The 268,395-nt window shown below is 50.7% G+C and overlaps 3 protein-coding genes across 14 annotated transcripts; 1 reads left to right on the top strand and 2 right to left on the bottom strand.

Annotated features, from left to right (window-relative positions):
• The first annotated feature begins 42,892 nt into the window (after nucleotides 1–42,892).
• Nucleotides 42,893–64,060, top strand: FUT7 (fucosyltransferase 7). Of its 10 annotated transcripts, none has more exons than XR_006286173.1 (3): nucleotides 42,893–43,161; nucleotides 51,794–58,676; nucleotides 63,931–64,060. XR_006286173.1 is itself a non-coding variant. In XM_027828357.3 (3 exons), the coding sequence occupies exons 2-3, from the start codon at nucleotides 51,815–51,817 to the stop codon at nucleotides 54,191–54,193; spliced, it is 1,011 nt and encodes a 336-aa protein (XP_027684158.2). In that variant the 5' UTR covers nucleotides 42,893–43,161; nucleotides 51,794–51,814; the 3' UTR covers nucleotides 54,194–60,547. The 10 variants fall into 10 exon arrangements, 7 of the variants coding, with proteins under 7 accessions (XP_027684158.2, XP_007066116.3, XP_027684157.2 ...); XR_005222558.2 differs by lacking the exon at nucleotides 63,931–64,060 and having other exon boundaries at nucleotides 51,794–53,272; nucleotides 54,166–60,544; XR_006286174.1 differs by lacking the exon at nucleotides 63,931–64,060 and having other exon boundaries at nucleotides 51,794–53,235; nucleotides 53,273–60,542.
• A 10,215-nt stretch (nucleotides 64,061–74,275) lies between these two features.
• On the bottom strand, nucleotides 74,276–88,359 carry LOC102945974 (POU domain, class 5, transcription factor 3-like). Its single transcript, XM_037879841.2, is given in 6 exon segments — nucleotides 74,276–74,803; nucleotides 74,805–74,957; nucleotides 76,187–76,351; nucleotides 79,895–80,025; nucleotides 80,709–80,823; nucleotides 87,423–88,359. Coding segments are annotated over 6 exon segments (1,272 nt in total). The 5' UTR covers nucleotides 88,032–88,359; the 3' UTR covers nucleotides 74,276–74,704.
• A 23,214-nt stretch (nucleotides 88,360–111,573) lies between these two features.
• Nucleotides 111,574–260,525, bottom strand: NPDC1 (neural proliferation, differentiation and control 1). 3 transcript variants are annotated; one of them, XM_043530438.1, is made up of 9 exons: nucleotides 260,489–260,525; nucleotides 160,815–160,958; nucleotides 122,561–122,656; nucleotides 120,287–120,457; nucleotides 119,742–119,808; nucleotides 118,342–118,426; nucleotides 117,978–118,057; nucleotides 117,556–117,652; nucleotides 111,574–114,455 (listed from the first exon to the last, which is right to left on the bottom strand). In XM_043530438.1, exons 1-9 carry the CDS (start codon nucleotides 260,508–260,510, stop codon nucleotides 114,378–114,380), a joined length of 840 nt encoding a protein of 279 aa, XP_043386373.1. In that variant the 5' UTR covers nucleotides 260,511–260,525; the 3' UTR covers nucleotides 111,574–114,377. The 3 variants fall into 3 exon arrangements, with proteins under 3 accessions (XP_043386373.1, XP_037735859.1, XP_037735860.2); XM_037879931.2 differs by lacking the exon at nucleotides 260,489–260,525 and adding an exon at nucleotides 237,070–237,385; XM_037879932.2 differs by lacking the exons at nucleotides 160,815–160,958; nucleotides 260,489–260,525 and adding exons at nucleotides 144,044–144,119; nucleotides 145,516–145,632.
• Between the last annotated feature and the right edge of the window lie 7,870 nt (nucleotides 260,526–268,395).

Genomic DNA, 268,395 nt, shown 5'->3' with positions numbered 1-268,395 from the left:
CGCGGTGGGGGGAGGCAAAATGCGACCTTGTAACGAAAGCACATGTGCTATGTATGTAATGTTAACAGCAAGGTTTACCCTGAAAGAGTGTAGCCACTGTTTTATAAAATGTGTCTTTTTAAATACCGCTGTCCCTTTTTTTTTTCTCCACCAGCTGCATGTGTTTCAGTCATCACAGGATCTTCTCCTTCCCAGAGGCTTGTGAAGATTAGAAAGAAAAAAAAATGCACTCGAGATGAAATGTTCTCCGAGCTCATGCTGTCCTCCCACACTGACAGAGCACAGACGAATGCATGGAGGCAAATAATGTCAGAGTGCAGGAAAGCACAAAATGACCAGGAAGAGAGGTGGCGGGCTGAAGAGAGTAAGTGGCGGGCTGAAGACAGGGCTGAAGCTCAAATGTGGCGGCAGCGTGATGAGAGGAGGCAGGATTCAATGCTGAAGCTGCTGGAGGACCAAACCAGTATGCTCCAGTGTATGGTTGAGCTGCAGCAAAGGCAGCTGGAGCACAGACTGCCACTACAGCCCCTGTGTAACCAACCGCCCTCCTCCCCAAGTTCCATAGCCTCCACACCCAGACGCCCAAGAACACGGTGGAGGGGCCACCGGCCAACCAGCCACTCCGCCACAGAGGATTGCCCAAAAAAAAGAAGGCTGTCATTCAATAAATTTTAAAGTTGTAAACTTTTAAAGTGCTGTGTGGCATTTTCCTTCCCTCCTCCACCACCCCTCCTGGGCTACCTTGGTAGTCATCCCCCTATTTATGTGATGAATGAATAAAGAATGCATGAATGTGAAGCAACGACTTTATTGCCTCTGCAAGCGGTGATCGAAGGGAGGAGGGGAGGGTGGTTAGCTTACAGGGAAGTAGAGTGAACCAAGGGGCGGGGGGTTTCATCAAGGAGAAACAAACAGAACTTTCACACCGTAGCCTGGCCAGTCATGAAACTGGTTTTCAAAGCTTCTCTGATGCGCACCGCGCCCTCCTGTGCTCTTCTAACCGCCCTGGAGTCTGGCTGCGCGTAACCAGCAGCCAGGCGATTTGCCTCAACCTCCCACCCCACCATAAACATCTCCCCCTTACTCTCACAGATATTGTGGAGCACACAGCAAGCAGTAATAACAGTGGGAATATTGGTTTCGCTGAGGTCTAACCAAGTCAGTAAACTGCGCCAGCGCGCCTTTAAACGTCCAAATGGACATTCTACCACCATTCTTGCTCAGCCTGTAGTTGAACAGCTCCTGACTACTGTCCAGGCTGCCTGTGTACGGCTTCATGAGCCATGGCATTAAGGGGTAGGCTGGGTCCCCAAGGATAACTATAGGCATTTCAACATCCCCAACAGTTATTTTCTGGTCTGGAAATAAAGTCCCTTCCTGCAGCTTTTGAAACAGACCAGAGTTCCTGAAGATGCGAGCGTCATGTACCTTTCCCGGCCATCCCACGTTGATGTTGGTGAAACATCCCTTGTGATCCACCAGAGCTTGCAGCACTATTGAAAAGTACCCCTTGCGGTTTATGTACTCGCCGGCTTGGTGCTCCGGTGCCAAGACAGGGATATGGGTTCCGTCTATGGCCCCACCACAGTTAGGGAATCCCATTGCAGCAAAGCCATCCACTCTGACCTGCACATTTCCCAGGGTCACTACCCTTGATATCAGCAGATCTTTGATTGCGTGGGCTACTTGCATCACAGCAGCCCCAACAGTAGATTTGCCCACTCCAAATTGATTCCCAACTGACCGGTAGCTGTCTGGCGTTTCAAGCTTCCACAGGGCTATCGCCACTCGCTTCTCAACTGTGAGGGCTGCTCTCATCTTGGTATTCATGCGCTTCAGGGCAGGGGAAAGCAAGTCACAAAGTTCCATGGAAGTGCCCTTACGCATGCGAAAGTTTCGCAGCCACTGGGAATCGTCCCAGACCTGCAACACTATGCGGTCCCACCAGTCTGTGCTTGTTTCCCGAGCCCAGAATCGGCGTTCCACAGCATGAACCTGCCCCATTAGCACCATGATGCATGCATTGGCAGGGCCCATGCTTTCAGAGAAATCTGCGTCCATGTCCTGATCACTCACGTGACCGCGCTGACGTTGCCTCCTCGCCCGGTATCGCTTTGCCAGGTTCTGGTGCTGCATATACTGCTGGATAATGCGTGTGGTGTTTAATGTGCTCCTGATTGCCAAAGTGAGCTGAGCGGCCTCCATGCTTGCCTTGGTATGGCGTCCGCACAGAAAAAAGGCGCGGAACAACTGTCTGCCGTTGCTCTGACGGAGGGAGGGGCGACTGACGACATGACTTACAGGATTGGCTTCAGGGAGCTAAAATCAACAAAGGGGGTGGCTTTACATCAAGGAATATTTCAGGCAGGACTTCACGGAGGGTTCCAATAAGAAATGGTGCACCTAAGTTATTGTTCTTATTGGAACAAGGAGGTTAGCCTGGCCTCTGATTGATACATGGCTAGATTTACCTCGCTGCACCTTCTCTGTGAGTGACTGCAGTGTGACCTAGAGAAATGAGGCCCCTAGATGGGGGAGGAGGCAAATGAGTACAAAACAAATCTGGTCTATTTCTTGTTTTGATCCACTCCATCTACCTTTTACATCTTTGGCTGGCAGCAGGCGGTGCAGAAGGACTGCATGCCATTCACATCTCATGGCTGCTTAGCAGAAGATGGTACAATACGACTGCTAGCCATCCTCATCTCTTGCCTGCCCGGCAGAAGATGATGCAATAGGACTGCTAGCAATCGGTATCGCCTGCCCGCTCACCATAAGATGGTTCAATAGGACTGACTGCAGGACTAAAGAGAATGACCTGATCAAGTCACTCCAAATTTAGTCCCTGCGCCCATGTCTGCCCAGGCGCTCCCAGCCGACGTGGCCAGGAGCACCTCGGACATGACGAGGACGGCTACCAGTCGTACTGTACTGTCTGCTGCCACAAGGCAATGGGTTGCTGCTACTGTGTAGCAATGCCGTACCGCGTCTGCCAGCACCCAGGAGACATACGGTGACGGTTACCTGAGCGGGCTCCATGCTTGCCGTGGTATGGCGTCTGCACAGGTAACTCAGGAAAAAAGGCGCAAAACGATTGTCTGCCCTTGCTTTCACGGAGGGAGGGAGGGAAGGGGGGACTGACGATATGTACCCAGAACCACCCGCGACAATGTTTTAGCCCCATCAGGCACTGGGATCTCAACCCAGAATTCCAATGGGCAGCGGAGACTGCGGGAACTGTGGGATAGCTACCCAGAGTGCAACGCTCCAGAAGTCAACTCTAGCCTCCGTACTGTGGAAGCACTCCGCCGAGTTAATGCACTTAATGCACTTAGAGCATTTTCTGTGGGGACACACACACTCGAATATATAAAACCGATTTCTAAAAAAACGACTTCTATAAATTTGACCTTATTCCGTAGTGTAGACATACCCTAAGTGGCTTGCCCAGATCCAACAGGAAATTTGTGATAGAGCAGGGACCGGGGCCTCCAACTCATCAGCTAGTGTCCTTACCGGTAGACCAGCCTTCCACTCTGCACCCCTTTTACAGCTGGGAAAACTGAGGCACAGAAAAGTCTTACCTTACCAAGAGACATAGAGGGAGTCATTGTCAGACCCAGGACTAGCACACAGAAAATCCTGCTTCTCAGATTGGAGTTCTTTGTTCAAACCTCCTCCTCTTTCCCTCTCCATGGACTCCCTGTGGCTCAGACCTTCACCAATAAACCGCTGGCTCACCAAAGAGTGTTCAAGCTTCTCCTTTAGCTTCTGATCACTCACAGTACCTGTTGGTGACCACTCTAGCATGGAGTCTTCACTCAGGGAGGGCAGGGACTGTCACTCACTGTTTGTCCAGCATCTAGAACAATGAGGCCCTGATCGTGGCTGGGGCCTCGAGCTGCTGTCATACCACAAACAGTTAATACTAGGGAGAATTAAGGTTCTGCTCTGAAAGCCCATTCACAGGGGAAGGGCTGACTTCTTCCATGAAGAAAGTCAGTCCAGCTGTATCAAAGGTGCACAGGCTTTTGGAACAACCCTGGATGTGGTATAACAAGCAAATGGGCACTGAATAGAAAATGTGCATTCTGGAAGAAATTAAGCATTGATTATCTGAGCTGTCTCATCGCACCGTGTCAGCCCCAAAGAGTTTTGTTTTAGTATAAAAATATCATTGCAATCTAATCTGTTGATCTTCAGTTAGTGCAGGAGAAAATAATCACACTGTCTTCTGCCAGGCACGCCCAGGGAGATAGCCAAAAACAAACTCTCCTGTAAAGCAGCTGAGATATTTAAGCGGAGGGGAAACAGCCACCAATCACGGACAAGAGCTAATTTGCCGGCCATATTTTCTGAAACCTGCTTGCTACAGAATAAGCCCCAAGATGTGGAGTTTTGATGCCTGGCTTTTGTGCTTTAATGTCTCCGCTGTTTGCATTCACGTCCATCGAATGTGGCAAGCTTTATTATGCAGGGGTCTTACCTTTCCTCATGTTTCCAAAAGTAACAGAGCAGGGTGGGAGGAAGCAGAGACTGGTACTGGTTGTGTCAGAGGGACTCTCCTGAAGATCTGCACACAGATTTATTGCTTAGGACTCCGAAGCAAGACTTCGTGGCCAGAGAAGGGAGAGGGAGAGGGCACTACTCCAATGCTGCACTGCAGGGCCAAGGTGGAGAGCAGGGCGCAGAAGGATTGGAGAGCTAAGAGAAAACCTGTATTGTAGCAGGGCAGGTGAGCCGAGGAGCAGAGCACTGTGGGGAGCTGGGAGCGCCAGTCAAGCTCCAGGACAGGGCTGAGATGGGGCACAGGGAAGAGCAGGACGGCAAGGAGGCTCCTGGACGTCTGCAGAGCATGGGAGCCCTGGTAATGCGGGAGGCCAGGCAAGGTTGACCCATGGAGTACAGGAGACCCGTTACGTGTGTGGGTGTTGGTGTCCGAGTATCAAAACAGTTCAGCCCCTAGATCTTTAACTGCAGTATGAAAATATCCAAGCCCCAGAGGCTCGTGAGGGCGAGTGCAGAGAGCTGCTTCTCATCTCGGCCTGGTCTGCGCCTGGCAGTCACTGCTGTCCTATCCTGGGCAGGTCCCTGAGGGGCAGGGGGCAGAGCTGCAATCCTGTGCGAGAGGTAGAATCGCTGCTTGTGAACCAGGCGGCATCAGCACAAGTGAGAGCAGAATCTGCCTTTGGGCCACCCCACTTTCCCCTCAGTAGCTCCTATCCTGTAAACCCTCCTATGCCCCGTGCTTTCTACTCAAACAGCCCCACGTGGGCCGTCCCTGCAGTAAGTGCTCGGCCCAAAGGTGAGCGTGAAAGAGCAAGTCCTTCTATCAGATTTCTCTACTGAGGCCCCGATTCTGCAGACAGGCCCGTGAGTACATTTACTCACCAAGTAGCCCCACTGCTCAGTGGCACAACTCACCGGAGCAATGTATTCGCCAGCACTTTCAGCTTGAGGAGACTGGGATTTCCAAAGCCGCTGAAGGGAATTAAGCCACCAAAGCCTGCTGCAGCCAGGAGCCTGGTACGCTTTGGGGGGCTAGAGGCATAACGAAGACCGCTCGGAATGGGGCAAACTGTACAGGCTGAGCTGTGGACAAGCCGTACTGGGCAGACATGACACTGATGAGGTGATGGGAACCCCCGTTCATGCCGAGAGTACCATTTTCCTCTATCAGAAGCAGCAGCCGATGCCCCAGGGAACAGACAGGCCCAGAGCTAGCTGACTAAGGGCAAAGACTGTTGGTGATTTATTCATTGCTACGGTATTTTGCCTTTCCAGAGCTGGATACGCTGTCCTACACCCTCTAGGGCTGTAATGCCGCCTGGGAAATCCGTGCCACAATGCTATCATCAACCCGAGAAAGCAGCCAGTGTGGGCATGTCAAAACACACCACGTGCACACTCCCCCGCACGCTCCACTCAGCGCACCATACACACACGCCTCCCATTTAGACAGATGTGCGTGCATCACAAAAGGCCGCATTTCTGCACAAGGGGTGGAAATGATCATTAACGCCAGAGGAAAACCTTGGCCATGTCAATGTGAAGTTTAACAAACAACCTTAACTCTGCCCCTGCCTCCCCCGTCCCTGGTACACATCTGATGTATGAGAGCCCATGGGGGAGTAGAGTGGGCTGCTCGAGTGGGATGTTAGACTCAGTCAGCAGCCACAGTGCAGGGTGCAGGAGGAAGACTGGGCCCTCTGGGTGGGGTCACAAGAGGGTTGCTGCAGGGCTGTATGTGGAAGGCAGGGGGAGCAATGGAGTTTCTCAGGACCATTGGCAACTAAGTGGAGGAGGTGGCGGTTTCCAGGCCGAGAGGCGTAAGCAATGGCCACACGGTGCATTACAGCTCTGGGTTTGCAGGGGGTGAGCTATGGGTTTGTGGCCCCTATTGGAAGCGTGGCGGAGGGCTGTTGGTTTGGTGGCCCGGTTGCTTGGTGTAACAGTGCCTTGCGCAGCAATGAGGTATTCCCAGGTGTAGTTTGGTCTGGTTGTGGAACCAGAGCACCCACATGGCATGTTGTTGAAGGTGACTGATGGCGGGGAGGGGTCAGAGTAAAGGGGGTTTCTAATAGCAGAATTGTGTTAAGGAGCCAAGATGGAAGGCAGTGTGGGCTAGTGGACAGAGCACTGGATTGGTACTCAGGAGACCTGGCTTCTATTCCCAGCTCTTCCACTGGTCTTCTGGGTGACTTTGGGCAAGTCTCAGCCCCTCCCTGTGCCTCACTTGTCATGCAGACAAAACTACACAGGATCATTTTAGGGGACAAGGCAAAGATGCCATGGTTATTATGACAACAATTTGATCTATAACCACTAGCTAATACCTAATACTTATACACACACACAAATGTTCTGCTAGATAGTTACCAGTCCCGAACGTAGCTTGAGTTCGTGGCTTGGGTTTGTAGCTTGTGGCGGCTAACGGGCCAGGAAAGCCGGGCACAAGGGAGGGCTGGGTCTCTGTTGGGCGCGCACAGATGCCCTTCCATGCTGGCAGCAGAATGTTACCCTCCAAAGCCTTCCATCTCCCCCATCCTTTTCGTAGGCTTTAGTTTGAATCCAGAGTCTACAGGTCTTGCTGTGTCACGCTGCCTCTGGGTTTGGTGTGATTGATCACCCCTCAATTGCAGACATGACTTTCAGCCTGGGACCTGGCTTTGATGTTCCTTCAGCTGTACCTTTGTTCTTTTCTTTTCAGGGTGGACTCTTCTTGCTTTGTCAGGGCTGTTGTCTGCATCTTCAGTGGTTGGTGTTTACACTTTATTTCATCAGGACGGGCTGGAGGTTGATTCCATCGTCCATACATACCTCAGTCACACATCTAAACTACACTAATAAGATACAGCAGGGGTTTGCAAAACGAAGCTTGCAGCAGGCTTTACAAAATGGAGTGAGCACTTTAAAATGGAGTTTGAGTTACACTATGGACAAGTGTAATGAATGGCACACAGTGAGCAGAAGTTACAGTGTTGAAATAGTGCACGTTTCAGTGCTTTAAGCAGCAATTGGAGTGAAAGTGAATCTTACAAGGGCAGCTGGGGGAACAGCTATGGTTCTTAACAAGCATCTCAATGGTCAATTAGCTAGTTATTGGGGTGACCGGTTTTATGAATGAATGTTGTTTCATTCATAAAAAACTGTACTTATGAACAATTTCATTTATCAGTTCTACACAGTTTCCCCTAATGTAAAACGGGGATAATGATCCTGACCTCCCGTGTAAAGGAACTTTGAGCTCTACTGCTGATAGGAGCTTGGTATGATTATTAACAGTGAACTGACTCTCCATTTGCTACCTGGGAGGTTTATTTCCTCCCCGGCGTGTAGCTCTTGACAGCTATTAGCACCTAGGCTCCTGTCACTGCTCTCCTCCAGGCATGAATTCACTCCCCTCCAGCTCAGCTGAGACCAGATCACGGGGCATTAGGGATAGCCCCGCATTGGCCTGGGAATAGGCCACATGCCCCAACAGGGCACTTCCATGTCTGTGTGAGACGGACCCCACTAGTATTCATCCCCCCACGGACAGAGAGACCCCTCCGGCATCACACCCCAGCCTCTTGGTGCTCTTTACCTGTGTGGCTTTCCCAGCAGCAGCAGCCGCCGCCTGGACTGGGGACTCCCATCCATCTCTGACTAATTTGTGTGGTGAGAGGGTGACAAACGACCTTCTCCAGATTATCTGAAAGATGTTTCACTGGAGGCCCGGCAGGCTTCACCTCGCTGGGATAAATAACTTTACTCATCCCCTGCAATAATGGGCCAGGCCTTCCTCATTAGGGGAAGGTGACACCTGGAAGAATTCAAAAGCCCAGGCAGACAGCACTGAAAATGCAGGTCCCCCTCCTTCCCCACAAGCGTGCCTGGAGTGCTGAATGAGACATCATTGCTTTGCACATGGTTAGCGCCCTTCCGGCCAGGATCTCAAAGGGCTTTGCCATCAGAATTGAGCGTCCGTGAATTGCCTGTTTTTATCCCCATGTCACACCTGGGGAAACTGAGGAACAGAGAGGTTGATTGACTTGGCCAAGGTTACCCGGGGAATCAGTTGCAGAGCTGGGACTGAAACCTATGAGCCCTGGTGCCTTGTCCCTTGCACTAAGCACTCGACAGCGTTGTGTTTCACAGCACACACACACACACACGTCAGATAAAAACATAGAAACTCTTGCTGGCAGTTGCAATGTTACACTACATTAGGGCTTAGAATTCAGAACAATAACCCCAAAACAGAGAGAGACGAAGCAGACTGCTTGTATGGCAGAGAGGCACAACTCACCCCACCTTACGCTAGGCAATTCTTTCCAGACTGACTGTTCCTAGATCCAAGCTTTGCTACAGAACCCACTAGTCTGCAAGACCCCTCTCCCCTTAAAATGATAGCTTGCAATTCCAACACAGCTGTACGCCGCAGACAACATCCCCGCCACGTCAGAGTCAAGGAGAGTGCGGCATAGGGCAGAGAGCAGGAGGAGGAAAGAAGCCAACAAAAATAATCTGTGAGGAGTTTGCTCCCCCCACTGTGCCAAGCTCACCTCTCACAGGCACCCCTCCAGTAAAAACACCACAGAGCAGCCAGGCTTCATGAGCAGCCCTACAATAATAAAGCAATATTATGGGCATAGTGGAGAAAGACTGTTCCAGGGGGGAACAGATTTTAATTCCAGACTTCCAAGGGGTGAACAGAGTGAAAAAACACGGTTAGATTTATGGACCATTGCTTAGGGAGGCAGTACAGTCTAGTGGATAGTGCCCTGGGCTGGGCATCAAGAGACCTGTGTTCTAGTCCCACAGAGCTGCTGTGTTGTTTTGGCCAAGTCACTTCCCATTGTCTGTTTTGGCCAAGTCACTTCCACATTTTGTCTATTTCAGCACTTTGGGGCAGGGACTGTCTTGCTATGTACTAGATCTTAGGTGCTGCTTCTAGGTGTTACTGGAATGCAGATAATTAATACTAATATCTTGCCAGAACCCTTTAAATATCTTGTTGGTATTTCCATTAAAACTCTCTATTTTTAGATTTTAAAAGCCATCTGTGACTGAAATCTGGCAAGCATCCAGTCCAGGAGCGACTATTTATTTCAGCAGTTCGCAATGTACCAAAACCACAAAGTTTTATCCGGTTTTAAGTTAGTCTTGTCAAGAGGGAGGAAGATACTTTCCCTTTGTTGATTTTCCAGCCCTACCATTTTCCGAGCACAGAATTTTATGCTCGCGAACAGATTGTATCTGTCCTTTGGTCGGTGTAAACAAAGGAACAGAAAGACACAAAGGAGCTATTGGGAAACATTTCTAGAAGGCTAATTGGTACATAAGGCTGGAATTTTCAAAGAGGCTAAGGCAGGAGCCCAACTTCCACTGAATTTCCCACAAGCCACATCTTGAATTAAAGAGCCAATTTTCCCTAGCTGGCACAGCAACAGACTACTACCCTCTGTGGCTTGGGCACTGGTGATACACTCACCAGTTGGTTACAACATCAGCTCCTTGCTATGTATGAGCGCCTCTTTGGATGATGGTCTAAAATTTAAATTACCTGTATTTACAGCAGCAGAATTTTCCGTCTAGGACACCGTTTGGCTGGTTCCCATGCTTCTAATTTGCATGGGGATCTTGAAAGCCAGCGCCGAGGGGTTATCACTAAAACATTTCAGTACTGCTTCCTTGTTCCACAGGAACAATCACAATCAGAGCTAGCATGTGTATGTCTACCTGAGCAGGGAATTACACCTCCAGCTCGAAGCGTAGGTATCCCCATAGCGTGGGAGCTCTGTTCCATCTGTGAAGCATTACTGCTTGTGGTTAGTTTTGGGAGACAGTCACTTTTGGGAGGCGCTCTTGCAAGCAGCAGGGGAGTTGGCCCCAAGAATTGCCTCTCGTTACAGAGATGAATGCAGAGAGCAGACTTGCTCCCTAGGGAACAGGTATTTTGGCTGAGATCTCTGAAAGATGGGGTTGGCCTGCCTGCCATTTGTGATCACCTCTGTTCCAGGACAGCTGTGTCTAGTGTACACCAGTTACACTAAGAGTATCCCCAGACTCTGCCCCACTGATCTCTCCTCCAATAGGAAAGTGACCTGCATGGCCCTGCAACCTGCTGTCACTCAGCGAAGGGGTGACATTAGCTTACATTCTGCACCACCTCGCACCCCAAAGGTCTTTACATTGCAGGATCTTCTAGTCCAGTGTTTCTCAACCCGTGAGTAGTGACCCAAAAGTGGGTTGCAGGAATGTATGAAAGGGTCACGAACAAACTTTAAAAATAGATCAGAGTTTGCATATGTTTCACTGCACGTTAACACTGTGCATACCCAGGGTTTTGCCACCTTATTTCTGCGCTGCTGCTGGCGACAGGGCTGCCTTCAGAGCAGGGTGGCCAGAGACCAGCAGCTGCTGGCTGGGTGCCCAGCTGTGAAGGCCATGCCATGGTGTGGTATTGCCACCCCTAATTCTGCGCTGCTGCTGGCTGCGGCTTTAACTTGTTATTAGTTACTATTCCTATGATTAGTACATGTACTGGGTAATAAGTATTTTGGGACCAGAATACTCATGTTTTCTACTGAAGCTATTTCCTGGGTCGGGCCTGGCCTCCAAGGTTTATAAATGGATCCTGGTCCAAAAATGGTTGAGCGCCACCGTTCTAGTCTGTGTGTGCAGCACCTGGCACAACGGGGCGTCAATCCAGATGAGGGCCCCTCCGCACGTCCTAGATATAAACACTAAATACCAGCAACAAGGATGATGTTGGTAGGGAGGCGCTCCGTGCTAATGCCGATGTTAAAACGCTGAGCGTATCCAGTGTGAACTCAAGGAACGCTAGTCACTGCTTCCCCACCACGGCACTGAGGATGCCACGTCCACCTCCTCTATTAGAGGCTGCTGGGGGTCAGCACAGCCCTTGGTGCATCACCCTACTGTGTGCCTGTGCCTCAAAGGCCCCTCGAGGGCCCCACAGGGTGTAGGTTTACTGGCATGCAAGAATGCTCCAGCCACCTGCTTCCCTCCCTGTCCCCTCCAGCTGAGCTTGCTGGAGCTCCCCACACAGCGAAGAACTGAAGCACGGAAGCAGCACCGTTGGATACATTCTCCCAGGCAGGTATCTTGCCGCATCAGAGCCATGCGCTCTGTGCACCAGCGCAACGGCGTCTTGCCTCACCACACGGGCCTTGCCTAGCCCCAGCTGGCACGAAACTGCATCCAAGGAGCAATTGCCCCCTGCCAGTGGGTATCTCCCGGCACTGCCCCCAGGGCTCGCCCGGTGCCACTTGGCTCCATGGGCTTTTCCTCCAGGCTGCTCCAGCAGCAGGTGATGAGAGTGCTGGGTGCATAACGATCGGCTCCAATTCCTTCACTCGGCTCCCTCCAACCTGACCGTGCTGGGTTTGCAAACCCCCCCCCCCCCTTTTTCTGATTTACGCAATTTCAGTAGCTGCTGTTACATAATCTGTTCAAAATCCTCCTTGCACTCAGGGCCAGGCGGAGCAGGGGAGGGGGTGTCTGCTCTGCACACTGACCTGAACGGGGCCAGAAACACGTGGTGTCACGAAGGGTCAATTTCCATCCTGCCCTCAGGAGGTTCTCTGCCCTGCCCGGGCAAGGCCCCATCACAGCTGGGGGACAGCACAAGGCAGATGCTGGTGTGGGGTGCTTCAGGGTTCGTATTGCTGCATGGCATTAAATTCATGGGTAGTGTGGCAAGGCACCTTCTCAGTTTCACCAGCCTCAGCTGTTTTTAGCCTTGGTGAGATGGGCTGGGGTAAAACAGCCCATCTAAGATGCACAGGGGCAGGCCGCTCCTTCTCCCAGCCAGGCTTTTGGGCTTGTTTTTCTTCCCTTAGGGGAGGGAATGCAGCCCCCCGGTGAGGTGAGGCTCGCTGTCTTGTGGCTCCTCACCTACTAGCAGATTGATTCCTTCTCTCTCTCATCCTCTCCTCTTCTCCCACCGGGGAGGGTTTAAAAAGGTCTCAGGCAGCCCTTAGTTGGAATCAGCTGATCCTAACTGACCTCAGGGAACTCCCTCTCAGCTGATCCTAACTGATTTGCTGGTAACCTCTTCTCAGCTGAACCTGATTGATCTGTAGTTATCCCTCCTCAGTTGACAGGGAGGAGGGCCTTTGAACCTTCGGGGACTGTTTTCTACCACCCCCACCCCCCTTGCAGCTGCCTGTCCCGAGTTCAGAGACATTTATGGGCTTTAGTCGATAAACAGATCATCCTCCATCATGGAACTCCTTTGCCAAACACCACTCCCGGTGCAAAGGAGCAGCCAGGATGCTGGTAAATGAAACCAAAGCACAAGAACATACTGGGAATCTGCTCTGAGCCAGCAATCAAGGACTAGCAACCAGTGCCCAAGACAAGTTAAAACACCGTTTGTATTGGCAGAGTCGATCCTCTGCTTGAAATTAGGTGGACTACTAACACTCCTGGCGGGGTTGTCTGAGCCCAGGATCTAGACGCGTGGACTCTATTGACTGAGCTAAAGGATAAAGTCTGGGCAGCGACACACTTTGAACCACTGTCCATGGAGGTGCCACTGGAAAGAGCCGTGTGGCTTTTCTTGCCTATGCCAGGGGCTTGCACCAGTCCAGCTACATTAATGGCTCGTTCCCACTTCAGACAAGGCCAAAAGGTGGTTAGTATCATGGCTGGGACCTAGGGCCACATGAGATCAGAGCTCATTAGCTGTGATGGTCACAGTGCCTTAGACACATGAGGGATTGGGCTAGCAGTGCCTGCTCTCTGACTGTGAAAGGAGAGAGGGAGGGAAAGATGCTCTGAACGTCCTGGGAACCGGGCACAGGCATGTGGATGAGAGCTCAGAAAGCGGGTTGTCTATGTGCCCACCTCTGTTCCGGGACAGGTGAACAGAGAATCAGTCAACCAGCTGCATGAAGAAAATACGCAGATTCCACATCACTGATCTCTCCTCCAATGGCAAACCCACCTGCGAGGCCCTGACAGCTGCTAACACACGGCAGAGGGGCAAGAGTCAGCCCAGGGTATTTTAAATTTGTCCAGCACCTTCTGCTGCCACTCTCTCTCTCACTTGCCCAAACTCTGTTTATCCATCAGTGTCTCATATACCCTTTCTCCCCATTCACAGTCATCCCTCCACAGCGGCTCATGCCCGGGGATCCTGGTTCTATTCAGGGCCAGCTATACCAGAGCCCAAGTTCACGACATCTGTTCCCACTGCCGATATCACATTGTGCCCCTGAATCCAACTGGGCTGGGTCAGAACAGATGTGTCCACTTCCCTGACCCAAACAGACAGCTGGACACATGGCCATAGTCATCCACATCTCTCCTTCTGTCTCCAACTCCTATCTGACTCTTGCTAACTCTGGACCTGACCCAAAGCCCACTGAAGTCAATGGAAAGATTCTCTTTGACTCCAGTACTGTGGTTTATTGAAAACTGTGTTAAACTTGTAAGCTGTCACTTTAAATTTCCAGGGGGTTTTGCAGGCAGGAGGCTCTGTAGGCAAGCGTGTGACCTGGGCATAGCATAGTCAGATCTGCAGAAAGCCTGTCTTGAGTAAAGTGGGGTGAATTGTGCCTCTGTTTTAGGGAGCAGCCTGCTTTGTCTCACTCTGGTTTGGGGCTCTTGGGGGTTTTCGGTCTGAATTCTAAGAAATAGAGCTGTGCTACATGGCAACCTTCCAGCAAGAGCATTCAATGTTTTTATCTAACTTCTCTGTGTGCGTGCTGTGAACTTATATATGTTTGGATCAGGCATATAGTTATTTATCCACTGCTGTCTAATTACTATTTCTGTCCGTCTGTTTCAGTCCATCCCTCTGTCTCTCTCACTCTGTCTCCATCTGCCTTGACCCATCTCTCCCTCTCCCCTGTTTCTACAGAAGCAAGACGTGAGGAAATATTTGGCTGCAGAAGATATGAGCTTTGTTGCTAAGGGCAACCGAATTTCAATAGCTGCTCTGGAACAGCTGCCCTGTCACTCGACAAAGCTGCCTGTTGTCTTGGAACAAAGTTCCATTATTCAAAAACTTCTGGCGGAAACATTGTGCGGCCCATCAGCCATGCTGATCTAACCTCCGAATGCATGGGAGGGAAAGAAAAGAAAGGTATGTGGTTACAGACACAAAAGCCATTTAAAAACCAGAGCGATGGAGACAGGCCTTTGAGAGAAAGGATTGTGGGAGGGCTTTAAGTGTGATGGCCTCCAAAGCAAACCAGGAAATCCTAGGGCCTGTGAGGGGCGAAGGGACCTGTCCTGGGGCTGTCTCTTTGGGATGAGTTTGCAGATGTGCTGCTGCTGGGGAACCCAGTCCAGCTCTGCTCCTCACCATAAGGCCAGTGTGGGGAGCAGGGAGGTCATTTGGGGAAGATACCACACAGCTGTCTCTCAGGACCTGGACGGCTCAGCACTTGGGCTCTCCCTAGGCCTGGCTCAGACAGGGATTGGGAGGGGAGTGAACTGGCTGAGGTTCAATGCACACAAGGCAGAAGCAATGGTGATGTTTGGGAAAGCATGCAGAGATTGTGGGAGCCTGCCCCAGGAGGCGGGGGCTTTGCGGGGACACCTGAGTCTCTTGATTGCTCCCTCAGGTGGGCCAAGGGGGCTAGAAATGCCTTTGCCCAGCCGTGTTTGGCATGACGCTTGTTGCCATTCCTGCTGGCCAATGCACGGTCCCCAGCAGTCTGGATTGGAGCGGATCTAGCTGGTGCAGAACGTGAGCAGCGCTCCCCAGCTCCCTGGGCAGGGTGCAGTGTTTCTCCAGAGCTGGCTCTCCCTTGGGGCCTGGCTCTCTCCCCACGCACACAGCTCAGCCGCTGCACCTGGGCTCCTGGGTTTGGAACGCTGGGCTCTGGGCCAGAGAGGCTCACTGGGGGGTCCCAGAGGGCTTCAGAGCTGGAGATAGTGGGGGGGCTGAACGGAGAGAAAGCCTTGTGCCTGATCTTGGCAGCCGTTCCCCCCAGCCTTGCAGCAGGTCTCCTCTGCCCCATCGGCATTTGGTCACCTCCCTCCCCAGGAACGCACAAACCGGTTCTCCGGGCTTTCAGCAGGCTCTGTGTTCCAGCAGCATGCTGGCTGGCCCCAGCTCTGCTTTCTCCACAGGACCCTCATCCCTGTCAATGCTCTCCTCCACTCCAGGCTCTGGGCCTCCGGCCAGGAGTCTCCCTGTCTCTCACGGCAGCTCCTGCTCTAACCAAAGCCTTGCCCTCTGTCCCGCCGGGAGCGGTGTGCCGGGGCCTGCAGAACAGGTTGTGGGATCTGAGCCAGAGGGGCACCAGGAGCCCTGCCCAAACGTGGCAATCAAACCAAAGAACAGGTCCTGAGCAATGGGAAAACTCCCCTGGAGCCTCGGATGGGTGTTGGATCCAGCCACAGAGAGTTATAGGTCATTGCAGGCCCCCCCCACCCCAAAGCTGTGAGCTGGAGCAGCCAAGTGGTTCCACCCCAGAGAGCAGCACCATTGAGCATGGACTGGGGAGTATGTGAGAGAGAGAGAGAGAGAGAGAGAGAGAGAAAACAGCAGCAGACAGTCATCCCCCCGCCCCCCCCTCCCCGAGCTGCTTTGGTATAGCAACACTGAAAGCTAGGACCCTCAATTCCTGTCACTGGATGCACACGCACACACACACACACACACACACACACACCCCGATGCTGACAAAGTGGTGCTATCTCGTGGGTCGGACAACAGATTGGGAATCAGGAAACCTGGGTTCGAATCCTGACTCTGCCACTGACTTGCTATGAGCCCTTGGGCAAATCACTTACCTCGATACCTGTTGCTTGAGACAGGCTTTGCTTTTCCAGTCAGCCTCTCTGCAGACAGGGCCCCCTTTATAGATGTTAAGGCCAAAAGGGGCCATTGTGGTCACCTAGTCTGAGCTCCTGCGTAACACGGGCCCAGAGAACCTCCCCCAGTAATCCCTGCATCCTGCCCAGACCTGCCGGTAGAGCTAGCTCAGATCTCTCTGATGTCAGGAGGGAGAACCCCTCACGCCCCTCGCTAGGCTGTGCCCACGGTTCATTGCCATTGCTGGGCCCCGAATTTCTACTCAGAATTTGTCTAGCATCATTTCCCGCCCCTGGAGTTTGTTCTGCCATGTCATAAATATAAAGGGAAGAGTAATCACCTTTCTGTATACAGTGCTATAAAATCCCGCCTGGCCAGAGGCAAAACCCTTTCACCTGTAAAAGGTTAAGAAGCTAAGATAACCTCGCTGGCACCTGACCAAAATGACCAATGAGGAGACAAGATACTTTCAAATCTGGATGGGGGGAACAAAGGGTCTGTCTGTCTGTGTGATGCTTTTGCCAGGAACAGATCAGGAAGGCAGCCTCAGAACTTCTGTTAAGTTAGTAAGTAATCTAGCTAGAAATTTGTTAGATTTCCTTTTGTTTAATGGCTGGTAAGCTGTGCTGGATGGAATGTATATTTCTGTTTTTGTGTCTTTTTGTAACTTAAGGTTTTGCCTAGAGGGATTCTCTGTGTTTTGAATCTGATTACCCTATAAGGTATTTACCATCCTGATTTTACAGAGGGGATTCTTTTACCTTTTCTTTAATTAAAATTCTTCTTTTAAGAACCTGATTGATTTTTCGTTGTTCTTAAGATCCAAGGGTTTGGGTCTGTGTTCACCTGTACAAATTGGTGAGAATTCTTATCAAGCCGTCCCCAGGAAAGGGGGTGTAGGGCTTGGGGGGATATTTTGGGGGAAGACGTCTCCAAGTGGGCTCTTTCCCTGTTCTTTGTTTAAAACGCTTGGTGGTGGCAGCATACGGTTCAAGGACAAGGCAAAGTTTGCACCTTGGGAAAGTTTTAACCTAAGCTGGTAAGAATAAGCTTAGGGGGTCTTTCATGCGGGTCCCCACATCTGCACCCTAGAGTTCAGAGTGGGGAAGGAACCTTGACATGCCATTACAGACGCTTCGAAAGCTTATGCTCAAATAAATTGGTTAGTCTCTAAGGTGCCACAAGTACTCCTTTTCTTTTTGCGAATACAGACTAACACGGCTGTTACTCTGAAATCTGTTCCCTGGATCAGTGGGAGAAAGGGCCAGGCTGCGCCCCTGCCTTCAGAGAAGCCCAAGAACACCCCCAGTGTGCTCAGGCCCACCTCTGGGCACAGTCCATTGCCTCTGCAACATCAGCTCCACCATCGTCTCTGCAGCTTGTGGGGTATGAGTACCCTGGAGCCGGGTGTCACTCCCAACTCGCGTGGGAGGACATCCCCGTGCTAGTGTAACCCACATACCTCCTGGGGGTGACGTTCTGTCCCATTCAGTGGCACCGAGACCACTCACAGAGAGAGGGTTCAATGAGTCCGCTCTACAGCCTTGGCTAAAAAGCCAGTCGGCTTTTAGCTCATGTGGTAGAGGCTCATGCAGGGATTTCCCTAGACCCACCCAGGGGGTGTGTACCCCCGCCCCTGAATTTCCCCACCACCCTCCCCCACCCCAGTTACATGCAAAGCTGCCAATTTAGTCCTTGGTTGGAAATTTGAATTGAAACTGAAACATGAACACACACTTTAAAAGCATCTACAGTATATGAGAAAAGACTTGTACCTGAGAAAGCAGAATGGGTTTGAAAAGTCTGAACAAAGACTAGCTTCCTCATACAGCTGTTATTTATGACAATTTCAAAGTATTATTTATAAGCAAGGTCTGACTGAGCTCTCCCCTGACAGCTAGTGATGAGCCAGGGGTGGGTGGAAAGGCTTCAGGACCAGACTGTATTTACATGAACTCACCTACTCTGCCTAGGTATCCGGCAGACAGAGCTGTGCTGCCCAAGAGATCGATTTTGGCTGGTGTTGGGTTACATTAAGTATTAAATGTGGGGGTTATGAAATCCTTGTTATCCTTATTGTAGGAGTAAAGGGCAGCAGAACTGTACCTAGCCTGCCTGAATGAGGGGGTCTCCCTCCGGGCTTAATTTGAGCTCGGGCTTGCCAGGGCTGACCCCAGCACCTCCAGGCTCGGCAGTGAGGAGTCCTGGGACCTCTGGGCTTGTCACATCAGTTATGAAAGTAACAAACTTGCTTGAGCCCCGGCACCTCTTTCGTTACAGATTAAGCGCTGGTCACCCGCAGCTGAACGGCGCTCCCCAAGCAGGCGGTTTGGAGGCCAGATCCCAGTGGCGGGAGAGAGGGTGGGGCCCAGGTGTTTTGCTTGGTGGTGGGGGCTCTGCCTATGAGTCACAGGCACTATTTGATCTGCCCCCCTCCCCTGTTTAGAGAGAGCTGATTAGGCTTCATAAGTGACCATTAGAGCTGAAATCACTGATCATCCGGTGTAAGTGCTTAGACCTGCTGTGGGACTGTGTTTCTGTGGCAGCGACGGCCCAGCCTGCACTATCAGCGCGGTTCCCCCCCCCCCAGAGCTGAAATCACTGAGAGCCGGTGGAACCTCAAGAGACCGACTCGCAGAGGTCACAGTGGCAGGAGGCAGCAGAAGGTGACAGTGCAGGGCCATTGGGGACAAAGCGGTAGAGTGAACAGTGGCATGACAACAGCGGACAGAGCACTGGACTATGTTCTAGTGAGTTCACTACAGAATGCTAGATTTGTGACTGGGAAACTTATATAAATACCTCTCCTAGTAGGCCGAGATTTTTTAAATGCATTATTTGCCAAGGTCATTATCTCACATCATCGCTATCTCAGGAGGTCATTATCTTGGGGAGTTTCTGTACTAAACTTTTTTAGTATTATAATTATTTTTATGTAAGAACGGCCATATTGGGTCAGACCAATGGTCCAGCTATCCCAGTATCCTGTCTTCCAACACTGACTATTCCAGGTGCTTCAGACGGAATGAACAGAACAGGGAATCATCGAGTGATCCATCCTGTCGGCCACTCCCAGCTTCTGGCGAACAGAGGCTAGGGACACTCAGAGCAGGGTGTTGCATCCCTGCCCATCCTGGCTAATAGCCCTTGATGGACCTAACCTCCATGAATTTATCTAGTTCTTTTTTGAACCCTGTTAAAATTTTGGCCCTCACAACATCCCTGGCAAAAAGTTCCACCGGTGACTGTGCGTTGTGTGAAGAAATAATTCCTTTTGTTTGTTTTAAACTTACTGCCTATTAATTTCATTGGGTGACCCCTGTTCTTGTGTTAAGTGAAGGGATAAAGGAACACTTCCTTATTTGTTTTCTCCACACCAGTCAAGATTTTATAAGCCTCTATCATATCCCCCCTTAGTCGTCTCTTTTCCAAGCTGAAAAGTCCCAGTCTTTTTAATCTCTCCTCCTAGGGAATCTGTTCCGTACCCCTAATCATGTTTGTTGCTCTTCTCTGAACCTTTTCCAATTCCAGTATATCTTTTTTGAGATGGGGTGACCAGAACTGCATGCAGTATTCAAGATGTGGGCATATCATGGATTTATATAGCAAAAGTGGAGGAGCTGGATTTGCCAGACTGATCAGCCAAGCCAATACTGACAACCTATGTGAAAAGGCTGCAAAACACCATGCCTCTGGACTGCATCAACATGCAGAAAGCCTTACAAGCCAGTCACTGTCAAAGCCAATTTTAGAACTTAATGAGGCTGTTAAGAATGCTGGAGACACAACTCAGTTTATGTGAACCACCATACTTTCTATTTAAGCAAGAGATACCACCTACCACAAACTGGAGGCCGATGTGAAGTACATTGTCACTTGTTCATCCTGAAGTTGGACGCTGGTTTCAAACAAGACTGGCAAATGCTCCCTATCTTTCTGAAAAAACTCAGCTGACTCGCTAGAAGCATGTGGTGCAACAGTGAAAGACTCAGCAGCTGAAAAAGTGAAGAACTCTCTCACCATAATCAAAATATGTGCATACATGGCTGATGAAGCTCCAAGGCATCAAATAGGCATCAAGTATTAAGTCATTGCGTATGCTATCTCGGTGTCCACGGTAGGCCAGTAGATGCATTCTAAATGTTCAGGTTATAGAAAACACATCGGCTGCGTCTAAGATGTCACATCAGCTGTGACATCTTAGAAGAGTTAAATGATTGTAAATTGAACCCCAAAGGGATGGCTGCTTGTGCATTTGATGGAGCTGCAAACTTCTCTGGAAGACATGGTGGAGCACAAGCTTTGCTCAGAGAAAAGTTTCAGAGTAACAGCCGTGTTAGTCTGTATTCGCAAAAAGAAAAGGAGTACTTGTGGCACCTTAGAGACTAACCAATTTATTTGAGCATGAGCTTTCGTGAGCTACAGCTCACTTCATCGGATGCATACTGTGGAAACTTAAATTTAATGGCTTTTTTATGCGCTTTTTTTTTCAGCAAGAGTCCAAAAGGACTGAATGTCTTGGAAACAAATAGAAGATACACTGGGATTGAAGTTCAAATTAGTCCAACCTGGGAAAACCTGCTGGCTTTCTCATGAGCGATTCTTGGCTGTTGTCTTAAAATTACTGCAACCGTTATTACTGGCTTTGGAAAGTATCCACCAAGATAGAGCAGATCTAAGCATTGAGGCTGGTGGACTACTTTTGTTACTAAGTTCACAGAAGACTATCCCCATTCTCTCTCTTGTAAATCTACTGTTGAAACCACTTGAGTCATTAAACAATGTCATCTGGGCATCTGCTACAACAGTAGTAGATCTTTGTCCAGCAATAGAAGCTACATTTGGATCAATCCGAGAGCTATCCTTTGAAAAAGTACTGGAAGAAGCAAAGACTTCAGTCCAGAAGTTGACTAATGAAGGTCCTTATATTGACTCCTTAAGTGAAGAGGATAAGAAGTGCTTGTTAAGCCAGCTGAAAAAGTACACGGACTTGATTCTTACAAATCTACAACAGCGATTTCTGGATTCTACTCAACATCCACGTAGCTTTTACAGATCCCTGTCCTATAAAACACCTACAGTTAAGTGGAGTGAGACACTACCAGCAACAGGGCTGCCATGTGATCAGGACAGAATAGAGAATTTTGAACAGAGTGGAATATCATACAACAAACAAATGAAGATTTAACTTCAACTTCTCTATCATCACTAGTGGTTCGACCCAATCTTTGTGCTATGTTTCCTGGGATGAAAGAAGTAGGAATTCATCTCTTGCTACTCCCAGTCACAACAGCTACAGCTGAGCGTTCTTTTGCCTCGATTGAATAGAATTTTGTGTTCTGAAAGAAGTCGCTTTCTGCCTGATCATGAGCATATCATGAAGGACTGGAAGTAATAGACACACAAGAAGACACCAAAGAGTGCAAAATGACAACAAGAAACCAAGACGGATGTAGATGTCGTGCTTCGTAGAAGGTTTGAGTAGCCAACTTTAATTTTTGTGATGATTTTAAAACATGAGTTAAATCTAATAAAATGGTTGTGAAACATTTTTTCAGTTTTTACTATGGTGCCATACAGCCCACCGTTGCCCTCATGGTCTCAAGCCTCATCGGCCCTCACCTCCCCCCCCCCCCGCATTTTAATTTCTGGGGAAAACACTGGGCTCATGCACTAAGCTCCAGAGGTCCCAGGTTCGATCCCACTTGCCAACGACTGGGGTCTGTCGGCTTTACACTAGCTCACATGCTAAACACAGCAGTGCAGCCATGGCTTTAGGAAGGGCTAGTCACGCCGAGTGCGCTCCCATCTGGGCCCCTAGAGGCTCGCTTGGGCAGTTACCCCATCCCACCGCCCATGTCGCCATGGTTACACTGCTATTTTTAGCGCACAAGCTTAATCAAGGCTAGCGTGGGTGTAGCTACCAAGCTCGGATCACACCTCCAGCGCCAGTGTAAAGGGGCCCCTAACGATGAACCCACTCTTGTTGGGCCTGGGTCAGAGCCGGCCTGTGAGCTCCCCCTAGTGCATAAAACAGGGACTGCAAGTGACCTATGGTAAGTGCTGTTAAATGTACCGAGTAAATACAGGGAAAGAACTAGAGAAAAATACTAATATTCCCCAACGTCTGTCAGTTGCAGTGATCATAGGGATTACTTGTCACAAAATGGACACAACATTTTTGATAGCAGTGTTATTTTTCCGGCTCGTGGTGTCCCTCTGACTGCACTGTGCCTCAGTTTCCACACCTATAATGAGGCTAACCTTAGGTCTGTCAATCAGATAAACCCTGGGCTCACATTGCAGGTAAAAAGGTATTTTTCCTGGTCCTGTAAACTCAGCCTGGCATCTAAGAGCCAAGCTGGGGTCTTGTCATCTCATGCAGCAACTCTGTAACAGAGGATCTACACATTAGGTTAGTCCCTTTGTGACACGTGACACCGAGGTGTCAGTGCATTTTCACAAGTGCAGCTGAATGGGCCTTGGCAAACCCATCTGTTGCTGCTGCACAAGCAGAAATAGACTCCAGCTCCCTGTCTTGTAGCTGTGTTGGCTCTGCAGGGAGAAGAGGAGTAAAAAGGAGCAGTGTAGCAACCTCGCGGGGTGCATTTCCCACTCATCACCCCACAGTGAGGACAATAAACACGTCTCCCTTCTGGTGTCTCACAGTGTGTCTAACAACACAAGCAAGTGGCAAACTTAGACAATGAGGAAGAATCCTCAAAATCCGGGGGATTGCTGTGGAGATGCAGAGAATGGCAAAGTTCAAAGCTCCAGTGACACCAGATGGTGCAATCTCCATCGCAGTAATAATAGACCAACAACGAGGCAGCATGTTTCATCCAGAGGTCTTCAGATGCACTTCAGCATTTCACCATCCACAGATTAGAGAGGGGGAAACTGAATCACAGAGCATTGAAGCCAATTTCCCCAAAGTTAGGCAGTGAGTAAGTGCCAAGAATAGAACCCAGGCATCCTGAAACCCATGCCGCTGCCCCACCCATGGGACCACACCACCTCTCTCAAGGTTCCTGATGCTTCAAGTCCAAGAGAAGTGGACACTACTAAATACTGAGCAAGTCAACCAAATCTGTATCCAAAACATTTCAACAACTACAAAGTGGCAGGAGACAACAGAACTGCAAAGCGACCACCTGCTAACAAAAAAAATTGAGCAAAGTTCTACAATCCACCGGTAGAGGGCAGCAGCTGCCAGCATAGATTTGATTCCTCTCTTGACGAGCACCTGTACTGTGCCCCAGTCTCTCAGTGTGTGCACACAGGAGCCCTCCCAGATCAGATTGGCTTCTCTGCACTGTTTACCCTGTTTCTGGTCACAGGAAATCACGATGTTACAATCGCAGATATGCCAGAGACAAACCTAACGACCCCCTACAAGAGCTACCACAGCACATGGCTGAGTGACGGGTTTCACCCCCAGGGCCAGAGTCTGGATTTCCTCTGCCAAGAGCGAGAACAGGAGTCAGCCCCTAACCCGCAATATCCCAATGGAGCAAAAGACAAAGCAGCTGAGCTCTGTTGGAAGGAGGAAACACAGGAGAATGAGACGCTGGGCCAGAAGATTCCAGAGGATCCCTCTCACTGACAGATCATGAAGATAGACTGAAGGCCATGGACTCAGAGAATGGTAGGACTGGAAGGGACCTTGAGAGGTCATCTAATCCAGTCTCCTGCACTCATGGGAGGATTAAGTATTGATTCTGGACCATCCCTGACAGGTATGTGTCTAACTTGCTCTTATAAATCTCCAATGATGGAGAGTCCACAACCGCCCTGGGCAATGTATTCCAGTGCGTAACCACCCTGACAGGAAATTTTTCCTAAAGTCCAACCTAAACCTCCCTTGCTGCAATTTAAGCTCATTGCTTCTTGTCCTTGCCTCAGAGGTTAAGGAGAACAATTTACCTCCCTCCTCCTTGTAACAACCTTTTATATACTTGAAAACTGTGATGTCTTCCCTTCTCCAGATTAAACAAGCCCAATTTTTTCAAACTTCCCTCATAGGTCATGTTTTCTAGACTGTTAGTCCAGAGAAAAGCAACAAAAATGATTATCTCCAATTTGTCCAAATCTTTCCTGAAATGTGGCACCCAGAACTGGACACAATACTCCAGTTGAGGCCTGAGCGGATGGATTACTTCTTGTGTCTTGCTTACAACCAGAGTCCTGCGTGGATACAAAATTTGTATACTTTTCTGATCTGCAAACATGGTTCGCAGATATCTGCAGATTCGCAGGGCTCAATTTACAACACTCCTGCGAATACATCCCAGAATGCTGTTTGCTTTTTTTGCAACAGTGTTACCTTCTTGACTCATATTTAGCTTGTGATCCACTGTGATCCCCAGATCCCTTTCCACAGTACTCCTTCCTAGGCAGTCATTTCCCATTTTGTACGTGTTCAACTGATTGTTCCTTCCTAAGTGGAGTCCTTTGCATTTGTCCTTATTGAATAAGGACAATAAGGACGAGGATCTAGAATATGACAATGCTATAAGCAGGGGTTATGCCCAGCCTGCTCTAGACACAATCCACAAACTGAATCCCAGCTCACCTCTTTCCTAAGCGTGGCCTCTGTTAACACAGAAATCAACAATAGCAGAACAAAGACCAGCTAAGACCTTGCACCCAGCCTGGGCTGCTCCTACAGTTCCTCCCTCAGAACTGCTCAGCCCCCATCCTAGATCCTAGATCCTCTGTCTAAAGACTGACACCCACCTCCCTTTTCTCCAGGTGGGGTAATGAAAGTTGGCAGAATCCAATTAACTCTTTTTCAGCAGGATTATCACCTGCTAACAAGGGGGAGGGGTTCAAGCAAACAATGCCAGCCTGTTGCAAGTTATGTTGCATGCTAGTGTAGAAGACTGTATTGCAGTACCCCATAGGGGGTGCAGAGGAACATTTGGGGGGAGCACGTGGGGATGCAGAAGTGTCCAGGCCAGCCCCCATGGGGGAGGGGAGGGAGCACCACCCAGCCCTGTTATGCCCCCAGCTCCGCTCCTGGCCCCTGGCTCCTGGCTTGGCTGTGGCTCCGCTTCTGCCATGGCTCTAGCCTTGGTCCCAGCTTCAGCTCCCAGCCCTGACTCTGTTCCAGCCCCACTTCCAGCTGCAACCCCATCCCTGGCTCCTGGTTCCTGGCCACAGCTCAAGCCTCGGCCCCCAACTGCACCCCATGCCCGGCCACAGCCCCAGACGCAGCTCCGGTCCCGGCCCCTGCCTCCCAAGACGGCACAGACAGATCACATTACGGGTAAGAGAGGGCACGACATAAAAAGTTTCAGGACCACTGCTTTATTGGCTGAGGTTAATAGCACTGATAATAGTTCTGTCCAAAATAGCTGCTTGGTCAGTGACATTTGCTGATTTACAAGCAGGCTATTGACCTGCCTCACAATCTCAGTAGCTGAGGTCAGGTCTACGCTAGAAACGCTTTTTGGAGTGCAATGAGGAGCAGCAGCTTGGACTAGACCAAGTCTGTATTGTGCCTTTACTTTCTTCTGGGATTCAAAGTCTTATTGCTAAGGATAGGACGGGCAGCAAAAGCAGCAGGAGGAGAAGCATGAAGACAGGCTGCTTTTAGGGGACCCCAACCCATCGGGGTGTTGAAAGATTTTTTCCTTCCCTTCCCTTCAAAGATTTTTATTTTAATGAGCTGGCCAGGGATGTTAATTCTGCTGCCACCCTTCAACGCTAACTGCAAAGACACATGACTGACAGTTTGGAGCATCAGGAAAGGACACAGCACATTCCAGATGGGCCTGAGCTGCCGGACTCTGAGCTGGAGCTGGATTAAGAACAACTCAAGGTTTTCCAGACCACCCAGAAACACTAGCTGGGGAGTGTTTAGATGAGGGTCTGGCACAAAGGCTCTCTCTCCAGTGTAGATCTAGTCACCTGGGGCTAGATTTGGAAACCCTTATTCACAATGTCAGTCTATTGGTGGACTAATGGACAATTCAACATGAATAAAGGTGCTACATTTTAACCTTATGTATGAGTGAGTGTGTGTGTGTGTACACATACACACACAATCACAGGTTATTTTTGTTCTTTTCAAGCATGCGTGAAATATTAATACCTTTGGAATTGCTAAATGTCTGCCTAATGGGTATTTCATCTCCACAAACTGTATTAGTTATTCTTGTGTTTCCATATTGGATGCTGGGTTTACCATAGGGCAGGACCCAGCACCAGTCACACCACCTTGATTAGTGTGTTTCCAGTAATCTGGGGCTCACTAGTCTGGATTTGTGAGTCTGGATCCCTGGCTTCCCAAAGGGAAGAGTGGAGCAGAGAGGAAAAGGGAAACTACCTGGTAGGAAATGAATTTACATAGTGATTTTTAAAAAATATGTAGATGAAACTTTGAAAAAAAAACCTCCTTTCCCTCCCAGAACCAGGAAGTCAGCTGAGATAGAAGAATACAATTCAAAATGTGACCCAGTCTCTTGTTCTTCTGCACTGACCCACCATCCTATCAGCCACGCAAGCACACTCCTCTGGGCGCTGCCAGCCCTAACTTTGCCTGGCAGGTTAACAATGGGTGCACCACCATCCCTGAGTTCCTTTGAAGCATTGCCCTGTGATATCCAGCCCCTCCTCCATTGAACAGTCATCGAAATACCAGCTCTGCTGTCCCCAAAGCGACAGAGTACACATCAGCTTGTGTGATTCAATGTAGGATCAGCACCTGCCTTAATATCACAGCACTGAGATATATTGATAGTGAATGCAAGGATAAGTGATCGTGAGTAAGGAAATTGGAAACAATTGGTTACATATAAAACAAAATCACCACACACTTTCTAGAGACAGAATTTAGCAAGTTAGTCTCTTGTCTAAAGACTCTAATCTTACCCAGAGCCACTTCAGCAGTGTCTTCAGCCAAGGTTGGCTGAGATCCTGTCTTCATGAATGTAATCACACTGCCCATTTATTTAGACTAAGGGGGTATTTTCTTTGCCTCCTGCTTATATCCCTAAAGTTCATTGGCTGTATCCAGAGGCAATATAACCCCTCCCCTTGGCTGGTTTTCCTGTGGGCCGCTGCCATGTTGACTTCACGTCTCGTTGATGACTTCATATGTAAATGGGCATCCACTGTGCTAGCTTGCAATGCTTAGTTAACAGCCTGACGGAGAGACAGTTGAATAACCATCTCGTGTCTGACAAAAAAACGGTTTCTCCACCTCTGCTGTGATATAGAATCTAAAACCGTATTTTTGGTATATATACCTAACTCCGTATATAGCATCTGTACATACATTTCACAATGCTATCAATGGCTAGCACTACCCCAGCTTTCTTTTAAAGACCAGAATGTACAGACCAAAAATTAAGACACTCCTGTAACCCCCTTGCCCCATGGCATTAAAGGGCTCTTGTGGGAATTTCTGATTGTGACCCTTCAGAGAGGATTCTGTTCCCATCAAAGGTGCAGCCCTGCTCTGCCATTCCACTTATTACCAACCTGCCAGGATACCTGGCTCTGCCCAGCTCATTAAAGTTTCTTAGGGTGGCTGGAATGATCTCGCCCACAGAGGAACTGGCAGGGTGAGGAGGGAGGATGTGGCACAGCGCAGATGCTGCTGTGCGCCTGTTCATTGCTCCACAGTGGGGAAGGTAGGAAACCCAACTGCAGCTAACATAAACGGTGACCAAAGTCAGGTGGGGAAGTGGGCTCATTTCAAGGCTGGTAAAGAGTGAGTTGATTTGATCCTGGTTTCATTTTCAATGGGAGAGTCTCATATTTTTAAAAAAGAAATGAGGCTGTGAATAAGAGTGAAGAGGGTGTTAAATGGTCGCCTGAATGGTGGTCCCAGGAAGAGGAGCCCTTAGTCGAGTAACAAGATGGGTATCGCCTGAGCAGCCGCAGTGCAACCTTCCTCTGTGCGGCTCCACTGAAGTTGCTCAAGCAACAAGTACTTTGTCCAAACCGTGGGAACTCCCAGAGGTACTAGGACGGCTCCTCAATATGCCAACCTCTTCATGGGCCACCTTGAGGAAGAATTTCTCCACAATGCACCATGAAACCAATGATGTACCTGCATCAATGATATTTTCATCCTCTGGACAGACGACCTAAACTCCCTCAGATTTCCACCACAACTTCAACAACCACCACCCATCCATCAAACTCTCTCTAGATCACTCCCACACTTTCATTTCATTTCATTTCCTGGATATCATGATCAACTTCAACAATGGAATCTACAGACAATTATACACAGGAAACCCACGGATCACAACACCTACCTTCACAGATACAGTAATCACCCCAAACACACCAAGAAACCTGTTATCTACAGACAGGCACTCAGATACCATAGAATACGCTCTGAGGAGGAAGTTGAGGTTATACACCTTAACACACTTAACCTTCACTGAACACGGACACTCCACAAGAGATGTAGATTGCATTATGGAACAGACCACCAATTGCCTGCTTAAATAAAACCCCCTCTGACTGCACACCCCCTAGTTGTCACCTCTCACCCATCACTGGAACCCTTACGGGGTATCAAACAACTACAACCCACACTTGATGCAGCCCACATCCTGAAGAAATCTTTCCTGAACCCCCTCTTCTGGCCTTCAGACAACCCCTCACATAGGCACCGACTCCATGGGCGCTCGGGGCTGGAGCACCCACAGAGAAAAATTAGTGGGTGCTCCACACCCACTGGCAGCCAAGCTCCCCTCACCCCGGCCCCACCTCCTCCTCCCCCCCCCGAGCACGCAGTGTCCCAGCTCCTCCACCTACCCCCCAGCGCTTCCCGCCCGGCTGCCTCCAAACAGCTGTTTGGCAGTGTTAGCAGACTCCAGGAGGGAGGGGGAGGAGCGGGAACGTGTTGCACTCAGGGGAGGAGGTGGGGAAGAGGTGGGGCTGGGGCAGGGATTTGGGGAAGGGGTTGGAATGGGGGCAGGGCAGGGGTGGGAAGAGGCGGGGCGGGGCCTCATGGAAGGGGTGGAGTGGGGGTGGGGCCTGGGGCAGGGGGGAGTCGAGCACCCATGGTAAAGAGGGGAAGTCGGCGCCTAACCGACTTAGCTAACGCTTAGCGTCGACTTAACGCTGACCCCTCAGCATCTCCAAGTTCATCAGAAGCAAGCTCCTCACAGACCGGGACACACCATCTTAAAGCAGCATCAGACGCTGCCAGAACAACAGATGCAAAACCTGTAAACATATATCCACTGCTACGATGACCAACACCCCCCACAAGTTCCCTGGGCCCTACACATGCCTATCACAACACGTGGTGTACCTCATCCAGTGCACTAAATTCCTCAATAACAGTTATGTGGGTGAGGCCAGACAATCACTAGATTCTCCAGCGAACTCACACAGGAAACTGATGAGACAAAAACACCGTATCTCCTGTGAGTGAATCCTTTTCACAAAGCGATCACTCGACAGCTGACTTCTCAGGGCTCATTCTCAAACGCAAGCTGTGCAGTACCTTCAAAAGAGGAGCTTAAATTCTTAACTTTGCTAGACACGTAAACTCATAGATTGAACAGAGACACTGGATTTATGGCTTATTAAAACAATCTATAACCCACTAACACCCCCCACATAAGCTACCCTTCTTTTCTGCTCCTTTCCTTTCCCCCTCTATGACTGGTGGGTGTTCACCTTGAATGGTCCCTTGAAATACGTTAACTTATGCTAAACAATCTGTTCCACCCTGTATTTAGCTGTGACACCCTGAGGCCTGGTCTACACTACAAAGTTAGGTCAACACAAGGCAGCTTATGTTGACCTAGTTGTGCATTTGTCTACACTTAAATTCGTCTCCCACCGATGTAAGTGCCCTGTTACGCCAACTTAGTAACACCACCTCCCTGCGCAGTGTGGAGGCAGGGTCCATGTACATAGATCGACATAGTGTGAGTGTAGACACTGTGCTTCTTATGTTGACCGTAACTGTCCTCCAGCCACTATCCCACAATGCCCTACGCTGATCGCTCTGGTCACAATTGTAATCTCCACTGCTCAAGGTTTCAGAGTAACAGTCGTGTTAGTCTGTATTCGCAAAAAGAAAAGGAGGACTTGTGGCACCTTAGAGACTAACCAATTTATTTGAGCATAAGCTTTCGTGAGCTACAGCTCACTTCATCGGATGCATACTGTGGAAAATACAGAAGATGTTTTTATACACACAAACCATGAAAAAATGGGTGTTTATCACTACAAAAGGTTTTCTCTCCCCCCACCCCACTCTCCTGCTGGTAATAGCTTATGTAAAGTGATCACTCTCCTTACAATGTGTATGATAATCAAGGTGGGCCATTTCCAGCACAAATCCAGGGTTTAACAAGAATGTCTGAGGAACGGGGGGCGGGGGGGGGGGGGGGGGGGTAGGAAAAAACAAGGGGAAATAGGTTACCTTGCATAATGACTTAGCCACTCCCAGTCTCTATTCAAGCCTAAGTTAATTGTATCCAATTTGCAAATGAATTCCAATTCAGCAGTCATGGTGGAATTCCTCAAGGGCTTCTTTTCCATGGGTCCAGATGATGAAGATGTCATCAATATAGCGCAAGTAGAGTAGGGGCGTTAAGGGACAAGAGCTGAGGAAGCGTTGTTCTAAGTCAGCCATAAAAATGTTGGCATATTGTAGGGCCACGCGGGTACCCATCGCAGTGCCGCTGATTTGAAGGTATACATTGTCCCCAAATGTAAAATAGTTATGGGTAAGGACAAAGTCACACTATCAGAGGCTCATTCACCTGCACATCTACCAATGTGATATATGCCATCATGTGCCAGCAATGCCCCAATGCCATGTACATTGGTCAAACTGGACAGTCTCTACGTACAAGAATAAATGGACACAAATCAGATGTCAAGAATTATCACATTCATAAACCAGTCAGAGAACACTTCAATCTCTCTGGTCACGCGATTACAGACATGAAAGTTGTGATATTACAACAGAAAAACTTCAAATCCAGACTCCAGCAAGAGACTGCTGAATTGGAATTCATTTGCAAATTGGATACAATTAACTTAGGCTTGAATAGAGACTGGGAGTGGTTAAGTCATTATGCAAGGTAACCTATTTCCCCTTGTTTTTTCCTACCTCACCCCCCTTCCTCAGACATTCTTGTTAAACCGTGGATTTGTGCTGGAAATGGCCCACCTTGATTATCATACACATTGTAAGGAGAGTGATCACTTTAGGTAAGCTATTACCAACAGGAGAGTGGGTTTGTGTGTGGGGGGGGGGGGTGGGGAGAAAACCTGGATTTGTGCTGGAAATGGCCCACCTTGATTATCATACACATTGTAAGGAGAGTGATCACTTTACATAAGCTATTACCAGCAGGAGAGTGGGGTGGGGGGAGAGAAAACCTTTTGTAGTGATAAACACCCATTTTTTCATGGTTTGTGTGAATAAAAACATCTTCTGTATTTTCCACAGTATGCATCCGATGAAGTGAGCTGTAGCTCACGAAAGCTTATGCTCAAATAAATTGGTTAGTCTCTAAGGTGCCACAAGTACTCCTTTTCTCACTGCTCAAGGGTCATGTAGACTGGAAGCTCCCCCTCCCCTTTAAAGCCCCGTGAATTTTTGAAATTCCTTTTCCTGGTTGCCCGGCTTGGCGAGCTCCCCTAGCAACTCTCGGTTGTTGAATGTAACTGCCCAGCTGACCATGCCGGCTACACACTCCAGACGTGCTCCTGCCTGGAGTAGCCAGGAGATCGCAGATCTCCTGGGCCTTTGGGGAGAAGGGTCTGTGCAGGCACAGCTCCAAACAAGCTGTAGAAACACGGACGTCAGCGAGCAGACTGCTCAGGGAATGCAGAAGGGGTATGGCAGGGACCTGCAGCAGGGCCATGTGAAAGCCAAGGAGCTGCGGCAGGCAGACCAGAAGGCCAGGGAGGCCAACAATCGATCCGGTGCTGAGCGACACACCGGCCGCATTTACAAAGATCTGCATGCCATACTCAGCCAAGACCCCAGTACCCACATCACCGTGGATAGCGCCAAGGAGCACCAGTCACAGTCTCTTGCTGTGAACAGAGAGAAGGAGGAGGAGGAGGAAGAGGAATATGGGGGACAGGCGAAAGGGGGATCCAGCTGCACAGCAAGACTGGACCTGTTTTTGATTCCACCACAGTCCAGCCAGTCTTGCCAGTCAGGCACGGGCGAGACGATTGCAGAAGAAGGAACCTTGAGTAAGTGTGCAGATACATTTTCAATTACAGGAATGGCACACACACAACCAAAAGAGATAGCGTTGCTATCTGCTTTCCATTCCCAGTAGAGTTGGGGGGGAGTTTGTTTATGTCCACACGGTTGTCCCTTGAATCCTCCAGAGAGATCTCGGAAACTTTCCTGGAGATACTCTGCACTCCCTGCTGAAGGTTTCTAGGGAAGGCTGCTTTATTTCTTCCTGTGTGGTAGGACACTTTCCCATGCCACGCAGTGATAACTTCAGCAGACAACATTGCAATACACAGACTAGCAGAATCCGGGCCTGGGGAGCTTCTGGACTCCAGCTGCAGCTGTGTTCTCTCTGCCTTTGTTACCCTCAGGAGTTAGAGATCAGCTAAAATTACCACCGCCGGTGGGAAATGGTGACAGTATTCAGTTCCATTGCCCTCTACAACTAGAATCATGCAACAGAACAATTCCTTCCTCATTTCCCCATCCCTCAGCAGGCCATGCTCACCATGGCTGGTGCTGCCACTGATGCCATTGTAACACTGACAAACCCCGCTTGACGGCGGTGGGATCAAACCTGGGACCTCTGGAACTTAGTGTATGAGCCTCTACCACATGAGCTAAAAGCCAGCTGGCTGTTAGCTAAGACTGTAGAGCAGACTCATTGAACTCTCTCTCTAAATGGTCTCGGTGCCACTAGAAGGAACAGAACATCACACCCAGAAAGTGTCTGGGTTATACAGGGCGGTCCTTACCCGTATGCAAACTACGCAGCTGCGTAGGGCACCAGGAAATTTGGGACACCTACGTAGCTGCGTGCTGCTCCAGTGGCCAGCCCAATCCCCCAGCCCACTGAGCCGGCCAGGAAAGCTGCCCCCGCCCATGCTTCGCCTCTTCCCCAAAGCCCCTGCTCCTGCTCTGCCCCTGCCCCACCTCTTCTCACTCCTGCTCCACCCCAGCCCCGCCCCCACTCCACCCCTTCCCCTGAGCTACATCCCAGAGGACTGCAGCAGGGGTTGGGCATGCCCTGCACTCACCAGGCAGCGGGAAGTGGAGCAACCCGGCCCCAGTCCGAACCGCTCTGCCGGCTCCCAGCCGGAGGCCTGGGGACACAGGGGCTGTGTATGGCACCAAAATGTCTAGGGACGGCCCTGGGGTTATACCATGTACAAGCAATCCCAAGCAGAAGTGAGAATGTAGTGCCTAAAACTTTAGGGAAGCAAGGGGAATGAGTTCTGCATCTTAAGTTTTACTTTCCGAACGAATACATGACAAAGCTCTGTGTATTTTATCTGCAGCTGCTGCCAATGTGGCCTTCAGTGTCTCCCTCTCTCCATATCCGTGGAACGCCTGAGCCAGATGAGGAGGAGCAAGAAGAAGATTCGGGATGACACATTCAATGAGATCTTGCAAGCCAGCGCTGCTTCAGACCGTGAGCACAGGGCCTGGAGGATGAACGTTGCAGCTAGCCTGGAGAAGGAAAGAGTGGAGAGGAGAAAGGGCCAAGATCCCAGCAGGAAAAGGAGAGGGAGATGCACCAGGACATAATGGGGCTTCTCAGGCAGCAAACAGAGATGCTGCAGAATCTAGTGGACCTGCAGGTTCAACAATCCTCGACTCACAGTCCTCTGCCGCCCATTGAGAGCACAGTATTGGGACCTTCCTATGCCCCCCCCTCAACATTGTACATGTCATCAGGGGTCGCTGCAGTACCCCGACCACTCCACCCTGGGGACATTAAAGACAATGTCTTTAATGTGGGGGGGAAGGATAGCTCAGTGGTTTGAGCATTGGCCTGCTAAACCCAAGGCTGTGAGTTCAATCCTTGAGGGGGCCATGTGGGATCTGGGGCAAAAATTGGGGATTGGTCCTGCTTTGAGCAGGGGGTTGGACTAGATGACCTCCTGGGGTCCCTTCCAACCCTGATATTCTATGATTCTATGAATCACAGCTTCACCTACACTGACCTGTGAAACCCATGGGGTGTGGATGTGTAGCTGAAATGGACATGAACATTCTTTCCCCTCCATAAATTCTGTTTGATTGATTTATTAAGTTTTATTAAGTTTCTAATGTATTTGTTTTAAAATTGCATGGGTTTTTTTGCACTATTTTGTTACAGAATAAAATGCTATTATTCAGAACGTAATTCATCTATATTAGTTCACAACTTATGTTGTCGAGGGCTTAGCAGTTCTGAAAGCAACCAATTACTGCACAGTTTCATCCAACTCATAGGATCGGTCACAAACAAAATGACTAGGTGCATTGACAGCGCTATAGTCCCACATGATTCCTACCAGGCCACAAAAGAGCAGGGCCAGGCACAGCACATAACAACACCACACACTACTCTGGCTCACTGTTGATATGGTCTTTCAAAGCCTCCCTGAGCCAGATAGCTCCACGTTGAGCTCTTTTAATAGCCCTGGTATCTGGCTGTTCAAACTCAGCTGCTCCACCTCCACCCCGGTGGAAACTTTTCCCCCTTTGCTTCACAGATGTTATGCAGGACACAATAGGCAGCTGTAACCATTGGGATATTTTTCTCATTGAGGTCCCATCTTGTGAGTAAACAACATCAGCATTCCCTTGAACAACCAAAAGCCCACCCAACTCTCATTCTGCACCTGCTCAGCTGGTAGCTGAATCGTTCCTTGGTGCTGTCAAGGTGTCTGGCTCCGTGCGCCAGGAGAGCAAGCAGTACACTGCATCCCCGAGATCTCTGTTGCCATTTCAACATTGCCAATGGTGATCTGCCAGCCGGGATACAAAGTCCCGGTTTGTAGCTTTCTGAACAGACCTGGGTTCTTAAAGATGCGCTTGTCATGCACCTTCCCTGACCAGCCCAAACTGATGTCAGTGAAGTGTCCCCAGTGACCCACCTGCGCCTGCATAAACCTATAAAAGTACCCTTTCTGTTGATGTCCTCAGTGGCAAGGTGGGCTGGTGCCAAAACAAGAATATGTGTGACATCTCTCACTCCCACCCCCTACAGTTCAGGGACCCCCTTGCTGAAAATCCATCCACTGTGTCCTGCACATTGACCAGAGTCATAAGAACAGTGTATTGGGTCAGACCAATGGTCCATCTAGCCCAGTATCCTGTCTTCTGATAGTGGCCAATGCCAGGTGTTTCAGAAGGAATGAACAGGCCAAGCAATCATTGGGTGATCTATCCCCTATCATCCACTCCCAGCTCCTGGCAGTTGGAAGCTAGGGCCACCCACAGCATGGGGTTGCATCCCTGACCATCTTGGCTAATAGCCATTGACGGACCTCTCCTCCATGAACTTATCTAGTTCTTTTTTAACCCACTTATAGACCCGCATTGCAGAAGAAGATTAATGGCTGTGCACACGTTCATGACAACAGGCCCCCCAGGTGTATTTCCCAACTCCAAATTGATCCTGACTGACTGATAGCCATCTGGCCTTGCGAGTGTCCACAGTGCGAATGCCACTCGCTTCTCCACTGCCGGTGCAGCTCTCATTCTGGTTGCCCTGCCCTGGAGGGCTGCGGCATACTTGGCCCACAAATCCAGGAACGTGGCCTCGCACGGCCAAAAGTTCTGCAACTCCTGCTCGTCACCCCAAACCTGCACGACGATACGAACCCACCACTCAGAGCTCGTTTCTCTTGCCCCCGAGCAGCGCTCTGCCAGCTGCGGCTGCTCGGTGAATCCCGCCAACTGTCTTGAATTGGTTCTCGCTATGTCCCACAGCAATCTGTCCTCCCTGGACTCGTCATGTTCTCCACTCCTTCGTCTCTTCTTGTGGCTCTGCAAATACTATGCCCTGTGCTTGCAACGCTCCTGACAGTAGCGCAGAGCAGAGCAGTTTCCGTTCTTCTGTCCGAGATGGCAAACAGTGAGAGGGCTGCGTGGGTTTGTGGGACTCTGAAAAAAAAAAAGGCATAAACATTATGGGATACAAATAACATTATGAGACGGAGACAGTTGCAAACTGAGAAGTTGACCCCCATGCTCCCAGTCACCCCTGCATGACTCGTTCTGGTCCCATCGTGCATTGCCAAACCTTCTCAAAAGACAGTGTGTTGGATGGTGGCAAGTTGCACGGTGGGGTACCTACCCATGGTGCACTGCACTGCACGTCGACACGAGCTGTCCTAGTGGGTACGTGCGCTGCCGACACAAGGAGCCAAGCATGCATGTGCACAAGCGATGTACTAACTGCGGCAGCTGCCAGCCAGCGTAACTTGATTTGACGTGTCTGTTGCAGACACAGCCACGGTACATTTCCCAGACCTGAGGAAGAGCTCTGTGTAAGCGCCAAAGCTTGTCTCCCTCACCAACAGAAGTTGGTCAATAAAATATATGACCTCACCCACCTTGTCTCTCATATCTTAGGACCAACAGTGGTACAACAACACTGCATACATTAGATGGCAATGACATCTGGTCACTAGTGACCTGCCTAGTCTCTAGAAGGCAGAGGCTCTGTATCCCCTTGCTAATCACCTTAATTATCCAGTCCCCACTTTGTCCAATTGTAATTGTAAGAGGTCCAGTAAAACTGGATTGCCATTGGGTCCACCCAGTGGACTATGAGAGAACGGGAATGAACATTAAGGGATCCCAGGCAGGAGGAACAAGGGAGCAGGCTTTGCCCAGCATCCTTTGTGTTGAGTTGTGGAGGACAGAGCCTAAGATGATGTAGAGTAACATTTTCAAAAGCACCCAGGTGGCTTAGGAACTTACCTCCCATTTTCAGAAGTGATCATGTCAATGGGTCTTCGGCTCCTAAATGAGGCTCACCCAGGAGCGGTGGGCAGCGCCCTCTGCCAGCAGGAGGGGGGAGCCGTGGTTGAAGTTGGCAGCAGCACAATGCCAGGCCTGGGTTCTAGGGACGCCGCAGGGCTGCAGCTCCTGGTTTCAGCCACCCTGTTCCCCTGCCTTTCCAGCCCCAGCTGAGTGGATCTGGTGCTGGAGAGGAGCTGGTGCTTTTTCCCCATAACTGGAGCACTGCCCTAAATTCCGATGAGTTGCTCCTGTGCAAGCCTGTCAGGTACTGGGGCTGGGCAGTCATGTCCAGACGTTACAGCCATAGGCAGTCAGGCTGGGGGAGGATAAGCTGGAATCAACAGCCAGGAACCAGAGACAAGGCTTAAGCCAGAGTCAGTAACCAGGGACCCAGGGCAAGGCCAGGAACGAGGAGCAAGACAGGGTGAGGGTCTGCCTCAGCAGCAAGTCAAAGTCCTGCCTTGTTACACAGACAACTTCCTGGGCCTCCCTTCATGCTTAAATAGCTGGTCTGGTCCAATCTGTGGTCAGGGGAGGAGCTACCAGTCACCTCTGCTGTGGATGGCACGTCCTGCAGTGACTGGTCTCCCAGGATGTTCGGTGCATTGACCATGGCTTTGCCAAGGCTGCCTGGAAGTACTGCCTACCTGGCACTCTACAGACCTGGGTTCCAGTCCCGTGAATCCTCACAGAGCCCCCTGAGGGCTATGAGAATCACACAGGACTAGCTGCGGGGCTGACTTGGCCAACAAGCTCTTGCTCGCTGAAGGCTGAGTTGTAAAGAGCTTAGCCCAGCTCTCTGATCGCAGCATGAGCTCCCACAGAGCAAGGGTGGGAGACTGGGAGACCTGCCGAGGCAGGCTTCTGCTGCACAACGGCCAGCAGGCTCCGTGAAGCTGTTTGCCCTGATCCCAGCCCCCACTCGCAGGGGGAACTCCCCTCCAGGAGGACATGGCACAGTGGGGTGACAGCAGCTCAGGAGCTGGATATCTGTCCTTACTTCCTAACAGTGCCATGGAAAGTAGGTGGCTTTGCCCCTGGTGAAGTTTTTTATTGGGGTGAACTGGCCTCCCACATTCCACTGCTCTCTACCGGGTGTAATCAAAAAAACCTCAGCTGTGTGTCATAGACCCTGTGCCACCATGGGCCAATGGAGATTCTTCTTTAGCTCAAGGGGCATGTTTGGAGCAGGAGCCGCGTTGAAGCTTAGCGTGCCCGCTGCATGTAGCCCAGTGACACAGGGCCCTAGGCAGCTGCAGGCTATTGTGGATGTGCCCGTGCCCTTGGGCACTTCTGTGGCCTCCTCCCTTTTCTCTTGGGTGTGGGTTACAGCGTTTGTTCTCAGGAGATCGGCATAGGATGATTAAACCGCAGCGAGGCGGAATTTGGGCTGCAAGCCACCTGGTATCTAGCTTACACATCAGTGAAGAGGGAGCTGTGTGCAGATAACAGGAAATAGGACACACATTTGGTTAGGAAAAAAACACCCAACCCAGAGCTGTAGCTGGCCTCAGAGGGTGCCGGGGGCGTTGCCTGAACCACATGGCACTTCCTACTCCTGGTACCAGTGAGACACTGAAACAGCGAGCTGAGGGCAAGTAGCTGCGGGAGCCCTGGGGAGCTCCTCAGGGCTCTTCCTGCTGGTTTGCTTAGGGACCCCGACTCCACAGAGGGCTGGGGGAGGGGATCATAGATTCATAGACACTAAGGTCAGAAGGGGCCATTATGATCATCTAGTCTGACCTCCTGCACAAGGGGGGATTAGCCTGCAGCCTTGAGGACAACCCCCTTGTGTTGGATTTAGCACTGGGGAAGGGGCCCAGGGTTGCTAATTTGCGGCTGCGGCGCTGCCCTGACCTGGCACAGCACCCTATAGCGGCGACAGGGGAGACTGGCATTTTGTCTCCTCAAGGAGTCGAGGGTCTAGAGGAAGAGAAAGGCATTGAGGGCACTGTCCTCTCATGCCACACAGGAGCAGATGAATCAGGCCAGCAGGGCCTGGGGAATTCTAGGGTCTCCTCTGTTGAAGAGATTTCAACCTAAACAGCAGGTCCAGGTCATGCCTCGGTTGCCCTGAGCAACCCCAAGGGGGGGAGGGAGGGTGACTGGTTTGGGGGGAGGGAGTCCAATGTTCAGATTAGCCCACCCATGCCACGGTCCCATGACGACCAGGGCCTTGCACTTCCCAGCAGGCTGTGCCCATGTGGCCGCCAGCATCTGCCAGTTCAGGGGCCAGAGCAATGAACCAGGAAGCAGGAGACTTGGGTTCTATTTTTGCCTCTGCTGTGTGACCTTGGGGAAGTCACAGCCCTGCTCTGTGCCTCAGTTTCCCCTTCTACCCTTTGTCTGTGGAGACTGTGCGCTCTTCTGGGCAGGGGCTGTCTCTTACTATGTGTTTGCATAGCACCTAGCGCAATGGGGCCCTGATCTCCGGCTGCTATTGTCACACAGATAATGACATGGAGCCTCGTCAGGGGTCTGCTGGGGGCTGCTCTGGAGGGCAACAGAGAACCAGCCCCTATATGTGGCACACACCTGCTCTCCTTTCCTTTTCTGTGGCAGCGGCATGTCAGCGAGGGCAGCAGGGGCAGAGTTCGGGGAGAGCGAAAAGGCTGCCAGTACCAGTGAGTGGGTGGCAGTTTCAGGATGAGTCACTGGGGTCTCGAATGAGCCTGGCATCCTGTTTGCAGTCAGATTGTGACAGGACACAGACGGTGGCATCAAGCACCACATTGAGTCAGGAGCCCGCCAGTCTGCACCCGCACAGGCCTGTTGGGTCTGGGGCGGGGATTTTGGGCAAGGACGTAGGAGGCTGGCTGGAGCCCACCTGCCTGCGCCCACACAGAATTTCTGTGGCTGGGCAGGTGCCCTGGGGCAAGGCCATGCAGGGGTGGACCCAGATTTCTTATGAATCCCCTAATAGGGAACCACTGCTTAAAGTGGCGGAAGGATCTACCATACCCTGAGTGTAGCCACGGTAATAAGACAGCACTTAAAGTGTGGCCTTCAGCTCCCCAGCCCAGCTTTGACATTTCTTTGGCTTGGTTTGTGAACCCTTGTGACCCTCACCCCTTAGGCACTGCAGGAGCCACATGAATCAAGCAGAAAAACAGCATTGCGGAGGGAGGGATAGCTCAGTGGTTTGAGCTTTGGCCTGCTTAAACCCAGGGTTGCGAGTTCAATCCTTGAGGGGGCCATTTAGGGATATGGGGCAAAAATTGGGGATTGATCCTGCTTTGAGCAGGGGGTTGGACTAGATGACCTCCTGAGGTCTCTCCCAACCCTGATGTTCTATGATTCATTGCTCACAAGATTTTTATCCCCCCAAAATCTTCACTCCAGATGAAAAACACCTGCTGCCCTGTGGGAAGCTTCACACCTATCGTATCCCACCACTAATATTTAAACCCGACGCTTCTACACAAAACCACCCTTCCTGGTTCATTCACAACCTCCTTCGCCCTGGGGTTTGTTTTTTGTTGTTGTTTGTTTTAAAACGAACAGCTGTTGAAAGTTGAAACAAAATTTGTTGGTGTCATTTCTAAACGGCATTTTGAAATCTCCTCCAGCATAGCTGAAACTTGAGATCAGGGTTGACAGTTCCACGGGGGAAAAAACGTTGGTTTTAATGGAATTGTACATTCAGGTGGGAAATCCTTCTGCCGCTGCAACCGGTATCTGCCACCGCCAGTATCTGGGGTGCCACTTACTACCTACCCCGGCGGAGGGCTGGCTGGCAAATAGGCTGGAACTCCAAAGCAAGGGTAAATCCTGCTGAGTCCAGCCGTTACATTGTGCTCCATAACCACTGGGGCAATTTACCGAGGGTCGTGGTGGCTTCTCCATCCCTGACTATTTCTAAATGAAGATCAGATCGTTTTTCTAAAAGCTCTGCTCTAGGGATGATTGTGGGTCAGGTCTCTGGCCTGTGTTGTACAGGGGGGGTCAGACTAGATGTTCCCAGTGGGCCTTTTTGGCCTTGGACTTGATGAATCCACGCCTAAGCAATCCCCATGACCATGAAGAGGGCAGGGAGGGATCATGGATCAGCTTTAGAGGCATTGTGGCCTAGAGGACAGAGCACTGGACTGGGAATCAGGAGTTCTGGAGTCAATTGTCAGCTCTGCTGGGTGACCTTTGGCAGGTCACTTCCCTTTTCTGGGTCTCGGTTTCCTCTTCTGTGAAATGGAGATAAAGAGATCACCCTCATTCGTAAAGAGCTCGGAGACCTACAGATGAAGAGTACTATATAAGTTCTATGTACTAGCGTTTAGTATTTATCCCCACCCCAGAGCCTCCACTGCTCAGAGCACAGGCGAGCGGAGATCAGACCCAAATATCTCTGGGAACAACCCGGCTGCCCGGCACTGCCGGCCAAGGCGGTGTCACAAATGTCACACCCTCCTGATGCAGTGACCCCACCTAACAGGATCAAGGCTGAAAGGGGGCAACATTACAGACATTGCATGAAGGGCACAATGCAGCCCTGGTGCACAAACCCGACCCAACCCACAGAGCACAGAGCCCTGGGGGACGTGCACCTCCCTGCTAAAGGGCTTTCTCTGACATGTGCACCCTGCAGATAAAGACAGGCCCTGGGAGCTCAGTGGTCTGCAGTGTGCATTCTATTAATCTAGCATTAATGGTGGGGCAGGTTAAACTATGCAATGAATCTCCCAGGTGCTCAGACAGCATGGGGGAGTTGGGTGGGAGGATAAGAGCTGAAAGGGAAGAGCTTGTTCCCCACCATCTCTCATTGGTTTCCCCACACAGGATTCCCCTTCACAGGCTAACCCACCTACGGGGGATGCAGTTACCTCTGTCACTGCGGCATAAAGTAACACATTGTGCAGAGCTTCCATGAGCCTGGCGGAGATCACAATCCTCCAAAGCTTGGCTCTTTTGCAGCCCGTTTTGTCGCTAGTACGTCCCCTCCCCACCCATCACACACTCACCCGTTTATGGACTAGGTGAAAGAGGAAGAAATAAATCTCTGAACAAGGACGTGCCAAGGAATAAAAAAAAAAAAAGGGGGGGGGTTGTGTCATTTTCTGCTTCTTTATGAAGGAGAACGAAAGGGCCCCAAAGTGTTGTCCTGTTTCCCCACCACCACCCCCGCCCGCCACTTGTATTTTAATGAGCAATCCAGCCTGGCAGACTCCGGCTGACCGGAAAACTAGCAGGATCCTGAGACCAAGGAAGAGGGACACGGTTAGCGGAGAGAGGAAGGGATTGGGTTGGGGGGGGGGGGGGGGGAGGTTGCGAACTTTCATTTAACTCAAATGCTGGGGAGAAAAACTTCTTTCTTGGCAACATGAATCCCGACTGCCTTGATTAAGGGCTGGGAAAGTGGCCAGGCTGCTTCGCTACCATATATCCCCCCTGCCCCACCCCACCCCAGCCAGGGAAGGCAGGAGGTGACAGGCTGGAGAAAATAAATGGGGAAAACCCAGAAAAAAAACTAACCACAACTTTTTTTTAATTGAGCGGGGGTGGGGCCGGAGGGTGGGGGAAGAGAGAGAGAGCGCAAGCAAGCTCAGGTCATCATGTAACGAAAGCAAGCAAGGGTTTCCCTTCACAGGCTACCCCATGGAGGGCTCGAGATGGAGGGACATCTGCTGTCCTCTCCTGCCTCACTTGAACGCCCAGCCCTGCTTCTCGGGGTGGCATCTAGGAGTGGAAGCAGAGCTGGGTGGCTGGGTACAGTGAGACAGCCTTCTCTAGAAACAGCTGAACAAGCAACAGGAAAGGTTGCGGAGGAAGAGGAGATGGTGAAACCACAGAAAAGCAGAAGTTAAGAGTGACCACAGCCTGCGAGCAGCCCTCAGCTGGATGTATTCCTTCAGCATTACCAGCAGACATGGGGGGAGAAGGAAAAACCATCCAGGACACACTACAGTGCTTCTGATGCTACCGGACGGTAAGTCTCTGCGCTCAGCACACTGCCTGAAATCAGTGGTTTGAGCATTGGCCTGCTAAACCCAGGGTTGTGAGTTCAATCCTTGAGGGGGCCATTTATGGATCTGGGGCAAAAACTGGGGACTGGTCCTGCTTTGAGCAGGGGGTTGGACTAGATGACTTCCTGAGGTCCCTTCCAACCCTGATAGTCTATGATTAACCAGGAATGTGGCTGGCAGATGGGTAGAAGCTGGTGCATTTTGGACCAGGACTAGACAATCTTGAGGAGTGAGTGCCTTTTAAAAAATAGGCAGCAAGGCAGGGTGACCAGATGTCCCGATTTTATAGGGACAGTCCCGATTTTAGGGTCTTTATCTTATATAGGCTCCTATTACCCCCCACCCTCTGTTCCGATTTTTCGCACTTGCTGTCAGGTCACCCTACAGCAAGGTCAGTGACTAGAGAGCTCTCCTACAGCAGCTCCTCTAGAAAGGGTCAGGGAAATGCTGTCCACTGCTCCATTAAACAAGATCCACTGAAAATGCAATGTTAACAGAGAAAACCAAACCTCGCCGTTTAATAGGGGGTGAAATGACTTCATTGCACTTAAAACCAAGAGTGTTCTGAAGTTCGGTGTGCATCCTGTAAAAGCAATAAGAGGACGGATGGCACGTAGGAATTGGAGAAATTCACCCGGCTTTTGAGAGACGTACGGTGAAAAGTAATTGTTCTAACCATAAAAAGAACAGGAGGACTTGTGGTACCTTAGAGACTAACAAATTTATTTGAGCATAAGCTTTCATGAGCTACAGCTCACTTCATCGGATGCATTCATCGGATGCTGTAGCTCATGAAAGCTTATGCTCAAATAAATGTGTTAGTCTCTAAGGTGCCACAAGTCCTCCTGTTCTTTTTGCGAATACAGACTAACACGGCTGCTACTCTGAAACCTGTTCTAACCATAGTTGTTGTATCCTTGGGGGCAGCAATTTTAGGAAGAAATCACTTGGGACACAGAGAGTTGTGAGCCATGAAAGCAGCCATTTATTTTCACCACTGAACTAACCAAACCAGCCAAAACTGGCTGGGCTATCCCCTAATAATCTAACTCAGTTGCCATAGCAATAACAAGGCACTATTACTACAAAAACCAAATACACCACCATAGTGACGAGTTAGTGAGGTTAGTTTGCACTAGACATCTCGGCCCCATTCCCAGGAGGCGGCTCCAGACCCAGGGGTTAACCTTCCTTCCTCTCCAATTCCAGTCTCGCTGTGTCAAAATGGGAACCCCAGGCCAGCTTGCAATTCCTCTCAACCTGTGTAAGTAGCATGCTGGGTAAGGGTTTGGTCCGCTAAGAGGGGGGTGAAAATAGCCTAGCAGGGCAATCCACGTGGCATGGTCTCCCAAAGGGAATGCTGGTGCTTTTTATTGAAGATTTAACTTAATACAGCTCTGGAGACCAGACTATAGGGAACAATGCTGCACTGAGTGGGGCATGGATTAGTTGTCACCTAACATTCGCTCTCTGTATATTCCACAAAGAGGATTCAAGGAAGCAGAGATTTCCCATCTCTTCGGGTATGTGAGTTTTTCTGTAACTAAATCCCAGCTGCTGTATTGTCTAGAGACTGGAGAGGAAGAAAAGGAGGGACCTGTCAATGAAAAGTGACTCAGAAGTAGCCTTTCTCCGGAGGTCGGGGAAGAACATGAAACTGACTAAAGGATTATTTTGTAAATCAGCATTTAAGCAGATCAGCTAGGAAACAAAGGTAAAACAGTTATAAGCCCCTAAGTGGTTTAGGAGCCTAAGTTTCATTGACAGTGAAATTAGGCTTCTAAGTCACCAAGGGACTTTTGAAAATTTTACCCACCAAAGCCCGATTCTCCAAGGCACTCTGCACATTGGGTGCACATTGGGGGCTGAGCTATTTTTTAAAAATTGGGCCCATAGTTTGAGTGCTGAGCATTTGGAAATCCAGCTCTGAGCTCTTTGGAAAAACTCGATCTGTCAAACGATTGAACAGGCTGGCGGCTCCAGCTGGGGAGTTGGGGGGAGACTGAACTGTCTCCCAGGCTTTGTTAAACTAAACGTTGGCACAAACACGGAAACCCACTCGGGCACCGCCAACCTGCTGGGAATCACAGCACAGGCACTTACGGCTGCGGCCTTTAGTTCCAGTCCAGCTTTTGTTGTTTTTATTGCTGTTATCCCAGGAGACTTGGAGCATGTGTTTGTTATGGAATGGACCCTGGAGCGCAGGATGGGAGCCCAGAGGGGGCTCTGTAAAGCTCAGTAAACCAAAGCTGTGCTTAATTTTCAAAGATTCTGAATTCTAAGGGCTTGTCTACACACAAAAATTGTATCCCCTTAGCTACACCCGTGTAGGAAAATGCTCTACAGGAAGGAGAATATGCCAGATTGTATAAAGGCACCTTTATACCAGTATAGTACCTCCAGAGTAGGGGCTGTGCTGGTATAATTGTATCAGGACAGCTCTTACTGACAGTTATACCAGGACACAAACTCAGCGTAGATCAGGCCTTGGTCAATTCTCCTTTGCAACGCTGCTTGTGTTGTCAGCTACACCCGTGCAAAGTGCTCCCATTCTGATCTGGTAGCGTTTGGCACTCACTTTGTATTGATGTAAGTAACCACACAATGTGTGGAAGCAACACAATTGGGCCCTACATGTCTGCGTTTTACCCCTTGTCTATATACACGCGTGCAAAATCTACAGTAAAAGCATGTTACTAAGGTTGCAAAGTCAAGTCCTCTCAAGTTAGTAAATGCCAAGATTAAGTTGCTTGCTCAGCCTTCATTTGCCCTGTCCTCTTGTGCATATGTATTATGATACAGTCTTTAATTATATGATTAAATGCTATTTTTTCCACAAGCCCCTGGCCTCTTTCAGTGCACAAGATGGATGGCACTCAATAAACGAGCATCTAGTCTGTATTTTGTTTGCTCCTCGTTGTTCAACGTGTGGCCCCAGAGCTTAGTTATTACACACTATTCAAACCTTGCTCTGAAGACACAATTATTAATTTCCTCCTGGGCTTTCCTGTGGCTCTCCTCACTGGAGAACCTGGCTACTTTACAAACATTAGTCAATTTATTTTCACCACCCCACTGTGAGATGAGGGGCAGTATTTGCCCCATTTTATAGATGGGGAGCTAAGACACAGAGAGATTAAAGGTTAAAAGTATTCACTAATTTTGGGTGCCCAATTTGAGATGCCTTGCTCCTTATTCTTCAGAGTACTTACCGCTCTATAGCATTTTATATGTCCAAAGTGCAGCTCCCAGTGACTGGAGTTGCAACTGTCAGTGCTCAGCACTTCTGCAAATCAGCCCTGACGGTCTCACATTGGGCAGTCAGCAAATGAGCAAACACATAGTTAGTGACCACCTGTGAAGAGTTTCATGTAAGCGATTTGCCCATCCTCACACAGGAGCTCTGTGGCACACGGTTGGATAGAATCCAGCTCTCCAGTGCAGCGTTAAACTGCCTTAGCCATCAGACTGTCCTTTCTTTGCCTGCAATCCCTTGCCTTATCCACTACACACCTTCCAACTTCTGCAGCTAGCGATGCATAGGGATCCTGCAGATAATGTTCTCTACAACACAACGCAGATTCATCCCCAGCGCAGGTTCGTCCTGCGCACTGAAGGAGGCTGGGGCCTTGTGGAAGAAACAGTATGTAATTAAAGACTGTCTCATAATGCACACACACAAGGGGGATGAATTAAGGTTGTACAGGCAGCTTCACTCAACAATAGGTCAAAGCGCACTATGGAATTTTTAGTGCACTGTAGCAGGGTCCACACGGACAATGCGTGGCAAGCTGGTGCCCAGTAGATGTACACCCGCGCTTGTCACAGATTAAGCCTCCATATAGACAAGCCCTCAGTTCACAGAATCATAGAATATCAGGGTTGGAAGGGACCTCAGGAGGTCATCTAGTCCAACCCCCTGCTCAAAGTTAACTGATCTTGCTGCCTGAAAAGTATTTATTTGTATTTAAAGTAGTACAGGAATGAGCATTCTCTGGTAATGGCCTTAAAAGGCAGCAGGAGACGCAGGTTCTGTTCCCAGCTCTTCGAATGACTCTCTGCATGACTATGGACAAGTTGCTTCCTCTGCCTCAGTTTTCCCCTCTATAATACTGGGATAACAAAACTTCCCCCCTCCACCATCTGTAAAGTGTTTAGAGATAGACAGTGGGATCTGCATGCTCCTGTGGGACTGTATGTGAATGGGGTAGACAGTATTACTATCCAGTGCAGCCTGGGCAGTGCTGGGGCTGGTGTGTGCAGAATGAACCAGAGATGACATTAAATAATCTGAACCACAGTTCCAAACGCATAAAGAACAGACATACTGGGTCAGACCAATGGTCCATCTAGCCAGTGTCCTGTCGTCTGACAGTCGCTGGCGCCAGATGCTTCAGAGGGAATGAACAGAACAGGACAATTATCGAGTGATCCATCCCGTCGCCCATTCCCAGCTTCTGGCAGTCAGGGTAGGGACACCCAGAGCCCTGGGTAGCCAAAGATGGTCAGGGATGCAAATAGCTATTGATGGACCTATCCTCCATGAACTTACCTAGTTCTTTTTTTTTTAAATCTGTTATATTTTTGGTCTTCACAACATCCCCTGGCAACAGGGTGACTGTGTGTTGTGCGAATACTTCCTTTTGTTGGTTTTAAACCTGCTGCCTGCTCATTTAATTGAGTGACCCTGGCTCCTGTGTTACGTGGAGGCGTAAATAACATTTATCTAGCCCCTTTTCCCACATCAGCCATGACTTTAGAGACCTCTCAGAGCTCCCCCTCACATTTTCACAAGCGCTCTCTGATTTTGGATGCTCATCTTGACACACCAGGACCTGATTTTTAGAGGCGCAGAGTGCCCTCAGCTCCCCCTGGAAAGCAGCACTCGAGCTCAGCCTGGGTGAGCCTGGGCTCAAGATGGACTCCCAAGATCAGTGGCCACTTGTGATACATTCATAGATTCAACCGGCGGAAGGGTTGACTATGATCATCCAGACTGACCTTCTGTCCAACACAGGCCAGAGATCGCCCCCAGCACAACTCCTTTGGAGCTAACATAGATCCTTAAAAAACAAATGACTAGAGATGGAGAATCCTGCACAACCCTGAATAAATTGTTCCAATGGTTAATTACCCTCACTGTTAAAAATAAAAGGAGGTGCCACAAGTACTCCTTTTCTTTTTGCGAATACAGACTAACACGGCTGTTACTCTGAAAACTGTTTAAAATGTACACCTTATTTCCCATCTGACTGTGCCTAGCCTTGGCCATTGTGCTTTCTGGCAGCTGGGTGACCAGACGTCCCGTTTTTAAAGGGACAGTCCCATATCTAAGCCCTCCTGCAGGTGTCCTGACTTTTTCTTAAAAACAGGCAAATTGCCCCGTATTTTCTGTCTGGCGGGGCCTGCTGCTGGCTGGATCCCTGCTCGCCAGCTGCCTGCCCATCAGCAGTGAGTTGGGGAGTCCAGTGGCTGATGATGGGGGTGGGTGTGCAAGGCTGGAGGTGGGATAAAGATGCAGCGCGTGGGGCGGCCACTCCCCCTGCTGGTCCATCAGCACAGTCCCCCTGCGTGCCGGCTGTCGGCCACCAGGGCCCCGTCCCCCGTCCGGACGGCGGTGGCTGGTGTGCGCGGGCAAGTGCCAGGCAGAGGCCGGTTACGTGTCACCTCTGCTGCCCACCCATCAGTGCTTTACGTGCTCCCCCTCTCGCCGTCCTCTCCCTGCTTTGCCCCTTCACCAGCTGCTCCTCCCCATCCCCAGCTGCTCCTCCAAATCCCCCCTGGCGGGGCGCGTCCTGCTCCCAGCGCTGTGCGGAGAACCAGCCCCTGGTCGGAGCGCTCAGCTCACCCGCAGCCTGGCCGGCAGGTTCCTTCCTCCCCCCGCTGCCTGCGGCTGGGCCAGCCCCCTGGGAGACCCCAAGACCCTCCAGCCTTGGGCACTGGCCAGGAGGAGCCGAGCCCGGCATGTGCCAAAGCCCCGCACAGCGCTGGCACGGGGAAGCCTCTCTGCCCCTCAGCTAAGCTCCTGAGTGGCGGGGGGGGCAGCGATTTCCAACCCGTTCATACCCCGAACCTGAAGGCTCCACAGCAGCCTCCCCCACCCACCAGGCAGGGGCTTAGCATCCTCTTCACCTGTCCCTCACCCCCGCCGGTCCTGGCCCCAAGGAGCGCAGGGCTGCTCCATCCCCTAGGCACCCTCCTCTGCTGAGCCACCTCTCTGGCCGGGTTGGCTGAAGCCCCTGCAGTCAGGTTCCCTGGGCCCTGATGCACCCTTAGGGCTTAACCCCTTCCTGCCCGCACTGTTGCCGGGGGACAGGAGGCGGCTGGGTTGTCCGTGGCCTGCAGCAGCCTGCAGGTGTTAGCTGCCTTTCAACACTGTGTGGGCAGGAAGGGACAAGCTGCTTCCACTTCCAGCCGTGGGGGAGGGAAAGTGGGGGGGAGCAAAGACACAGGCCCGGGCATTCCTCCCCCACAGCTGGAAGCAGCTCCCGTCCCTTCCCTCCCGCACAGTGCCTAGAGGCTGCTGCTGGCCACATTCTGGTGTGAACCCTGGCAGAAATCGGGGGTGGGGGAGCGCATGTGACCCTGCATCTCCATCCCCAACCCGCACACATGCACGTTGCCTTGGGAAGATATGGCACCAGGTACCAGGAGAGGCGGGTCCATCCCGGGGGCCCAGCCAGGCATGGAGGGTGGGGAGCACCAGGCAGGGACGAGAGGGTTGGGTCGGTCGGTCACCCCTCCCCCCGCCCCCCCAAGTGAGAGAGGTATACCGGAGTGTATGTGTGTCACTTCTCCCTGTGAACCCTAAAGCCTTTGTCATAACCATAAGGGTAGCCTAAAATTCCTCTTTACCTGTTAGGGGTTAAGAAGCTCAAATAGCCTGGTTGGCACCTGACCAAAGGAACCAATGGGGACAAAAGATACTTTCAAATCTGGTGGGGGGAGAGGCTTTATATTGGGTTCTTTGTTTCTGTGTTCATTCGCTCTTAGGACTAAGAGGGACCGGACTTCAATCCATGTCCTCCAAACCCTTCTGAGCCAGTCTCTCATATTACACAAATTGTAAGTACAGCCAGGCAAGGCGGATTAGTTTATCTTTTTTTTCTCAACTTGTGAATTTTCCGTTTGATGGAGGGAGGTTTATCCCTGTTTTGTTGTAACTTTGAAACTAAGACTAGAGGGGGTTCCCCTGTGTTTTGTGCATCTTTTGTTACCATGTACAGTTATCTTCCAACCTGATTTTACAGAGGGGATTTTTACCTTTTCTTTTTTTTTAATAAAAATTCTTCTTTTAAGAACTGACTGATTTTCTTTCAGTGTCCAAAGACTTAGGGGTTTGGGTCTGTGATCACTTTGTAACCAATTGGTTCGGAGATTATTCTCAAGCCTCCCCAGGAAAGGGTGTGGAAGGGCTTGGGGGGATATTTTGGGGGAACAGGAACTCCAACTGGTCCTTTCCCTAATTCTTTGTCTAAATCACTTGGTGGTGGCAGCGTACTGTTTGAAGACAAGGTGGAATTTGTGCCTTGGAAAAGTAAGCTTCAGGGGTCTTGCATGTGGGTCGCCACATCTGTACCCTAGAGTTCAGAGTGCGGAAGGAGCCCTGGCAGCCTTAAAGATAAGAAGGTAAATAAAAAGAATCCAGCTACGCAGGGTTTCTTTTTAACGGGGGCTCAGTCAACTTAATGTTAATTTGAACGATGGTGCTGCATAGCTCTGATTGATTGCTATCGAACTCGCTTGAATAAGAGTAATTTTACCAGGTGTCCTGTATTCAGCATAGGGAAACATGGTCACCCTAGGCAGGTCGATCTCTGGAGACCTATGGAATCGGACCAGCTGGTGTGTTTGTGAGTATCCAGCTGCTAGGGGCTCTCAAGCCAGGGCTGTTGAGGCAGGGCTCTGAGCTTTGCAGCTGGAAATAAACTGCAGAGGCCCCGCTTCTGCAAAAACACACCTCTCAGGGGTATCACGGTTATAACCACCATAAATAAGTACAAACCTTCCAGCATGTGACCACATCCCCTTCATGCTGTTTAAACCCTTTAGCAGAATGAAAATAGAGCCATCTATATACACACTGCAGCTCTCCTAGGGCTCAAGCTTCTTGTCCCGGCTGCTAAATAGCAACCCCTCCCCCGGGCATTGCCCAATTTCTTCCTAAGGGTCCAAGACTCGCTAGTCTCAGCTGCACCAGATTCCACTCCAGCTAGGAAGTGCTTCCCTCATCCAACTCTGCAGCCCTCTGCTGAAATTTAATCCCCAAAACCTCATACAAGGTATCCCCTCTGGGCAGCACTGGGGTGGGACAGCTCATGGCAGGAGGGTCGAATCCAAGGGGCAGCAAGAGTCCTGTAAACCCCGTCACACAGATCAGTGACCACGTTCTGTAAAGATCATGGACCTTAGCCATGCTAGTGATATCAGCTCTTCTCCTTTCCTTCCATCTGCTAGTTCCCTGCGTCCCCTTGAATTTCCTCCCAACCCACCAAGATGCTCAGACACGTGCCCCCTGAAAAGAGGAGGCTGCAGAAGGTGCATTGTTATATGCTGGAGCAGGCTGATTTTTACTGTCCCTCTTCTCCATTCCAGGGGCTGGACTCAACACTGTTCATGAAACAGGAATTCCTCCAAGAACCCAACCCACCCAGCGACTCAGCAGTGCAGGTGCAATGTAAGCTGCTGCTGAAGATGCGAACTTGCTCCTTACCTATGTTGAAGGCCTTGGCCAGTGCAATAATATTTGCAGTCATTCTCTGGAACCTGAATTTCCTTGGCTACCAATCTGAGGTCCCTGGCCCAACCCTGGGGCACAGCAAACCCCTGACAGTCCTGATCTGGCACTGGCCCTTCCACCACACACAGAACCTCAGCACTGACATTTGCGCAGACCGCTACAAGATCAAGGGCTGCCAGCTGACGGGGGACCACAGATTCTTTAACCAGGCAGATGTCGTGGTGTTCCATCACCGGGAGCTGCAGCAGGGCAAGGTAAGACTCCCAACAGAAAGGAGGCCTCCTGGACAAAACTGGGTGTGGGTTACCCTGGAGTCCCCCACCAACACTAAGGCACTGACTGGCTGGAACCAAACCTTCAACTGGGTCATGACATACAGACAAGACTCGGACATCTTCATGCCATATGGGGAGCTTGTGCGCCATCCATCAGCCAGCGTGGACATTCCAACCAAAACCGGCTTGGTGTCCTGGGTCATCAGTAACTACCACCGGACTCAGAAGAGAGTGCAGGTCTACAGAGAGCTGTCCAGACACCTCCAACTGAACGTATATGGGAAAGCAAACAAGAAGCCACTGTGCCCAGACTGCCTCTTGCCGACCACCTCCAGGTACAAGTTCTACCTGGCCTTTGAGAACTCCATCCACAAGGACTACATCACTGAGAAGCTGTGGAGGAATGCGCTGCTGGCCAGCACTGTGCCGGTGGTGCTGGGGCCCCCCCGAGCCAACTACGAGAAGTTCATCCCTGCAGACTCATTCATCCACACCGACGACTTCAGCTCCATGAAGGAGCTGGCCAGCTTCTTGAAGACCATGAATTCCAGCCGTTACAGGGCATTCTTCGAGTGGAGGAAGAGGTATGGGGTGAAGCTCTACACAGACTGGCAAGAACGGTTCTGCACCATCTGCACCAGGTACCCCCGCCTGGCCCAGGGGCAAATCTACCCTGACCTGGCGAGCTGGTTCAGTGCTTGAGAAGATAGGGCTGGGCCAAGCTGAGGCTTTTCAGAGATGTGTGACTTGTACAGAGAAGCCAGGCTGTCTGCGTCAGCGGAAAAGGATGTCCGTGAGGGCTGGCTCGTTTTGAGTCAAGTGGCTGGTGGAGTGACTGAGGGCACTGAGCAGGACCTGGGTCTGGGAGCCAGGAGCTCTGAGTACCAGTCCCAGCTCTGACACAGACGTGCCGAGACCTGGTGCATGTCGCTGGTACTCAGCTTCCCCATCTATAAAGGCTCGTACACTTTCCTACCTCACAGGGGTGTTGTGAGGACTAACCGGTGCCTTGGAAATAGACGGTGCTAAGTAAGGAGCGCTGAGCCTGCAGTTCAGCAGGTGGGCAGGTTCTGCACTGGCAAGGGCAGGGCAGTGAGCGTTGCTGGGCTGGGAAATTAGGATTTGCCAGCCCTTGTCTAGGGAATGCCAAAGAAATGGCTAGTTGCTCCCCTTTGCCCCCTCAGGAATAAATGGGGCAGAGGAGCGAGGTCGGGGGGGAGGGGTAAATGTGACCCCCTGCTCTGCATTACTGTATTGCAGTGCTAGGGTGGGGCAGATGGGGAGGGGCACCAGCAAGGATAGTGAGATCAATGAACTCTCTCTGGGGTTCAAATACCCTTCAGATGCCAGCCAGACCTTGAGCTGCAGAAGGAAGGCCAGTCTCATAGAACATCAGGGTTGGAAGGGACCTCAGGAGATCATCTAGTCCAACCCTCTGCTCAAAGCAGGACCAATCCCCAATTTTTGCCCCAGATCCCTAAATGGCCCCCTCAAGGATTGAACTCACAAGCTTGGGTTTAGCAGGCCAATGCTCAAACCACTGAGCTACCCCTCCCCCCAGTCTCTTCCTTGCACTCTCCTCTCTGGGAGGTGCTCAGATGCCCCCCTGGGTAACAGGCACCCATGTAAGAAACTGGATTGATAGAAGAGGAAGGGGCTCCAATTTGGCTGTCCCTGCTGTGTGGTCCATTTCCTCCCCGTGCTGGAGCCCCTGCCATTCAGGCAGTGGCAAGAGCAAAGGCGCCAGTCCGAAAGAGGTTTCCTGTCTTGCTTCTGCTTAGTCAGTCCCCGGTGCACTGCTTGGGGGGCACCCACTGAGCCGGGGTGGTGGGTGCTGGCAAGGCACAATGCTTTCTCAAGAACAATCACAGCCCGTTCAGTGCTGGGGACGAGTCATAGGGGGATGGCTGTGGTTTCTCACTCCTTTCTCGTATTCTTCGTATCTCTGGCAGGAAGCCGTTGAGTCTGGTTTCGCTCTGATGTGAGGCTCCCTGCAGCAGGTACGGCCTGCCCAAGCCCTGTATGCACCCAGGGAAGGAGTCACTCTACGGGAGGTGTCATGCAAAGGAGCCGCAAGCAGCAGATGCCCCCAGGCAACGAGTATAGCCCCTACTCGCCCCGACCTCCCGCCCAGGGGTCAGCTTTGGTTAGTTTAGTACAATAGTAGGGTTACCAGATAGCAACTGTGAAAAAACAGGACAGGGGTAGGGGTAATAGGCGCCCATATAAGAAAAAGTCCCCAAAAATGGGACTGCCCCTTTAATAACGGGACAGATGGTCACCCTAGACAACAAAGGAAAATATGGCTGAGATTTTCAAAGCCGCCTGATTTGAATACTGCGTTCCCATTACGTTTCCACACGCCCCTGCCTCAGTCGGCGCACAGGACAGATGGCTCTCAGCAAACGAGCAGCTACTCAGCGTTGCATTTTACCCTCATTCAGCATGAGGTCTGGTGTGATACTTTCAATGGAATAAAAGGGCCCAGAGAGGCAAAGGTGTCAACCAGACTCTGTCCCTGCACGACACTAGACCGGTAAACGCAGTTTGGGTTTGAGTACACAGACGCATGGCAACAGACACCACTAAAAGCACCTTCTATTTAAGACAGAGCAAAAGGAAAGCCAGTTAAAGCCTTGGAAATGTGAAGTACTCCGTAAGGCTTTCATTGTAGGAGTAGCCAGAAGGTTCTCAAACTTTTCGTGCTGTGACCCCCTTTGAAAATATTTCAGGCTGTGACAACCCTCCACCCCAAAAAGTGATGAGCCCTCCACCATCCCATGCTGCCCTTATTTCTGCACTGCTGTGGCAGCAATGCTGTGGTCAGAGCTGGGTGCGCGGCCAGCCGCAGCCACTCTCACAACCCCGCAACAACAGTCTTGCAACCCCTGTTGGGTCAGGACCCCCACTTTGAGAAACTCTGTTTGTGGAGCATTTTCACCAGGAAACTCCCTCCTCCCCCGGGCTGACAGTTTTGGAGACTGGATTAAAGATGGTAATTTACGCTCCTCTTTGGGGGGAAAAAAGAAGTTAGTGGAGATAGGCAGGGGCTGCTGGTGGTAAAGTTTGATTCCGCCTCCTTTAAGGAAAAAGGAAACAAACACACACAGCAAAGGGACAGGGCAGAAAAGAACAGCAAAGACAGAAAACGCAGCTTCTCCGGTGCCAACTCTCACTTGCAAACTCACGGCTGGAGAAACACAGGCCCAGTACTATCTTTCTGCCACTCCAAGCCCCAGCACGCTGGTACCAGCGACAGGCTGGTTAGGGCAATGCTTTCAGCTGCCTCTCAGGTCACAGGCTCACAGCAGTTTGCAAAAGAGACAGCCTCAGCCCCGCCAAGTTGGACTTATTAGACAGCAGGCAACAAGGAGAGTGCTAGGACAGAGAGGTAATAAGGTGAGGAAGGAAAGGGACACAAGGGAGGGGCTGCTAATGGGAACCCAAGTCTTAACTTTCAGGTGGCATTTGTCAGGACAGCCCTGGGGCTGGCTGAGGCGGACACAGGCTGGGGCAGGCTGGCAGAACTGGCTGGCAGCTAGGAAGGTAGCAATATGGATTAGGAGCCTATATACCTGCCTCGCGATCACCTGGTTAGGCCCTCGCTTGTGGATTGGCTGGGACCTGGTTGACTGGCATGGGTCTACCATAGGGCTTGCAGGTAACAGATGATTCACCAGCTCTGGCTAAGGAATGACTCGTCACAGTGTCCAGGATTTAGCCAGAGCCAGAGGAGGTGGTGATGTCAACAGGTCCTTCTCTCTGGCCGGGTCTGGTCAGGCTAGCAAAGGCCCAGTGGTGTCACGGTGGCTCCTGGGGTTCCAGGAGACCATGCAGGTGGCAGCTGTGATGGTGAAGCTTGCTCCTTTCAGCCCACCCATCTCTCAGCCATTTGATCCTTTCCCCAGAGTTGTTTGTTTTTTTAAAGCACCCCAAAAGGGGGTGATGGGCAGCATGGCCCTTTCCCTCATTATTTTGTCCACCAATTAGGCTCCAGCTTTCGCCCATTAATTTCTGGTTCCATTCTTACCAGGCATGGCTTTAACACAGTCCGCAAGTGGGATCGGGGGAGCTTTCATTTGGACTAAACCACTTTTCGTCTTAACTTCTGCTGCCTTTTATATGCAATTTTGTGTAACAGGCTGAGTTGGACTTTTGCTGGCTTGGGCGGCTTAGAGCAGGATGGAGGGCTTCGCAACAGGCCACAGGCCTTATTTCCTGCGCACTCTTCAAACCCTGCTCTGAAGACAGAATTATTACATTTCCTTAGGGGCTTTTCTAAGGCTCCCATGGCAAAAGCACAGTGCTTCACAGACATTAGTGCATTTCCCTTCCCAAGGCTCCTGTTAGGGGAGGGAGCTGTTGCCTGAACTGAGGCACAATGAGAGATGATGGTCAGAAGTTTCTACTAATTTGGGTGCCCAAGCTGAGACACCTGGGGCCTGGCTTTTCGGCATATTTAGCACTTCTATAGCACTTCAGATGGGCAAAGCACAGCTCCTGGTGACTTCAGCTGCCACTGAGCGGGGTCAGCACTTCTGCAGTCGCACCCCAGGGTCTCGAGGCAGGCATCCGGAAAATGAGCAACACACAATTAGTCACCACCTGTGAAAAGTTTTGTGGCACTGACTTGCTCAGCGTCACACAGAGCCTTTGTGGCAGAGAAAGGGATGGAATCCAGTTCTCCAGGCCGGCGATCAGCTGCCTTACGCATGAGACCGTCCTTTCTCTCCCTGCAATGCCCTGTCTGATTCTCTACATGCTGTCCAATTTCTGCAACAAATGAGAAAGGGCTCCTAGGTCCAACAGGCTCCTTCATCCGCAGAGGAGCACCCATCTTGTGCACTGAATGAGGCAGAGGTCCTGTGGAAAAATAATGTGTGAGGAAGTCATTCAGGACTCTCTCAGAATGCCTGTGCACACGGGAAACGAAGGAAGGTTGCACAAGTAATCTTCACTAACTTTTGAGTGCCTGATTTATTTATTTTTTGAATATAGGCAAAGCCATGTATTTTTGTCCCTAATCTCATTCTCAGACAGGGCTGAAACCCTTGTTAGCTGACAGTTTCCAAAAATATTCATGCTGAAACAGACACCTGGTAAATATCAGCTCAAATGGTTAGCGTTGGGCATAGTTATAAGCAACGAAAACAGGTCCTTAGAATGGGAAGTGTTAGGCACCCCAGAGACAACAGGCAGTGCTACCAGCTCCTCTTATAATATTGCAAAATTGGGTGGGATCCCTCAAACAAATACAGTTCAGTACAGGGACACTGTGATCATGGAGACACACTCCTTGGATTTACGGTTGTCTGGGAGGGAGTGGGATCTAGTGTTACAGCAAGAGGCTCGGCATCAAAACATGTTCGCTTGACTTCTGGCACAGGCAGGAAATGTGATCCACTTATGGGCTCTGTGCCTCAATTTCCCTTTGTGTAAAACAGTGACAGCACCAGCCCTATAGCCCCAAGTGCTGGGAGGCTGGACTCATTAATGCTTGTAAATGCTCCAAAATGCTCAGATGAAAGTTATGTAAACTGGCTAGGCCTATATTACTGTGACAGTGATGCTGTAGGGCAGATGCTTCCTACATTGTCAGGGTTTGTTCTGTCAATGGAGTTAATCCAACCACAGCTGGGTCAATGGAAGAATTGATAACTGGGGCTAGAGTGGAGGATAGGTCGCCCTAACACTGTCGCACAGGGCGTGACATTTTTCACCGCTCCGGGCAATGGAGTGAGATCGAGCTAATTTTTAGGTGTAGACCACACCAGGAGTTTGCCCTTCTAAATTATACCTAAGAAAATGGGGCAGGGGGTGGGGTTTTAGGTATTGTCTGAAGCTTCCCCACAGACCAGCAAGAAGCATATTTCACTGCGATGTTCCATGTCCCCTCACTCTGACCAGCTCGTGGGCTGCTCTAGCCCCTTCGAGTGCGTCTACGCTGCAGCTGGGAGGTGCGATTCCCAGCCCGGGTGGGCAGACTGGTGCTGGCTCTGCTCCAGCTGGCGGGCTCAAGATAGCAGGGTGGCTGGCAGCTTGGGCTAGCTCCCTAAGTACGGACCCTGGGGGACTTGGATCTGGGCAGCTGGCTTGAGTAGCTGCCGGTGCAGCCACACTGCTCACTAGCTCAAGCTAGCGCATGTCTGGCCACCCGTGCTGGGAATCACCACGCCCAGTTGCGGTGTGGGGGCTATAACAGCCTATGAGCCCGTGAGCCTGAGGGGACACGTAACATCACAGGTAAATATATTCTCAGTGCTCTGGGAGGTGACAAATGTCTCGAGGGAGGCTGCTGTGCTTATCACAGGAGAGGAGTTTTATTCTTTATCATCGTCTGCTGGGCTTCTCCTCTTTCAGATCACACACAAGGCGTCAGGTGAGACTAAATCAGCCGCCTTTCTTATCACAACCGATACACACCCAGTCTGGGACAGGAATCACACCCTCCACCCCACGGAAGGTTAGTACCGTTAGCCTGAGCCCTCCCCTCACGGCCCCATCAAGTGGCCTTTGGGCTGCCGTTGTCACCACCGCTGCTGGGGTTGTCTCTCACACCTAGTCAGAATCAGACCCTTGGGTCAGCAGGCAGGCTGCTTTTGCCTTGAAAGGAAATAGTGACTCACGCAGAAGGCATTCTCGGGGCGTGTAAGCCACGGTTGCATTCACAACCAACCCCAACACTCATCAGGAACTGAAACCAACACCACTCACACCCAAACCAGGTAGACCTAGCCCAACCACGGCATACAGGGGGACGGGGAATCTGAAAGGTATTCAGACATCGCACCACCCGGCTTTATCTCAGAGCATCCATGCTACCATCAGTAACAGTCCATACAAGCGCTTGCTAGGAAGGGAACCCAAGCCAGGAACAGAACCATACCCCCAGTGGGCTGATACATCAGGGATTGAACTAGTCTGGGGCCCTCCAGAGCTAAAAGTACACGCTACTACAGCTTGAGCGAACGCTCCCTAGGTAGAGCTGTGCCAGCCTCGGTCCTCGGTGCATGAAGCACCGGAGAGCTGTCACGCTCCCCAGTGAGCTATGCACGCGCCAGCAAGCCAACGTGCCCTTCACAATCAGTCTTCTCTGGAAAGGACTTTGTCAATGAGGCACGAAGGGGTCGATTTTTAAACAAGTTCAAAGGACCCTGAGCGTTCCCATCAGCTGCCAGGGCTCAGGGCCTCTGAAAGGGAACTGGACGTCACATCCAAGGCATGGGCTATGCAATGCCTTGGCAGGCACAGAACCTGCAGCTTCTGGCACGCAAAGCCAGGATCAAACTTAAGGCGAGATCTGGTGCCCTAAGGGACATCGGATGATGGTCAGTGCACGGCAAGCCCAGCCCTTGTGTGGCAGAATCAGGCCCCCCTGTATTTTACCAGCTCACAGTGGCTTTTCCCTAGCAACACCAGCGTCTCTTCTTCACCTCAGGGCGGGGCAGCTTTCCCCCTCCCAGTCTGAGCTGCTGCCAGACTGCAGTGGGGACGAATCAGCCTTCTAACCTCAGAGCGGCCCAGCTTTGTCCTTCCTGTTTGTGCAATGTGAGCTGGCACACAGCAGCCTCTGCCAGCCGGGTCCTGCTAAGTGTCTCTCTGTTGGGGCTGCCAGCTCCTGGGAGACGCCAGCCGCCCGGCCACAGCAGCCTTCCACAGGCAGGGCCATCAGCGCCTACAGCCTCTTCTTCTCCCCGGAGACGGGGTGGGGCTGGGGTGACGCTGCTGTGTGCTGGCTAAGGGGGCTGACTCCCACCCCAAATGTGTACACGTGGGTCAGAAGGCAAGGCTGCCCTCACTGCCCCTGCCAGCTGCAAACACCTACAGGCTGCCAGACCCTGGGGGCTTCAGGCACCAGGTGGGATTCACACACAAGTGCAGCCGATGGGGAGCAGGGGTCTAAACCACCTTGGCACCCTATTGCCAACCCCAGGCGATCAGAAATCATGACTCTGCCCCCCAATCGCCATGAGGGTTTTTAGAAAGGGTTACATTGCCTTTTGGGGGGCGGTCTTTTGAGTTCTGAACTTCCCCACTCATCCCAAGCGCGTGTGTGTATGAGGGGGCTTAGCCTACAAAATCCCCCTCCTCCCAGCCGCCAGAGCTATGCCAGTAAAAGCCCTTGTGGGGCTGCAGTTACATCAGCAAAGGGCCTTTTGCTGTTTTACTTTATGCCGTCCAGGAAAGGGGTGTAGCTATTCGGGTATAACTCCGTTTGTCGGTGTGTAAGCGGGGGAATAGTCCCGCTATTGTGGGGAACTTTCCTGGCTTCTGCACTACCCCGGTGAAGTGGGCTAGCGAAAGGATCTGAGTCCTTGCTCCCACTTCCTTTACCCAGTGGCCTCCCTGCCCTTGAGGACTCCCCTTCCACTCTCCTGTCTGGCAGAGTCCTCGTAACCCCAACAAGGCTGGGCCCAGGATTCCTGGGGGGCTCGACCCCCAACCCTGCTGTGGTCACCTAGGACAGGGGCTAGGGTTTCCCCACTCCGGGGTACTCTCTCTGCCCTGGGCACTTCTCTGACCCACTGACCATTACATACAAGTTAAAGCAAATGCAAGTTATTTAATCAACAATTAATTTTAAAAAGAATAAGGAAAAATGGGAAAGGTTAAAGGAAACATATCACCCCGCTCTGTGGCAGGGCACATCACAAACAGTGTCTCTGGAACGTCAGGGCAGTTCACAGTCTGCTCCTTGAAAGTCCCAAGCCCCTTCTCAGGCCCTGGCTGTGCTGAAGGGATGCCGTGGGTTGGACACTTGCTCTGGTGGTGGCCAAGCTCTCAGGCTCTAAGTGGTAGGAGCCTTCTTCCCAGTGTCGCCCCCGCCCTGTCAGGGTTACGATCCAAGCCTGGCCTGCAGAGCCTCTTGGCTGAGGCGTCTCCCTGTGCTGGGCCTGCTGCCCAGGGTCCCCCTCCGTCTCCCCAGCTGCTCACTGCACCCAGCTCCGGACTGCTCCAGCCCCAGCTCCACCACTCTCTCTGCTGCTCTGCCTCCAGCTCCCTGGGCTGCTTCTCTGGCCCCTCTGGCTCTGGTTGCTACAGCTCTGCTCCCAGGACAGGTCTGCTCTGCAGGCTGCTTCTGTGACTCTGCTCCCAGCACTGACCTGCTTCGTGGGCTGCTTTTCTGGCCCCTCTGGCTCTGGTTGCTGCAGCTCTGCTCCCAGGACAGCTCTGCTCTCTCTGGGCTGTGCCTCTGGCTTTGGGGCTGCAGCTCTGCTCCCAGGACAGGGTCTGCTCTCTCGGGATCTGGCACAGCTCTGCTCCCCAGCTCAGCTCAGGCCCCTGCTTTCTCCTTAGCTCAGCCCCACTCTGTCTGACCCAGGCAAATCCAGCTCACTCGGAGGACAGGACCTCCCTGGCCTCCTGACTCCCTGATTAGCCTGCCCTGTCATTCAGGCTGACCTGGAGCATTGGCCTCTCCCCATTGTTCCTGGGGACTGTCAGTCTCAGGGTCCTGATTCCCCATCGACCCTTCCCCCCTTTTAGTACTGGGAGCTAGCCAACCAAAACACCCCCACTGAATGTTAGTAAGGGGGCAACAGTCCCCTTACAGGAGTAAGGGGCCTCCCCACTAGGGGGCTCTGCCAGCCTAGTGATACCAGAGGAGCATTTGCAGTGTAGACAAGCCCCATGTCACACTCCCTGTCACCAGCACTCCCAGCTGGATTGGCTAGGGGGCTGCTGGGCTCTCTGCTCCTTTGTCCCCCCCTCCCGTCCTGCCAGACTGGGGAGGGGGAGAGAAACCCTCCTGTCGCAGTAGCTGGGTAAGGGGGTCGGCAGCCAGCCAGAGGGGGTTTGCCCTGGCCAAGCCCGTCACTGCGCCGGCATTGTCACAGCTGGCGGGCTGCCCTTGTGCCTAGGTCTGCCCTGAGCACCAGGGTCAGGTGACCCCAGGCTATCGCTAGCCCCTGGGGAGCCACACCGGCCGGGGCTGGGAGACTGCACCAGAGTAGCCGGTACCAGGGACTCCTAGGGGCCCTGTCGGCAGTGACACCAAGGCGGCCGTACCAGGCATCACCACGGGCAGAGGCACCCTAGCCGGGACAGGTGCGGCCCCTGGGCGGTTTCGAGGCTCTCGAGGGTGGGGCCATAGGAGACTGGGAGGGGATTGGGTATGCTACCGCATGGCAGGGGTGCTGCCGCGTAGGGGCGGGGTTCCAATCCCGGAAACAGTGCGGTGAAGTCGCACCTGTGCAGGGTGGCTCTGCGTGCCAGAAGATGCTCATCAAGGGAATTGGGGGCTGGGGAGCACCAGGCGGACTGGGGCAAGCCCCCAACACCGCTTCCCGGTGGGAGCTCGAGGGCCAGATAAAAATGCCTGATGGGTCGTAAGCAGGCTGCAGGCCATAGTTTGCCCACCCCGGCTTAGACTAATCATGTCCCTTCTCTGTGCCTTAGTTTCCCCATCTCTGAAGTGGGGAGAATATTCCCCAAAGGGGGGGATGGGTCAAGAGACTGACTGTGAGGCACTTGCATTAAGGTCATAAGCCCTTTAGAAATGCCTACAGATAAAAAACATTCCAACCATCCCCCTTATTATTGTTATTAATAAGGGTAATTAACCACAGGACCAACTCACCAAGGGGCGTGGTGGGTTCTCCATCACAGGCAATTTTTAGATGTAGACTGGATGGTCTTCAAAAAGCTCTGCTCTAGGAATGAATTCAGGAAAGGTCTCTGGCCTGCTACACAGGGGGGCGGACTAGATGAACACAATGGTCCCTTCTGGTCTTTGCATCTATGAATTATTATTATTAGCGTACACCAGGCTTGTTCCCACTCAGCAATGCCGGGGGTGCCAGTGTCCAGGATTACACTCCCTGTGCATCCCAGCATCCAGGACAAATGGACCAGCAGGAATCAGTCAGTTGCTTGTAAATAGTCTGCACCAGTCTAGAGTATGTGAAAAATCCTGTGATCAAAAGGGGTCTGTGCTCCCTTCCCATTACCAAGCAGGGAAGCTAAAATAGCCGGACCCCAGTGCCCTGCTACCCAGATCACTCTCAGGTGCTTTAGTACAGAACAGTGACACCCAATGGCATGTTTGCGTAAAGAAGACAGGTTGCTCCTTAGCAGCTCAGCCGTCCCAGTTGAACAAAAAATCAAAGTACAGCTGAAAGACAGAAGCCAGGTCTGCACGATCACTTACTTCGATACAACTTACATTGCTCAAGGGTGTGAATAAGACACCCCCCTGAGCAACGTACGTTACACCAACCCAAGCGTCGGTGCGGACAGCGCTATGTCACGGGGGGAGTGTCTCTCGCCGACACAGCTACCCCTGCTCGTGGAGGCGAATTTGTTATGCCAACGGGAGAGCTCGCTCCCATCGGCACCGACCATCTTCACCGGACCCACTACAGCGGCACAGCTGCATCGGTGTAAACTAGCCCAGAGAGAGGCAAAGCCCATGGAATTAGCATCCTTACACACTGGCTTCATAGAAAAGCCATTTTCAGACAGTCAAAAATAATTAGCTGAATATCAGCAACAAAACAAATAGTCGCTGCCCCCACGCCCGGCACACGTCATCCCAAACATACAACATGGAGCTAGGCGGTGGGCAAATATTAATTACACCAAGCAGTAGGACTGGGGGGCTGCACTGTATCAAAAGCCAGTGCCCAGGGGGCATTTCAGGCCTACATTCCGCTATGCTAAGACCTCTGTCCAATTCCACTTGGACATGGATTTTTTTTCTTTTCCTTTTCTCCTAGGCAATTGGGCAGTGTTGCTGTGTGCTGTTGAAACACCTACCGGGCTGCACCCCAGAGACGAAGCCTACATGTAAATGTTACACACTGCTGTAAAGCCCGTGGAGATGAGTGTCACCACTGATGAGCTGGAGCCGGTTCGCTCGAACCGGTTGTTAAATTTAGAAGCCCTTTTAGAAGTGGTTGTTCCGCGAGGGAGAACCGGTTCTAAAAGGGCTTCTAAATTTAACCGGCCAAAAGTGGCGCCTTAGGCGCCGACTCCACGGGTGCTCCAGCCCTGGAGCACCCAAGGGGAAAATTTGGTGGGTGCAGAGCACCCACTGGCAGCTCCCCACCCCAAGCTCACCTCCACTCTGCCTCCGCCCCCCCAGGCTTCCCGTGAATCAGCTGTTGGCACGGGAAGCCGGGGCAGGCTGAGAAGCAGGCGGTGGCTTCCCGCTCATGCCCAGGGAGGCAAAGCGGAGGTGAGCTCGGGCCGGGGGGGCGCGAGGAGGGCCGCCCACGCCGCAGCAAGTAACCCGGGGGGGGGGCCGCAGGGGAACCGCTCCCCGCCCCAGCTCACCACCACCACCCTCGGCCTGAGCGGGAAGCCGCGGCCTGCTTCTCAGCCCTCCCCAGCTTCCCGCCGAACAGCTGATTTGCGGGAAGCCGGCGCGGTGGGGCGGGGGGGGCGTGGAGAAGCGAGCGGGGCGGTGGGTTCAGGGGAGGAGGCAGAGCGGAGGTGAGCCGGGGCCGGGCGCGGGGCGGGGACCTGCTGGTGGGTGCTCTGCACCCACCAATTTTTCCCTGTGGGTGCTCCAGCCCCAGAGCACCCAGGGAGTCGGCGCCTAAGGCGCCATTTTTCATGTGATTAGTGGGGGAAGCGGCCGCTCCCCCTGCTCCCCCCCAGCTACGCTCCCCCACCCCTAGGAGCCAGAGGGACCTGCCGGATGCTTCCTGGGAGTTGTCCCAGTTAAGCACCACCGGGACTCCCCACCTCACCCCCCGGCAGGTGCCTCTGGCTCTTAGGGGCGGGGTGGCACCCACTATGGTGGCCCACGAGACCCTCCTGCCCGGTTCTGGGGGCAGTCAGGGGATAGGGGAGGGCGGTGGATGGGGCAGGGGTCCTGAGGGGGGCATCAAGGAACGCGGGGCGTTTGGATGGGGCAGGAGTCCCGGGGGACGGTGCTGGGCAACGACCCCCTCGTGGGGTGAGGAGGGAACCCGTTAAGATTTTGGCAGCTCATCACTGAGTGTCACTGTACGTGAATGTGGCTGCTGGCACGTTGTGGGCTGTGCACAGGTCCTGAGCCCATGCTAGCTGAGCTGCTGCTCTCAGGGATTCGGAAGGAGGAAGAACTCCACCCAAGTGTGGGGGAGGCAGAGCAGTCTAGTGGGTAGAGCACTGCCAATCTGGGTTTTACTCTTTCTTCTGCCACTGACCTTCTGGGGGACCTTGGGCAAGTTGCTTCATACCCCTGTGCCACCGTTTCCCCTCTCACCCTTTATCTGCTGTGGCTATTTTGGCAATAGCTCTTTAGGGCTGTGTCTGTGCAGCGCCTGGCACAATGGCGCCCTAATCTCAGCTGGGGCCTCTCGGTTCTACCATGACACAATCAGTGGCGTAGCCAGGTGGAGAAAACAGGGGGAGCGGAGATAAAAACGGGCGCCACCCGCGAGTACTCACCCGGCGGCGCGCCAGGTCTTCGGCGGCAGGTCAGGCGGCACTGAAGGACCCCCCCACACCGCAATGCTGCCAAAAGCCGGAGCGAGTGAAGGACCAGATGCCGAAGACCTGGAGCGCCGCCTGACCCGCCGCCCAAGACCTGGAGCGCCGCCGGGTGAGTAAAAATGTAAAAGGCGCCAAAGAATTTAAAAGGCGCCACTTGTGCTCGGTGTGGGAGCAGCCGCTGCCCCGCTCCCCCCCTAGCTACGCTCTGGATACAATTATATAATACTAAGTGCCATGAAGTCTCATTGAATCACAGAAATGTAGGACTGGAAGGGACCTCAAGCGGTCACTTAGTCCAGTCCCCTGCCCTGAGGCAGGACTAAGGATTATCTAAACCATCCCTGACAGGTGTTTGTCTAACCTCTTCTTAGACACCTCCAAGGACGGAGATTCCACAACCTCCCTCGGTGATTTGTTCCAGGTTAACTGCTTTGATAGTTAGGAAATTTTTCCTAATGTCTAACCTAAATCTCCCATACTGCACTTTAATCCCATTACTCCTTGTCCTGTCCTCAGAGGTTAAGAACAATTTATCACTCTCCCCTTCAAAACAACCTTTTCTGTACTTGAAGACTGTTATGTCCCCTTCCGTCTTCTCTTCTCCAGAAGAAACAAACCCAGTTTTTAAAAATATTTCCTTGTAGGTCATGTTTTCTAAACCTTTAATCATTTTTGTTGCACTCCTCTGGACTTTCTCCAGTTTGTCCCCGCCTCTCCCAAAGCATGGGGTCCAGAACCGGACACAGTACTCCAGTTGATGCCTGATCAGTGATGAATAGAACAGAAGAATTATTTCTTGTGGCTTAAGCTTTCATGAGCTACAGCTCGTGAGCTGTAACTCACGAAAGCTTATGCTCAAATAACTTGGTTAGTCTCTAAGGTGCCACAAGTCCTCCTGTTCTTTTTGTGAATACAGACTAACACGCCTGCTACTCTGAAACAAGCCACAAGAACAGGTTTCAGAGTAGCAGCCGTGTTAGTCTGTATAAAAGAACAGGAGGACTTGTGGCACCTTAGAGACTAACCAATTTATTTGAGCATAAGCTTTCGTGAGCTACAGCTCACTTCATCGGATGCAACTTGTTCACAATGATGCGATCATGACCCAGAAGACAGAGGAGGTTGGGAGCCTGAGCACTTCAAGACGCCAAAGCATCAATGATCGGAACATAAACTGTTTCAGAAGTAACTTCCCTGATGTCTGGAAACACCAATGACACAATGGGGCTACTCTGGAAAGTGGAGAGGAAGCCACCAACCACAGGCACTTGTGGGCTCCTTCTCTTAAGGAGCCATTACAGACAAAGGAAACTGCAACAAGGTGTTACAATACTTTAGGGTGCTACTTCTGCAACACTCAGTCACACGTAGAGCAGTGCTTACTCCTGCTATCAAACACCCCGCCCGCTCCGTTGGTTTGCAGGGGGCTAGTTGCAGCACTCCTCAACGGGAACAGTGCTGCCGAAGTCCAGCCCCCGCAAAGCGAAACAAACATTTACTAGTGAGTCTAGTTCAAAAGGAGTTTTCAAAGCCCATTTCAGAAAGAGCTGCCGTGATTTCCCAAACTCCATTCAGGGCCGGATCCGTACCCTATCTCCAGCGTAAGAGCACTGCACTCGGCTGATTTCCATGGCTCTGCTCACGAGTCGGGGTTCACAATTTAGCCTCCAGGGAACGGGCCGTTGTCTTGCACAGTTCACGGACAACTCTCACCAGGAGCCCAGTTTGCTGATGACAAGTAGGGCTGAAAGGAAATCAGGGAGTGTCCAAAGTGCAAGTCTGACAAAGAACAAAATGACACCTAGTTTAACTGTGGTTAAAAGCCTTTCCATTGTGAGAATGACACACCCAACACCAGGAAAACAAGAAAATCTAAAACTAATCCCCCCCCCACCCCCACCTTGCTCAGTTTTTTAACCCCCAAAAAGGGAGACATGCCAGGGACTCCATTGCCATTATTATTACTATATATATAAATTATGAGGCCAGAAGGGAGCACTGTGATCGTCTAATCTGGCATCCTGGAAGATACAGGCTACGGGACTTCCCAGAAGTTGCTGCTTGAGCTAGAGGCTAGCGTTTAGAAAGACATCCAATCTTGATTTTAAAGTGGCCCATGATGGGGAATCCACCACAGCCCTTGTAGGTTGTTTCAATAGTTCATTACCCTTGCTGTTAAAAATATGCACCTCATTTCTAGGCTGAGTTTGTCTGGCTTCAATTTCCAGCCACTGGATCTCGTTGGACCTTTGTCTGCTAGGTTTAAGAGGCCCCTGTTAACAAATCTCTGTTCCCTGCACAGGTACTTGAGACAGACCAAGTCACCCCTTGACCTTCTCTTTGTTAAGATCAAGAGATTGAGCTCCGTGAGCCTTTCACTGCAAGGTATGCTTTCCAATCAATCCTTCTCACGGCTCTTCGGAGCGCTCAGCCGAACCTCAGTGAAAAGAGCTCACCATGCCACAGAACCAAAATGGAAAAATCATGGAGCAGGTCCTCAAAGAATCAATCCTGAAGCACTTAGAGGAGAGGAAAGTGATCAGGAACAGTCAGCATGGATTCACCAAGGGTAGGTTATGCCTGACTAATCTAATTGCCTTTTATGATGAGATTACTGGTTCTGTGGATGAAGGGAAAGCAGTGGATGTATTGTTTCTTGACTTTAGCAAAGCTTTTGACACGGTCTCCCACAGCATTCTTGTCAGCAAGTTAAGGACGTATGGGCTGGATGAATGCACTATAAGGTGGGTAGAAAGCTGGCTAGATTGTCGGGCTCAACGGGTAGTGATCAATGGCTCCATGTCTAGTTGGCAGCCGGTGTCAAGTGGAGTGCCCCAAGGGTCGGTCCTGGGGCCGGTTTTGTTCAATATCTTCATAAATGATCTGGAGATGGTGTGGATTGCACCCTCAGCAAGTTTGCAGATGACACTAAACTGGGAGGAGAGGTAGATACGCTGGAGGTAGGGATAGGATACAGAAGGACCTAGACAAATTGGAGGATTGGGCCAAAAGAAATCTGATGAGGTTCAATAAGGATAAGTGCAGGGTCCTGCACTTAGGATGGAAGAATCCAATGCACCGCTACAGACTAGGGACCGAATGGCTAGGCAGCAGTTCTGCGGAAAAGGACCTAGGGGTGACAGTGGACGAGAAGCTGGATATGAGTCAGCAGTGTGCCCTTGTTGCCAAGAAGGCCAATGGCATTTTGGGATGTATAAGTAGGGGCATAGCGAGCAGATCGAGGGACGTGATCGTTCCCCTCTATTCGACACTGGTGAGGCCTCATCTGGAGTACTGTGTCCAGTTTTGGGCCCCACACTACAAGAAGGATGTGGATAAATTGGAAAGAGTCCAGCGAAGGGCAACAAAAATGATTAGGGGTCTAGAGCACATGACTTATGAGGAGAGGCTGAGGGAGCTGGGATTGTTTAGTCTGCAGAAGAGAAGAATGAGGGGGGATTTGATAGCTGCTTTCAACTACCTGAAAGGGGGTTCCAAAGAGGATGGCTCTAGACTGTTCTCAATGGTAGCAGATGACAGAACGAGGAGTAATGGTCTCAAGTTGCAATGGGGGAGGTTTAGATTGGATATTAGGAAAAACTTTTTCACTAAGAGGGTGGTGAAACACTGGAATGCGTTACCTAGGGAGGTGGTAGAATCTCCTTCCTTAGAGGTTTTTAAGGTCAGGCTTGACAAAGCCCTGGCTGGGATGATTTAACTGGGACTTGGTCCTGCTTTGAGCAGGGGGTTGGACTAGATGACCTTCTGGGGTCCCTTCCAACCCTGATATTCTATGATTCTATGATTCTATGAACCAGCAAGTCTGGGGCTGCGATGCCGTGCCAGGCTGTCATAGCGGAAGCAGTACAGACACCCAATTTCAAGGCATTTCAGCTGGTTCTGTGCCCTTTGTGGATGCGCTTAACCCATCAATCAGTCTTTAAAGAAGGGGATTCCTTGTGTGAGACGAATCTTCATGCAGAAAGGGCCCAGATACTCCCACGACGGGTGGCAGGATAAAACGTTCAGACAGACAAATGCCTTTTAAAATGCTCTAGGGCTGCCTTACAACACAGACGTTCTGTTTTTCCCAAAACATGGTGTTCTTGCCGTGACTCACCAGTTCACATGCCGCACTGTCCCCCTCAGCCACTTCCTTTCGACAGCCACTCAGCCTCTACTACAGGGTCCAGTTCTGCTGCTGACTTGCCCCTGTGGCCAGCTCACATGCAGCCTCACCCCTTCTGGGGATCAGCGTTGCAGAGAAACAATGACCAACACAATGCCGGGCACCAATACCACATCCTCCGCCCCCTGGGCTCCACTGCACTCTTCCCTCGCAGTCCCAGGCTTCCTCCTGGCAGGACCCAAAAAGACCCCAACCAAAACCAAACAGAACTTCAGCTGCTTCTGCCCATCCCAGGTTCTCCCCAGCTCCCTGACCTGCTTCCGGAGCCCCACCCCACAGGGCTACCTCCCTGGAGCCTTGCCCATGTCAGGGCTGAGCCCTGACAACGTCCAGACCCCTTTTCTCTAAGCCCTCTGCCTCCTGAATCTCCTCTGCAGGGCCTCCAGTCCCCTCCACGCCAGCTGGGTCTGCTCAGCAATTGAGGCTGATAGCCCTCTAAGTGCAACAAGGTGCACTAATGGCGCCTCCAATTAACCAGTCTACCAGTGTGGGGTTTACACCCACCCACCACCCGTCTCCTACAAACCAGACCACGTTTCCATAACACATCCTGATTGTGCATCGAACTGGCTCCTCCAGTTTTTATTAGAAGTTTTCTCACATCCATTTTTTTGGGGCTAACTTTGCTGTTAAACAACATGATAGTCATTTAGAAATAGAGATCCTTGAATATACGGTGTCCTGCACAAATGTCACCGCTGATTTCCTAGGGGAAAACTGCTTTGAAACCTAGCTTTGCACCGTTGAATTGCTGGGATAGCAACTTGATGTTTGCTGATCATTGCTCTTTGGGGCCCGGACTTTTGGGTTCTGTGTCTGTTCATGTCCCAGGACAGTGGGGTCTGCGTCCAGGACTGGGGCTGCTAGGTGCTACCACAGTGCACATGTATTAACAGAACATTTCATGAGTAGGTTACTCTCGTCTGGCAGGAGACTCTCCTGCTTCACACAGGAGTTTGCCTTGGAGACACACGAGTGCTTCCAGCCCACTTATCCCCCAAGCTAAAGCCAAGAGGACATTTGCTCATTGCATGGTCCTGTGCTGCACTGAAGGCCCATGTTGCTTGCTCCTGGCTGACAGCCCTGGAGACTGAAGTCTTCTGGTATCCCTCGAGCAAGGCCAGGCAGTGAGGGGCAAGCGACTGGTCTGTCCATGTGACTCATCATGCCCACTAAGGGCCGAGAGGATCATCCCCCTGACCCAAGGGACTGAGACGTCATTCACTTCCATCATGGGGGAACAACTGTCATTCACACCAGCATGGGTGCAACCCCCCTCCTTTAACCCACTTCCCCACCAGCTCCCCACTGCCTTCCTCACAGAGCAGGGAGTTTTATGACTCTCTGGCTTCCTTCTACAGCAGCAGCACTGCTGGGAGAATGAATATTTCACATACCTATGGCAGTAGTGCCTAGAGGTCTCAGCCAGTCCACAGCCTCATTGTGCTAGGTGCGGTACAGACGGAGTTAGAGACAGCGTCTGCCCCAAATAAAATCACGTGAGTTTGCTGCAGGGGCCGCACAAGGACACAACAGTGATTTTGTGTAGGTCCTACAGAGAGTGGCTTGAAATAATCTCATGCTACAGGGAGCAGGGGTGGGAACAGAACCCAGGTCTCCCAGGGACATAACTATGCAGCATTTTAATACAAGGTGAGAAGAGGGAGAAGTTAAAGTGAGTGAGGGGATCAAACAGGCACCGTCCCCAACGTTCTTCCCGGGGGTGAGCGGCAGGAGTCCTCCCCTCTTTCCAGAGGCGACACGCTGACAGAGCAGCCCAGTGAGGGGATGGGGAGATGGACGCTACTTTGAAATGTTGAGACGGTTGAGATCCGAGTCCTGCTGCACCCTCAGCTGACAGGCTTGGGGTGGGTATGTCCCACATCGAGGTCTCCATAGAGGTGGTTTTGGAACACAAGTTGATAAATAAAACAGTAATAAGTCACCACTCACGCGGACCAGGTGAGAGTCATCCAAGAGTTCTGAAGGAACTCAAATATGAAATTGCAGAACCGCTAACTGTAGTATGTAACCTATCACTCAAATCAGCACACCAGATGGCTGGAGGAGACCTAATACGATGCCAATTTTTAAAAAAGGTTCCAGAGGTGATCCCGGCAATTACAGGGCCTTTCATGGGTCAGTAACTGGTTAAAAGAGAGGAAACAAAGAGTAGGAATAAATCCTCAGTTTTCACAGTGGAAATAAGCAAATAGTGGGGTCCCCCAAGGATCTGCATGGTAACAGTGCTGTTCAACATACTCATAAATGGTCTGGAAAAAGGAGTAAACAGTGAGGTGTCATAGTTTGCAGATGATACAAAATTACTCAGGATAGTTAAGTCCAAACAGACTGCAAAGAATTACAAAAGGATCTCACAAAACTGGGTGACTAGGCAACAAAATGGCAGATGAAATTCACTGTTAATATATGCAAAGTAATGCACATTGGAAAACATAATCCCACCTGTACATACAAAATGATGGGGTCTAAATTACCAGTTACCACTCAAGAAAGATCTCGGAGTCATTGTGGATAGTTCTCTGAAAACATTCGTTGAATATACAGCGGCAGGCAAAAAGCTAAGAGAATGTTGGGAATTATTAGGAAAGGGCTAGATAATAAGACCGCAAATGTCATATCGCCTCTATATAAATCCTTGGTACGTCCACACCTTGAATACCGTGTGGCGTTCTGGTTGCCCCATCTCAAAAGAGATATATTAGAAATGGAAAAGGTACAGAGAAGGGCAACAAAAATGATTAAGCACCATATGGAGCAGCTTCCACATGAAAAGAGATTAATAAGACTGGGACTATTCAGCTTGGAAAAGAGATGACTAAGGGGGGATAGGATAGAGGCCACTAAAATCATGATGTGGAAAAAGTGAATAAGGAAGTCACATAACACAAGTACCAGGGGTCTCCACGTTTAAAACAAACAAAAGGAAGTATTTCTTCACACAACGCACAGTCAACCTGCGGAACTCAGTGCCAGGGGATGTTGTGAAGGCCAAAACTATAACGGGGTTCAAAAAACAATTAGATAAATTGATGGAGGATAGGTCCATCAATGGCGATTAACCAGGAAAGTCAGAGATGCAACCCTGTGCTCTGGGTGTCCCTAAGCCTCTGACCGCCAGATGTTGGGACTGGATGGTGGGACGGATCACTTGATAATTGCCCGTTTCTATTCATTCCCTTTGAAGCACCTGGCATTGGCCACTGTCAGAAGCCAGGATACTGGGCTAGATGGACCATTGGTCTGACATAGTATGGCCGTTCTTATGTTCTTAATTGATTATATTTATTGCCAGCCAAGAGGCAATGAAGCCCAAGCTGCCCAGCAAGGCATGGGCACCTCAAGGGAGAGCCAAGCGGAGGAGCCCAGCAGCATATTTGAACCCTGTCCATCCCAGAGGACACACATGGTCATAGCCAGAACATCGGTGCCATCTTCTGAGTGTGGAGCTCCATTCTGGCATCTGAGGGGAGTGGAGATTGGTTGGGGTGGAGCTTGCAGCGTCCCACCCTCTTTCTCTTGCCCGTTTGACCCCGGCACACATTCACGCTGGGCTCCAAGAATGCTCTGTGGAAAGGAGGATCTGTCCAGCACTACAAAATGTGCAGTGCTGAGTAGAAAATAATGACTCTCGAAAATGGTTTGTTCTTGTTACAATGCACAAAGTTTTCTATGGAAGCGGCGCTTACCAGGCTGTAGCTCTACCAGGGGACTCCGGCATGCATGGTATGTCACTCTGCCGGCGTGTGGGTGGAATCACAGCCTTACAGAGCTGGGGATGGGAGAAGCACTTTATCCCTTTCCACTCATTACACTGCTTCTCCCAGGGAGCATTGTGCAGGGAGCCAACAATGAAAGCTTCCAGGCAGAGAGTCGAAGCCCTGCAGTGCAGAGTAGAGACCTTAGGGTCCATAGTGGGAGGCATAGGAGGCTATTCTCACCAGCAGTTTGGAAACAGTGAGGTCCCTGAGCTGTTACAGGCCTTGGCAGATCTCCAGCAGAGTCCATCAGGGATGCCCAGTGGCAGCTGAATAGCCTCCTGTGCCCTATGGATGCTCGTTAGGTCTAGGGCTGCTGAAGGCATGGGGGTGGTAGAAGACAAGGAAGCTGAAGCCTTCGCTCTACAGCCAGGCAGGGAAAGCATATTAAGTACACATGGGTCTGGAATTGTTCAGTGAAACATTTTTCTCCTTGGAAAATGCCAATTGGTTAAGTCAGAGAGCTGGGGCAGGTAAAGATGTGTCTACGTGCCCAGGGAGCAAGGCTGAGCCACAGGCTGGCATTTGCCAAGGAGACTTAGGGGCCCCAACTCCCACCCTAACCCTCCTAGGCTCCCTGGAAACTCCCAGGTTTACGGCTGCCTGGGACTAAGGGCCCCCAGCGGCTCGCACAGCCCGGCTGCATGCAACAAAGACACAGAGACGGGATCATTTTAAAAACTAGAAATGGCTAAAAAGGGCTTTTTTTTTTTCCTTCTCCAAACTAACAATAGATAAAACGTTGTTTGCAAATGAGTGATGAGGCCCCGCCCCCGGGGGGAGGGGCAGGATAGGTAGCTCAACTCGAGGTGGGGGGGAAGCAGGCTCCTTGCAGCAGGAGTGATTCGGAGCGGTGGGCAGGACAGGGACTCACCCCACAGCGCAGGGTGATCCGCTCCCTCTGCCCAGGTTGCTGCCCCTCCCCCTCACACAAAAAGCAAATAAAAACAACACAGTGAATCCCCCCCCTCCCCGAGTCAGGCATCTGGGGAGCAGCTGCAGGATCTCTGGGGTGCTGTTCTCTCCAGGGAGCCAGCCAAGCAGCACCGCCAAGGAGACACCTCCGTCCAGCTCCCAGGGAGCCCCCAGCCCCCAGGTTCAGTTGCCACTGTTCCCCATGGAGACCGCCGGCTGCAAAGCTTGAGAGAAGATCTCACCCTTGTGGAAAGCCGGCATGTAGATGGGAGGGGGGGGGGCCCAGGGCATAGGCTTGGGAGCTCACTGCGGCGGGCAAGGCTGGGTGCGCCAGGGCCAGGTTCATGTCGTACATGGCTCCCTCGTTCTCATCGCCGAAGGGCAGCAGCAGCCGCTTGCCCTTTTGACGCCGGTTGCAGAACCAGACTCGCACCACCTACGCAGAGATGGGAGAAGGCACAAAAGGGGAGATGGATCAGCCCAGCCCATTAAAACCTCTCCCTCGGGGGCAGAGCCCCCCACAGCTCCGCCTCTAGAGAGGAGCAAAGCAGCCAGACAATTTGGGAGCTTCAAGCTCTTTTCCAGTGGGATGTTTTCTGCCTTCCCTCCACCCCCACAAGGCCCTACATACCCTCCCAGCTCAGCAGTCCCAGCTGGGAGTGCTTTGGTCAGCCAGGCAGAGGGATGGATCTCTACAGAGCACCAGGGCACCCTGACAGTCCCTAGCATGTACAAGCCTGTCCTGCAACAGGGCTACATTCCTTCACCAGGTGCACCCACTAATTGAGGCAGTCTGGGGTCTAATCCCACCTGATTTGGCAGCAATCTGGCTACCAAAGGAGCCCACGTGCACTCGTTGCATCCATGAATCAGACCTCCCCTGGGAGGGGAGTGACGTGGGCTGGCAGCTGGTGCTAACACACTTATTGCTGTTTGCTTTGTGCTCGATCGCAGCCCTCTTGAGTGGGAGTGTGGCAGCCCCTGCACTAGCCATTCACCTCCAGAGTAAAGGTCTGGAGTAGAGCTGGACAGTAAAGGGTAGGGGTGGTGGGGACACTGTGGAAAATTTCGGTGAAAACAAAGGCTAAATTTTCAATGGACAATTTAAATTTTGTGGCAGAAATTCGAATACCAGAAAATGTCAGCTGCCACAGTGCCTACCTAATGGTAATTGCAGTTCGGGTGCCGGATGCCCCCCATTCCCATCTTTAGGCTGGGCTACATCACACACTGTGCACCACAGCCTCCACTCTTGTGGTGGGAGGTGGTGCCTCACGGGCCTCCCTCGCCATGGTGCATCATGGGAAATGTAGTCTGACTGGGAAATCCAGCTCATAGAGGAGAACAGGAACATGAGGTAACTGAACTACAGATCCCATGAGGCACCACAGTATCATTTCCAAAATGAAATTGTTGGATTTTTGATCTTAAAAAAAAATAATCCTCCTCCTCCTCCTATGGAAAACAGACTTGTTTTGTGAATAATTTGGTTTAGTCATAAACCCAATTTTCTGCTTAAAAAATAGTTTAGATGGAAAAATTTCCACCAGCCCTAAATTGGCCTTTAGAAGTACCCCACTAGGGAATGTGTTAGAGTCATTCCTAAGGACCTGACTTCTGAACATGCTGTTCTCCCCACCGCTGGGGAGCTCCAACTAAACCTACGTCTTTGTCCAGGTTGAGATCCTCGGCGATCTGTGAGATCTGCTGGGGGCTCGGCTTCACGCACTTGCGGAAGAAGTTCTCTAGCGTGCCCTTGACGTTGTTCTCGATGCTGGTCCTGCGCTTCCTCTTCCGGGCCTGGGCCAGCACTTGTTCTGCATTGCACAGCTGGAAAGCAAGAGACACAAACCCACAAAAGCCATGGCACTTGGTTACAGGTTGTCCCCGTGGAGCAACAGTGTTCCCAGCTCCTCGGGGCGTACATACCTCGCTGGGAGAGGGGTAGGGCCAGGGCCAGGGCCAGGGCCAGGGCTGAGAGATGCCAATCCAACGTGCTGCAAATCAGTGTTTGGGTGGAAAGGGATAAAGTGGCAGGTTTTCAATTCAAACTGAAATGTTTGTTTCTGAAAATTGAATTTAGTTTCAGAAATTTACCATGAACATTTTCAAATGAAAAATTTTCATTCTTTCTTTACAGGGGGGAAAAAAAATGTGGTTTTCAACCACGTCCATTTATATAACCATCTACAACATATAGTATTCGTGTCTGTAGCATGCTTAAATAATTTATTAGCCCTTTTTATAAAGTCTGTATAAATGTACACTAATACAAAGGGTGACCAATTATTTGGGAGAATATTAAAAGGATTTCATTAAAATATTTCTATTCACATTAAAGTTTTGTAATTTTTTAAATAGATTCAATCCCAAAGTGTGTGGGGGTTGAACTCCCTTTGACCCCCAAACTGCTGCCCCACCCTCGTTATCACGTGGAGTAGTGCTGGGCGTGCCGAGCAACCGGTTTCCCTGAACGCCCAGAGATGCTTTAGAATAATTACTCAGAGGTACCTGCTCACGGCCCCTGAGCCTGCACCTTAGGCGTTTTGCCATTAACCTCAATGGAAGCAGGATCAAGATACAAATTGCTTCAATAATTTCCCTTAAGTGAAATTCCCTTCCTTACCCTTCCAGAGAACCTACGCAACATAGTTAGCAGGTTGTGCTAGGTTAATCCTCCCCTGGACTGCAGCATGTGGGACTTAAATGCTGTATTCTAATGGGCACATCACCTGCCACTCCTTTCTTCTGGCTGAGCAGCAGAAGTTGCGAATCACACCACGGGGTAAAGGAAAAATCCCTGGTTTTCAGCCTTCCTGCAGCTGCTCCTCACTGGAAGTGAGGATATGGGGCGAAATCCGGGCCCCACTAAAGTCAAAATTTGAGCAGACTTCAATGGGGCCAGGATTTCACCCATGATCTTCCAATAGTCTGCCCCATCCTGCCCACCGCGCTGTGCCCCTGGCAACTGCAGAGTGTGGAAGAGGCTCCAGGTGCAGAGGACCTGCTGCCAGGTACCCACCTGCAGAAACCTCTGCAGTCAGTGAAGAGTGTGACTGCTCAATAAAGAGTTGTTTCCCCCCAGATCTGCAATATGTTCTCAGATTCAGCCCCTGGCCCTCGTGCCATGGTAACCCAACCAGTCTCACTCCACCGACTACGGCTATAACATTTAAGACGACGGGAGCCTCTCTCCAGATCCACCCACGACAGCAGAAAACGACCATGATTGCCTTGTTGGAGGCTGTCGTGATGTCTGGCTGCTCCAGGATCAGAGCCAGTTGAAGAATCTGTTGCAAATTATATTTGTTGGGAATCTTAGTATATTTTCCCATCAAACAATGATTGTAAGTTCTTCCCACTCTTCGACCATCTCTGCAAAAGGTTGGACACTCTCCATCACACGATAGTCTGGTCAATCGGCTAATTGTTTATTTACAAGTACCTCTGCCCTACCATTGGGGCAGACACTGCTACTCCGGTAATGCAAATGGCAAGTGTCTCTCTGAAGCCAGGCCAATGAGCAGGGCCTGGGAGCACAGGCAGGTTGTGGTTGGGACAGTGACGGAGAGGTTCCAGCTGCAAGGGTTATTAGCTGTCGCTAGACACCGGAAGTCCTCACTTACCCTGCTCTCTCCCCAAAAGGAACCTTCCCTGCTAAACCTTCCCTTGTCAGCTCAAGGCCTCCTTACACTGGTGCTGTCACAGCTCACTGGGAAGCAGGCTAGCCCACTGGTCTATTGATAGCCAATGCCTAGGGCTGCAGGTTTATCACAGAGGTAAAAAAATGTCACTGATACTGTGATTTTTCCATAGCTTTCTTTGCATCTGGGATTTCATAGGCTGAGGAGCTGGGGGGACCCCCCAGGCCAGGGCCCATCCACTTGTACCACCACAGCTCAGGGCCGGTGATCTGGCGGTGCCATAGCCAAGAAGGGGCCAAGGCTGGGTGTCTCAGGGAGAAGGACATGCCCACAGGCCAGAGCAAGGAGCCAGGCCAGCCCCACGGGACAGGAGCCACCACTGTGAGGTCAGTGCTGGGTGGGCTCGCTCTGCACCCCCTCCCCACCAACCAGGCCTCCCACCCCCCAGGGGCAGGACCGAACCTCCCCCACCATGTCACACACCCCCCACTTCAAGTGACTTTACAACCACTACCTGCAAAAGCTGTGACTTTAACTAAATTTGTCAGGACTGCTCAGTGACTGGATAAAAAAATGCCGTGACAAATCTGCAGCCCTACCAATACCCTAAGGCCAGGCCCTTCCACACTGGGTGGGACGAAGAAGAGATAAGGTGGAATTTGATGAGTCATTCTCCAGGCACATCAGAGCAGGATGTCTGCAAGAGAATCCGTGGGTCTGCTGGATTAACCAGGAAGTAAAGGAAACAATTAACAGAGATAAAGAGGTTGCAAGAAGTTATAATTTCTTTGCCTCGGAGTAGGTCAAGGAGATCCCGACCCTGAGCTGCTGTCTCAGGTCAAGGACCAAGGTGTTGAAAGAGGAGCTGCTGGAACAAACTGATCAAGACAAAATATCAGGAGGCCTGGGCGACATGACCCAAGAGGTTTGAATGCAAGAACAAAGTGTCTGAGCTGCTAACAAAACTCTGCAATCAGCTGCTATCCTGGGGGCTGCAGTGGGTGCCTAGAATCTCCTACAGCCTTGCCCCAGGTACCCACTCCTACACCAGGGCTTGCAACGGCGTCCCGGGAAGGCAGCCATACAGCTATCTCCAACAGTGCCTGTGTCAGAGAATCATCTCCCAGCTAAAACCAGTGCTTTTAGAGACCCTTTACACAGCCCTGACCTTTTACCTGCAGGACAGGGGCTGGTCAGTGGGGAGAATCTCATCCTTGGACTTTGGTTTAGAAAGAAGGCGAGTAAGAGGAGACATGACGGGGATAAGCAGAGTAACGAATGTGAAAAGGTAGATCGGCATTCCTATCTACCCTCCCTCATAACACACCAGCAAGGGGTGAGTCAGTGCAACTGAAAGGCAGCACATTTAAAACTAGTCCGAGGAAATTCTGTTTCTCCCCCAAAGCGCGTGACTAACCTGTGGAACTCACTGCCCCAAGGTATCAGCAAAGCCAAGGGCTCAGCAGGATTCTCTAGAGGCCTTGGACATTCTCATTCTCCACAGTCACAGCAGAAAGGATAAAACACATTCAGAAGGGATATAAGCCCTCCTGACATGGATCAAGCTCTGACTGACGGGGGTCAGGAAGGAACTTGCCCAGCGACTAGGCTACTTCCATAGCTGCCCATTAAGAGGTCACGTACACCTTGCTCAGAAGCAGCGAGTCCCCGCCATTGGGCTGAGCCAAGCCCTGGGCTGACCCAATCTGGCCCACCCCTCCCCACTTACCTCTTGCAGGCTGTCGCTGTTCTCTACCTCGTTGAGCCAGCGCTGCAGCAGTGGCTTCAGCTTGCACATGTTCTTGAAGCTCAGCTGGAGGGCTTCGAAGCGGCAGATTGTCGTTTGGCTGAACATCTTCCCTGGGAGGGAGAGAGAAGCCCCATTCGCTGCAGGCCTGGGGCTGCCAGACTCCTTATCCTATACCCCCAGCACATCAGCCAGAGAGGAAAGAAACCTGCCCACTACCTGACCCATGCATGGAGCATCCATGACTCTGGGGGCTGCATCCATGCATGGGAGACCCCCCGCCCCAATATTGCACGGTCACCTACCCACCTCTGCAGCAGGGACCATGGAGGTCTGCTCCCTTCACCTGCTATCTGGGGGGAGGAGGAGCATCTTCTTTCCCTTCCCCCCATAAGTGAGGCACTGGGGGAGCTCGAGTCCCTCTCCCCCCCCTCCCCCCACAGACAGCTCGATCTAGGAATCCACTCTGCCCCACATAATTTTGCTTTCCCCCAGGATCCCCATCTCCTGTTGTGAGCCCCTCCCTCAAGGCAGCAGCAGGGATAGCAGGGACCCCCAGGTTACAGCATCATGTTGCGGCTCCCCCGGAATCACCACGGTGTTCACACTGGGCTCACTGCAACAAGCATCCAAAAACCCTTCCAGCCGCTTTGAACATCCAACTGGGGAAGAAGCTACAAAGCACCAGTGAGGATCCAGGGGCTGTCCATCCCCATATCTCACCTTCTGCATCAAGAGACACCCCCAGAGACACCAGATGCACTTGGGAGGGGTGGGGGAGAAAAGTGAAACTCACCATACAGAGTCCCCAGAGCCATCCCCACATCAGCCTGTGTGAACCCCAGGGTGATGCGCTTGTGCTTGAGGTCTTTGGCAAACTGCTCCAGCTCCTCCGAGGTGGGAGTGGTGTCCTGGCAAAAGCAGCAAAAACATTTCTGTGAGGGGATAAAGGAGCCCGCTGGGGGCTGGCAAGGAGAGAGGTGGATTCACTCAGGCATTTCAGGGATGGATGCAGATCCAAGCCCTAGAGAGATGGATCCCAGGTCTACCGCTGCAATCAGGCTCCACCGCGGCTTTCGTGGCAGGTGAGAGGAGTGCGAACGGGCTCGGTGAAGCCCTCAGTTGTTTGTTTGCATGGACAAACCACCATCCTGCAGCACGAGGATGGCAAACAATCCCAGAAGGAATCACTTTCACCTGACACTGAACCGAGAGCTCTGCTGGGATCCGAGAAACAGGCTGATCCCTCAAGCTGCTGTCTGGCTTTCTGCTTCACGGCGGAACGTCTGCCTTGACTGTCCCTCAGGCTCCCTCGGCCTGGCTGCCCGCTGCAGTGGGAAACGGCTCAGCCACAACCTCCCACCCACCGGGGTGACGTCTGGCTGGCGAGGCTCAGAGTTGGAGCAGCATAGCGGGGGGTGGGGAGGTGTGCATGGTGCTACAGGTCAGCACTGAGGGGTATTAGCTGGGCCGTTAAGGTCAGTAACTTTAAAAATGAAAGCTGTAGTTTCTGCAGACATCACTGCCTTTAGACACCCCCTCACTCACCAGTGAAAGCCTCCCACTCCACTCTGGGCAGCGGACAAGCCAGGTAATCAGTGCGCGGGATGGCCATGGAGATTCATTGGGCAGAGACTGAAGCTGGCAAGCTGACGCCCTGCAATACCCCGACCCTCACAGCCCCCCGCAGCCAGGATACATTTCCTAGCGTCAGTTTGTGGTGGGGATGAGAAATCCACCCAAGCCCAGAGATGGCCCTAGTCACCACAGTACCTGAGCACTGCACAACCCCACGCACTGCCCTGCAAGAAGGCAGGACAGGACCATCTCTGTTTTCCAAAGGGTCAGCGGAGTGACTTGCCAACACAGGGTGGGTAAAAATCGTAATAAAAAAATACAAAATGTTTTTTTTATTTAAATATAACTTGCCTTTTACTCCCTTCTTGTTTTATAGTCTTAAATGGCTAAAGTTGCTGGTTTGTTCTTGTTTAAAGAGTTTCCGAATTGTTAGTCGAGTTGCAGATTTTATGGTGAAGTTTTTCTTTTCTACTGAAGTTTCAGCCTTGAAACTCTCAGCCAGGCTGTAAAAAAAAGAAGTCCTGGGCCTGACACCACAACCCACCCACCCCCACCATCACCACAACTGCAAATAGCAGCCAACAGTACCGGCCGCCACACTGCACTTCCACAAATCAAGAAAGTCACAACGCTTTGACCAGGCTATGCTCCTCCCTCAGGTTTGCAGCCAACAGGACTTGTGCTCCTAAGTCACTTACAAGCTGTTGAAAATCCTACCTTTAGGATTTTATGGACCTAAACATTTTGGCCTGTCTGTATAAAGTAAGTTCACAGCAATGTTGTTAATGCACTGGGAAGATGAAATCACTTGGCATCGCTGACACTATCTGGCCACCATCTCTGAAGTGTCTGAGCACCTCATAATATTTAATGTCTCAATCCTCCCCAAACCGCCAGGGAAGAGCTATTCTGTACCTGGGGAGCTGAGGAAGCGCCTGAGGCGCAGTCTACATTACCAACGTACATGAGTGGAACGACATCGCTCAGGGTGTGGATTTAATGCAGTTCCACCAACTGAACTCCCGGTATAGACAGCACCCTCGAAGAGCGTCCTGTGGACACACAGCTACTGCCTCTCGGGGAGGTGGAATTCCTACACCAATGGGAGCAGCTCTCCCATTGGGTGTAGGTAGCAACTTCACTAAGCGATACAGTGCGCCGCAAGTGTAGACAAGCCCTGAGTAACTTACCCAAGGTCACACAGAGAGCCTTAGGTGGAGCAGGAAGTTGAATCTAGTGTCTACACTAGCACTTTTGTCGGTAAAACTTTTATCAGTCGGGGGCAGGGGGGAGAAAAACACCACCCCTGAGCAACGTGTCTGGACAGCACTACGTTGGCGTCTCCAGCAGAGCTCATTGGGTGTGGTTTAATTATGCCGACAGGAGCGCTCTCTCCCATTAGCACAGAGCAGCTCCACAGGAGACCTTACAGCGGCGGTACAGCTGTAAGATCTCTAGTGTAGACAAACAGCCTTTGGCTCTCAAATTCTAGGCCAGTGCCCTTATTGCTGGGCCACCTCTTCTCTCTACACTGAAGCAGTTTTGTTTTGAAGGGACAAAGATTCTGTGCCACTAAAAGAACTGTTTGTAATAGAAACACAATTTTAGCCCATGGTCCTGCTAACAATTATGCACGTGCTTAACTTGGAGCGCAGGAGTAGTCACATCAAAGTCAATGGGACTTTTCATCTGAGTCAAGTTACGTACCGCCTAGTGACTGCTGGACCAGAGCCTTCATTTTCAATATTTTGGGGTTTGCCTATTGCAGTTTTGCAAAATCCAGTTCAGCTCCCAGAGCAGGAGTGGCATTTACCATTTTGTAGGAACCTCTCCCATCATCTACCCTGAGCTCCTGAATGACGCAGGACAGAGAATGTCTCATAACTTCTGTTTGAGCTAGAGTAGATCTTTTGATAAGCTCATCAATGTTAGTCTGGATTCTGTGACAGAGGCAGGAACTGAACCTCCACCCCAAGGAGTCAAAGGCCAGTACCTGGCCCCTGCACCATCCTTCTCCAGGGCCCCCACACCCTCTTGTACTACTTCCTATCCCACCCTGCTCCCAGGTAGAGGGGGAAGCTGGAGGCCAGATCCCGCTCTGCTGTAGGCAAGCTTCCACCGAGCGATGCCCATGGACACCGGCCACGTATCTTCCCTTTTGTGAAGGTTGGGAAGTACCTGGCTGCTGGGTCTTCTCTTCCCTAAGGAAGCCAGCAGGGAGAACACACTGATCTGTGCTCCAAGTCTAACCCCTGCTCCTGCAGAGGGGCTCCAAGCAATGCCCTCCACCACCAGCAGGTGCCAGTGTGTGTTATGTTTGAGACCGTCTCACCAGCTGAGGGCCAGGTGATCTGGATTCAGCCACTGTCAGCTGTCAGCTTCCTCTCAGTGCTAACGAGAAGGCTCAGATCCTAATTCCAGGGGTATTTAGGAGCCTGAATATCTTTGAAGATCTGGGCCCAACAAAGCAAAAAAGGATCAAATCCCCCTTTAAAAATCAAAGCAAAACACAAGGGCACAACTCATCTAAGCCACTGGGAGTTCACACTGGAAGAGAGATGGGCTGCAACCAACCCAGCACCCAGAGCAGCAAAGTTTTGCTATGAGAAGGTGCAGAGTCACCTTTCAATCAGCTCTCCTGCTCGCTTTGATGATACTGGCACAACATGCAGGGTGGCAGCAGTTGCCAAGCTGCGATTTAAGACAGAGATGAAAGCATCATTGGCCCAGTTTCTTGTACCTTGCCTCATCATGGACACCTGCGCAGAGGGGTACAAAACGCTGGGCAAACTGAATGATGGCTTCTTACCCATGTGTTGCCCCAGGTGTAAGTCTCAACACGTGGTCCAGGGCAGGAGAAGAGGAGACTCAGAGCACTCTACGTTTGCACAGAAAGCTGCCATACGCACACACACACACAAAATGCGCATGCACTGTTTTGCACACACAGGTTTCCAGACCTGCCCTTCTCCCCATCTGGAACTGTTGTGGGACAATTTATGAAACAGGTTTAATTAATTAGTTCATAGCCTTTCTGAGCAGTGGGTGGTTTTTGCAAATACAGTCACTCCTGCCAGTGGTACTAGAAGCAGTTAACAAAAAAATAAACCAAACCCAGGGCTGTGCCCTTTAAAATTTTTGTCCATCATAAAGAGTCCAGAAAAGAGTTTTTCCTTCTGTTTATTATTTACTTTCTTGTTTTTCCCCTTAGAAATATCAGGAATGTCAATTCTGATTTTCCCTGGCCGTTCTGGAAGATCTGCCGAGGCATGGCAGGGCTTCTCCACACACAACAGTTTGCACCAGTTTCCACTAAAAGCAGGTTTTTTGATTGATTTAGTTAAAGTGGTGCAAACAGCAGCATGGACACGCTTAAGTCTATTCACACGCTTAGTTGTGGCTTAAACTGATTTAGTTTAATTTACCGAGACAAGCGTTGCATCCGATGAAGTGAGCTGTAGCTCACGAAAGCTTATGCTCAAATAAATTTGTTAGTCTCTAAGGTGCCACAAGTCCTCCTGTTCTTTTTGCTTAATCTACCTGCGAGTCAGGAATCTGACCAATTTTTAAATTATTATGATCTGGAGGGAGCTGGCCTACACGCTCTAAATATCTGGATTTTTAAAATTCCATTTAAAATAAATAATAATAGTCATGCCGATGAAAATATTTAAAGCAGGCAGCTCCGGCATCCGAGGGGCTGCATGCACAGAAGAGCTGAGTGCGCAGACATAACAGAAGCATATGCCGTCCCCAGAGACAGCTGGCTGAGCCATCGCACTGAGGAGCGTACAGAGACAAATATTTTTGTTCTGCAACAGCCAGCAGAGGGAGCCCACGGTAAAGCCGCTGCTCAGAACCGAGTGGCTGATAGACACGAGGGGCAAACATGGCAGTAAGAATGGGAGGCCTCCCTGAAAGCATGGGAAGAAGCTGTGTGGTGCTGATCTCTGGATCCTAAAGAGCCCAGCACTGGAGCAGCTGGGCAACACAGCTTAGCCACACTGAGAGAAAGCTCTCTGAACTGGGGGTGCCCCTGCTGGAAACGTGCTCAACGCAGCAAACCATGCTGGAGAGCAAAACTCACTCCCCACCGCCAATGGGACACAATCAGGGCTCCACTTTTGCATAAGCAGGAACTCAACCTCCTTCCTGAACCTGGGCAGGATGGGAGGTGACAAAGGTGGGAAACAAGCAAACACCAGATCTCTAGCGAACTCACGCGCTTCCCAGCCTTGGCATCCTTCTGGACTCCTCCCTACTACTAGATTCCCAGATAGTCCGGAAACAGTTTCTTCCCCATCCTGACAGAGGAGGGCCCAACCACTGTGTGAGCCCCATCACCGAAATGTGCTGCACTTCACATGGACAGCAGCAGCTCTGAAGAACATCCAGCTAGCCCAGAGTGCAATGACCCAACTATTAAGCACCATAGGCCACTTTTAACCACCTGCTGTGGTCACTGTGCTGGTGCCCCAGAGAAGACCCAAGGTCATCAGAGCCCTCCGCAGGCTGAGCTGAGGGGGAGAGGGAAGGTTGGGTCCCTGGTGGAGAGTGGAAGAAAGAGGGAGGGAAGTCATAACATGAGGCTAGCAAGGTTAAAGGGGTTAGACTCAAGCCCTGCTAGGCCCGCTCTCCTTGGTGCCCACCGCTGTAACCTCTTCCCGCAGACATCCCGGGATGAGTTATGCAGGAGGTCAGACCAGATTATCCTAATGGTCCCCTGGGGGGAGGGTGCTGACAACTGGGAGCTCCTGGAGAAGCAGAGGAAGCAGAGAATAAAAAATGGAAAGGAAAATACAGAGAAAAGCAAAAAGAGAGACGAGTAATGTGCAGCAATCGATGGAGCTTCAGAACCACTGGCCTAGGCAGAGGTAGGGGTAGGGAAGCTCTAGCAGGATTTGGGAATGTAGCTAAACCCCCATTTACACTACAAAGCAACAGTGTTGTAACTTAACCCCCTTGCAATGCAAAGCGCTTTCATCCCATAGGACCTGTCATCCTGCCTTTTTCCCTGCTGTCCCTGGGCCTGTGCCTCTCAGCTGGTCTTTAAATCCCCCAGTCAAACAATTGTGTACCCCGGCTGGCTCACACCACCAGTCCCTCTCTACTAACTCCCAGCTCTTACAGAGCATTTTTCATCAGATCTCACAAGGCTTCCCACAGGAGCAGAGTTTCATTCTCCCCATTTTACAAATGGGGACATCCGAATGATGAGGGTTTGGAGTGAGACAAAGAGAAGTTTAAATCTCTACCCTGGCATTACAGAGCAATGGTCACTTCACTGGAGGGGTGGGGGGGAGAGATCAAACTGCAGCTGAGAGTCTAGATAAAAGAATATCGATCATCATAAAGCACCCTGGTGCTTTTTAAAAGCTGATTTGTGTGTCTACACACACCCCCAACACAGAGTCAGATTTTTAACAGGTGTAACTCAGGGTTGCTCTGATTCACACATCAGACAGGGATCTGGCCCACCGTATTTAAAAAGCAGACAGAGCTTTTCGTCTGCGTTTGCGGACGCCACCTCCAGGGAACACAGGCCATCAGACAGACCCGTCTGTTCAGAGCAGCCCGGGTGGCCCCGTGTAGATCGACCGCTTTGGAGAACCCGACTCGCCCTTCCCAGCCACCCCCGCTAGGGAGCTGCTCCCCAAGGAGCCTGTGGCAGGAGAGATGTGCAGCTGCAGAGCAGTGGGGCTGTCAGGGAGTGTGGGAGACAAGGTCACCCCAAAAGCATCAGACAGAGAGGAAGAAAAATGTGGGCGCTGCTCCTCTCCGCTCCCCTCCCCCTTGGTATAAGCCGGAGCACTGGGGGGAAATCCCGTGAGAAAACGCAGAGCGGAAAGGGGTTAGAGGGGGGGCGATCCGCGGGCCAGCCCCAGATTGGGGAGCGGGGTCCGGGGAGGGGCCGCAGGGCTGCGATCCTTACCTCGTCCCCACTCTCACTGGACTGGCCTCCCTCGCTAGCCGCCCCACTGGAGCTGCCGCTGCTGCCCAGGCTGGAGAGGCCGCTGGGGGGCTGGTGCGGGTCGCCGGGGTAGACGGCGTGATGGGCCCCCGGGCAAAGCCCGACCCCTGGGAACGTCTGGCCGGGGAGGGGGCCGCGGGACGCCGCCGCGCTGTGCCCAGCCAAGGCAGGCCAGAAAGGGCTGTTCCAGGGGTGGGCGTAGTAGGGGCCCGCGGGCAGGAGGGCGCATTTCCCTTCTGGGGAGCCTTCTTTGCGCCCCTTCTCCTGGCCGGGCTCTTCTTTCAGGGCCTGCCCGCTTTCCAGGAGCTGGGGGCCCTGGTGCCCCCCAGCCATGCCCGGCTGCTGGCAGGGCTCTGGGCCAGGGAACGAGCCCCAGGCCTTAGCCTGGCCGGCCTCCCCCGCCGGGAGCTCGGGGGGCTCGTACTCCGCTTTCAGCGCCGGGAAGGGGAAGAAAGGCGGCTGGTGGCTGGTGCTGCTGTAGCCGCTTTTGCCGAACTGGCCGCTCGCATCCTGCAGGATCCCGGCCCCCAGGCCGAAGGCGGCGGGGGGCAGCCCCTCCTGGCTGAACATGGTCGCCCCCAGGCTGCCCGGAGCCGGGGCGCTGCAAGGGTCTCGGAGCCCCTAAGGCGCCATCAGCCTAGGCGAGGGCCAGGAGTCTCCGCATGCTGGCAGGCTCACGGCAGCAGCTGGGCACCAGCGGGGCCAGGGCGAAGCCCCTCCATGCTGCAGAGACCCGACTGAGCGCCGAGGCCGGCCAGGAGCCTGCACTGAAGGCCAGCCAAGGGGCTACCTCCCCCCGCCCCGCTAAGGGCCCAGCTTGGGCGTCTCTGTTAATTGCCCCTGCTCAGCTATTGGCCCCTTTAAGACAATTGACACCAATAGGTTGTAAATGAACTTGATTCTTGTGTGTGTGTCGGGGGTGGGGAAGGGCATCTTGCAACCACCTTGATTAGAAATAGCTTCGGACTCCGTGTATCCCCCCCCGCCACCTCTTTAACTTCCCCGTGGGTTTGGGAGGGCATCAATCGAGAAGGGAAATGAAAACGACCAGCTGCATAATTTATTGGTGGTGGGAATTATTCTGCTCGGATCCTGTTTAAAAAGGCCGGAGCCCTCCAGGGAATGTTCGCTCCTGGATATTCAGAGCAATAAACCGTTTGCACGTGGGTTGGACTCCGGTTGGGGAAATTACAAGATTGCAATTGCAAACCCATTTGGATGGTTAGTTGCTCCCAGCAGTTTGGGGCCAGGTTGCAAAATCCTTGCCCTGCCATGCACTGATTTTGCAACGGTTGGTATATAGCAAGGGTCGACTGGGAGCTGTGAGTCACCCTTTCTCCGAGCACAGGGACACAGGCAAATTTGATGAAAATGAAAGGCAGCACATTTTCAACTGATAGTCAAACATTTTATTGTGTAGCACATAGTTCACCCGTGGAACTCACTGCCACGAGATTTCACCCAGGCTTAGAATCTAGTAGGATTTTTTGGATGAGAACAATCACAGTCACATTCACTAGGACTAAAAATATATATGAGGAAATTGAAACCCTCCTTCTTCAGGGCACACAGCAACCAATCACTAACTGACTGGGGTTAGGAAGAATCCTAAGGGCCCGTTATTCCATTACTGACCACCATGGGGTCTTTGGACCTTCTTCTGAAGCAGCTGGTGCCGGCCACTCTCAGACAGGTTACAAGACTAGACAGACGATAAACTGCCATAGCAGATCAGCCCCCTTTGTTCCCTTGTGGAAAATGGAATCAACAATCTGTCTGATGGGCTTCCTCTCCCCTGGCTGCAGAGTGTGAGCTGAGATCCACCACAGGGTGTTGGAGTACTGAGGCAGGCTTTGCAGATGCCCTATCTACCCAGGCCTGCTCTCCCAGAAAATCCAGGATTAAATGATTAGATAATGATGGGTGCACCCTACACGTGTTTAATGGCCTCACAACTTCCTAGCAGCTCCAGTGCTTTCCTGTCCCCTGCTTGATGAATTTCCAAGCTACCGCTGCAAAATATCAGAGCCCCTTGGAGAGAGCTCTGGTGTCTCCCATTTGTTTTCTTGGGACGTATTTACAGGCACAGGATCCTAATCTTAACATGGTGAAGGGCCTGGCTCTTTTGTTTTCTTTTACTGGTCTCTGACCTCTAAACTGAGCTGATCATGAGCATTGCTATCACACTCATCTGCCGCACAATGGGACACAGTCACTATGTTCTCTGTTTGTGATTGCCACTTGACAATGGTGTGGTTGGGCCTGGGTTTATTACGCTTCCCCAAACCCCACCCCTTTGCTCCCAAAGTAACTTTTCGACATATCGATTGCAACGGCCAGGATTATCCTTTCAATGCATTATGTAATGAGCATAGCTTGGTGCATACCTCCCATCACCCCCAGACAGTCCCTGCAGCAAGGACGGGAGATGCCAGTGTCTGGGCAGGATGAAGCCCGGGGAACATGGGAGCCGGACAACTTCAGCAGCATGGCGCTTGCCTGGACCCAATCTGCTACCAGTGACTTCATCTATTGATTAACTTGGCTGGTTGATAACTGCTGTTTGGAGTCTCTCACTCAGAGATATGCCAAAGAGATAAGTCTGAAAAGCTCCTTTCCTTTGTGTTTGGGACAGAGCCACCAGCAGGCTCTGAACAGAGGAGAGGCTGTCACTGATTTATACAAGTGCTGTGGATTATTGCTGGTGGGCTGCAAGCTGCCTGTAGTCACTATAAAGAAGAGCTGAGTACTCTTACTCCAGCTGAGGTCAATGGGCTCTGCAAGATGCTCAGCACCTCAGGAGGAAAATGCCCTAAATCTGCCCCCGAATTGCAAAAACAGCAAACACAGACTGGGATCCTGGCCCTCCTGACATCACCTGCAAAATTCCAGTCAGCTTCAGTGGGGCTAGGGGATTTCGCCCAGCATTCAGACCGTGCGCCCCTTGGGGCATGGGCTGCCTTCTGGTATATAATCTGTATAGTGCCGAGTGCCATAAGCCCCAATTGGGTTGGTACCACGGCAATATAAAGAATGCACTGCATACAAAAGAATCAGACATTACGAGAACATTAAAGTTGCAAAGTCAGGCACTGGAGCATTAAGAAATGCCAGAATTAAATGCCTGGATAACTTGAGTGTAGCCCCTTTGTGCATTATGATAGTAACTCATTACATGAGCACATGCGATTTTTCCACAGGACTCTTGCCTAAATGACGCAGAGTGGGAAAAATGAACACACTATGGGGATCTAATGGGATCTAGTGAGGTGCACAGAGGTTGGGAAGGGGGGGGGTTCTTTTCTTTCTGGTCTCCCTGGCCTATGCTGCACCAAGCCATTTATATTTAAAGACCTGTACACTGAGCCCCCATGAATGCAGTTGCTGGCCTTGGGCTGCACTATTTGGGCTCCTGGAAAATGTCTGAACCAGGAATGGGCTTGAAAGAAAACCCCGGCACCCCCTAACTCCAGCCCCACAGGAAGGTGCTGCAATGTCTACGCAGCATGACTGAAGCCACAGGCTGAGCTAAATCCCTGTCCCTGCGCTCAGGAAGCTCAGGGGTCTGATCTCTGAGGAAGTGACACTGCAGGATTCCAACTGCAAGTGATTCTCCTCTGCTCCTCCCAGGCTCCAGCTGGGGACGGGACATTTTTAGAAGATCCTTCAGCTTGCCCTCTTGCCTTTGATTTATTGTTCTGGGGCCTGGCCCCCCTCCTCCTTCCCCCAACCTGCTCTTTCACTCCATCCCCCCAGGAAGCACATCAACCCATCCTGCCTGGAAGCAGCTCAAGCACATTCCAGCTCCCCTTTCATATACAGGAGCAGGCGGAAGGGGAGCCGTTGACTTTGAACTGGCTCTTTGGAGAAGGGTCACCCATTGTGGAGAGCAATGTTTTCCCTGGGGGGACGGAGTGGGTCAGTGGGGTTTCTCTCTCCATTTCAATGCAGTGATTCTCTTGGGTCATAGAAGGTGTTTCCCTCATTGTCACAAGGGTCATTGTGTGGCTGGATCAGCTCGGTGCAGCTCACTGGAGCTGAGTGACTGGACCCTCTTGGAGAAGATGCTGCTACAAGCTGCAAGGTCCAGTTTAGCCAAGACATTTATTGTGTCTTAGAGGAGCATTTCCCCAAAGGCAACGCACACGCCAGGCGCTGGGCTCCTGCGGACGTGCTGCAGCAGGTGGAATTCTGCATTTGGCTGTAAACCTGCCCCTATAAATCCACCTTTTAATACCAGGCCAAGTTCTGAGGTCCTTAAGCAAGCCAAAGACCCACTGACACCCATGGGAGTTTTGCTAGGATAGACACAGCAGAAATTAGTTTGCAATGATGCCCACAAAGCCTAGCACTGGTAACCCGCTTTGGTAAAATGCGATCACCCATCCAACTGCATCTTAAAGCCCTTGCACTTGGGCACTAGGCCAAGATTTTTGGTGTCCACCTTGAGATGAAGGGCAGCTGGAGGAGTACACAAAAGGGGACGACCAAAGGAATGCCTCCATCGAGCCCAACTCAGACAGGGAAAACGTACACCGGCATAGGAATGTGTGAGACTTACAATGCAAAGAGTAGCACAAGATAGGGATGGTGGAGTCTTGCTCGTGCCCTAAGCAATGGCTGACTGCCAGGGACGGATTCTGATTCAGAACTTGTGACCCCCTTGCAGGGGCCTGGTTTCAGAGGGTGTGTGCTTGGCCCTCTCGGGAATTCAGGCCCCCTTAAAGTGTCTTGAGTTGGGCACTTGACCCAGGCACCCAGAATCACGAGTTGCTTTTGAAACTCTTGGACACAAGCCATGTTCACAGAGGGGCAGATTGAAATTCACACTGGCTGGACCAGTGAGAACTACAACAAAGCCCCAGCTCCCCTTGTCCAGTCCATTTTAAATGCCCGTTGAGCAAAAGCTGCTGAAAGCCAGTCTGATCTAAACAGAGTTATAAATGAGTCCAGCTGCAGGAGCCTTGTCTACACTAAAGCTCCCACCAGTTCTACCACTGGAGCAAGGGGACCGATGGAATTGTTTGGTAAATTTCACCAGTGTAGACAAGACCTAACAGAGAACTATAGTCTTTAGGTCACTGCGACAGTGTGTAGGCCCTTTAAGGACAAGCCCCCGGCTTACCACCCCATCATTTCAGAGTAGTAGCCGTGTTAATCTGTATCCGCAAAAAGAACAGGAGGACTTGTGGCACCTTAAAGACTAACACATTTATTTGAGCATAAGCTTTCGTGAGCTACAGCTCACTTCATCGGTAGCTCATGAAAGCTTATGTTCAAATAAATTTGTTAGTCTCTAAGGTGCCACAAGTACTCCTGTTCTTTTTACCCGTCATTGTTTTTGGCCCAGGACCAATGCATTCTGGGACTTGTAGTTCCCAGAAGGAGCGTGGAAACAATAAGCTGAGAGCAAGCTGGGAAGCAGGGGGGCACATCTCAGCCATCTCGCCCACTGAGGAGCTGGTGGGGCACTAAGTGATTTGGGCAGGATCTGTGGTGGTGCTCTCAGCTCACAGGAAGTCGGGCAAGGGGGCCTGGGAGGGACTCTGGAGGAGACCAGAGAGAGAGGCAGGCAGGCAAGGGAAGTAGCCATGAGAGAAGTGGAAAAGTTGAGGCTGGCGCAGCCGGCTGTGACACTGTTTAGGGGGCTGGGGGTAGAGGCTGTGGCAAAGGACTCTGCCTCAGTAGGGCCACCTTGTGCTGATATCCCTGTACCACGGGGTGGACTTTTACCACCCAGGGACAAAGGGTTAATTGGTCCCTCTGGAATGGGTAAAGCTCCCAGGGAGGGTTGTGGCCAAAAGGACAGATCCGGGTAAAGGCTTTACTCTACATTATGGGAGCAGCTAGAGGTCACACCTAAGACCAGGACCCTGTTGTGCCAGGTGCTGCACAGTCACATGCTGAGAGACAGTCCCTGCCCCAACCTATAACTGGGCAGGAGGGGAAACAGACTTCCAGAGAGAGGAGGTGACTTCACCAGGGGCATGCAACAGGGCAGTGGCAGATTCAGGGATTGAATGCAGTTCTCCGGAGTCCCACCATTGTGCACGGGTCATTAGACCATGCTGGGATTTTAACTGAAATCTTGTTTACAGTGGAAGGGGAGGAGTCTTGGTTTACCAAAGGGCTAAACTCTCCCTGACAGCAAGAAGGGAAACCGAGGCACCGCTACATTCAGACACGGTTGAGTAAGTGACTGTCACAGCCCCTTCCTAGCCACACCATGCACTGTGGACATGTGAATTGTTTTCTGTCTCTTTAGCATACGTCTCAGGAAGGGCCATGTCTGTGTCTCAGTTTTGTACAATGCCAAGAAATCTGAACTCTCAAGCAGTAATAATGTAGGGCCGATCAGCCACACTGAGTCTGAATGACTGCTGGTGATCACAGAATCATAGAATATCAGGGACCTCAGAGGTCATCTAGTTCAATCCCCTACTCAAAGCAGGACCAAATGCCCAATTTTTGCCGCAGATCCCTAAATGGCCCCCTCAAGGATTGAACTCACAATCCTGGGTTTAGCAGGACAATGCTCAAACCACTGAGCTATCCCTCCCTCCTCAGAGGGAAGGCCTCAAGGAGAGCAGTGTGTGCTTCTCTACACCAGCCTGCATCTAGTTTTAACATAAAATAGCAACTCCATCTGCAAGAAGGGCTAGTGGTTTTGCACCATGCAGGCCTGCTTTACCGTAAGCCAGGAGTTCTCAAACTGGGGGTCGGGACCGCTCAGGGGGTTGCAAGGTTATTTCTTGGGGGGTTGCGAGCTCTCAGCCTCCACCCCAAACCCCGCTTTGCCTCCAGCATTTATAATGGTGTTAAATATATTAAAAAGTGTTTTTAATTTATTAGGGGGGTTGCACTCAGGGGCTTGCTATGTGAAAGGGGTCACCAGTACAAAAGTTTGCAAACCAGTGCTGTAAGCACTCCGGGGCCAGGCCTGAGTGCAAGATGAGACAACAGGTGAATACAGCCGGATGAGAAAATGGAAACAAGGAGATGCTTGCAAAACGAGCCTTCAAAACTCATCCAAATACAAGCCATACATTGCATGTACAATAAGCCATACACCAGAGCCGAAACCAACAATTAGCAAACTAGAGAGCAGGCTGGAGCAAATCCCAGTGTTTTATATAACTCCTGTACAGCGCCTAGAGACCCCGGTGATGGGCATGCAGAAATACTGCCGGGCAGACAGCAGCTCTGAAAGGCTGTTTGCCCGTGGTGGCAGTAGGGGGCTGGAGACATGGTGCTTGAGTCTCTGTGGGAGGGAGAGGTCAATCTGATCTCTGCACTGGGGCAATTCCCCGACAGACACTGGAGAGCCACGAGCATCCCAAGTTCCAAGGTGGGGAGCAACAAGCCCCGATGTCTGTGCGGTGCAGCCCTAGACCTCACTGGGACGGTCAACAACAAGGGTGAGTGAAGGACCCAGTGCAGGGCTCATGAGGACACCCCACCAATTACAGGCCCAGCTACGTCAATGGTTCCTGTCCACTGAACTCACCTGACTTTGAGTGGAGAGTTGCTCTTCAGTGACCCGTTCAACCCAAGCCCCGTCAAGCCGCGAAGAACTCTCTTTGTTCGGTGTCTGCCCAGCGCCTAGCGTCAGGGGGTCCCGGTCCAGGGCTGGTTTCCTAGACGCTACGGTAATGCAGACAGTAAGTCTCCTGCCCAACCAGCAGCGTGGAGCAGGCCCTGAAGTGCATGTCGCTTCTCCAGCCCTAGCTAAGCAAATCAAAGGGAACCAAGCTCGGCTGCTGCAAAATCGTGCCCTGCTGGAGCCTCCTCTACCCTAAAGAATTGCACTATTAAAAAAACAAAACAGAAAACCTAGATTTAATTTAAATTGAAAAAATCTGACTTTTAAATACATATTTTAAATCATTGAGTTTTTTTTTAAATCTACCCTGTCTAGAGCCCTGCTACAGTAGCCGCAATGGGGTTTGAGGCAACACAGTTAGGGCCTGGACATGTAGGTCCTGGGTTTATTGCTTTTGGGAAACAGCTGCTGAAGTGAGCAGAAGGAACGGATGGCCGTTGGCTCTGTTCTGGCCCGCTTCTTCCTTCCACTTGGCTCCCGTGTAAACAGCACCCCACTGAATTCTCCAGGCAACGCTAAGAGAAGATGGCCGTTAAATACTGAGAGAGGGAAGGAGTGAGACAGCTCTGTGCCCTGAGCTCTTCGCTCCCCTTCAGCAGAGCCCGAGAGCAACAGCTGCAGACCAGCGGCAAGAGAGGCACTGCCATCTTCACTCGGTTTCCCCCCGGCCTTGCTGAGGTGCCATTGCTTTGCCTAAAGGCTAACCCTTGCCTTAAAGCCAAAAGGGGGAGAATAAATTCTTCCTTTGTTTTAGAAACAAAATCCCTGAAGCTAAAGGAGAAATACCAGGAGCAGTGTAGCAAGGCACACCGGGAGGGCAAACGCCTTGTGAGAGGGGTCAAACGCCTTGTGAGAGGGGTCAAACGGTGTTGTATTGATAATCTGACAACACAAGCGGAGGATGCAGCTGCTCATCGTGAACAAGGAACCGACTACAAAATGATGCGGCCTGTCCGTGGTAAAGGGCAGACGCCAACAAACACTCTCATCAGGAACAAACAAGGACACCTACTAACAACCGAAACAGAACAAGAAATGCGCTGGACAGAGCCACCTAAAGAGGAAGCAAACATCCAGGAGGCAGAAGAAGATCTTGATATCAGCACAGACACCCCAGCTAAGGAAGAGATCCTTCACACCATCAAATCCTTTAAAAAGGGAAAGCTCCTGGCAAGGATATCTTGAATGCAGAATCGTTCAAGGTAAAGCCTGAGTTAGCAGCATCTATCCTGGCCCCTCTATTTACATCAGTCTGGGAAAAGGAAAAAGTGCCAGATGAGTGGACCAATGGGATTATAGTGAAGATACCAAAGAAAGGAACTCACAGCGATTGTAATAACTGGCCTGGTATCACACTTTTATCTGTGCCAAGCAAAGTTTTTGTTTTTTGGTTTTTTGTAACTTGAGTTTTTATTTACAAAGTGGATTTGCTGAAACACAGTTATACAAGAGCCAAAGCCTCAACTTCTTCAGAGATCCCACCACAGGACCCATTGGTAGCTGGAGCTGTAAATCTATTCTTCAACATCAGGAGGGATCCCCAACTCATCATCTATCCATTTCGAAGCATCTGGGTAAGGAAAGTGACCCAGCACCACGTCTGGGTTGTGCCAGAAGTGCCACAGGATCCAGAACCACATGAAGCCGCTGAGGAGCTTGCCGTGGATCACTGCTGGTAGTGGGGCTCAATGTGCACCCCGCCCCCTGCGTGCCGGAGCCCGGCCGCTCCCCTCCCGTCTCTGGTGCGGAGGATCCGGACCAGGCCGCCCCCGGAGCGGCCCAGAGACCCGAGCATGACACCACTGCCACCAGCCGAGCCGCCCGCCCGCTCCCCAGTGTTGTGTAAGCTCATCGTCCAGCATATATCAGAAGCAGCTGATAACGTTCTCCGAAAAGAGGAAGCTGGTTTTCGGAAAGGGTGTGGATGCACAGACCAGATCTTCACTCTTCAAAACATAATAGAACTGTGCTTAGAATGGCAATGGCAACTCTACATACGTGTCATAGACGTTGAGAAGGCTTTTGACAGCCTTCACAGGACCAGCCTCTGGCGCAGTGTGTGGGCATATGGCATTCCTTTCCCTATAATCAGTGTCATCAAAAGCCTCTATTTCAACTTTGCATGCAGTGTTGATCACAGCGAGCTCAGTTTTGAAGTCCATAACAGGAGTACGTCAGGGGTGTGTCATGTCTGCAATCTTCTTCAGCATGGCCATCGACTGGGTGATGCGGCGTCCAACAGAAGACATGGCAAGAGGCATTAAATGGATGCTCTTCTCATCCCTGGAAGACGTGGACTTTGCAGATGATGTCGCTCTCCTATCACTTACCCAACACCATATACGAGAAAAAACAACTTGACTCAACGCATTCAGCCAGCAAATTGGACTGAAAATCAATTGCAGTAAGACAGAGACCATGACCTTTAATAGTGCCTCACCATCCCCAGTACCGATCGAGGATTATATTCTCACTAATGTAGAAACATTCACATACTTGGGCAGCACCATCAGCCAGGATGGTGGAACAAGCCAGGACATCCAGAACAAAATCAATAAAGCCAGGAACATCTTCAGGAGCTTAAATAAAGTCTGGAAATCATCAAAATACACTGAGTTGGTACGTACTTTCAACACTATGTTATAGTGCAGAATGCTGGGGAATGAGAAAGTACGACATGTCCAACCTGTCTTCATCCCATGCAACCTGCCTCAGAAAAATCCTCCGTATCTTTTGGCCCAGAACAATCTCAAACCGAGGTCTATTGACACAGTGCAGTCCAGAGGATCTGAGCACCATCATTGCCAGGAGGCGGTGAAGATGGATCGGCCATGTGCTTCGGATGGAAACTGTTCCATCACCCGAGTAGCAATAAGATGGACACCTGAAGACAAGCGAAAATGAGGCCGCCCAAAAACAACAAGATGAAGAGCTGCGGAAGCCAAGCTGAAAAACCTGGGGCAGAGCTGGGGAACCATGGAAAGACTCGCCAGAACCAGACAGGAGTGGAGGAGCTTCTTCGCTGCCCTAAACACCAGAGGCGTAATGGGAACATGATGATGATGATGGTCCCTCTTGGCGGTGCCGCGGTGCTCCGTTTTCTCTGCCGGCTGGCGAGCGCCTTTTGCTTTGCAGCCTGAGTGCAGCAAAACTTCTTGTGCTCTGAAAGGATGAAGCGAGAGGAATAGCTGAGAGGAGGCGGTTTGATGACACGTGGCGAAAGAAAGACCGCTGGTCGCTTCTGCGCACAAGAGGAGATGAAACACTTCGAGGGTGGCGGGGGCCCCTCTCCCTCTTTTAAACACTTGAGTTTTCGATTAGTCCTGCCTCTACTGAAGAGTCACAACATTGTAACTGCATCTGTGCACTTATGTGGCTCCCATCAGCAGAGACTCCGATTCCCCTCAAGCACGAATGGGCTGGAGCCTTGCAGGCGTGTTCTCTCGCAGAGGTGTTGGAGAACCCACGGTGTACAGGTGAGGCACCCAGACGCAGGGTGGCCTAAGTGCCTCACCCAAGGTCACATAGAAAGTCTGTGGCTGAGCTGCTAGTTGAACCCAGCTCTTTTGAGTTCCAGGCCAGGGAACCTGCTAGACCATCCTTCTTACCCTAATTCCTCCAGCACAGAGCCCTACTGTCGATGTGCTGGCCTGGTGCACACGGAAGTTCTCAGCACTGTAACTGGATTCAAACTGCATTTTAATTTCCATAGTGGAGGCAGGGCTAGGGCATGGAGCAGACCTGAAAGCATCAGGATTTAGTAGGATTTTAGCCAGACAAAAATAAAAGCTCACAGAATCTTCAACACGCTGGGATTAACCGCCTAATGTGTCCCACTACCTGCATCCCGAGAGTCTCAGTGTGGTATCACCAGCAAGGAAAAGGAGACAAAGTCAGACTGGAAATAAGGTGCAATTATTTTACATCACGGAGGCTAAATTAATCATTGGAACAACTTCCCGACTGGTAAAGTTTGCAGATGACACAAAGCGGTGGAGTGAAATAATGAGGCCGGGTCACTTATCCAGACCAGACTGGATCGGTTGGTGAGGTGGGGGGGTCCCCTGAACAAGATGCACTTGAACACAGCCAAAAAAAAAAAAAGTTATTCATCTAGGAACAAAGAATGCAGGCCACACTTGATAAGATGCGGGACTGTATCCCGGAAAGCAGCCACTCCAAACAAGACTTAGAGGTGATGGGAGATTACCACCAGAACATGAGCTCCCAGCAGGAGCTAAGGGGGCTAATGCAATCATTGGGTGTATACGCAGAACATCTAGCAGTAGTAGGGAGATGGTCTCACCCATAGGCAGTGGGTATAATGGCCTAGGCACGCTAAGCCTCCCCTGCAGCCGGTTGTGGGGTTTGCAGCGAAGTTTCTGCTTTTTATTGTGCGCCGTGGAGCCCAGGGCAATTACTGAGAACCCAGGAAGCTAAGTAGCACATACGACCTCCTCTGCTGCTCCAGACCCTGCATGGCGCATATCAAAAGCTCAGGCTCTTTGGAAGAGACGAGCTTTTCCCAGGGGGTGGCTGGGGGTCTCAGGAGGGGAGGCGCAGGGCGGCTGGGGGTCTCTGGCCAGCCCTGGGCTCCTCCAGCTGTGGTGGTGGTGAGGAGGTTCAGGGCTTCTCTGGGAGAGGGGTGGGAGCTCCAGCCACAGGGGGGGCCCTCGGGTGAAAGAGGTGGGGCTGGGGGTGCTAGGCTTCCCAAAGTGGGGGCTCCACCCACGGCCCATGGTCTCACCTCTATATTTGGCATTAGTGAGACCATTACTGGATAGTGTCAACACTCAAAAGATGTTGAAAAAACTGGAAGGGGTTCAGATAAGAGCTACAAACAAGACTGAGGGCTGGAAAATATTCCTTATAGTGGGAGACAAAACTCAGTCTAAGAGCGTACTCCGAGGTGATCTGATCACCGTCTCCAAATCCTTAGCTGGGGAAGAGATTGCTGATGGCTGGCTCTTTAATCGAGTAGCAAAAGGCAGAACGAGATCCTGTGGGTCGAAGCTGGACAAATTCAGACTAGAACTAAGGGGCAAGTTTAAGAGGGAGGGTAGTAAACCTTTGGAAACAGTTACCTGGGGCCCTGGTGGTTACTCCAGCACTGGCAGTCTTTATTAGGGCTAGTCTACACGGGCAGCGCTAATGCCCGCCTCCACAAGCGAGAAAGTTGCTACTCTGTAAAGTGCCAGTGTAGACACGCCCTGAAAAAGAACTTCTGAGCTAAAGCCTCATGGGCTTGCTGCAGCGGTGATCAGGTGTAGGCTTGTGGCCTCGGTAATGCAGGTCAGACTAGATGGTCATAATGACCCCTTCTGGCCTTTAACGCCTTGTCTACACTGGGAAGTTTCTGGGCAGCAAAGCAGCGTTCTGCGCTGTAACTCCCGAGGGGAGCACACGGCCACGCCACTCAGTGCGCAGAAACCGCCCAATTGTCGCGCTGTAAAAACCCACCCCGACGAGCGGCGTTCAGCTCCCTGCGCTGGGGGTACGGCGCCGCGGGGCCAGTGTAGATACCCTGGTCGATGACAGCGCTGCGATTGGCCTGCGGGAGGTGCCCCACAATGCCTGTTCTCGCCTCTCTGGTCATTGGTTTGAACTCCACTGCCCTGTCCTCAGGTGAGCCCCACCCCGGACATTCCTTGGGAATTTTGAGAGTCCCCTTCCTGTCTGCTTGGTGACGCGTGCAGTGGCCTCAATGCATCTTTCCAGGCGGCCAGGCCTGCTCCACGCACCAGGCGATCCCCCGCTTGGAGCAGTGCCGAGCTGTTGGACCTCATCAGCATTTGGGGAGAGGAGGCTGTCTCGTCCCAGCTGCGCTCCAGCCGTAGGAATTAGGAGACTTACGGACACATTTCACGAAGCATGACAGGAAGGGGCCATGACCGGGACACACTGCAGTGCGGGGTCAAAGTGAAGGAGCTGCGGAACCCCTACCACAAGGCGCGGGAGGCAAACCGCCCCTCCGGTGCTGCTGATCGGTAGCAGTCTGAAGTCGCTAGCTTCCACAGTGCGAGCGCCACCTGCTTCTCCAAAGACAGGGCAGCTCTCATTCTTGTGTCCTTGTGCCACAGGGCTGGGGCGACCTCATCACACAGTCCCATGAATGTGGCTTTCCTTAACCAAATGTTCTGCAGCCACGGCTCGTCATCCCAGATGTGCATGACGATGGGATCCCACCACTCAGTGCTTGTTTCCCGAGCCCAAAAGTGGCGTTCCACTGTGGTCAGCACCTCCATGAAAGCCGCAAGCAATCTCGTGTTGTAGCTAGTATGCGTGGTGAGATCAGTGTCAAACTCCTCTTGCCTTTGTAGCTTAAGGAATAACTCCACTGCCACTCGTGATGTGTTGGTGAGAATGATCAACATATTGGTCAACAGTGCGGGACCCATTCCTGCAGACCGAAGAGCCGGGCACGCAGTACACAGACCGTTGAAAGATGCACCAAATGCAGATGGAAGCCCAGGGATTGCTGGGATGCGAAGCAATGTATCGTGGGGCATTGGGACAGGACCCAGGATGCCCCACAACCCCCTCTGCCTTCCCACAATTCTTAGCAGCAGAAGAGGAAGAGGTGCTCTGTGCGATAGCTGCCTAGAGTGCACCACTCCGAATACTGCTGCAAGTGTGAACACGCTATTGTGCAGGCAGCTGACAGTGTGAACACACAACCGCCCTTTCCCTTCAGCGCTCTCCGAGCGGCGCTGGAACTGCCGGCGCTGTCACTCTGCCAGTGTAGACACACCCTCAATCAGTGACACTAAAAATGAAAAACTGTCTAAAAATCCCAGCCCCTCTCAACGGCTCGGGGATTTCCGTGCCTCGGCGTGGTGATGTCAGCCTCCCTAGTCTCCAGCATATTCCAGGAAAAGCAAGTTAGGTCCCTCTTGTGAGGTAGTTTTCTATCTCAATTGGTAAATCAGTGCAAACACTTAGTCTGCACACATAGGTGCTAGAACAAGGGGTGCTGGTGCACCCCTTGGCTTCAAGCGGTTTCCATCAGATACAGGGCTTATAGTTTGGTTCAGTGGCTCTCACTCCCTCCTCCCCCCCCCCCCCCCCCAAAAAAAATTGTTCCAGCACCATTGTCTAGACGTCGGTCGAAAGTTACTTGAATTGATGCAGCAAGTCACACGAGTGCCGCCCACTTCACGCTGGTGCAATCCCAGGGCTTTTACCCAACTGCAGCTACTTCAGCATAGCTACCAGCGGTGTAGAACCTCAGCGTAGATCAGACTAATAAACCAAACCACATACAAACTGATCCTCCCCCCACCTCCCCTGGGCCCACCCCAGAAAGCTTGCTGTGGTTTTTATCAGTCACAAAGAAGAAGAAAAATGACAAAACAATTGTTCTGGGGCAGATCACTTTAAACAGAAATCAAGCTCCCAAAGGATGCCCTGGAGTTAATGCACTGGGACAACTGGGGACAAGTGCAAATCTCGTCCTCCAACTGCAGGTTGCTAATGCTCTGCTGCATTTTCTACCACGCTGTCTTGTGCAGTGCATTAGAGCTGAAGGCCCTCAAAGGAAAGAGATCTAGGGTCCCCTTCCCCAGCAATAGCCTCTCATTCATTTGGATAGCAAGGGCGAATGACTGAGGCTTTGCCCATACTAAGAAGGGGTTGCAGGTACAGCTATACCAGAAAGTGCTTAAAGTGCACCCCTCTTCCCCCAGTGGCCTGGCTTGGTTTAGTTTTGTTTAGCTGGGACTGTGACCCCCTTTAGCCCCTCCCCGTCCCAAGTTAACCACGGGGTAGAGCTCATGTCAGTTGCCTGAATGAACTAAGCAAAATGACTCTGGGGGCAGTATCTACACAGGGGCTTTTGAGGCATAGCTGTCAGCTTAGAGGGCTGGTTATTTCACAGTCCTGACAGGCATAGCTAGGCCAGCAGAACGGAAGTGTAGCCCAGCCTTTAATAAAAGGAATAGAGATTGCAGTGATGGCTTCTTTAATCATTGCCAAAATCCCAAGGAAGAAACTGAGAGCAGGCCAGGTCTACACTACAAGCTGGGGTCGATGCAGGTTACATTGGCATACAACTGCCAACGTTTGTACATCGCTCAGGGGTGTGCATACTCATCTGCCTCCGTCGGCACTGTGTGTACTCACCAGGAATGCTAGTGTCGGTGTAAAGTACAGTGCACCATGGGGAGATAGCCCACGGTGACATGCGGTGTGCCTGGCACTTGGGACATTTTGCAGTGCTTTGTGGGATAGTAGTAACTCACCCAGGGATGTCTGGGAGCTAGAGGTCAAGTTCACAGCATGCAACTTTCTCCATCCCATAATGCCATCCATATCCCATAGTTTTCACACCGTTTTTTGAAAATCCCACACACCCGCAGCACTTTTGGTCTCTGGCAGAAGCCTGGAGGCAACAGAGCTCTGCATTATTCTCACAAACATTGCAAGTATAGGACAGACGCTTTGTCTGTATTTGCAGACCTGTAGGAAGTACCATGACAACCACGGACACAAGGATTTCTTGGAGGACAGATTGGTGTGGGACACAGTGAGAACCAATTCAAGGTGGCTGGTGGTGTTCATGGAGCAGCTGCAGACAGTGGGCCCAAGAAACAAGCACTAAATGGTGGGATCACTTTGTAATGCAGGTTTGGGATGACAAGCAGCAGCTGCTGAATTTTTGGCCATTAAAGGCCACAGTCCTGGATCTCTGTGCCGACGTTGGCCCAACCCTCCAGCACATGGACACTAGACTGACTGACAGCGGAGAAGCAAGTGGACATCGCACTCTCGAAGCATGCCATGCCAGATTGCTACCGGTTGGTGGGAAATAACGATGGAGTTGGAAAATCCACAGTGGGGGCCGTTGTCACGCAAGTGTCCAGGGCCATTTATGGTCTCCAGCTACACAGGACTGAGACTCTTAGCAACGTACAGGACGCAGTAGGTGGCTTTGCAGCAGTGGGGTTCCTGGACTGTGTTGGGGTGATAGATGGCACGCACAGCCCTATTTTGGCACCAGCCCACCTTGCCACAGAGGACATCATCAGAAAGGGCTGCTTTTCGATGGCGACAGAAGCACTGGTGGATCACTGGAGATGCTTCACCAATATCAGTGTGGGCTGGTCAGCTAAGGTGTATGACGCTCGCATCTTTAAGAACACAGGGCTGATCAGGAAGCTGCATACAGGGCCATTCTTTCCAAGCAGCGGATTATCACTGGTGATATTGAAATGCCAGGGGTGATTCTGCGGGACCCAGCCTACCCTTGGCTCATTACGCTGTACACTGGCCACCTCAATAGCACCAAGGAGCGATTCAACTCCTGGCTCAGCAGGTGCAGAATGACACGTGGTTTTGGTAATCTGAAGGGATGGATGCTGGCAATGTTTACTCACGAGATTGGAACTCAATGAAAAAAAACACATCCCAATGGTTATAGCTGCCTGCTGGGTCCTGCATAATATCTGTGAGGCAAAGAAGGAAAAGCTGCCACTGAGGTAGAGCCCAGCGTGGAGCTATGGAGTTGAGGGACGAGTTGAAAGAGCGCTTTAGCGGTCAGTCACAGTAGTGTTCTCTGCTGGAATATTCTCCAGGCCTGGAGGTTGGGATACCGCTAAGAACTGCGTCATGCTTGCTGGACATTTATAAATATGCCTGGGTGTTTTCCTGAAACGGTGACCGCTGTGGCGCTTGGTGCGCATTGACAAGTACTGTTTGCTTTGACTACCGCTATGCGTTTGGCAATATTGGTTATGAACTAATAAAGAGAATGTAATTCTCCAAAATCAGAAGTTGGATTTGCTGCACTGTTTCCCCCCCACCCCTCACTGGTGAAAAAACAACCCCCAGCCAATGTTATACACATTTTCAACATAACTTAAAAGGTAATCATTTAAAACGCGAAAGGTGAGAAACATCTGTGTCCATCTGAGTGCACAAATGTAGCCAGTTGTGGCCATGCGTACACCAACTCTGCCTCTCACAGGTCAGTCTATGTGAAGCTGTGCCTGACAGGGAGTGCTAGGGGTGAGGATCTGGCTATGTAGTCTGTTGGGGTGGTGTAGGGAGCATTGACCATGGTGTTCATCAAGGACTGCAAATGCTGGAGAGTCCAGGAGTTTTGGACCAGTAGGTCAGCCAGGGTCTGCAGCATTTGGGTTTGCTGCCTGAGAAGATCCATTGTGTCCTGTGGCATCTCCCTCTCCTTGTCCTGCTGGGAATCCTGGGCCTCTCTCCTCTCCTCTCCCTTTCTCCATGCTGTCTGTCATATTGGCCCAGCATTCCTGGTCTGATGCAAGGATCTCACGGAATAGATCCTCCCATATTCTCTCTTTTCTCTTCCTCCTCGGAGTCAAACATTCTAGGGGGAATGGTGGGGGACCCTCAAGGTTTCCATGACAGAAGCTGCTGATAAAAACAGACAGATGTACCACCTAGCACAGGAACTAGGGCCACTCAGGAAATTTAGTAGGCAGAAGGCTTAAAAAAACCCTAAGGAAGTACTTCTTCACGCAACGCACAGTCAACTTGTGGAGCTTGTTGCCGGGGGATGTTGTGAAGGCCAAAACTATAACTGAGTTTAAAAAAGAATTAGAGAAGTTCATGGAGATTAGGTCCATCAATGGTTATTAGCCAAAATGGTCAGGGATGCAACCCCATGCTCTGGGTGTCCCTAGCCTCTGTTTTCCAGAAGCTGGGAGTGGGTGACCGGGGATGGATCACTTGATGATTCCCTGTTCTGTTCATTCCCTCTGAAGCCCCTGGCATGGACCACTGTCAGAAGACAGGACGCTGGGTCAGATGGATCATTGGCCTGACTCCGTATGGACGTTTTTATGTCGTTATTGAATTTACAGTCACAATGGAAAGGGGAGGATAAGTTTCAAAACTCCCTTCCCTTATTCCCATAAAAAATGTTTAATAAGAAATGCTTATTGATGCTTCTGGTGTGGAGCACCTCAGCACAGCAAGCATGGCCCACCAGGGATGAGGGGAGGAAAGGTTTTGTGTTGCGGGAAGCTGTAAAATGTTGGTCATTATTTCCCCGGGTACAAGTACAGGGCAATGGCCGTGAACACTGGCACTGTTTTCCACAGGGGTGGTGATTTTAGCTGATCTCGCTCTCTTGGGGAGTACAAAGGTACAGAGATCTCCGCTGCTCCTGGCATCCCGAAGCTGCCTGGGCCCCAATGCCACTAGCCTGTTACTGCCACGGTGCCAGCCAAACGCATCGCAGAGCGGCATGGGAAAGCGTCCTTCCATGCAGGAGGAAATCAGGCAGCCTTCCCTAGTAACCTTTGGTAGAGGATTGCAGAGTGTCTCCTTGAACGTTTCATCGAGATCTCGCAGGGGGATAAAAGGACCTTCCGTACGTACACGACAAACTGCTCCCGCAGGATCCCGCCCCCCTGCGCCGCCCCGCCTAACCCAACGGGGGACTGAAAAGCAAACGCCAGCTCTACCTCTGCCCTACTGCTGCTGCATCTCAGAGAAGTAAAACAGGGAAAAGTCCTTTGCCTGGTTAGCCTGGGGGTGGGCCTGGCTCCACCGTTCAATGTAAGCATTGTCGTGTGAGGAAAAATGCAGGCACATGCTCACCTGGGGTCCCTTCCCTTTCATCAGGCTCATCCAGCGGGACGGGCAAGACTGTGGCAGAGTCTCAGACAGGTCCTGGCTTGCGACATGGCTGAATTCCCCTGCCCATGCCTCCTCCTCATGGCAGGGGTCTCTGTCTCAGGCTCCTCCGAAGTATCCACAGACCATGCAGTTCCTTGCAGAAGTTGCCGGTCTCCGGCACAGCACCCAATCGGTTGGTGGCCTCCCGTCCCTGGCCTTGTGGCCAAAGCTCCTTTGCTTTTAACCGGCATTGCTGTTGCTCCCTGCCATGCCCCTTTGCCTGCATCACCTGAGCAATCTGCTTGGAGATGTCCACATTTCTATGGCTTGTCAACAGCCTCTTCTCCCCCCAGCCCCAGAAGATGCAATACCGACCCCGGAGTGGGCCCAGTACCTGTCTGTGTGCATGGACCCAGCATGGTTGGTTGGGTAATTGCACACAAGGTGAGCTGGGCAATCAGAAAAAGCATTTCATAAAGATGGAGGGTTTTAAAGTGGCCGTTGGTCTCTGTGATCCCTGGGCAATGGAGTATAAAATGGGAATCAGAGTGGTCACTGTCCCAGGGAATGAGGCATTATGGGACAGCTGCCGGAGGACTGTTAGGGTCACTGCAGGTCATGCAGTGTCTAACCTCGCACTGGGGTGACCATGGCTCAGCACTGTTGGAGAGGTGGTTTTCTGTCACTCTAACAGGGCGACTGTATCCTCAGGAGACTAATTTGAGTGTAGACGCATACACAAATAGATCATTGCAAGGCAACTTACCTCAACCTAACTTTGTCGTGTAGACCAGGTTTCCAGTCAAAAGACCCCCCCCAATTTTGCAAACCCAGTTGAGTAAGGTAAGTTACCGAATGACAGAGAACAATGACCCACTGCCCTCTACATGCTACAGTAATACAAACCATGATTGCATCAGGGTGAGTTAGTAGAGACTGATCAAAGGGCTGAAGGGATTGAGTTAGGGAGAAAAGATTAAAGGAACTAATACTTAGCTGGCTAAACAATGACTAATTAGAGAAGGAAGTGGGGACATAAGAGGATCGCCCAGCTTGGGAAGAGTATAGACACCCAGGAGGGAAGGAGATAGCATAGCGGGGTATAACTAGGAATAAAGAGATTAAACAGAACTTCTAGAACAGGAGTTCTCAAACTTTTTGTATTGGTGACCCCTTTCGAACACCAAGCCTCTGAATGCGACCCCCCTTAGAAATGAAAACCACACTTCTTATATTTAACACGACGTTAAATACTAAATTTAAACCCTATTACTTAAAATGAATTTACTTTCTCTCACTGCTTTTAAATTAAAACTAAAACACATTTTTATCTAATGAAATATAAGCGGAAAAGTTATTTTTAAGTAGAATTTTATTTTAATACTGGACAGCAATGAATGACCAGAAGCAGCCAAAAATCAGTGAGATGGATGATGCTGTTTATTTGACACAAGAAGTTTTATTCTGGGTGTTGTTTTAGAAAGGGCGCATCTGATGTCGTCCTTCACGTTAAGCTGGTTTCAAGATTTCGTCTTTATTATGAGAAGCCTGGAGAATCCACTCTCACGTTCACAGGTAGTGGGAAATGGCAGAAAAACTCTCCGGGCCATGTCAGACACCAGCGGGTATTCACTTGCAACTGAGCACCAGAACTGGTTTGGAGGCAGCTGTGTGAATTTTGCTTTCACTTCATCATCATTGATCACGTCGATAAACTGTTTCTGTGCATGAATATCATCAGTAGGTAGCTGCTCAGCTGTCACACTGAGAGGGTTCTTCACCAGGAAATGCAGTGCCAGGACCAGCCATAGGAAAAATGGCGCCCTGGGAAAACTTCTATTTGGCGCCCTTTCTTTGGAGGTGGAGTGGAGTAGGGGGTGGAGCTGGGCTGGAGGTGGAGTGGAGTTGGGCTGGAGGAGCTTGGAGCTCTGAGGTCCGCACATGGTGGTGATGGGGGCTCACAACCAAGCGCCTGGCCAGGCTCACAGCGGGTGGCAGGGCTCGGGGCTGACAACCGTGTGTGTGGCAGGGCTGGGGGTTAACAACTTTGTGCCTGGCGGAGCTCCCGGCTGATAACCCTTTGCATGGCTGGGCTTCGCCTGACAACCCCAGTACAGGGGTCGGGGCTCACAGTGTCCTGGATGCCCCAGCTCAGGGCTTACTGCCCCGCTCCTGGTTGAAATTGGGGATCACAACACTGTGCCCGGCTGGGGTTGGGGCTTGCAGCACTGCACGGGGGTCGGGGTCAGGGCTTGTAGCCCCGCAGCCCTGTGCCTGGCTGTAGCTCACAGCCCCATGGGGGGTCGGAGTCGCAGCTTGCAGCCCCGTGCCTGGCCGGAGCTTGCAGCCTCGCTCCTGGGCAGGGTTGGGGTCGAGGCTCACAGCCCTGCAGCCCCACATGGGGGTTGGAGTCAGAACTCACAGCCCCACATGGGGGGGCAAGGTCAAGGCTCACAGCCCCGCAGGGTGGTTGGAGTTGGGGTTCACAGCTCTGTGCCAATGTCGGGACTCATGGCTGCAGCCCAGTACAGGGGGCGAGACTCGTGGCTCGCAGCCCCGCTCCTGGCCAGGGTCAGGGTCAGGGCTCTCAGTCCCACACAGGGGTCAGGATCTGGGCTTCCAGCCCCACACTGGGCTCAGGGTTGGGGCTCACAGCCACGCACTGGTGTCAGGGTGGGGACTCATGACCCCCCACATAACCAGGTCGTGACCTCCCAAGGGGTTGCAACCCCCAGTTTGAGAACCAATGATCTAGAACAATGTGTTATTGGTGGGTGAGCTAAAAATCATGGGATTTGTGTCCCACTGGAAGCGGTGGATGCTGCGTTACTTGGGAGGCTTGTAGATCGAGATTGCCCAAAGTCCTGGAGAAGTGTATGTAGAGACCAGTCTTGCACTGGCCCCTGGTCTGGACTTTCAGTGCGACTTTACTATGAAAATTAAAGCCACTTTCAAGTTCTAATCAATGCCCTCTTCCATGTTTGTGCAAGATTCCCTGTTACCTCCACACACAGGGAAAAGAAAACTACCCTGAACATGAGTGGAACAGGGTAAGTCAAGCCTGCAAAGGAAACAGCTGTGTTGTGAATAAACATAGTAATTTCTGCCAAAACCTTCCTAGGCCTTATTCTTCTTCCCACATACAGTTGGGAGTCAGGGGGAGAAGAGATCACATCTCAGACTTGATGCCGTTTGTTGGCTGAAGATGGACCATCAATACAGGTGAAGCTGGTAGTATCACCTCAAGTTAAGGTTGCTCTACAGTTTCCATTATAAGACCCTGTTTTGAATTGCTTATCACGTTGCAAAATTTAAACCATTCGGGCTGAAGTTTTCCATGCCTGCTGTCTGCCTCAAGCTGTACTTTTCCGGGAAGTTTCAGCAGAAACTGTTCAGCTGTTTCAGAGAAAGAGATTAGGGAAAAATGAGAGTGACAAGGTGGATGAGTAATATATTTTATTGGACTCAGCTTCTGTTGGTGCAAGAGACAAGCTTTCGAGCTACAGAGCTGTTCTTATTTGAAGAACTCGGTGTAGCCTGAAAGTCTCTCACTCTCACTAACAGAGTTTGGTCCAATAAAAGATGTGATGCCAGCCACCAATATGGCTATACCAACACTGCAGCCAACATTAGGGGAAATGTCATTTTGCTCATGTTGAAATTCTTATGACCACTTTGAGAAGCATCAGTGGCTGTGGAGTAGGAAAATCCACCCAAATTTAGGAGTTACAAGCCTCTGAAAATTGCTGGCTACATATGATCAGTAGAGACTTGTTGGAAGTTGGTTGGAGAGTCAGTCTCTGCCCTGAGCATGCTCCAGCCCAGGTCTGCAGGGACTTCATTGCAGTTGCTCCTCCTGGTACACGGTGGCCCTGGATGCAAAACTGAGCATGGGAGGCGGGTATAATAGGTCAGGGGAGGCGAAGCCTCCCCTAAGCCGAGCCCTGACCCCGCCTATGCTCTGCCCTCTCCCCCATGCCAGTGCCCAAGCCAGTAGGAACTCAGCTCTGCTGCTGTCTGGAGACCTGGCGCTAGGGGTGGCCCGGCACTGGGGCGGTCTGGCAGCCCAGTGCTGGTGCTGGCCAGGGGCCCCGGGCAGTTCAACTGGGACTCCTCTCGCTGTGGAGAGGGAGTGGGCACTCGGGACTCCAGCGGACAGAGGGTAGGGGCAGGGCCTTGGGTGCAAGGGGCAGGGCTGCATGGCTAGCCTCCCTGAAGGAGGGGCTCACGCGCCACCCACGGCATGGAGATGGTCTTTCCTGCGCTCGCAAGTTTCTCCTGCTGATACTCAGGTTGCATGGAGGAGTCAGGAGCCGAGGCAGCCTGGAGGGAGTAGGAACAGAGCACAGGGCCAGAAGGGTCTGTACACTCCCCTCCAGAACCTGGCACAGGACCCTTAACGTCTCTCTAGTTTGCTGGCCTGCCATCCCACACACATGGCAAGAACGGCTCTGCACCGTGTGCCTGCTTACCAGCGGTGCAGGTAGGGAGCGGGTAGAATGGGGACTGTCACGGGGCGTGGTGGCGCACACTGCCCACTGCGGACAGAGGGTGTGTTGACAGTCGACAGAACTGGCAATTCTTTAGGCCCACTTTCGAAGGAAAAACCATTACACTGTGTCCGAAATAGCATATAAGACTCTGCACAATCAACATGCCCATGTTCGGTCACTTTAGCCAGTTTTCCTGCCCCTGGAGCCAGTATCTCCCACCTGGATTGCAGCTGAAGCACGCTCTGGAAAGGCCCTTTAGTGATATGCTTCAGAAAGCATGAGACACATGGAGCTAGGCTGGCAGCAGTACCCCCAAACCGACAGAGGACGGGGGGAGGGAGCGGGTGAATAGATTTTGTTAAACTAAAACCAACATGCAGCCCCAGAGCTACCCTCCCACACACCACACACGGTCCACTGGTTTGAAATATGGTCATTTAATAAAACTTTCTTTTTAAAATAATACAATCCATACAACAATTACGGTTTCGGGTCAGGAATTGACATTAACACACGACGTACGGTAAAGGATAAGGAATCGTAAAGTGACAACGTAGCCATAAAATCGTGTGATCGAGGCTTTAGTCTACGCACGGCTGTGCCAGCGTCACACAGCTGATCACACACACAGTGCCACCGGGGGCTGTAAAATTGACCTGGGTTCTGCCATGCACAGTGTATTTCCAGGGGCACGGTGGTGCAGTCTGATTCACTAGTGGACGACGCGTGGAGTTCTTCCCTGCAGGGCTGGGTGCGTGTGCCTCATACACATGCAAAGGTTCCAGCTCCTCTCCGAACAGGGAACTCAGGGACCGACGGGAGGGGCGAGGGCAGGAAGCTACACAGTGAACTCAACGTTCCACGCCTGGGATTTGGATGTGGAGCCACGTGAGTGAAACAACCTGAGATTCAACTTTGGGCCAGATCCTGTATGCACTGGGTGTGCTCAGCCTGGGGTGTGCATGGGGGCCTCTGCAGCCAAACAAGAAAGCCTTGAGGGGAGGGGTTAGCCACAGGGTGTGGGGATGTATTGCACCCCTACTGCACCCTCAAACACGGGCGGAGCTGTAAAGGGCCCCGCTTCCCATGCACTGTGATTGGCCTGTCAGTCACACGCACAAGCAGCAGTGACTCAGGTGAGCTCCTGGGGCAGGGTCAAGAGAGAAGCTGTGGCCTGGGCAGTATCAGTGTGGGCCCAAGGCTAGTATGGAGGTATCCCAGCATATTCCGCTCCATAGGCCAGGCCTGTGTGTTCAGACTTGACGGGAAGTAGAAATGTGCTCCATTTTAGGCAAACAGGGTGTAGCTCCTGGCAGCCCGCGGAGCGGCCAAGTTTGCACAGGTGCACTGGCCAGTGCCTGTTGAGGGAAAGGGCTCACGGTCATGGGACACAGCGTCATGGCTGAGAACGGGTGTGCAAATGGGGCAGCGGTTTAAAGAATCTCTAGCTCCTGCTACAACCGTCTGTGAAGCGGCCAGGACACGGCTCCCCTCCCCAGCTGCTGTCATTCAGCACTCTGCTCTATCAGGCGGCAGGAAGGAAAAGCTCCAGAAATAAGCAATATGCCTCCTGCCTAGCCCCCCGCCCCCACGTGATCCCTCCCACAGACTGCCGGGGGCTGGGAACCGTCGAAAAGTTACACCTCTGACATTCTGAACAAGCGATCGTTTGCTGCTTTTCCCATTAGAGAGACGAGGCCGTCTCATCACACCTGTGGTGGCATTGGAAAGGGTGGTGCCGTGCTACTCGCTGCTGGGGTTTGTCACTATGGAACTCACTCTTTCCCTAGGAACCATGCACAGCTGTTTGTTTTTCTTTTTGCTCCCAGGGCAGGTAGGCCAGAGGAGAGCACTGGCTCATCAGAGAGCATTTCCAGCCACTAACCCACAGCACTGGGGTCTGGCAGCAATTGGGCAGTGCACACACTCCATCGCTTTCTGTTCCACAGCAACTGATGAAATCGGCCAGAGGCTTATTTTAATGAGCGAATCAAAGAGTCTGGCAGGCTGAGAAATCCACCATCAGAAACCTGCATAGCTGGTTTATTGGACAAACTGTTTTATACAACAGAAGAGAAAAGATGGCCAGAAAGGTGTGTGCGCCCTGGCCAAATTACTAGTTGGAAAATGCTACAAACATGGAATTATAAAACCCGCATCACAGCAGAATTCGGTGATGGGGTCTGATACAGCAAGTTTGTCCTAACTCCCAGGGACAGCGAGACAAAGGCACCGAGTCTAGAGTCACCCAGATGGGAAGCCAGATACCAAATGTGATTTGGGGTGGGGTATCCCCCTGTTTGCTCACTGGGATGGGCCAATCCATGGACTAAGCTGACTCCACAGATCAAGGACAATGTGCTACAGGGAGAGCCGGTTCCCATTTCGCTAAGTTCCCACTCATGGCTCCTTTTGCTCCTGCTTTTGGCATGACGACAAGTAACCTGGGCACCAAGGGCTCTCTAGTCTCTTGGCTGGAGAGGATTTCTGCTGGAGGGACGCAGTGGGATCCAGCCACGAGGAAGGACTGTGGCTCTTTTCGCCAGGTCTACACGAGACTTTTCTCGGAAAGTTTCCCACCCGTTTGGCTGCGAGCACTAGCGCACCCTGGGCTTCAGCTGGCTGCCAGCGTCTGCCACCCTGTCAGTCACCTCTGCTCCCGCTAGGCTACCACGGCTGCGGTAGCATTGGTGTTTGCAAGGGTCAGGTGGGACGTTTTCCAGAGCGCCGGGGAGTGAAGGCAAGGCCCTTGCTTCGCTGTTCACTCCTTGATCCCCTCGAGAGGTCCCTTCCCAGGACTCCTTTGCAGCTGCTCTACCACTCGTATTCCCCACCCCACAAAGTAACAAACAAAACAAACCCGAAAGTGGAGACTCTGCCACCCCTCGCGCTATCGCTCAGCCAACCAGCTCCCCCCCACCCCCACCTCCACAGGAACCAGCGCTCCCCGCAGCTGAAATAATACAGGAAACACAGGGCAGGGAACAAGTGAGATCACAACAGAAAGAACAAGGAGAAGCTGGAACCAGGAGTGAGCCCCCAAAGCTGTCAGCAGGTGTGTACTGAGCGGGGTCTAACAGTCTGGCGGTGGGTTCTGGGACTCCGCGCGCTGAGTGGCAGCCTCGTCCGGAGTCCCTCGGGAGGAGCCGAGTTGCTGGAGTTCTGCCTCGCCAGGTTTTTGGCATTCTGCATACCGGTCCGTCGCGAGCTCGGGCGGGAGAGAGGTTACTGGTGTGACTTGGGGCCCGCAGGGGGTAAGGTAGAGTCGTCAAAGAGGGGGTTCTTCACTTCCATTTCTCCAGTCTGCAGCGGTTGGCAGGGAGAGAAGATGGGGGGGGGGGCATGGAGCCGGCAGGTTAGAGGTCACAGCAGCTTAGGTCAGCCCCCCCCGCTCTGAGCCACTGTTTATGATGACACAATAGCCTCCCCCCCCATCCTCCTGCCAGGCAGCACAGCAGTGCCACTTTCATTAGCAATTGTATGGCAGAAGCGCCGAGAGGCTCCGGCCAAGATCAGGGCCCTGTCGTGCCGGGTGCTGCGCCAACCCACAGCAAGGGGGTCCAGGCCCTGACTTAGATCGGGGCCCCATTGTGCCAGGCGCTGCACCGACGCACAGCGAGAGACAGTCCTGCCCTGAAGTGTAGATGCAGCCAACTGCAAACATCCTTCCATTGACCACACTGCGTTTACACCAGGGGCTAGGCCACCATCGCGGCAACGCTCCGGGATCTCACAACCCTGAGCACTGGAGCGACGTCAACCTACTAGGTCAGTGGAGGCCATGCCTTAGACTGTGTCTTCCCTGGCAGTGCTTTACCAGGATCGCTGTACCTATATACTATACGGCCAAAGCCTTCCCAGCATTGACACAGCTCGACTGGTAACGCTGGGCTTTGTACCAGTAAAACAGAGCCACCCCTCGGAGCGAAACAAGCTGCACCAGTCAACGTGTCATTTTGCCATCGCTGCTACGTCTACATGAGGGACGTGCATTGATCTGGGATCACAGCTCCTCACACCCCTCACGGACATCACTATGCCAGCAAAGTCTGCAGCATAGACTGGCCCGAGGCCTGGTCTACACCGAGACGCCCAGCTACGACACTCAGGGGCTGAGAAAAACGTTGTGCCCTCGATTTCGTAGTTAGGTCAGCCTAGCCCCGGGTATAGACGTGATTAGGTTGATGGAAGATTTCTTCCATTGACCTAGCTGCCACCTCTTGGAGAGATGGACGGAAACCCCCTTCCATCCACGCAGGAAGCATCTACCCCGAGGTGCGACGGCAGCCCCGTACCTGTGCCGCTGTAGTGTAGACATAACCTGAGGCCGCTGCCCTGGGCTCTGTGACGCGCTGCTGCGGGGTTGGGGTTTGGGAAGTGACGTAGCTGGGATTGGGACCCGGGGGCTCCCATCCTGTGCTCTATCTGCTGGCCGACGTCGCGGCTCCCAGAGATGTCACATTTCCATTCTGAAGTGCGGCATTGTAGGAGCAGATTACGGAACTTCCCTGAGGCTGGGTCCCGCCCTGGCTTTGTGAGGAGGGGCGGGAGGAAGTGTAGATGGTATAGACTCCGGTGCCCTTGACTTCTGCCCACCCTTCCTGTGCTGAGGGGACAGTCTGACCTGCCTGGGCTGTGCTGATCACAGGACTTTTGGACGTGGGCTTTGGCCAAGTTACCAGGAGATGTAACCAGTCACCAGCCGGGGTCGGAGCTGCCATATAAGATGATTGGTGGGGGAGCGGGGTGAGAGAGAGCACACAGCTGGGAATCTCTCAGATGGACAAATCTGAAGGCGCTGCCTCTCAGCGGGGAAGGGGGAGGGAGAGGAAATGCAGCCCCACTGAGGCCCTACTACTGTCGCCTTTGGGGATGCCGCTGTAGGCCAGCTTTACAAAACCAGCCCATGAGCCAGCGTTTGCAGCTCTGCAGGGACCAGGAGCTGAAAATCTGACAGGAACCAGCTGTTTATTCCCCAGACTGCCAGTGTGCGCCCTTGAATGGGCTGTAAAGATGTAATGATGACCCTTAATCTAGGCCCTGATGATCTGATAGGGACAGCGATTACCATGTGAAAGGCTGCACTCAAGCTCCCTTTCTGAGTCACTGTGCTTTTTGCACTGTAGCTTGTAACAAGGCCGGTAGGCACTGCCACTGACCAGGGGGGCCACTGTCACCAAGCCCAGGAAAAGAATCTCGGGGTTTGCAGCTGAGGCTCCCTTAAAGCACATCAGCCAGAAAACCCCATCTGGGGGGTTACACTGGTCAGTATCTCTGGGGAGGGAGCAAACCTGGTTTCCTTGCCTGATCTAATCAATATCACCGAGCGGACCCTTGCCTAGTTAGCTGACAGATGGGAAGTGCCCCACTCCATTCCTGCACTCAGTGGGGGAGAGATTCAGAACAAGCAGTGACCAGACACAGGCTGAGGCTTGGTCTATGCTTCAAATTAGGTCAACAGAGCTAAGGTGCTCAAGAGTGTGAAAAATCAAAATCCACTGCCGTAGCTACGCTGTCCCACCCCCTAGCAAAGATGCAGCTGATTGATGCAAAGATGCACCCATTGACCTGGCTGTTGTAGTTAATCCACCTCCCTGAGAGGTGGTAGAAGAATTCTTCCCCACCACACTCCTGAGTGACATAGTTAAGCCAACCTAACCCCTGGTGTAGACGACAGAAGAATTCTTCTATCAACTTAACGACCACCTCTTAGGGTGGTTAACTACCCTGGATTAACTACCCTGATGGGAGAATCCCTCTGGTCCCTGCAGCGAGCCTCTACGATGCAGCATTTCCCGTGTAGACAAGCCCTCAGTTTTGACTTGATCATTTTATATTGATTATAAATGGTCAGCAAATATGTATCGTTACTATATCATTCATATACAAGTTGGACTGTAACGTTTCAACCTTAGTAAAGCTTTTTGCTAATTTCTCATTGAAGGTTTCGACTAAACTGATACACCCCCACGACACATTTGGGTTTTGAAGCAGCCAGCCAACTCTATTAAGCAGCAGGGTCTGGATCCTGAACAGGATCACTGGGAGCTTTTTGGGGGGCCGCCTTCAGCTTAGGTTGAATCCCCTTCTGTGCGAAGGGAAGTCAGGAGGAGACAGATAGGATGGGGATCTCAAGGAGGAGATTTTGCACAAGAGCCATTTTAAAAAGGTCTCGTTGCAAAGAACAGTCAACTCGTTCTTTGTAAGGGAGAGGGTTTTGGAACTGCCTGAGAGCAGGGATCCCATTCCTCCTCCCCGTCTGCCCAGTGCCTGAGGGCCCGGCAGATTCAGGCAGCGCCAGCTCAAGCGGCTCCCGAGGTAGCTCACAGGCTCTGAGGCGCGATGGCTGCAAGGGAGCATTGAGAGGAAAGGGGCGGAGGAAGGGCACACATTGCCAACTTACAGGAGCCAGCCCTGGGCACTCATACACTGTGAAATCACCGTCTTCGTTCTCTTCGTCGGAGGATGCTGAGTCAGGCAGTTTGGGCTCCTCTTTATGCCTGAAAAGAGAGAGGCACGTAGAGATGGAGGTGAAATTCACAGGGGCAATTTCCTCTCCAGCTGCAACAGCGCAAACCCAGCACTATTTAGCAAGGCAGACCCTCCAGCTAGAAGGTTGAAGCAAATGGGGATTCCCAGCACCATCCTGTCGGCACCCTCTCCCCCCGCCCGGGCATTTCCTGAACTGCAAGGGGAACGCCTTCAGAGAGCTCCCGAGCCCGGCTCTAGACTGTGGTGATCCTTATTCCGGACTGACCCTTGTTAACAGCCGGCAGCTGGCAAGGCCGTTGCTGCTTTCTCAGAGAGTGGGAAGGAGTCACTTACTTTTCCATGGAGAGCATCTGCTGTTTTTGGTGTTGGTAGTGATACATCTGGGCGCTCTGAGCCAGCTTCTGATCCCCAGGCTTTAAAAGAAAAACAGGAGATGTGAACACAGGTCTCCAGAGAGCGATTAGCTTTCTGTGGCCCACAGAGCCTCCAGTACAGACCGGAGGCCAGGGTGAGAGACAGGTTTTAACATGACTACAGATGACTTCTTTTAAAATACCTCTGCGGCACACCCCCTCCCCCTTTGTGTTTCACCAACCTCTCTAGAATTCATACAGGGTTTGCTCACAAAGTACAACCTCAAGTGTTAAAAACTGACCATGCTGCCGACGGGTCTGACAGAAGGTCCAGAGTGGCTTACCGAGATCTTGTCATATGGCAGGGGGCCGGGTAGCTTCTGAGCTGGGTAGTCAGTTTTCTGAGCTAGTCTGATTTCCTTCTGCAGCCTACAGAGGGGACAAGACACTGGGTAAGCAGGAATGATTTAAAGGGACAGGCCCCAAATTAAACCTATCCACCTTCTTAGCTTTCTCAAATTCCCTTTTCAACCATTCCTCCCTCAGAACCAAACTACCATGGCTTGGGACTGCAGCAATGAAAATTCCTACCTGCAATTCCATAACAAACCTAAGGGTGGGGGTTCACCCACCAGGACAGGTACCTACACACACGCTGAGCTAAAAACCATCTGAGCATCTATCTGCTTGTTGGTTCTGACCAGGCAGGAAGCACTGAAACACAATCCTCCCACTCAGAGGTCTGGAGAGAAGCAGCCTTGTACCTTTCAATGGCATGCCTGTTCTCCAGAGCTGAGCAGAGAGGCCAAGCATGGGACAGGGCCACAGAGGTATAATGAATAGTGTAGAGAAGAGGCAAAGAGTCCTGTGGCACTTTCATGTACTGACAGACGTATTGGAGCATAAGCTTTCGTGGGTGAATCCCCACTTCGTCGGATGCATGCTTATGCTCCAACACGTCTGTTAGTCTATAAGGTGCCACAGGACTCTGCCGCTTTTACAGATCCAGACTAACACGGCTCCCCCTCTGACACTTGAGTGCAGAGAAGGCTGATCGGGAGCTTCTGTTCTGCCTGTCCCACAGCACAAGAACAAGGGGATGTTCAATGAACCAGAACAGAAAATTCAGAACTGATCGAAGGAAATGGTTTTCTGAATGTGGAAGTAGCTTGTGGAACTCTCAGCCACAGGCTGTCAGTGAGGCCAAGAACTTAGGGATTGGAGGTTTATATGGATAACAAGAACATCCAGAATTCTCATTGCTCACGCTAACGTGTGTTGGAAAGAATATTAAATCTCATACTTTAGAGCGTAAGCTAATCTCTCTGAGTGCTGGGGAACAGGAGGGAATCTTCATGAGGGACACATTATTCCACATGTGCCTCCTACATGGTTTCTCTTGCTCCTTCCCCTGAAGTATCCGGTGCTGGCCACTATCAAAGACAGGACACGGGGTGAATCCAGTCTAGCAGTGCCCATGTTCTTATGAGTTAACTCCATTCATTGCAGCACCAAGCCATTTAACACTGGTCTAGCACTCATCTCCGTGCAATCAACCCAGCATTTGTGTGGACTGAGCCAGGGTGTGTGATCTGCTCACAGAAAGCAGGGCAGGAGTCTTCCTGGTTTCAGGTGGTTACCCTGGACCCTTATGTATCTGGTGAGCTCATTGGAACAGGGGCTGTTCCAGGGGCTGGAACAGGGCGGCCCAGCCGTTTGCTGGAGGAGGTCCCTGCTGGCTTACCTGCACCAGCAGATCGCAGCCACGATTAAAGCAACAATGCCGGCGACAGAGAACACCACGATCATCCCTGCAAAAGAAGGAACACAGCGCAGAGCTCGTCACCTGGCCGCTACTGACCAAGCTAGCCCAAAACAGACAGAGGGGTTGTTACGGGCTGGGATGGTTTGCCCTCCCTGCCCTTTCAATAACTAACCCCTCCAAGTCCTGTAACGCCTACCCTGCTGGGCACCATCGCTCACAGGCACCCAGAGTGCAGCAGCTTCAATACCTTCAAACGTACGACAGTAAACCTGGTCACTCCACGGATGCAAGTGTTGTCGGTCTCATAAGCAAACTGAATTCCGTCTCTCCCCACTGGGAAATGCAACAAACTCCCAGGAGAGGCCAGCCTGAGCTGCAAAGCTCCACTTCGGAGCCAAACTGCCTCTTGGCCCATCACAGACACAGCGGCAAGCCCCAAGGTGCTAAACCAGCTCCCGCACCCCCGCACAGCCTGGATCGGGCCCATCTCTAGCTCTGAACTCCAAAGGGAAGCCTGCACTTACCGAGTATCAGGAGGTCATTGGAAGTGACATGGAACACCTCCACCGGAGAACTCTTCACTGTCTTGGTGGGAGCGGTGGGATGAGATGTCACAGCCCTGTGGCTCGCTCTGTTCCTCTGGGGGGACTCCCCTCTCGCCCCAATGGTTTCAGGATGCTTCCCTGCCGGGGTGGCTGTGCAAGAAAGCAGAGACCATGAGCATCAGCAGAGGCAGCGGGGCCCTGCAGCACCCAGCTCTGGGGCAGGCAGCGGAGATATGGACAAAGAGGTGAAAACCATTCGCTACCCCCATTGGTGTTGTCATAAATATAAAGGGAAGGGTAACAACGTATCTGTATACAGTGCTATAAAATCCCTCCTGGCCAGAGGCAACATCCTGTGACCTGTAAAGGGTTAAGAAGCTCAGCTAACCTGGCTGGCACCTGACCCAAAGACCAATAAGGGGACAAGATACTTTCAAATCTGGGGGTGGGGGGGGGGGGGTGGGGGGCAGGTTTTTGTTTGTGCTCTTTGTTTAAGGGGTTGCTCTCTCTTGGGACTGAGAGAGGCCAGACGGAAATCCATCTTCTCCAACCCATCCTAATCCAAGTCTCCAACATTGCAACCAGCATAGGTAAGCCAGGCAAGGCAGATTAGTTTATCTTTTGTTTTATGTGAATTTTCCCTGTGTTAAGAGGGAGGTTTATTCCTGTTTTCTGTAACTTTAAGGTTTTGCCTAGAGGGATGCTCTGTGTTTTGAATCTGAAATACCCTGTAAAGTATTTTCCATCCTGATTTTACAGAGATGATTTTTACCTTTCTTTTTTTTTAATAAAATCCTTCTTTTAAGAACCTGACTGATTTTTCCATTGTTCCAAGACCCAAGGGTTTGGGTCTTTAATGATATTGTAACCAACTGGCTAGGATATTATTCTCAAGCCTCCCCAGGAAAGGGGGTGTATACGGCTTGGGGGGATATTTCGGGGGAAGACGTCTCCAAGTGGTCTCTTTCCCTGTTCTTTGTTTAAAACACTTGGTGGTGGCAGCATACGGTTCAAGAATAAGGCAAAGTTTGTACCTTGGGGAAGTTTTTAACCTAAGCTGGTAAGAATAAGCTTAGGGGGTCTTTCACGCAGGTCCCCACATCTGTACCCTAGAGTTCAGAGTGGGGAAGGAACCCTGACACGTGTTTAATGCTTTAGCACCGACCAGGACGCGCCATCTTGCTGTTCACAGGGATGCAATACAGAACCCCAGAACATACGGAAAGTCCGCAACGTACCCCTTGCTAATAGAGGGGCTAGATCCTTAACTCCCACTGCAGACAATGGGTCTTGTGCTACGACTACAGGATCGGGCCCGTAGCTGGTGGGGGAATCACTTGTGGAATAAATGTGAAATCAGCAGCCGTTCTCCTCCGTTCTAGCACTTGTGCTCCCCGTTATAAAATACAGCCATAAAAGGCAACTTTATTGCCCTGGCATCAGCAGTTTGGGTGCCTCTTACATTAGGAAATGAAGCTACGAAATCTTTCAAGAAATCCCAGTTCATGGGATGGAAAAGGGAGAGAGAGAAGACAAAATTTCCAAGGTAGGGAATATCTCTCCCCAAAACCATGTCCCTTTCCTCAGGTCACCAAACACGCAGCACTTCTAGAGCATCTTTCATCTAGAATCTCACGGGAGAGGTCATCCCTCTTTTACAAATCGAGAAACTGAGGCACACAGAGGTTAAGGGAGTTCCTCAAGGTCACACAGAGTTGTAGTCAAGCCAGGAATAGACCCTGGTCCCCTGCTCTAACCACTAGCGTGCACTGCCTTGACATACCTAGAGGATGGGAGTCTCAAGTTTGTTTCCAAATGAGGAAGCGCACATGTTCTCCAGGCCCTGGGCTTTGCTCCTGCTGAATTCAGGAGCCCTGTAATATGGTATTTGCAGAGCAATGAAAACTCCTTGGCCTGCTCTCCCCCCAACTCACCCAGCCAGGAAATGCTAGAAACACTTCCCTGGAAACCTAGTAATTCAGGACAGGAATTTAAGCACCAATCTATTAAATCGGCAGCAGGGACAGTAAAACAGAGCCTTCAATAAGCAGGACATTTCAGAGGGCTCATGTTTATTTACTTTCCACGGTTTTCAGCCTTTGAGCGGAGAGTCTGAGTTGTTGATCACAGGGGTTTTGTCTGAACTTTGGGACCGTTGGCCTCAGAGTCACTAAACGCGGAAAGCAGCGCAATTGCATAAAAGCAGCTGGGAGAACAGGCTAAGGAGAGCAGGCAGGTGACTTCTGCACTCACCATCCTGGAGCAGATGGAGGCGAGAGGCATCCTGCCTGGCCAGCACGTCAGCTAAGAAGTCGATTTCCTCCTCTAGGTTGGGAACAGAAGTTCTCCCTGAGGAAAGAGAGAAAACTGCTGTAATGGTTTACTGCCACGGAGCATCGGGGGCTTACGGCTCCCAAAGGAATGGTCAGCTGCCCAGAGCAACATGTGCATTATACAGGGCAAGGCTCCAGCTCTGGGGCTGGAGAGCAAGTGACAGCTTGGAGCTCCTGCAGGAGCAGTTTCCTCCGCAGGCAAGTCTGAAACACACTCCGCTAACAGAGGGCAGGGGCTCTGAAACTGGGGGTCGCGAGTACATGCACAAAACAGAGAGCAACTGCAATAAAATATATCTTTTAAATCTAGTGTTTTAGAAAATGACACACACCTTTCTATCACAATGTAGAGTATTTACTTCAAAAAGTATCACAAACACACAATGCAGCGATTGCTGTTCCTAAACAACATATATATTTGTATTAGCAACACTTTAAGGAAATTGGACTCTGGGGATCGTAGTATCATGGGGGCAGGTTTGTCGTCTTGAGACTAAAAAGGTGGGACTGAGACAACGTTAGAGGGCTTGATTGTTGCATTAAACTGCAGACCAATCAGAACACTGAGATCGGCAACAAAAACAGGTAATTTATAATGTAACAGCCAGACACACAGGCAGGTGTGGTGCTGTGGGGGTGCTTATTGCGGTTACAGCCACCTCAAAATTTGCCTTAGCCCCCATGCCCATCTCTCCCAGCACAAAGGTCAAACCTTATGCAGCAGTAAGGCTGGCATGGTATGGCATTGCCACCCTCCCTTCTGCAATTCTGCGCTGCGGCTGGTGGGATGCTGCCCTCAGAGCTGGGGACCCAGCCAGCAGCCCTGCTCTCCGGCTGCCAAGCTCTGAAGGCAGCGCCGCGGCCAGCAGCCGCGCAGAAGTGAGGCTGGCGATGGGGCGCTAAGTCCGCTGTGAAAATGGATATTGACAAAATTTCTTCGCACCCTCCCAGTGTTAAACAGTAAAAAATTTTTAAAAATAACTTTTCTGCTTATAATTATAATAATTTGATAAAAATGTTTTCGTCTTAATTTAAAAGCAATGAGAACACGTAAATTCATTTTAAACAATAGGGTTATACATTTACCATTTTAAAATGTTAAATATAAACAATGTGTTTTTAATTGATAAGGGCAGCGGGGGGCGGTCGCACTCAGAGGCTTGTTGTGTGAAAGGGTCGTCAATACAGAAAGTTTGAGAACCAATGTGCTAAATCCTGTAGGTGAGTGTAGTCAGTGGGTCTTGTGTTGAGACTGCAGGACTGGGCCTTTAGCTGGTGAGAACGGCTGAGAAGAAACAGCACCCACCTGCCTCCCTAGCAAGTGTCTCCACGGCAGCAGTACACTGGCACCCTGTACAAGAAGCACTGGCAAATGCCAGGTGACTCTCTCCGAGACCTGTAATTCAGACTCTGAGCCCCCCAAAACACACAGATAATAGTTGAGGGACTGTGAGTGTCACCTCTCGCCCCCCCCCCCCCCCCCGAAAGAGATTTTAAGCAGAACTCAGAAAATCCCACTGGCGGGCTTGAAATATTTCACTACTCCGATGGAATCAGAAGGCGGTGACGAGCAGAAAGGAAGTCACAGCCAAGACAGCCTTCTGCACAGTTTCTCACATTGCAATCACAGCCATTAGTCCCAGATAAACCCCATCAGAGCAAATCCAGAACCCTAAAAGGGCAAGGTCTGGCCTAAAAGCGTGTATCAGCCATTGAACTAATTAAAAATGTTTTGTTAAAGCTAGTGTTAAAATTGTCTAATACACAGGTCTACAAAGAGTTTCTATACATCCGGCTGTAACGCTTGAATTATCCAAAAGTACAAAGCTTGGTTTTAAAAGCCATAAAATTCATATAGTACATAATCTGCAATATCTCAAATGAAGGTTAATAAATGTAATAATCCAGTTTAAATACTAGCATCCAGATACGCCAATACATCACTCACAAAAAGTTACACTAAGAATAGTTCGTGGAAAGCAAATATAGCAGTGAGTGTAGATTGTCCCTCAGTAATTGGGAATTTAGGATAGGGTGTCCCTCCATAAATACAATCCATCAGAGAAGTATTTCAGTTACTTTCCTGACTTTGCTGCTCAATGGCATGCTAGCTCAAAAAGCCAAGCGAAATATTTGCTGCAATCACAAGGCTAAGAAGAAAAACACGTCTGTTTAGAAGCTACCTGGGAAATGTCCCTCTGCATTTGTTAGCGAAAGACAACAAACAAAGGTACAAACCTTTTACATGTTATAGCAGTGATTGTAGGGTCTCTCTTGAAATCACACAGCCAGTGATGGTGCCGGAGTGGGTCTGGGCGTCAGAGGAAAGGTAGAGTAGGGTAGACTGAGACCAGCAAGTGTGTTTTAAACACAACTGGCTCTACCGACACAAGGGGAAAAGTCCTGTCTGAAATGGTGTTAGCTAACACATTTTCTAACATACCCTTTCCCCCCTACTCTAGATGTGGCCCTGGAGTAGATGCTGGGTTCTCTGCATATTGGACATTGGATATTTATCTAGACACTCCCTACCCCGCCACCTTGGAGTTCTGGAGACATCTGGGATCATTGAGGCTTGCTCCGAACTTGTCCTATGTCATCAGAGCCCCCGGGGGCAGGTAGGAAGCCCTTGGAGCTGGTAGCACTCACCAGAGGAAGAGGCCGTATTATTGAGAAATGGATGACTTGAAAATTATTTATCTCCATGGAAGATTATTATTAGGTAGGGTCTCCTGGGAGGGGCAGGGGATGAGAGAGGGCACTTTGCCCTTACTCCAGATCCTTGGATGAAAGGACATTTTACACGAAGGATTCTCAACTCCTTCCCCTTCAGAATCCAATACCAGCCCTGGTTGGACAAAGCCCAATTTTTCCTGGATGTTGAGGAGGGTTGAGAGGCATAAGGTGCTTCTTAGGCTGGGTGGGGTTTTCATTCAATCATCCCATTGTTCTCAGCCCAGACAGGTGTTGGATACAGGAGCCACTGGGTGGGATCTCACAGCCTGTGTCACTCAGGACGTCAGACTAGACAATGGAACGTCCCTTCTGACCTTGACACCTATGGCTCTATGGCTGACGTGGGGGGTGGGGGGGGGGGGGAGGCTTCCTGCCAAACATATTTAATGTTTCTGAGTGCATGCAACTTGTAGGTTGTGTGTTGTGCACAAAGATCTTAAAGAGCTTCACAAACATCCACCTTCTCAGCACCCCTAGGCTTGGCATAACTCCCATTTGTGTGAAATGTGGGACTGAGGCACACAGCCTGGCCAAGCAGCAAGTCAATGGCAGCGCTGGAAAAAGAACCCAGGAGTCCTATTCTCCAGCTGGGACGATACTCCATCCGCCCTCCCTCCATTCTATTTCCAAACACTCCCATGGCTCCGCAGCCCTGCAAGAAATACCCTCGGTCCAATAAATGAAACCCACACATACCACTGGGCATTGAGGTGAACGAGAGGCAGACAGAAGTTATGCAGAAAGGGAAACCCAGAGGATGTTGTGAAACAGAGCTGGCTGAGGGAGGAAAGAAAAAAGTGATGAAAGTCGGGGGAGCAGCAGTGCCTCTTGGGAACACCATGAACAGGCCCTTCCCCGAAAGGGGCACCGCAATAGTGTTTCTCAAGTCAATAACCCGAATTCATGGCCTGACCAGGACTCTGACACACTCAGCAGAGTGACACCGACCAGTGGGACTGGAATGGACAGGCTGCCTCGGGCCGCATAACGTCCAGCTAAGCGGTGTTTGGCTATCACCCATATGATGCCCGGGACGGCCCTGGCACTGCACTGGAGGTTAGGGACATAAGGGGAAGTGACGACAGAAACTCAGAAGAAGTGAGGAGAAAGGGCAGCAATTCAGTCCTGCCAGCCCCCACGGCCTCAGCGCTCCAGGCGGGATCACCATCACATACACTGCCCCTCCCAGCTTCCTTCAGCTCCCTGCATCCTTGCACCAGACCATGTACGTTCACCATGGACCTCCTCCTCGGCCCAGAAGGCAGGGTAGTCTCTGAGCTCTAGGCGGGGAAGGAAGGATCATGAACTCCGGTGTTCTCCAGGGCCAACAGGGTTAAAGGGAGGGGTAATCTTGCACCCATGATTGGACAGACATGAAGACCCCAAAAGTATGGGATAGGGGCCACCGCCCCCTGCTGGCCCTGCCCACATTCACCTCGGGGGGATCTTTGCCGTTAGCTCGTGGAGCTGGAGGATGCAGAGAGTCACAAACCAGAGTTTGCCACTGGCTGAGCTAGACACAGAACCCACCTCCTGCCTCTTGGGAGGGGAGATTTGCGTTAATGATGCCACCAGCCCATATGAACCCCTGACGCCAGCAGCCGCTGCTGTCAGCACAGTCCCAGGCAGAGTGTGAACAAAGGCTCCGCTCGGGGCTCCCCACCCCGCACTTTGAACTCAGAGCATCATCAGGGTGTGCGGTACACAGGCAGCTGCAGAGCCGCGGAGAGCACCGTGCTCCTGAGGGCTGCGGGGCCATTGTAGGGCACAACGGCGGGCCTCAGGCAGGGGGTGTCTTAGTGCCCTGCTGCAGGAGGATGTCAGGCCCAACATGCCATGCAATCTCCCTTCTCTGCCGCCCCAGGAGCCCCTCTACCCCGAGTGCCCCAGCTGACTGCAGCTCCCTGCAGGGGTCACACAGAGCCGGGGAAGGTCTCAGGGAGCCTGGCCCCAAACCAGCTGGACCCATTACCTTGAACTGCACACAAAACTGAACACGTGGGAGCCAGCCAGCTCTATAAGCTAACAGGCCCTCCACCTGCTCCGGCCCAGCAGGGAATTCCCTATTGGGCTCCAGCAGCATCTCCACCTAGGAGGAGGGGCCATTGGTCTCAATTAGTGGATTATTAACACCTATGTTTTTAGCCCTGCACGATAATCTGCAGCCAAACTCCAACAGAGCTGTCTGGAAGCCAGGCGAGCTATACCTGCTTCCAGTGGGGAGGACTTGGGGCCTTGGCATCTCTTAGTACGTAGCCCCCTACATGTGTATAGTCCTCCCTGGAGAAGGGAGGCACAGACAGGTCCTGCCCGGAGGCTTGCAGACCAGGTGGGATACACAACACGAGGCAGGGAGGGGAAGATAGAGGATGGAGAGCGGCTCGTGATAAGGCGACGAGGCTCAGCTTTACACTAGGTGCACATCACCTTAATGCCAGCCCCTATCTTGGACAAAAGGGATTCCCCCCAGAGTAGCCTCACAGGGGCTGAGCTCCACCACTGTGTGTCAGTGCAAAGGCCACTGGCCAGCCGGGAAAGGGCCAGCCTATATGCCCAGTTGTGCTTATATGTTCAGTCATCTGTGGGTCACAAGTATCCTACAAGAGACCAGGGCCTGGGGGGAAGGGCAGTGCTGCCTTGGGGGATACCCCTCCTTCCAGGTAAGCCGTAGGCTGCTGGAGCACAACTCCCTCCCCCCACAGCCTGCTCCCCTGGGCAGAAAGGAAGTGTGTGTTAAGACCCCAGCATAGATGTGACCGTGGGCTGATGGCACTAACCCAGCCCGGCTCTTGGCTGCAAGCCGGGCACACCGTGCAGCCAGCCACAGGGGCCAAACTCTGGCACCCCCCATTGATTTTAATGGGCATCGCCGATGTACAGAATGTTCTGAAAGATCAGGCCCATTCATCGTCTATAGGGCAATTCCCCATTAGCTCCCTGCCCCGTCATCCCTGGAAAGCAAACCCTGCCTCATTCCTTACTGACACAGCTCCCCAACGGTCCAGAGGTGGCAACATTCTGCCCCGGCAGTTCTGATCGAGTTAGGTGGTCTCTGGGCGCAGCTGCAACATGCATGTTAAATAAGGAGCATATTAACAGGCAGATACATTTACATTTACAGCAAAGTATCATCCTTGGAGCTTTTAAAAACAAGACATTCCGACACTGCACACGCAAGTCAATCAGTTACACAACCGGGAGCCGCTGCTGAAATAAATCTGGCCTGGCCAAACCCCATGATGTGAAACTCATGCTGGGAAGTGCTCATTTTTGATGCATTGTGCAAAGGCTGCTTTCACTACTCTGTGTGTGTGTCTCTCTCTCTCTCACACGTACACACACAGGGAAATCCTGGCATTTGTTACACTGCTTTTGACTTCAGGGAGAGCTTGCCAGACGCATATCAGAGCCTGCTATTCAGGCACCAGGCTTTTAACAGGATTAAACTCAACTTCAAAGCCAGAAGATGTTAAATGCTCTCTCTTTTTTTCTACCTCTCAATTGCTTCATTCAGCCAGGGCTGTCCTCAGTGGGGAGCCTTGGAGGATGAATCAAAACACACAAAAGGGGAAGTGGGACAGAGGCGGGCTCAGCATCTGGATAATTCAAGGTTATAGCAATTACAGGCCCCTTTGGAATTTGTTGTCACTTTGAATGTTTGGAAATAAACATCAAATTCCCTCCCTGTGTTCTTGTACAATAGAACCCCGTCCCCACCCCCAAAACCTAATCCCAGTGACTCAACAATGCTATTTGTGCCACAGTCCAGCTGATCAGAGACTTTACTTCAGTGTGATTTAAAACAAGAGACATTAGGAGTCACAAACATTTCAAACTGATTTAGTTAAAGCCGTGCAAACCTTTATAGTACATGCACTTAAACCAGGTTTACCCTTGCTTGTCAATCTACTTCGCATCTGTTGCCTTGCCAACAGATTTTATGGAGAGTCTTGATTCATATAATTTAGTACGATCTCCTACATAACATAGACCAGAAAGCTTCCCCAAAGTAACTCCTCTGAGCTAGAGCAGGTTTCTCACAATATTTAGTGCTTTCCTCGAAGCCCCAGCTCCTAGAGTCATGTGATTAGTTGAGAATTTCAGCTTCCACTTTAAAAGTAGGAAATTTCTAGCCCTCAAGTTTGCAGAGAAAAGCCTGAACATCTGACCCAAATGCCCCCTAAAGGCTCAGAAGCCGGAAGGGAAATAAAAAGAACCCCAAATATATTATATTTTTATAAAATTGCATGATTTTTAAGCCAGCCTCATGATTTTTAGGGTCTGAATCATGGGTTTTGAACACCGAGAGTTGGCAATACTGCATCTGATTTACCTAATTAAGCTACACTAATTTAAGCAAAGGTTAACCTGATTTAAGAGCACCTGTATTAGATGCTTTCACAGGTTTAGCTAGATCAATCTAAAATCAGTTTAAGGAGAAAACCAGTTACACGAGCTCTCTGTGGCCTTGTCTATGTAAGGGTTGCACCAGTTTAATTACACTGATTTTAATTTAATTGAGTTGCAATCTAGACAGATTTAAATGAGGGTTTAACATTTAAAGGCATGTGTGTTAGGAGTCTGTACAAGTTAAAATGGATTTTAAAATCTATTTGGTTAACTTGGTGCAACTTTTCTAGTGCACACAAGAGCATAGAAAGAGTGCCGCTAGAGCGCTCTCTCTCTCTCTCTCTCTCTCAAAAAAAGGGGGGGGGTCTCATATCATCCATCTTGTATTCTGTTTGTTTAGATCATATCAGAGAAGGATACTGGTAGAGCAGCGAGAAGACTAACCCTTATGTTAGGTTTAGAGTTGACAGAAAGCATGAAATAAATCCTGTCTCCGTTTCACACTGGATTCTATCAACACAATAATAATTATTTATACAGTGATTTTCATCTCTGCAGCTCTTTGGAAAACAGCATGTGCTATTTGGCTGGTAAGACTCTAGCACCCACACCGGCCAGTACCAAATGAGATAACTCTGCTATAATGAATTAAGGATCTAGGACAGTTTTACATTTAAGCATGAAACTTGCTAAAAGCAGAGAATATGAAATCGAAATGCCTGGAAGGAAAGCAGCCCCTGCATTTAGCTTCTATGATACGTGACTTTTAAAATCCAAATTAGAAAAGTGACTATAATCCAAGAGGATCCATTTTGCATTGCACTGTGTTTATTAAAATGTTTCCCTTTCAGTCCAGAAGGGCACACTTTTATGTCTTGATCTGTTGAAACAGGGCATATTCCACAACTTCACCTTATCATGTTGTGCAGATGTTACTGTCGAAGTTTATATTTAACAGGCACATAAATAAATCAGTGTGGGTGAGTAAACAACCTGATCAGGGTGCAGAACCACAGGATCAGCTGGGGAAAAGGATAGGACTTCTTTTAAACGCAACAAAACTTTAAGCTCTGATCCCGGAAAAGCCTTTACATACCCCGACGTGCCAGGAACTGCTAAAGGCGAAGCTGGAGTTACTGCTATGGTAAATATGACTGCCTCTAGCACAGTGGTTCCCAAACTGGGGTTCGTGAACCCCTGGGGGTTAGCGAAATGTTACAGAGGGTTCTCGGGGAAAAAATCCCTAATGGCGGACAGAGCTGTGCCTAGGGACCCCAGGCAGCACGGGGCCAGCAGCCCGGAGCCCCTGGATTTCCAGGACTGAAGCAGATCAAAGCAAGCCTATCTATTACACTGAGAAGATTTAAACTTCAAGACTCCCTATAAGAAATAAAAAGGGAGGTGGATATTTTTTGCTGTTTTTAAAATTAAATAGGCAGCTAGTATTGTTTTTAAAATTATTATGAAGAACAAGTTTAAGCTTTGTTGTAGCATGCATTGTTTGCCTGGACTGCTCAAGACCTGAATGCTTGTGTAGGAGGAACTCTTTGAGTTGGCTTCTTAAATCCCTTCATGCTGTTTCACATCTGATACTCCTTGATGAAACCTAGGAGCCTTGTCTTATAACAGGCTTATTCAAAGTGATACAAGCTACGAAAGTGAGATCTGGGAAGAGTGTTGCCGTTTGCATAATGTAATAAAAATACTGTAATGATAAATAATAATTAATAATACACAGTGTGTAATAACAGGTTTCAGAGTAACAGCCGTGTTAGTCTGTATTCGCAAAAAGAAAAGGAGTACTTGTGGCACCTTAGAGACTAACCAATTTATTTGAGCATGAGCTTTCGTGAGCTGTAGCTCACGAAAGCTCATGCTCAAATAAATTGGTTAGTCTCTAAGGTGCCACAAGTACTCCTTTTCTTTTTAGTGTGTAATAAGCATGTCATAAAAACAAATTTTATATTTCCAAGATCACTGCTTTTATAATTTATACTCAGGTAAAGGAGAGAATCCCTGGAAATATTCATTTTTAAGAGGGTGTTCATGAGACTTGACATTTTAGTGAAAGGGGTTCACAGGTTGTTAAAGTTTGGGAACTACTGGTCTAGTACGTTTAGCACCTGTTCTCCAGCAGTGGTATTGCTGGCAAAGGGTGAAGTGCTTGCGTAAACAGGGCTTAATGATTTCCAGCTCCATATCAAGATGATGTTCTGGGTACACAGACATCAGGAAATAGATACGCATTTCTCAGCACCAATGCAATCCTACAGGGTATCTTTTAAAACAGTGTGTGCTAACCATGGGCCTGCTTCTGCCGCCTGTCCAGTCAATAGGGATTGCGTCATGGAGGTAGGATATTTAAAGGGAAGTTTTTAAATTCGAGTTAGCGTTTCACTAGGGATGCTGTTGGCTCGTTGCTTCTCTTTCAGGCTTGCCAATAAAAACAGGCTGGTTAGTTCCATGGTATCTCTAGGCAGTTTCATCTCCAGGTTCCTTTGCACTAGCAAAAGGGACAGGAGAGGTGGGTCACACACATGCTGCATGGGAAGGTTTGTTAAAGACTCTTTTTCCACAGGAAGTTTTAAATAAGCATGGGAAAAATGTATTGGGTCTAGGCTTTACGAACCTTTAGTTTCGCTAAAACTGAATCAAGGGGCAGGTTTCCTCTGGCCGTGTTCCTTTAAGGAAGGGAGTTTAAGCTCCAGCGACACAGCGCCAGAGAGAAGCGTGCGTAGCTGGGAGGTCCACACTACAAAGTTTTGCATCACAGCTATGTCAGTCTGGGGTGTCTCTCTCACACACACGCACGCACACAGGTGCTTCTAGTAGCATAGCTAATGTCATCACTAGGCAATGTTACACCACCAAGAGAAAAACTCCTTCTGTCAGCAGACGCTGGGTCTGCACTAGGGGCCTCTGTCGGTACAGATATACCAGCATAGCGTTATCTGCAGAAGCAGTGGAGTGTAGACTAGCCCTTGGTATAGCTAAAACCAAGCCATGCTCTTTCCCAGGCTATAAATAGTTTTCAAAACTAGTTTAACATGGGTGCACAGGTTCTCACCAGTTAGCCAAGCCCCGTTAGAACCACTGTGGCAGGACCACCACTGAAAGGCTTTAAATACAGGTCCCAATCTCTGTTTACAACAGCAGCAGGGGCAGTGCCTTAAAGCCTATGTGCTGACTGTGTGCTCAGGTCCACGCCAGGCACAGGATCCATGATTTACATATTCATTTACATCCCATGCACCGTGCAGCTGGGTGGGTGCTTCCCAGCAGAGGCAGACGGGCTAGCACGCTAAGGATAGCAGCGTGGCTGCAATAGCACGGGCTAGCCACCCCAGCACAAACCCGCCCCACCCCCTTGGGTATGTATTTGGGCAGCTAGCCCAAGCTGCTGCAGCCACACTGCTATTTTTAGTGCACGAGCTCGAGCGGAGCTAGCGTGTGTTTGTGTCTACCCACGCTGCTAAGCACACTCCCCGCCATTCACGAATTCAGCCTGACTTGCTAACAAATTGGGGGTTAGCTTGGTTTTACAGGTGGCGAGGGCATGGGACTAAGAGTCAGGATTCCTGGGCGAAATCTCATCTTTGGCAAGTCACTGTCTCTGTGCCTCGGTTTCCCCATCTGTAAAATATGGCTACTGATAATTAGCTCATCACTACACTGCACTTGGGGAGTCTTAGATGACAAAGCCCATAAGATACAAGTACTAAGATCTCCACCCTCGCAAGACTTTGGCATGATGGGGTCAAGTTATAAGAGCAGAGGCTTGTGCAGCGCTCTACTTGCCTACCAGGTGATGGGCTGTGTTAATTATTTACAGAGCAAAAGGAACCTGCGGTGAGGGCTAAGGCCAGGGCTGTGGCTCCTTTCCCTCCATTCCTCCTCCCTAGGGGCAGTGAGCCCAGTTCAGTGGGTCAAACAACATGCAGTACTTCCGGGAGCGCTGCCCTGCCTGCCGAGGGCCAATGCACGCTCCGAGCTGGCGCAAAGCCTGCGGGGATGCAGCCTGGCTTCTCCTTAGTGCAGGAGATTCCACGCTGCGAAGGAGGCGACCAATACGGAAAGGGTGACACATTTCTGAAAAGGCTACTCTGGGAGCCCACGAGTGCCTGAACTCCGCCTCAGACTCCGGGTAACCCTCGCATAGCTGCAGCGGCTCCTAAACATCCCGGGACGAGTACAGGGGTGGGTGTGTGTGTGTGTACACGCACCCCCTCTCTTCTCCATTAGCAGCAGTCTAAGGAGACACTTCCAGCCTCCAAGTCCTGTCACAGCGCTGTTATCTCACCAACTCGCAGGCACAAGGTGAAGTTAGGACAATGCAATTCCATCTTCGCAGACCCTACACGCTCATCCTGTCCCTCCAAAGATACAGGAGCCAGAGGCCCATCCCTATTTCCTTCCCACCGAGCTGCTCCAGTAGTGTCGGTCCTCCTCAGGAACTGCAGCTTTGGCCACACACTAACTCATGCTGGCTTATCTGAACTGAATGCCACAGAATAATGCCACTTACGCTAGCTGAGGATCCAGCCCAGTGTTTGGTTTCTTGAAGACAAAGGAACTCTGCTGTAGATGGGATCTAAATGTTTGTACCTAGCCAGGGTTAGCCCTCGGGTCCGCTATTGGGTCAAACAATGAATAAACGTGTGTGTCCTTCCTACCTCATTAGTTTACACTATTAAACTCCCAGCCTTGTCTACACTAGAAAAGATTTGCTGGCACAGCTATACCAGCATAGCTATATCAGCAAACCCTCCTAGTGTAGACGTAGCTTATAGAGGCAAAAAAGTGTTTCTGCCAGCACAGTTTAAACCAGTTCCCCAAGAGACATAAGCTACACCAGCAAAAGTGCTTTTATGCCAGTGTAAGAGTGCGTCTGCATAGGGCTTACACAGATCTAGCTCTGTTGGGAAAAAACAAAGTGTCACATCCCCAACCAACATAGCTATATCGAGAGAAGTTAAGTGTAGACCAGGCCCCAGCACAGCTGAGGCCTGGAAGCAGCTGGGTAATTCCACAGCAGGGAAGAGGGGCTATTTTTAACCCCAGCTCCATAAATTACCTAGGGAGGCCAGCCACAGTGCATCAGAATCTTCCCGTTTCTCCTGCAGGCTCCACTAAGGGAAGCGGTGCACGCCCAGCCCAGAACACCAGGCCTCTCTGACCAGTGGACATCAACCTCCATCAGCCCAACTCAGGTTCAGCTGATGGCAACCAGCGAGCAAAGGTGTATTCAGCCCTGCAAGCCCTATAATCCAGGTGAGCGACTCAGTCTCCGGTTGGTGGAGGGAGAGCGTTTGACAAGTGCGCTGTAAGTTGGAGGGGGCTACATCTCCTTCCCTCGCATACGGCTGCAGAATGACTGCTTTGAAGGGTGTCGCGTACACCTCCTTGTTCATTGCTCCAAACAGCTCTGCTGCAACCGTGCTAACCAAACAGCTCAGGCCCCCAGGACGACCTCCGGGACACCTCTGGGGCTGCTGGCTAGGACTGTGGGGAAAGGGACAAACAGATTTTGCCCCAGGAAAACGGAGGTTAATAATGTATACTCTAGGTTGCTGTCTACACATACACACACGGTATCCATCCTTGACAGCAGCATGTTCTCCAAGACTGTACTTCTACATCCCTTGAAAGTAAACCCTTTTCCCCTACAAAGTGGGAACTAAGCCCTTGTCTACACATACAAGTTGCATCCGTTTAACCTAAATATGTTTTTAAACCAATTTAAGTTAAACTGGTGCAGACTCCTGTGTGGACACTCGTATTTTGGTTTACGAGTGGGTAATTTTAGCTTACCTTAAACCTGTTACTAATCACTTTAAGTTAGACCACAATAAACCTGGCTTAAACTGAAGTAAGAGCATTGGAATGCGTTACCTAGGGAGGTGATGGAATCTCCTTCCTTAGAGGTTTTAAAGGTCAGGCTTGACAAAGCCCTGGCTGGGATGATTTAGTTGGGGACTGGTCCTGCTTTGAGCAGGGGGTTGGACTAGATGACCTCCTGAGGTCCCTTCCAACCCTGACATTCTACAATTCTATGCTTCTATACACAGCCTGTTGCACAAGTTTAACTAAATTTTAAATTCACACCTTGAGTTAAACTGGTGCAACTTTCTCCTGTAGGCAAGCGATAAGGAGGCCAAGTAACATGAATCAAATTAGCACAAAAGCACCCACATCTAAATTGGATTTGCAGCCCCCCTTCGGGGACGCAAATGCTTTCACCGTTGGGCTTAGAGGAGGAAAGGCAGCTCCTGTCAGAGGGCACTGAGAGCGGAAGGGGGCCTGGTGTGCCCTGCTGGAGAGCTGTTACTGAGCTAACCGACCCAACAAAGCGGAGCAGCAGGAGGCAACCGGAATAGCTCTGCCTTCTGCCATCCTTGTCACCACATGCTCTGCATAGCCTGGTTTGGGGGCGTGCACCTTCCTCCCCCTAGTGGCCACAAAACAACTTTCTGGTTGAGCAGGGACAGCTGGATTTCACAGACCGCCTGCCCCGTACCGAAGCCATACCAGTCAAAGAGGGCCGTTCTTACTGTGAAGGAATCTCCCACTGCCCTTCACCAGCCTGGCTAAGGAGACTCAGTGGGACAGCGTAGGTGGGAACCATAACTCCGCGTATCTCCTGGCAGCAGTCTCACCTTTAACAGGCCGCCAGAGGTAGCAGTGGTGGTGGAGAGGCTGCAGGGGGGGTTAAACCTGTGTGGTCTATACATGCTCTACTCAAGATTCAACAGCATGATAATAGGGTATCTGCATCCTGTCTACACTGCAGCTCTCCCCATTGCTGGCACTGGGGAGTGGGGCTGGTAGGGAATTATGGGACCTGGTTTTGCCCACATACAGCTTTAGAAAGATCGGCTTTGGTTATGCTGTTAAGTGACTGAGTTGTGGGAGGGGGGGGGGAAGGGACGATCACAGTCTGCTTTGGAAACATCGCTAAAAAGCCCTACCGCAATTCGATCAGCAGGGGGAACTCCAGGTCAGGACAGAGGTACATCAGCAGGGCTGTGAGCAGTAGATTCTTCCATGCCACATGCCTGGAAGCGAGCAATTAAGAAACTGCTTCTCATCGTGCCAGCCCGGAAGAGACCTGCTTGAGGAATATGCTCTCAGAGCATCCTGCCAAGCTAAACACATGCTGAACGTGAAAGGGCTGCACTGTGCTCTGGTGCCTTCATTTGCCTTGGCACAGCCCGCAGAAAAGTTGCTCTTTGCACGATTTGCTTCTGTCTCGGGCATTTTTCAAGCGGACTCTGCTACAGTCTCTCTCTTAGAGGCAGACTTATTAGGAGAGCCCACGTGCCATATATCCGGCCAACCCAAGAGCCCTCTGAGCTGGGGAGTTCAGGGAGAAGCACCAGTTAGTGCGTCCAGAGTTATGCTAGAACCAGCACCATTTTCACTGCAATCTTCGGAAACACCCACGTCCCTGGCCGGGGTTTTGAGAAATGTCAGCAAAGGAGACAAACAGCATCCACCAATGCAGCAGAGGGTAGAGCAGTGAAAGTCCCACTCCACGGGCAGCAGCTAAACCACCTGCCTGGCACATCTCTAGCCTCGGCGAGCAGGAGATTCGAAAGGCATGAAGCCAACAGGCAGGAAGTTATGTAAACAGAAGGGCTGCGTGGCCGGCAGAATGAAGAGCTGTCTGTCTATCAATCCGCGGAGTAAGGCTCTCGCCTGCTACCCGCACCTGGGCTGAGCTTCAGCTAGTACAAATTGGCGTCAGCTCCACTGAAGCTGATGATCAGGCTCCTTGGAGAAACCTACATGACCACAGGCTAAGTTGCAGTGGATGAGAGCAGCCGTTATGGGGGTTACTTCTGCACCTATTGATGGGTGGAGAAGGGCAGCAGTAGACTGTGAGCTATTGGAATATTGCTGTGCTATGTGGACGTGATACTTCACAAGCAAAGTAAATTAAACTGATGCATGCACAGAAGTGTGGACTCGAGCAATCGGTTTAGCTATATCAATATAAACCATACCAATGTCTGGGGCCTGAGCTACGCATAGGGTGACCAGATGTTCTGATTTTATAGGCAAAAAAAACAAGGAGTCCTTGTGGCAGCTTAGAGACTAACATATATTTGGGCATAATACATTGGTTAATCTCTAAGGTGCCACAAGGACTCCTCGTTTTTTTGCCGATACAGACTAATACGGCTGCCACTCTGAAACCAATTTTACAGGGACAGTCCCGATTTTGGGTCTTTTTCTTATATAGGCTCCTATTACCCCCCACCCCCTGTCCTGATTTTTCACACTTGCTGTCTGATCACCCTTAGCTATGCACAAAACTGCACTGCTGTAACTAAAGGTGTTCTGTTAAACTGATTTAATTACATGGGTGCCACTTTGGGTGTGGACACGCCTATCAATCCAATCCTGCTCTGTAGCCATTTAACTTGCACCAGTAAATTTACAGGCACAAGCTACACCAATATAACCAAGTTTTAAATCAATATAAGTTCATCCACACAGGAATTGGCAGCTGTTTAACTAAACCAGTTTTTAAACAGACTTACAGTAAACCAGTACAACTTCTGTGTCTAGACAAACCCTAAAGGAAGACCACGATTTTAAACGGGCACCTTCAGCCTACGGCATCACACACGGAGCTGCATTTACATTACAGGAATCACACTCATGCCGTTTTGCCCGACTGACCCTAAAATAGTTTTTCCCCAGCTGCTATGCTTTCTTAGCATCCATTTAAACAAAAGAACCCTGAAGTTGAAACAGGAGTTTAAGCAGCATTTAATACTAGACCAATTTTCAGGAGGCAGTTGTCAATTACAACAAAGATTACCCTGCATGTGTACACAATGGGTTAACATTGCACAGATTCTGCTTGTGTGAAAAAGCAGCCCTAAGCCCGACCTGAGAATGACTATACTAAGCGCAGCACATAGGTACAATGGCATTAAAAGTGAACCATATTTAAGTCAGGTTTCAGAGTAGCAGCCGTGTTAGTCTGTATCCACGAAAAGAAAAGGAGGACTTGTGGCACCTTAGAGACTAACATCTGATGAAGTGGGCTGTAGATCACGGAAGCTTATGCTCTAATAAATTTGTTAGTCTCTAAGGTGCCACAAGTCCTCCTGTTCTTTTTATATTTAAGTCAAGGGAGACCCCCAGTGGTGAACTGCGCTGCACTTCTACTGATGGAAAGAATGAAAAGGACGCTGGCAGATAAATCCAAAGGCTCCTTTCCTACATCACAAACACCTCTTATTAAAAACTGACAGCTTTAAAGGTATTACTTATTTTCATTGTCCAAGCTGAGACAAACAGGATATCAGACCTGCCCATTTCACTTTCAGAGTCTCACGTGTCAGCAAACAGCTGTGATGTCGGCATTACAGGAGGAAGATTTGTCTTGTAGCTATGGCACAGAACTGGGACCCATGAAACAGGGGGTTTATTTCTGACTGTGTGATCTCTGGTAAGCCACCACCTCGCCATACCTAAATTCCCTCACCTTTAGAATGGGGCTAACGACTTTGGATGGGGGAGAAGGGGTGTTAAGGCTAAACTTACTGTTTGCAGGGCACTTGAATACTACAGACAAATCTCATAGATGAGATTATAAATAAGTCATATTGAAAACAGTGCCGGGAACATTAATTTGTTAAAGCAACTTCCCTTTGGAATTAAAAAACGCTTTTGTGGAAACATTGCTATGAGCCTACATCTTAGGACAAATGTGACCCAGTAGTGATCTCGAACATTTCTATTGCTGTTTTCATGGTGTTCTCTCTCCCCCCGCCCCAGGAACCCCGGCACCAGCTGCCGCATTTCTGATGCCACTGGGTTAGTTTCATGCAATATTAAAGCACCTCTGAAATAGTATTACCTCAGTGCCTGCACTTAGAGCTTAGTGACAAATATTTGACTAACTGGAACTCTGTATGCATCACCTGCAATTGGGGTGACCAGATGTCCCGATTTTATAGGGACAGTCCCGATTTTTGGGTCTTTTTCTCACATAGGCACCTATTACCCCCCACCTCCTGTCCCGATTTTTGACACTTGCTGTCTGGTCAGCCTACCTGCAATTCAACCCTTTCCACCTGTTCCGGGAACAGACCCTGTAAGAGGACTCAGCTGGACGGAAGTTATGCTTTTTTAGATAGGTCTGTTTTAGGTTTGCTCTTCACTTGCCTCTTTCCTATGCAGCTTCTACGGGGTGTATTCACCCACCCAGACAAAAGTTTCAGACAGCAGGACTTTCTGAACAGGGCTGAGCAGAAGAGGAGGTGGATGGTTGCACGTGCTCTTTAAAGGAACAGTGTGGATTTTAGACACGTGAGCTGAAGGGAGTTCGAGCTGCTACACTGGCTCTCGAGACTCCCCTCTGCTGTTCTTTGTGGTTTTACTGGCAGTGTTTTTCTCCCACAGTGTTCATGCACAACACACCCACACAAAAACAGAGCATTGAGGAGAAACAGAGACAGACTATCAGACAGCGCTGCCGAATGCACAGTGCACTGAATGGGAAATCACCTCATTGCCAGCCATCTGAGTACTGCTTGGAGCATTAGCAGGTCAGCAGATTTTAGACACAAGAGGTTTCAGAGTAACAGCCGTGTTAGTCTGTATTCGCAAAAAGAAAAGGAGTACTTGTGGCACCTTAGAGACTAACCAATTTATTGTTCAATTCGAGGAGCCCCTTCTGAGTCTCCCTCTCGGGATTGCCCCCTCTCTGGCTCATTCTGCATGGGATTTCCAAAGGAGCCAAAGGGAGTTAGGCACTCACCTCTCTATGAAATGGGATTTGGGACACGTAAAACTAGTCTATCTACAGGACAAAGAGGAGTCTCTTGCCTTTTTTTTTTTTGGGGGGGGGGAGGAGGCGGTGAAGGTATCCAAGAAGAGAACAGTGTAAAGGGCCAGACTTCTATCCAGACCATTGGCTGGTACCATGTCTCTAACACAGGCTGGTGCTTGGTGTTTTCAAACAATGATATCAAACAGCCGCTTTTAACACGCTGAATTGTGCAATGGGGCCCGTCTTGGGAAAACCTCCCTGACCCCACTTGTTAGCTATTGCATGCCCAGAGAGCAGCCCCTAATCATAGGGCTGGAAGAGACCTTGGGAGGTCCTCTCAAGGAGGAAGCTAGTTAAACAGAAATTAAAAGGTACAGTCCCAAAAGTGAAATGCTTGCAAGCTGCATGGAAACTTTTAAAAAACACCAGAAAAGGCTCAAATTCAATGTATACCCCCCCCAACTAAAAAACTACAGTAAGAGGACCAAAAAAGTGCCGCCGTGGTGAAACAAAGTAAAAGAAGTGGTTAGAGGCAAAAAGGCATCCTTTAAAACCTGGGCGTTAAGCTGTACTGAGGAACAGAAAGGAGCATAACCTCTGGCGAGGCAAGTGGGAAAGTATCATTAGAATTTGAAGAGCAACTAGCCAAAGACTCAAAAAGTAACAGCAACATTTCTTTAAGTGCACCAGAAGCAGGAAGCTGCCAAACAACCAGGGGGGGCGCTGGACAGTCAAGATGCTAAAGGAGCCTCAGGAATGATAAGGTCATTGCAGAAAAACTAAACGAATGGTTTGCATCCATCTTCACTGCAGAGAATATGAGGGAGAGTCCCACACCTGAGCCATTCTTTTTAGGTGACAAATTTGAGGAACTGTGCCAGACTGAAGTGTCATTAGAGGAGATTTTGGAACAAATTGATAAATTAAACAGTAATAAGTCCCCAGGACCAGATGGGATTCACCTAAGAGTTCTGAAGGAACTGACATATGAAACTGCAGAACTACTAACTGTGATATGTAACCAATCATTTAAATCAGCTTCTGCACCAGATGACTGGAGGACAGCTAATGTGATGCCAATTTCTGGTTGAAACTACAGTAAAGAACAGAATTATCAGACACATAGATTAACCTGATTTGTTGGTGAAGAGTCAACATGGCCTTTGTAAAGGGAAATCATGCCTCACCAATCTACTGGAGTTCTTTGACAGAGTCAACAAACAGTGGACAAGGGTGATCCAGTGGATATAGTGTACTTAAACTTTCAGAAAGCCTTTGACAAGGTCCCACATCAAAGGCTCTTAAGCAAAGGAAGCTGTCATGGGATAAGAGGGAAGGTCCTCTCATGGATCGCTAACTGGTTAAAAAATAGGAAACAAACGATAGGAATAAATGGTCAGTTTTCAGAATGGCGAGAGGTAAATAGTGGTGTCCCCCAGGGGTCTGTACTAGGACCAGCGCTGGTCAACATATTCATAAATGAACTGATAAAAGGGGTGAGGTGACAAAGTTTGCAGACGATACAAAATTACTCCAGATAGTTAAGTCCAAAGCAGATTGCGAAGAGTTACAAAGGGATCTCACAAAACTGGGTGACTGGGCAACAAATAGCAGATGAAAGTCAATGTTGAAAAATGCAAAGAAATGCACATTGGAAAACATAATCCCAACTATATGTACAAAATGATGGGATCTAAATTATCTGTTACCACTCAAGAAAGAGATCTTGGAGTCATTGTGGATAGTTCTCTGAAACCATCCACTCAGTGTGCAGCGGCAGCCAAAAAAAGCAAACAATGTTTGGAATGATTAGGGAAGGGATAGAGAATAAGACAGAAAATATCATATTGCCTCTATATAAATCCATAGTACGCCTACCTCTTGAATACTGCGTGCAGATCTGGTCACCCCATCTCAAAAAGATCTATAGGAATTGGAAAAGGTACAAAGAAGGGCAACACAAATGATTGAGGGTGTGGAACAGCTTCCATATGAAGAGTGATGAAAAAGACGGGGACTTCTCAGCTTGGAAAAGAGACAACGAAGCGGGGACAGGACAGAGGTCTATTAAGTCTTGACGGGTGTGGAGAAAGTGAATAAGGACGTGTTATTTACTCTTGCACATAACACAAGAACTAGGGTTCACCCAATGAAATTAATAGGCAGCAGGTTTAAAACAAACAAAAGGAAGTATTTCTTCACACAACGTACAGTCAACCTATGGAATTCTTTGCCGGGGATGCTGTGAAGTCAAAAACTATAACAGGGTTCAAAAAAGAACTAGATAAGTTCATGGGGGATATGTCCATCAAGGGCTATTAGCCAGGATGAGCAGGGATGCAACACCCTGCTCTGAAGTGTCCCTAGCCTCAGTTTGCCTAAAGCTGGGAGTGGACAACAGCGGATGCATCACTGTTGTGTTCATTCCCTCTGAAGCACCTGGCACCTGCTCACTGTCAGAAGACAGGATGCTGGACTAGATGGACCATTGGCCTGACCCGGTATGGCTGTTCTTATTTGGCCCAGCCCCCTGCAGTAAGGCAGGACCAAGTCTCCCCTCACTGGTGGTCACTAGTGACTGGAGTTTTCCAAGCTCTTAATAAAACAGCCGTGCAGTGGGGGACAATGGTTGCTTTCAGTTAACAGCTGCACAAACATCAGAACAGTTCGAACCCATGCAGTCTGGACCCAGCTTGGGGTATAGCAAGGGTTAATCTACAGACATCTCATTCTTTTCACGGGGACACCGGACACAGCTTGACCAGACTGACAATGCTATGACCAGAGGTACTCTACTAAATCTCACGTTTTCTTCAGGGCAGCAAGCACTGCTGGCATATCGCTGCGTGTTCCTGCAGGGGGCTCAGACTTTCAATCACACATCAGAAGCCCCCACCGAGTCATTGTTCTTTTTCTTTTGCATGGACTAGCCTGGATTGATGGAAGAACCCAGTGTGAACTTTACAAAGCTAACTCCAGGAGCAGGGAAATCTTTTGTTATTTTTTAAATGTTGCAGTGACACCTCGGCACCCCAGTCACAGACTCGGCCCCCTTTGTGCTAGGTGCTGTATAGACATATAACGAAAAGACGGCCTCCTGCCCTAAAGACCTGACAGATGTTTGGAATTGGTGGCTGGTACCGCACTTGGCAAATTATTTTAATCCAAGGTGACGGCTGCATCCATTGGTTTAGGAAAGAACACAGACTTGCCAGTTGTCTCTACGCACACACCAGGGCCAGCTCTACAGGTTTTGCCACCCCAAGCTATGAAAAAAACTGCCGCCGTGGACAGCGAAAGGAACAAGCTGCCGCCGATTTGGCGCCACGGCCGGCAGAACGGAGAAGACATCGCCGAATCGCCGCCGTGGCCGCAGGAACCGCTGCCCCTTTCTACCCGCCGCCCCAAGCGCCTGCTTGGAACGCTGGGGCCCGGAGCTGGCCCTGCCGTGCGCGCGCGCACACACACACACACACACACACACACACACACACGTCCAGTACCCCTAGAGAGGAGCCCTCTTACCTTTGTGGTGCTGGAATCCAGGCTGCACGTGCTGCACTGGAGAACCGACGCTCACCGTCACCAGAACGCACAAGCACTCGGGGAGGAAAACTTGACTTAGTTTCATCTTGAGCAGAATCTTTATTTTATTTTTCTTTTAATTTTATTTATTTTTTTTAAATCAGCAGCCCTCTGAGCAGCAGGGTTCTAAGGCAGCAGAGAGGAGGCACCAGCAGCCCCTCTGCAGTGCAGGCAGTTGTGTTATTCTCTGAGCTCTTGGCTCTGTGCAGGTGCGTGGGCTGGAAGGGGGAACACTTGCTCATTCGCACACTCTGCCACCAGGAGCAGCCGCCAATCGCAGGAGCCAGGGAGAGAGAGAAGTGACAGCTGGGAGTCTAAGCTCAGTGTCACAGGAGCAGCACCTAGGGGAAGTTTAACCCTTCGTAACCCTCACCCCGCTTCTAATTCCGGAGGCTGAAGACTGGGGCTAACGGGGCATATTGGCGATCAGCAGATTCTTGTTCTCAGGAACTGACTTGGCCAGGCACTCTGCTCAGGTTATGGAGCCTTGTCTCATTCCCTGGTGGAAGGAGCTAGTGAAGGGCTATTGCTGTGTTGCATCCAGAGGACAGGGCTCTCACAGTTCCCACAGGGAAAGGCGGATCTCTACACTTTCTAAAGGATCCAGTCTACCTTACAGCTGGACTAGGACGGCCAGGGCCACTGTCCCCAGCGCAGGGCTAGGGAGAGCAACTAGAGACAGAGAAAAGGCTGGGATTCTCAAAAGGGCCCCAAAGGGAGCTTGGTGCCCAAATCCCATAAACTTTCCATGGGATTTGGAGGCCTAACCCTGTAACGCGCCCACTTGTCTGAGCAGGCAGTGCAGGCTGTAGCTAGAAGAGGGCAGCTCAGCACAGGTGCGTTCTCCTGGCAGGTTGTATCATACAGATACAGCACAGACACAACCAGCCCACAGGCAGCACCAGGGAGAGTATGGCAACAGGGCACTGCATCCATGCCTCCCCTCCCAACACAGTGCTGCATCCACACACACACACACCACGGACACAGTGCTGAATCTACCCCCCACGGCACCCCCCACGGCATTGCATCCATGCCCCCCTCCCCCATCCCGACACAGCGCTGCATCCACACAACCCCCCAACCCCCCACGGACACAGTGCTGCACCCACCCCACATGGCACAGCATCCATGCCCCCATCCCGACACAGCGCTGCATCCACACACACACCCCACAGACACTGTGCTGCACCTACCTGCCCCCAGCAATGCATCCTCCCCACCCCCATCCGCTGTATCCACAGACCCCCATGCAGCCCCAGGAAGCATACGCCAACATGGTGCTGCATCTTATCCCCCACCACATGCCAACCCGGACCTGCATGCCCCCCCCCCCCCACCCCAGCACTGCACCCACCCCACCCCACACCAACACGGCACTGCATCCCCCCACGCAGCACCAGGGAACATACACGGTGACACAGCTCCACATCCTCAACCGCTGCTGACATCACTAACGCGGAGACTGAAGGGCGGGATTCACTTGTTATTTAAACAGCTGCGGGGAGCTCCCACCCCATGGGCAGCGCAGCCCAACCCAGACCCACTCCCTGCTGTTTGCTAACCCACAGACACAAAGCAGGGTTGCTATGGCGACGGAGATGAACAGGCTGTGTCTCTACCGAAAAACGTACTCCAAAGACCCTGTCAAAACAAGCCGGGGATGTTGAAACCAGAGCACAGGGCACGAGCCGCCCCGCTGCCTCCCCCGAGCCGCCTTAGCCCATGATCTGGGGACCCACTGGAGGGAGCGGGGAGATTATTAAGGTTCACCAACCCTGCAGTAAGAGATTCATAGATATTAAGATCAGAAGGGACCATTTTGATCACCTAGTCTGACCTCCTGCTAAGGCTCATGGCATGGCCAAGAGACTCATGGCATGGCCGCGGCTGGTCCAGGTCAGCTGACTCCGGCTCATGGGGTTCGGGCTGCGCGGCTAAAATCTGCAGCGTGGGTGTTCTGGCTCAGGCCGGAGCCTGGGCTCTGAGACCCTTCTCCCCGCCAGGTTCTCAAAGCCCAGACTCCAGCCCAGGCCAACTGCCTACACTGCAATTGTTAGCCCGGAACCTGAGCCCCAATGACCGGGGCTCCGAGACTCATTCCTGTGGGGTTTTTAGTGCAGCATAAACATGCCCGCGGTGCCCACTCACGCTCCGGCCTCTCTACCAATCAGTGCCTTTTCCCCGCTCAAAGGGAAGTTCATACCGGCTCCGCACTAGGGGACACAGAGAGACTATTGCGACTACAGCCAAGCACACGGGGACGCAGGTTGTGTTTTATTTAGGTGCTGACACTCCCTGTTTATGAGGTAATCATCACACTCTGGGTTAAATAAGATGAGCCCCAAGCATTACGTGGTCCGGGATACGGCTATTTCTGGGTCGACAGGGAGAAAAGCTAAAGTGCTTGGAAATACATCTGGAGAACACTATGGTTAGGGCACAGCCAGTTTGCTTAGTGGCAAATCCCACTTCAGATGTGAAAAATTCCTAGCTCAAATCCCACATGAGTCTGCTCTGGAAAAGCATGAGATGGTCCTATGGTTAAAGGGACCCAGAAGTCTTGGGCTTCCAACTCTCTCACCATGGGCAAGCCGCTCAAACCTTCCCAAGCCTTGGTTTCTATGGATGTAAAAGAGAGACGGATACCTCAGTCTGTTGCAACCAACACTTGCTGAAGTGAACTAAGATGCTTGGCTAAAAGATGCTGCATAAAATCCAAAGCTAAAGGCAGGACTCCATCCTTCAATCGAGGGCTGGAGAATTACGCTGCTGAAGCCAAGATAAAAAACAAAACACTTGAAAGGCTAAGAAGAGAGGTGCCTCAAAAGATAATTGTCATGGAGACCTTTTCCATGTTCCATGGAGACCTTTTCCATGTTCCATGGAGGTTTCAGAGTGGTAGCCGTGTTACTCTGTATCAGCAAACACAACGAGGAGTCCTTGACGCACCTTAGAGACTAACAAATTAGCAGTACAAAAAGTAATTTCCCCTCTGTTGATATTCACCCCTTCTTGTCAACTGTTGGGAATAGGCCACTTCCACCTTGATGGAATTGACCTTGTTAGCACTGACCCCCTACTTGTTAAGGCAACTCCCATCTTTTCCTGTGCTATATATACACACATATACACTGCCTAATGTATTTTTCACTCCATGCATCTGATGAAGTGGGTTTTAGCCCACGAAAGCTTATGCCCAAATAAATTTGTTAGTCTCTAAGGTGCCACAAGGACTCCTCATTGTTTCAACTAGAGAAAGTTTCCACTGCACCGTGCCCAGAACTGCAATTCCGGTGCCTGCCCCAGGTGCTTGGGTCGTCGTAACTCGAAAAAACAAGCCTATAGGACAAGAGCGTTCCATCCCCATGGAGAATCCTCTGCTGCGGCAGGTGATGACTGCTTGGGGCTGGTGGAAGAAGGCCATGCACCATCCTGAGTGCATGCAAACTTGGCACGTCTTAGTGCAGAGATGCAAATGTCGCCATGCAGCACCACGTCAGGATTGGTGGATAGCCACAAAGGTGACATGTCTATTCCAAGGAAAGGCTACTAAGGGGAACCCCCTAAGGTACTAACATGACCCCCATCACCAAAGTCTGGGCACCTCACAATCAAATGTATTTCTCCTGCCCACATCCCTGTGAGGTAGAACAGTGCTATTATCCCCATTTACAGATGAGAAACTGAGGCATGGCAAGCTAAGTGATTTGCTCAGGGTCACAAAGGAAATCTGCAGCAGAGAAGGGACTATCGGCTGCCAATAAATGCAAGTTCTTTCTAGCCAAATATCGGCATCCTGAATTACGCAGGGCGGATGTGCTGCGTATAAAGATGTACTTTATGGTTATTGCCCTTCCGTGTATAGCCATGACGAACTCCTGCCCTATGCCAGGTCTTGGCATCTCGTGGATGAGTCAGAACAAACAAGGTCGTGGGGGAGGGGAGAGAGACTGCTGCGCTGCGCATCGCGGGAGACAGTCAACAGATGCTCGTTCTCCCCTTGGCTGGTGGCAGTTAAAGGACCCATGGAAATTTTCCAAATCATGGTGACTGGGCGTCTCGCTTCTCTCACCCGCAGAGTGCAGTGGGGTACTACAACCCTGGTCCTTCTGGCCCCACTTTACATACAGCAGCCTCACCCGCGGAGACAGACTGATCAGAAAGGGGAGTTGCCACACAGATTCATCTCCTTGTCTGACTGACTTTACATTTGGGAGAGAAATCCGAACTCAGACCTAACCTGTGTACTTTAAGGCAGGCTGTGGATTCTACTGAGTGATCCCGAGAGCTGGCTTGAAACAGACCCCACTTTACTGCATCAGAGTTATTCAACTTAACCCAGTCTTGACTGAAGTCCGAACATGGGAAACCAGCATTTTGGGGTGTCACAGGATTGCACTATCACAGAGAGCCGTGTTCCTTACATTGTCCGCTTTGGGGCAGCGATGTCCTTTGTTCTGTGCTTGCCCAGCTCATCGCCTGGGGATGGGGATGGCCCTGGTCCATGACTGGGGCTCCTAAGCACTGCCACAAGAGTAGTCACAGTAATTTGTACTGTGGATCTGAACGGCTAGGGAATGAGATCTTATGAGAAATGCTACACTGCTAGTGATGGTGCAGTTCTTTTAAAGAGATGCGGCAAAAAACATGTAAAGTTTGTTCTCTGACAAAGTAACCTCAGCTAGGTTCGCTTCCTAGACGCAGAGCTGCAACCTGCAGGATTCCCTTGCAAAGACAAGTTGCCTCTGGTATCCAACCACGTGAAGAGATTAAAAGCCATGCCAGAATCAGACGACTGGAACTGGAGCCCAGAGCAGACATGGATCCCATCACACCTGACACACTGAACTCCTTCAGCCACTAAGGAGAGGATCCCTGTGGCCTAGGGAAAAGCAGAGACCAGAGTAAATGGAGCCTTCACTTTCTCCAGGTGTACCATGCTAACGGGGGCAGGGGGAGGGGAAACACAGCTAATAATCCGGGCAGCAGAACATGCCACGACTGCCTTCCAGTCTCCATGGCTGTTCCATGTCAGAGAGGTTTCTCTGTATGAGAGAAATGATGCTCAGCAATGTTCCCTCTAATTTTTTCCATCCATGTGCAGAATGAATTTTGTTATGTGCAGTACCAATATCGAGGTAATATGCAGACTTGCGCCATCACCTTCATACTTTCACGGCAGCCCTTACCACACTAAGAGCTCACAGCGTCCTAGGGCTAGTACCCAGCTGGGTCTTAGGGAAGGTCTGTCTTCAGGTGACGGCTGCGGTACCCCTATCTGTTCATTCCTACAGCGTCCCTCCACAAGGCTCAGTACATGCTTTGCAAACTATACATAGAAATGCATCACTGAAATGCAGCCACCTCCGGGAAGGAAGGTCAGTAGCCAGTGAAGCCGATAGCACAGAGAGCACTGTGCAGTAGTTTGGAAAGAGAAAGGGAATTTTGGATAGGAAGAATCTTTTCCTCTTATGCAAAATGCTTGAGATATTTAATGTTCAGACAGGGCTTCATCTGTAAAGGTCTCATCTGAATGTAAAATGTAATACTGCAATTTAGAAATCAAAGTAAATGTTTCTTTTTAAATCAGGACACTAAGGCTCAAAATAATTTTTAAAAACACTCAAATCCCCCTTACTACCATCCTCTTGTATTAACAATACAAAGCACTTCAAAAGTCCTATAGGCTATTCAGCCTTCATGTTGTTTATATTTTTACATTGGATCAGCTTGGATAATTAAAGACACAGTCAAGTTCACCTTCAGATTCTCACACACACAATGTTCCATGTCTGGGTATTACAGTGAAACACACTTAGATCACACCCCAACCACATGTCCCCCTGCCCACAGACAGCTTTGCAAACACTGCTAGGGGAGGTTTGAATCCCCAGCAGGGAACTGTCGTCATTGTCAATCCAACAAAAACAGTCACAAACACATTCCCATTAGTCCTAGTTTTGGTAATTTTCTTTCAAAACACAAATCTAAAAGCCAACAATATTTAGTAATTTTCAATTATAAATCTCAAAGTGTTTTACAGAGCAAGATCAATATCATTATTCCCATCCAGAAAATGGGGAAACTGAGGCACAGTGTGGGGTGAGGTGACTTCTGAAAGCCACCCAGAAACTCAGTGGCAGAGCTGGGGAAAGACCCAAAGTCTCTTGACTCCCAAGGCTCGCCCAGCCCCACGGCTGGGGCCGGGGGAGAGCCATCTCTCCCCCCTGTAGCCCTGCATGTCCCAAGCTCCCATCATTGCCTCCACCTCACCCCACCGCCTCCACCCACTCTACACATCCTTCACGCTCACCTGCGTGTGCACCTGTGTGGCCGTGCAGGTGCACACCTTAGAGGGAGCACAGATGCTCAGGCCAGGCCATCTTGTTAATTCTTCCCACCCCAGAAAGCGAGAACCCTGCAAGACGCCCATCACCATGTGCACTCAGAAGCACGTACCGCACCCCGTCAGTTATACCAAGGAAAAGCACCTGAGATTCAACGTTTCAAGGTGCTGGGGGAGTAAAAATAAATAAAACATGGCAGCTACCACATACGCAAAAAGGCATTTCAGGGTTTTCAGAGACACGCCCCCTCGCTCCTGTTCAAACCCCAGCTCTTCGGGGAATGGGAACCCACCAACACAACACACCCGGGGACAAACTCAATGGTGATGCAGCTCTTCATCTTTGCTGGGCCTGCCTGCTCCATTGCTATGGGGGGGAAGGTTGTTGGAGTATGAATCCGGATGCTGTGCAGACAGTGGGTAGGGGGTTAAGGGTGCCAACATCCCTTTGCATTGCTAGGAGGCCGATGAGCGAAGGAGCCAGAGAGCTGTTACCCCAGTGCAGACCCACTTGCCACAGAGACCACCACTTTCCCGGCTTGTCTCGGTGCAGTTCTAAACCTGCCCGTTAATGGGTCCTGAGAAGGCTATCAAGGCCTGGTGGGGAGCTGGTGCTGCAGCATGAACCACCCCTCCCCCCAGCACCCTTTTCTCCTTTGAAACCCAGATACAAACTCGCTCCTTTCCCAGAATCCCCTTTTTCAACTCAAGGAGGGAGCACGTTTCAAAGCTCCATGTGGGCTTTCGGATCATCTCCTAAAGGCTCCCGCGACTATGTCCTGGGCCTGTCGCCTCCCCTACATTGCGGGTTGGGCTAGAACCCAGCATGTGGCACAGCAAACTCGCACCCCGTCTCCTGCACGCCGCGCCCCAGCTCTCATCCCCTCCCACAACCACCCCTGGGGCAGCTCTGCCGCCAAACGACAAAGCGTCTGGGGAGAACTCAGCCCTTTCCCAAGGCCTGCAGAGCCTTCTGCGCACCAAGAAGCAGGACTGGGAAAAGGGGACAGTTCATGCGACCCACATGCTTTGGGGTTGGTGGTTATCCAGCAAAACCTGAGCCATCTTAGCGCACTAGGCCGTTAAATCCGTGTCTACAAGAGACAATCTACTGGGTGGTACAAAGAACAGAATTCTCGCTTGATGCATTTCCCCCACAGTCAGGAATACTAACCCCAAAGGGAAAAAACCTCTTCACTCCAGAATATTTCCCATGGGATAGGCGAGGGCTAAAAGGCTGGAAACTTCCTCCTGACCCAAGCAAAGGAATAACCTCTGGCACGAACCATGAAAATTACCGATTCCGCATTGCTCTTTCGGCTGGTCTGTGACGATCATTCTTCAAACAAGCATTTCAGTGCCTCCCTAACCTTGGCCCCCCCTCTCCCCCCCGCAGCACAGCACAGAGCAGCACATGTTAATTATATGGAGCAGAAGAAAAACCTTAGGTTTGTAATTTGTTGCTGTTTAATTCCATTGAGCATTGCCTATTGCTCTTCTAACAAGCGAGGACAGACAGCTCGGCTGCCTTAGACCACAAGCCATTTCCTATGCGGAGATGGCCCCGTCTCTGCACACGGCAGTCCAGGCGTGATACCGAATGTCAGCAGAGCAGAGGAGGCAGTAAAAGCCTTTTGCAATCGATTAAACCCACAGCAATGAGGAGGATTCCAGACAACAGCAGCCGCTTAATTCCTTCATGCCCGTCACAGATCACGGCAGCTACTGGTTTGCCACGAAAGGCTCTGAAATATTTTTGCAAGGGCTTGGAGGTGGCCTTGTTGCACTGGCCCTCTCTCACAGGACTTTCCCCAGGTGCAGCCAGGTGGTGTGTTCTTAGGCTGAGTGTAGCCAGGCAGCATCCAGCCCCTGGTGCTGCACAGATGAGGGGCTAGAGAGATGCGCCAAAAGCCCTTTGGAGTGGGAGCGCTGGGCATGGATAGCAAACAATGGGCTGTGATGAGTGGCAGCTTTTCACTTACACATGGGCCTCTGCTTACACCTTTCTTCCCTTCCCGTCATAAAACGGAAGGAGAATCCCAATTTCCCTGCCACCAGCACGACAGCCTGCAGTATTTACCTCCCCCAGCAGGGGGCAGCCCAGGAGGAGGTGAAGTCTGGATGCTCACCCATCGCCCCACTTCCTATGTTCAGTCTCCCCCAATGGGCAGGACTCCAGCTCTCACAAGGCTGCCCTGCACCCTCGCCCTCACCCTTAGGTGGGAGCAGCGTGCAGGGGATTCTGGCAGGCCGTGGAGGCTTGGAACATTAAATGCCCTTGACCCATCAGACACTGGTGTTTTCCCCTGGTTCCCTCTGTTCCCAACAGCCAGTGATCTGAGCGCAGCTAGAATTGCCATCAAAACCACCAGAGCCCGGGGCAGCTTTGCAGTGGCAGCCACGTGTCCCAGGAGGCAATTTCAAGTGGTGGTGGTGGGAAAATGCCTGAGATACCGAATGATGTCGCCCAGGGCCTGGAACCTCGTTTCCGGCAGGTACACCCGGGCCTGGGTCAAGTCCAGCACTGCCCCTATAAACTCCATCCACTGAACAGGGGACGGAGTGGACTTCCCCACGTTCGGGGAAGGCCCAGTGCGTCCAACGTTGCCATGATGAATTCGACTTGCGCCTCCACTATAGCCCTGGAGCGGCCCTCGATCAGCCAGTAGTCTAGGTACGGGAACGGACGCCTACTTGGGAACAAGCCACGCACTTGGTAAATACTCCGGCACTGCTGACAGACCAAACGGGAGGACTGTGAACTGGCAGTGGTTGCTGCTTACCACACACCCGAAGTATTTTCTGTGGGACGGAGTTATTGCTATGTGGAAGTATAGGGCGGCATACCAGTCCCCGGGATCCAATGAGGGGATGATGGAGGCCAACGAGACCATGCGAAACTTCAGTTTCTTCATGAACTTGTTGTGTTCGCGCAGGTCTAGGATGGGCCTTAGCCCGCCTTTGGCTTTCAGTATTAGGAAATACCGGGAATAAAAGCCCCTACCCCTGTAGTCCTGAGGAACTTCTTCTACTGCTCCTAGTGGGAGGAGCGAGTGCACCTCCTGTATGAGGAGTTGCTTGTGAGAGGGGTCCCTGAAGGAGGACAGGAAAGGGGGGTGGAAGGGCAGAAGGGCCGAGAATTGGAGTGAATATCCCCTTTCTACCGTGTGGAGCATCCAATGATCCAATGTAACGTGGGCCCACACAGGGTAGAAAGGGGATAGACAGGATGAAAAGGTAAGATGGGGAGGATCCTATCTGAGCTGGTGCGTTGCCCCCAAGCTCACCTTCCAAAGGCCTGCTTCTGGCCTGAGGAAGGTTTAGACTGGCCAGAGCCCTGGCCGGAGGAAGGATGAGGTCTCTTTCTCAAGTTCCTGTTCCTCCTACGTGATCCTTCCTGTCTGCCCCGAGGCTGATAATTCCTAAGAGAGGGAGAGGCTGCCATTATTTCGTGGGAGGTAGAGGGCATGCAGATCAGCACAGCGCAAGCGAACCAGGCTCTAACGTTCACAGAAGTGATGGCAACTCAGCACCAAGCTCCAATACTGCTGAGCAGGGTGGTGCTATAAAGCTCTAGGGTCAGTCCTTGGATAGCAAGAGTATCAATCTCAGGAGCAGTCAGTGTACCCTGGAAACATACAAACGCTGCTCACGCACCTGCACATAGGTACAACAGTAGCTTATACATATTATTAGTCTTCTGTCTTCAGCTTTTATTGGCATACCTGCTCTTGAATATCCTACCTGCATCCACTGAATGCCGTTCTTCTCCTGGCGGCTGGCCATCTGTACAGATGCAGCCACGGTAGAGTGCCATGTCTTTGCTGGGTTTAAAGCAGTTAGAATGGAGAACTGTACCACACAGACCAGTAGTTACGACAGCCTATTCCCAGCTCTCCTGTACACAGGCTTCCAGTTATAGTCGTTGCAATTCCTCAGTCCAGCCTTTTCCCCAGAGTGTGGGGTGCAGCCCCCGCCCCGGAGGTATAGAATGCGTGTGCATTAAGATGTGCAGGCCTTTAAAGACCATTTCGGGGCGCGAGAGAGTTCATTTTCCTGGTAGTGGGGATGGGACTGAGCTTTCAGAAGCTTGGGAAACCATATCAGCTACACCATCAGGGCCTCGTTCACCTGCACATCTACCAGTGAGATATATGCCACCGTGTGCTAGCAATGTCCCTCTGCCATGTACATTGGCCAAACTGGACAGTCTCTATGCAAAAGAATAAATGGACACAAATCAGACATCAGGAATTATAACATTCAAAAACCAGTAGGAGAACACTTCAATCTCCCTGGACACTCAATAACAGACTTAAAAGTGGCAATTCTTCAACAAAAAAATTTCAAACACAGACTTCAACAAGAAACTGCAAAACTGGAATTAATTTGCAAACTGGACACCATCAAATTAGGCCTGAATAAAGTCTGGGAGTGGCTGGGTCACTACAAAAGGTAATTTTCTCTCTGTTGATACTCACGCCTTCTTGTCAACTGTTGGGAATAGGCTAGACATCCACCCTGTTTGAATTGGCCTCGTTAGCACTGACCCCCGACTTGGTAAGGCAACTCCCATCTTTTCATGTGCTGTAATATATATACCTGCTTACTGTATTTTTCACTCCATGCACCTGATGAAGTGGGTTTTAGCCCATGAAAGCTTACGCCCAAATAAATTTGTTAGTCTCTAAGGTGCCACAAGGACTCCTTGTTGTTTTTCCTGCTTCATGGGAATCCATTTATGCATAACTCTAATTGGCCACTAGGGGTCACTGCGTCACCATTACAACCCAGCCCTTGGTGTGTTCTCTGGTTGTTACTAGGCCCATTGCAGACCCACAGTCTGTACAAAAGGGGCTGTTCAGACACAAGAGCGAAAGCACGAGTCGGACGGGGGGTCTTTGCGCTGTGGCTCATCTCAACAGCCAGGCTTTTACACTTAGCACTAACTGAGCCGGCCCAGCTCACGTGGAGGAGCTCGGTCGGGCTCGTGCTCGGACTGTGGGGACGCATGCTGGGAAAGGCCCGGGCATAAACTGCTCACTCACATCTCCTTTCACACCCGTGGGAGGTTTCTTTAGCAGTGACAGCTAGTAGGTTCCTTTCTTCTGCACCGAAGGAGACTCCCATAAGATACCTTTAAAGAGCAGAGCTGAACACCCCAGCTCTGACCAGGGCCAGCTCAAAGCAAGGCCTTCTCTAACCCATCCACCTCCGCAGGGCTCACTCAACAGTCCTGCCCTCAGGGCCTCTTCTCCTCCCCCACCTCCTGATACAGCTGCTGCAAAATTCAACCCTTCCAGAAACAATTTATTCTGGTCTAAAGACACACAGCGCTCCCGAGAGCGTCTCCAACTTGGATCGACCTGGGGAGAAAAATCAAAAATCTCCCGGCCTGAAAAGCTCTCCTGGTTTTGCTAACCAGCTTTCAGGCATGGGGTTCCAATCAAAACATCAAGCCTGACAGAGTGTGTGCAAGGAGAGATTTACCTTCACTGACCAGCTGTAAACCCAACTCGCCTGGTTCTGACCCCAGGAACACCTGTGCTGCCCCATTGGCTACGAAAGCATCGGCCATACCTAGCTTGTTTGATTCTCACTGTAAGCAAGCCTGGCCTGCAGATATCCCAGGCATTAAGGGGCAGGTCACTACCCCATGTCATGGTAGGCAACGCAGAGCTTAGGGGAATCCACCCAGAGCACACCTAGACTAGCACATTCAGTTACCAGCTGCCAAGACTGCCAGCGTCCATTGGACAACACACCCCGACACCTTTCCAATGGATAATTCTGCAGCACATGGAGAATTAAGAATAGTGGGGCCACAGAAACTAAACTGGATTTGTTACCTGATTCCACCCCAGCCCAGGGTGCGAAGCACTTGTATTAGTCAACGCCCTATTTTACCCAACTCAAACCTCCAACCTATAAGTAAGGGAGGCCGCAGATCCCCTTCCCCTTCAGCAAACAGCAATGCACACTGGCTGGTCACACTTCCATCCACTCCTCTTCCCGACACCGTTAACCTCCCTCACACCAGATCTTTGCTTGAGGGCTTGGCGACACATCACCACCCGCTCTCCATCAAGCTCATTTGCTATTACCCTCCATTGCTCACCTTCCCGCAGTTCCTTCTCTGCAGGCTCGGCAGTGCCCCAAGCCCACCAGGGCCCGCCATCTAATTACAGAACTGACGTCAATGCTCCTCTCTGGGCCCATGACACTGACAGTAAACACAGGCTGGCTGCACTGCATTAATGGGCCCTGGAGGCGTTAGATAAGAGCCCAATAACAATTAGCCAGGATAACATACCGGGCTGTTTTGAAGCGGCACAGACAGGATGCTGGGCAAAGATGAAGAGCTCAGGGTCCTCGGTCGTCAGGATGCGATGCCATCACTCGGCTTCCCAGAAGGGTCAACAATCAGCGTGCAAAATGAATCATAGAGGGATGAGAGAGCAAAGCAGGGAGACGGGTCCAAGAACCTTGGGAAACAACCACTGCCAGAGCTGGGGAACGGCACTGGCGTGTGGGTGAGAACATTCAAGGAGGCAGAAAATGGAGATGGATGACAGTATGAACCAGTGACTATGCCATGGTCAGGGGTGCTAGAACAAGGTGGGCCAGGGGGCCATGGCCCCATCACTTTTTATCGTCCGTAAAGGCGAGCGACGGGGGAGGAGGCGGAGAGGAGCGAGTGGAAGGCAGGGTCTTGGCAGGAAGAGGTGGCACAGGGTGGGGCCTTGGGGAGGAGGGATGGGGCAGGAGCAGGGACTCAGGGGGAGGAGTATTGGGGGCGGGGCTATGGTTTGGGCACCGGTGGCCCCCCATTTTTATGCAGCTTCGGCCACTCCTGGCCCTGGTGTGCCTACCTACATTGCTCAGGGCTGTGAAAAATGTCATGCCCTGTGCGAGGTAGTACGCCCAGCCAAGCCCCCACTGTAGACGTGGGTAGGCTGGCGGAAGAATTCTTCTCGAGAGGTGGATTTAGTACAGTGGCGGAGAAACCCCTTCCGTTGCTGTAGCAATCGTCTACACTCGAGAGATTAAAATCGGGAGGCTTTAGGGCGTAGAAGTGCAGTGTCTGCAGAGGCTAAGTAGCCACAGCTCAAAATGGTCCAAAGGAAACCACTCCAGAAGCCTCCTCTTGGGGAAGTGTTAAGGCAAAAGAACAGGCACCAGGTGACACCTCCAGAAATCGATTTTTAAAAGATCATGTCAGCTATCGCTAAGCTTTTAAAACCAATCAAATACAAAATGGAACGAGGCAGCGGTCAAACGCCCATCCCATAACAACCAGACTGAGCTCTGTAAGGGACAGGCCCCGTTTCCACACAGGAAACCCGCCTAAGGATCATGCAGGCTGAGAGCTTGTGCAGAGCAACTGGGCAAGAGTAAAGCAAATGTACCTCTTGCAACTCGACTGATGGCTGCAGGGATCGGCGAACCAGCCTCAGTCAGGGGAGGGGGAGAAAATACCCCACTCCCAATATTCCCTGCCCAAACCTTAAGCTCTGGCAGCACAGAGATCACCACGAAGAGCAGCTTGGTGTGCATACAACAGCTGCGAGCCAACAACTGCCTGCCACTGGAGATAAGGAGGCCCTCATGCACAACACATAAGTGACAGCTGATAAAGGAACCCTACAAAGGAGAACACCCCTCCGGCACCGTTCTTACTGTCATCAACAGGAGTTCGCACCACCCGTCTCATACCCACCACCTGGTACAGGAAATTGTGCCTTCAGGGTTCTAAAGCAGCGGTACTGAGTTCTCCCAGCTGGCTGGGTATGTTGTTCAAACCTGGGGGTGGGGCAGGGGGGGCTGTCCAACCCATGGTGCTCAGGGCTCAACCACTGTGATCATCTAGTGTGACCTTCTGCGTAACACAGGCCAGAGAACTGCCCCTAAGTCATTCCTAGCGCAGATCTGTTAGAAAAAACATCCAATTTTGGTTTAAAAATTCCCAGTTATGGAGCATCCACCATGACCCTTGGTGAACTGTTTCCATGGTTAATTACCCCCACTGTTAAAAAATTATGCCTTATTTCCAGTCTGAATTTGTTTAGATTAATTTTTTGTCTAGATTCCAGCCACTGGATTGTGTTGTTAGATTGAAGAGCTCACTATTAAATATTTGTTCCCCAGGTAGGTACTCATCGATGGTGATCAAGTCACCCTTGAATCTTCTCTTTGTTAAAGTAAATAGGAATAGACTCAAGGAGCTCAATCTATCAGGCAGGTTTTCCTATCCTTTAAACATTCTCATCGCTCTTCTCTGACCCCTCTCCAATTTATCAGCATCCTTCTTCGATTGTAGGCACTAGAGTTGAACACAGGATTCCAGCAACAGTCGCACCAGTGCCAGATACAGAGATAAAGTAACCTCTCAGCTCCTACTCAAAATCCCCCTTTTAATGCACCCAAGAATGGCATTAATCCTTCTGGCCACAGTGTCGCCCTAGGAGCTCATGTTCAGGTGATTATCCACTATGGCCCCCAGAAGAATTGGCCTATGAGAGAAAGGTCCTTACCTTCTCTCCCGCTGCTCTGTGTGATGACCTCTAGGGCTCCCCTTGGAGACCCTTCAAGTTCTAGTCATTGGCCACAGGGAAGAGGATTCCTAGGGGCATAATGTCATTCCTGTTTCACAGCTGGGGAGCCATGCGGAGGGTGAGTGAGTGGCCCACAGTCACACAATGAGCCGGTGGCAAAGTCAAGCATCAGACACCCAGTCTCTTGCTCCAACCCCTAAACCAGAATCATGCCCCTCTTCACATGAGCAGACCTTCCTAGCTCCCTTAGATACCTCCTGAAGAGGGCACCCCCTAACCTGCCCAGGCCTTAGATACTCCCTAACCTCCTCCAGGCTCATTAGCAGTTTAAACAGTGTGCGTTTGGCACAAGGTTTATGCTCTTACAGGAGCAAAGCAAGATGGTTCACTGACACACAGCAACCTCGCTGCCCACAAAGTTTGCCAGGGCACATCACCAGCATCTCAGTCCTCCTGATAGCCCGCTAGCCGCAGGCATTTTAGACCTCTTAGCTCCACAAGGATCTGGAAAGCAGGCTGCTTGCAGTGACCCAAGGGAAACGCTCACGGTATGGCTACACTGCGGTTGGGGGGTGATTGCAGACACGGCCACGCTAGCTGGAGCCTTGCTACTTTGGGCACAGTGCAGGGACGCTCCGGCCGCACAGGCTGTACAAACCCGCTGGGAACCCTAGGTTGTCACTGCTCCAGTGCCTGAGCTCGCCAGATCAGCGCTCGCTCGGTTTGCCTCCATGACCTGCGATCACCCCCCTGACTGCAGTGTGGACGTACCCACAGTCTGACTCCATCCCCCAACCCCCCATGAGCGAGGTGGCAGAACGCTCCGGGGGACAGAGCAGAGAGTGACCGACTAAAGTCTCATTACAAACAGAAGATGAAAAGGAAAGATCCACCATCTGTTAGTAAGTGTCAGACCAATGGCACCGTGACGCTCTGCTGGGGTCAAACGAAGGGACATCAATAGCATGCACAAGGCTCGTGGACTTAAGTTATATTTATGCAAACGTCCCCCTGGAGACGTGATCAGAGAGGTGCAGTTTGGCAACTAGTGAGTGTAATGCGCCAGCTCCCAACACACTATTCTTCTCCAACAGCTCGGAAATGCCTTGGCTTATAGCTGCTTGCCGGGAATTCAACACTCAACCAGTTTCTATTCATCTGCAGAGGAAGATACCAACACTAACAGCGTGGCTCGATGGTTATATACACGCCACATCACCTGAAAGCTCCTGACAAAATGCACCACAGTCAACAGCTCTAGCAAGAGTGACCAGGCTCTGTGATGCTGAGGACTAATTTCCACTGTCACTAATACATTCCCATTACTGATGCGTCTGGTTATGATTGGCAGACTACCTCCATTCACAGCTACCGCGCCCAGATCAAGGACAAACAGGGCCTTGCCATTTACCGGACACCTCCTGTTCTCTCTCAGCATCCAGCGAAGCCCTGAGCTAGGTTTCTGCGCTAAGTAACGTAATGCAGCAAAACAGGTGGCGATTCAGAGCTGAGTTGCACAGCCCCCGATGTTTCAAAGGGGTTATCTGCACTTTGTAATTGAGGCAGAATTTAGCCAGCTGTCTACCATGTGTTGGAGCACTAATGCAGCAGGGGAGAGATCCTACTTCACTGCCAATGCCTGCAGGGTACGTCCCCTCTGCAATACACTTTAATTTACAGTTCAGCCCATAAAGATCCCTGCTTTCAAGAATTTGGAGAACTTTACAGTCAGGGGGAGAGCGGAGTACAGACTAAGGGGTTTACGTGGAGTCGGCAGGAAGGCCCATTGCCGTGCACAAACACATACCAGTGGAGGACCACTTCCTCTGGACGCATCTTCCGTGTTCATCTTCCACAAACTGCGGGAGGCAGGGGCCACAGGCCTGGGAACCAGGGGGGCAGAACTCCCTTCTTTGCAGCGTGCAGTCCAAGCTCCGTGGACAGGACTCCTCTAGGAAAAGGAAAAGAAAAAGAGAAGAGATCCAAGTGAGTTTCACAAGGTGCACCGTGGATGGGGAAAAACGGCTGTGTCCATCCTTAGCCTGTGGAATAATAACATGGAGATGTTACTGTCATTGCTAGAAATGAGAAACAGAATCCTAGCTACGGCCGGACTGCAAGTATCTGCCTGTGCAAAACACATCTGAGCCATTGGGGCAGAATAGCTAGCCACAAGTTCAGCCTGTGCTACAACAGAGGTGGGGAGGGAGAGCAGCTTGGCTGGTGCTGCCAAGCCCTAACCCACCCATGCTGGCCAGAGTGGAACAATGTTCTGGCATAATCCAGAGAGGAACAGCATTAAGGCTTTTACTCAGCCAGAATGGACCAGTGGAACGTCTGGCAGTTTTGTGAGTAAGACACAGGACAGGGATCAGGAGATCTAGGTTCTGCAAGACCTGTGGTCAGGGCCAGGTCACCAAGGCCTCTCCGTGCCTCATTTTCCCCATGGGCACTATGGGGATAATGACAGAGAAGCTGTGAGACTAAGCTCAGAGGCTACACTGATGTGTGCTATAGAAGAGCACACACAGTAGGATGGGGCGGGCAAACTTTTTGGCCTGAAGGCTGCATCGGGTTTCGGAAATTGTACAGAGGGCCGGTTAGAGCAGGCTGAGCCTTCCCAGACAGCCAGGCGTGGCCCGGCCCCCACCCCCTATCCACCCCCCGCGCTTCTCGCCTCCTGATGGATCCCCAGGACTCCTGCCCCATCCAGCCCCCCGCTGCTTCCTGTCCCGACTGCCCCCCGCCACCCCATCCAACCCCTCCCCTCCTTCCTGACTGCCCCCCGCCCCCATTCAACCCCCCTGTTCCCCACCCTCTGACTGCCCCGACCCCTATCCACACTCCTGCCCCCTGACCACCTTCCCTGAACTCCCCTGCCCTCTATCCAAGCCCCCCCCGCTCCCTGCCCCATTACCGCGCTGCCTGGAGCACCAGGGGCTGCGCCGCCCAGAGCACAAGGACAGGAGGCCGTGGCGCCGCCGCCCCGCCGCCCAGAGCATTGCGCAGGTGGCACAGAGAGCTACCCTCCCAGGCCAGGAGCTCAGGGGCCAGGCAGGAGGGTCCCATGGGCCGGATGTGGCCCGCGCGCCGTAGTTTGCCCACCTCTGCAATAGGGACTCCATCCTACTCTGCAGCTCTGCATTTCAGTTAGACTAGCATTCACCCATAAGCCTGGCACTGCTTACAGAGGCCAGTTTAACGTCTACGAAGTGACTGGGTGAGCGGCTAACTTACATTGCGAGTTTCCATAGCTGAGCTCCGGACCCATCTCGAGCAGAGCTTTCTGCTGTAGCTTACCACTTACTAGCCGCTGTAGCAAAGAGCTTAGTCGATCTGTGAAGCCTTATGATCCGCTCAGGGCAGTTTAACGGCGAACAAGATGACTAGCCTAGGGCACCTCGCCCCCCGCTTCTCACCCTGAGCTCTGGCACAGTTCACCCCAGGTGCAGACAGACTCACCAAGGCCACCAGACCAGCTGTTCCTTTTAATTACATCATGACTTAACCTGAGTGAAAATTAACCACTTTTTTCATTAAACCTTATAAAATAAAAACTCCCTTATAAAATAAAAGGTGGCCACTTTTTTCTGAGTGAAAGTTAACCACTTGAACCACCAGCCCAGAGATCGCAGTAAAAGCCTCCTGCCCGGATGGTTTTTCCTCCCTAACCTAACAGTGCTGAGGTCCTCTGAGTTAATGCGACTTCTCTGCCCAGCTCAGGCCATATGTGACGTCAGACTTTAACACTGTGGCACACCGGTTTGCCCCATCACTGAGCTCTCTGTAACCACGCCAGAAAGCCCTCTCTGAAGGAGTCTCCTCAGGGAAACTGCACCCACCTATTTTACCTTCTCACGACAGCCAGCACTTCAGCTAAGTCTCTCTCCTGGGTGAGGTGAGACACATGTAGCGGCCAGGGTCGGGGAATAGACTGTTGGTTTTGTGGCTCCTGGATACACCCAGTACCATCCTGGGGAATTAAAGCAGGCAACCAGCAGGGGGAGCTCTCACCATCCCAGCCCAGAAGGGTAGCAGAGCGCTGCTTACCCAAGCCATCCTGAGGAGGGAGCGGAGTTCCTCCTCCCCTGCTCCCACCTTCCCTGGCCCACCTCCATTTCCCTCTTGAGCCCATATAAGCTGCCCGCCTGCCGGCGCACCAGGGAGCTCCTGCCAGCTACCCCACCCTGTGCCTGGCAGCGCCCCCTGCTTACATCCAGGAGGGCATCCACACAGCAAGGGCAGCCACACAGGAGTGCGGGACTCAGCTGATGGTGACAGGATCACTACACACTACAGTCCTCAGGCTGGTGACAAGCGAGGGTCACACGCCAGTCGTGCTCACGGAGCATGCTGCAGATGTCGTTAAAGACCAATTTTAAGCCAACGTAGGGGCTGCGTGCCTAGGTAATTAATAACACCCCGTGTTATTGGCCTAAGATAAAGTTGCAAGACTCGCATGGCAGCAGACTGTGGCTTGGGCTTAAATAAAAGCCACGCACAATGTATATTCCTCTGTCAGCTGGAGCAATGTCTGCTTTTATTGAGCATCATAAAAAAAACCAGACCCAACACTGTGATGTGACTAATCATCAACTGGCCCTACACATTCCCAGCTGCTGATCAAACAACCAAAGAGCTCAGAAATCACAGTGCTGCTACAGCCTAGAGCTAGCCAGCACCACCAAGGTCGACTCGGGCCTGCTTTCCTGGCGCGGGGTTGGCGTGGGCCTTCGGGCTCAAAGTCACAGCAAGGGCATTTTTATTGCCATTGCTTCTGCAACAAGCATCAAAGAAAAGCAGCATCCCCAAAAAGTGAATTAAAAAAAAGAAAAGAGAAACTGGCCTTTTTGTGCCATGACACACAGCTACCCTCTCAGCCAATCAGCATCAAGGATTGATGAAATGTAAGTGCTCCCTCTTGTGTCAGCTAATCAGAACGTTTCTCCTGGCCTTCCAGTCTTACAGGCAGGTTTCACAATGACATGGATAATGAGAAGATGCATTAAGGAAAGAAGGGGAAAAATTTTGAAAAAAGAGAGAGAGAAAAAAAAAAAAGAGGGTTTAAATTGTCCAGCTTCAGCCATAAGCCCACCACTAACTGCTAAGGAGAGGGTGAAATTTGACCCGTGGGCAGGTTAGTCTATAAAATCACCCATTACGAGGGTTTCTGCCTCTTCCTCTGAAGCATCTGACCCCTGCCGGAGACAGGACAGTAGGTTAGATGGCCAGGGGGTCTGATCCAGTCTGGCAGTTCCTATTCTCCTAGGTGGAGCAGTTCAACATTTTTGGATGGAACAGTTTTCCCACTGGAAAATGTTGTTTTGAAATTGAAACATTTCATGAGAACATGTTGATTTCAACGAAACTAGACGAATTTCAGAACAACGTGCATCAAAATGGAATCGTTCATTGTGACCTTATTTCACTTGGACTATTAATTTTTTTTTAAGTTTAAAATGTAATTGTATTCTATTAATATATATATATATATATTTACCATTCTATATAGATTTAATATAGTGTACTAGATTAGAATGCCTTGACATTATTGAAACAAAACATTCCAATAAGGATGTTTCAGAAACCAAATATTCCAGAATTTCCATTTCAGAGTCAATTTGCAAAGTTTGAATTTTCATCCCAGTTCGGGACAAAAAGGAATTCTGAAGTGTCTGAGCCCCCATGGGATGGAAATGCCATTTGCTGACCAGCTCCGCTCGGAGGGGCCCACCCGCCTGAACTGGAACCAAGAGCACAGGGGTGAACCCCATGGACAGTGTGAAGTAGGACTGCCGTAGAGACGCTCCCGTCACCAACCTGCTTTTGGATGCCAGGGCTGGGCGCACAGATCAACTGTCCTGCATTGTGCAGTCACCACCACCCGGGTGTGGCGTTCTAGCACCAGACCTGAACAGTGGACTCAGGTTGTTTTTATTTCATATAAACTCAGGCTGCGGCATTGCTTCCTCTCGGACCTCCTGAAGAGCCAGTTCTCCCTGCCCCACGGTCACCGACTGATTTCCCATGTAATTTATGGGTGGGACGAAGACAGGCCATTCTTCCAGGCTGTGCTTTCCCTGCTCCCTGTGGGGACTAGCGCAGGAGACTGACCCCCGGGGACACGCCTCCTGGGTGGGGTGGGCGAGGCAGCTGGAACAAAGCGCCCTCGCACACAGCAGGGACCCTGCCCCGTCGGCGGCAGAGCTGCTCTGGGTGAGCAGGCTGCTGCAACAGGGGGAAAAGGAAAGGGAGTGCTCGGGGGCTGCTCAGTGGCACACGGGCATGGAAGGATAAGGCCTTTTCCTGTAGCCATATTGTAAGGTCTGAGGCCTTTGTCTGTGGCCATATTAGGACAGCAGCAGCCATGAGCTAAGAAGCAGAAGGTCACATCCTCAGGTTCCCTCTAAATTACATTAAACCAATGTCCTATCGGGCTGTTAAGGCGGCTCGCTCCTGACAGCACCAGATAACCATATTAAGAGCTGTTTCTTTAAAGAAAACTTGGTTTGCTGGCGTTCTGTCTGGCAAGAAATCACTTATCAACAGTTGTGACTGTAAAATCTGTCCTTCTATTGTTTTGTCTTCAGGATCCCCATTTCTCTATCGTTTATCTGTCTGGTCTCTGTCTGGTTCTTTGATGGTTTCTGTTTGTTGCTTAACTAATTTTGTTAGGTGTAAATCAGTTAAGATGGTGGGATATGATTGTTTAAAAAATGGTTTTACAATATGTTAGGATTGGTTAGAAAATTTAGTGATTTAGTAAAATGGTTGGTTAAGGCACAGCTAAGCAGGACTCACGTTCCACTGCATAAACTGGGGTCCAAAAGGAAGTTCTTGAGAACCAACTCCAGGACACAGCCCCAAGATCAGAACTCCCAGACCTCAACACCCCTCCCCAACCACATTGTGCAGAAGCTGGAGTCCCCCAGAATACCTGATCCTGACTGGTCATCAAGAAAAATTCATCTGCCTTATTGGGAGTGGTGAGCATTGTATGCTTAGCGTGTGCATTCTGTTTTGGTGACTGTTAATAAATAGAGGTTAAGTAGGATATTACTGTGTAAGGCTCTTTCACTGGTAAAAGACCCTCCAAACCTGCAGAGTGTAAGGTTACACCCTGAGCCCACAGAAGGGTAAGAGTGGGTGCCTAAATTAACAGGGTTATGCCTGAAGCCTAGGAACAGGGTAAGGATGGGTGCCCTAGAGTGTACGGTTACGCTTGAGCCCTAGGAATGGGGTAAGGGTGGGTGTCCTTAGAGCGTGCGAGTAATATAAAATTTTGTGCAGGTAACAGGCTCCCCTCTCATGCCCACAGAGTCAATGGCTAGCACTGCAGTCCTCCAGCCCATGGCACATGACAAAGGCTCCCAGAGCGATGGATGGGTCCCAGCATCACCGAGGGAAGCAAGGTGGAGGGATGCGGGTGATGATGCAGCCAGCTCGTGGCTGGGGACAAGGGAGGACATGTCCCCGGATTGTCCAAGCTGGGGGAATCAGACTGGCCTGGCTGCTCAGCTGCTGCACAGTGCCTGTCCCTGCTCTCTGTACCAGCTGGGCACTGTGGCGTGTCCCTTAGTCACAAACAACACAAAGTCAACAGAACACAGGCTGTGAACAAACAGCAGCTGCTGTCCCAGGGGCTCTTTCCCATCAGAGGTCTGGTTTCAGTTTCTAGCCAGCAGAGGAGGGAGGTAGAGAAAACCCTCTTCACACACTCCCTCCCCACCAGTGCCCTTGGTGCCAGGCAAGGACAGCCTGGGCTGAGGCCTCTCTGGGGACTGAATTCACTTTATACCAGGTGCCACTCACTCACCTTCCCATCCTGTGCCCCTGCCTCGTGACCGGGATGGGGCCTCCGCTAGGGTTGACTCCAGGTTCCTGGCCTGTGAGGGGCACTTCCTAAACCACTTGGGTGGGCTGTGCCAATGGTCTGTGCCATGGAGACACGTATCCACTGGCAATCAGCCAGCCAGCCGCTCGCTGCACGTCAGGGGCTATCGGCACCCCCGACAGAGCCTCTGGCAACTACTGGCCCGTTGGTCACTAGTGGACAAGCGTATGGCAGTCGTGCCTAGCAGCCCCAACCAGACCACAGCCCCACTGTGCTGGTGCCGTACAAACACAGACAGGCGGTGCCCCAAAAAGCTGACAGCCTAGTAATTCCATTACCAACTCCCTCAACCAGCCAGTCGCCACCACAGGGACGTCCCTCCCCTGCCCCCATTTCATTTCTTCTCGACACACTTACCTACAGCATGGAGCGCTGCCCCATCCCGCCCGTACTCGGGAGACTGCTGCTGTGACAGGCGGCAGGGGCTATGGTTATCATTTCCCTTGACATTCAGCTCTTGTTCTCATGGTCCACGAAGGCCAAAGGGTGTAACTGAGCCAGAGACCCCACCGTGCATTCTGCAAGGGGACACAGGGAGCGGTCCTAGGGCAAAGTGCCAAAGGACCAGCACTCCTCCCTGAGCTTGGGGGGCATCGTTACAGAGCCCAGACACGGAGCAGCTGTGCTGCCATGAACAGGGCTCGGCCTGGCACTAAGGAAGCGGGCCTGGAGCACGGGTCAGACCCCCCCACTCCCCATTCCACTGCAATCGCACCCCTACGCACAGAGTCAGCGTCCGTATTTGGGGCAGTGTTGAGGATTCTTTTGCCCCCTGGCCGCTTGATGGACTTATTTCGTATGAGATTGTGGGCAGAGGGGTCACATGAAGATTTAACCACCAGCCTCCTCTGCTGTGGGAGACATTAAATTCACTGACCCAAGAAGCTGGTTTCCTGTCTCTCCTACTCCTCCCATCCCACAGTGTCTGAGCACCTCACTCTCATGCATTCAGCCTCTCACCCCTCGTGTGCCAGAGCAGGGCTGTTATCCCCATAGTACAGATGGGAAACTGAGACACAGAGGAACTAAGGGACTTGCCCAAGGCCACCCAGGATGCCTGTGGCAGAGCAGGGAATTGGATCTCGTCTCTTGAATCCTAGGCTAGTGCCCTAACCCCTGGCTCCAGCAGTACCTTGATATTCTCCCGGATGATGCCACTCCTCACCCTCAGCTATTTAAATTCGCTCCTGTAACTTTGCAGCTCAGGGCAGTTTGACAGGCACGAACTGGTGCTGTTTTCCATTTATCCTGCAATTAGATGAGGAGTCTCTGCTTTCAGCATCTGCCCTATCTCCTCCCCTCAGTGCTGGGCCCCTCCATGAGACCTGGAGAGGATCAGACAGTCAGCACTGAAAGCCACCCCAGCGCCTCTCTCCTCCTGTGTAGGACGGGCCAGCTCCTATGTGATATACAGAGCAGCACTGGACACGCTCGTTGGCTTTGCAGATAATCCGCTTGAGCGGCATGCGCTGAACATTCAACCTGAACTTCCAGGGACATCAGACACAAGGGACATAAACCTTCAGGGCACAAAACGGCGATGAACTCAGAGACAAACGACCTCCATGTCCAGGATTTCACTTCTGCGCCTCCCGCTGGAGCACCTGGTGCCAGCCGCTGTCAGAGACAGGATACAGGGCTCAAGGGACCTTGGGTGTGATCCGCCCTGGTAATTCCAAGGTCATTGGATTTGTGGCCCATGAGCAAATCAGGAGCAAAGGGGCGGGGAGTCAAATGAAAACATTAGGGAGAGGATTAGAAAGAAAAACTGAAAAGGTGGCAGAAAGGTGGAGAATGCGTGACCAGTCACACAGGTGGTGTTGGACTGCGAAGCCCCAGTGTGGACATGCTTATTCTGGGGTACGAGAGGCCTGTTTGGTTTTGCTTAAACCCCTCCCTGAGCAACATGAGCTAAACTGGTACAAGTCCCTTTTAGCCTAGAACAGTGTGTCCACACAAGGGTGAAACCTGGGTAACTAGATCGGTTTAAATTCACATCTCCGATTATACCAAAAAACTCTTTCCTATGTAGGCAAGGCCTAAGTATGGAAAAATACATCTAAGGGCTCGTCTGGACATGCTAGTTACTGTAAACTAAAGCAGGGTGTGAAAATCCAAAGAGGATTAAGCTAAATCGCACAAAGACCCTCTTAATGTGGACTAGGACTGTTCACACAGGGAGCTATTCCAGGCTCTTTCCCCTTGGAGGCAAGCCCTTAGCTACTCAGGTTCTTACTGTACTTAGATCTTGGGTGGGGTCTTCAATCCCTCAGAGGCCTAGAGGAAAATTTTCAGAAGCGCCTAAGTGATATAAGTGTCTAAGTCCCATTTCCAAAGTGACAGACACTTAGATGCCTAATTCCCATTGACAAGGACTTGCCTATACACACAAAGCCTCCTGCTTTAACTATTCTGGTATAGTGAACATGGTACAACCCCTCCTAGTGTGGACACAGGTATCCTGGGATAAAGGTCCTTTCTATTGGGATAGCTAAACCACCTCCAAGCTGCATCAATAGCCCTTCCAGCCCAGGATACGAGACCAGGCATCAGCCCAGCTCCTCCCGGTTTATGCTGGTGCGAGAAAGGGCTTTCAGGAGTTCAGGCACTGCCAGGAGGCACTAACCCTTCAATCACACTGGGGAAATCCTTTCACCCCTGAAATGAGCCTCCACAAAGCAGCACCTCAACCCCTGAAACCTAGTGTGTTCAGAGAGAACACAGCCATCCTCAGACAGTGGTTCTCTTCCACACATGGACAAGCCTTTCAAATATTTTTTCTGGCTTGCTCCTCAGTTTGCCTACACCCAGCATAGCAGAATTCGTGAACACAGCTGTGGAGAGCTTTTGCAAGTTCAGAACGGCTGCTGCATCAGCAGTTCATTGCCATGCTCTCACTCATTCCTTTATGGGGCACCATGACATGCGCTTTGTGACGCTGAATTCCAGGTTACAAGTCCCAGAGGTGAGATTCCTGCGGCAGGGGGTTCTCAGGGTGGTCCCCAGCCCATGGAACTCCATGCCACCAGAAACAAGGAGGACCCCAATTCTTGTCTGGTTTCGATCACACAGTCCCAGGAACCCCACAACCCATAGTGGAGCAGCAGTCCAGTGTCTCCTGGAAGACAATACCACAAGCGATCCATTTTACAACAAGAGCTATAACCAGAGCTTCACTGTGTATATTAATTAGAAATGGCTTAATTATGTGTGTGGAGCATTATAAACTACAGTGAAGGGTGCATCTGAGAGGCACACAGATAGGAACTCTGGTCTGTTTTATCAATGACTGCAGGGTACAGCCCCACCTCAGCCCCTGGCCCAGTAACAGCTGAACAAGTTCTGTGCTGACACGTGTCGGAGAACTATTCCTGCTTGGAATATTCGTACTTCACTTTGAGCCTTTCCTCACTTGAGACTGAAGGTCTCTGCATCACAGTGCGACCAGACAGCTCCCGGGGGCAATGAGCCAGCAGCTTTGACTCATACTGATGAGGCATCAGGGCTTTTGTTCTTTGGGTCATCAATTTCCAGCACTCCCCTGATCCCAGTAGAACATCCAGCCTGCCACAAAGGAAGAGGAAGTGCTTGCAACTCTGAGTCAATTGCCATCCCTCTGAGGCAGCCAGCAGGGGGTGACAATGAGCAATGAAGTCTGGGCCTCGCTCAGAGACAAAACAGGGCCACATTTCTTGGAACCCTTTACTTTGCAGGCAGCGTTTTCTCAATGTCTTCCAATTAGGCCCCATTAGACACAAAGCTAGACTCTGCCAGAGCCCCGCATAGAGCCTGCAGAAGTAATCTGATGTGATTTGCTCATAATATAATTCGGCACGCTGCAGCTAGGGAAAGGCTGAAGCACTTAATGCAAAGAGTTTAAGAGCATTAGGAGGGTGAAAACGAAGTCACCGCTGCTTCCGGAGCCTTATAATTTGCTTATTAAAAGAAAGAAAGCAACAACAGGCTTAAAATAAAGGGCAGGAAGCAACAGGGGAATACCGTATTTAAAAACTTAATCCACACGCAGACAAACATCAGTACCGTAAACAGCGCAGCTTCTTCTGAGTCAGACTCCCACGCAGCCGTATAAAACACGGAAAGAGATCCAGAGAAACAGTCTGCGTCACACAATGCCTATTAAAGACCGGTTTCAGAGTAGCAGCCGTGTTAGTCTGTATCCACAAAAAGAAATTCCTATTAAGGATGAGACAGTGGTTTAGCGTGGAAGGGAATAGGGCTCTTTTACTATGGTCTAAAATCAGCTCCCTGGATACTCCAGGCAGGATATGAGAGAGAGAGATTAAGAGCTGGAAACATGGGCTCGTTGAAACCTTTTTTTTCTGTTTTGGGGGATGGAAAAACTTGCTTCTTTCGACAACGTATTCTGCGAAAGTGTCTGCTGAAAAACCAAACTTTCGTGGAAAGCAAAGAGTTTAAACACCCAGGAACAAAATAAAAGTGTTAAAAAAATCAAAAACATTTCTATTCAGAAATTCTGCTGCAGTGTTTCATGGGAGTCGTAGTTCAGGTGCCTCATGCCTCAAGTCTCCTCTGGGCCGAGCTTCTTAACTGGACTACACTTCCCATGATGCATTGCACAAGCTCAAGGAGAAGGGAGGTAACGGTGCATCATGGACGATGTAGTCCAGCTAGGGAGCCTGGGCCATAGAAGTGGAATGGGGCAAGAGGCACCTGAACAGTGACTCCCATGAAGCACTGCACTGAATAGAAGTGTTCAGTTTTGGATTGTTCGCCAGGCAGTCTAAGTTTTCCATGGAATAAAGCCCATTCTCCAATTAGCTCTCCTTGCAACACCCCTGCTTCCCAACCAGACCTGCCCTCTGGAGCACTGTTCCCTCCTCCCAGGAATGGCCCGAGAGGGACCCTACTGGTAGCTGACAAGCAGTCAGAGAAGGAGACGAAAGCGTCCTGTTGTGCAATCTAGGCCTTTTTCCTTGGTGACAAGGTCTCAGATCACAGCCACAGAGGCACAGCGCAGCTACGCAGCCAGCATCCCCTTCAGAAGGGAAGCGTTTTGCAAGCAGCCTACAACCAGCAACAGTTTCAAAAGTGCAAGGGGATTCCCAGCCCAGCCCCTCTGCACAGATGTCTGAATGCTCACACACGCTAAGCCAAGCTGTTTGGCACCCTTCGGGTCATTTCATTACTCACACAGAAAGCTGATTTAATTGTCCCCAATGCAACCAGCTCTCGTCAGCCTTCCCCTTCAGAGGGCTACACCACCTGCGGCTTCATCAAGGCGTCCGTCATCCTCAAGCACAGCCAAAAAGACGCGTCTAGGGATGGTTCTAATAAGGATGGGGACAGTTTTTGCTGGCCCCGTCTATGCTACAGCTCAGCTTGGAAGGCCACTTGCCAACTCTCTCCTCTGATCCGGTGTCCACGCTGCAGCTTTCTTTCACCACACAACCACGTGTCAACTGCATTGTGTGTCCGCACTGACCCCACTGACTAATCAAGCTTGTATTAATGCATCATGGGAACAGGAGGGCAGTTCATCCCATAGTATCTCAGCAGGGGGAGAATGCCAGAGGCCATGAACGCAGAGTATCTGCCCAGGGTGCACTGCCAGAGAGGCTGCTCTAGGCCCATATGAGAGCTGGGGAGGGGGCCACTTCCCTAGAGGGTCCTGTCCTCATGCAAAACAACGGCATCCGGAGCCTGTCATATGAAAACCACCACGTGCCAGCCTAGGACCTGGGCCGAGGCAAAATACGATTAGCTACCACAGTCAGCAGTGTGTGCGGATGCAAACTGAGTGCAAAGGGAGGAGCTGTAGATTCAAAAGGGCCTGAGGTAGCGAGGAAAGAATCCAGGCGTCGAGTTTCTGGACCAGAAGGGCTTGGAGTGTGCGGTGCCTTGCTGAAGAAAAAATTAGAGAAACAAGGTGGGTGAGGTCATATCTTTTATTGGACCAACTTCTGTTGGTGAGAGAGACGAGCTTTCGAGCTTACACAGAGCTCGTCTTCAGGTCTGGGAAAGGTCATCTCTCTCACCAACGGAAGTTGGTCCAATGAAAGATATTCCCTCACCCGCCTTGTGTCTCTAATATCCTGGGACCGACACGGCTACGACAACCGCAGGCCAACCATCCCCTATTAACCAGATGGGTGGGGTCCTTTGCATGGTAAATCCAAAAACTCTGTCCTAATCTTCCCTCCCCAGAATTACGTCCAGCATCCCTCTGAATGAGCCAATCAAGAGGGAAATGGGCCCTGCTTCAAACCTGGCCTATGCAGGAGCACTCAGCAGACAGGCAGCTTGGAAGGAGAACGGAGCCTGCAATTGTTTCACCTTGAGCTGGGCTCTCCGATCTGGCTCAGAGGCCAAGCAGGGTGGCACCTGGCTGGTTCAGGGACAGAAGCTGGGAGAGGTGTTGGCGATTCGGGAGACACCATTCAGAGTGAACAAGCACCCACAGCCGGGTGTTCGGGGACACTGCGCTGACACCGTGCAGGAGAGTCAGGTTTTGAATGTCTGTGGCCCTTAGAGATGCTGCAGCACTGCTGGCTGGAGGCAGGTGGTTAGGCCCAGTGTCCTAGGCCAAACAAGGTGGGTTATAAACACCTTAATAGGCAGGTGGGACATAAAAGCTCCTGATCACTGCAGCATCCTGGAGCCAACTCCCTGTGCAGCCCCATTTTGATAAAGTTTTATAAGCCGCAGTCATCTGCTGTGAAACAGCGACAGTGCCATCCTGCAGCTGACAATTCATTCTTCCACCGGACAGGTTTAAGCGCAGACCTGCCCACACTCTGCGCCGCCGAAGTGCTTAAGTGAAGATGCTCCGACACGGACGGGAGACACTCGGCGAGAGGCAGCAGCTACGTAGCTCTCCCGCCCACACAACGCTGTCTACACCAGGAGTTAGGTTAGTATAACTATGTCGCTGAGGGGGGTAGATTTTTCACACCCTTCAGCAATGTTGTTATAGCGATACAAGTCTGTAGTGGAGACCTGACGTTCGTGTTTGGTTAGAGGGCATTACTTCCAATGGATTTATATCCAAGGACAACCAGCAAGCAAGACAGACTATGAGGGGGAGGGATAGCTCAGTGGTTTGAGCATTGGCCTGCTATACCCAGGGTTCTGAGTTCAATCCTTGAGAGGGCCATCTAGGGATCTGGGGCAGAAAATTGGGGATTGGTCCTGTTTTGAGCAGGGGGTTGGACTAGATGACCTCCTGAGGTCCCTTCCAATCCTGGTATTCTATGATTCTATGATCTATGGCAGCTACCAGCATTGCTACCCTGCCTATAGATTCCCTGTCACAGGGATTCTCCCATGTCTCCATAACACGGATCGCGTCTTGAGAGAGATTTTCCCAGAGATGCCTGCCCTCCCAATTCAAGATCCTGTATGATCCCTGGGCCAGCTACAGCGACAGCTGACACAGAAGAGTAAGAAATGAAGCGAGATGCATTTTAGATTCTTCTGATACGATTTAGCAGGTGGAAAAGGAGGAAGAAAGCTCACACCATATGACCAGGCCTGGATCACTAGCAATCCACAGACTACAGAGAACTGCTGCCTTCGATGGTGCAGAAATCAGTGCAACATGCAACAGAAAGGCCAGGCATTGGGGCTAGTGCTCTCTGTTTTCACAGCAATAGAAGGATGTGGTAGGAGGGAGCAATAAATCAGTCACAAACACACACTCCATCAACAGCCTTTTCACCCAGCATTTGTCACAGGGGCTGGATTTCTGCAAATGCTGCTACTCTTAGAAAACAAAAATAAACAGCCATGAAATGCTGGTTGAAACGTTGGCAATTTAAATTAATTTCTCTGGCTTCCCATTAACACCCGCTCTTGAGAGCAGCTTGGAGCCTATTTCCACCTCCAGTGGAGGCGGGTGGCATTAAGAATTTACCAGGAGGAATTACGTGTGTTTATGAAAACAAACGTGAATGACTTAGCAGGGAAAGTGTACAGACTCAGCGGATTCGTGCTCGGAGATCCTGGCAGCATTAAGGCACGTTAAAAGCTTTTTGCCTGTTTCCGAGTGACCCGGTATTCTGCAGCTCATCTCCGAGAGGCGATCACGTTTAAGAAGGGGGCTGCCAGAAATAGACGCCATAAAAGCTTTTATTCCAGCAGTAAAATAAAAGGAGATGCTCATGGTTATAAAACTCTAAGCCTTGTTTCGTGCCCCGAATTAGCTCTTCACATCCATTGACGTCAAAGGATTTTACACAAGAGGGCAAGTATCATTAGGGCTAGTCTTCTGGCTCTCTGTTTTTACAGCGCCTAGCACAATGCGGTCCTGGCCTCTAGCTGGGGCTTTTAGAGGCTACGGAAATACACATCATAAATTATTAACAACCATCCCCTCATTTTAAAGATGGGGAAACTGAGCTGTGAGAAGAGATTTGCTCAAGCAAGTCAGTGATGGAGTCAGGACTATAAACCTGCTCTTCTAACTCCTGGTAGAGCATCCAGAGGGGAAATGACCCCTTACTCCATTGCAACCATACCCCACCCCCCCACAGCTTTCCACCTGTGCCACACAGCTGTTCTGCTAACCCCCAGCATCTGTGTGGTGATGATAATCCCTAGCTCTTACCTAACACTTTTCATCAAGAGATCTCAAAGAGCTTTACAAAGGAAGTCAGTATTACTGTCCCCATTTTACAGATGGGGAAACAAAGGCACAGAGAGGGAAGTGACCAGGGTCGCCCAGCAGGGTGACCAAATTCAGATCTCCCAAGTCCTGATCCAGTGCACTATCCACTCGGCCCTGGAGAAGTTGGCTGTGAGAGTCTCAGCCCTGGGAAAACCTGCACAGGGTGCCAGCTAGACTTGGGGAAACAAAACTAATTATTTAAAGCATTAGCTGGCAGGATATTAAAGGGGGATTGAAACTGAATGAGATGTGGCTGCCAGATTTAATTTTTTTTAAAGGATCTGTGCAGTTCCCACACTAGCCTCCTGTGTGTTTGGGGGGCGGGGGGGGAGGAAGGGATGCTAAGCAGAAAGATTTCCACTAATTCAGCTGTTCTCAACGTTTTTCGTTCTGAGCCCCCCCACCCCCAAACATGCTATAAACACTCCAGGGCCCATCTGTGCCACCAGAGCTGTTTTTCGGTGTATAAAAGCCAGGGCCGGCATTAGGGGGTAGAAAGCAGAGCAACTGCCCGGGACCCCACGCCACATTGGGCCCCACAAAGCTAAGTTATCCGGCTTCATCTTCAGCCCTGGTGGGGCTTCAGGTTTCTGCGCTGGGCCCCCGTGAGTCTAATGCTGGCCCTACTTGGCAGACCCCCTGAAACCTGCTCACGCCCCCCCCCACCCCCTACCGAGGGGGCCTCAGGCCCCTGGTTGAGAACTGCTGCACTAATTAATCCTGCACTGGAAAAACAACAAGAGGAAGATTGTCCCTATATTGTCTTAATTCTCTACATCTGGCCTGGAGACTTTCAGTATCCAAGTATCAGAGTAGCAGCCATGTTAGTCTGTATCCGCAAAAAGAACAGGAGTACTCGTGGCACCTTAGAGACTAACCAATTTATTTGAGGCACCTTAGAGACTAAGGTGCCACAATTCCTCCTTTTCTTTTTGCGGATACAGACTAACATGGCTGCTACTCTGAAATTTATTTGAGCATAAGCTTTCGTGAGCTACAGCTCACTTCATCGGATGCAAGTATCCAAGTAAATGTCCACTAGAGGGCATCCGTGAGCACAACCAGCAACCCAGCTAGGCTCTTCTGCAGGTATTAGGCAGCCCTGCAAATAAAGCAGAGCGTTTAACGGAGATAGAAGACGACCATTACCTAGGTTAAAGCAGCTGGACAACTGCTCCACGGCTCCATCCAATGAGGATGAACAGCAGTGATGGAGAGACTTATTGATCTAATTACATTTTCAATGTTTAATCAATTGTTATTTAAAACCCACATTATCCGATTACATTCGACTTTACAATTCATTAATCAGCCGTTAGCAGGGTAATTAGAATTTGGGGAGTGTCAATCACCACCCATGAAACCGAGGAAGAGCTAATTTAATATATTTGACTATGTCCAGCAGAGAACAGCTTTATTACACTGAAACCAAACGTCTCCATGGGAACCCACGTTCCATTTGGATGAGCAAGAACGGTGCAGGACTCACCCTATTTTTGAGATGGGGGGTGGGAGGGGGTGAGGGGAGAGCACAGCCACCATGGGGATCCTGGGAATAAATCCAAATAAAAGGAGAAGGACTCTTGTGAAGTCGCGAAGCAGTTTGTTTGAACAGACCACACACAATTTCACCCTGTTGCGGTCCAGTTAGCTAGAAACAATGAGGAAAACAGACAAAAGCTAACTGCATCCGTCTGCGGGTGACGGGAAAACTCACAGAAGACCCTTATATAATATTGCACCGCCAACAGCACTGCCCCAGTGTGGGTGGGAGCGCAAAAGGTTAGCCCAGCCTTGGAAACCTGGCTGATTGGATGATGCATGTTCCTAGGCTGTTGGGGGACACAGATCATTACAGGGCAGTGATGGAGAAGCCTGCTGCCTACTGGGGATGGGAGGGGGGAGGAAATGGAGTGGGGGGGGGATCAGTACAAGTAATACAAGCTGGAAGCTGAGGCAGATAAGAAGATTCTCAAGTGAATTGATGCATGCTGGAACCGGAGCACTCCTCTTGACACAGGAGACATCCATCGCAGCATGCTGATACCGGCATAACAGGGTCACGTGCCTGTTTGAAAACACAGTCATGGACGCAGCTCCAGCACCCCTCTACCGTGGATGAAACCTGGTGTCAGCCCAAGGATGATTAAACTGGCAGAGGAAGCAACTAAGGACCAACAGAGGCGCTTGAGGTCTGTGGTGCTCCTCTCCATGTGAATACAGCACACGCTGAGCTGGTTCCAGACAATACACTTGCACGTTCACGTACGCAGGCAGCGTGGTTCAGCAGACAGAGCACCGGTCTGGGTCTTCAGACACTCGGGTTCTGTCCCTGGCTCTGCCACTAGCCTGCTGGTGACCTTGAGCAAATCACTTTGCCTCCCTGTGCCTCAGTTTCCCCATCTGTAAACACACTCCTTTGTAAGCCACTTTGAGATCTACTGTTGAAAAGTGCGATATAAGATCAGGTATAATTATATGACATCAGGGCTGTATGTTCATTATGGTAGCACCTGCAAACCCCAGCCGTGGCTCAGAGCTCCATTGTGCCATGCTGCATGCACACAGACGAAGAAAACCGTCCCTCCCGCAGGGAGTGTACAATCCAGGCGTTACATGGGATGGGACAGCAGGGCAAAACGCCAGACAAGGTGAGGAAAGGTGCGGGGTGGGGGGGGAGGGAGAAAAACTGAAGGGCAAGGAGATTGGAGTTTTGAAGAAATCTGACATGCTGGTGGTTGTTTATCTTAAAAATATCCTGATGTAGAATCACAGAACTGGAAGGGAACTCGAGAGACCATCTAGCCCAGTCCCCTGCACTCAGGGCAGGACTAAGGATTATCTAGACCATCCCTGACAGGTATTTGTCCGACCTGCTCTTAAAAATCCCCAATGTTGGAGATTCCACAACCTCCCTGGGCAATTTATTCCAGTGCATAACCACCCTGACAGTTAGGAAGTTTTTCCTAATGTCCAACCTAAACCGCCCTTGCTGCAATTTAAGCCCATTGCTTCTTGTCCTATCCTCAGAGGTTACAGAGAACCATTTTTCTCCCTCCTCCTTGTGAGAACCTTTTATGTACTTGAAAACTGTTGACTTGAAAAAGTCACAAGGCTTTAAAGGGTATTAATCGGCTCCCAGTCCTTTTTGCCAAGTTCATTTGGGTTTCTGAATCCCAAACACTCAGATTCAGCTGAACCGTTAATCGCAACATGCTGCAACCCCAGGAAGTTTATTTCATCCTTCTGGGACATGGGCAATTGCAAGCCCTTGGCAGGGAAGTTTCTTTCGCAACCTTTCCTCCCCCGTGCATTTCCTAGTATAATGCATGCCTGTCCTGCTCCATGCTTGACCCACCTCCCACCTGTGAGGGTTAGTCCTATCACTCAAGCTGTAACGGCTCCACTTCCGGTTCCAGCGGTTCCTGGTGTTAGGATATAGATATTCAGACCTGTCTGTAAAGGCCTAGACTCTAAGAATTTAGGTGTATTCTTATCACTTGGCTAGTTATAGAGGTACAAAAGAGAATCAAAATCACTGTCTGCCGGTGTAAGGGCCTTTTCTTACTGTGACAGTCTGAGGCTCTGTGCTTAGGCTAAGGCCTTTGGCTAAGCAGCAGAGGCAGCCATAAGCTGGGAAACGACCGGTCACCTCCTCACATTCCAAACTAGTCACATTGAAAGAAGGTGCTATTGGGCTGTTAGGAATACAATCCTGTCCTGAATACAATCCTGTCCTGATAATGCCTATCACCTCCAGAGAAAGGGAAGTGCCTAGAAAATGTAAAAGGAAACAGCATCCTGTCTGGCAAGAACTCACTTATCAATACTGGGATGTGAAATCCTCACTTCTGTATTGTTTTGTCATTATAGTTCCCACTTTGCTATTGTTTGTCTGTATAATCTCTGTCTGGTTCTGTGATTGTTCCTGTCTGCTGTATAATTAATTTTGCTGGGTGTAAACTAATTACGGTGGTGGGATATAATTGGTTACATAATCATGGTACAATATGTTAGGATTGGTTAGTTAAATTTCAGGAAAATGATTGGTTAAGGTATAGCTAAGCAGAACTCAAGTTTTACTATATAATCTGTAGTCAATGAGGAAGTGAGTGGGCGTGGGTGGGAGGGGGTGGGTGTGTGTGTGAGAGATGGGAACAGGGAATGGGGGTGGAGAAATTGGAATCATGTTTTGCTAAAGAGGGGAGATGGGAACAGGGAATGGGAGTGGGGAAACTGGAATCCTGTTTGGCTAAAGGGGGAAATGGGAACAGGGACACAGGTGTAAGGCTCTGTGGTGTCAGAGCTGGGAAGGAGGATACTAAGGAAGGAAACGGGAATCATGCTTGCTGGAAGTTCACCCCAATAAACATCGAATTGTTTGCACCTTTGGACTTCGGGTATTGTTGCTCTCTGTTCATGCGAGAAGGACCAGGGAAGTAAGTGGGTGAAGGAATAAGCCACCTAACACCTGGTTCAACCCCCAGTCACAAGCAAGATGGCAGTTGTCTGGTTCCACTGCTCCTGATGACTGATCACCAGCACAGAGAAGAAAGCGGAGGATAGGCGACCTGCTACCCGTACCAAGTGTCTTTGGATGGCCACTGCATCCCACCGCCTGAGCAGGGTCTGGGAGGAGGTTTTCTTTTCCCCAGTACAGATTTTGTCCTGGCCTGCTGAGTAGCAGAGGACTGCGTGAGGAACAGAAGGCTGCTCAGCCTTCCTGCCATAAGTTGAGAATAGCATCTAAACTAAACCTTTCGAGGCACATAGACAAAGTGTGCACGGTTGGGCTGAGGCTGGCCTGTTGCGAGCTCTGTGTAATCTGTGCCAACGCTCGTACACGTCTGTTTTATTCCCTTTGTAGTGAGCACAGCTGGGATGGTCTGCAATGCTTTCGCTGCCCTAAAATGGAGGCAGACGGCAGGGACAGAGTAGCAAGATCCCCCTTGTCCAGCCCCAGTAGCTGCCAGGAGGCTAAGCGAGAAGCACTCTTTGTAAGTGCCGAACAAGGAGCCGCGCAGGGAAAGACGGTAACGGGGGCTATTGGAGCCAGCAGGAGGTGCAGAAGCAGGTCTTGTTTCCTGGTGGGACATCGGTGGCAGCAGCAGGATGGGACGATGATTGAGACGCCTGTTTTCACAATTGCACATGTCCAGCTCTCTCCTTATGGAAAGTCACAAGGGAATCACGTGGGGAAACCGAGCCCAGGCAGTGAACGAGTGAAACGGGGTCCCTCTGTCGGACCCGCCACTGCTTTGCTTGAGGCAGCTTTTCAGATCTGCCAGGTGACCCTTAGAAAACTCCCGGCAGCTCATCAGCCCAGCTGGCTTCACGGCCAGGCTGACGACAGGGTGATGACTGCACAGGTGCCTTGGCAACCAGACGTGGAGTCATCTTAGTCACCGGGGGACAGCTGTGACTCTGCACAGGATGACTAAGAGCCACACTGAAAATCCAGGAACAAGGAGGGAGGCTTTTGCACCGCCACGTACCAAGCGCAACACCAAGCTCTCCTCTATGGAGCTGGAATGGCCACAGGACCAGAAGGTGACTTTAAAAAGGGGGAGGCATTTTCAGATGCTGCATCCCAGTGTCATACACGCAGGGCTGCCTGGAGCATTTCCGGGGGCAGGGGGTGCATGAACACACCCCACCCACCCCTTTCATTGCACTAGCAGTGAGCCTCCAGTGTGGTTAAATGTGTAATCAGAAATTGACAGGTCTCAGAGCAGCAGCCGTGTTAGTCTGTATTTGCAAAAAGAACAGGAGGACTTGTGGCACCTTAGAGACTAACCAATTTATTTGAGCATAAGCTTTCGTGAGCTACAGCTCACTTCATCGGATGCAACCAGAAATCGCACTCAATTTAATAAAGCCACGAGAAGCGCCGCGTCCCAGGGAGCGTAAAGACGCTCGCTCGGTCGCCCGGCTCAATGGGGACATGTGACGCTATCACTGCAGAATGTTTCTCGAAACAAAAGCCGGCTGCCGTAATTATTGTTTTGTCTCGGATGTTTACATGCCGAGGATTTGTAAGCCTGGTAAAACTCAGGGGCCATTACACTGGCTGGCTCCAGCCCACACGCCCTCCTTCCTTCCCATTTCGGCACACAGATGAGGAGAGCGAAGGAAAACTGAGTCGTATGGATGGGGGGAGGGGGAAGCCTACTCTGGGAGAAGGGTGGGAAGAATCCCCTTGAAACTGTTTTACTCTGATGGGAAACGTTTGAAAAGAGGAAGCCCTCCCCCTTCACAGGGCACCAGAACCAGGGGGCCAGTAAGGCCATGGCCAGCCCACTTTGGAAAGTTGGAAGACCTGACCCATCCACTTTTCAGGACAGGCCCCAGACTCCTGCCCCTCCGCTTCTGCCCAAGGCTCTGCCTCCCGACCGGGCCGGAAACCGGAGCCAAGCCCAGGCAGCTGTGGGGAGCGGGGGCAGGGACGTGGGCCGGGGGCTTCTCTCAGGCCCCCCGCCCAGTGAAGGTGATGGGTCTGGGGCTCCCCACAGTGGCCCCGGCCGCTGTTATCCTGCCCAGACTCCAGCTTCTGGCCTGGCCAAGGGGTGGGGTAGGGCCTTGTTCCCCCGCCACTTTTAGGAAGGATCCAGCACCCTGCCCCTTCTCTCTGCTGCTACTTTTCAGGGGCTGATCACTTTAACAAGGGAGGCAGCATTCCCCACAGAACCTTCCTTCAGCTGGACTGCGGACCTTTGTAAAGGGCCGCCTTTCCCTGTCCCCTTAGAGACCGACCTCCAAGCAGGACGCTCTTTGAAGTCGGAAGCCTTTTAAAAAAAAACAAAACACAACCCTCTCAATTGTTGTTGCAGGAGCTGCATTTTCAGTAGAGTTCACACCATCAGCAGCAGCCCCTGGAACTGCTTTCTCACAGGGGGAAGCAGTTTCTTTTGGAACTTCCCACCATAGCGGGGTTGATTTAGCATCAGGAAGGCAGTGTTGCCTAGTGGATAGGGCACTGATCTGGGACTCTGGAGACCAGAGGTGCAGGCTCCGGGCGGCGCTTACCTTAAGCGGTTCCCGGAAGCAGCGGCAAGTCCCCCCCCTGGCTCCTACGCAGAGGCATGGCCACGTGGCTCTGCTGCACGCTGCCCCGGCCACAGGTGCCACCCCTACAGCTCCCATTGGCCGTGGTTCCCAGCCAATGGGAGCTGCAGGGGCAGCGCTTGGGGTGGGGGCAGCGTGCAGAGCCCCCTGGCTGCTCCTACGTGTGGAAGCCAGAGCGGGGCCATGTCGCTGCTTCCAGGAGCCTCACAGAGCGGCCCCCAACCCTGCTCCCCGGCTGGAGTGGGGCAAGCACCAGACCCCACTCCACAGTGGGTGCTTGAGGGCCGGATTAAAATGGTGGGTGGGCCGGATGCGTTTGCCCACCCCTGTTGTAAGCTCTTTGGGGTGGGCAGAATGCCTCAGCTATGTTCATCTAAGCTTATGGCATGACAAATGTTTTACAACAACAATATACCCTTGATACCAAGATAGCTGGGAGATACCAAGATACACCATGGCAGGAGAAAGGCAGAATGACATCTGGTGAGTTAACAAAAGGGAACACACAACAGTCATTTTCAATGCTGTTTTACTGTATCAGATAAAATGGCAATGCTAATATAATGGGCGAGTTAATTAATGTTGAACTGCAGCGAGAAATCCTATCAAAGTACTTATGTTCTGTCTATCAGCACCCAGGTTCACCGGGATTAATGGTAACGTTGTATCTGCTGCCAGAATGATTAGACTATTGCTTTTAAAATAAACCATTAGAACTGGAGAGAGACAGACAGACAGACAAATGTTGTCCTCATCACCCCCGCTTACGGGGCTTATTCTGCAGCTTTCCTGCACCAACCAAGAGAAACTGCTTGGGTGAGTGGGGGAGGAGAACACGCACATTTCTGAGTCACTAACAACCTGCTTGCTATTAGACACAAACTCTCCCCGAGGCGAGTGTATCCAGAAATGAGACAGGCTCACTCATCCATCTCAGCCAGGAACTCGGGGAAGGATGATCAGAGGAAATAAAAACAAATCGACGGTGCCCAGGGCCGTTCTGAACATCCAAGGAATTGTAGTGTTCTAACACAAGGGCTGCAGCTGAGCAATCCTGGGCATGGAGCTCAGGAGTGGCGAAGGCACGACCATGCCCAGAAAGGTGAATCAAGACAGGGAGCTACACAGCTGGTGTTAGGCGATTCGGTGACACCTAATAAATCCACGCTGCATGCCCTTCTGGAGGGCTTTTCATCTCAGCACTGCACAGGCCAGTCACTAACTCTCTGCCCACCAGCAAGGTAGGCAGGTATTCCCATTGCTAGAGATGGAAAACTTGAGACACAGAAAAGGTTAAGTCACTTGCCTTAGGTCACAAAATTAGTCAGTGGCAGAGGCAAGAACAAATCCAAACATCTTCACATCTTCCACAGTGACACCCAGAGCGCCCAATCAGATCCGGGGGCGGGCACAGTCCCTGCCCCAAAGAACGTACAGCTGAAATTACAGTCTCCTGCTCCAGCCACTAGATTCGTTTTGCCCCGTAATATATTTGAGTTCATTTTTAAAAATCCCTGAGATCTGAAGAGTGTATTGGGACTGTCACTTCCCACAGCAGCAGGCACCTTCACCGTCACATTTCTGAAGGAGCAGGAAGGATGTGGAACAGGAACTAAGCAAAGCCTGCCATGAGTGGGGCTTAGCCAGGCGGGTTTTACCCCTTGGGAAGGCCAAGGGAAACTCAACGGGAGACGGACATAACTAGAGCTTTGCGCCAGTTTGATCTTCTTCCCTTTCAGCTCTGGACTGCATTGCTGCCAGGACAGCTTAACGAGGGGATTTGCTGCTTTCTACCTTCGGGCCATGTGGGTCAGTCCTGTTTATAAAACAGCTTTAAAAATGCAAGAGGAGCAAAGAGGAAGACAGCTGGAACGGGCGGGATCCTTCCATTCGCCGGCAATGACCAGACGTGCCCAGGTCTCATCACGACTATATGCCACATGGGAAAAGATCTGTGTGCTTCAGAAGTAAAGATCTAGGTCTTAACTCCCCATAGGCTTGAGTTTTAACATCTCAACATTAAGCGGCCTTTTCCATTCGGCCACACAGAACCACAGCAATCCGTGCTCAGCAAAGCAAGGCACAGAAATAACATTTCACTGTACAGTGGCTGGGAAATGCTTCCATATAAATGCAGTAAGGCTGGACATCACCTGAGTCCCCTCCGGGCCTAAGCCAAACTGATGACTCAAAATACCCATGCAAGCCTGATTTTCAAGGGGGACAAGGTGGGTGAGGTCACATCTTTTATTGGACCAACTTCTGTGGGCGAGACAGACGAGCTTTCAAGCTACACAGAGCTCTTCTTAGGTCTGGGCAATGTTCTGAGAGTGTCACAGCTAAATACAAAGTCGAAAGTTTAGCATAAATTGTTAGGTAATAGCAGCCACTTTCACATTGAATGGTCCTTTAGAATATGTGCTAACAACCTTGTATTTGAGTAACTTTCCCAGACTTGAGGAAGAGCTCTATGGGCCTGGATAGCTTGTCTCTCTAACCAACACAAGCTGTTGCAATAAAAGATATTAACTCACCCACCTTGTCTCTCTAATATCCTGGAACCCACCCAGCTACAACCACCATGGATTTTCATGGGTCATTTGGCCTAAGACTCAAGGATCACAACAATAATCGCAGCAGAGTTCGGGCATGTCTATGCTACAAAGTGAAGTCGACGTAAGGCAGCTTACGTCAGCCTAACTACGTAAGCATACACACTAGTGTTCCTCCTGCCACTGTAACTCACACGCCATGCCAACCTAGTAAATCCACCTCGACAACAGGGGTAAGGCTTAGGCCGACATAGTTCAGGCCAGGAATTCTTCACCTTTTTCTTTCTGAGACCCTCCCAACATGGTATAAAAACTCCATGGCCCACCTGTGCCACAACAACTGTTTTTCTGCATATAAAAGCCAAGGCCAACATTAGGGAGTAGCCAGCAGGGCAATTGCCCGGGACTCCATGCCACAGGGGGCCCCGTGAAGCTAAGTTGAGGGAGGGATAGCTCAGTGGTTTGAGCATTGGCCTGCTAAACCCAAGGTTGCGAGTTCAATCCTTGAGGGGGCCATTTAGGGATCGGGGCAAAAATTGGGGATTGGTCCTGCTTTGAGCAGGGGGTGGGACTAGATGACCTCCTGAGGTCCCTTCCAACCCTGATATTCTATGATTCTAAGTTGCTCAGGCTTCAGCTTCAGCCCCAGGTGGTGGGGCTTTGGCTTTCTGCTCTGGGCCCCGGTGAGTCTAAGGTTGGCCCTGCTTGGCAGACACCCTGAAACCTGCTCACGGCCCCCCAGGGAGCCTCAGACCCCTAGTTGAGAACTGCGGGTTCAGGCAACAGTGTCTGTAAAGATTCTGGGTTACTTGCATCACCTATTAGCTGTCAGCCAGAGCCGTGAGAAATTGACAAGAATGTCAATTTCACTGCTGGTAGGGTCCCTGTTTTGAAATTAAGCAGAGGGAATGGGAGAGGGGGGGTTTCAGCTGTGAGCCCCAGCATTGCTGACAGCTGGAGCCTCGCTGCCCGGCGCAGAGAGCCCGAGGTGTGGGCTCCCCGCAGAGCAACCAGCTGGAGCCCAGGCTCTCAAGTCGGCGCAAGCGCTCCTGGTGGGGACGGTCACCACCCACAGAAGGAGGGTAATGGGGACATGAAAAACCGCAGGAATTTCTGCAGTGGCTGTACATTGACCTAACATAGGTCGACTTAATTGTGTAGCGCAGACCTGGCCTTAGTCCTAGAAGTCTGCTTCAGAACAAAGAGAATTGAGACTGCGGTGACAGTGGCTCCCCCTACAGGTCAGGGGAGGAGGTACTGTAATGGCCAAGTAAAAAGGGGGTTCCATGCTACGTATCCAGATACCAGGGCTGGCCAGGCTGACGGTTCTTTTGGGGTGTCTGCATTTGGGACCATTTCTTTTCTAAATGATTCATTTCTGGTTCTCAACTACTTGTTTCCAGTAGCGCCCCTGTTGTGCGAGGCCCTGTGCGGCAGAAAGAGGCCCTGAAGAGCTCAGTCTAAAGCAGAGGTGGGCAAACTACGGCCCATGGGCCACATCCGGCCCGCAGGACCCTCCAGCCCGCCCCTGAGCCCCTGGCCCGGGAGGCTCGGCCCCAGCCCCTCCCCTGCTGTCCTGCCTCCCCCGCAGCCTCAGCTCAGTGCGCCGCCGGCACGATGCTCTGGGCAGGGGGGCTGCGAACTCCTAGGGCAGTGCAGCTGCAGAGCCTGGCCGGACTCTGTCTCTGTGCTGCGTGGTAAGGGGGCGGGGGTGGATAGAGGGCAGGGGAGCTGGGGGGTGGTCAGGGGGCAGATAGGGATCGGGGCGGTCAGAGAGCGGAGAACAGGGGGGTTGAATGGGGGCAGGGGTCCCGGAGGAGGCAGTCAGGAAGGAAAGGGGGAGTTGGATGGGGTGGCGGGGAGGCAGTCGGGGCAGGGGTTCCGGGGCCAGTCAGGGGACGGGGACGGGGGGGGGGGGGGGTTGGATGGGGCAGGGGTTCCAGGGCGGCCGTCAGGGAACAGGAGGGTTGGATGGGGCAGGAGTCCTGGGGGGAGGGACTGTCGGGGCGAGAAGCAGGGAGGGGAGGAAGTGGGGCGGATAGGGGGTGGGGGCCAGGCCATGCCCCCCTCCCCTAACCGGCCCTCAATACAATTTTTGAAACCCGATGCAGCCCTCAGGCCAAAAAGTTTGCCCGTCCCTGGTCTAAAGGGCAAAACAGAAACAAAGGGATATAACAAGCAGGGAAAGCGGCCAAGGGCATGACCAGTAACATCATAATCCAATTCTTCCCCCTGCTAGAAATACAAGAGGCTTTCCTCACCTGTCCCCACTACCCAGGGTTAAGCAGCCCACTCGGCCGCCCTTCATTCCAGCGGATCCCGGGGGGCCAGGCAACCTCTGTGCATAAAAGGACACCACTTTCCAGACACTCTGTGGGGCATGGGGGGCCCCGTTGAGTACAGAAGTCCACTGGAAGGGGATAGGAAGGAGATATTTTGACTCAAGGACATCCAGGGGAAGGGCTTATGTGACTGGTGGTGTCTACCCCAAGCAAGCAGGACAATTCCAGGTGCCTAAAGTGAGGCTGCTAAACCAGTGGCCTGATTTTCAAAGGTGACAAACACCCAGTGCTGCTCCTGGAGCAAGTGGGAGCAGTGGCTCAGGCAATGCACGTTAGTGCCCAGACACAGTAGCGAGGTGCCCAAGCTTCAGCTCCCTGTGTTTGAAAACCCTGACTTTGCTTTTTAAAACCTCCTCTGACAGACCCAAGAGAACCACAGTCAAATCCGGCTCCTTTGCAGGATGCTGGGCTGAGCAGGTCCTGCTGGGACTGGATTTGGTGGTTTCAGGGACTCTTAGCAATTCAAAGCGGCTGCTTAAAGCACTAAGCCGTGGCCTTTGGCTTTTGAAGTAAAATTAAAGACATGAGATAGGATTAGGAAAGACATCCCTCCCCCCGCCCTTACCCCGAACAGCATCCCACCCGGATCCAGCTTGCTTTAGAAGCTCATCTCCATGCTCACCCTGCCAGAAAAGGAAAGAGGACAGACTGCACAAGGCACTCAAGCCAGCCAGTGCCGGCTCAGGCCGCTGTCACATGAGAGCCAGACGACATCCCTGGATTTTTCCAGCAATTCTGGACTAGCAGAGTCTTCCATCACATACGTCTACCACCCATGCAATTGAAGGCTCTTGCACATGCTGGCTGGCTTCCCACGGGAAGCAGTAATGCTGCTGTCAGTGCTGGGCGATATTACCCACATCACAAGAGTTCAACAATACCAATGCAGCCCAGAGACGGCGACTTTACCACCTGCCCTGGAAAATGGAGTCCAAGTGTCCATGGCAACAGTAGCGGGGTCTGTAACTGCCCCAGGTGTATTGCAAGGCTTGAATTATTTGTTCCTCAGCTGCGATTGTTTTAAGCACACACCGTCCCCAGCACCTGGCTGGGGCTTTGTATAATCAGAACAATGGGACCCAGAACAATGCTGAGTCACTGACAATTTCTGGAGACAGGACTAGAAATCACAACTGCATTAAAAAGGCAGGAGGAAAAGCAACAGAGTTATAGAATCATAGAATATCAGGGTTGGAAGGGACCTCAGGAGGTCATCTAGTCCAACCCCCTGCTCAAAGCAGGACCAATCCCCAATTAAATCATCCCAGCCAGGGCTTTGTCAAGCCGGACCTTAAAAACCTCTAAGGAAGGAGATTCCCCCACCTCCCTAGGTAACGCATTCCAGTGTTTCACCACCCTCCTAGTGAAAAAGGCTTTCCTAATATCCAACCTAAACCTCCCTCACTGCAACTTGAGACCATTACTCCTCGTTCTGTCATCAGCTACCACTGAGAACAGTCTAGATCCATCCTCTTTGGAACCCCCTTTCAGGTAGTTGAAAGCAGCTATCAAATCCCCCCTCATTCTTCTCTTCCGCAGACTAAACAATCCCAGTTCCCTCAGCCTCTCCTCACAAGTCATGTGTTCCAGTCCCCGAATCATTTTTGTTGCCCTCTGCTGGACTCTCTCCAATTTTTCCACATCCTTCTTGTAGTGTGGGGCCCAAAACTGGACACAGTACTCCAGATGAGGCTTCACCAATGTCGAATAGACGGGAACGATCACGTCCCTCGATCTGCTGGCAATGCCCCTACATATACATCCCAAAATGCCATTGGCCTTCTTGGCAACGAGGGCACACTGTTGACTCATATCCAGCTTCTCCTCCACTGTAACCCCCAGGTCCTTTTCTGCAGAACTGCTGCCGAACCATTCGGTCCCTAGTCTGTAGCGGTGCATGGGATTCTTCCGTCCTAAGTGCAGGACTCTGCACTTGTCCTTGTTGAACCTCATCAGATTTCTTTTCATTTAGGAGGAGGTGACCAGCCCTCTGTGGAGAAAGAAGTGGTTCAGGACTATTTAGAAAAGCTGGACGAGCACAAGTCCATGGGGCCGGATGCGCTGCATCTGAGAGTGCTAAAGGAGTTGGCAGATGTGATTGCAGAGCCATTGGCCATTATCTTTGAAAACTCATGGTGATCGGGGGAAGTCCCGGACGACTGGAAAAAGGCTAATGTAGTGCCCATCTTTGAAAAAGGGAAGAAGGAGGATCCTGGGAACTACAGGCCAGTCAACCTCACCTCAGTCCCTGGAAAAATCATGGAGCAGGTCCTCAAGGAATCAATTCTGAAGCACTTAGAGGAGGGGAAAGTGATCAGGAACAGTCAGCATGGATTCACCAAGGGCAAGTCATGCCTGACTAATCTAATTGCCTTCTGTGATGAGATAACTGGCTCTGTGGATGAGGGGAAAGTGGTGGACGTGTTGTTCCTTGACTTTAGCAAAGCTTTTGACACGGTCTCCCACAGTATTCTTGCCAGCAAGTTAAAGAAGTATGGGCTGGATGAATGGACTGTAAGGTGGATGGAAAGCTGGCTAGATTGTCGGGTTCAACGGGTAGTGATCAATGGCTCCATGTCTAGTTGGCAGCCGGTATCAAGTGGAGTGCCCCAAGGGTCGGTCCTGGGGCCGGTTTTGTTCAATATCTTCATAAATGATCTGGAGATGGTGTGGATTGCACCCTCAGCAAGTTTGCAGATGACACTAAACTGGGAGGAGAGGTAGATACGCTGGAGGTAGGGATAGGATACAGAGGCACCTAGACAAATTGGAGGATTGGGCCAAAAGAAATCTGATGAGGTTCAGCAAGGACAAGTGCAGAGTCCTGCATTTAGGACGGAAGAATCCAATGCACCGCTACAGACTAGGGACCTAATGGCTCGGCAGCAGTTCTGCAGAAAAGGACCTAGGGGTTACAGTGGACGAGAAGTTGGATATGAGTCAACAGTGTGCCCTTGTTGCCAAGAAGGCCAATGGCATTTTGGGATGTATATGTAGGGGCATTGCCAGCAGATCGAGGGATGTGATCGTTCCCCTCTATTCGACATTGGTGAGGCCTCATCTGGAGTACTGTGTCCAGTTTTGGGCCCCACACTACAAGAAGGATGTGGAAAAATTGGGAAGAGTCCAGCGGAGGGCAACAAAAATGATTCGGGGACTGGAACACATGACTTATGAGGAGAGGCTGTGGGAACTGGGATTGTTTAGTCTGTGGAAGAGAAGAATGAGGGGGGATTTGATAGCTGCTTTGAACTACCTGAAAGGGGGTTCCAAAGAGGATGGATCTAGACTGTTCAGTGGTAGCTGATGACAGAACAAGGAGTAATGGTCTCAAGTTGCAGTGGAGAGGTTTAGGTTGGATATTAGGAAAAACTTTTTCACTAGGAGGGTGGTGAAACACTGGAATGCATTACCTACGGAGGTGGTGGAATCTCCTTCCTTAGAAGTTTTTAAGGTCAGGCTTGACAAAGCCCTGGCTGGGATGATTTAGTTGGGGATTGGTCCTGCTTTGAGCAGGGGGTTGGACTAGATGACCTCCTGAGGTCCCTTCCAACCCTGATATTCTATGATTCTAAGTCACAGGGAGGCGACTGCTCTTCTCGGCGCTCGCTAGGCCTCAGCTGGAGTACTGTGTCCAGGTTGGTCACCAATGGCTAGAAAGGATGTAGAGAAACTGGAAAGGATCCAGAGACGAGTGACAAAGATGATCAGAAGGATGGAACACAAACCATCCGAGCAAAGGCTGAAGGAACAGGGTATGTTTAGTTTGGAAAAGAGAAGATTAAGGGGGGGGGGGGGGGGGGACACACGACAGCAGTCTTCAAATATTTGAAAGGCTGACACAAAAAAAGATGGAGAAAAGTTCCTCTTTTGTCAGAGGGCAGGAAAAAAGGCAGTGGGTTCAAACTACAGCACAGCAGATTTAGATTAAGGCTATGTCTACACTTGCAGAGTTTTTGCACTGTCAGTTTCACCAGTGACAGTGAGCCGGTGAAAGAAAAGCGCTGGTTTGTGTACTCACCCACTTCCAGGGACGTCAGAGAGTGTTCACATTTGCAGCACTTCCATCCCCGATGAGAGCAGCGCACTAAGGGCAGCTATCCCACAGTGCAGCTCTATTTTGACGATAGGCCTTGGGGGAAGGGGGCGTGTGATCGCGGGGCATCCTGGGTCCCTGCACAGCCTCCTCCCCCCAAACACTGATCAGCTCCAGTACCTCAGCATAGCTCCAAGCAGGGGATCATTTGCTCATGGAGCAGCCATTGTCACCTGGCCAGATGATAGGTGAGCACTTGCCAAGACAACAGGCAGGGGAGTTTCAAAGTTCCCACGGCTTTACAGGAGAAGTGGGAGACGTCTGTTTACCTGGCAGCAGAGCTGCTGGCCAGAGTGGTCACCTAGGCACTGTAGGATACCCTCAGGAGGCTAAAAGCTCTGTAAACTGGAAGAACATGTCTTCACTTGCACATCACCACGAAAGCATCCCCGGTAAGAGCTGTCCACCTCTTGCAGAGGTGGTTTTCTTTTTGCCGTGAAACTCAGAAGTTTCACGGCAAAAAGTCATTGGCAAGTGTAGATGCTCCCACAGTTTTTGCGCAAAAAAGGGACCTTTCCCCGCTTTAAATGGCAAGTGTAGACATGTCCTAAATCTCAGGGAAATCTTCCTAACTGTAGGAACAGTAGGACAACGGAACGGACTGGCGAGGGAGGTCGTGGAAGCTCCTTCACTGGAAGTTTTCAAAAGGAGGCTGGAGCCACTTGTCTTGGATGGTTTAGACACAAGAAATCCTGCCTCTTGGCAGGGGGTTAGACTGCATGACCCCTGCAGTCCCTTCTAACCCTGTGGTTCTATGAAGCCCTCTCTTTGCCAACCTCTTTTCTGTGCCTAACCCTCATCCCCTCTAGTCTCATCTATCCGGCTGCCTTCTCCTCCACTTACAACCTTCTCTCTCCACAAGAGCACTGTGGGTAGGAATGCCCTGCCCCTGCGGCCCTTCTCTCCCTTCTCTCTTGCACACTGTACCTGCAGCTCTGGAATCACTCAGCTGGCAGCTAATGACGACTGGGCCTTTGGTGTCTCCATCAGGAGCCCAGCCAGCACAGGCTGCCCTGGAGAAAAGGAAGCTGCCTCTCAGGCTTGGAGACGGGCCATGGCTTCTGCTGCTCAGAGCAGGGGAGGCTTGAGGAAACAAAAATAAAGCTCCAGGGTGCAGTAAAAAGCTGACAGCAGAGCCTCCCATCCTGCAATTGTTGCCAGGGAATTCCAGCAGCCACTGCACGATAGAGCTCAGGCTCTGGTCCCTACGATCTGGCTTCAAGGCCATTCCTCCTCCTGGGAAGGAGGGTCAGGCCAGGTAACAAGGCTCCTTGCTGCAGCAAAGTGTCTTCCAGGTGACATGAAAACAAACAAAAACTGTGGGATGGGGGTGGCGGCTTATCAAGCAAGCAGGTAGATGGAGCAGTTCACCACCACGTGGATGCCAGGGGAAGGAGGAAAGCTCACAAGCTTTCCATGGAAAGCTGTAGAAGGTAAAGAGGGGGGAAGAGGAGGGGATGGTGGGGGAAGAGCGTCAGATCCAGAACAGACAGTCGGTCACCCAGGACTGGAGGGGCTCCACACGGTCTAGGCATGCTAGCCTCGCCGAAGGCATTCACTTGGGCAACAAAAATATAGCCTGTGGCAGAGAAGGGGTTTCAGAGGGGTGTCATTTCCCCCAGGGAGTAGGAAACAGGGATACATGGGTTAAACAGGGCCAACTGCTGTGGGGACTGTCCTGCTAGTTTACAGCAGACTAGATTAGAGGCCTTTCACATTTGGTTGTAGGCTCCTAAGTGGCCTGGTTTTCTGCAGAATTTCACCAAGATGTACTCTGTGCATGTCAGAGAGATACAGAGAGAGAGAGACAGACAGACAGACAGACGGTTCCCCGACCCCATATTTAAGCCATGATGGCGTTCACAGCTACAACAAATTGAATCACAATCAGGAACAAAATGAGATTTCAGAGGCTGAGAGCTGCACAAACAGTGATGCGTTGTGTCAAGACCCATTCACAAGGATGGTGAACTGCTTCAGACCCTGCTCACGGCTAACAGGCAGCATGCCCAAGCCCAGGGCCACGGAGAGGCAGAGTGCGTTGTCTAAGGGCTGAAACGTTTTCAATTTCACTCGGATTCCGAAAACCAGCGTGGTTATTCCAGCACAAGTCAGTGCACGTGGATGCTATGTTCAGAATAAGAGTGGTTGAAGTAGGTGACAAATCCACTGTAGTTAGACTGACTTTAGCCCTCTTTTATTCCGAAAAGTCTTCCACAGACTTGCATTGGAATACACTGGTTTTAGAAATTGGAATTAAATCGGTGTGAGTGTCAGAATTGGTTTTTAATGTTCACCTTTGTTATTTTGGTGCTGGCACATATGTTCCAGCCCTCAGCAAAATATTACAGCCCAAATATTTCAGTCACCCCTCCATCCTGCAGCCACACCCTAGGGCTTTTTTTCCCCACTCATGTTGACTGATTCTCAGCTAACCCAAGTTAGTTAACATGTTTTAGGTCTCCATAGGAGACGTGGCTGAGTCTAGGATAAACCACAATCACGTGTGTCCTGGAACAAAGGGCTGTGGAGTGTCCAGACCAGCACATACAAACGTGGCTGCTAACTTGAGTTTATTGGTCATCAGTTAACCATAGTTAAAGATCTCCACCCTAGGCACTGAACAATGGTGCTCTTCACTGGAACAATGCCCCTGGCAGAAAGCTGCAGCTCTCCTTTCTCCCTTTGACGGCTCCCAGCCTCTTCTAATTGTTCTGCAAAGGGAACGAGGTTGGGGGCTCAGTTTCTGCCCTAGATTCCAGGAGGATGCTAGACTGCCCTCTCCCCCACAGGGATCATCACTGCTCACATCAGATCTCCCTTCCCCTTCTCCACTCCCTGCAGATTACTCTGCCCCATTAGCATGGTCTCACCCTCTCTGGGACATTCCCTCAGTGATTCTGAGCAGTCAGAGGAGACCGAAAGGATTTTAAGAATCAGGTTTACTTGGAGATGAATGGAAATCACTCCAAGCTATGCCGTCAGAGCTGTTGCCTTTCTGATTCCATTTAGCAGCAGCATGTGCTGTGCGTGTGATTGAGTCTGTGGGCCATCATAACGGAGATCGATATGACTGCAACCAAGTTAAAAGGCACCACACTGCAAGAAGCCCTCACTAGACCTGTTTTGTGCACAGGTTTAGTTTACCCAGTCTTCAGAACCGTCCAGCCTGTCAAGAAAAACTGCTCCTGTTCCCAGCAGCCTTTGCCAAGAATTGTGTGTGGCTAACACCACTCGGTCACGGTACAGAATTTCAGCAAACAGCAGCCTTCAGGCTCAAAGCTGGCACGATCAGAGACCTGCACCAACAGCCCTGCGAGTGCCACGTTGACAGGCTGCGCTGGGCAGCACAAGGCGGGAGATAAGAAGCTATTGCTGCATAAAAGGAACAGGGGAAACAAAAGACTCATCTGGTCCTTGGCTCTGGGGCTTATCACAGCTCCCTGTCACCGATCACTGCTCAGTCTGCAAAATCAGCGTCGCTTTAAATGCGCCATTTAGAGGCAAAAAGAACAGGAGGACTTGTGGCACCTTAGAGACTAACAAATTTATCTGAGCACAAGCTTTCGTGAGCTACAGCTGACTTCATCGGATGCAGACTAACACGGCTGCTACTCTGAAACCTGTCATTTAGAGGCAGTTTGCCCCCTTCCTCGGGAGCAGAGCCCATCAGCCGTAACAAACACCCTCGAACAGTCAAGCTGGTGGTTACATTTTTGAAGCCTGTGGCATGCTGAATAATTAATGCTGCAGTGGATAAAATGATGCAATAAACTCTTGGGACGAGGTACTACAGCCCAGGCAGACGCCTTGCCCCACCTTCCACATGGGAAGCTGTCACCAAAGAGAAATGATACAAACAATTGAGGGGCAGAATGCAGCTGAGCGGAGGAGGGAGTCTGGGAGTAAATCTGCCAAGCACATCTCAGAATATCCAGACCCGAACCGGAACAGCACAGAGCACAACGGCTCAGGAGAGACGAGTCCGGGCAGATCGAGCTGAAGCAACATTTGCCCAGGCCACATCCAGCTCCAGCTCTGGAGCCCTTTGAATCACAGAATCATAGACTTTAAGGTCAGAAGGGACCATTATGATCGTCTAAGTCCAGTGGTCTCCAAACTTTTTTGATCGTGCACCCCTATCAGTAAAATTTTTTTGAGCATGTACCCCCAATATATGTATATTTATTTTTGTATAAATTATATACATGTACTACTGTACTAATATATTATGTAAATTATAAAACACACAAAAAATAGAAATTAAAAAACGATGAGATAAAGATGAAATGAACAATATTTTTAAAATGTTTATTTTATTTTATTTATTAACGGTATAAAAAACCTTTTTGCTCTCACTAAAAATTATTATTAATAATAATAATTTGTAGTGAGAGCAATGTGATTGAATATGCTTTATTATTTTTGAAAATCTTGGTTTAACACTGTGATACAGCAGGCGCTCAGGGTGGGGTGCGGGGTCTGGGAGGGAGTTAGGGGGTGGGAGGGCGCTCAGGGTCAGGGTACGGGAGGAGGCTCAGGGCTGGGGCAGGCAGGAGGTGCAGAGCACTTACCTGGGGCAGCTCCTGTTTGGTGCAGGGGGTGTGCAGGTGGCTCTGTGCAGCGCAGCATCACCCCCATGGCCACGATTCTGGGAGCTGCCCCCCCCCCCCCCCGCAGGAAGGGCCACCCGGAACACAGGGGCTTTAGGGGCTTCAGGGCCCCAGGGCCCCGGCCTGCAGCTCTAAAGCCCCTTTCGGAATGCAGCCCTGAGAGCCTGGGCCGGAGGACTCAGCAGGAGCAGGGGCAGCCGCGCAGCCAACGGCCAGAGAGAAGGGGAAGGGGAGGGGAAAGTGCCTGCTCCTCCACGGGCCAGAGGACTCAGGGCCGCCCCCCCCCCCCTTCTTTCCCCCCTCCGGCGGTGCTCCTCCTGCCGCGCCGCCCTTTTGCTCCAGCAGCGCTCCTCTTGCTGCGCCCCCCAATCGATCATCCTGCGCACCCCACTTTGGAGACCACTGGTGCACGAGGTCAGGCTAGACAACGCAGGCCACGGAATCTCACCCACCCACTCCTGTAACAAACCCCAACTTATGTCTGAGCGACTGAAGTCCTCAACTCGTGGTTTAATGACTTGAGTGCAGAGAATCCTCAAGCAAGTGACCTGTGCCCCACGCTGGAGAGGAAGGCGAAAAACCCTCAGGGCCTTTGCAAATCTGCCCTGGAGGAAAATTCCTTCCTGACTTCAAATAAAGGCGATCAGCTAAACCCTGAGCATGTGGGCAAGACTCACCAGCCAGACACCCAGGAAAGAATTCTCTGTAGTAACTCAGATCCCACCCCATCTAACATCCCATCACAGGCCATTGGGCATATCTACCGCTAATAGTTGAAGATCAATTAATTGCCAAAATTAGGCTATCCCATCATATCATCCCTTCCATAAACTTATCAAGCTTTGTCTTGAAGCCAGATGTGTCTTTTTCCCCCACTGCTCCCCTTGGAAGGCTGTTCCAGAACTTCACTCCTCTGATGGTTAGAAACCTTCATCTAATTTCAAGTCTAAACTTCCTAACGGCCAGTTTATATCCATTTATTCTTGTGTCCACATTGGTACTGAGCTTAAATAATTCTTCTCCCTCCATGGTATTTATCCCTCTGATATATTTATATAAAGCAATCATATCTCCCCTCAGCCTTCTTTTGGTTAGGCTAAACAAGCCAAGCTCTTTGAGTCTCCTTTCATAAGACAGGTTTTCCATTCCTCGGATCATCCTAGTAGCCCTTCTCTGTTCCTGTTCCAGTTTGAATTCATCCTTCTTAAACATGGGAGACCAGAACTGCACACAGTATTCCAGGTGAGGTCTCACCAGTGCCTTGTATAACGGTACTAACACCTCCTTATCTGTACTGGAAATACCTCGCCTGATGCATCCCAAGATCGCATTAGCTTTTTTCATGGCCATATCACATTGGCGGCTCATAGTCATCCTGTGATCAACCAATACTCCAAGGTCCTTCTCCTCCTCTGTTACTTCCAAGTGATGCGTCCCCAGCTTATAACAGAAATTCTTGATATTAATCCCTAAATGCATGACCTTGCACTTCTCACTATTAAATTTTATCCTATTACTTCAGTTCACAAGGTCATCCAGATCTTCCTGTATGATATCCCGGGCCGGCTCCAGGCCCCAGCGTTCCAAGCAGGTGCCTGGGGCGGCAGAGTGTCCGCGGCGGTGGCAATTCGGCAGCAGCTTCTCTCTCTCGCCATCCACGGCGGCAATAGGTTTTTTACTGCTTTGGGCGGCAAAACCAGTAGAGCCGGCCCTGATGGTCTCCCGGTTCCCCTCGGCATTGGCAACACCTCCCAGCTTCGCGTCACCCGCACACTTTAATGAGCACACTCCCGCTTTTTGTGCCGAGGTCAGTAATAAAATGATTAAATAAGATCAGTCCCAAAACTGATCCCTGAGGAACTCCACTGGTAACCTCCTTCCAGCCTGACAGTTCACCTTTCAGTGAGACCTGCTGTCGTCTCCCCTTTAATCAGTTCCTCATCCACCTCTCAGTTTTCCTGTTGATCCCCATCTTTTCCAGTTTAGCTAATAATTCCCCATGTGGCACCGTATCAAACGCCTTACTGAAATCAAGGTAAATTAGATCCACTGTGTTCCCTTTGTCTAAAACGTCTGTTACCTTCTCAAAGAAGGCAATCAGGTTGGTTTGACACGATCTACCTTTTGTAAAGCCATGTTGTATTTTGTCCAAATTACCATTGACCTCAATGTCCTTCACTTCTTTCTCTTCCAAATTTTTTTCCAAGACCTTGCATTCCACAGATGTCAAACTAACAGGCCTGTAGTTACCCGGTAGGTATTGTAGCTAGGTGGGTATTCTGGGTGGTTATTCTGGGTACTCTTCTGGCTCTGTCAATCTGTTTCTTCACTTCAGCAGGTAGATATTGTGCTACAGTACCCACCTGCTGAAGTGAAAAAACAGATTGACAGAGCCAGAAGAGTACCCAGAAGTTACCTACTACAGGACAGGCCCAACAAAGAAAATAACAGAACCCCACTAGCTGTCACCTTCAGCCCCCAACTAAAACCTCTCCAGTGCATCATCAAGGATCTACAACCTATCCTGAAGGACGAACCATCACTCTCACAGATCTTGGGAGACAGGCCAGTCCTTGCTTACAGACAGCCCCCCAGCCTGTAGCAAATACTCACCAGCAACCATACACCACACAACAGAACCACTAACCCAGGAACCTATCTTTGCAACAAAGCCCATCGCCAGCTCTGTCCACATATCTATTCAGGGGACACCATCATAGGGCCTAATCACATCAGCCACACTATCAGAGGCTCGTTCACCTGCACATCTACCAATGTGATATATGCCATCATGTGCCAGCAATGCCCCTCTGCCATGTACACTGGCCAAACCGGACAGTCTCTATGTAAAAAAATAAATGGACACAAATCAGACGTCAAGAATGATAACATTCAAAAACGAGTTGGAGAACACTTCAATCTCTCTGGTCACTTGATTACAGATCTAAAAGTCGCAATATTACAACAAAAAACCTTCAGAAACAGACTCCAACGAGAGACTGCTAAATTGGAATTAATTTGCAAACTGGATACAGTTAACTTAGGCTTGAATAAAGCCTGGGAGTGGATGGGTCATTACACAAAGTAAAACTATTTCCCCATGTTTATTTTCCTCCCCTCCCCCCACCGCTGTTCCTCACACATTCTTGTCAACTGCTGGAAATGGCCCATCTTGATTATCACTACAAAAGGTTTTTTTCCTCTCCTGCTGGTAATAGCTCACCTTACCTGATCACTCTCGTTACAGTGTGTATGGTAACACCCACTGTTCCATGTTCTCTGTGTAAAAAAAAAATCCCCCTACTGTATTTTCCACTGCATGCATCCGATGAAGTGAGCTGTAGCTCCCGAAAGCTTATGCTCAAATAAATTTGTTAGTCTCTAAGGTGCCACAAGTCCTCCTGTTCTTTTTGCGGATACAGCCTAACACGGCTGCTACTCTGATACTTGGTGAAGGAATCCATCAGCTATCACATCCAGGAAAATCTGAGTCCTATTATTATGACTAGCATTTGTCCTCCAGTCTATATCTGGGAAGTTAAAGTCTCCCATGATCACGCAGTTCCCATTAGTATTTACTTCTTTAAAAACATTAAAGAGGGCTCTATCCATATCCAGATTGGATCCCGGTGGTCTATAGCACACCCCAAGCACTATCCCAGGGCAGACTCTGGTAGTTTTCTTCCCCAATGTGATTTTTGCCCAGACAGATTCTGTCTTATCCATTCCATCGCTCCTTATTTCTTTACAGTATACCTCATCCTTGATATACAATGCTACTCCACCACCTTTGCCTTTATTTCTGTCTTTCCTAAACAGCACATCCCCTTCAATACCCATACTCCAGTCATGACGACTATTCCACCCTGTTTCTGTTATCCCTAGAATATCTGGTTTCACTTCCTGCACCAGTAGCTCTAGTTCCTCCATTTTGTTACCTAGGCTCCGCGCATTGGTGTACAAACATCTTAATTTTTGCAGGGGTCTTTCTTCACTGCAGCATTGGCCCAGGCTCTGACCCGGGTGTTTCCCCCACCCCCTTTCCACACACAAAACCCTCTCTCCCGCGTATGGTGGGCCCAGACTAGCTGGTCAAGCAGGGTATGTGGGTGAGAGCCCAGGTTCTGCTTTCACTCAGGCTGGTGACTCACCCGCTGGGTAGGGAGGGCGCAGCCTAACCTCAATCCAGTGCTGACAGCCCTCCTCTGCCTGCCCACAAATCCCCCCGTGTGTCCAGGACAGATCCGTTCTCCCACAATCATCGAGCAGCTCAGCTCACGGCAGCTCAAAGCAACATGGGATATACCCCCGGGCATTCCTGGGGAGCCCAGAACCAGTAATGACCCAACTCGGGCAGAGCTTTGCAGTGGGGCTGCTCACACCCGATTTCCTGAGTTAACCTGTAGTGAAGACCTGTCCGTAGCTCTGGCTCCTTAAAGCCCTTTACAGCACAGATACCCCTGCTTCCACCCTGAATATGCAGTAAAGACCGAGATCCCTCCAGCACACGCAAACGCAGGAGATTGCTGAGGAGCGTACCAAGAACATCCCAGAAACCCAGCTGCTCCCAGTGCAGCCTCAGGCTCTGTTCCTCTAGCCGCCAGGGGATCAAAGCTCAGAAGCGTGCGTTTGGAGTTACGCAGACGCTGAAGTCCCACCAAAGCCAATGGACCTTAAGCATGTGCTTAAATGCTTTCATGCATCAGGACTGTTGGGTCCACGGCAAAGCCCATGGATGTTAAATGGAAGCACTTCACTCCATAGACGGCAACAGGCTTTAGACCGGCCACGAGCACACGGGCTCCTCTGGCCGCAAGCTTCTTTTGGTTTGAGCCTTGGCCTGCTAAACCCCGGGTTGAGAGTTCAATCCTTGAGGGGGCCATTTAGGGATCTGGGGCAAAAAAAATCAGGAATTGGTCCTGCTTTGAGCAGGGGGTTGGACTAGATGATCTCCTGAGGTCCCTTCCAACTCTGATATTCTATGATTCTATGATTCTTTTCTGGGGTTCGCCCCAGCAAACTGTTTTATAACAGGATTTGTTTTTAAAAACATTATTTCTTGATCAACAAACCTACCCCAGGGGAGCGGAGTAAAGTGCAGATAAAGCTCTCAATTGCTTTTTGCTGATTAGCTTCACAGTAGGTTAATGGTCTGAAGGAAAAACAAACGCTAGGGGTTAGAGGTGGAGGGGAAGTTTTGGGCTCCCTTCCTTACTGACCTCACAGAAGACATGGTGAACACTTGAGACTCTGGCCGTTCCACTGGATCTCTCTCCAGCCTCCGTTCCACGCACCTGTTTAAAATCACTGCAGCTGCAAGGCAATGCAGAAGTGTGGTGTAAAACAGAGTCACGAGACTGCACTGCTTCACACTGCTGCTTTCAGCACCAAATTCATCTATCGTAGGCAGCCTCCAAGCCAGTCTCTTGGAGGGCAGCAAATGGCCCCCATGTGGAATCATTTCAAAGAGGTGCACGTGTCCATTTGGCCATTGCAAGAGAACAAGGTGGTGGTGGCAGGCACAAATGTCCCCAGGATTTCTTTGTGGAGGTGGATGCAGCATTAAAGGGGTTCATCATAAGCTTGCGTGGTAGGGGTCTGTTCTAGGGTGAAGAACAGGCCAGGCCAGGCCAGCCACGAGACGTGGCTGCAAACGGAGAAACAGAAGAGTGCTAATTGCTCCAGTATAAAGGTGCAGAGGAGGTGTGACGTAAGGACCAAACAGAGCAACCTATTACAATCTGTCAGTGCACCACAATTCAGACTGATTCTCTCTAATGGTGAACTCCTACAGGTGCAGTCAGACTCCACTGGGATCTACGACATTAGCATTTCTTCTCTCTTCGGCATCTGCATGAGACGCTCCCTAGTTCCCCTATTGTGTGCTTGAGGTTATAAATCTGCTGTATTACAAAAAGGCACCTTGATGTCCTTGGCAGCATATTGTCCATTTTCATCCTTGTTTGCCATTTGCTTGAACAAACTTTGATAATCTGTGGGGAACAGCCTGGCAAGTCTCTCTGACCTGAAGAACTGCTCTGTGGCGCTCGGGAGCTTGTCTCGGTCACCCACAGAAGTTGGTCCAATAAGAGACTTTACCTCACCCACCCTGTCTCTGTCCTGTTCTGGGACCAACATAGCTACACTTAAAAGCGTCATAAGCCAGCACAGGCCTCAAATCTGCTGCCACATTCCACTGTCCAGTGCCACGAAGTGACTGCACAGAGGCAGTCTGCAGCTGGGCTAGGAAGTGTCCTGTTCCCATGGGCAGCGGACTGCACTTTGCGGTGAATTTTTAAGGTTGGTGACGGCTGCGGGGTTGCGTTGGTGGGTTGTCGATTTGCAATCCTGCCAAACACGACTGTGACACCGACTTAAAAAAAAAATTGGGCTGTTCAACAGACTCTCTCCCACTGGCCCCCACCCCCCTTTCTGGGCAGCAAAGCGAGCAACACTTCAGCCAAAAACAACTGCAAATCAGGCCATCTAGCTATCTGGTCAGGTGGGATTTCAAATATAAATTCAACTCTAACACACACAAAACTACATTCAAAGAACGTTATGAAAGCTACAGAAACAAGCACTCAAAACTTTGGAAATGACAGAATTCAGGAGGCCTGCTCCCTCCATGCAGGCACGTTAGGGTACGGTCTTCAATTGCGCTATCCAGAACTCCTGCCCCATTCACTGCAGAGGATGGCGTGTGCTCCACTAATGAGCAGCAATTCAATAGTTTTTTCTCCCCTCATTGTTCAGCGTGTAGCCCTCAGATTTTTCCCCTGCACATTGCTCAGGCCCTGCTCCGAAGACAGAATGATGCATTTCCTTGCAGCTTTTCCACAGCTGTCACCACTCTGCTGACAGACTGCTTCCCGGACACGAATCAATCGATCTGCACAAAACCCCGGTGAGAGGAGGGGGTGTCGTTATCCACATCTTACAGATGGGGAGCTGAGGCACACAGGTCCCCCCAGCCACCTGGCTCCCAGCCCCCACTCCCAGGCTCATTCCTGCCAACTGCCAGTCACATTCTCCCTCCACTCCAGGCCGATAGGCTCACCAGACTGTGCCCCCATAGACTCCTTTCCCCGCCCCTCTAATCTGGCTTTTGTCCCCTCTGCACTTGTATCAGGGGGCTCCTTCCTCCACCACGCTGCCTGGGGGACCATTGGGAACTGGAGAGACAGGCTCCCTGCAGCCAGTTCAAGCGCCCAGCCCTACCCTGACCCAGAGCAGCCATTCCATCAAAGTCACTACGCACCCGCAGAGCCCTTGGCCAGATCACGCTCCACTGCTCTATGGGGATGGTGCATTCGCAGTCTGGTCAGCGCTAGGAGCTGTGAGGGGGGCAGAACACGCTCAGCAAGGACAAAGGGAGCAGAGATTTGAGCTATTAAAAATCACATAAGTCTCTACTGAGTATGTGCATACAGATTTTTTTCCCCAGGTGTATAACTTGGCCAAATTTGGTGGATTTTCACAGGGACAGCGAAAGGCACAATCCCTGGCATAAGGCCACCCCCATGCAAACTTACACATCCCTGCTCCAACGGAGGGGGGAGTGAAAACATTTCCAAGCAAAAGGCCCCAAGATTTATTTTTTTTTAAACCTAGGCAAAACAATGTATTTTTCCCTAGACACGTTCTTGGAAATGTCTGAACTGTTTTTCCTGAAATTTTCCAAACCAATTCAGCCTGAGGCAGGCCCCCAGCATGGAAAATTTCTGCCCAAATAGTTGAAGTTGCACAAGGTTATAAGCAACTGAAAACAAAACCTTATAATGGGAAGTATCAGGCACCCATAACAGATGGTGCTATCAGCCCTGACTATATCAAAAGGGAAAAGGCCGGCCGGTTAACTCCTAGCTCTTTTCTTATGTGCCATGTATTTATTGCACTCTCTTTACAAAAAGATGGGTTGATGTCATCGGACACTGAATTAACTGAACAGCCAAGTTAACATCAGAGGAAGTGGTGCCATGAACTTACAATGACAGTATCTCACTGGGCTAGCTTTTAGCTCTGTGCTTTCCACTCCGTACTCGCAAAGGGGGACCAATCATTGCTCTTTTTGTGGAGTTACTTGGAGCTCATGGCCTGGCCAGCACAGCCACTCACAGACTGTCAGGGGCAGGTGGGTGTGAACGGCGGATTGAGAGCCTGCATGTCCCATGTGACCATGTCCCAGAATGTGCCTTCAAGGCTCATCACCTGAAATCCTGCAGTTAGTGGAGGGGAAGGCAGGAGGAAGGTGCAATTGTTTTGATGTATAAAACCACCAGAGTCCATATACACAAAGGAGAACCAGCAGCAATGCCATGAAGTGTAACAAAAACCAGCCAGAGCAGAGCGACACCAGCGTACCCCCCATCTGGTCGTCTTTTCATTGGGAAAATTCCAACAGGCTGCCGTCTGCTCCTCTGAATTGCTGTGATGGTGTCACCCCGGCACAGGGTCAGAGCTGCATTTGCACGTAAGTGAGGAGAAACCCAACTGCCAGATGCATGACTATTTAAGAGATTAAAGGCAAGATTAGGCTTTAAAATGGAACATCACGAGTGGCACGGACAGGCCAGGGCTTTGAAATCTACAGGAAGAATCAGCCTTGCCTGCTAGGCCTCCTTTTAGAACCCAAGGTCATTGTTTAAATCTGTGCAAAGAGGAGAGAGCTTCTCCAGGCCTACACAAGGTGGGATTTTCAATCCTTGCTGTAAATTGAAACTCTCCAGCAGCAGCTGCCTGTACCCTACACAACCTTCCCCTGCTCCAACCTTCAGACACTGGGTTTTCTGACAGTGGCATTGGGATAGTAACAGGTTCTCTTTCTCCCCAGTAAGAGAATAGCCCCCATGATGGCTTTGCTCTTACAGAGACTATTACAACCCCTGGCCTATTACACTGCAGGAGTCAGAAGTTGCCAATAGATTTGTATTCCCCTGAAAGATAATGAATTGTCAGCCCCAGAGTGGCCGTGAGGCAGTGCAAGATCAGCTTCTGAACCATTTACTCTGGTACTGAAAGATGACTAAGGAACACAGCAGCAAAAACTCACTGCCAAATAGTTCTGACCCAAAATTAAAACCACTTTGAAAATATTAGAGCAGGAAGAAAACCCCCACAAGCTTCTAACTATCCAGTTAGAATTTAAAATCCACTCTTGGAGACGTTAAAGCAAAAGCCATTAGATGTACAATAGGTTCGGCTTTGCTATTGCTCGAGTTAGCTGGGAAGAACCCAAATTACCCGAACAAACATTTGTTACTAAAATAGCTACCACTACCGAGGAGCGAGTAGATAAATATCACAAGCCAAGGTCACTGTTTCAAAGGGAAAAAAAGATCTTTGCCAAATGGAAGCGATAAGAATTTTTGAAAAGGGAATGGAACAAACCATGGAAGAAACAACAGCTGAGAAGTTATACAAAACAAGTAACCCTTCCGTATTTAAAAAAAAACCCACGTTATTTGTTTTGCTCACGGAAAAGTCCTGGAGAATTTGAGAACGAATTCTGGTCCTGCTATGGAATGTTACTAGAGCAGGGTGAGCGTTCTGTAGAAGGGTTCTACAGGCTTTCTGCATCAGTTCTAAAGGTACTCGCGTTTTTAATGGCAATTTTCTGACAATTTATTTTTCTGTTTTCCAACCTGTTCTAATAATATAAATCCCAAGCTCTTGTATAGCCTTTTTCATCCATAGATCTCAAAGTGCTTTCCAAAAGGTCAGTGTCATAAGCCCCATTTTACATATAGGGAAACTGAAGCACAGAGAGTTGAAGTGACTTGCCCAAGGTTAGCTTTTTCACTGGTCTGTTGGGTAACAACTGAATCCAGATCTCATGAGTGCCAGACCAATGCCCTAACTGCTAGGCCTCCCTGCATTTAGTAATTTCAATAATCCTATTAAATACCCCTAGTGTCTTACTGTTTACGTCTCTATTAAAATCTGTAGGACTTTTCCCAAGGGAGGGTGGAACAGAGTTCAGTGCCTTGCAGTACAATACTTTGGAGAGAAATGTATAATCTTGCACAAGTTCTTTAGGCTACTTGCCTCAAAAGATTTCCCACTCTGCGCCCAAAGATCTGTTGTAATCTCTCCTTCCCCCATTTTCTAACCATAAAGATCAACTGGCCTGAGTAGTTAGATTGGTGAATCACTTACTCTGAGATTAACTATCAAGTATTCTGTATTTCCCTCTATTCAGAGGGAAAGTCTCCCACACTTAGGGCTGAGAGCTCCAGAATTAGGATCTAAGAGCATGTGACACATGAAAAGCAACTCTACCCATTTAATCAAGAGGATGAGTGGCTGTGTGTGGGTTTGGGGGTGGTCTCCGGGTGCTGACAAACACACAGAGCAAGCAGAGGCCTCCAGGATACTGTGTGCACCGAAGCCCAAAAGGGGGCAAAATGTTAGTAAGGGTATGTCTACACTACGGAATTAGGTCGAATTTATAGAAGTCGGTTTTTTAGAAATCGGTTTTATATATTCGAATGTGTGTGTCCCCACAGAAAATGCTCTAAGTGCATTAAGTGCATTAACTCGGCGGAGTGCTTCCACAGTACCGAGGCTAGAGTCGACTTCCGGAGCATTGCACTCTGGGTAGCTATCCCACAGTTCCCGCAGTCTCCGCTGCCCATTGGAATTCTGGGTTGAGATCCCAGTGCCTGATGGAGCTAAAACATTGTCGCGGGTGGCTCTGGGTACATATCGTCAGGCCGCCGTTCCCTCCCTCCCTCCGTGAAAGCAAGGGCAGACAATCGTTTCGCGCCTTTTTTCCTGAGTTACCTGTGCAGACGCCATACCACGGCAAGCCTGGAGCCCGCTCAGGTAACCGTCACCGTATGTCTCCTGGGTGCTGGCAGACGCGGTACTGCATTGCTACGCAGCAGCAGCAACCCATTGCCTTGTGGCAGCAGACGGTGCAATAGGACTGGTAGCCGTCATCGTCATGTCCAAGGTGCTCCTGGTTGCCTGTGCGAGGTCGATCAGGAGCACCTGGGCAGACATGGGCGCAGGGACTAAATTTGGAGTGACTTGATCAGGTCATTCGCTTTAGTCCTGCAGTCAGTCCTATTGAACCATCTTATGGTGAGCAGGCAGGCGATACGGATTGCTAGCAGTCCTATTGCACCATCTTCTGCTGGGCAGGCAAGAGATGAGGATGGCTAGCAGTCCTATTGTACCATCTTCTGCCGAGCAGCCAGGAGATGTGGATGGCATGCAGTCCTTCTGCACCGTCTGCTGCCAGCCAAAGATGTAAAAGATAGATGGAGTGGATCAAAACAAGAAATAGACCAGATTTGTTTTGTACTCATTTGCAAACCCCCCGTCTAGGGGACTCATTCCTCTAGGTCACACTGCAGTCACTCACAGAGAAGGTGCAGCGAGGTAAATCTAGCCATGTATCAATCAGAGGCCAGACTAACCTCCTTGTTCCAATAAGAACAATAACTTAGGTGCACCATTTCTTATTGGAACCCTCCATGAAGTCCTGCCAGAAATACTCCTTGATGTAAAGCCACCCCCTTTGTTGATTTTTAGCTCCCTGTAAGCCAACCCTGTAAGCCATGTTGTCAGTCGCCCCTCCCTGCGTCAGAGCAACGGCAAACAATCGTGTATCTGAGTTGAGAGTGCTGTCCAGAGCAGTCACAATGGAGCACTCTGGGATAGCTCCCGGAGGCCAATACCGTCGAATTGTGTCCACAGTACCCCAAATTCGACCCGGCAAGGCCGATTTAAGCGCTAATCCACCTGTCAGGGGTGGAGTAAGGAAACTGATTTTAAGAGCCCTTTCAGTTGAAATAAAGGGCTTCATTGTGTGGACAGGTGCAGGTTTACATCGATTTAAAGCTGCTAAATTTGACCTAAAGTCCTAGTGTAGACCAGGGCTAAGTTTGAAAAATAAGGCCGTCCCTGTCAACTCATCAGCCTCCTCCTTAGTTCAACACCAAGGCAGTCTCTACAGGACATGGACAGATGCTAAAGCTGCAGCCAGACTGCCTCCATCATGGACAGCCAAGGGACTTAGCTACAGGAGAAAGCTTAGAAGTCAAAGCCCTGGGCTAGTGGAAAATGATCCCAGAGGGAACGATGCAATTTCCAGGCAGAGTTTCAGCTGCAGGAGGAGTTGAGGACATGTCTTCAGAGGGCAGCTGTGCGCATTCCCTAGGCCATGGTGAAGGGTGCCAAGACCGCGCCCGTTCTAACTTCGGGCACATGCATGCGGAACAGATTTCCTCTCCATAGGTATATTGCTCAAACTGGCACTCTCTTATACATACGCACAGTGCCCTCTAGACAACTCAGTTATGGAGAAAGCATGAGCTGGCGGAAACCAGCCTAATGCCACAGTTTGATGGAGGTTAGCTTTCTTTCATAAAGCCAGTACCAGTCTGCCGGATATTTCACCTGGGTCATCTTCTCCCAGACAAGAAGGGACTTTTCTGGAAAGTCTGAGACAAACCAGGGAGCTAGAAGGGTTAAAATAAATCAAGCCAAGCTCACTTGTGAATATTTGTCATTTTATTTTATATTGATCTGCTTACCCCAACAGTGCTTGGCACAGAAATGTCATGTGTGTTTCAGTCTGTTGATCTGAGAGAGGAATAATGCCTTGGACTAATTATTGGGAGAGTGGGAAGGGCTACTGGCAAAATTACACACTTCTAAAGCGTGGCTTGCACATCCATCACAGGCGTGTGGAGAATTTGCCCTCCTTTGGGCCCTTGATAGCTGACAGCCATGGCAGGGTGGGGGAGGCAGGAAAGCAGGTTTCATCCAATAATAGTACCTAGCTCCGCAGTAGCACTTTTTATCAGCAGATCTCAGAGCACTTTACAAAGAAGGTCGGTATCACTATCCCCGTTCTACAGATGGGTAAACTGAGGCACAGAGGGGCAGTGACTCACCCAAGGTCACTCATTTAGTGGTCAAGAGGTGGACCCCCATCCCTCATTCCACATGATACCTTCCAGCCTCACAGTTTAGCTCTCCTTCCCAGGAGTGGGAGCAGGGAGCCAGAATGAGGGTGAGGGCGACCCCCTCCTGGGACCCCTGGCACTGAACAACCCTTGTGGGGTTCTGGCTCCTGCAATGGCATTTGCATTTCCAGACTAACTATGGTTGGCTTGTTTTAATAGAGGACTGCAGCGTTCTCCTACGCGCTCCCCCTGCTTCAGCAGTAGACTGTTATCCGCAACTGGAACTCCATTGTAACCAAGACATTTTCACTCACCAGCAGATCAGCCTTCTCCCCACCTCTAATGACCCTAATGCTAAGTGACCAACAGGAGACTGAGAAGACCCATTTTCAAACGTCTCCGAAGGACCAGGCGCTCTTTCTACAGCAGTCAATACACAAGCCAGGCCTCAGCAGGCAACCCTGCTAGGTCAGATCAAAGAAGTATTTCACATAATTGCCACTAAAACCTTTTACTAGACAGAAAAATTACTATTTGTTGCCTTGGCATTTAGCCTAGGACATTAAGGAAACAGAAGCAGGATTAACGGGCTTTGCTGGAAGAGAGTAAGGCTCCAGGACAGATGAAAAAACAGCTCCAGTAAACCTCAATTCCAGAGCCTGATGCAGTTACAAAAGTCACATCCCCCTTCCCAGGTGGCCAGATGCCTGGTTTTTTTTACCAGAAAGTTTGGTTGAAAAGGGGACCTGACAGTGTACGATCAGATCTACTGACCGGACACCTGAAGTCTGGTTACTGCAGGCGGGGAGGTGCTGGGTCATCAACCGTGCCAGCCCCTACTCAGCCAGGGCTGCCTCCTACCTGTGTTGGAAGGCTGCAGCCCCCAGCCCCCGCTCCACAGGTGACTCCCCCTGACCTGGGCAGAGGGAGGGGGAAGAGCAGCAAGCAACAGCTGGGGGGGTGGGGGGAGAGGAGCGAATGGGGGCAGGGCCCGGGGGTGGGGCCAGGGTAGGGGCAGGGCCTCAGGGTGGTTCCAGCACTCCCGCTGCAGTGTCCACTTTTTAAATATTACAAAGTTGGCAACCCTACCCCTCCACCCCCATTGATAATTTAGATTAAGAGACTTGCTATCAAACCCAGACAGGGGCAGAGTTACAGAGACAGAGGACTGCAACCTATGCCCTTCTCCCCGCGATTCATAGGTCTGCATTTGAAAGGCAGGACATACTGTATTAACAAGGCAGGTTTGTGCCGCTGGCCATTTTACCCTTGTAGAGAGAAGGGGGTAACAGTCCCCTGCTAGCCTACGGTTGAAGATGGAGTCGTTGCAATTTGCCGAATTCTCTCAAGCAGGCAGAGGTACTTCCAGAAGCTACAGCACATCCGGTGACCTCTTTGTTTCTTTAGCTGGGCGCCCGTGAGATCCCATCTCAACACTGAGCAAAAGAAAGAAAAGGCCACCTGCACGTTTAAACTGAAAGTGGGCAGAGCTAATGGCTTTTGCCAGCACTTGTTTATGGCACCTGCGTTAGAGCTAAGGAGCACAGGTGGAATCCAGCGCACGGGGTCTCCCCAAGCCAGTCCTTCCAGCTGTACGATCACAGGAGCAAGCGAAAACGAACCATCATCCACTCTCTTCTACCACTTTCAGGCTGACTCACTGACAACAATGTCCCGAGCAGTGCAAGCTCTCCTGGGCGAAAGGGCTGAGAAGATCCCTACTCAGTGACCCACCTTGCTAGCCAGAAACTGCAGATTGATCAGAAGTCATTTTTAAATAATCAGCAATACTTCCTGAAGTATGGACTGTGCTGAATTGCCTCACCCAAACCGCCTAGGACAGAGACTCTTCATACTACATTTGTCCTGTGCCTAGCATAGTGATCCCCCAGTCTCTGATTAGGGCCTCTAAAATGTTTCCATTAGTACGCTGGGGTAGCACTAGGTTATCCATTTGTTTAATTTGATAGATACGAACTGGAGCTGGTCAGAAAACAGAGACACTCCCTGGAATTTGTGCCCTTTTTAAGAAAAATAAAATTTCAACATTTTTCACACGGCCAAATATTCTCCAGCTAGCTCTGCCTGTGACCCAATCAGGATGGTTCGGGTCACACACCCCCCATGATCCAATTCTATTCTAGGTGATCTAATGATCCCTCCTCATCTCCATTTCCTATCAATTCCATCAACTTCCAACTCCAGCTCTACTCAAGGCATTTAAACATACATTTCCAAGGATTCCCACTGGAGTCTTTCCATAGGCATCTTCCAGGGTCCGTGCCAGTTCTTGTGCTTTCGGGTGGATACATCACTATTGATTTACCTCCACTTTCAACTGTTTTAGCTCTTGGGACACTGTGCAGCGTGAGTTTGTGTAAGGTTACATGGCCTATTCCCACTGCTGCTTCTGGAGGCAGGCTCATTGTGAAGCACTCAAAAAAGCAAAAAGAAGCAGGTCACTTTCACTTTGTCTGCAGGAAAAAACCAGGGAAAAACAGCTCACAGTTCAAAACACTGAGTGCCTGTCACTTTTAAGGGGACTGACACCCAACAGCAAAGAGCGGGTGAGGGGTCAACACATCCATCCAGGCTAGAAGACAGGGGAAAAGTGGGAGAGGTGAGAGACTGACACTCAATAGCAAAGGGAGGAAAAAAGAGATGAGTACAATGAGGAATAAATTAGATACAGTATCCCTGCCCCCACTCCTGTCACCACACACAAAACCCATTAGCAAATTGGAAATTCCAGCCTCACGCCTTCCTTTAATCAGGGAAGTGTGCTTAGCGGGTCCCAGGGCAGCAGTAAATGCAAGAGGCCAACATCTGCGAGCTTGGCTGATCTCCTGCCATTGAAAACAGGAAAGCAGCAGAAAGAACAGGAGCCCCCGCCCCGGTGCCCAAACCCTGCCAAACGGGATGGTTCTCCAGGAATCGTATCCTCGGGAAAAGGCTGCATCGGGTTGCACTAGTTCAACGACAGACAACAACAAAGAGACAGCGGCAGAGAAGCTGCTGAGCTTTAGAGAGATCAGAGCGAGCCAGCACTCACGCAGCATGAGCGCCACACCGCACCATGAGACACTGAGTTCACTACTCCTACCCCAGGGGTATTTCCAGTTGTGGGAGGCCCGTGGGGAGGCAGAGGCGAACAACAGCCAACGGGCAAGCTCCCGCAGGAGAAGGAGCAATGCAACAATCAAAGCCAGGGCGAGAGCTCAACAGTCCTCACACAGATACAAAGGAAATCGGTGTGGGTATGATGGCTGCTATTTCAGCTGACACACCAGGAACCAAACCGGGGACCTCCAGAGCTAAAAGCATGAGGGGGTACAGCTCGAGCTAAAGTGTGAGGGTTCCCCAGCTGGGGCTGTACCAGACTCTCATCCTCTGTGGATCAGGCTCACCAGTGGGTTATGCCAACATACACACGCTGCGCTGCTGGTGACTACAGCGGGGTGAACATTCGCAGCTGAAATTTATTTGGGGTGCAACAGAAATATACAGATTTGGGTCAGCTAAAATTTTTTGGAATTCATGTCGATTTTGGCAAATCGTTTCAGTAAAAAAAAATCCCACCCATTTTGTTTTACCATTCAAAATGAAAAAACTTATTTCAATATTCCTTTATCAAAAAAATAAAAAATGTTAAATGCTCAAAATGTATTTGCCCAAGAGTCAGAAAACTCTGAAGCAACCTGTTATTCATACCGCTCAACTGGTGCCGGAAAACAACAGGTGGGTTGGGTTGCCACTTTGGTTGGATGAATTCCTGGAGGTTTCATCACATGACATTATCTTTAATCAAAGATTGATCTTTAATTCCTGGACAATCCTGGAGGGTTGGCAATCCTTAGGGGAAAACTCCTTTGAAAATGGCTTTTTTTTTCCCCTGGGAGGGTCAAAGCTGCCTGGAGACTCAGCCATTTGAGATGATTACAGGAAGAAAATGCGAGGAGAGCAATCCCAGTAGGGGTTGACTCATCCTCATAACAGCAACAGTGCTTGGCCTTGCTCTGGTGACCCTATGAATGTAAGGAAATAGCAGAAATGCCTCTTGAAAACTTTTCAGTCTATACTTGATGGTTCTGTTGTCCCTACCCAGCACCCGAAAAGGTGCAAAGCGCCTTAAGGGTATCGTCCTGTCAAGGGGTGAGATCCACTGAGCCCACCTTACTTGCTTCCAAAACTAACCTCGTCCTCAAAGGCATATTCCGGCCATGCATTCTCCATTAGATTTTAGATTCCTGGGCGCTGCCATCTCTTGTTGCCGCTCATCGGACCTCAGCCCAGTAAATCCCAGGTTCCTCCAGTTCCCAGTCCAGCTGCAGGGGGACACACGTGTCTTTCCCAGTTCCTCTTCTCACATGAGCTAATCTTCTAGGTTCCAGGCTCATCCCCAAGTGCAGTCCTACTCCGTACAGATAGCATTGGTGTGTCTCAAGGACTCCGGGGATGATGTACCATTCATACCGAACAAGATGTTCTCACTGGCTGCCAGGCCTGCAAACCCAACCTGGGACCTCAGAGCCAAGCTGGGGTCTTCCTGGCTCACGTTCACCATGTGGGATAAAGATCACGGTCATTGGGGGTACACAGATGTAACTGAGGGCAGAATCAGAAGACAGGCAGGTCACACAGGAGGCTCAGCAATTCATACTCAATGGTGCTGATGAGGCAAGTGCCAGAGAACAATCCCATTCACTCTCCCAGACCCATGCTGGTTCTGCAGGGCTGGCAGTCATCCTCAAACCCTCCTCCCAGGAAGTCAGCAGATCTGATTCTGAATGCTCACCGGGAGCAATTCTGCCTGGTAGGCAGGTCACTTCTCAGAGTAGAACCAGACGGCAAGCCCTGAATGACAAGACCTTTTACTCTCTCCCCCAGAGAAAGTAAAGGAGGATTCTGCTCCATCCCTTCCTGTCCATCTGTGACACACAACGTGCAGAGAACTAGCAGAGCAGCTTTTAAAGAACAATAGTTCCAATTTACCCTTACAGCGGTAAGCGGACACCACCCAAAACCTGACAGCCATGGAAACGGCTGCCCAGGTGCAAAGAGAGATGGTTTGGGCGTGAACTGACTTGTGACTGCAGGAGACGTTTTAGCGCACAGAGCAGTGCTGCATGAGCAGCAAGGGTATGTCTACACAGCAAAGAAAAACCCGCGGCTGGCCCGTGCCAGCCAATTTGGGCTGCAGGGCTGCTTCATTGCTGTGTAGACTTCCAGGCTCAGGCTGCAGACAGGCTCTAGGACCCTGCAGGGTGGGAGACCTGACCCTGGGAGCCCGAATAGGCTGGCAATGGCCGGCCAGCTGTAAGCTTTTCTTTGCCGTGTAGACATACCCCAAGAGGGGTATGCGGAGGTCAGGATGGCTGAATCGGAATCATCCACACTGAAAATGAAACAGAATTGCTATACTGAAAGGTGCCCATAAACCTGTGCTTAGCATAGTCTGAAGTCTTTGCAACTCGGCTCCCTAAACTAGAACAGACACAAAACAGCGAAGCTCCCCATGTGAGCAGCAACAATGGAACAATCCATGAGCATCACTGCATGGACTATTTAAACAAAAAGGAGGCAGCAGAATGCCTGAGCAATTGTGGCTGATTCTTTGGTGCGCTGGGATCCCATTGCTGGCCCCACAGCTTTCCTGGAACATCAGGACACATTTTTTACTTTATCGATTTTGGTTTAAAGAAACATACCGTGATTGTGACTGTCCACTTCCCCGTCAAATCACACGCCTGAAGATTGAATTCTGCAATGGCAGCAGCTTTGGCTTCCCTTGCAGGTCTTTTGCTCCTTTCAAATCCATAGATTTGCCCTTTATGGGAAGCAAGTTTTTCTCACTCCCTGTACACACAGACACGCCCTGGCCCCCCACTCACACACACTTGCACAGAGCTGATCTTTACAGGGAGTTCAACAGCAGCTCCCCCAGCGACTAGGAGCACATGGGGTGCCGTTTCAGACATGATCCAGGAGTGCTCCCTCCAGGCTCCAAGCACTCTCGTTGGTTGCTGCAGTTATTGATTGTTCGCAGTATGCAATATTGTCTATGTTGTGGCTGTTTTCAAAGCCATAACTTGATGTATTCAAAACACAGGAACTGCCGTGCTGGACTGGATCAGTCATCCGTCTAGCTTGGCACTCTAACTCGGACAGCAGTCAGTCCCAGATGCTTCAGACAAAGGTGCAAGTTTATATGGCCAGTTATGCAATAACCTGCCTCCAGTGAAAGTTTCTTACTGATCCCCATCAGTTAGGCCTTGTCTAAAGACACAAATTACATCAGTTTAACTATACCAGTGTAGTTAAAGCAGTACAACACCTCTAGTGTGGATGCAGTTTACAGCAGTAAAAAGCATGCTTAGTCCAGTATAGTTTTATTCCCATACAGGAAGGGGAATAAGTTATACCAGTATAACTGCATTGGTTCAGTATAACCGTCATTTATTTTTACCTTATTTAAGTAACAATGATCAAAATGAGTTTGCTAGACACACACCCCTCTATCATATTATGGTCTGACAAAGAGCCATTGCCTAATGCGAATGGAGAGAATCAATGCAAAGTCAAGTGTTGGCAGAACCAGTGACTGTCCAAAGAGTGAGCTCGATTAGGACAGGTTTCAGAGTAGCAGCCGTGTTAGTCTGTATCCGCAAAAAGAACAGGGAGTACTTGTGGCAACCTTAGAGGACTAACAAATTTATTTGAGCATAAGCTTTCGTGAGCTACAGCTTATGCTCAAATAAATTTGTTAGTCTCTAAGGTGCCACAAGTCCTCCTGTTCTTTTTTTAGATTAGGACATTCATTTGTATTCCAGGCCAAGAGAGGACCCCATCCAGATACAACGGTTACATTTGACTAAATGGCAGTAAAGAAGAATGTGACTAAAAGGGATTTTGCAGTGATGTTAGCAGCCCTGAAATGCAAAATGAAGCAACCCTGGGATTTATTTATTTTTTTAAGTGGGAATTATTAATTGAAATCTTACCATCTCCAGAAATGAAGCCAAGGAAATCACCAAGCCACAAAGCAGATTACTCTGCTACAGCCCTGCAGCACACCATGAAGAAAGGTCACATTACGATCGCTTAGCAGACTGCCTGGGGATAATCCCCCACTAATGAAAGACAACAAGCTCTCCAAATACAAAGCAAAGTTTTATCCATCCCTCTGTCCTCCTCTCTTTGTGAGGAGACGATGCTTACCCACAAACAAGCTGGAAAGCCCACACACATTCTCAGGCAAAACTCTGATACACAATTCCAGTAGCATCTAAAGGCCCCACACGAAATCAGGGCTCCATGGCGCTAGGTGCTGTGTACACACACACACACACACACACACACACACAGACAGTCCCTTCCCCAAAGAGCTTACAAAGGCAAGACACAGGATCTCTTCTCCTCCTCATTGTACAGATAGGAAGCTGAGGCACAGAGCAAGGAAGTGGCTTGTCCAAGGTCACACAAAGTCAGTGGCTGAGCTGGGAACTGGAAATCCAGGTCTCCCAAGTCACAGCACAGTGCCTACACCACAAGACCACCCTCCCAGCAAGCGTTCACCAGATTCCCGGGCCTCCTGTTTGAAGCGCTGTTTAATTCTTGAGTTTGCCTGTTTGGGGGCATGTTTCACTGGTCATTGCCACGGTCAGCAGGGATGCCCATTCACCCCTCCAACTTTTCCTTCAGAGAGGGATTTCCATTCCCAAATAGTGACTAGTAGTACAATTCGATTATTAAAGGATATCTTCTCCCCACTGAGCTCTCAGGAGAAGAGTTCCCTTTCCCACTCTCCCAGATAACGCCACAATGGCTCAGGGCTGGGCCCTCTGAGGAATGCATTGGCTGCGTAGGCTCCTGCCATTCCAGAACACACTCCCTTCTAATCACCCCCTGTAAGAACCTGCACGACTAGAACCTGCAACCACTGGGATTCTGGACCACTGATGCTTCCACATCGCCATTGGCGGCTTCGGCCAGGTTTCCCTTTGCGTTTTATCTTTTATTTCTTTGTAACCAATTCTGACATTTACACCTCATTACTGGAAATCACTTAAAATCAATCTGTCGTTAATAGACTTGCTTTATTGTTTTATCTAAGCCAGGGTGTGTTTAGACCTAAGTGTTAGGAAACCTCCATTTGAGATAACAAGGTTTGTGCATATCATTTTCTGTTAATGAAATGACGGACTTTCCATGCGCTTGTGTTGTCCAGGAGGGGGCTAGGCAATGCAAGATGCACATTTCTGGGGGCAAGTCTGGGACTGGGAATTTGCTGGTGTTGCTCTGCAATATAATTCAGGAGTGACTGGCTAGACACACTCATGTAACTCAGCCAGGAGTAATTTGCATGCTAGAGGTTGTGTGTGAGGCCAGGCGTGGTTGCTCTCACAGTGAAGCAGTATAAAAAGCACCCCAGATTGGAGAATTGAGGGGACACAGCTGTTCGGCATTCAAGATTGTACCCTGGGTAATGTCACAATCTCAAGCTGGGTCAGGATACTAGGAAATCAGGGTCAAGCCTCAAGTAGCAAGGCAAGGTCAGGAGAAGATGTCTGCATCAATGCTCAGACAGCTCCCATGACGGCTTCACTGATGTAGTGAGTAGGCATTAGAGGAGAGATTTGGGGGCATGAGTTCCTCGTTTTTATTTCTTTTCCTCCTCTTTGAGTTATCGTCTCCAGCTGGGGTTCAGGCAACAGCCGGTCTGTTTACACGGGAACCCCAGCTGTTCCGTTGCCAAAATGTAAATTTCTCACTCATACCCTTCTTCGTGCCAAAGAACCACTGCTTAACCAGGTGATGGTCCATTTGATTTTGTTGACACCTGGCTGAGGCATCAGTTTGCCTTTGGTCCTCTGAGGAACTAGTCTGTGCCTGCTTTCTAAACTTGAGGCATGTCTTAGTAAAAGTCACACAGTAGAATTTTATAACTTTACATACAATGTTGCCACCCATATTTTGATTACGAGAGTTCACATAATACCGCGCAAGGCATACTTTGTACACAATTTATCATAGTTTTGAAAAAACAGATTAACATGAGGGTACAAATGGTCACAGGCACCAACCCCACTACTCCTCTCCTGGCTGCAGCTTGGTAAAGTGACCGGTGCACACTGACCACCGGTGCCTGGCCCTGACACCACCCCAGCAGAAACTGCCATGTCATTTCCATTTCCACAATTTCAAGATCCACTCATGCAGGGAAGAACAAGACAGCAGTTCACAGGACCTCCTCTCAGTCACTCCTAAAAGCCACCAGATAGTCACTGCCTCCCTACAGGCCATTCCCAACAGAGAAGCCTCCCAAGGTAGAGCTGTGATCAAGCTCATAGAAGGTGTCTGGGATGGCAAGACAGTGCCAGCCTGCTAGTAATATATAAACTTAATTTTGTATGTCTACAGTAGAAAGACATTAGGGAACAGGAGACTGGAGGTTGCAGAATGTAAAGCAACATTATAAATCAGACAGGCATGAAGACTGATTTAAACTCACTAAACAAGGGGTTCCTTGGAGGGCAGTGTTATCCAAGGAAAGCTTCCATTAACTACTGGCATTTATCATCTGGATGGTTGGTTCTTTCATGCACTGGGTATCTGGAGAGTGAAATGTATCACTGAAAGGATATTCAGCACAGCCGGCAGCATTAACTACCACACCAGGGGTCTTTTCAGATAAGCTCACTCCAGCTCATCTTTAGAGGGGAGAAGGTGGCTACTTGAATCACCGGAAAGCTAAATAGGATGACTTGGGGGGGGGGGGGGGAAGAAGGGGAAGGAGGGGAGAGAAAGAAGAAGGGACACCACCATGCTCTGATACCAGTGTCTTGTTCTGACACCAGCATCACCCCTCTGCAGGAGCAGAACTCCAGTGCAGGGGTGTGGTGCAGAGGACCAGGGAGTAAGTCTGCTTCAAGAACTGACTGATTAGAGCCCATGGCAGAGGGGAGACTCCTGCTGCTCATACAGCTCCCCCTCCAGAAGCCGCCTCTACACAGAGCCTTGCATAACAGCTAACTCCATAACAACTAATTCCATTTCTTCGAAAACTAAAAACTTGCTCGCATGCTAAGAAAAAGTAGCTTGGGAGATTTACCTGTAACAACAAGAAAGGAGCTTCCCCTTTAGGCTTCAGGACAAGAACATTGCTACCTTTCAAATATTCCTTTTATGCAGGGATGGTTCAGAACAGGGACACAAACCAGAGAAGCACATCACTGGTCATCAATAAAATTTCGTATTTCTACCTGTTTGGTCCTTTGCTTCAGAAGGCAGAGGGACGATAGACTTTGATGAGTCTTGTCTAAGAAACAAGGATTCCATAAAACCAATTCAAGAAGTAAACTATAGATTTGGCACCAAAACCCCCATGGATTTAGGTTTGCCTTCTTGATGCCACTAACCAGGATTATATCTGCATATGTAAAAGCAATGAGAGTACACTGCTTTGAGGAAGATGTTCCCTAGGCAGTGGAATCACCTGCATTAACAGCTTTGGGCAATGCAGTGTCTTTTCCACTCAGAACAGGCACGTGCCAATCCACAGTTCTTGGGAGTTTACACGTAACAGCTGACAGGACCACACCCTCCTCGAGCAACTTTCACACACTGTGCTCAAGCCTTCCTGTTTTAGGGAGCACGAACACTAGAGCAGCAGTTAAAAGAGAGGCAGGATTCTCGTATCATCCTGTGCACAGACGCAAAAACGAACTGTACGTAGACCGCCAGCTCTTTAGGGAGCATGTTTGTTCTGGGTTCGTACAGCACCGAGTGCAACAGGGCCCTCTCCACACCTGGGACTTGTGTGCGCTAACGCAGTGCGACTAACAAACAATACAACAAGGAGTCAGACCACAGGAGGGCAGAGAGTCCTTCCCCAGCCTTCGACGTCTCAGAGCACAGGCGCCTACGTTTGGTGTTACGGCAAGGACAGGGGTGAAAGTGGGGGGAGGGAGACAGCTCAGTGGTTTGAGCATTGGCCTGCTAAACCCAGGGTTGTGAGTTCAATCCTTGAGGGGGCCATTTAGGGATCGGGGCAAAAATTGGGGATTGGTCCTGCTTTGAGCAGGGGGTGGGACTAGATGAGCTCCTGAGGTCCCTTCCAACCCTGATATTCTGTGATTCTATGAACGTGGGCCGGGACGGCGTACCGGTAAGAACCCCGCACCGACCCGTAAGCCACCCACATCCCTGTCTCTTTGCCTCCCCCATTGGTGGGGCTGTAGGGTTGCTGCCCCCCCACCCCCGTTGGCAGCCCTGCAGATAGGGACCAGCGACGGTAAAGCATTGCCACAACAAAGGACCCTGCTTAAAGTGCTGCCAGGATGGCCACCAACCGGGGTGGGGGGGGAGCAGCTGCCCCGGGGCATGCCATTTAAAAGGGCCCGGGGCTCCGGCTGCTGCTACCATAGCAGCGGCTGGAGCCCTGGGCCCTTTACATGGCCGCTGGAGCCCTGGGTGGCATGGGCCAGGCGGCGTGGAAGGGCTGGCCGGGGGATGCTCACCCAGCCCAGCCCCCGGACCTGTAAGTCTTCGGAGTCACTTTCACCCCGGGCATGAAATACATTCACAGTGGGCCCAATCCTCAGCTGGTATCAGTCAGGGGAGCGCCCTGAGATCACTACAACGCCCAGTCACAGCGTTTGGGCCACTGCGGTTCAAACGGGCTGGACAAAGCGCTACAATAGAGGTTTTCAACCTTTTTTCTTATGCGAATCCCTAAAAAATGTCACATGGAGGTGCGGACCCCTTTAGAAACCTTAGACATGGTCTGCAGAGCCCCAGGGGTCCATGGACCTCAGGTTGAAACACACTGCACTACAGCACAGTCACGCATTGGCAGGGGGCCGGGGTCACTAAATGACGTGAGGGCTTTCCCATCTGTAACGGCCTCAATTCCACAAAGTCACCTTTGAGCAAAGATTCTTTGCAGCATCCCCTTTGATCCCCCTACCCTACCCCACCCCACCTCGCATAGATGCACTGAGCACCCCGCACCTGGCATTTCTTCCACATCCCAATTCTTCTGCTCAGTGATAAACTGCAAGCACCTGAAAGCAAACTTGGAAAACATACTGGTTATACCGGTGATTCGTTCACTCTCTCTCCCCTCTGTCAAATAAAAGCCATGCCCAATGACAATGCAGCCCCCTCCTTTGTCTCTGGCACAATTTAAAGTAACTCTTGGGCTGCGAGCAGGTAGGATCCTTACGAAGAACCAACACACACAACCTTACCAGGGCGATCCACACAGAACCCTCACCGCTTCCCCTCAACGTGATACCCTTTCTCTGGTAAACCTCAGCAGGTTCCTGATTAATCCTCCCTGCCTGCTCATTTATGTTCTACCTTGTGAGTCCACTCAGCTGAATTATTGATGCTGCTCTAAAATACCAGGCAGTCTGTGAAAGAAGCAAGGCTGTTTTTAGTCAGGCTTTGACTCTTTGAGGTAAAGATCCAAGGGCATTTTCCCCCTGCTCTACAGCTCCGGTACATTTAAAGAATTAATTGGTTTAATAAAGGGAAACTCTCCTTCACGGTTTTCCTCCTGGCGCTTTTCTGAGGGAAGCAGTCTGAGAACTGGGTGTGTAACCTTGGCAATAGACCCCCATAGAGTGTAATAGTTTGTGACCTGAAGGAGAGCTCTGTGTAGCTTGAAAGCTGCTCTTCCACCACCTGAAGCCAGTCCAATAAAAGATAGGACCTCTCCCACCGTGTCTTCCTCATTGTTCGCAATGTAATTTACATACAGATGTGTTCAGTGGTAGTTTTCTCCAATTACACATAGAAACAGCTGAAAACCAGCAGTTTTTTGGGTGGAATTTCCCTTGTTTTTTGGCAGCCTCTGGTTTGCAATGATGCCGAACTCCTGCCATTCGTATGGAAAGTTCGGTGTTCTCTGCACTGGAATAGCTGACCCATACTCAGTCTCTCCCAGAGCTATTTCCAGAACAGCCACGGCCTCCTCCCCAACCCCCTCACGCTACCTCTGGCCTCAACTCCCCCGTGCATATATGCCTGGCTCCAGCCCCCAGTTAGTCTTTGTTCCATGACTTCAGCACCTCTGCTGCATTCAACCAACCATTCTCTATAGGACAGAACCAGCCCCCGCTCCAAACAGTCCTTCCCCAAGTCTACTCTCCTCCCTCTGCTACGTTTTAAGATGTAGCCCAGCCGGAGAGCCCCACCCCAAAACCAGAAGAGTGAGGGCACGAGGAATCAGAACTACAACTCCCACAAGGCACCGCTGGACCCACCGGCAAATGTAACCTGAGGTTGAACAGACTCAAAAAGTTTCAATCCGGGAATGCTGAAATGTTTCATTTCGATCCAAGTTGTGGAAACGAAGCGTTTCCACGTTTCCAAATTGAGACTTTTTGGAACGCTTTATTCCATGAACGATTTCGATATTTGGAGTTTTCATTGCGACTGCGGATGGAAGTAAACTTCAAAACGTTCCACGGGACGGAAATTCTGATTTTCTTTCCGCGCTTATCGCACTCTGGAGCCAGAGGCTATTGCTTGGAAATGAGTCGAAGGCCGTGCTGCTGAGTGGGTTAAAACACAAAGCACCAGTTGTCCAAGTGAGGCAGGTGTGCTGGATATTTGGTGAATCTGACACACTCATAAATACAGTACACCCAAGAAGTTCCCATAGCTCAGGTCTGCAACATTCCTTCGCGCAGGCAGATACGGCTACCGCAAGGATAAGCCAGTGCGTGAGACTAGCCACGATCGCACAGAGTTCTGACATTTAACATGCTCCATTTCCACGCGTTAAGGCTATTGCCACTTGGTGACATTCCTAAGTATAAGCCTGTTGCCTCCATTTAGCATTTCTGTTGTGTTTGCCGTAAGCACAACTGCCCTGAAAGCGGGACAGCATCTCTCCTATTGGTGAATTATCTGGGAGTCGAAGTCCAGGCAAACAGCTTCCGTGGAGAAGCGCCACAGCAGAAACGCTATAGCTGGGGGAAAGGCAGGGTACCGGCAGGAGCAAGATCCATGCCCTGGATCAACTGGAGTCAGAAAATCCCATGGCCTGTTAGAGACCAAGCAGCTCACGCAGTGGAGTAACAGGCTGGTCTCTGATGGGCAAGGGTAGAATCAAGGCTCCCACAGCAGCATGTTCTGAGCCCAGTCGCTGGGAGGTCTCTGGAAAGCGCCGCATGACCCCAGCACTAGTAAGCTAAACCAGCAACAGCCTCGTCACCACCTGCCATTGCCAGTTTGGGTCACTCTGGGCCAGGGAATGGCACTCGTTGGCTTTGGACCATCAGTGCCAAGCAGCCTGAAAGCCAATTTAGGATGATCTCTGTGGCATAAAACTGACGGAGTCACTCCTACAACTCCCACTATGCCAGCTGCTGGCGTAGGAAGCCTGGCTGTGAGGGGAAAGGGTGGGGCAAGTCACCAGCTGCAGTATCAGCTGTGTGATGCTAGCCGCAGCATCTCTGAGCCTCCCGGGGAATGGGCTTGATGCTCAGCCACTCTAGGAACCTCGGGGCACGAAGGCCACCTTGGCACCATACCCCCAGCCTGGTCCAGAGCTGCACTTCTTGGCAATATCCAGGAGTCAGCAGCGTTTTATTCAGACATCGGAGACTCCCAGCTGACAGCAACAGATGCCATGAGACCCTCGGTTATACTAGGTCAGATGGAAAAGCAAAGAAACTGACCAGCCCCTGCCTGCTCCTCTCCCACCTCCTCTCCACAGAAACGCTTCCAGTGATGGCAGCAAGGACAGGAAAGATGGCTCACTCCAGAGTCAGACCCCAAACTGAGGTGGGAGTTGGGGTAACTTTAATGAGCTGCTGCCCCCAGAGGCTGATTAGAGCCTGAAGATGCCAGAGAATGAGTCCACAAGGCCAAGCACTGCTCTGCCCTCACAGCCTGTGATTTTCCAGAGTACATTTGGTCGGCGTTAGTCATCCCTCTGAAATCAGTAAAGCGTGCCCAGCTATGATTTCACATTGGAAGCCGGTTTTGGTCAGTGCCTGCTGTTTCCATCATCCAAACAGCTCTGAGCACTTCTTTGCCACAAGCGAAGGGAGCAGCTGGAGACAGGGCTGGAAGTGCTTTAGATGTGCATACTTAACAATCCATAGGTCAGAATGAATCAGAGGCCACCAGTGTCCTGGGTGGGCCGCTAGGTAGCCAATTACCTGGACCAAATGCAAGTGGAATCGCAGTAGAGAAACTCTTTGTACTGCAGCCAAGCTCACAGTAGAGCTCCCTCTGACTGCCCAAACCAGTAACAAGGAGGGAAAAAAACCTGAATAGCTAAAATATCAAGGCATGATTTTCAGAAGTGACAGTGATTTTTAGATGCCCAACTTGGGATGCATCAAAGAGGCCTGACTTGAAGTGCTGAGCACCCACTCTCTGGAAATGCATCCGATGAAGTGAGCTGTAGCTCACGAAAGCTTATGCTCAAATAAATTGGTTAGTCTCTAAGGAGCCACAAGTCTCCTTTTCTTTTTGCGAATACAGACTAACACGGCTGCTACTCTGAAACCAGTCACCTTTAAAAATCCTATCATTACAGGCCCCAGCCAAGATCAGGGCTCCCTGGTGCTCGCAGCTGTTCACACACCTACGGAGAGGCAGACTAGACTCTGCTCCCTCTCCAAGTGTCTTGGCTTTAATTTCAGAAAGAGGCAGGAGAAGGTACCAAATAAATGAGAACCTCTTTGTTCTTTCATGCACGCTGGCCAGGAGAAAAATCCTGCCCTGATGTCAACCCCTGGGGTTAGAAAGCAAATCCTGCTAACACAGGGATATTTACAAGAGGGGAGAATGAATAGTTCTGTACTGTGCAGTTGTTCTCTGGCTTGGTAATTGATTCCGCATTTATAGCGAACCCAATGCTTAAATCTCTCTACCCCAAATGCTCCCATAACTAAATAAGCACAAAGGAGACGTATAAGCTGATTAACTCTTCTAATGCTCTCATGACCCAGAAGATGAGCTGTTTTAAGCAAACTTTCCCCACAAACTGGTTTCCATGCTGGAGCCTGTGGAAGGAGGTAAGGGAACTTTTTCCAAACCAAATGCCTCACAGAGATGCTGGGAAAAGGCCCCTTTTTGGCAAGAGCCATGCATACAGAAGACTAAATTGCCCTAGGGGAATTATCCGGGAAATACCTGCAGGGCCAGAGCAGGCAGTGAGAAAAATGGATTAGTGCAGAGAGGCTGCCACAAGAGGAACTAGCTCCTAAGACTGTAATGAAGAGCAAAACCTCAGATACCTCCCAAAATCAAAAGAGTCGTCCATTTCTCTGTCCTGAGCCACTAACCTGCTTCCACCCTAACCCAAGTAGTGTTCACATGCATGGCAGGCCCTATGGGGAGACAGGCAGCACTGTTCTATGACCCACGCTAAAATGAGCTCCGTCTAACAGGGATGACCCTCCCAGTTCTCCCAGGCCAGGCAGCGAGCTAAGCAGAACTATCAGCCTCTCACTTGTTTTCTCATTTATTTCCACCTACCCTCCCGCCTTCCAGCAGCTGTTGCTAATTTACTCATTCCACCCACCCATGCTCCCTCTAGCAGCTGCTAACTCATAATTTACCCTGTTCATAGAAAGGTGGGTGCAGAGGAGAGGAGAAACCGAGGCTACATCATTAGAACAAAGAGGGATGCTCCAGGATGCCAGCTGCCACTTGGATTCTATGCGATAGGCACCATGTAAGAACCTAGTCAGATTCCTGCAACCAAATGAGATGAAGCGTCCGTTCCGCCTGTCAGCCATTCACCCTCCAACAGAGCAGTGATGTGAGAGGTAGACTAGATGGCCTAAGGGGCTATTTCAATCCCCCCAGGGGCTAGCACAGGGCTGTTCCTTACAGCAGGTTTATCTAGGGCTTTGTCCAGTCTAGTCTCACGCACAGTAGGCTCTCCCTGCGGAGGCGACGGCATGATCTTCTGGCTCTCACAGTCAGTAAGGAGCAGAGGAGATGAAGGAAGCCAGAATCATTCTTCGGCGGCAGAGATCTGCAGTGCAGTTCTGGCAGGAGGCACCTTTCCTGATCACAGCACAAACTTTTTGCATCTAGAGAGCACCCCCACTTACTATCAAGGAGGGGTGCTCTCCCCTGGGCATTGGCACCTTGCTCATCACCATGGTCCCTTAAGGAGAACATGAATGACAAACACACAAGGGGAAAACAGGCCTCCTTGCTGGGAACAACAGCCAGCCTCTGCAGTAGAAAGAAAAGGAGTACTTGTGGCACCTTAGAGACTAACCAGTTTATTTGAGCATGAGCTTTCGTGAGCTACAGCTCACTTCATCGGATGCATAGCATATCGTGGAAACTGCAGAAGACATTATATACACACAGAGACCATGAAACAAAACTTCCTCCCACCCCACTCTCCTGCTGGTAACAGCTTATCTAAAGTGATCATCAAGTAGGGCCATTTCCAGCACAAATCCAGGTTTTCTCACCCTTCCCCCTACAAGCTACCAGTTCCTTCACGAGAATTTGCAATCTACAGGGCAGTTCCTTTGCTAAGGTTAATTGTCACAGCCCCTTCTGAAAAAAAGAACAGGAGTACTTGTGGCACCTTAGAGACTAACAAATTTATTTGAGCATAAGCTTTCGTAGGCTAAAACCCACTTCATTGGTTGCATGCATGCATCTGATAAAGTGGGTTTTAGCCCACGAAAGCTTATGCTCAAATAAATATGTTAGTCTGTAAGGTGCCACAAGTCCTCTTGTTCTTTCTGCAGTACAGACTTACACAGCTGCTACTCTGAAGCCCCTTTTGAGTCCATGGAGCTAGGACGATTTCCACAACAGGACCTGCCCACCAGCTGTTGTGAAACACAAACAGAGAAATAAAAGTCCATATTACAAATGTGCACTGCAGATAAAGCCACTCACCCCCCATCTGTCTTTCCTCATCCAATCAGGAAGTATTCTGAACTAAGGGGCAGCCATTGTAGGAATTCCCCACAGGGAAAGAAAGCACAGGCTGAGAAATGTCTTGGCCAACTTAAGGAAGAAAAAAAACTGTCAACTCACAGCTCATTAACGAGTCATTTATGGCTGAATCCACACCCATGCCCTGTCCTTTAGCCTTCCAATTCTAATGAGATCCTACCTCTTCGAGAATACTACGCTCTATAAGTCTGCCACAGAAGGGGCTGGTTCCAGCACTATATTTTGAAAGGCTTCTCCCTGCAATAACGATATAGACACATAGCTGCCTTACAAACGAGAGTAGACTCTAATTGCTGCCTCTCCATTTTCTGCCTCTAAATAGCAACGAGAGCAGCCACCTCAGGAGGGAGACTAAGATCTGTCTGCAGTAACCGGGATGGAGCAGACATACAGGGGTTTAGGGTGTTTCCATGGAGAGGTGGAGATTTAAAAATACCCATATTATGTTAAAAGAGTGAGATGCAAAGTTCCCCTCAGACTAAGTCGTCCACTTGGTGCTAGTAAGTATTAGGGATACAGAGCACAATTCAGCGCATAATTTGAAGCTCTGGATAATATGCAAAAAGCATCCCAGAGCACCAGGGAAATGGAAATCAGCTAAATTAAACCCATTCAAACTCCATTTCCTACGCCAGGGCTATAAAGAGTGACGGCCCTTTACCAGAGATGGTTTTGCAGAGATTGGAGTCAGCGAACCCTTTCATACAGCACTTGAAGGGGGAGACTGAGCAGTGGGGAAGGATGCTGACAATTGCAGCGCAAAGATTGGAAGTGGATCACAGAGAGCGGAATGCAAGTAGGAGACTGCAGAATAGGTGGCAGCTGGATCTCAACCCGTTCATTAAACGGTTTTAAAGCAGACATTTCATTCTCTGCAGCACTTTCCTTCCTGTTACAGTGAAACAACAAGCCAATATTATAAGGGACAGCGTTTTACTCCCACTGGCTGAAAATGAAGATGATGGGGAGGAAGGGTTGACTTGGGAGCTCCTTTGCTTTCAGATATTTTCCCCATTAATCGGGGGCAGGGGGGAAATAAATGTGCCCCTGACTTTTGATCCCCTTCCTTAATGCTCCAGTAAAGGATCTAGATTTTAAGCAGAACGACAAATTAATTTTTTTTATTGTTAGCAGCAAGACGCTGTATTGCACATTAATAGAAAGAGGTGACTTTCCCTTCCTATGGAATTGTGGTATAGTAAAATATGGACTGTCCTTGTAAAGGGAAATCTTTCACACCAAGTATGTACACAAGAGAAGCTCCAAAAAAAAGGACAGGTATTTAGAAATGTGCTCAGTGTGCTCAGAGGAGGTGGGCTCCCTTGCCAGCAAACCAGAATTTTTAGGCAGGTTCTTTGAACATTTACTCAACCAGAATCAGATTATGTCCTATGTAGAACGTTAACATTTTATTGTAATTTTGCCTTAATAAGCACAAATAAAATTACCTAAAAAATGTAAACAGCAAACTCTGTACAAGCGTATTGTAAGCTCTTTGGGGCAGGGACTTGCTCCTTCTATCTGAACACACTAGACAGATATAGGGTAAGAAGTGAAACCGAGGCACAGAGAGGGGAAATGACCTGGCCAAGGCACACCAGTGGTCAGAGGCCAAGCCAGGAACAGAACCCAGGTCTCTCCTGACTCGCAGTCCAGTGACCTCGTTGCTAGGCTAGTCCCGCGACCTGTACCATTAGCCCACAGCCCGGGCCATTAGCCTGTTGCGGTTCAGTGCTGTACTAGTTACAAGGTGTCGTGTCTCCAAGATAACCTATGAGAAGGAATGAAGAGTTAAGTTGTACATATGTCCACTTACTCCCTTCCTCCACCAGGGAACTCGATGGACTGTAGCCAGAATGGCACGAGCAGCACAGGGTTAACCATGAATTATAGCTGGCAATAATTATACCTTGGAGCCTGCCTGTCTGTGTGATCCCTGCAGCTCTCTTAAGAGCCATTCTCAAATCACTCCAATTTCACAGTCCTAGCTCAGGATCAACTTACCATGCAGACTAAAAAGCAATGAAAAGCATGGAGAAACCCAGCTCTTTTGACTCCATCCTAACAGAGTTTGACTGGAGTTTCTCCTCTATGCACTGCTTCTTGGATGTAAAGGAGTCATTGGAAGAGCAGCCCCCCTACACACAGGCATTCGGTGCTCAGATCAGTTCTCGCTCACGTTTGCTCATCTTGCAAGTCACACCTCTCCGCCAGCCCCAGAGGCTTGTCTTGGGCAGCTGGGTATGTAGTTACCATCTCAATGGCATACAGGCTGCTGACAACTGGATTGTACCTGTCACTGGAACACAGCCTCATCACCCCCTCGACATTCCACATGAAGTTTCCAACAGTGCATTAGATTAAACATGGCTATCTTAAATGAAGTGTCTAATTTTTATAACAATTTTTACATGGTGGCTAGGGCTGCATTTTAACAAAGAGGCTCTTCGTTCCGGTTTGAAACGTGTCTCTTCAAAGCAAAAAAATTCCCTCCTCATGTCCTGTCTATTCAGTCTGCTTTGCCAAAAAACATTAGTTTGAATGTTCTCTCTGTGATTTGTTGAAGGCTTAAGATTCTGAACATATGACATTGCTGTATCAATAACATGTGTGGTGATTTTCTACAGATGTACTCTTTTGGGCTGTATCTCCGAAGCCTAAATCAATAAAGACAAGAAAAAAGTCACAGTGAATTATTTTCTGAAAATCACTTTATTGCCTAGCAGGGTAATTGTGAACGCACCTAGACTGACGAACTGTGGAATGAGCAGTGAAGCGCTCTCTATATGGCAAAAAGAGGAGCAATTCATTTCAGCCTTATTTACCACAAGTCTTTTAACCTATTAGAACTCCACAGAGCTACAAACTTTGACTTTTAACACTTCTGATTGTCAGTATTAATCCAAGGTCCTCTTCCCCTTTAAAAGAGGACTGCAAGTTTTTTTTCCCCCTTTTTTTGCTTGTTTTTTACTTTAAAAAGCCCAGCAATGCCAAGTCTGGTTTTGCTGAATGACTTACTAGCTGGCCGGGTGTGGATTGTGAACCCCCAACCATGGTAGAAGGGACAAGGTTTCAAATCTTCAGATTCTCTAACTGTTTCTCAGGCATTTAAGTTCAATAGATGTTACCAACAACAAAAACAGTCTAAAAAAGTCTCTTCCCCTGTCAATCAAGTTATCCCTGCAGGATGTCTGATGCCATGACCTTACCTGTGCTCCATGGAATGGTTCCAGGAAAACAGGTCAGGCAACATCTGAATTTGTCATGTAAACAGGATAAAAGCCTCTTTCAAGAAATAAACATGTCAGACAGAACACAGCCAAAAAAGGAGCACAAATCTTAATATATTCCTCCCTTTCAGCTCACCCCAGTAAGTGGCTGGCTGAGGCTACAGTTTCAAATTTCTATTTCAATTTCCTATTACTGGGGGTTGGAAGTTCACCACAGTGTTCTCCACTAAGAAGGGCGTCTCGGGTTTTCAGTCTCCCCACTCCCAGGCACCCACTCTGAGCTCTCACCCCAATAGCCAGACACAACCAGGGCTCCCATCATAAGTTCCCGCTGACAACAGCCACCAGCTTTGTCGCATGCACAACCCTGTCACTGGGGAGGACAACCAGTCCCAAGGCTCTTCTCACTAGTTATCATAGGCACTTAGATGGCCCCCAGCACCGCAGTATCTGGGCATCTCACAATCTTTAATGTATTTATCCTCAAACCCCCCGTGAGGTGGAGGAGGGGAGAGGAACAATCCTGGCCTCAAAGTACTTTCAATCTAAAGGAAGGAATATTATCCCCATTTTACAGATCACTGAGGCACATAGATGTGACTTGCCCAGATCACACAGGGAGTCAGAGCCAGAAACTTGAGCCCAGATCTCCTGAGTCCCAGCGTGGTCCATTAAACATAAGGCCAGTCTTCCCCATGCCTCCTCAGCGACAGAACCTTACCGTCACCCCCCAGGCATCAAGGTGGGGAAAAACTGGCATTAGCATCTTTGCCCCTTGCAATTAAGGTACCAAGAAAATTAAAGCAGAAAAACAGAAACCAGAGTCTAAAAATGGGAAGACATGTTTATTGTAAGACTTCCCTCCTTAAAATGCTCAACTCTCCCCTCCCACACAGAAGAGTTCCCACATCACAGGCTAGTAAGCCACTTTCCTGAATCAGGGTAGCACATCCCAGGAGGCAGAGGGCATGGCTCAGATGGCATGGCTCACCCCCACTACACACACAAGTGACACGCCTGATACAAGAGGGCAGATTACAGCAAGATAAAGGCCAGGCCTTTTTTCCCTTTCTCTGGTGCTTTAACATCAGGGAGAGGTTCTTGTACGTCAGTCAGGGTGTCTTTACAGGAACAGTCCAGCAAACTATGCAAATACAATCCTGGGTCTTCCATATTCCCCTGAACCGCAACATGCATTCCATTGAGTAACACCGATTTCCTGTCAACAGGACCCTCTCTTCCCACGGGATGGTTGGAATTTTAGAACCGAAAGCATTACTGGAAAACAGCCCAAACACAGATTGATCTGGCCCCTAAAACATTAAACTCCCCTCCATTCACCCTCATGAACGTTGCATTGAGTGAACCAAATCACTGCGGGAAACCACTCTCTGTCCCAAAACAGGCATCATTTCCCTCCCCAGCACATCTGGAAGCATAGCAGCAGGATTCAGTTCCCATTTAGTTCTGACTGCATCCCCCATCCCATGCACATTTACGTGTCGCACCTATTACAGAACTAATCTGGATACCGCAGGCAGCCAGCCAGCCAGCCATGCCCTAAAGCAAACATGGGAGGCACCTGTTACCTGAAACCCCACCCAAGAATGAAATGTCAGATTGAGAGTGCTGCTCCCAGTGGTAGCTTAGAAGTTAAGTTGTTTTAAATCATCTTGGGGGAGGGGATTTATGCAGAAGTACCTGAAATTAATCAACCCTACAACACTGGCATTTGTTCATGGTTTGTGCTAATCAAATCCCTAAAAAACCATCTCCAAGGAAAGTGAAGGATAGCAGATTACTTTCAGAGTAACAGCCGTGTTAGTCTGTATTTGCAAAAGAAAAGGAGTACTTGTGGCACCTTAGAGACTAACCAATTTATTCGAGCATAAGCTTTTGTGAGCTACAGCTCACTTCATCGGATGCATACGATGAAGTGAGCTGTAGCTCACGAAAGCTTATGCTCAAATAAATTGGTTAGTCTCTAAGGTGCCACAAGCAGATTACTGTGTTCCTTTGTCATTTGGAAGACAAGTCCCTCCACGCTGTTGTGCGCTATTAGAAAGAAGTTCAATGTTTGGTGTTCTGCAGAAGCTCAGTAATTGGTAAAATAACCAGGCCTCAGGTGTCAGTTTTGAAGGAACAGGTTTCCGTTTAATCCTCGTTTTCTGCTGCTGCTCTGATAAGGCTGCACACTAACCCTCTGAATTTTACTGTCCATTGATAATCTATTCATGAGGTTTTTTGAAAACACTACATCTTAACTTAGAGAGCACCTGAGCAGACACTCCCCCACCCCAGACTGAAACTGACCAAACGCTGGTCAGTTTCAATACTGCTAGTCCAAAACCTGTGGGCTACAGAGAAACAGACTGGAATTACATCTGCTACTGGGAGAAAGCTATGGATAGCAGCCAAGACACTGGAGATGATGTATTCTCCAGCATTCTCTCTCCCATTCCCCTCCAATTTTTCATATCATCCTTTGGCTGGTAGAGTTAGGGCTAGATTTTTAAAATTATTTAGGCACTGCTGCACTCAGTGTTGCAACACCTAACTGATTTAGGAGCCTAAATATCACATTTTTAAAGGGAGTATTGCTCTTAGAAGCCAAAATTCCATTGATAGTTGATGGGATTTAGGCACTTAGGAGCCTAAGTCACTTTTGAAAATGAGACATAGGCATTGCGAGCTGTGCACAGCAACACCTAAATACCTTTAAAAATCGGGGCTTCTGAGTTTTCCAAACTCAGCTGAGAAGGATCATCCCTGGACACGATGAAAATCTGAAGACCCAACCCTATCCTTCACCAACCCATCACTCTCCATCCACCCACACTTAACTATACCACCGCTGCCTCCCCTCACATCTCTGCCTGATAGTGCCCATCCCTCCAGCACAGAACAACTAGACAGGACAATTATGGGTCACCTAAGACACAGTATTGAAGATCCTACAGGAGCACACTGGCACTGTGAAATGTCAGTGGGCACTCCCTGGATAAGAAGAAAGCTTTTTATGTACTTTCTACTGATAATGAGACAGAAACTGCTTACATTTCACTCAGGGCCAGCATTAGACTTACTGGGGCCCAGGGCAGTAACTAAGGAGCGGGCCCCCCACCCGTGCTGAAGCCAAAAAGCCCGAGCCCCGCCACACATAACTTAGCTTTGCGGGGCCCCTGTGGCGTGGGGCCAGAGATGACTGCCAATAGTGGGGAAGGGGCAGAGGGAGGGCATCTGGCTTCAGCAGTATAATTGAGCATGCTCCATCTGTGTGAGCGTGCCAGTACAAACCAAGCAGCAAATCTGCGGGGGCACATGACCCTGCATGTCCCCCCACACGCATTGCCTCTGCGTGAGGCCCCGGGCAATTGCTCTGCTTGCTACCCCCGAACGCCAGCACTGATTCCACTGTAAAAATCTTTCTCTCATAAACCAAGGACACTGCCTTTTTGTTGACTTTCCGTCGTCAATATTAGCCAGAAATTACAAACACCGTGTACAGGTTTGGCATGTGACTGAAGAGCAACCTACTGAAGCCCCAGAAATCAGCACTTCCACAGTCCAAATACATGAACTCTTGGAACTGAAGTGGCTCTCACAGGACTGGTGTATGTGCATTAACGGTGTCTGTGCATTAATACACTCTGAAATTCAGAGCCAAGGCTCTGCAACTCTCTAGTTTTTATTCTATTTCTATGCTCTGTGCCACAGCCTAGAAATCAGCCAATCAGTTTTCAAATGACCACAGCACACACATGAACTTCAAATCCTACAAAACAAGCTCCTTCACCAAACTTGTCACTGCTGAAAGAAGACAGCAGAGGTTACTATGATGGGCAAAAAGTCCACTTAATTTCTTTAAGAGGAAAATAGGGGAAACCTCTTTTAACCATTGTAGCTGACAATTCTACTCTCTCAACGTGAGGAATTTCAGTGAGTAGTTTTGTTTTTTTTTTTAGTACATATTTTGTTCTTGATCAGTCATCATAACACAGGGTGGATGAGCAATTTTGGTGCTTGGGCTGCCACAGTTCAGCAAGACTGTTAGCTCATTGTTAAAATAGCTCTACTTTTTAAACAAAGCTATGCTTGTCAGGCTCCTCCCAGCTCTGATACAGAAACAAGAACCTGACCCAGAGCAGGATGAATACTCTCCCACTAGTCTGAAAATAGATTCACGGGTACAAGCATCTTGTAATATTTCAGCAAACAGAACCACCCAAGTGTAAAGATTTACAGCAAATAGCACTAATTGCCAGTGACTCCTGACTATCTGAACACATTACTAACGGAGAACTCTTATTTTTATTAAATTATCAAAGGCATGGCTTACAAAGCCTGTAAGAAGTAACTTGGACACGATTACTATGTATTTATTCTCCCCCTGCATAAGTCACCTTCTACTCATTCAAAGGTTAAATGGAGGGTTGCAGGGTCTGATCCTGCACGCATGGACAATTCCTCCATTGAGGAATCCCATTTTAGTCATTGGGATTCTAGGAAGGAGTAAGATCCAGCATGTGAGAATAAATATATAGGATCAAACCCACAGGGAAAGTCACTAGCCATTCCATTGCTATATTAGCCCACTTCACAATGACCAGAGCACCATGCACCATTAGGCGCTGTCCTGGCCTCTGCGCAATAAGAAAAGCGGCGGAGAAAGGAAGAAAGCAGCCTGAGCTGGAACATCTACACTGCAATTAAACAGCCCTATGGCCTGAGCCCTGCGAGCCTGAGTCAGCTGGTGCAGGCCCACCACAGGTGTCTAACTGCAGTGTAGACATACCCTAAGCGTACATCTACCCAGCCACAGCAGCGAGCCTCCCAGCCCAGGCTGATGGACTTGGGCTGGAGCTCTACAAATAGCTGTGTGGACGGAGCTTTGAAGTCCCTCTCCGTAGGCTTCAAGAGACCGAGTTCCAGCCTGAGCCACAACTCCGAAGCGCTATTTTTAGAGCTCTAGCACAAGCTAACCTGAGTCCAGAGAGCCAAGAGGGGAGGCTCCTGCCATGGGCTGTGTAGACATACCCCTAAAGGGTCAGATTCTGCCACCCTTCTTCATGCTGGATAGTACCTTAGTCCACAACTCATAGAGTCAGGTACTATTCAACTTAAGGATGTCAGAAGCAGATCCATATGCTGCACTGGAGAGGACAGACACCACTGACACAAAAACTTTTGTACAAACCCAAATTCTGCCCTGAACACCTTACACACACAAAGTCCCCTGTCTCAGGAATGGACAGACCGGTTTTCCTGTGTAAACTAACCTGATTTTTAAGAAGTTTATACTGGTAAATTCACAAGTTTTTAGTTAACTTGCAGAGGGAAATATTGGCCTTCTGTTCCCCTGAGAGCCGTGTGGAGGCTACCAATATTATGTCATTCTGGTTAAATCTGAAGTCTTATTACAGATCTGAAGTTTTGGTCTGGTCAACAACATGCTGGCTGGTCCTCTCAGGGAGGCTCATGGACAGACACTGGTCAAACATTCAGAAGCCCTTAACTATTCATATTAAAATTCACACTGCTTGTGTTTTATAGTAACTTAAAAATTCTTTATACTGGACATTAAGAGCCATCTCTTCCTGGTCACACACAGCTATGCAAACATCTGTATCGTCATGAGATTTCCTGGTTCTCCGAATAGATCCACACACACAGAGAGACTGAAGTAGCTAGGTTCACTGCCGCACTACATTCCAGCTGTGTAAGCACCAGCCCCTCTCCTCTACGCTAGGGGCTGACCACAAGGCTTGGGAAGGTTTATTTTCAGATTGGTTTAGATCGTTACGAACCATGTCATTTAAGATTTTAGAGAAGGAAATAGCTAAACCCAAGACTTGGTCACCATCCTATTTCTCAGCTATCCTCCTATAGGCAAAGGGGTCACACATCTTCCAGACACGGGCATTTTTTGACCAGTGCTGGCGCATTACTGGTCAGGAGCCATTGGAGTGGGGAGCGATTCCCACTGCTACAAGGAGGTTTACAAATAAAACGACCCTGGGAACCACAGGGCTTTGGGTTCCTAGCCCTCATTCCACCCTCCCCTTCCCAGGCACTGTTGCTCTTCTGTGAGTCCCCATGGGGAGGGACATCCCACTGAGAGGGACCCTTCTGTCCTGAACAGGAGCGGGCAGCTCTGAGACTCTCTTCAGCCCTCCTCTGCTTCTGGGTAAGGCTCTTGTGACACTGTGCAGCTGAGAGTGGGGCGCAGGGCTGAGTTAAGACAATAGCCCGGTTCCTGCTGGGCTTCAGTGCAGTCTCCTGAGGTCGAAAAGCACCGCAGCCCCCAACCCCCTCGTCCCCTGCCCTCAGCCGAGGAGGAGGTGGCTGAGCCAGCACCGCCCTGTGTTTACCAGCCAGCCGGTCCTTCCCGGGGACGGGAGCCTGCGCCCACGGGGGGCGAGACGGGGGCTCACCTCGCGGCCCCCCTCAGACTCTCCGACGTGAAGGGAGCTCAAGGAAAAGCTCCCACAGCCAGCGCCCTGCGCGGCCCACGGGACTCCGCAAACCCTGTGTCCGGCCGCACCAGGATGCGCCGCCCAGCCCCACTCCCTGCAGCCTCCCCATCCACTCAGCCCAACGCCCCCCCGCAGGAACACGCTGCACCCCCAGTGCCCCGCAGCGTCTCCCACAGACCGCGCCCCGCAGGGAGCCGCGTACCCCGCACCCCACCCCAGCTGCTGGCGCGGCGGAGCCGGGCTCTCCCCGCCCGGCCCCTCACCTGGTTTGCCGGGCCGCAGCAGGCAGGCTCCGAGGACGATCCCGGGGAGGAGGAGGGCTCCGAGCCGGGGGGCAGGCGCTCTGCGGGCCGCCACCATCCTTCAGCAGCGCCGGGGACTCATTGCAGCGGGGTCCGGCCGGGCGCGGGGGCGGGAGGGAGCGCGGGGGCCACCGCCGGAGCTGCGAGGAGTCCGTGCGCCGGGCGGGGAGCCGGAGCGGGGGCGGGCCAATCCCGGCACCGCCCGCACAGCGCCGGGCCCGGCATGCGCGCCCCGGGGCCGGCAGAACCGGACCCACCCACCGCGCTGGCCACCGGGGCGCGCTGCAGGGCGGGGGACGGGAACAGGTGCGGGCCCGCGGCGGCCCCGGGGCAGGGGGGCTGCGCTGGGAACCTGCCCCCAGTGCCCCAGCTCATTCCTGCCCTGCCCACCCCGGCTCCACCTCGCTGCTGCCCCGGGATCACCCCCCGGAGCTGCTGCCCCACGACACTGGGGGCCTGCCCCCCGCCTCGCTGCTGCCCCAGGACACTGGGGGCCTGCCCCCCGCCTCGCTGCTGCCCCGGGATCACCCCCCGGAGCTGCTGCCCCGCGACACTGGGGGCCTGCCCCCCGCCTCACTGCTGCCCCGGGATCACCCCCTGAACTGCTGCCCTAGGACACTGGGGGCCTGCCCCCCGACTCACTGCTGCCCCGGGATCCCCCCCCGGAGCTGCTGCCCCACGACACTGGGGGCCTGCCCCCCGCCTCGCTGCTGCCCCAGGACACTGGGGGCCTGCCCCCCACCTCACTGCTGCCCCCGGATCACCCCCTGAGCTGCTGCCCCAGGACACTGGGGCCTGCCCCCCGCCTCACTGCTGCCCCGGGATCACCCCCTGAACTGCTGCCCTAGGACACCGGGGGCCTGCCCCCCGACTCACTGCTGCCCCGGGATCACCCCCTGAACTGCTGCCCTAGGACACTGGGAACCTGCCCCCCGACTCACTGCTGCCCCGGGATCACCCCTGAACTGCTGCCCTAGGACACTGGGGACCTGCCCCCCGACTCCCTGCTGCCCCGGGATCACCCCCCGGAGCTGCTGCCCCACGACACTGGGGGCCTGCCCCCCGCCTCGCTGCTGCCCCAGGACACTGGGGGCCTGCCCCCCACCTCACTGCTGTCCCCGGATCACCCCCTGAGCTGCTGCCCCAGGACACTGGGGGCCTGCCCCCCGCCTCACTGCTGCCCCGGGATCACCCCCTGAGCTGCTGCCCCAGGACACTGGGGACCTGCCCCCCGACTCACTGCTGCCCCGGGATCACACCTCCTAACTCTCTGCTCCCGTAGGGCACTGGGGACAGCCCCCAGTTCATTACTGCGTTGGGATTCCCTCCCTGGCTCTCTGCTCTCCTGGGACGCTGGGGACCTAGCTCCAACTGAATGATGCCTGGGACCACCCCTTGGATCTGGTGCCCTAGGGCACCTTCCCCCTTCTCCCAACTCTTTACTGCCTTGGGATCATCCCCTGGCTCTCTGCTCCACTGGGAACCTGCCCCACAACTCATTACTGCCCTGAGATCAGCCCCCTATCTCTAGATCTCTGCTTCCTTAGGACACTGCCTTCTTCAGCTGCCTGTGGCCAGGGGACTGTGCTGTGCTAGCTACTTGACCCCTCTCTACTCCTAGGGGACCACAACGTGCTGGACTCCTGCTTCCATCCATCCCCAGCCCAGTGGGGAAGGGTCAGAAGAACTGGGCAGGTGCCAGGGGCAGCATTATTAAAAAATAACCTGCACCAGAAAGGTTAAATTACTGTAATTAACATTACCCCTTTTCGACCCAAGTGACTAGTCAAATTTCCGGGCTCTGGGGATGTTCCAGCTGGAAGCAGAAATTGATGGAGTCTGGTATTTTCTTGGATGCAATCTTGTTTATTTTATGAGCAGCGTACCAAGTCCTGCTTCTCAGAAAGCAGGAGGAACCAAGAAAAAAGCATCAGTTTCTTGGCTTACAACCCCGAGCCTCTTTAGCCAACAGACCTAAAAGCTCTCACTAGCTTTTCCCAGGGTCACACTGTGCTCACAAGTGACTGCGCTGCTTTCTCGCTTTTTGGCTCTGCCTCTGTCTGTATCCTTGTCGGTTTTCAGTTTCTATGTGTTCTCTCTCTCCTGTCACGTGTGCACGCACGCACACACACACACAGCTCAGCCAAAACCTCCTGGGTGGGTTCACACACAACTTTTGTCAGGGCTTTGCTAATAGTTATGTTAACTGAAGAGCGAATTCACACCTATCAATCTCAATGGGGTTTTAACTCATAACAAAGTTTCACCCAGCTCATAACATTAATTATTATTTTCTTGTGTTATTGCGGTACCGCCTCAGAGCAGCACTCATAGGCCTGGACCCCATTGTGCTGGGTGCTGTACAAACACAGAACAAAAAGAAAGCCCCTGCCCCAAGGAGCTGACAATTGAATGCATGCTGTTCTGGTTCCTTGTGATCCTGGTGCATTGGGTAATGTTGCCTGTTCTCCACTGAGGTGCGCTGGTGAAGAGTGGAGAGAGGGAGTGTGTCTGTGTGTGGGCAAGGGCTTAGCATCAGGCTCTCTGGCCACTTCAGTAAGGAATCTCAGGGCCCCATTGTTCTCATTGTCTTGCATACACCAGTGTAACTCTGTTATCATGAGGGACGTTGTTCCTGATTTACCCCCCTAGATACGAGTAGGATCGGACTCATTGTCCCCCTTTCTGGGATTCAGGGCCTCCTGGCAGAGGTCTCTGGTGTACCTTCCCAGCATTGAGAGCTGGGCTTCTCAAGTTTTTCCTTCTGCCTGGCGCGTGTGCACTCAGGGCCCTCTCTCTTTCATCAGCCCAAGGCAGGAATTAGAAAGGGGAATTAGTTGCAAGCAGGGGGGAGAAGCTGTGGGGGGCACGAGTGTCTGATCACTATGGTTGAAAGGCTGTCAGCCCAAGTAGTGACAGCCTGCTGTGCTTATCGGCTAATAATAATATTTAGCTCTTATTGTTTTTCATATCTAGATCTCAAAGCACTTTACAAAGGAGGATATCATTATTTCCATTTTACAGGTGGGGAAACTGAGGCACAGAGGGAGACCGTGAGTTGCCCAAGAAGTCAGTATCAAAACTGGATATTGAACCCAGGCTTCAAATTTAAAACAGATTAAAGGTGCAGGACAATGCACAATGAGCCTGTGGAACTCACTGCAGTAAGACAGCATTTTGAGAGCCTAGCAGGATTCAGTAAAGGATGAGATATTTATACTGATGACGGAGATCTCCAGAGATGCATTACTGTTGCAGTTTGCAAATTAATTCCAATTCAGCAGTCTCTCGTTGGAGTCTGCTTTTGAAGTGTTTTTGTTGTAGTATTGCGACTTTTAGGTCTGTAATTGAGTGACCAGGGAGGTTGACAGGTTTCAGAGTAGCAGCCGTGTTAGTCTGTATTCGCAAAAAGAAAAGGAGTACTTGTGGCACCTTAGAGACTAACACATTTATTTGAGCATAAGCTTTCGTGAGCTACAGCTCACTGCATCGGATGTATTCTTTTTGTGAATACAGACTAACATGGCTGCTACATTGAAACTTATCCTTTTACGTAGAGACTGTTCAGTTTGGCCAATGTAAACTGGACATCATTAAATTACGCTTGAATAGAGACTGGGAGTTGATGAGTCATTACACAAAGTAAAACTATTTCCCCATGTTTATTTTCCCCCCTGCTGTTACTCACACCTTCTTGTCAACTGTTGGAAATGGGCCACCCTGATTATCATTACAAAAGGCTTTTTTTCCTCCTGCTGATAATAGCCCACCTTAACTGATCACTCTCATTACAGTGGGTATGGCAACGCCCATTGTTTCACATTCTCTGTGTATATATATCTTCCTACTGTATTTTCCACTGCATGCATCCGATGAAGTGGGTGTTAGCTCACGAAAGCTTATGCTCAGATAAATTTGTTAGTCTCTAAGGTGCCACAAGTCCTCCTGTTTTTTTTACATTAGTTACTGTATCACGGCTGCTGTTCTGCATAAAGCCCTGTCCATCAGGGAGGTGAAACAGATAAAAAGGTCAAATCTATTTACAGAAACAGATACTAAAAACAGGGGCAATGAGAAAAGTAGATAAGGAAAATTGCACCAGGCTTAGGGTGACCATGTTTCCCTATGCTGACTACGGGACACCTGGTAAAATTACTTGTTTTCAAACGAGTTCAACGGCAACCAATCAGACCGATGCAGTACAAACATTCAAATTAACATCAAGTTGACTGAGCCCCTGTTAAAAAGAAACCCTGCATAGTGGATTCTTTTTTTTTACCTTCTTATCTTTAAAACTTTAGAGTTCACACAGAGAGAGGTGACACACACACACTCCCGTACACCTCTCTCACACTGCGGGGGGTGACCGACCGACCCAACCCTCCCTGCCCGGCACTTTCCGCCCTCCAGTTCTGGGTTGGCCCCCGGGATGGACCCACCTCTCCTGGTACCTGGCGCCATGTCTTCTTGAGGCAATACATGGGCAGGGGGCATGCAGGGTCGCATGCCCTCCCTCCCCAGATTTCTGCCAGGGTTCACACCAGAATGTGGCCAGCAGCAGTCTTTTGCACGGTGCGGAAGGAAGGGGATGGGAGCTGCTTCCAGCCATAGGGGAGGAGGGGAAGGGGAAGGGGTGACCTGGCCTGTGTCTTTGCAGAGCTCATCTCTTCCCCCGGCACACACACACATCCCTGTGCCTGGAAGCAGCTTATCCCTTCCTGCCCACACAGTGTTGAAAGGCAGCTAACACCTGCAGGCTGCTGCTGGCCACCGACAGCCCAGCCGCCTCCTGTCCCCCGGCAACAGTGCGGGCAGGAAGGGGTTAAGCCCTAAGGATGCATCAGGGCCCAGGGAACCTGACTGCAGGGGCTTCAGCCAACTGGCCAGAGAGGTGGCTCAGCAGAGGAGGGTGCCTAGGGGATGGAGCAGCCCCACGCTCCCCGGGGGCAGGACCCAGGGCTTGGGGGTGGGGAGTGAAGAGGGTGCTAAGCTGCTGCCCGGGGTCTGCAGTAGAGCCTGCAGGGTCAGGACATGAACAGGCTGGAAATCGCTGCCCCCCGCCACTCCAGAGCTTAGCTGAGGGGCAGAGAGGCTTCCCCGTGCCAGCGCTGTCCGGGGCTTTGGCACATGCCAGGCTTGGCTCCTCCTGGCCCGTGCACCGGGGCAGAGGGTCTTGGGCTTTCCTAGGGCACCGGCCCAGCCCGAGGCAGCGGGGGGAGGAAGGAACCTGCCGGCCAGGCTGCTGGTGAGCTGAGCGCTCCGACCAGGGGCTGGTTCTCCGCACAGCACGGGGCTGGGACACGCCCCGCCCGGAGGTATTTGGAGGAACAGCAGGGCTGGTGGGGGTGAAGGGGCAAAGCAGGGAAAAGACAGCGAGAGGGGGAGCACGTAATGGGCCTACAGGTGGGCAGTAAAGGCGACACGTAGCCGGCCGCTGCCTGGCACCTGCTCGCACTCACAACCCACTGCAGAGCGCAGCCAGCGCCTGCTGGAAACGGGACAGGGGGCGAGGCCCTGCTGGCCGAGAGCTGACTCGCACCGGGGGCTGCGCTGACAGACCAGCAGGGAGAGCGGCCGGCCCCCCGTGCCGCAGCTTTGCCCCGCCACCAGGCTTGCACAGCCACCCCCATTGTCGGCCACTGGACCCTTCCACTCACTGCTGGTAGGCGGCTAGCTGGCAAGAAGGGATCTGGCCAGCAGCAGGACCCATCAGTACTGGGGGAGAAGACAGAAAATACAGGACAATGTGCCCATTTTTAAGAAAACGTAGGGACACATGCAGGAGGGCTTAAATATGGGACTGTCCCTTTAACAATGGGACGTCTGGTCACCCTAACCAGGCTTGAAGGACTAGAAACCAGAGAAGTGACTGTAAGGACCTTTCGTACATATGGGACAAAACTACAATTCCATTGCAATGTTTATTATAACTAAATTAATGAGCTAGGTTTCTCTTACATACACTCATCCCCACCCGACCCCAAGACCCTGGTCTGGAGAACTAGAGATGCTTTTCCTGTGTAGCCACCACAGTCAAACCTGCAATCTGAGCTGGGAGAGAAAAACAGACAGCAGGAGCCTGGTCTCCATTCCTGCCTCTAAACACCGCTCTGGTGACCTATGGGGCTATAAATGAACTGCAAAAGATCTGGGGAGAATTCCTCCAGTGCTGGGTCAGTGTAAGACCCATGTAAATAGCCCTAAACCGCTCCCCCTTGCAAGAGCCAGGCTTCGTGGGTCAGCTGCAGCAGTGAATCAGTGCTGCCTTTCCACAGAGTAACTGTGCCACCTCCTGGCCACGCGCTGTCACCTCTGGCACAGCTCTGTCTCTTATCTGAAAGGCAGTAACTAGGGGACAGAGTCAAGTAACTTTGATCCTGGGTGCCCTGGGGTGGGCAATGGTGTCAAGAGGCAGGAGGGTGGGGCACTGCCACCCCCGGTGCCCTAGGGCTGGCTGGCTTGGAGAGAGCTCCAACACCTGGGAGCCCTGGGGCTAGAGGGTGCAGGGCATCACCTCACCAGACCTCCTGTAGCCAGCTGGAGGTGTGGTGCAGGAGGAGGAGGGGACAGTGGGTTCAGAGCCAGGTGCCATCTTGGTAGCTGTCCTGTGGCTGGCCAGGGGTGTGGGCCAGGAGGAGGGGTATGTAGGCAGTACAAGGCTCTGCCTTGCTGGGGTCCTGTGGCTGGTTTGGGGGGATGGGCAGGGGGCTGTGAGCTGCCTGTCAGGGTGATCTGGGTCCTGTCCTAGGGGATGGGAGTGAGAGGAATGGGGAGCCAGGGGCTGCTGCCCCAAGTGCCTGCAGGCCACCTGGGTGTTGGTGATAATCAGTAGGTGTGGGGTAGGGGGGAGCAGTGTGTGGCCAAGTTCTGCCCAGGGTCAGACTAGGGGTGGGTGAGTGGGATGGGCATAACAGCCTCAGGTGCCCTGGGGCTGGCTGTGGGTGTTGGGGGGAGTGGGAAGGCTGGGTGCCACCACACTGAGTACCCTGGGGCCAGACAGGGAGCAGACGCCATAGCCCTTGTGCCCTAAGGTGGGCTGTGGGTGTCGAGGAAGCAGGAGGGGCCAAGCACTGCTGCCCCAGTTGCCCTGGTGCCAGCCAGTGGGTGGGGAGGGGTGGAATGGGGGGCTGGATCCTACCACCCAGATGCCTGAGGGCCAGCCAGGGGGTTGGGAGCAGTTGGGGGCGGGGGCAAGGCTCTGATGCCCCAGCTGATCTGGGGCTGGCCAACTGCGGCACTAGAGGATGTAGTGGGCAGTTGGGGGTGATGGGCATTGCTGACCCAGAAGTCCTGGGCCCAGGTTGGGAGTTGAGGGGACAGGACCCTCTGCGGGGGTGTCAGGGCTCCTTCCCCACTCTGAACTCTAGGGTACAGATGTGGGGACCTGCATGAAAGACCCCTAAGCTTATTCTTACCAGCTTAGGTTAAAAACTTCCCCAAGTACAAACTTTGCCTTGTCCTTGAACCGTATGCTGCCACCACCAAGCGTTTAAAGAAAGAACAGGGAAAAAGCCCACTTGGAGACGTCTTCCCCCAAAATATCCCCCCAAGCCCTACACCCCGTTTCCTGGGGAAGGCTTGATAAAAATCCTCACCAATTTGTATAGGTGAACACAGTCCCAAACCCTTGGATCTTAAGAACAATGAAAAATCAATCAGATTCTTAAAATAAGAAATTTAATTAAAGAAAAGGTAAAAGAATCACCTCTGTAAAATCAAGATGGAAAATACCTTACAGGGTATTCAGATTCAAAACACAGAGGATCCCTCTCTGGGCAAAACCTTAAAGTTACAGAAAACAGGAATAAACCTCCCTCTTAACACAGGGAAAATTCACATAAAACAAAAGATAAACTAATCCGCCTTGCCTGGCTTACCTCTACTGGTTGCAATATTGGAGACTTGGATTAGGATGGGTTGGAGAAGATGGATTTTTGTCTGGCCTCTCAGTCCCAAGAGAGAACAAACACGTAAACAAAGAGCACAAAATAAAAGCCTTTCCCCGCCCAAGATTTGAAAATATCTTGTTCCCTTATTGGTCCTTTTGGTCAGGTGCCAGCTAGGTTAGCTGAACTTCTTAACCCTTTACAGGTCACAGGATGTTGCCGCTGGCCAGGAGGGATTTTATAGCACTGTATACAGAAAGGCAGTTACCCTTCCCTTTATATTTATGACACGCCCCCAAATCACAGATAGGGTGAAACACTGGCTGTGATTCTTCCTGGAGCTCTAGGAAAAACAGAGTTAATAAGACACATGCATCTCTAAATATACTACTAACTGTATAAAGACTAACAATATTTTCCACATCTCAAGGACGATTTTACCAGTGATTCTGGGAAACTTTCACGGGAGAGTGCATCAGCCACTTTGTTAGAAGCTCCTGAGATGTGTTGTGTCGAAATCAAAATCTTAGAGCTAAACTCCACCAAATAAGTTTTTTGTTATTTCCCTTGGCATGAAGCCACTGTAGCGTAGCATGGTCGGTTTGCAGGTGGAAACGCCGTCCCCAAACGTATGGGCGTAGCTTTTCCAGAGTGTAGACAATGGCGTAACATTCTTTTCACTGATGACCAGTGGCTTTCCCTCTCAGACAGCTTCTTGCTGAGAAACACACAGGATGGAATCTTGATCTGGTCCTTCCTGCATTAAACTGCTCCCACACCGCTCGGATGCATCTGTGGTTACTAGGAACGGTTTGTCAAAGTCTGGGGCCCTTAGCACAGGGTCATGAGTGTCGCTTTAAGCTGTTAAAGGCCTTCTGACACTCTTCGTCCACTGAACGCATTTGGCTGTTTCTTTTTGGTTAGGTCTGTCAGTGGGGCGGCGATTTGGCTGTATTCGGTACAAATCGCCTGTAATATCCGGCCAAGCCTAAGAAGGATTGAACCTGTTTCTTTGACTTTGGGACAGGCCACTTTTGGATAGCATCCACTTTGGCCTGTAGGGGGTTGATAGTTCCTTGACCCACCTGGTGTCCAAGGTAAGTCACTCTGTTTAGGCCTATTTGACACTTCTTAGCCTTAACAGTTAGTCCTGCCTCCCTTATGCGCTCAAGACTTTTTGTAGATGTTCCAGGTGTTCTGCCCAGGAATCTGAAAATATGGCCACATCGTCAAGGTAGGCACTGCATATTCTCCTAATCCCAGGAGAGACCATCTACAAGTCTTTGGAAGGTGGCGGGTGCATTCGCAGCCCGAAAGGGAGCACTAATTAATTCATACAGCCCGAGTGTGTGAAGGCTGACCTTTCCTTGGCGGATTCATCTAGCGGTACCTGCCAGTACCCCTTGGTTAAGTCCAAGGTAGAGATGAACTGGGCCCATCCCAGTTTCTAATAGTTCATCTGTGCGTGGCATTGGATAGTTGTCTGGGCGAGTTACAGCATTTAGCTTACGGTAGTCCACGCAAAAACGTATCTCCCCATCTGGTTTGGGAACTAGAACCACTGGAGATGCCCTGCACTGCCAGAGGGGCGGATTACACCCATCTGTAACATATCCTGGATCTCCCGTTCTATAGCAGTTTTAGCTTGAGGAGACACCCTAAGGTTGGACTTTAATTGGGTGAGCATTACCTGTGTCAATGGAGTGGTATGCCCGTTCAGTCAGTCCTGGGGTGGCTGAGAACGTCGGCGCGTAGCTAGTGCACAGCTCCTTGATCTGCTGTCGCTGCATACGCCCAAGGGTCATGGAGAGGTTCACCTCTTCCACGCCACCAGCACTTTCCCTTCGTAGTAGACACCTTCAGGCCACTCACTGTCATCTCCTCCCTGGGCTGTAAACTGACAAACCTTTAATTCTCTGGAATAAAAGGGCTTTAGAGAATTAATATGGTACACCTTAGGCTTTCGGTTGAGGTGGGGAATGCTATGAGATAATTAACAGCTCCCAGGTGCTCTGGACCGTGAATGGCCCTTCCACGACGCTTCCATTTTATGGGCCTGGAGCGCCTTTAAGACCATGACCTGGTCCCCTACTTTGAAGGAACGCTCTCTGGCATGTTTATCATACCAGGCTTTTTGCTCTTTTTGAGCATCTGTAGTTTTCTTTAGCAAGGCTAAAGAGGTTTGGAGGGTGTTTGTAGGTTGGTTACAAAGTCCAGAATGTTAGTTCCTGGAGAAGGTGTAAATCCCTCCCATTGCTGCTTCACCAACTGTAATGGCCCCTTAACCTCGCGCCATATACAAGTTCAAATGGTGAAAACCCTAAACTGGGATGGGTACAGTTGCAACACTAGGTCCCAATCATTGGAGTGCTCATTTACGAATTTACGTATCATGGCCCCCAAAGTTCCATTAAACTTCTCCACCAGCCATTTGTTTGATGATGGTAAGGGTGGCAACCAAGTGATTCCCCATGAGCTTCCCAAAGGCTTTTCATAGTTCCTGCCAGGAAATTAGTTCCTGCATCTGTAGGATGTCAGGGCCAACCTACCTGGCAAAAATATCTGTTAGTGCTGGCACACACTTTTAGCCCTGTGTTGCTTAGAGCTACTGCTTCCGGCCATCGGTGGCAAAATCCATGAAAGTCAGTATGTACTGCTTTCCTCTGGGTGTCTTTTTCGGAAAAGGACCCAGAATATCCACAGCTACTCTGAAATGGAACCTCAATGATGGGGAGTGGCTGGAGAGGGGCTTTGACCTGGTCTTGGGGTTTTCCCACTCTTTGGCACACCTCACAAGACCGGACATAGGTAGAAACATCCTTGCCCATTCCTCCCAGTGGAACGACTTTCCCAAATGGTCTTTGGTCTGTTCACCCCAGCATGGCCACTAGGATGATCGTGGGCTAAGCTCAAGAGCTTTACCCGGTACTTAGTTGGAACTACCAACGGTGTCTGAGGATGCCAGTCTTCCTGGTGTCCACCAGAAAGAGTTTCCTTGTATAAAAGTCCTCTTTCTACAACAAACCTGGATCGATTAGAAGAGCTGAGTTGCTCCGTGCCGCCGTCCAAGCTCTCTGGAGGCTTTCATCTGCTTCCTGTTCAGTCTGGAACTGTTCCCTTGATATTGGAGACCAATGAGACCATGGAGACCTCATTGGATTGTGGACCTGGGCTTGGTCCCTCTGGAAGTGATGCAGGGGATGGGGCTGTTTCCGTTGATGCTGAACCGCTCTCTGCTGGTGCACTATGGGGTATTTCAGGCTCTGGCTGAGCCTCTTGTGTAGGGTCATCTGCTGCTGCTGCCAGTGCAGGCTCGGTGGTGCCCTCTGGTGTTGGAGCTATAGACGGGGTTGCAAGTGCTGGACTCAGTGCTGGCAATGGTTCTGCTGCTGGTTGCTTCGCCAGTTTCGGTTCGGGACTGGCTTTGGCTGGGTCTCTGAGACTGGATTCACTACGGCCGTTGCAGTCGTTGGCAGGGGATACGGTTCCACCACCTCCATCTGGGTCTCTGGTAACACAGACAGGGCCCTGGTGGAAGGCTCAGGAACAGGATAGGTGTGGAAGCTTGCTTAGTCTGGCTGCGGGTGACCATTCTCATCCTCTTGGCGAGCTTCTACCTTCCCCCAGCAGCATGGGAATGGGATAACCATCATAGACTGCAAAAGTCCACATTCCTGACCAGCCCTTGTACTGGACAGGCAACTTGGCTGTAGGCAAATCGAAAGAGTTGGACTTGAAGGGTTGAATTGTCACTTGGGCCTCTGGGTTGATTAAGTTGGGGTCCACTAAGGATTGATGGATAGCTGACACCTGCGCTCCAGTGTCCCACCACTCTGTAACCTTCTTCCACCCACACTCACAGTTCCCTTCGCTCTAAGGGTATCTGGGAGGCATCTGGGCCTGAGGACCTTTGGTGTGACCCCAGTGCAATGAACTGTAATCTGTTGGGGTTCTTGGGGCAGCTGGCCTTCACATGCCCCAGCTCATTACATTTAAAACATCGCCCAGTTGACAGTCACTGGGGGAGGTGGGTTGCTGGAGAATGGTGTGGCGGGACGATAAGGTGTCTGGGGTTTTCCTTGGGATGTAGGTGGGGCCTTGGGTTGCCCCCGGTGATAGGGTTTTGTTTCAGGTTGCCCCTTCTGATATTCGCCCCAACTGCTACTAGTTTTTTTTCCTTTCTGTCACCTCCACCCATTTGGCTCCAATCTCTCCCGCCTTGATTACATCTGTGGGCTTCCCATCTAGGATGTACCTTTCTATTTCCTCAGGAACACCCTCTAAGAGCTGCTCCATTTGCATTAGGAAGGGCAACTCTTCTGGAGATTTAACACTTGCTCCTGATATCCAGGCACCCCAATGTTTCACAATGTGGTAGGCATGTCGGATAAATAACACGTCTGGTTTCCACCTTAGGGCTCTGAACTGCCAACGGGAATGCTCAGGTGTTAGCCCCATTCTGACTCTCGCCTGGGTTTTAAACAGTTCAGAACTGTTCATGTGGTCCTTAGGCATTTCAGCCGCCACCTCGGCTAAGGGTCCACTGAGCTGCGGCCTCAGCTCTACCATGTACTGGTCTGTAGAGATGCTGTACCAAAGGCTGGCCCTTTCGAAGTTTTCTGAGAAGGCCTCGGTATCATCGCCTGCCTTGTAGGTGGGGAACTTTCTGGGATGGGAAGCGGTACCTGGAGAAGGATTGCTCGGGTTGGTTGGTATTTTCTGCTGAGCCCTTGCCTTCTCCATCTCCAGTGCATACTTCCTCTCTTTTTCTTTCTCCTTCATAGCTCTCTTGTGGGCAGCTTCCTCTGCCTCCACCCTGGCTTTTTCTGCCTCCATATCTAAGCACCTTAAGGCCATCTGTCTATCATGCTTTTTTTGTTTCTCTTCAGCTTCAAATCTGGCCAGCTCTAGTTTATTAGCTGCTTCACTGGTAGTCATTTTCCTGCTTTCTTGTGCTTAACTCTAGCTATACCCGAGAGTTAGAAAAAAAACACAAAACTTGTGAATTTCCCTGCAGGAGGTTAACTACCCTGCCTTTAGGTAGAGAAAACTCCAGCTCAAAAAAGAAAAATCCTTTTGTGAAAAACCTAACACCTGTGTCTCCACGCAAATAGACAGAAAACTCTCTAGTTGCTCTCAGCTTAAAAAAAAAACCTCTTCAGGTCTGTGCTTTTGGTTCAAAATGATCCCACCGCTCTGCCACCATGTCAGGGTTCCTTCCCCACTCTGAACTCTAGGGTACAGATGTAGGGACCTACATGAAAGACCCCCTAAGCTTATTCTTACCAGCTTAGGTTAAAAACTTCCCCAAGGTACAAACTTTGCCTTGTCCTTGAACAGTATACTGCCACCATCAAGCATTTCAAACAAAGAACAGGGAAAGAGACCACTTGGAGACGTCTTTCCCCAAAATATCCCCCCAAGCCCTACACCCCCTTTCCTGGAGAAGGCTTGATAAGAATCCTCACCAATTTATACAGGTGAACACAGACCCAACCCCTTGGATTTTAAGAACAATGAAAAATCAATCAGGTTCTTAAAAGAAGAATTTTAATTAAAGAAAAGGTAAAAGAATCACCTCTGTAAAATCAAGATGGAAAATACCTTACAGGGTATTCAGATTCAAAACACAGAGGATCCCTCTCTGGGCAAAACCTTAAAGTTACAGAAAACAGGAATAAACCTCCCTCTTAACACAGGGAAAATTCACATAAAACAAAAGAAACTAATCCGCCTTGCCTGGCTTACCTCTACTGGTTGCAGTATTGGAGACTTGGATTAGGATGGGTTGGAGAAGATGGATTTCTATCTGGCCTCTCTCGGTCCCAAGAGAGAACAAACACGTAAACAAAGAGCACAAAACAAAAGCCTTCCCCCCCCCAAGATTTGAAAGTATCTTGTTCCCCATTGGTCCTTTGGGTCAGGTGCCAGCCAGGTTAGCGGAGCTTCTTAACCCTTTACAGGTCACAGGATGTTGCCTCTGGCCAGGAGGGATTTTATAGCACTGTATACAGAAAGGTGGTTACCCTTCCCTTTATATTTATGACAGGGGGGGAGTGAGAGGAGGCTGGATGCTGCCTTCCCATTTGCCCTGTGGAGGGGCTATGTCATCCCTGGTGCCTGGGAAATGATTTGGGGAGCTGCGGACTGCTGCCCTGGGTGCCATGGGGCCAGATGTGCTGGCATGCACCTCCTCCCCTGGTGCTCAGGGGACAAGCAAAGTGGCGGGGGGGGGGGGAGGTGGAAGGAGGGCTAAGTGCTGCCCTGGTACTAGCCAGGGGATTGGGGGAGGGCAGGCGCCTGCTCCCCAGGTTCTCTGGAGCTGGCTAGGGGGAGCGGGGGACCAGGCCCTGGTGCCAGCAGTTAGGGTGGGAGGGTCAGGGGCTGCAGAGGGGGCCAAACTCTGAGGTGGGAAGTGGGGTCCAGGCTGCAAGGTGGGTGCTGCTGCCCAGGCTGACAGGAGAGGGGGCAGGTGGAAGGTGGTGGTTGGGTGCCAGCGCCAGTGGTGGCCTGAGGCTGGTGGGGGTGGGTGGGAGGATCCAGACACCAATGCCAGTGGGGCAGAGTGGGGATGACCACAGCTGTTAGCACTCAGGAGAGTTGTTACAGCTGCTCAGGGCTGCAGTTCCTGGAGCTGGGGAGGCCTCCAGGCACTAACAAGCAGTGCGGCCTGTTAAGTCAGCACCACTCGATGTTATTCGCAAGGAAAGATCATGGGCTCGGCTGGGTGGCAAAGGCGCTCGGCCAAGTCTATTTGTCTGCAAAGCGTGGTACTCGCGCCCTGTGTCACTCACAGGGACACTAACCCATGTATGCCCGGGGCAAGGCAAAGGCTCAGTCAGGACAGAGGCAGTCCTGTCCCTTCAGCCGATGCAAAGTTGCCCCTCCTATAACTGCTCCTTTTATTCCTCACTACTCCAGATGTCATCAGTTGCCACCTGTACACCTTGTCCCCGCTGGTTCACACAAAACATCCTGATCCATGATCCTGTCATCCCAGCCTTCTCTTGCGAGGTTTCAGTGTATGCCTGCACAATCTCCTGGGAGTTCATTCATGTAGTTACTTGAGAACTTGGGGTGTTCCTGTGCCATCCTCGCCGGTCAGGAACATGCCAATACCTGCTGTGTTACCATCCTGCCAAGGCCAGGCCTACCCTGGGTCACAGCCTCCGGTTCACACTGCTAGCTAGGCCTAGGCCTCCAGCAAGGCCTACAGGCACCATCCCATGGGTGGCCTGGGAGGCAGGGAGGATGGTGGGTGTCCAGGCAACACCTCCACAATTGCCCAGAGGCTCTTCCCTTAAGAACTCTGTGTAGCTTGAAAGCTTGTCTCTCTCCTGTCACAGGACTGACACAGATACAACTTCCCTTGCAGCTGTCAGATTGAGCTGCCCCCTCGTCTCGGTGGCCAGAGTAGGAAAGGTCTGCTGGGCTCCAGCCTGGGACTCTTGGTCCTTCTGTGGGTCCTTGACTATTAAGCCTTGCCCTGTGAGTCCTTCTTTTAAACATGATGTGGGAAAGAGTAAAAACGTGTAGGAAAATGCAGGGGCAAAGGCATGCATGCATCAAGTGAAGCAGCGAGAAATGCGGCCATCAGGTCAACCAATAGGGCCGCATGCAACTCTAGCTGTACTGTCAGGTTGTAGGGTCCCAAGCTATTGTGGCCATCTGGTGAAGCCAGCTGGCCCAAATTCCTCTCACTAGCGGGCATGAGTAACCAGCAGAAACAAAACACAAACTCCTGTGTAACTGTAGATGGCAGGTAGAGTCATAGGGTTCTGAGACCTTCCGACCAAACCAGGGCAGCACTGAGATTGGAACTCGGATCGCAGGATTCAGAGCTGATCATTTCTCCATGGGATCTTCTAATGGCTTTGTCTCTGGACACCTGTGACTCTTGGCACTCAGATGGCAGAACTGTCCCCTGGCCTCACTGATTCTCACCAGCTGGTCTCTCTCTCTCGTGACTCTTTTTCCTCCCCGTCTCTATGTCTCTCCTATCTCCCGCTTCGCTTTCTTGGGAACTGGCCCCACAGCACTTTGGAACGGCCAGAGATTGCATTGTCTGTACCTGGGCTGCTAACCCACTTACTAATGACTCACCAAGAAAAACAACCCTTTTCCGGGAAACTGCAACGGCTTCTGGGAAACAGCGAGTCAACCAGGATATTGCAGGGATTTATTCAGCTCCTCATGTACAACACATATTAAAAGCCTACCACCCACCCAGGGCTCGAACCCTGGAACCTCAGACGAAGAATCTCCTGCTCCACTGATTTAGCTTCTGCTGTGCCCACACTTCTTGCTAGCATAGCAAAACATGGTACATGCCATGACAAACCTAACACCTGCAATGCTGTTTACGGGGCAAAATCTCAGATCACGCTTGGATTTATTAAAGCCAGATCTACAGCTACAAATCGGAAATTGTCCAATAAGTCAAGCTTGTGGCACGAAGGCCTCACCTCGTCAGCTACAAGTGAGGCCTGGTTTTAGCAGCTGTTTGGGGTTATTAGGAGTTCGTAGGTGTTGTACATTTTGACCGAAGGTCATTAGGCTTTATTACAGGATGTTGGGCATTATCATGAACTTGTTTGCGATGTTTAGCGGTCACTAAGAATTGCTAGATGTTAATTTTCTACAAATCCGCACAGACACACCCTAGAACCCTGACCAGGGGTATTCTATCTGCTACCCCAAGATCCATAAACCTGGAAATCCTGGACGCCCCATCATCTCAGGCATTGGCACCCTGACAGCAGGATTGTCTGGCTATGTAGACTCCCTCCTCAGGCCCTACGCTACCAGCACTCCCAGCTATCTTCGAGACACCACTGACTTCCTGAGGAACTACAATCCATCGGTGATCTTCCTGAAAACACCATCCTAGCCACTGTGGATGCAGAAACCCTCTACACCAACATTCCACACAAAGATGGACTACAAGCCGTCAGGAACACTATCCCTGATAATGTCACGTCAAACCTGGTGGCTGAACTTTGTGACTTTGTCCTCAGCCATAACTATTTCACATTTGGGGACAATGTATACCTTCAAATCAGCGGCACTGCTATGGGTACCCACATGGCCCCACAGTATGCCAACATTTTTATGGCTGACTTAGAACAATGCTTCCTCAGCTCTCGTCCCCTAATGCCCCTACTCTACTTGCGCTACACTGATGACATCTTCATCATCTGGACCCATGGAAAAGAAGCCCTTGAGGAATTCCACCATGATTTCAACAATTTCCATCCCACCATCGACCTCAGCCTGGACCAGTCCACACAACAGATCCACTTCCTGGACACTATGGTGCTAATAAGCGATGGTCACATAAACACCTATACCGGAAAACCTACTGACCGCTATGCTTACCTACATGCCTCCAGCTTTCATCCAGACCACACCACATGGTCCATTGTCTACAGCCAAACTCTACAATATAACCTCATTTGCTCCAACCCCTCAAACAGAGACAAACACCTACAAGATCTCTATCAAGCATTCTTACAACTACAATACCCACCTGCTGAAGTGAAGAAACAGATTGACAGAGCCAGAAGAGTACCCAGAAGTTACCTACTACAGGACAGGCCCAACAAAGAAAATAACAGAACGCCATTACCCGTCACCTTCAGCCCCCAACTAAAACCTCTCCAACGCATCATCAAGGATCTATCCTGAATGACGACCCATCACTCTCACAGATCTTGGGAGACAGGCCAGTCCTTGCTTACAGACAGCCCCCCAACCTGAAGCAAATACTCACCAGCAACCACACACCACACAACAGAACCACTAACCCAGGAACCTATCCTTGCAACAAAGCCCGTTGCCAACTGTGCCCACATATCTATTCAGGGGACACCATCATAGGGCCTAATCACATCAGCCACACTATCAGAGGTTCGTTCACCTGCACGTCTACCAATGTGATATATGCCATCATGTGCCAGCAATGCCCCTCTGCCATGTACATTGGCCAAACTGGACAGTCTCTACATAAGAATAAATAGACACAAATCAGACGTCAAGAAATATAACATTCAAAAACCAGTTGGAGAACATGTCAGTCTCTTTGGTCACTCAATTACAGACCTAAAAGTTGCAATTCTTCAACAAAAAAACTTCAAAAACAGACTCCAACGAGAGACTGCTGAATTGGAATTAATTTGCAAACTGGATACAATTAACTTAGGCTTGAATAGCGACTGGGAGTGGATGGTCATTACACAAAGTAAAACTATTTCCCCATTTTTATTTCCTCCCCTCCCCCCCCCCCCATTCCTCAGACGTTCTTGTCAACTGTTGGAAATGGCCCACCTTGATTATCACTACAAAAGGTTTCCCCCCCCCCCCTCCCCCGGCTCTCCTGCTCGTAATAGCTCACTTTACCTGATCACTCTTGTTACAGTGTGTATGGTAACACCCATTGTTTCATGTTCTCTGTGTATATAAAATCCCCTCACTGTATTTTCCACTGTATGCATCCGATGAAGTGAGCTGTAGCTCACAAAAGCTTATGCTCAAATAAATTGGTTAGTCTCTAAGGTGCCACAAGTCCTCCTTTTAATTTTCTACTAAGCATTGTTGGGGAGTAGGAAATGTTAGGAGTTGTTAGGTGGTGATAGGGATTATTTCGTGGGGCCATTAGGATTTATCTGGGGTTATTGGGGATATGTAAGGGTTAGCAGGAGCACTGTTCCCTCTAAGCTGTGCAGGTGTGTGCACACACACAGATCCTAAACCCCGTGCACACGGCGAAACACCGCGTGCACAAAAATTTGCACAGAAGCACAACAATTTGCACAAAAGAAATTTTTTGCGCACACAGCCTGTCAAAAATTTGCACAGAAGAAATTTTTTGAGCACATGGCCTGTCAAAAATTAGAGAAAACACTGAGCAGGAGTTCACTGTTAGTAAGCATTATTAGTAATTATTTTGGCATGTACAGTATTAGGGGTCGTCAGGATTTGCTAGGTTTTGTTAATTGTTAGTAAGGGTTGTGAGGTGTTATTGGCATTTTTTGAGTTTGTTGGGTTTTCTTAGGGCTTGTCAGATGCTGTCAGTTTGGAGGAGTTATTAAGTATTGTTAGTTGATATTAGGGATTGTTAGCAATTGTAAGGGTTTGTTTGGGGTCATAAGAAGTTGTTAGGTGTTGGGTTTTTAGGGATTAGTAGGGGATGTTAGGAGTTATTAGGAAATGTTAGGCATTAATTGATGTTGTTGAAGTCAGTCGGATTTATTAGGGATTGATGCAGATGCCCTGATAACCACTAACAGAGTCTGATAAACCGTAACACCCAAACACACAACAACCACCCCTACTAATCGCTAACAACAGTTTCTGACAATTAATGCTCCTAGCAAATCCTGATAATTCCAACAACACCTCATAAATCCTGATGATGCCTAACACCGCCAAATAACCTCTAACACCAGCTAACATCCTATAATAATTCCTAACAACCTTTAATAACAATTAACAACTCCTAATAACCCAAAATAAACCCTAACAACCACTAATAACATTCCTGATGGGTGTGTGGGTATGATGGGTGCATGTGCGTGTGATGCTTCGTCACGTTGGATGAGTGTGCATGTGTGTGTGATGGGTGTGCATAGGTATGATGGGTGCAGGTGGTGAACACACAATATGTGTGTGAATGATAGAAGCAGTTGTGTAATAGTTGTGTATATGCCATGGCTGTGCATGTGCATGACAAGTGCACGCATGAATAATGGATGCACATGATTGTGATGGGGTGTGTGTGATGGGTGGAAACATGATGTGTGCGTGTGCACACGATGTGTATCATGTGATGTGTGTTCACACTTGGATGCATGCACGTGCACGTGTGTGAAGCATGTGCAATCAAAATGGATGTGTGTGCACATGCTACGGGTGTGTGCAAGTTTGTACGAGTTTGTGATGGGTGAACATGTGATGTTTGTGCACGTTTGATGGGTTCACACATGTAGGTGTGTGCGCTTGTGATGGTTGGGCATGTGTGATAGGTTGTGCATGTGATACATGCTTGTGCTTGAGGGGTGCATGTGCCCAATGGATGCCTGTGTGTGATAAGTGTGCACTCATGATTGTGTGTGTTTGATGGAAGCACACATGTGGGTGATGGGAGTGTGAGCATGTGATGGATGCACATGAGTCATGGCTATGCAGGTGCCTCAGGAGTCTCTGCATGTGATGGATGTGCACCTGTGCGATAGATGTGTGTGCATGTGTGATGGGTGTATATGCCTGTGATGGGTGCACGTGTATAGTGGTTGTGTGCGCATGGGGCAGATGCATGATTGTGTGATGGGTGTCCGTGAATATGATGGGCACACAAATGTGTGATGCTGTGCGTGTGCACCCAGCACAGGTACACACTCAGGTGTGAGCACCCATCACATGCAGGCATACCCATCACACTCCCATGCACCCACCCATTACATGCAAACACCCATTACATGCACGCACATAACTGAGAATTCATAAAAGTCATGTCTGATGCATAAGTTTGGACAGTAAGGGTGGCTTTGGCCCAGAGACCCCTGAGCTAAATGTGAAATGTTGCCTAAAGTGACCTTGTGATTGAGTAAACTTGTCTAAAACTGTTGAATAGGACAAAGAGGGGTGTTTTTCACCCAGGTTGTGCTTAAATGAAAAAATAACATATCTACAAAATGTGCTGCCAGAAAGCAATTAGAGAAAATCAAGCAGAAGAAGAATGGAAAGTGCCTAAAAGCCTGGCTGCAGAGAAACAGGTCAAAGTGACCTGGCTAAATATACACTGACTATGCATTAATTGTGTAATAAACTACTCGGAACAGAGAAATGACAACATGAAAATAGCAAGGGCAGCAAGTTATGCCAATTAAAGTTCACACATGCATATTATATAAGTCACGTACTTAATATTTAATGATTAGAAGAGAACTAGTAAATATGAAATTTGGATGTGTATAATATATGGAGATTGTAAGGCATGGCCAGAGTTCATAAGGAGAATTCCATTGTGACCCACCTATGCCTCAGGAGAAGGCAGTTGATCACTGTACTTCACTGTATGTCTGTGATTTCTTACTTTAATAATAAATGTAACCACAAGGTATGTTTTTGGTTCTACAAGTCTAGAACTTCATCCAGCAAGTTTTGGTTCAAGATTTTGTTTAAGATGGCTTTTCTCACACACAGTCTTCCAGCAAGATGGTGACTGATCCTTGCCTCAGTTCGCATCTCTCCCAGGGGCCCCCAAAGTCCTGGTGCCTTTGTATTCTTAAGTGAAAGAGACAACCTGGATTTTTTCAGATCCCTGAGAGACATAGCTATACCACAGTAAATCCCCTGTGTAGAAAAGACCTAAGAAAATGGTTCATATCATGTAAGACACTTTGTCTAAAACCCCACAGATCAGACAAAGTTCCTCTCCCCAAGAATAGAAAGGAAAATAGCTAAACGTTAATTACCTAGACAAGAATCTCTCATAATTTGCATATGGATGAAACCTCTTTCTCCCTCCCTACCTAGCTAAAAGAACTCTAAAGTTACCCATTCAGAGTCACACCCTGCCTTCCCATGCAAAATGGCCCATTGCACGTCATGAGCGGCTCAAGAGAGGGGTGGGGAAGCAGCAAGTTTGTCATTTTTAGTTTGCTTATCTGTAAGACTGAAGGTCAAATTGAGCAAACTGCCGGTTACCCCAAGAAATCCAAGCCAGTGGTGCAGTGTGGGGGCTAAGGAAGGCTCCCTGCCTGTCCTGGGGCACCGCGCTGCACCCTGGAAGTGGCCAGCAGGTTCGGGTCCTAGGTTGGGGGGCCAAAAAGCTCTGTGCACTGTTCTTGCCCACAGGCACTGCCCCCCAGCTCCCATTGGCCAGTTTCCAGCCAATGGGCGTGCAGAGTCGGTGCACAGGATGGGGCAGCACGCAGAGCTTCCTGGCCCCCGGCCTAGGACCCGGACCTGGTGGCTGCTTCCGGGGCGCAGCGCGGTGCCCCAGAACAGGCAAGGAGCCTGCCTTAGCCCAGCAGCACCGCCAACCGGACTTTTAATGGACCGGTTGGCAGTGCTGACTGGAGCTGCCAGGTTACCTTTTCGACCAGGTGTTCCGGACACCTGGTCACCCGAGCATGTGGGCCTGAGTCCAGAGGGGTTCCTTGCCTAAATCAGATTAACTTCTATGGGGGCAGAAGTGGGGCTTCAGCCTAAACATGAGTCAGAGCCTGGGTTTTGACATACTGCTAGAGCCAGTGCTGGCAGCAACCAGGACCACCCCCAGCTGGCCTCCCATAATTACCACCAATGGAAACTGGGACTCACCTGCTGCTGGCTTCCCAGAGCCAATGGCACCCAGCCCCAGCCCCCGATGGACTCCCAGGGCCATTGCTGGAGACACTCAGGCCCCACCCCCTGCTGGCCTCCCAGCACCCAAGCCCCATCCTTGGCTGGCCTCCCACAGCCAGCAAGAACGGCATCCAGGCCCCAGTCCCTGCTGGCCTCTGAGACCCACTGTCAGTAGTATCAATGTCCCAACCACGGCTGGACTCCCAGAGGCAAGTGCTGATGGCCCATAGGTACCACCCTCTTGCTGGCCACCCAGAGCCTGTGCCAACGGTACTTGGGCTCCACTTTTATGCCCAATAATCACAACAACGTACCCCAATTTTAAGCTCAAATGTAAAAGATACATGCAAGTTCATAAAATGTCACATTAACCTGTAACTTTTTGCCTTCCTAGAAATTAACTAAGGAAAACAGATCGAGTTGTTTTTAATAAAAGAATGTTATGAACAAGTGCAAGAGAACCAGACAGAGAAACGAGATTAGTCCAAAAGAAAAAGGGCCTGCTGATATGGTTCAAGGACTGTTGAAATCACGCATGTTAAAAGCGGATGATGTTGGGAGTCAGAAATTAATGAACCTAAATTGTTCAACTCTACTGTAAACAATGTCAATAGTATTGGGAAGAAAATGGATGAAGCATTAACTAAAATAGCCAAAATGAATAAAAGGATTCTTGTCCTGGAGCCCAAAGGACCTGCCCCTTTTTCCATTCCACTCCCCATCTTTCCTCCTTATCCTGCTCTTTTGGTTCCACCCACAGCAGAACCCAGGACCATTCCAATTCGGCCCAACCAGAATAATTCTGCCCCCCAACCTTGGGTTCCAAGAAAGGAATTACCATATGAGGGAATAGAGGTACATGAAAATTTAAGAAAATACCTGGTGATAGAAGAAGATATTTTGATCTAACAGTCCAAGGTGATAACATTGTAAAAATCACTATTAGACTGATGAGCTGAAAAATATTTAATGCGTGCCTTTGTTTTCAATGCTATTGCAAAGTCCTTGCCCCTGATAAACCACTCCAGAAAAGGAAGAGTACACTAGTTATGCAAAATCTTGATGAAAAAGCTGAGAGAGAGAGAGAAGTGGGGACCGGGAGTAGAAAGTATCATAAAAGGAAGGGAGACAGAACAGGATTTTACCTGCCTCTGCAGGACTGGTCATTTGGAATCTCCACTGCTGGGCTGGGGACTGGATGTCATCATGATTTTCAGGACTCACAAGTGAAAAAACGAAGTTTCTTGAATCAGAATAAGGCCTAATGACTTTCCTCTCAGGAAGAAAGTCTTCAGTCTGGTCTGCTCCTTCTGTCTTGGGGGAAGGGAAAATGAGATGAGACAAGCTGGGATGCAAGATGGGACAGGAGACAAAATTATTTTTTCAGTCCCTATTTATGTATTCCAAAAAGGGGAAAAGTGGGCAGCATAGTTCATCCCCTCATTATTTTGTCCACCAGTTAGGACTAATATCCACCACTACAATTTTGGTTCATTAATTTCCTGCTCCACATCATCTGTTTTTACCAAGCATGAGTTCAACAGTCCTTGAACCATATCAGCAGGACCTTTTTGTTTGGACTAATCTAGTTTCTCTGTCTGGTTCTCTTGCATTTGTTCATAACATTCATTTATTAAAAATCCTATTTTCCCATGGTTAATTTCCAAGCAGACAAAAAGTTATAGCTTATCGTGACATTTTAGGAACTGGCACACACTTTTTACATTTGAGCTTACACTTAGGATCCGATGTTAGATCCAATAATGACAACATCACCCGCAGCTGACCTCCCACACCAACTGCTGGTAGCATTCAAGGCCACCTCCTACTGGCATCCCATAACCAATCCAGGCAGCATCCAGAACCAATCCACTGCCGAACTCCCAGAAATAGCACCGATAGCGTCCGTGCACCGCTTGTTGCAGGCTTCTCAGAGCCGGTATTGGGGGCACCCAGGTCCCACCTGCTGCAGGGCTTCCAGGGCCAGCATGGGCAGCAGATGGGCCCCACCTCCTGCTGGCCTCCCAATTCCAGCACCAACAGAGCCTGGGTCCACCCACTGCTGGCCTCCCTCCGTAGACTTGGGCTCTGAGACTCGCTGCTGTGGGAGTTTTTTTGCCATGTAGACATACACCCAGAGCCTGTGCTGGTGGTACCTAGCTGAGCCCCATTCATCTGGCCTCCCACATCAAGGGCTGACAACACATAAGACCGTCCCCTCCTGTGGGGGAAGGTGGGGGGGAGGGGTTCCCCAGGGTTGAGGCAAGGGTCCCAGATCCTATCCTCACACTTCTGCACAGACACCAGTCCTCCCTCCTGGGGGGCAGAGAAGGGGTCAGTGTTAACTCCCAGAACAAGCACCACACTTAATAATTTTATTAAGATGATGTTGAAGTAAAAAGAAAGCGGTACAGAGTTTAGGCATAGAAGTTTCTGGTTATCAGGGAATAAGGTACAGATTACCAAGGGGTGCGAAATTCGGTTTAGGAATGGGTGGCGTAAGGAATACATAATCTGCAATCTTCCCGATTGGGGGTAAAAGTTTAACGGGTCAAAGTACAGACATTGAGCTATGGGGGTATGTTGTCCATATAATGACTATATTCAGGTGTGGAGTATAATGAGCGGATACGATGATGAGGATGGATCTACCCTCATTTGGTGGGATTTAATGTTCAGTGAGTTTATGGTTCCAGTTCATATGGTCCAATGGAAAAAGTCTCTCAGTCCCTTTTTAGTACAACACTAACCCAGGCAAAGCCAGGAGTAGACCCAAGTCTGGATCTCTAGCAGGGGTTGGTTATACAGACTCCTTCACCCCTAGCACAGTATACAGCAAAATAGCTCTTCCCTACTGTAAGCGGGGGAATGGTCCCACTATTGTACGGAACTTTCCTGGCTTATACACTACCCCAGTGAAGCGGGCTAGCGAAAGGATCTGAGTCCTCGCTCCCGCTTCCTTTACCCAGAGGCCTGCCTGACCTCGAGGGCTCCCCTTCCACTCTCCTGGGTGGCAGAGTCCCCATAACCCCAAAGGCTGGGCCCAGGATTCCTGCGGGGCTCAACCCTCAACCTTGTCATGGTCACTTAGGGCAGGGGCTAGGGCATTCCCACTCCGGGCTGCTCTCTCTGCACTGGATGCTTCCCTGACCCACTGGTCATTCCATAAAGTTCAAAGCAAACACAATTTATTAAACAGCAATCAATTTAAAAAAATGGTAAAAGGAAAAAGGTTAAAGGAAAAACCCATCACCCCGCTCTGTGGCACAGGGGCACCACAACCAGCGTCTCTGGAACGTCAGAGCAGTTCAGTCCGTTTCTCACACATCCCAACCCCTGCCCAAGCCCTGACTGTGCTGCAGGGATGCTGCGGGTTGGACACTTGCTCTGGCGGTGGCCACACACGCTCAGGCTCCAGGTGGTAGGACCCTTCTTCCCAGCGTCAGCCCCCCGTCGGGGTTACGATCCCCCTCCAAGTCTGGCCTGCAGGGCCTCTTGGCTGGGGGCATCTCCCTGTGCTGGGCCCGCTGCCCAGGGTCCCCTTCGCTCTCCCCAGCTGCTCCCCACACCCGGCTCCGGACTGCTCCAGCTCCATGACTCTGACTCAGCTCCAGCTCCAGCTCCAACACTCTGCCTCAGCACAGCTGCTGCTGCTTCTCTGGCCCCCCGGCTCTGGTTGTTACAGCTCTACTCCCAGCACAGATCTGCTCTCCGAGCTGCTTCTGTGACTCTGCTCCCAGCTCTGACCTGCTTCCTGGGCTGCTTTTCTGGCCCCTCTGGCTGGCAGGGTCCTGCTCCCCAGCTCAGCTGCCCTGGGGCCCCACTCTGTCTGACCCAGGCAATTCCAGCTCACAGGGAGGATGGACCCCCCTGGCCTCCTGACTCCCTGATTAGCCTGCCCGCCCTGTCAATCAGGCTGATCTGGAGCATTGGCCTCTCCCCATTGTTCCTGGGGACTGTCAGGATCCTGGATACCCCATCGACCCTTCCCCTTTCTTTTAGTACTGGGGAGCTAGCCAACCAAAACAGCCCCACTGAATGTAAGTAAGGGGACAGTCCCCACATCTGGGTAGACTCACAGACTCTCTGCCCCGCCATTGTGAGTCAAGCCAGCCTGTCCCTGCGCTTTGGGCTGGGGCTGGCATGCGGCGTGAGCTCAGCACTGGGCTCAGTTCCTGGCTAGGCATTTACAAGAGTCCCCTTTTGCCAGGAGCCAGTTCCCTTCAAGCAGCTTCCTCTCTACCTAGCACAGGGCTCCTGCCTCACCTTTGTTTCCTTCTTCAATTTCCCAGGCTTGTTTGTCATCCCTTCCCCAATTCTTTCAAACCCTCCCAAGAGGGAGAGTTAATTCTCTGTGTTTGACTGGCACTCTCCCCCAGCCAGTCAGGTTTGTGCAGAGTAACAGGACAGTGGGGAGAAGGGGAAGGAGCTCTCCCACCAGCTCCAAGGGGACCCTGACGGGGCAGGGAGGGGCAGGGCTATGGGGGGCAGGGCACGACAAGGGGCAAGACTGTAGGGAGCTGTTTGGGTGCAGGGCAGGGCTGTGGGAAGAGCTGTATTTGCAGGGACAGAGGGCTGTTGGGGTTCAAGGTGAGAGATGGGGCTCTGTGGGGTCTGTTTAGGGGGCTGGAGGAGGGAGCTGTGTCAGGAGAGCAGGAGGCTGTGGAGGGAGAGCAGGCTACAGGGCATGGCTGTAGGGGGCTCTGTTTGGAGGGCAGGGGGCTATGGTATGGAGAGTGGGGGGAGGGGGCAGGGCTGTGGGTGCCAGGCTGTACAGGGTCTTTGTGTAAGGGGGGAGGGCAGGGCGTAAGTGTGAAAGGGGGTCAATTTATGAATTTGCCATGGTGCCAGTTAGATTTTAAAGCTGAAATCTAACAAACTAGGTTTGCCAATATACAATAGAATCCAATAGGATAACTCCTTTTATTGAGTCCTGGGAGAACTAGCTTATTAGTTTAATGCTGGGTTCTTTTCAGATCAACTTTTAACTTGAGCACCATTTATCAAATCAGGACACTGGGTTATTCTTAACCAATCAATAATTTATTAATTCACCCAGAACCACATCAACAGTTCGTGACTCAAACATAGACACACCCAATTGCATATGACACACACAATACAGACTTGCAAGCAATTATCACAGACTAGAGTGGAGACTCCGCATTTATACCAAGGAACAATGCAAATCACCAACATTTCTCATTACATTTATTTATGATCAATTCTGAATTGTTTAGTACCTAACATTTACCAGACTTCCAAAGGTGCCCTTGTCTTTAAGACATTTTGAAGACTATGGTTATTTCTTTTTGACTAGATTGGTCCAAAAGGGACAAGATTAGAATATTAGAAGCAACTGCTTAAAACATTTCTTTTAAATCTCTCATAGGCCAATTTGCTTAGTCTTATAAAGCAGTTAAAATGTAAAATATGGTTATTTGAGGTCTTACTAGAGTGTGCAGATGCAGGAAGATAACCTACAGTTATTTATGCTAAAGAACAGACGGGGAAATACAATCTTTGAAACGAAATCTCATTCTCTGAACTCTGGGATGGGGGAAGAGTACTTTCCACATGGCTAGTCCAGGCATTGATCTCACTTAGTTCTGCAGCTTCTTGTGCTGGATTCAATCAATTCCCTTGAGCATAGCACATGGTGACCTCAGTTTATATCCCCTAGTTTCAGGGCTTGTTGGAGGGGGCCACCGTCTGATTCCTGTTGGATATGTACCAACCAACTGGGTCCTCAGATTTTAGCTTTGTTTCTGTGCAGCTTCCACTACTATCCAGTAGATGGCACTGGTGTATAACAAATGTGAAGTTTCAGAGTAACAGCCCTGTTAGTTTGTATTCACAAAGAGAACAGGAGGACTTGTGGCACCTTAGAGACTAACAAATTTATCTGAGCATAAGCTTTTGTGAGCTACAGCTCACTTCATCGGATGCATTCAATAGAAAATACCAGTGGGGAGATTTATATACATAGCGAACATGAAACAATGGGTGTTACCATACACACTGTAAGGAGAGTGATCATTTAAAGTGAGCTATTACCAGCACAAGAGCGGGGGCGGGGACTCCTTTTATAGTGATCATCAAGGTGGGCCATTTCCAGCAGTTGACAAGAACGTCTGAGGAATGGGGGGGGGGGGGAAATAAAAATGGGGAAATAGTTTTACTTTGTGTAATGACCCATCCACTCCCAGTCGCTATTCAAGCCTAAGTTAATTGTATCCAGTTTGCAAATTAATTCCAATTCAGCAGTCTCTCCTTGGAGTCTGTTTTTGAAGTTTTTTTGTTGAAGAATTGCAACTTTTAGGTCTGTAATTGAGTGACCAAAGAGATTGACGTGTTCTCCAACTGGTTTTTGAATGTTATAATTCTTGACGTCTGATTTGTGTCCATTTATTCTTTTACGTAGAGACTGTCCAGTTTGACCAATGTACATGGCAGAGGGGCATTGCTGGCACACGATGGCATATATCACATTGGTAGACGTGCAGGTGAACGAGCCTCTGATAGTGTGGCTGATGTGATTAGGCCCTATGATGGTGTCCCCTGAATAGATATGTGGACACAGTTGGCAACGGGCTTTGTTGCAAAGATAGGTTCCTGGGTTAGTGGTTCTGTTGTGTGGTGTGTGGTTGCTGGTGAGTATTTGCTTCAGGTTGGGGGGCTGTCTGTAAGCAAGGACTGGCCTGTCTCCCAAGATCTGGGAGAGTGATGGGTCATCCTTCAGGATAGGTTGAAGATCCTTGATGATGCGTTGGAGCGGTTTTAGTTGGGGGCTGAAGGTGATGGCTAATGGCGTTCTGTTATTTTCTTTGTTGGTCCTGTCCTGTAGTAGGTGACTTCCGGGTACTCTTCTGGCTCTGTCAATCTGTTTCTTCACTTCAGCAGGTGGGTATTGTAGTTGTAAGAATGCTTGATAGAGATCTTGTAGGTTTTTGTTTCTGTCTGAGGGGTTGGAGCAAATGCGGTTGTATCGTAGAGCTTGGCTGTAGACAATGGATCATGTGGTGTGGTCCTATGCCTCTTCGATGTGGATGGGACCCTGACCGCTCCCAGGCAGATGGATTCTCCTGATTCCATTTTTGAAAAAATTGATGCTGCTTTGAAGGTGTATTCTTCTGCTGCTACCTTGGAAGGAAATCCTCTCTCTGCTCCTGAGACATCCCCAGCTGCACCGTGTACTACCACCACCACGACCGCTGCTGCTCCACAGAAGGTTTCTCGGACAATGACTACAAAGAAGGTCCTAGGTGCCTCCAGGACATTGCAGACCAGCAGCACAAAGGGGAAGATCGGTGGCTGCTCGAAGGACCCCCTCCGAGATGCTGTTCCAGGAAGATCCTGCATTCTGAGGCTGGCCTGTCGGGACATCACAACCAGAAGGAACATCCCCGCCGCTCCCCAGCAGCACCAGCCGCCACAGGTAAGCCCCCCCACCTTACAGCAGCTGCCAGCCGAGAGCCCCTCCGCTCTCCAGCAACACCAGCCGCCATTGGAGAGCCCTCCCGCTCTGCAGTTGCAAGATGCTCTCAGGTGACCACCTCCCACCCCCGCAGCTGCCCAGGTCCCTGATGCTGGTGGTGCTCTGGCTGCTCTTCACACCATCAAGAGAGGAATCTCCATAGACGGGACCCGCATCTCTCCAGAGACCACCCAGAGGGTCACCAGCGCCTCGCCGGATGCCTGCCCAGCCTCAGAAACCACCCAGAGGGACCCCAGGTCCCTGCCAGATGACCGCCCAGCCGGATCTCTCGACCCCAACCACCCACATCAGGATAAACCAGCCAGCGATACCGCTGGTGCTGCTGGAACCCCCCTGCTGTAAGGTAATGAGGACACCATCTACCTGCAGTACCCCCCTCGCTGCGGACGTGCTCATCTGCCCCATCTGCTCTCCGCCCCGAAGCTTCCACCTCCTCGGTGGCATCACCAGGCATCTGAAGAGATGCCACAGCAAGCGGGTCGCCTTCAGCTGTGCCCTCTGCAGCCTGCCCTTCGAGACACAGAAGCAATGCAAGACGCACCAAGTCACCTGCAGGAAACGCCGCAAGGGAACAACACAGTCTCCTGCCCCGGCTCCCAGCCCTCCTGCTGCGCGCCGGCCTGCTGCTCCTGAGCCTCAACAAAGAAAAGCGATTGTGCAAGCTGCCATCAAGAAGCCTGCCCCCATCGTCAGGCCACCGCAACGGGGTGCTGCGATCAAGAAGGTACCTGCTGCCGCGGGGAACATCACTCAGGTCCTCGCCAGCAGGAGGCCCATCTCACCCTCTCATGTCGCGAAACAAATCTCCATACTGAGATGACTCAGTACTACCTTGCCCCCTGCCCAGCACGTCCCCTTCCCCAGAAGGATCAGTGCCCCACCGCGCATAGCTGCTCGAGATCCTGTTGCCAGAAGAGCCAGCGCCGCCCCTCAGACTGCCCTGCGAACTCCAGCAGCCAGAGGAGCCAGTGCCAAGCCTCAGACCGCCCTGCGAGCTCCAGACGTTACTGGAGGAACCAGCCCTGCAGCCACAGCAAAGCACCGGCCTTCATCACCAGATGGCCCAGCACGGCCCCCAGGTCCATTCTGCGGGATACTGCCTATGGGAGATCTCACGCTCCAGCAGCAACCGCCCAGGCAGCAGCCACTCCTAGAAGGACCAGCGGTGTCCCAGCAACCCCCGAGCCAGACCGCATCTCTCCGACCACTAGCAACGCCAGCATCCCGCCAGAGATCCCGCCCCAGCACCCAACCGAAGGGAATCCTGACCCACGAGATAGACAGCAGGCCAACCATGCAGGCTTTGAGCCTGCAGCAGACGAGGTCGAGGACCATGAGGGCCAGCAGCCGATGATGAGGGTGCAGTGAGCTGTAGCTCACGAAAGCTCATGCTCAAATAAATTGGTTAGTCTCTAAGGTGCCACAAGTACTCCTTTTCTTTTTGATGACTTCGACCTCCTCGTAGACAGGCTCACCCAAGAACTGTCTGCGAAAACCGCTCCCAGGAGAAGTTCCAACCAGGAGAACGCCCCGCCGGCCCACAGAACGCCTGCT

The sequence above is a fragment of the Chelonia mydas genome, chromosome 16 (assembly GCF_015237465.2).
Source record: "Chelonia mydas isolate rCheMyd1 chromosome 16, rCheMyd1.pri.v2, whole genome shotgun sequence".
NCBI classification, from domain to species: Eukaryota; Metazoa; Chordata; order Testudines; family Cheloniidae; genus Chelonia; species Chelonia mydas.
Note: the sequence above shows the minus strand (reverse complement) of the source record. Positions and strands in the feature narration are given on the sequence as shown.

What these genes read in the sequence shown, in the direction of transcription:
- FUT7 (XM_043530509.1), top strand. Translation starts at nt 51,815, where the DNA reads ATGAAACAGGAATTCCTCCAAGAACCCAACCCACCCAGCGACTCAGCA.
- NPDC1 (XM_037879931.2), bottom strand. Translation starts at nt 237,166, where the DNA reads ATGGTGGCGGCCCGCAGAGCGCCTGCCCCCCGGCTCGGAGCCCTCCTC. An exon ending in GCTGCGGCCCGGCAAACCAG is followed by an intron (nt 160,959 to 237,069) that starts GTGAGGGGCCGG and finishes TCCTTTTCCTAG; the next exon opens with AGGAGTCCTGTCCACGGAGC. An exon ending in GCTGCGATCTGCTGGTGCAG is followed by an intron (nt 118,427 to 119,741) that starts GTAAGCCAGCAG and finishes TCCCCTCTGTAG; the next exon opens with GCTGCAGAAGGAAATCAGAC.